This window comes from Prionailurus viverrinus, chromosome B2, assembly GCF_022837055.1.
Source record: "Prionailurus viverrinus isolate Anna chromosome B2, UM_Priviv_1.0, whole genome shotgun sequence".
In the NCBI taxonomy this organism is placed as follows: domain Eukaryota; kingdom Metazoa; phylum Chordata; class Mammalia; order Carnivora; family Felidae; genus Prionailurus; species Prionailurus viverrinus.
Window position 1 is genome coordinate 138300590 of NC_062565.1, and position 288358 is coordinate 138588947.

A 288358-nucleotide genomic window follows, 5' to 3' on the forward strand; every position below is an offset into this window, starting at 1 on the left:
ATTTTTACCATGACAAATTATTGTGCCTACAAACTTATGAAAAGATATAAGATGATACTACAAACTTTCTAAAAACTGTCCACATTTAGTGGTGCTACATATAAAATATACTGTGTATATTAAATACCACTAAAGTGATATTTATAGATGTATACATGTATAATATATATAATATGTGCATTTGTGTATTATATAGCATATTAGGCAGAGATGTTTTTATAATATATTTACATATAGCTGAAATCTATATATAATCAGTGCAGATTTCCTTGCCTTTTCAGAAAGGCAGAAAAGTTGTATAACCTAACATGAGATATCTGTTACAAAGAATGACAGTTCCATGAATTTAAGCTTGGCTATCCATCTCTACCTTGGATTTAAGAACACATTTTGATGATTCATACGTAGAGTGAAAGCATAATATGGATGATAACGTGACTTCAGGCTATAGAAGCCCATAAATAAAAGGAAATGAAAACTTTCATAGAAGTAATCCACATAAGAAATCATTTAGTAAAATTGCAGAAACTTACCCTAAATTGGTATGATGGGTACAATTCCCATAAAAGGAAAAATAAATGTTTGTAGTTTCCATTTTTTAACACATTTACACAGAGTTCTCCCTCCTCACCTCAAAAAATATTTTGAAGTTTTATAGTGCCTGGCATAAGTTTTCTTCCAGTTCCTTGCATTTTGAAACATACTCAATAAGATGTGATTAATTAATTAGTTAATGGGAATCAATCATTTGTTTTCCACAATTAACCATATTGGCTAGAGCAACACTTCTCAAAACTTAATGTGTATATAAATCACCTGGGAATCTAATTAAAATATTGATTCTGATTCAGTAGGTCTGAACAAAGACTCTACATTTCTTTTTTTTTTTTTTCAAATTACAAGATAACTTTTAATAGCGCTAAAGATAGGAACTGTAAGGAGACAAGGAGAAACATAAAGGCTTACATAAAATCTAATACAGGACTAGGGATAGCTGAAATATATTCTTCTAAACACTTCAGGAAAAGAAGACTTATTCCTATCTCTACAATATTCTTGTTTCACTTCCCCACCCTCCCATTTTTTCGTTTAGGTACTTCCCGACTTACAGAGGATTTCGTTATAGGAGTTTCTGAGCTGGCTATTCAAAACCTTGGAAAATACTTTCCAAGAGACAAAGCATCTAAATGGCACTCATGTTCCATGGCTAACCATAAACACTTGTGTGGTTTGTTTTTTAAGTGCAGCTTAAAAATAGGGCTTCATGTGCCAGCTTGAGGTCTGAGTTCTGGAGTCCATTCAATGTTGAATGAAAATGTTGAAGGACAAAGGAAATCACTTCCCATATTTCTTAATGTCAAGCTTGTCCTTGACAAACATCTCAAGAAGGAAGTGTTTGTTTGCCTTTCTGATAGGCAAAGCAGGGTTCTGCCTCTCCTTTCCCTGGGACTCAGTTTGGTGGGGTTAGTGAAGGATGTGGCTCAGACATTCACAGGCACATATAAAGACTCTACATTTCTCCAAGTTTCTGGGTGCTGCTGGCCAGCAGACCACACGTGGTATACCAAGGGACTAGAATACTGAGTCATAGTTATTTGTTTCTGTTCCCTCCCACACACAGGCACTCGACAAACACAAAGTGAGCATGAACTGTGAACCAGCCACTGTGCCCTCCAAAAGGTAAATTTAAGTATAAATTCAGCATTTACAAATTTCTTGCAGCATTATTTACGATAGACAAGGCACGGAAGCAACCAAAGTGTTTATCAATGAGTATATTTCTTCATAAAGAAATATAAATAATATATATTAAAAATAAAGAAATTATAGGTACAATGAAATGTATGTATAAAATGCAATATTATTCAGCCATGAAAGGAAGGAAATCTTCCCATTAGCCTCAACATGGATTAAACCTGAGGGCATTATGTCATGTGAAATAAACCAGGGGGAGAAAGATACATATTGTATAATCTCACTTCAATGTGGAATCTTAAAAAACAACAACAACAACAAAACCAAAAAAACCCAAAACAAAACAAAGAAAAAACACACAAAAACCAAAACCAAAACCAGAAACAAGCTTTAGATACAGAGAAGAGATTGGTGGTTGCCAGAGGTAGACAGGAAGGGTGTGGAAAAAATGGGTGAAGGGGATTAAAAGGCACAAATTTCTTGGGGCACCTAGATGGCTCAGTCAGTTGAGCATCCGACTTCAGCTCAGGTCAGATCTCACAGTTTGGGGGTTCGAGCCCTGACAGCTCAAAGCCTGGAGCCTGATTTGGATTCTGTGTCTCCCTCTCTCTCTGCCCCTCCTCTGCTCATGTTCTCTCTCTCTTTCAAAAAAGAAATAAACATTAAAAAAATTTTTTTAAATGCCCAAACCTCCAGTTATAAAATAAGTAAGTCATGGGGATGTACTGTACAGCATGGTGACCATAATTAATAATACTGTATTGTATATTTAAAAGTTGTTAAGAGGGTAAATCTTAAAAGTTCTCCTCACAAGAAAAAAAACTGCAACTGTGGTGATGGAAGTTAACTAGACCTACTGTGGGTGATCACTGTGCAATATATACAGACATCGAATCATGTTGTACACATGAAACTAATATAATGACATGTCAATTATATCTCAATAAAAGAAATAACGATTTTTATAGTAAAATTTAAGTGTAATCAGGCTTTTGAAGTTCTTTTTCCTTTGTATTTTGTTTATTCTATATCAGTTATGGAAAATAGGTTGAAAATGCCTTAGGGAAAACATGAGTTAGGAATATTTGCTAGACGTGCTTGGGAATAAGTAATGGTCAGTAAGTTGACTTTTTGCTAAGCACCATTTAAATTCTGGAGGAAACAATCCTCATAACGTGTTACTAAAAGGAACGTCTTCCATTTTCCCTGCTAAAACGGTATAAAAGCACAGCCTGGCAGTTCAGTTATGATATTCCACCAAAGTTCATTTGCCTCAAGACTTGAATCCTCTCATCTTTTCTTAAAGAAAACCAAGAGGATAGGCTTTGGATAGAATTGGGGTTTATATACATATCCCACTTACTTGTGTGATGGTAGAGGATGTACATCAACTCCTGAGCCTGGTTTCTTACCTATGATCATGGGGTAACAAAAATATCTTGCACTCATTTAAAACCTATGTATTGAACACCTCCAATGTGCAGGCACTGTTGTAGCCCTGGGGGTGGATCACTGAACAAATGGACATAGACTTCTCCATCATCTGTCTGTTGGGTGGAAATAATGCATATAAGTAGAGCCTGGCACACACGACCTGACACTCTAAAATGGGAATAATTAGCTTTATTTAATTACTGTCTAGAGCTCTCCAGGAGCTCTAGATCAGGAGAGCTGCCATTTGCATACATTTTCCTAATATCTGTCACTTCCATAACACTTAACAAAAGCCAGGCAGGGTGCTGAGTGCTTTATGCAGGTGTCTATACTCAGGTAATCCTCACCACAAGCCTGTGAGGCAGGCTGCTCTCACTTTACAAGGATGAGAACCCTGACGTTTAGAGAGGAAATGAAGGCGTTTCCCAGGCCCCAGAGCTGGTAAGTAGCAGGACTGGGATCTGAACTCAGAGTTTGGTTGCAGAGACCCTACTCTTCACCACAATGCCTTAGAGTAATGAAATTAGAGCCATTTAAAACTAATTCAAAAGTTTCACTTCATGCATTAAACACGCCCATGTCTGGCTGTGTATTAGATAGGTTTATTATGCCCTCTGGCGGAAGACCAAAGAAAGGAAAGAAAAGGAGCATTAAGTGCTGCAGGAGGAGAAAGTAGCAAGTTTACTGACATTCTTGGCTCTTGAAAAGTTTACAGGCTTATGAAAATGGCAAGAAAATCTTCTAGGAACAAGACAAGAATGCTGAGTAAGACTCTGAGTAGTGAACACGATGCAGATCCCTCCCATCCTGGCTACACACAAATAAGTCTCCAGAGTGACAAGTGTCCAAAAAAATTGGGAGATAAAATTTCAAGAGATAAACAGCAGAATTATCAATTTTACTAGAAATAATTTCAGTTAAAAAAAGTATTCGTAGACAGGTCAAAAAACATGAACCTGAGGCTATTGCACACTATCTTGTCAGGAATGAATTGCTAATGGGAAATGTGGCATTTCCTTTACTGGACCACTAGAATTTTCAGTATTTGTGAATTCCTGGGTCATGGTCTCCTCAGGTGCCTCAAGGCTGCCTTTGCATCCCATACCCTTCATTCCCCAAGCAAATGCAGGTGCAGAATACATGTTATTTCTTTGCTTATCAGACTATACACTCAAGTAATCAAAGCCAATAGGCCTTAAACATAAGCTGACTGGTGCAAATTGCCAACCACATGGCATTTTATATGCAGTCAGAGATGTTGACACCTTTGCTGTGCTCAGGCAGCAGAAGAGGGTGGGGAGTGTCGCTCTCTTATTCTCTCTTCCTTCAGTCCCAGCAGCGATAAGCACCTTGTTGCTGGAGGCCAGGAGATGCTCAGAAAGACTCTTAATTCCTGGTATTCTCTGGAGTGGTGAGAAACCACCGCCCTCAACCATGCTCTCTGCTCCTTACAGTTTCTCTCAGGAAGAAGGTGATGGTATTAAATGAGTAATTGTGCGTCCACATTCTGAGAATCTGGGACTTTGCGTGGATATTAATTTATCTAGAGAGAGAGAATATGATCTAATATGCTCTAAGACTAAAAAATTGGTCCTTTAGTAGGCTGACCCACTGACATTACCGTTATCTACCCTTTTTATTTTCCTATGATCCATTTACCTCTCACTTAGAGAGCTTTTCACTCCTCCTCTGGGAAGAAAAAAAAAATCGTTCTTAAATATCCTGAAGTATTTTTACTCAAAATTAAAAAAAAAAAAGTTTACTTAAAAAAATAACTTAGTACTATTCCTTAAAAATAATGTGTCGTGAACTTAGGACAACAAAGCACGTGCTTCTTTGAGTTGTCAAAATCTCTAATATCACTTTGTACTCTCCTCTTCTGCCACCCTATTCTGACGTCTTTAAAAAACAGCTTCTAGAGCACCTGGGTGGCTCAGTCGGTTGAGCCAACATCTGACTTTGGCTCAGCTCAGGTCAGGATCTCACGGTTCTGGAGTTCCAGTCCCTCTTCGGGTGAGCATGACTCCTGTTTCACGTGAGCTTGAGCCCCGCATCCGGTGAACAGGAGCCCGGCTTGAGCCCCGCTTCTCTCTCTCTCTGTCTCTCTCTCTCTCTCTCTCTCTCTCTCTCACTGTCTCTGGCTCTGTCTCTCTCTGCCACTGGCTCAACTTGGGCCCTCTACCTCCCTCTCAAAAACAAAACAAAGAAAAAAAGCAAAAACAAAATAACAGCTTCCACCGGATTTTTCCCAGCTCTATCACTTTTTCCTATTGTGTGAAGAAAACGGGGGATAAGGGTGACTTTATAGTAAAGGGACTTCTAAGGCTGTCCCGCATTCCCTCTTGGAATCCACACAGTGATTTGTTATTGTACCTCTCCTACAGAGCTTACCTCTGCTCCTGAAACCACATAAGCCCCGTGACCAGTTCTTTTCTGAATTCATCACAGGGCATGGCAAATATTTTTACCTTTTCACCTTTGGAAAAAGAAAAGGGGGGAAGGGGAGGAACAAGAAAAAAAGGTAATTCTTATTATCATCCAAGATTTTTTCAATATTTCCTTTGTTCTGATGCTTTTGTTAGAAGTAATTTTCCTTCCATTCTCTTGCTATATTTTGCTTACTTTGTATTTTTTTGTTTCAACTATAGTTAATTTAGTATTTCTTTTTCTTCTTACCCCTTTGACTTTCTCAACTGGACTTTGTGTTGGAGTCACAGAACATGAATTATTTGAGTGATTATTTTCTTAATTTCTACAAGGAAGATTCACACATAACTGGTGCCATTCTAAATGCCTAGGAGGAATGTTAATTTATTATATACAATAGATGCCTTAGGTTATTAAAACTCAATTCTCCCCTGGAACCCTAGTTGAGAAAGACTGAATTTGACCTCACCCAGCATACTGCCTTGCACATAGAAGGTACTCAATAAATGTTTTTAAATAAACAAGTAAATGAATAACTGTAAACTTCTGTGAGCTTTGAAGTCATATGAAATTTTATTCAATCCATGCTTTAACAAAATTATTTTCTACCAATAAGGTGACTTTGTCTGCTTATCTACTGAAGACAAAAGAAACCTAAATTCTCAAGAGTAAAAACTATAGGTGATGGAAAATTTAACATGAGATTATTCTCACCTTATCAAAATTATAGAATGATTTAGGAAGGACCTTCTTTATTTAGACTATCATAAACATCCAGTATTAATATTTTGGCCCAAATAAAAAAACTACATTTGGCCCAAATTACAACTACATTTATTATGTACCAGATATTGTATTAGAACTTTACCTACATTCTCTAATGTAATCATTATGTTAACAATATCAGGTAGGCATTATTACCTCTCTATAAATATGAAAACTAAAGCTCATAGATGTTAAAAACTTGCCCAATGTTAAAAGTAAGTGGAGAGTCAGGATTCTAAACCAAAAATGTCTGTTATTATGCTTTCCACATTTTGGGACACAGCTATCCCATGGGTGCTTTGGACAAATAAAAGTTCAGGTTTATCTACTATATGACAATGTGGCCTCTTCTGCTTATAGGTGGAGCTTTCTTCTGCATATTGGCAGCATAGAAAGAACTATAGTAACAAAATACAGTGGGTGTTCAACCATCAGCACTTACAAGAAAGGGAATGGTTCCTTCCTTTCCACTTTTACCTGAATGACAGTAACTTCTTTTCACTGTCTATTCTATAATCCTTTTGAAATCCAATGACAAGGTACAGCTGGACTCTTGTGCTCTTTTTTTCATTCTCATCCGTGTCCAATATGTAAAGGGATTTGGGGCCAAAAAATAAACCCCAATAACCAAAACAAAAAAGGCATTAGCAGAATAGTATTTTACAAACCTCAGAGGATAGGTCCTGTCAAAGTTCAGGGAGAAAGGAAAAGCTTTGTCCTGAAGAAAGTGAGCAGGGACGCTTCTGAAAAGGGTCACCGCAGGTGCTACTGTTGATGTGGAGGCAAAGTACAAGTTCCACGGCATTCCCTTGACTAAGTCAGCCTGAATCCATCCAGTGGTTCCTGCAATTCATCCATTCCACAAATATGAATTAAGCGTTTTCTGGGTGATGGGAATACAAAGATCTGACCTGTGTTGGCACCTGACAGGTAACCAGGTACTTGGGAGTAAGGATGGGGACAGAGGTTGAGATGAGGAGCAACTTACCACAAACCCATGAGTGGAAGGCATTCTAAAAAAAATGATCCATGTCGATTTAGACCTCTAGTCTTTCTTTTTCTAGTAAATGCCCTCTCATCTCCATATCTAGAACTTAACTTATTAGAATGTATGGTGGATCTGGGTATTAGGGTACTATACCGTGACCTGTTTAGGTCATGGGCCAGAAAAGACTCCTCTGATACTTATTTGTTATGTGATCTTAGAGCAACACTGTTCAATAGAAATGTATTGAGAGCCACATATGTCATTTAAAATGTTCTAGGGGCGCCTGGGTGGCGCAGTCGGTTAAGCGTCCGACTTCAGCTAGGTCACGATCTCGCGGTCCATGAGTTCGAGCCCCGCGTCAGGCTCTGGGCTAATGGCTCAGAGCCTGGAGCCTGTTTTCGATTCTGTGTCTCCCTCTCTCTCTGCCCCTCCCCCGTTCATGCTCTGTCTCTCTCTGTCCCAAAAATAAACGTTGAAAAAAAAATAATAAAAATAAAATAAAATAAAATGTTCTAGATGCCACACTAAACATTTTTTTCACAGAATTTTATTTAGCCCAGTGTGTCCAATATATCATTATTTCAATAAGTAGTCAAAGTAAAAATTATTAAGGAGATTTTGCTTTTCCTCATACCAAGTCGTCAATATCTGGTGAATATTCTACATTTATAGTAAATCTCAATTTGGATTTGGATGGGCCACATTTCAGTGTTCAATAGCCACACATTGCTACTGCACTGAACAGTACTGATCTAGGCTTTCGATATCAACAATGGATAAAGATGCTGAAGATAAGCAAGACCTGTTCTTATGACTCGAGACCAAAAAGTAAAGAGTTTATATCCACCTATCCTTGCTTAACACTATGTTGTGGACTTTATTTTTTAATTTGACAATACAAATTGCATAGAAGGACAGTCATATTACTTCATGCATTTTTATACTAAACTTCACGTGAATGAACAAACTCAAAAGTGTGGTGTTAAAAGAGCACCATCTTGTGGCGGTGTGTTGTTTACGTTGTTGAAACAGAATCTGGGGAAAAGGGAACAGTACCAAACAATCTGGGTAAGATTATGAGTTTCAGAAACTACTCGGTGATAGTCAAGGAACTATCATTATTTCCTCTCATATGTGAACTGGGCATAACAGACTTCCCAGTCAGAGGACTTAGAAGTGCTAAACGCTGGGTGCCACATCAGTGCAACATGAACCTTGGCTAAAGGCAAGCTAGGATTCAGTGCTGATGTGCTATATATATCACAATATCACAATGTGTGTATCACAATATATCACAATGTGTATATATATATATCACAATAACCATGAAAATACTACATATTAAAGTGTGTTCATTCTCCCTTTTGTAGCAGACTTACAATAGTCCATTTTTGTGATCATACCAGTCCCAAACCTATTTTGGCCTGAGAGCATGGCTTCCTTCCTTAGGGAATATTCTACACAGCTGCAAGGTGGCCTATCATCCTATGTTTGAACCAGTATTGATTTTAGACCACGTAATTACACGTCTAAAAAAGGGTGTGAGAAAAGACTTTTTTTCATCTTTCTCTTGCCCAGTGCTCCTAAAAGGGTTTGCCCACTCCCTATAGTTATCTATGACTACATAACAAATCATCCCCAATTTTACAGGCATAAAACAACAAACATTTCTTACCCCACAGTTTGGGGGGGAGTCAAGAACTTGGGAGAAGCTTAGTACATGATTCAGGTTGCACTCAGCATGTTGGCAGGGACTAAAGTTGTCTGAAGGCTTGATTGGAACTGGAGGACTTGCTTTCAAGAAGACTCAACCTTAACAATTGGCAGGAAGCCTCAGTTCTTCACTTGGGACTTTCCAAAGACCTAAGTGTCTCAGAGTGTGGGCCTTTATGGAAGCTGCTCGCACTTGACCTTCCCCTAGTGAGTGACCTGAGAGAGAGAGAGAGAGAGAGAGAGAGAGAGAGAGGTAAAAAAATCACAATGTCTTTTACAACCTAGTCTCAGAAGTGACATGCCATCTCTTCTGCTGTTTTCTATTAGTCACAGTGACAAAACCTCATCCAGTATAGTAAAGCAAAGGTGCAAATATCAAGAAGGTGGAATCACTGGGGAACATTTTAGGGCTGACTAAAACAGTCCCATCCATTTTACATGAAAATTAACACTTAGTCCTCTCCACAAACTCTCAAAAATCTATTACAGCTTCAGCTGAAAATCCAGAATCTTATTACCTAACTCTGGTCTTGGTGTAGATGAGGCCCCTTAGGCATATTCCTGAAATACAGTACAGTTTTTCTTTTTCAATCTAAGCATCTGTGAACTAAAGGGATAACTTATCTGTCTCCTAAACCCCCAGTACAGAATGGTGACACAGGGAGAGGAATGTCTTCAGTTCATGAAGAAGTCAAAGAAGTCCATTTTTGTTATTTCTATTCAACACTGCACTGGAGATTCTAGCCATGGCAATTAGACAAGAAAAATGAATAGAAATCACCCAGACTATAGAAAAAAAAGAATTAGATCCTTCGTCTATTGCTGGTGGGAATTTACAATCATGCAGCCAGCTGTTATGAAAAATAGTTTGGCAGTTCTTTAAAAAAATTAGACACAGGGGGTACCTGAGTGGCTCAGTCAGTTTAGGTGCCTGACTCTTGATTCCAGCTCACGTCAAGATCTCACAGTTTCTGAGAGGGAGCCCCCACATCGGGTTCCACACTGACAGCATGGAACCCACCTGGGATTCTCACTCTCCCCCTCTCTCTCTGCTTCTCCCCTATTTGTGCTCTCTGTTTCTCAAAACTAAATAAATAAACTTAAAAAAAGTCTTAAAAAATTAGATACAGAGTTATCATGTGATTCAGCAATTCCAACCCTAAGTAAACCCAAGGTAATCAAAAACATATGTTCAGATAAAAACTTATATATAAATGTTCATAGAAGCACTATTCATAATAGCCAAAAAGTGAAAACAACCCAAATGTCTATCAATTGGTGAATGGATAAACAAAATGTGGTATATCCTTATAGTGGAATATTAAACAAAACATAATTATAGCTAATTAAGTAACAAGTTGGGATAAAATAAAATCATAAACATACTCAACCCAAAAGAAAGCAGAAAAATATAAACAAAGAACAGATGACAAAACTAGAAAACAAATATCAAACTGGTAAAATCTAACCATATCATAATCACATTAAATGAAAATGGTCTGGGGCGCCTGGGTGGCGCAGTCGGTTAAGCGTCCGACTTCAGCCAGGTCACGATCTCGCGGTCCGGGAGTTTGAGCCCCGCGTCAGGCTCTGGGCTGATGGCTCAGAGCCTGGAGCCTGTTTCCGATTCTGTGTCTCCCTCTCTCTCTGCCCCTCCCCCATTCATGCTCTGTCTCTCTCTGTCCCAAAAATAAAATAAACGTTGAAAAAAAAAAAAATGAAAATGGTCTAATTATCCCAATTAAAAGGCAGAGATTATTGATTTCTTAAAAAACTAATACTTGATTATATGATGCCCAGAAGAAACATACTTCAAATACAAAGACAAAAATAAGTTAAAGTAAATGAATAGAAAAGATATACTAGACCAACATTAGTTAAAACAACACAGCAACAAAAATCTGGAGTGCCTATTTAATACTAGACAATGTAGACTCCACAGTAAAGATATTACCAAGGATTTAAAAAGTCATTTTAAAATGAAAAGGGGAGTATACATTTTTTCTTATTTATTTATTTATTTACGTACTTACTTACTTACTTATTTTTGAGAGAGAGAGTGCACAAGCAGGGGAGGGGCAGAGAGAGAGAGAGGGAGGCACAGAATCTGAAGCAGGCTCCAGGCTGAGTTAGCACAGAGCCTGACATGGGGCTCGAACCCATGAACCAGGAAATCATGACCTGAGCCGAAGTTGAATGCTCAACCGACTGAGCCACACAGGTGCCCCAGGGAATATTTTTTAAATTTAATTTATAGATATATATTTTTAATTTAATATATACTTATATTTTCAATATATTCCCAGGTGCCCCAGGGAATATATTTTTTTATGTTTATTTATTTTGAGAGAGAGAAAGAGAGAGTGAATGCTAGCAGGGGAGGGTCAGAGACAGAGGGAGACAATTCCAAGCAATCTCTGCACTATCAGTGCAGAGCCTGGCATGGGGCTTGAACCCATAAGCCTTGAGATCATGACCTGAGCTGAAACCAGGTGCCTTAACCTTAATCAACTGAGCCACTCAGGTGCCCCAGCAAAGGGGAGTATTTTACCATGAAGGCATACCAATTCTAAGTGTCTATGTAGCTAATCAGAAAGCTGCAAAATACATAAAGAAAAAAAAAAGATAGATTTGCAAAAAGAAATAGACAAATCCACAATTACAATTGGAGATTTCAATACTCATCTCTCAATAATAGTACAAGTAAATAGTAATCAGAAAGGATATATAAAATAGAAAAACACTGATTGACATTTATAAGACATTACACCAGGGGCGCTTGGGTAGCTCTTGGTTTTGGCTCAGGTCATGATCTCATGGTTTGTGGGTGCAAGCCCTGTGTCAGGCTCCCTGCTGACAGTGCAGAGCCCGCTTGGGATCCTCAATCTCTGCTCCAGAGCCTACTTAGGATCCTCTCTCTCTGCTCCTCCCCTGCTCATGTGTGCACTTGCTCTCTCTCAAAATAAATACACTTAAAAAAGAAATTAAGGCATTATACCAAAGAACAGCAAATTTTATCATCTTTTCAAATAGACATGAAACATTTACCTAGACAGAGCATATTCTAGGCCATGTTTGCCAATAAATTAAGGATTCAAGTCAAATAAAGTAACTTTGACCACAATGAAATCAGAAATCAATAAAAGAAAGATATCTAGAAAATTCTAAAATATTGAGAAAGTAAACAGCATACTTTTAAATAACCTGTGGATCAAAAAAATAAACAAAAAAGAAAATTATAATGCATTTATAAATGAACAAAAATAACATGTCCAAATTTGTGATATGTTGCTCAAACAAAACTTAGAGGGAAATTCATAGCACTAAACACCTATATAAGAAAAGATCGTATCAATGTCCTTAGCCGCCATCTTAAGAATCTAGCAAATTAAGAGTAAATTAATTACTACTTACAGAAGAAAGTAAACAAAAACAAATGAACAAGAAACAATGATATGGAAAGGAGAGAGAGAAATCTATGAAATAAAAAACTGATTATCTGAGGGGCACTTGGGTGGCTCAGTCAGGTAAGCATCTGACTTTGGCTTAGTCATGATCTCACAATTCGTGAGTGAGAGCCCTGCTTCAAGTGAGGTCAAGTCCCACTTCAGGTGAGCTAGAGCCCTGCCCCAGGCTCCACACACTCTATCTCTGTACCTCATGGTATTCCCTTTCTCTCTCTGCTCCTCACTCACTCCTGTTTTCTTTTTTTCTCAAAATAAATTAAAAAAAATTTTTTTTAAACCTGATTATTTGAAAAGATCAATCTAAGTGATAAACCTCTCATTAAACCGATGAGTAAAAGGAATAAGACACAACCAATATCAGCAATGAAAGAAATGGACATCACTACATATTTTACAAATAGTAAAGGATAATATGGTAATATTGTGACCAATTTATTCCAATAAATTCAGTAAATTAGATTAATAGGAAAATTCCTTGAAAGACATAAATTTCTAAAGCTCATCTAGGAAGAAATGGATAAACTGAATAGTCCTATATCTACTGAAAAAATTATATTTTAAACACCTTCCCATAAAAAAAACAAAAAACACCTACAGACTCAGATTGCTTCCTTGGAGAATTCTAGCAAACAGTAAAAGAAGAAATAGCATGAAATTTACACAAACATCCAGAAAATTGAAAAGCAGAGAATATATCCCAAAGACATTGTAAGAAAACTACAGCTCAACATCCCTCATGAATATACTGCAAAAAGTATTAATATGTAGCAAACTGATTCCAACAATATCTAAAAAGGATAATACATCATGAACAAGTGAAGTTAATTGCAGGAATGCATGGTTGCTTTAACAATTGAAAATCAGTAAAATTCATGTTAAGAAACTCAAAAAGAATAACGATATGAGCATATCAATAGGTGGAGGAAAAACATTTGGCAAAATCCAACATCCAATCTTCCTAAAAACTTTCAACAAATTAGGAATAGAAAGGAACTTCCTCAACTTACTAAGGAAGATCTATAAAAACCCTACAACTAACATCAGTCTGAATGAATGCTTTTCCCCTAACATCTGGAACAAGGTTAAGGATGTCTCCTTTTTTATTTCTATTGAATATTTTACTGGAGGTTTTAGCCAGTATAATATAATATGGCAAGAAAAAGACACAAAAAACCTATAAATTATAATGGAAGTCTATAGTACAGACTATATTCAGAAGACAAAATCATCTACATTGCAAATCTAATGGACTCTCAGTTATAACTGAGTTTATCAAGGTTGTAGGCCACAAAATCAACCAACTGCATCTCAATATATTAACAATGAACAACTGAAAACTGAAATTAAAAATACCACTTATAGGGCTCCTGGGTGGCTCAGTCGGTTAAGTGTCTGATTTTTTATTTTGGCTCAGGTCATGATCTCAGTTCATGAAGACTGAGACTTGCTGTCAGTACAGAGCCTGCTTGGGATTCTCTCTCTCTGCTCCTCCCCTGCTCTCTCTCAAAATAAGTAAATAAACTTAAAAAACAAATACTCATAATAGTATTAAAATATAAAATACTCAGGAATAAATATGACACAAGATGTGAAAGACATACATAATTAAAAGATAAAACACTGCTAAGAGAGGTTTTTAAAGATATAAATAGTACTATGTTCAAGGGCTGAAAAACTCAATGTTAAGATGTCAATTCTCTCCTTATCTAACCCAATAGAATAATATTCATTACAATCCCAGTAAAAATTCCATTAGGTATTTTTGTAGAAACTGGCAAGCTAATTATAAAATATATGTAGGAATGCAGAGGACCCTAGAATAGACAACTTAAAAATTAATTTTTTTTGAAAAAGAAAAAAAATAATGTCACTACCTGATTTCAAACTTATTTTAAAGCTAGTTATCAAGGCAGTGTGGATTGGGACTCAAAAGACAAAGCTCAATTAAACAGAAGAGAGTCCTGAAATAGTTCATATTTATGTAAAATGGATTGCTACCAAGATGTAAGGCATTTCAGTAGAGAAAGGATAGTCTTGTCAACAAATGGATACTTACTTTGGTCCATACCTCTTATACCATATTCAAAATTTAACTTCAAGTGGATCATAGACCTAAATGTGAAATTAAAAACTATAAACTTTTAGAAGAAAGTATAGGAGATCTGTATGCTCATAGGTTAGGCAGGTTTTAGATATAACACTGAAAATATGATCCATAAAAGACAAATAATTGATAACTTGGACTTCATCAAAATAAAAACTCTAAGACACAGCTAAGAAAATGAAAGATAAGCTATACCCTGATATAGCACTCCTATCCAGAATATATACCCTCAAATACCAATATTAAAGTAAACTCAAGTCATTTGTTTACCAAAGAAAGTTTATGGTTAGCAAATAACATGAAAAGATGTTAAACATAATTAGTTATGAGGGAAATGTAAATTAAACCATGATATACTACTACACCTGTATTACAATGGCTAAAGCTACAAAGACTGATTATACCAAGTATTACTGAGAACATGAAGTAAATGGAACTCCCATACACTGCTGGTGAAGGTAAAATGCTATAGCTACTTTGGAAAGCATTCTGGTATTTTCTTAAAAAGTTAAACATACACTTATATAATCCAAGCATTTCACTATTTAATGAAAGCATACTACCTATCTTACAAAGACTTGTATACTGTTTACAAGATCTTTAATGTTTATTTTTGAGAGAGAGAGTATGAGCAGGGGAGGGGCAGAGAGGGAGACACAGAAACCAAAGCAGGCTCCAGGCTCTGAGCTGTCGTCACACAGCCCGACGCGGGGCTGGAATTCATGAACTGCGAGATCATGACCTGCGAAGTCGGATGCTTAACCGACTGAGCCACCCAGGGACCCCAAGATCTTCATTTCTAATAGCAAAAAAACAAGGGGGTGGGGGGTAGTTGGAAGCTAATGTCCATTAAAAGGTGAATGTATGAACAAACTGGTATATCCAACAGGATACTGCTTAGTAAGAAAAATGAATTAACTACTGGCACACACGAAATGGATGAATCTCTAATGTCTGGTGAAATTAGAGTACACACTTTGACTCCATTTATATAAAATGCTAGGAAAGGCAAACTAATCAACATTGACAGATCAGCGATTACCTGGGGACTGACAGGAGGGATTACAAATGTGCAGAAAGAGGGGGTGCCTAGTGGCTCAGTTGGTTAAGCATCTGACCTCAGCTCAGGTCGTGATCTCAGGGCTCATTTCTGACGAGATCGGGCACGTTCAGGATGGTATGACCGTAGACTCTCAGGGTTCATTTTGACCCCTGCCTTGGGCTCTGTGCTGACAGATCAGAGCCTAGAGCCTGCTTCAGATTCTGTCTCCTGCCCCTCCCCTGCTTGTGCTCTCTCAAAACATGAACATTAAAAAAAAAAATGGGCTGAAAGAAATTTGGTTATACTTACATTCACTAATTGTAGTGATGGCTTCATGTGTGTATAGACATATGTCAAATATATGTATATACATACACACACATTTATATACATATATCAAAATGTCAAATTATACTTTGAATGTTGTCTATTTTGTCAATTTTCCTCAATAAAGCTGCTTAAGTCACTGCTAATTTCATTGGAGGCTTTATTTTATTAGAGAAGACACACCCATAAACCCATTTAAGATAAATCCTCTACCTTAGGCTTCTGCAGAGATGGAAGGCAAAGGCCTTGAGGGTCTTTGAAGCTCTATTGAGAATCTGAGGCCCACCCTTAAATCTTTAGGACTTTTTGGCTGAGTTCAAACTCCTAGATTTCACCATATCCATAACTGAAACCAAAATATATTCAACTTTAGAATTAAGGAATAAAAAAATATGTATTTTTATCCTGGGCTCTTATTAGAACAAGTGTTCTGAATGCAGTCAAAGATAACATTTTTACTTTACAATGCAGTCTCCTATAGCTTCCTAATTTAGCTGTTTCTAAGATTAAAATGTTTATCAAAATAAAAGGTTCACATTATTTATTAAGCTTATAACAATTTTATTCATAACAGGTACAAAATTTACATTTAGATGTATATGTATACAAAAGAGATCTTTATTTTTTTACTTTGACATAAAAAATACAGAAATATTTACATTATGTACAAAAATATTAAAACATACAGACTTCACAAATAGGAAAAAGCAAGATTTCACAAAGGGTACTTTTTTGGGAAATGTACACACTGAAAAAGAGGTTAAAGAAAGATGACAAAACACTTAAATTAACAGACTCCAGAAGTTGCTGCAATAGGAATTAATTTGTAGGGCAAATAAAATGTCTCAAATGCTAATAGATGGTAAACAAGATATCTATTTAAGATTATCTAGGTAAAATTACATGGTCTTCCTTTACCATAAAATTGAATCAATTTTATTTTATCCCTGAATTACAAACATCAGATAGCCACTTTTCCTTTTTTCTTAAAATATTTAAATTTTCTGATTTATACTGATAATTTTAAACTTTTTCAAATTAAATTGTAAAATATTTTAAGTTGTATATTGTCTTTACTCAAGGGGAGAAAATCCCACATACTACACTGATTTCAACACAAAATTGGAAATTACAATACATTTTACTTTTCTTAAATTAAAACCTAACATTTTCTAACTAACCTTCATAATCAGGTACAACTGATTGTTAACAAGAGATCACAATCGTCGTAAATTCTTCTTGCTTGTTTTGGTACCGGGCAGAGGACCTGTTTTATAATTGGCTTTTAGGGGTTTGCCATTTGAACATTCGTTGGTGGTATGATAGTTACACAGACACCTTGTACAATAATCAAACCCACAGCCTTCTCGTTTGCAGATTGCCCGTTGTAAATAGCAATCATATTTCGCAGGTGAATTACAGCGAATACAGGCTTTGAGGCTTTCATTCTCTTTCAAAGTTTTGGCAACCTAGAAAGAAGAAAATCCATAAACAAATTTTAGTTAAGAATTGAATGTAATTTAGTTGGTAAAAACAAGAAGGGCATTTCTGAGGCTTCCCCGAAACATGAATAAAGGACCCATGTCACACATAAGTCAATTCCTGCCTTTAAGGAGCTCACTGTTCAATGAGTGAGATAATATCACTTGTCAACTGGTCCAGTGGCTATTTCCTAATCCTACCTTTAAACATGTTCTTTTATTTCATGAATGCTACTTACATGTCAATGCCTGACTTAAATGTCACCTTTACTGTGAAGTCTTTCTAGTGTTACTAGGAGTTGGTTGCTCTTTCACTTCTAGCTTTTTTAAGGCACCTATCACGTTATATGGCATTTATTTTTATGTAGCCATTTTCCATTCTAGATTACAAGGCTATGAAGGGTACCATGTTTTCTTATGCATGGATTACCTGATAGCAGATGCTCAATAACTGCTGTTTGAATCGTGTTACACGTTGTATTAGTCATTATGTAACAAACACTTAGAAAATTAAACTTAACCATAATTTATACTATTGACCAGCATGAAGGCAGTCAATATTTCAAAGATGCACTCTTAGGTGACGCTATGGTTTTTTTAAATTAAGCTTGCCAAATTTTCCATGTGTTCAGTAGAACTTACAATACACATTACCCAATGATTTGAAGGTACAATAGGAGGGCTTCAATTTCTGAAAGCTGGCCTTTTCCAGTTTAGTTCTGGTCCGTAGATATAAAAGGCAGCAATTGCAAAATGTAGTATTGAACAAGTTTGGTAAGAAATTTAAAAATCAAGGTTTCCTTAGCATTTCCAAATTAGATCTCAACATCACTGAGTGGTCATAAACAATGTCAAATGGTAGCTATTATTTTTTGCATAGAAAGACATCTCTGTGTACTTTCCTAACTTGATTACTTGAGTCATAAATTGTTTCAGTTTCTAACATTTTTGAGACCAGAATGAAGGGGGACAGAAGATAACATCTCCATTAATAATTCCCTAGTAGTTCTACTTATGCTATAATTAAATTTAAAGTTCTCCATTTCTTACTCTAAATCCTTTTAACAATAAAGGCCCCATAAGTTTCTAGTTTATTGACAAACAAAAAATTACCTCAGAGAATTCATTGTGTCGACTGTAAGTAGAACCTTTCTGATCACCTGGATGGGATAACTTGGTTTGAGCATCTTTTTTGGGGTGAGCCTGGGCTGCTGATTTTTGAACAGAAGCTAAAGCGGTTCTGAACATAACATATTCTCTGGTTGAAGCATGTGGTGAAAACTTAACGTTCTTTTCCTAATTAAAAAAAATATTTTAATAGGACTTAAAAATATCCTCCTATATTCTTAACAATCAGGCATTTTTATTGTTTGTACATGTAAAAAAAGGGCAAATGAGAATGTAAAAGATTTATCCCTATACCCAATTTACCTGCATATGCTTAAATATAGCCACATACAACTATTCACACAGATAATACTGACAAACTACAAACCAGAAATTGTGAGAAAGCACTAAATACTTAGAGTCTATATAGCATTTAATACATGATGTATTTAATTTTTTTTAATGTTTATTTTTGAGAGAGCATGCGAGCTAGTGAGCAGGGGAGGGGAAGAAAGAAGGGGAGATACAGAATCTGGAGCAGGCTCTAGGCTCTGAGTTGTCAGCACACAGCCTGATGACTCAGGGCTGGAACTCATGAACCGCGAGATCATGACCTGAGCCAAGGTCAGACACTTGACCGACTGTGCCACCCAGGTACCCCAGATACATGATTTATAAAGTACTGATGCCAAAACAAAAAGTCATTGCTTTTATCATCAATAAATGACAACAGTCATGTTTAAGTATCACTTCAATGTCATGCATGGATTCAAAACAACCTTTTAGATTAGAAAACTTCTCATTAATACTAACCTTATCAATAAAGAAACTGAACTTGGAGAATTTAAGCAATACTTGTCTAAAGTTATACAGCTAGTAAGCAGCAGCACCAAAATTTAGACCCAAGTCTGCCAACTGCTAGGCCTGAAATTTCAATCATGTACAGATATTCTCAGAAACATCTTGAAATTTACCAAGTATTTTGGAAGGCAGATAAATTCTCTTCTGCATTAAGAATGTTCAATATGTTGATAACTGAAAAAATACAGATGGCAATGAAAATTAGCTATATGGTCAACTCTCATTATTAGAGAACTGACCAATTTTCCCTTTTGTACTTTTGGACATTCCATTTCTAGAAAGAATCCAAGAAATAATGGCTTACGTGGAATTCCTTTCCCCTTGTCTTTGAATTTTGCTTAATGAGTTCTAGTGAAAAGCTGAAATGCCTTGTGAATGTAAAGGATTTCCAGATTACCTGTTATCTGTCCTATTTCTCCCATTTGTAAAGGTAAAGAGCACGAGCTTTTATATTTTAATGTAATGTTCTCAGATATTTTTAAAATGAAAATATCAACTGCAAAGACTTACGTTAACTCTCTCTATTGCTTTATTGTACAACTGCAATGCTCTCTTATCATCATCTAGGATCTTCTTCCAAGTTGTGCTCACTTTAGACACACTGGAAAAGTAAAAGGTTATAAAGGAAACAAGGCATCACAAAGAGGTAAGAGGAATGAACATACTACAGAAATACTAACAGTGCAAAAAAGAAATTTCTATTAGCAGTGCTTCTCAAACTTGGTTCTACATTAGAATTGCCTACAGCACTTAAGATTTAAGGATGTCCCATGCCTAGGCATTTGGGTTTAACTGGCTTAAAATGGGGGCCAGAGTCCTGTTTTTAAAAGCTCCTTATCAAGTCATTCTAAGTACATCTAGGCTTAAGAACCATTGCAATCATTCCTTGATACTTCATTTTTTCACAATATCTGCAAACATCAAATAAGTAGCCCCTATTATATATATATATATATATGACACTATGTTAGCTATTCGATATCAATAAAAGTTGTAGACAAATTTCAAAGTATTCTAGGACATACTGCTATTAGTAGACATCAATTTCAAAAATCCATTTTTGTTAACAAAGAAGCTGTGATGCCAATTATCCCTCAAGAAAGTAGCCAACTATAAAAATTAATACTTCTATTTTGCTTTAGCTATTTTTCATAAAGACCAGTGATAAGTACCTCTAACAACTTTTCCAAAAATGCCAAAAACATACCTGTTTGCGTGGGATCTAATCCAATAGTCTATATTATAATTATCTTAATTCTGTCACCTCATCCTAACTCATATTTGGTAGAATGAGGAAGAAAGGGAAATATGAGGTTTCTAAGAAAACAGTCACAATCAGATCCACTTGTGGGGTTCCCTATTTTTATCACTGTCAAACCTAGGGGAGCCCTACATTAAAAATGGCCTCAAAACATCAGGAACTATTTCATACTTTCAAGTGTAACAGAACTCATAAAGCCTACTGGACCTATACACCAGAACTAGGCTGTTGTTTTATAGTTAAGTAGGTATGATGTAGCTTAAGTATTAGTAATTTTCAGAAACAAAAATCCCAATTTAACAAAAATAGTTTGCTAATAGTATAAATATGAAATTTGAAATAACTGGATTAAATGCTTACTTTAAAAATCTTCTTTCATCTTAGTGGCATACAAGTGGTCAAATACCAGCTATCAGGCAGTCATTACCTCAAACAACGTAAAAGACTTCCCTCTTATGTCTTTGTATGAGCTGGTAGTGCTGAGCCATCTTAACAAAAATGTTCAGTGGATTATACTAACACTCAAAGCAACCATACTTACTTGATTAAGTCCATATCATTGAGCTGTGTTAAAATGTTTGCTAGGAGATGTCTGAGTCCCCTTCGAAAGAGTTCACTGAGAATATCTACATATTCTAGGCCCATTTTCCTTCCAATTATATTCTGCAGTCCAAAATTTCCACTGAATATAAATTCTTTCAGTTTCTCCGAATCTATTTTAGGATTTCGTTTGGCATTCTTTTTTAACGTTGAACAAACCATTTTGGCGAAGTGAAGAGCCGGCAGCAAGTTTTTGCTGGGGTATTGCTCTGGGCTTTGCATCTGAAGCAGGCAGGACTGTGGACTGTCACTGAAATTTTCCAAGGGAAGGCTACTCTCTTCATGTTCACTGAAGCCACTTTGCTGGGAAAATGAAGTATAGCCACTGTCTTCATAAGGTCCACTGGTCTCTAGTTCTTCGATCTCATTTGAACTATCAAGGATTTGTTGCACATGCTGATTTTCCTTATTATGAAAGAGCTTGTTTTCGTTTTCAGATTCAAGTTCTACAATCCTGGGGCTCACGATTGGTGACCCAATATCTGATAACCTCACATAGTCTTTAATGCAATCTTTATAAGAACCTTCCAAATAGGCAGGAGTACAGGAACCTTGTCTTCCACTATCATCAGTCTTCACTAACTTAAGTCCAGAATGAATATGGTTATAGCTAAAATCGCATTTCATTTTGACAGAAAGAGTGGAACTTTCTTCTTTACAACCTACAAAAAACAAAACAAAGCACTTACTAAATGACAAAATTTTCATACATTTCTACTTCTTATATTGGGATATACAGAGGTTTAATTACTTTGCATTCTCTCAGCACTATATAGCTGTGAAAGAATCCAAGTTTAATTACTGAGACGTGACAATGAATACTACTTAAATCTTTTAGTAAGTACATGTATTTTATTCTTAAAAGGGTACCTCGGAAGACTGCTAAAAGCAGTATAATTGTACAATTGTATAATTGTAATATTTGGCTTTTCGAGTCTGTTATCTGAGTAAAAAATACTGGAAAAGGGGACTATTTAATAAGTATCTGTGCTTATGGAACAAATAAGGAAATGTGATGCATCGAGTGGGGTCTGAAGTCAGAGAAATCCTTATAGTAATCACAAACACTTCTACAACCCCTGAACTTGAAATGGCATCAAAATCAGCTCTGACTTAAGCATAACCCAAACCAATGACAGTAAATATGTTTAAGACCAATGGAGAGGGGAAGTGTGTAAGAATCAAAATAATTTTATATAAGAAACACTAGCAATTATTATAAGCCTTACAATAATTACTCAAGAAAGAACTAAAGTCAATAAATTTAAATGTCCTTAAGTTAAAATCTCCTTGAAGTCCCAGAGCTCTCATCTCTTAAGTTTTATTTGGATCAGTGGTATGGGTGAGTCTGATATATTTAAGGTGTTTGTCTGCCCTACTGGATAGTGAACTCACGCACAGGGACATCTCCCTTTATCTTGACTAGTATGTGCTAGAGACTGCAATCTTCAATTATTGAATGAAGATTTCTCATAACTAATTAACCAAAGAGTCAAAAGAATTAATAGTTCAGCTACCAATCAGAAGATCTGGTAAAAAAGAGTGACACTATAATTGGTGTAAGACAAGATAATAAGAATGTGAGGGTGGTAGGGAACCAGGTGTGCATTACTGTTCAGCTGTCTTTTTTTTTTTTTTTAAACGTTTATTTATTTTTGAGACAGAGAGAGACAGAGCATGAATGGGGGAGGGTCAGAGAGAGGGAGACACAGAATCTGAAAACAGGCTCCAGGCTCTGAGTTGTCAGCACAGAGCCCGACGCGGGGCTCGAACCCACAGACCGTGAGATCATGACCTGAGCCGAAGTCGGCCGCTTAACCAACTGAGCCACCCAGGCGCCCCGTGTTCAGCTGTCTTAAATAACTGGAGAAGATAATGTGCTTGTTATTTATAAGTAGCATAAGAGGGAAAAACAACAAATTATGATACTATTAACAAACTATGCAATTAGTTCAACTAAGAAATCAGGTAAGCTACAAATGAACAGGCAGCACTTAATATCTTTACATCAGCATTTCTCAATCTCTGCATTACTAACATTTTGGATTGGATAGTTCTGTAGTTGGGGGCTGCCCTCTACATTTTAGGATGTTTAGCAGGCTTTACCCATTTGATGTCATTAGCAGCCTCTACTCCCTGTGGCACAATAAAAAATGTCTCCAATCACCAGTTGCTGACAAATATTGGGTGGGGAGAGGCAGTGGTGTCAAAATGTCTGATTTCTCAGTTGAGAACTACTGCTTTAAAGGATAGCTAGGATTCTGTCAGGCAGTAGAGGCTGGAGAAAGCATTCACTGAAGGTAACCTGAACAAAAGCACAATTCTGGGAAGGAATACAGTAGATTGATTCAGGAACATTACTTAACATTATTGAAGGCTGAGTATATGAATAGTATATGCTTCAAATGTATTCTACACCTACTATTACCCCTGCAAACCAATCATAGGTAGGTAACATTCTATCTTTTAAGTGTATGTACCAGTCAGATTGTTTAGTCTGTACTAAGTATTGGTAATCTGTCCATGTTAAACTTTCCAGTTTTTATTTAGAGCAAAACCTTTAAGTACTAAAAGAACACCTGTAGGGAGGTAGTCTCTTGAAATTCCCAATGTTTAACACAGTGAAGGACTCACAGTATATACTTCAGAACACCACTAAAACTTGGACTAGCCCTAAAAAGTCATTTCAAGCTAAGTTCAAGTATACAAAAAGCAAATAAAGAATAAACAACATTTGCTAACACCAACATTAATCATAATGCTAGAATAAATTATTGAGGGGTTCTCTTTCACCTGGAAGATTAAAATATTCCAAGACAGATTGTTTTAATTTTTGCCTCAAGAATTAAGTATGATTTACATATGAGCACATTTTATCTGAGGGCAAAGACACCTACAAAGACAAACCTTTTATTTTGTTTAGCTGCCTAAAAGGAAGAGGCCTGAAAAACGTACTTCAGAAACTCTTAATTCTTTTCAAAAGCATTCTTCCTCTGTTCATTTTAGTTAGCAGAGTTGTTACTGAACTATCCCATAGAACCCTTCATTCAACACCACTGTTTGAACATGAAGTTCTTTAAAATTTAGAGCTAATGATGATTCACTCATCTTCTAATTGTTTTACTTTTTTTTTAAGTTTAATTACTTGAGAGAGAAGAGAGAATCCCAAGCAGGCTGCAAGCTATCAGCGTAGAGCCCGATGTGGGGCTACATGGGGCTAAAACGCACAAACTGTGAGATCATGACCTGAGCCAAAACAAAGAGCCAGATGCTCAAGCGACTGAGCCACCCAGGCACTCCAATTGTTTTTAAATGCTTATTTACTTTTGAGAGAGCCCAAGTGGGGGAAGGGAAGAGAGAGACAGAGACAGAGAATCCAAAGCAGGCTCTGCGCTGTCAGCCCAAAGCTGGACACGGGACTCGAACTCAGGAACCATGAGATCATGATCTAAGCCAAAGTCTCAGACTCAACTGAGTGAGCCACCCAGGTATCAAGCATCTTATAGTTGTTTAGAAGTTTACAATTCCAATTTGTTTTCAAACATTCGATCCTCACAACCTTCTGATGTAGGGTGAAGAGGTTATTATCTTAGTTTTACAAATAAGGATAACTGAAGCTCAGCTAAGTAGCTTGCCCACAATTTCACAGGTAGTTAAGAGAGACAGATTACCATTCCTGACTATAAATTTAGTGTTCATTCCATTACCTTATCCTGGAAAGTGAGATAAAAGTGTGTGTGTGTATATAAATAAAGTATACATATAGGCTCATAGACTTTGGGTTATAATCCAATACTACATTAGGTTATTGCTCAAATTGTTTCAGCTTTCACCACTGTGTAAGTTCATACCCACTTGAAATACTTCCATTATTTTGTTTTTGGAGCATTTCTTACTTTCTGGCACAAGATGCTCCAGGCTCATCTTCTATTTTCCCTGTTCCAGCCATAGAATCACTTGTTTCTCCATGGAACTCTAGTTCCTTTTATTGGTTCCAAAATCTGGATGCTGGTTGTAGGTTTAGTTTTAAAATGTGAAAAATGTAAGGTTGGGAGAGTAGAATGGCCTGTACAATTTTAGGGCAGACCTTTAGGGCAGCAGGTGCGGATCTTATTCATTGTGTAATAAAGAGCACTGAGGGGTTCTGAGTTCAGATACCTGGTTTACATTGTCAAAAGATTGGCAGCTGTATTGAATGGACTGTAGGAAGGTACAAGCGGAAAGAGGAAAGCTAGTTAGAAGTGTAGATCACAGGAGTCCAGGCAGTTTGGGTAACTGATACTGGGATGACTGCAGTGGAAATGAAGATAATTGGGTGGATGTGAGATGTATTTAGGAGAATAAAGTCAACAGAAATTGTGGATGCTTTGGATGTGAATGAAGGAAAGTGGAGTAAAAAAGTACCCTGGGGTTTAAGTCTTGAGCATCTAAGCTATAAAGTATCATTTGCTGAATTGGTGAAAAGGGAGGCAGTTAACTTCTAAAGCCTCTGTATTCTCATCTATAAAATGGGGTTAAGAATATAAAACTGGACTACATGTATGGCAGAGTCCCATCACATATGGTATTCTTATCACATTTTTAAGCCAAATCCCTTTGTAATCCTTTTATTGAAAATCATGAATGTTTTAAAAGTAGCAAAATACGTTCCACACTATGTATTACAGATTACATACTTTTCCTAGGAATCAGATCCATCTTCAAGTAAAAATACTTGCTCAGCCTTGACTAGATTTGTGACATTTCATTTTTTTCTAAAATGGAGGTACTAATATCTGCCTCATGTCGTTGAAGACTCGATATACTGCATTTTTTAAACATCATTTACTCACTCACTGTCCAATCGTGCAAAGGTGATATTGTAGTTAACTGTACAAAGTTTGACCTTCCGTTTTAACTTTCTAAGGCAGAAGTGACACTCCATACGAAAATACCATAAATAGGCTACAATGCTTAAAAAGTTTTACAACTATCCCAACGTTAAATGATTAAGTTCTACAATCCCAATACCTAGAAAATAATCACACGTGCGCGATGTTAAGCATGGCTATTCCTTAAGAATCTGAGACCCCCAAGGCTTGCAGCCACACACGGGGAATCAGCCGTAATCTCTAAAAGAAAATTTTAGAAAAGCCTGCCTTCAAAAATACTTGGCTGCATTAAATTTTTAATCTCATTTTCTCAAATCTGCAAACAGGAGATCAAACTCTTGGAGACCGCAAATATTCTGAGGAGCCAAGTGATAATACCAGGCAAACTGGAAGTAATAAAAAAACACTTCTTAAAGCCATCAAGCTTCAGAAGTTCACAGGGAGACGGAGGAGGGAGGATCTTCTAGAAATAGACCTAACCCTGTTAAAAGCCAGGTATTATTTTTTCTTCCAGTCTTCTAAGTTCCTTTTCTAATGAAAGCGGCATCTTGCAGGGATTGCCCAATCCCACAAAGTCCAACCAATTAAAAAAAAAAAAAAATTGGGGGTAATTTCTGAGGCAAAAATAAATGCCTTTGGATCTCTTTTCAGATAGCCACAAAGAGGGTAAAAATAACCGTTCGAGGGCCTTCCACTCTATCCGAATTTTGGAATCAAGGGCTGTCCAGGGCTTCAGGAGCGCAGGAAGAAAAAGAAAAAATAACCAATTCTTCATTTCTCAGGTAATCAGGTACCGAAGGGCAAATTCACGGTTTTGCAGTAAAAAGTGCTTCCCGCCCGGACCCCAGCCAGGCCTGGGGAACGGGTTACCGGGCAGAGGGGAAAACCGAGACAAAAAGAAAAAGGTTTTGTTCGGACGTCCCGGTACAGCCCAGCCCGGCGAGGGGGTCCCTCCATTTGGCGGGAGCGGGCAGGGGGGAAGCCCAGGCGAAACCTTGGGGGGTCGGGGAGGTGGCCCCTCAGGGCGCGGGCCGTGCGGAGGCGGGAGATAAGCCAGCAGGATCTCCCGCGCCCGCCAGCAAGGGTGAGGCGGCGAAAATCCGGGGCACTGGACTGCGGCCCCGAGGCTGCGGGCTGAATACGGAAAAGGGGCGCAGGAAGTGGGGCTGAGGCGCCCGGCCAGACCCCGGGGGCCGGCGGCTCGCGAGGCCTGTCAGAGCCCCCGGGCCCCGGGGTGGGGGAGGGGAGGGGCATTTGGCGCCTCTTCATGCCGGGTGGGGACGAGGATAGGTAGATCCTGCAAGAGGAGAAGGGCGCCCTCAAAGGCCGAGACCTTCACCTCCCTCGGCGCTGGCGTCCAGAAGGCGGGACCCGGGCCCGCCACCCGCCTCGGCACATCTGGCCTCCCCTCCCCGAGCCCCAGGCTTCTTTCCCCGGGGCCGCAGGAACCGCCGCCGCCGCCCGCCCCGGCCCGGCGTGAGGCGCACGCTCCGACTCGGGAGGGTGTCGGGTTCGGAAGCAGCCGCCCCCTAACCCCGCATACCCTTCCTGGAAGGCGGGCTCCCGCACCCTCTCCTCACACTCACTGTCTGAGGGCCGAGGGCGCCCGGCGGCTGTCAGGTCGCTATAGCTGCAGCGGCAGGAGCTGGAGGGGGGCCGTGGAGAGCAGCGGCAGGGGCGCTGGCTCATGCCAGTGGAAGTCGGGGGGCCTGCCTCAGGTGAGGGAACAGCTGCCGCAGGAGAGGACCAGGCCGTCCGCTTCACAGAGCTGTATCTCCTAAAAGGCGCCAGCTGGTACTTTTAAAATCTTTGAATTTGGTGCCCAAATCCGTACGGCCCAATGGGGTGCGTTGCTCGCACGCGCGCTCCAATAGGAAGGCGGTGGGAGGGGGCGCCTTCACCCACGCCCAATTAGAGGCGGCAGAGGCGGGGCCGAGCTCCGAGGCCCAACCTTCCTCCTTCCAGCCGGCTCCGCGCGTCCGGAAAGATGCTCCCGCAGGGGACGGGCTTGGGGGCGGGGCCTCTGAGCGCGGGGAGGCCCCGGCCCGGCCGCACGTGGAGGTAGCCTACCACGCATGCGTGCACCCGCCACGCTTCCTTCCGTCTTGCGAGCGGGTCTTCTCCGAGTCCTAATTTCATCCTGAAGGCAGCTCCGGCTTCTGTCCGAAGATTTCCCATGGTTATATAGCGTGGCCGACTTTCTTCGAGCAGCACACAAGTGGGTGTTTGGTGAGGGGCGACTCCGGTCGTCCGGGAATCCAGACTTTCCGGAAGACAAGCCCTGCCCCCAGCCCTCCGTAGCCGCTTAGCCCGCCTCTCTAGGATTTAGGCGCGCTCCTCTCTCCCTCTCACTTTCGCCCCTCCCTCTGCCCTCAGCGTTTGCGCAGGCGCCTTTGGCGGGCGGTAGCTGCAGAGTTGGCGGGTTGGCGCCTGCGCGATTCTCAGGCGCAGGGGCGGGCCGCGGTGGCGCGCGCACCGTGGGTCTCGCACCTGCCCTGGCTGAAGACCTGGGGCTGCGTGTCCTCGTGGCCTTCCCGCGGTGGGACAGTCGCTTCTTTCTTGTAAGCGTATTTATTTGTCTTTTCAACCAGAGTTCTCCAGCCACCGCTACTTTGTACGGACGTTAAGTTTATTAGACTTGTATCTACGCTTTCCTGGGTTTTTGTTTATTTACCTCAGGGGCCAAGCGCGAGAGACAGCAGTCCTCCTCCAAAAATAGATGTTTATAAAACGTCTTGCCGTGAGAGCTTCAGTCCCCACCCTCTAGGGCTGGAAGCCTCGGGCCAAGGGAGTGATTTTCTAGTGATGTCAGGAATGGGTCGAAGTATTTATTAAGCTTTCGTTGACAACTGGCACCACAGTATTAGCCCTGCTGAACTTTTCAGCCCGAGTGTGCATTTAACTGGTGACAGTGCGTGCCTTGCCGTCAGCCTTTTGGCCACAGCGCGGTGAAGCTACAGGGTGTAAGTTCCAAAAAGTCCAATTCCTTGTCTTCTGGTTCTTCTGGGTTCTCCCTCTTGCTTTTCTGCAGCTTTAGAGAGAGTTAATACTCGATTTACGGTAATCGCTCAGTTATATCGGTGGCAAGTCCTAGTGAGGCAGGGCGGGGACTGGGGTGAATTTTGCACATGCTGGTTGGATCCCGTCGTTGTGCATAATTATGATAGTTCGTCATGGTGTTTTACATTACTTTTCATCTTTAAGAATGTTGCTTTAAATTCATATTTTTCTGGATTACTGGCATTTAGGCATCCTCTTAAATTTTGCATCTGAGTGATGTGTCCCACTCGCCTGCCTTAGCCCCGTCTTGGAGCTAGGTCCTGAAGATACATGGATGGAAAAACAAAAGCCCTGATTTTCAAGGAGTTTTCATGCTAATGGGAAAGAAACTGACAGTTAACAATTGTAGTTCAGGAAAGAGCAATATAAAACTAGATTATGGGGCAGGGAGTGGGCAGTAGGGGCATAGATTAGTGACTCTGGGTGGTCAGGAGGGTTTGGGAGGCTTTGGACCAAGATCTGTCGGGTAGGCAGTGCAAAGATCCGCTTAATAAGCAGAGGGTAGAGATGGAAAGTGCGTGGCTTGTTCCAAGGAGATAAGGATGTCTAGAGCACGTTGAGCAAGTGCTAGAGGAGATTAGGTCAGAGAGGTGGCAGCCAGATCCTGTAGGATTTTGTAGGTTTACATGTGGACTTCAGAGTTTCTTCCGATTGCAGTGGTAGTTGTTGGAGGGATTTCAGCAGGGGAGTGAGTTATTTGTTGAATGGATGTTAAAACTATAGTAGCTTTTTTGTCTTCTAGGCATTTTGTAAATGTTAGTATTTAATTCTCACAATAACCTTGGCACTGTTTAATTTTTCAGAAGTGGAAGTTAATTCTCAGAGAACTACACAGCTCATAAGCAAAAATTCCAATCCTGTTCTTTTTCTGTCTTCTTTCAATGTTTATTTTTCAGAAGGCACAAGCGGAGCAGGGGTAGAGAGAAGGGGATAGAGAATCAGAAGTGGACTCTTGGCTGACAACAGCTAGCCCGATGAGTTTGAACTCATGAACCGTGAGGTCATGACCTGAGCCGAAGTCAGACCCTCAACCAGCTGAACCACTGAGGTGCCCCTGCAATCCTGTTCTGCTGGATAAGTCCTTGTACTTTACTCCTTTGCTGGGTAGGCCTGATTTTATAGTACATTTTCACATTACTTCCCCATTTGACCTTTGAGATCTTTACTCCTCTTTCATTTTCAGATGTGGACAAATGTATGAAATTTGAGGGGAGAAAGGGTTTTCATTAAATTAATTGAGCACCTGTACTATATTGGACCTTAAAAGGTTTAAAAGGTATTCTCCAGCAGTTATTGATCTTTTCAGGAAAAGGCTAAGATCTGTTATTAGGAAAATTAAAATTACTGTAGCAATAAAAAGCAATATACATAGCTAAGCATATTTTATTGTATACTGGAATAGTTTATCACATTCTTTCTCAGCCTATTATTTAATGTTGATTTTAACTATTAGACTACTACTGAAATATTGATTATTTTGAAATATTTTTAACTGACAAATAATTTGTTCAGTAGGTTCATGAGCATCTGTTAATTTCATTTTTAGTGAGAAACTTAGGAAGGGCCATTTTGAATTTTACTAGATATCAACAGATGTATGTACCTCTTTCTTCCTGCACTTCAATTTCAGAATTATTGAGGTTTTAGGTACAAAATGAAGCATAGAGAGAGTTGCCCTCTTTCAGCAAATTTTTTTTTAAGTTTATTTGAGAGAGAGCATGTGCATGCACATGGGGGAGGGACGGGAAGGGGAGAGAGAGAGAGAGAGAGAGAGAGAGAGAGAGAGAGAGAGAGAGAATGAGAGAATATGAATCCCAAGCAGGCTCCACACTGTCAGCACAGAACCCAGCGTGGGGCTTGAACTCAAGAACCATTAGATCATGACCTGAGCTGAAGCTTAACCAACTGAGCCACTGAGGTGCCCCTCAGCAAATTCTTATTTGCAGACCTACAACATGCAAGATATTATGGAGTATCTGGAAATAATTGGGACATGGTACCTGCCCTTGTTCTTATTATCTGGGCCTGCCACCTAATAGACATAACAGATGCTCAGTAAATGATTAAAAGCATCATGAGCATGGAGGGAAGGAGATAAGGTGTATAAGATATAGCTATAATGCAACACTGGATAAGTCAGATACATCTGGTTACACTGAGAATTTTTAGAGGACAGAGAATTTACTTTTATATACTAAGATAGGGAGTAATCTGTTAGACAGGTTTCTCAACCTCAGCACTGTTTACTTTTTGGCCCAGGTACTTATTTCTTGGGGGCTGTCCTGTGCACTGTAGCATCTTTAGCCTCCAAATATTGCCAAATGTCCCCTATGGGCAAGCTTGCCTCTAGATGAAAACCACTGCTGCTGGCGATGTCTTTTGAAGGACTGGGGAGGAGGGTGGCCTGGCATAAATAACATGATGGGGGAAAACTTAAATGCAAGTGCAGTTATCAGAAAAAATGAATTTGATGTGACCTAATGGGGGTAGTGAGTAAAACAGGCCAATATGAAATAACGCTGGATGTGGATATGGATGTATTGTATGCACACTTAAGACATGGAGTTTTATTTGGAAGGCAGTAGGAACTTACTAAGTTCCTACTTAATAAGCAAAAGCAGTGCATTTGAGGCAAAGAGTGACAAAATCAGAGCCTTGTTTTTTAGGAAGATGAATCTGGCTGTTGTGTTACCTGAACTAGAGAGCAGCTAGGATGGAGGGAGAAGTCAGGGGACCATAAAAGTAGTCCAGGAGAAAAGTAATTGTGGGCAAGAGCAGTGGTAATAGAATCCGTGAGGATTAGAGTGTTGAGGAGAGTAGGATTTAGCAATGAAGTGTATGTGAGGAAGAGGAATCAAAGATGACTACATTTTAAATTTGAGAGAGAGGGAGAATGGTAGTGCCATTAAAAAAACTGAGAAATGGGTTATGGAGGAATATGACGTTGAATTTTAAACATAGTGATTGGTTATGCATCTTCAAAATTGCTATTACAGCTGAGTAAGTTTTGATTAACTGCTCTTCTAGGCCACTATGAAATTGTTTTTTTCTGAATAACATCAGATTTCTGGACAAATATTTTCGCTATAACTGCCTTTTACACACCTGTTTCGTGCCTGTTGTAGCATAATGTTTGGTCCTGAGGAGACAAGAATGAAGAAAACATATTTTTGTCCATTCATGAGACAATGTGAGAGGTCTAGCGACACACGCTTATTCCAGTCCCTGACCCACTCTTTCCTGTGTCCTTATTAAACACACAGTCCTGAGACTGGTATTACCTTGCCATAAATGTTGTCATCCTGGTATGGTAAAGTACTGTGGAATTGCCAATGAAGGGCAGTTAATTCTGCCCTAAGGCTAAGGTGCCCTTTAGGTTGGACTTCGAAATCTTTCTGCTGAGGTAAGCCAAGAGTCTGTTCCAGGTGGAGAGCACAGCACATGCAAAGGGAGTGGGAGCAACAAAATGCATGGTTTACAGTGAAGATAGCTGTATAGATGCATTGTTTATACGAACAGCTACAGATTTGGAAGCCCTTAAATATTAGACTTAGGGTTCCAGTTGGCCTCATGCCACGACTGTTGCTCTACCCTGATCCTTCCCTGGGTTCCAAAAATTACATTTGTTATTCTGGTAGTAGCTATATTAGTGAGTGAAGTGGAAGCCAGTGTCCATTCATACCAGAATTTGTCAATTAATCTGCATGTGTTTATAATACACCTACTGATGCATGTGTTAAACATAACATTGTTAGAATTACCTAGGTATTATGATTTCTTCTCTAACCAACCAACCGTGATGTTCTAATGGACAGGAAGTTTAAAAATTGATCAAAAGTTCTTTTCCACCTTCATTAATACAGCTATCAGACCTTTTCCCATGGGGCAGGGAGTGAGGAAGTGGAGTGGGATGGGGGGGATGCGGATAACTAAACTTTTAAGAGCTTCTCTTGTTTACAGAATGAAATTCAATAGTCAAGACTCTTCACAATCTCAGTCCAACTTTTCTAATTATCGCCTATTAGAAGAGGTAAAGAGAAATTAAGTAATAATATGTTGTAATATTCAGTGAACATAGATATATCCCTTTCATTCAAAAAGGAAACCTGAAAGACCTAAAAGACACAAACTGGGAAACACATCTTACATGGACCTTATGCAGGAATTGCCTGTGGTCTAATTAACAAGTCTTGGTGTATTCTTGAGTTGCATAGGCCATGGAAAGCTATTTTCATCAAATGTGCTTGGGAAGGTAGAGTGTCCTTCATGAACAGAATGTTACAAGGAAAATTCAAATTCTCTGATGTATTTTGATAACCTTTGGCCAGTTTTAAAATTAATACCTGTCTTTACTGAGTCTTCTCAGTAAATAGTAAACCTGCTATTTCTTAAAGAATAAGGTGAAACAAATTACTCTGAAGGTTAGTACAAGCTAGGGCTCTAGAGGAAATCTGGCTAATTAGTACAGGTTAACTTAAGAAAGAGGAAACACATTACCTCACAATGATATACTTTTAAATTTGTGTAGAACATATGCTTATAAGAATTTAGATTACTGTAGGTTCAACAAATAGAGAAAAGCTTGCAGTTTGGGAATTAATGGAATGTCTTCTAATTCTTTAACCCTTTCATCATATAACCTTAATAATTAAGTCATTTTATTTCTCTGGAAATTCTACTTTGTTGTAACTACTATAAAATTAACATTATCTACAAGATAGAGCTATTCTCATAATTGTACTCCCTAGTTAATTTCATGTTTTCAAAAACTAGAATCAGCATTTCCAGCCTTCTCTCTTTATGGGCAACTGACCTTTCCTGTAGTTCTTTCCCCTCCCCTGCTCTCCCTTCCACTTCTTGCAGTTAAACACATTGAATTGACTGCTCTTCCTTGCAATAAGGAGCACATACACCATGGAAGAACCATGGGGATGTCTCCTGTTTTTTGTTTTTTTTTTTAATGTTTATTTTTCAGGGAGAGAGTGAGCATGTGCACACAAGAGAGAGGGAGGGAGACAAAGAATCTGAAGCAGGCTCCAGGCTCCACACTGTCAGCACAGAGCCCGACGCACAGAGCTTGAACCCACAAACTGTAGGATCATGACCTGAGCTGAAGTCAGATGCTTAACCAACTGAGTCACTCAGGCGCCCCTCCTGTTTGTTTGTTTCTTTTTTTTTTTAACATTTATTTATATTTGAGACAGAGAAAGAGCATGAGCTGGGGAGGGGTAGAGAGAGGGGGAGATACAGAATCTGAACTGTCAGCACAGAGCCCGATGTGGGGCTCGAGCCTGCGAACTGTGAGATAATGACCTGAGCCGAAGTGGGACGCTTAACCTACCGAGCCACCCAGGCACTCCTCCTTTTTCTTTATCAAGCACAGTAAGCACTTTTTAATCTCTGTTGCCCTCAACACCAGGAGGTCTTTCACAGCTGTGTAGCCTCAAGCAGACATTCCCAGGCTTTCTTCCCTTTTAGACCCCAATTCTCTGGAGTCTGTCTTCTCAGAAAAGAGCTGATCATAACCAGGACTCCTATGGAAAATAAGAGCCACTAAACTTCTTTTAAGTCTTATGATGAAAAAATACTGATAAAGATTCTACTGATTTAGGGACACCTGGGTGGCTCAGTCGGTTGGTTGAGCACTGGACTGTTTGGCTCACATCATGATCTCATGGTTCTTGAGATCGAGCCTTGAGAGTCAGGCTAACAGCATGGAGCCTGCTGGGGATTCTCTCTCTCCTTCTTTCTCTGCCCCTCCCCTGCTTGCACATGTGCTCACTCACAGTAAATAAACTTTAATTATAAAAAAAATATTATACTGATTTAGCTTTAAGCTCACTTTCAACAATAAATTCTTCTCCTTTCACAAGGGTGAAGTCATTTTTCTCATCTGTCCATGTATTTTAGAGAATCAAATACATCTCAGCACATCAGAGCATTCAAACTTGGCTTATTTGGTATATATTTTAATGACAAAAATGCTGAATCAGAGGAAAGGGAGAGAGTATGCAAAACCAGCTGAGTGTTAAGCCCCAACTTCCAGTTTTTAGGAAATACTGTGACTTGAGGAATTAGTTAAATGACACTGTAGTAGCCTGATCTTCTCAAATGCAAATTCATTGCAATGTCATGAAAAAAAGAGGGGGCAGCAGTTGGCAGGGCTATTCTAAACTTACACAATGTAACCAGCGGATTCCATGTGGGATCCTTAGCTGGATCCTGGTCTGAAGAAGCCAGTTAAGGCATTTGGGGGAGAATTGGGAGGATCTGAATTGGGTATTTGAAGATTTTAGGGAACTACTGAGAATTTTGTTACATGTGATAATAAATGATTAAGTAGAATATATTATAGAATACATATTAATAATAGAATATAATATCCTTATTTTTAACAATGCAAGTGGAAATATTTAACAATGTAACAATACTTGTAACTTCTAACACCAAGAATATATGAAAACGTATCAATTGTTGAAACTAGGTAATGCATATGGGTATTTAGGTCAGTTACCAAATTGTTGCCTCTCAGCAACAAATTTACCCTTCATCACCCCACTTCCGAATACTGCAGCTGGACCTGTTTGGTACCAAGTTTTGTCGCTAGGGGGTGGTGGAGGGACAGGCTTCTCTCGTTTCTCATCTAGGGCACAGCTGCCAGCGGGGGGGGGGGGGGGGGGGGTGCTCTTGGCCCATGTGTCAACAGGGTGCCAGGATACTTAGTCCACATTACCCTAGGTTTCTGTAAGGTGTTTTTACATGAAATTAACATTTAAATCAATGAACTTTGAGCAAAGCAGAATGTCCTCCATAAGGTGGATGGCTTCATCCAATCAGTTGAAGGCCTGAAAAGAAAAAAAAGACTGGCTTCCCTTGGGCAAGAGAGACTTCTCCAGCAGACTGCTTTTGGACTGGAACACAGCATCAGTTCCTGTGGCTGTCTCCAGCCTGCTAGGTCACATTGCAGGTTTTGGACTTGCCACCTGCCATAATCACATGAGCCAGTTCCTCCTAATAAATCTCCCACATCCTACTGGTTCGGTTTCTCTGGAGAACCCTGACTAATGCAGACACAAACTGATACTTAACCGTCCAACAAGTTTCTCTGACACCTTGGTGGGAGACTGCTTGTTTATCATTCTAGAGGGTTTGAGGTCCTGTTTTCAAGGCCTGATCCACCACCACCTGCAGACCAGCTCTGGCTCAGGGCAGCCCAGGGAACCTTTCTGTCATCAAGTAGGCCAAAGCCATGCTCTCTCCAGTAGTCCTGACTCTACCCTGGGGGAAGGGAAGCTCCTTCGAAGGGTGTTCTTTCCTTGGGGACTCTCTCTCATTCACAGTGCATGAGTTCTCGCTTATCCCCTTATAACTTATCCTATTACCAGTTAAAAATTCTTTGTACCCAAATTATCCCTGTTCAAATTCATGGTCTGGTTTCTGTCTCTTAACTGGACTTTGACTAATACAATATTTATTGTATTTCTTTTATGTTTGATCATTTGCTAAACATTTTACATTAAAGAAAACAAAATACTGTTTTTGCTTTGTTTGTATACTTCACATAAGAGTCCAAAATATATAAGCAGAGTCATGATTGTATTGTACATTTTTTTACTAATATATTGAGAGATTTATATAAATTATGTCTTTAAAATACACACATTACTTCCAAATGTATTAACTCATGTTTTTTAAGAGAATACTAGTATTTACACACAATGTAATCTGCTGTGGTAGAATTTTTATAAGCTATAAGTCTTTAATAATAAATTAATTTACATTTTGGAAATAATTTCTACTAAAGATTCATAATCAGCGTAGTCCTTCAATGACCTTACAAGTTCATCCAGTAGATATTCCCCTTGCATAAAAGTTTCAAGATCATGAAGTGATTTATTTATTCTGTGATCTGTGACCCGGTTCTGTGGAAAATTATATGTTCTTATTTTCTCTGACCTTCCTTTGGTTCCAACCTATACAGATATATATGGACACATAAGATACAGTTAGATTCAAAGCAACTAAACCTACGAATTTAAGTTACCTGGAGGTTAAGCTCTTTGTTTATAATCTGAAACACGATATAAGAACCAAGTTTCAAACATTTTGAATCCTCAAATAACATGGGACGTAATAGAAAAAGAAAAGAGTACTGGCTTTAAAGTGAGACAGATTTATAGCATTTGATCTTCTCTCTGCCATTTCAATGCTCTACAACTTCAGACATTTATTTAAGCTTTAAACTTTAGTTTCCCCATCCATAAAATACAAATAATACCTACAACACAGTGATGATATATACATACAGCCTAGCACAGAGTTAGCATTCAAATGGTAGCCATATATATCTGTGACTTAATCTGGTCATTTTCAATGAGGACAGTGATGAATTCTCAGAAAAAGGAATTAATAAAGGGCAAGGTGGTTGTAAAATTAAATGCCAAACAGGAAGAAAATAAATTCAGTTTGCTTTCCAACTCCCATAATTTTCCAAGGATTCAAAATGGGGATTCCATATATCCTCTTTTAGTAACTTCGGTTAAAAATCTGAGAAAAACAGAGGCGCCTGGGTAGGTGGCTCAGTCATTTAAGTGTCTGACTTCGGCTCAGGTCATGATCTTGCAGTTCGTGAGTTCGAGCCCCAGGTCACGCTCTGTGCTGACAGCTCAGGGCCTAGAGCCTGCTTCAGATTCTGTGTTTTCCTCTCTCTTCGCCCCTCCCCCACTCTCACTCTGTCTCTCTCAAAAATAAATAATAAAACATTAAAAAAAAATCTGAGGAAACAAAGCCCTTGAATATAGAAACGAGGGCAGAGGTTTAAGATTCTTATGAAACACCTATAACCCTCTGTTGAGCTACTTGAATTCTTTCCTTATTTTAACAAATACACTGAAACAATTTCAGCATATATAAAAACTGGGTTATCTTATTTTTATATTTTTATCCTTCAGAGCATTTTTAAAATTATTTTAGGGAGAGCACATGAGAGTGTGCAAGCGGGGAAGGGGCAAGAGGCAGAGGGAGAGAATCCGAAGCAGGCTCCAAGCTCAGTGCAGAGCTCGACACAGGGCTCAATCCCAAAACCTGGGTTCATGACCTGAGCCTAAATCAAGAGACGCTCAACAGACTGAGCCACCTAGGCACCCCCTTCAGAGCATGTTTTAAATTAAGTTTTACCTGAATCTTTCTAGCACTGTATCTTTTATTTGTTTCTTCTTCTAGATGCATGCTGTACAGTTTTGCACGTAGCTTTTTCATAGCCATCTCTCTATTTTTCAGTTGAGATCTCTCTTGTTGGCATTCAGAAACAACACCTGAATAGTGTCATGAGAATTGAACAGTTTTAATAGGAAAATCTTCATTTATTATCAAGAAATACTTTTTCCTTCTTTTTCTTCCTTTATGAGGAAAAAAAACAACTCTAATAAAGGAAGACTATAAACTAAACAAATAACTTTTACAGAGTTCTCAGAAAACTAAAAATTGAAGCTTGAGCTATAGTGCAAATACATTCATATTGAAGGCATACATACTCAACAAAAATTATTACTCATTTAATAAGGATTGTTTTTCCATACCCTTAACTAGCAACCATATATTTTTTTAAGTAGCTATTTGTCATCACCAAAACAAAAAAAAGTTAGTCCTAATAGAGATAGGCACAATTAATATTTTTGTGAGGAGTTTCATCTAGTTTTCCTATTCCTGTTTATATAGTATATATTATATAAGACATCATCTTAAAGTTTAACTTGAGGCCCTCCTCAAATTTTAAAAAGGAAAAACCTACCAATCACTCCTGTTCAACACTACTGATCCATGGGAATTATGCCTATTTGAGATCAGTCACAGTGTATTCTTTCTAGGTATCTGAAGTTTGCTATCCATCTGCTCTTTATCACACGCAAATCACTGCAGTAATAATTGTAAATCACATTTAGTTCCACTTAAGAGTATATTGAAGACTTAAGAAATATTTAGACACAGTTCCCCTGCGTATCTCCAGTAGAACTGCTGGAGGTTTGTGGATGGACTTCATGGAGCAGCAGCCCTGGAAGTTATGGGCAGAACTCTGCATGTGAGCATGTTTCTGAGAAAGCAAGTCCAAGCTTTCATTTTAGCAAGGAAGTCCATGTCCTCCTCTCTTCAAAGAAAGCTAGGAACTAGTGATTTTGAGCATTTTCTGATAAAGAAGAACCCATGATAGTGACTTCATTCTGAGGATTTTTTTTATTTATTTAAATTTAAAAAATTTTAAATAGGCTCCACACCCAATATGGGGCTTGAACACATGACCCTGCTATCAAGAGTCGCATGCTCTACAGATGGAGCCAGCCAAGCACCCTGGATTTTCTTTTAATGAGGAAGCTACCTGCAAGACTGTCCACACCTTTTCCTCATGGTCACCTGTACGGAAATTCTCTGGGCTTAGGTCCCTCCGTCTTCCTGGCTTTTGCAATTATCCTGCAGAGTTTCATCTAAGGATTCTAATCTAAATAAAGTATTTAATAATAATCTTGAGTAGTATATATTCTGGTAACTGAGGATCTATTACAATGGAAAATCAGTCAAGTTAATCAGAATTTGTTTTCTTTCTTCAAAGTTTTATGTTGAAGAAATAAGGACATACCTGTTGGAAGATGAACTATCCGGACAGCACTGTCCGTGGTATTTACATGCTGTCCTCCAGCTCCACTGGCTCGTTTAGTATCAATTCTCAAATCTTTGGGATTAATTACCAGATTGATCTATACATAAGAGGCAAAGTTGGGATTTAAAAATATCACATGTATGTGAACTGTTCAAGGGCAAGAACTATCCATTTATGTGTATAATTACATGTCACAGAATTATAAGATTGAGAAGTTTTAATTTTAAGGATAGAAAAGTTGGAAGGATACCATTTTTTAAAACATCTCTTTTTTGGAAAAGTAGATCAAAATATAATACAAAACAAAAACAAACCCTCCCTAATCCTCAAAAACTGGACTTCTCTGTTAATTACCCTCTTCCTTAATACATGAACAGAAGAACTTAGCTAATACTAGAAATGTGAATATAGGAATTAAAGTGAGCTTTTGTGGGTTATTTCTGAGTTAAAAAAGACTTTAACACAGGAAAAAAAACCACTGCTAGCTTAAGAATTATGGGAAGGCTTATTTTGTTTAATTTTAAATAAAGGGGGACTTAGGACAGGCAGATGGAAACAGCAAAAGGCAAAAAAGCCAAGAAGTCATACATAGCTGGGATCTGACATCAGCATAATGCTCTGTCCTGGAAGTTGCCATTAGAAGCACCAGATTTTAAAAAGCTCTATTTCATGAACTACTACGGACCATTCTGCAACAGGTCCGCACCCTGACAACAGGACTCCTACCATTCACAGGCCCTCTGTGTCTCCCTATGTGCTCCTTGTATGGTTGCTAGAAGCATTAAATATGGACTTCAGTCCATCTTTTCCTGAACTATTTCTGTCTTCAAAATACTTAAACCAAAGCAACTAATATCAGGCTCTTCCTTAACTGTTCTGTGCCTCATCTAGGCTTCATGTATAAATTAGATTAAAGAAAGGAACTTAAAGAGTCAACTAAGTCAATTAAACTTTCTTCTCCTCAAATCATTCATACTTCATCCTTCATCCTGAAAAACAAGTCATATATTTCCTATCACTTTCAGCAAAAGGGATGTAATTTATTTTACAAATACCATATAGACTGAGAATTTGCTTGTGAGAATAAAGTATACTCATTATGAGCAATGTTACTCATAGCAATATTGAAGTAACAATATACTTCCATCTTTTTGAAGTTTATTTATTTTGAGAGAGAGCAGGGAGGAGAGGCAGAGAAAAAGGGGAGAGAATCCTGAGCAGCTCTGTGCTGTTAGTGCAGAGCCCGACACTGGGCTCAAACCCATGAACCATGAGATCATGAGCTGAGCTGAAATCCAGAGCTGGATGCTTAATGCTTGACCGACTGAGCCACCGAGGCGCCCAATGTATTTGCATTTTAATGCAACTGGGTTATGAAGTAGCAGTTCTGTTAACCCTTGTTAAAAAAGAATTCTTCTATTTACACTCTGGGAAAGTCAGACAAAACAAAAATCATTATGAAGGGTAATCAGTATTAAATCCTATTTAAAGTAGGGTAATACTGTTTCTCCTACTGAGATGGTCTTAACTAAACTTAGTGGCGGACAAAAATTAATAAATAGTGCAACATTAGATCATTTATATATCTTTAACTATTACTATCTATTGTAAGATATTTTTTTGGACTGAGATAAGAGATTATTAAACCCTCAAAATACATGATAAAGGCCAAAGATGAGCAAAGGAGTTATTCAGTTCAGTGAAGTGAGTTGTTACTCTGGGGGCAAGGCACTGTGCTGAGCGCAGGATTCCAAGGAGAGGAGACTGATGCCTTACCTCGGTCGGTTGGGGTAAGATTGCCACAGTCATGGTGCTGGTATGGATGCGACCTTGCTTCTCTGTTTTTGGCACTCTTTGTACTCTGTGTACACCACCTTCAAATTTCAGGTGCTTATAGGCCTCTACACCCCCAATGCTGGCAGACGCATGTCTAAGGCCACCTTGAAAATATTGAGTGAACAATTATTATTGCCATTTATAAACAACTGATCATCACTTCCACCATCTTGAAATATACTTAAAAGAGCTACAAACCAATATAAGCATACAGAATATAAAAGCATTGAAATACTTTAGCAAGTCTAGATATCCAGTGTTTTAACACTTAATACCTTTATTGCTAATAATCACTAAACATAAAGTATTTATGGTATTAATGAATTGATTCAATAACGTGTAAAAGAGCACTTTTAAAAGATCATTAATCATTCAGTGGTGAGTAGTGAATGACTAGTATTTTATAGGCCCACTCAAAACAGGTATATTTGCATTCAAAATTATTAAGTGAATGGTAAACATAAAATCAGGTAAGCTTCCTTACCAATAAATTCTAAAGCTTAGTTATGGTCTCTCCAAACATCATCATATGACACATGTAGATAGATTAAATCTGTTCCTTCCCCCAAATCAATTAAACAGTGTACTTACCTATTTCACTTGGAAAATATTCCAGGGTTTCAAAATGCCATCTTTTAAATGCAGCATATTGCTGATACATATCGAACATCTCTGATGTAAACAACATTGCCTCCTGACCCCCAACTCCTGCAGTTACCTCCAGGATCAAATCATTTTCATCTGTTTCTTCTGAGGGAACCAAAAGTAAGATAATCTGTAAATACAAAAATATCACCCCTCCTATAATTAGGAATTATTTAAAACTTAAAAAAAAACCAAACACTAAATGATTAGATGCAGGATTTAAAAAAATTTTTTTTAATGTTTATTTTTGAGAGAGAGAGAGGGAGACACAGAATCCAAAGCAGGCTCCAGGCTCTGAGCTTTCAGCAGAGCCCGACGCAGGGCTCGAACTCCCGAACCGTGAAGTCATGACCTGAGCCAAAGTCAGATGCTCAACCGACTGAGGCACCCAGGCGCCCCAAGATGCAACAGGATTTAAATAGTGAATTACTTAAAGTTTCTCTAAACAAATATTGCTGATTACTCTTCAACCATCTTGCCAATTAGAACCATATAGTAATGCATAACTTCTAAAAAATATAATGTTACAACTATATTATAAATGCTATAAGGTCCAGATAAAACTTATGGGTCTAATTTGTTTATTTTTGGTGTTTATGTAAAACTTTATGTCAGTTCTGTTTGGTTAATAATTCAGAGCTTGCTGTGAGTAGGACACTATACTGTGTGCAGGATGCAAAAGAAGATCCTAACTCTTACCGTTTTGAAATCTATAGCCTAGTATGGCAGAATAGGAAAAAAAAAAAAAAGACTAAAATTGTATGTTTCTATTTTTTTAAGTTTCTTTACTTTGGAAGAGAAATTTGTAATTTTGGAACTGAAAAGGCCCTTAGAGATGATGTGTGATCTGGTCCTTTTGCATGTAAAGTAAAGTGAGGCTGTAGAGACTAAATGACTTGCAAAAGAGAAAAAGGTTAGCTTCTGGCAGAGCAGGCAGAACTCAAATCAAGGTGCCTAGATCAGTCCTCCTTCCCTGACAATATACCTTTCACACTTCAGTATGTACTAATTAAGAGGACGCAGAATAAAAGCTTCTTTCGTTACGTGAGTTAAATAAGAAAAGCTACCAACATTTACTGGTCTCTTAGTATGTGACAAGCACTCTGTTAAGCACTTTATATACTTTAATTCTGAAATCAGTCTTGGGAAGATAGTTTCTTGCTCTAGTTAAGATGTTAAAACTAAGTTTAAGCTTAATTTAGTTGAATAATCTCATTGCCCAAGAACATACAACTAGAAAGTGGAAGAACTAGAATTTGAACCCAGATCTGCCTGAATTGTAAAGTATCATACTTTATGTTGGTTGGGAGCTATAGTTGTTACTACTTTTCCATCTCTCTAGCCTATGCCAGTACATCATGGTCATTCAAATCTTGAGTAACTAGTTGAATTTATGTGTTTGTTAACTACTAGTCAATGAACAGAAACCTTTAATACATATGTCCTTGTATTTCACAAAAATATTAGAAAATGGGAAGAAGGCAAATTATATGAGACTTCACTTCATGGTGGAACTTTCCCTCTGGAATGGGTGGTAAGGACATTAACTTTTGATGAGTTCCACTTTTGACTAGAGAAGAAATGTAATCTTTAAATGAAGCACCCCCTTTTCCTGGGCTCCTTCCTCACCATAGCATGTTCTTTTACTTACATCCTCAGAGATAACTACTATAAATCTTTAAGCTCTGCTTTACAGAATCTGCATAAAAGACTAGGTCTAATTTAAAATAATGATTACATTGGGGCACCTGGGTGGCTCAGTTGGTTAAGCGTCGACTTCGCTCAGGTCATGATCTCACTGTTCCCCAGTTTGAGACGGGCTCTGTGCTGACAGCTCGGAGCCTGGAGCCTGCTTCAGATTCTGTGTCTCTCTCTCTCTCTCTGCCCCTCACCTGCTCACACTCTCTCAAAATAAATAAACATTAAAATAATGATTACTCTTCATCTAATGCCTATATATTCTCCCATATGTAAAACCAAAGCAGTATAATTCAGTTCTAAAAGCTGAGGGTCGATCCTAGGTCTGGCACTTTCATAGCGCCAAAGATAGGAAAAATATTTCTGCTGCCAAGGAGCTCACAATCTACCACCGCTCTGTAACTGTTTCTACTCACCATCTACCCCTCACCTCTTTTAAAAAACCAAAAGAGGGGAAGTAGAATACTGATATTTATCCCACTGCTTTTTAGAAAACTCGTATCAATATGGCAGTCACCTTTCTTTCCACAGCTGTCCGATCCTTTTATTATGATAAAAATAGCACCACCCGGAGTATACTTTTTCCTGCTTTAGAAAAGTTTATAATTCTAAGTACTAACAAGCTAGTTACTTCTTGAGTTGTTTTTATCAACTTACAATAAAATTCATTAGAAGTAATAGCACAAAATCTTTATTCTTTGCAGATACCATACCTGATGCTTCAGCTGAGTTATTTGTTTTTGGCATAAAGTTATTTCATTCTCTGCAAGTTTCCTTAAGTCTTCATTTTCATCTATGGAAATAAGGCAGTAGGTTAAGTTTTTCTTAATTAAGGAATTAAACAGAATTCAAGGTCTTCATTTTATTATTGTAGCCAAAGGGAAAAATGTCTTCCTTGTCCTTTTCATAACTGCCATTAATTAAAAGCACTGTATGCATTAGTTTTCATTAGCATGTAGCTTAAAAGAAAAAACAACAAACTTTTTTGCTGATGACAGAAGTATAAGATTAAAAAGAATCTACAGATGGGGCACCTGGGTGGCTCAGTCGGTTAAGCATCTGACTTCGGCTCAGGTCATGATCTCGCGGTCCGTGAGTTCAAGCCCCGCATCAGGCTCTGTGCTGACAGCTCAGAGCCTGGAGCCTGTTTCAAATTCTGTGTCTCCCTCTCTCTCTGACCCTCCCCCGTTCATGCTCTAACGTTAAATAAATGTTAAAAAAAAAAAAAAAAAAGAATCTACAGAAAAATATAAAGAACCTATTGAACTATCCTATAATTCTACCCCCATGAAATATTCATGTTAACAAATATGGTTTTAGTTTTCCAACTTAGACTACACAACAAAAAATTCACTGAGTCGTCAGACCAGAAGGGGAATTAAAGTTTCCATCAGTTAAACCAAACTGAATTAAAAAATAGAGGAGTGCCTGGGTGGCTCAGTCACTTAAGCGTCCGACTTTGGCTCAGGTCATGAGCTCATGGTTCATGAGTTTGAGCCCCATGTCAGGCTCTGTGCTGACAGCTCAGAGCCTGGATGGAGCCTGCTTTGGATTCTGTGTCTCCTTCTCTCTCTTCCCTTCCCCTGCTCATGCTCGCTCTTCTCTCTTGAAAATAAACATTAAAAAATTGTATAAAAAAATAGAAATTTATTATCTCTTTACCTAATATTTCATTAATATAAAATATCCACCAAACATTTAGATCTTCCCTAATGTTTACAGAAGATTTATATGAAGTACTCCCCCACCCAACTTGCTTTTACTTTCCTATTTTGTCTGAGTTTTCATTTTTACCTTACAAAATGTATTTTCTCATTTCTCTATCCTATGGACAATATGCGACCTATAGAAAGGAGAGAAGGGAAATTTCTTTAGTTATTACAAATAGCTTTCTTTGTTGAAAGATCAGGCTCTTCCAAAGTATCAGTTTGTATGTTTGTTCACTGATTAAGTACCAGCTATACTAGGAACTGGAGATAATAATATGTAAGACCTGCCCTCAAGGCAGGATTTTAGATAATTTTAGTTTCTTTATATTTTTCTAGGGGAGAAAACTCACACAGAATTACAATCTAAAACACTTTGTGATTAAATATTAAAATGGTAGCACACTAAAGGACTGTTTTTGCATTTATTTTTGGGATGGGCAGAAAAAGGAAAGCAGCATTAACTCAAGGAGAGAAAATGGCAACAGCAATAATGAGATAAGCAACTATTCGGAGTGTTGGTGGAAAGGCAGGAAATTATTTTGGCAGGAATTCTGCACAGAAAAATGTGGTGGAATGGCAAATGTGTTGAATTACACAAAGGAAAAATGAATTCTAGTCCTAGTTCAACTGCTAGGATTCTCTCAGGGCAACATATCCAACTTCTCTGAATCTCCATTATCTCAGCAACAGTGAAGGAGCTAGGCTGGATGACCTCTAAGGTGACTTTCAGTTCTGCATCTTCTGTAAGGCTAAGGGGATTAGAAATAAGGTCTTGAAGTAATTTAATTTTAATACTACATTTTATTTAACCCAGTACGTGTAAAACATTATCATTTCAACATGTACCTTAAAATATCAAAAATTATTTTTTATATTAGGTGTTTGAAATCTGTTATCCTTAACAGCATATCTCAATTCAGACTAACTACATTACTGGTGCTTAGTAGCCTTGTGTGGCCACTGGCTACTATTACCAGACAGCATAGCTCTGGAGGGTTTAGACTGGGGTTATTCGTAGGCAGTGGAAATATACTAGTTCTTTCTCATTCACTGTTATTAATCAGCATGTTCACTCGGCACCTATCACATGCCTGCCTTCTCCTCTGTCTACCAATATGTTTATGTTTTCCCTGCTGTAAAGGTTCTTGTTCTCTTCAACCCTTCAAGTGAACACTTGTCACCCCCCGCTTTTCCGTCCCAAACTCCTGGAGATTCAATGCCAGGTTTACGATTTCTCGTGTTAATTCTCATTTAGTTCTCTAGTTGTCACACTGGATTTCATAATCATATTAATAACATCTTGTTTTTAAGTTTTATTTATTTATTTTGAGAGAGACAAAGACAGCATGAGTTAGGGAGGGGGAGAGAGAGAGAGAAACACAGAACCCGAAGCAGGTTCCAGGCTGTCAGTACAGAGCCTGATGCAGGGCTTGAACTCACAAACCATGAGATCATGACTTGAGCCCAAACCAAGAATCGGACACTTAACTGACTGAGCCACCCAGGTGCCCCGACATCGTTTTTATTAAAATCACCCAGGGGCGCCTGGGTGGCGCAGTCGGTTAAGCGTCCGACTTCAGCCAGGTCACGATCTCGCGGTCCGTGAGTTCGAGCCCCGCGTCAGGCTCTGGGCTGATGGCTCAGAGCCCGGAGCCTGTTTCTGATTCTGTGTCTCCCTCTCTCTCTGTCCCTCCCCCGTTCATGCTCTGTCTCTCTCTGTCCCAAAAATAAATAAACGTTGAAAAAAAAAAAAAAATTAAAAAAAAAAAAAAATCACCCATGATAAAATTGCCAGATGTAAAGGCTTATTTCAGTGTGAGCTGAAAAGGTGAGCCCTTTCTATAAGTCCAGTATCAACAATCCCTTGACATTTTAATTGGTGTTTACAGCTTCACTTATCTTGTTCAGGGTCCCAAAGCTCTGCCTTTTCTTTCTCGATCTTTTATAGCTTTGTCCTGCCTGCTCCTCCAATACTGTGTATTTCTACCTTTGTTAGTGTCTTGTTTCTTTCTCAACCACTTCTTCCTGAGTATTCTCATCTGCTTCTAAGCTTTACTTTGTCAAATATATGCTGAGTTCTCATACGATTATTCAGGCTCAGTTTTTCTCCTCTGCCAGTAGTGTTTTCTCTAGACCATTATCTTTATCTGAATTTCTTCATCTGAATGTCCTTACAGGTACTCCTGGCTTAATATGGCTGCCTGTTTGGCACAAAACATATTTTTTTCCTAAAATTTATCCAGCTTTTATATTTTCATCTTAGTTAACAGTACCATTCATGTTCTGAACCCAGAAGCCTAAGACTTTTCTTAGAATTCTCTCCTTCACTCTTCTCGGGACGTAAGCCACCAAATCCTGACTATTGTTAGAATGTCTTGTGAGTGTGGCCCATGCCTATCACCACCTCTTTCTTGCATGGTTTCAACTACCTTCTCACTGGCCTTTCAACCACCAGGGTCCCTGGAGAATACTCCAGTTCATTCTCAAACACTGACACCAACATTAATCTTTCAAAAGATGTCATTTCTCGCAGTGCCTGGGTGGCTCTGTTGGTTTAGCATCCCACTTCAGCTTAGGTCATGCTCTTACAGTTCGTGAGTTTGAGCCCTACATCGGGCTCTGTGCTGAAAGCTTGGAGCCTGCTCAGATCCTGTGTCCCCCTTTCTCTCTGCCCCTCCCAACTCGTGCTGTCTCTCTCTCTCAAAAATGATTTAAAAAAAAAAGTCACTTCTCTGCTTAAAAACGTGCTAACTTCTCACAGTCTGTAGGAACAAATCCAGTTTCTTTGTCATGCAGCGTTCTGAACTGTGTTTCTGGTTTCAAGTTTCTGTTACATTATCAACTCCCATACCTACTCTATGCTCCTGCTATATCATGTCTTCCAATTTGGTACTTTCTTCTTCTTGCTGGCCACCTCTGCCTTCAATCCCTTCTCATACTGTTTGGCAACCTCCTGCATTCTCTTTGAAATCCACTTAAATGCCTCCTTTTGCTTTTTATAACTGCTCTTTATTGCAGAAATTAAAACGAGCACTTGTTCACATATATTTTTACTTCTTCACTAGACTGCAAGCTCCTAAAAACTAGTTCTGTATTTTCTGGGTAATTAGTAGTGTCTGACATAAAGTAAGAATTCAGGAGTTGCTAAATGATATTTTCTATCATTAAGCTGAGTTGTGTTCTGCCAGTAACAATTTTCTAACATTCTGTTTACTTCTTTACAGCTAGGTTTTTAAAATATTTAACCCGTATATCCATTTGGTTTTTAAGCTTGGCTTAAGCTATGAAATCAATTTTATTTTTCTTGCGAAGTATTTTTCCTAGTATGGTTAAGTAATCCTTTTTTTAACCCCACTCTGGGAAGCCACATTTTCTCTTAAATCACCTGATTTAGACTCTCCTTAAGTCTCAACTAGACTTCAGTCTTCTGTTTTCCAAGCATCTGCAATCTCGTTCCAGGCTGACTTCCAGATTACCAGACAGAAAACTTTCTAAGCAAGTAAGCCATTTCTGGCATTCACTCCCCAATCTAAAAGCTTCAGCTGGCTCCCTTCTGCCAACAGGATAAAAATCAACCTTTTTAGGTTAGTATTTCATACCTTTACAAAATGTTTCAACCTGCCACTCCCCGTAACTTCTCTTCTTTCTTGGTTAACAAAGAGTACAGGGATTAAAAACATGAGATCTGGAGTCAGTCCAATCCAAACTCCATTCCTTAAAAGCTGTTTAGCCTGAGCAGTTACTTTACCTCCATGCCTCATGTTCCTCTTATGTCACATGAGGCTAACAGTACCTACTTCACAGTTTGATATGTGAACCGGGTGATTTAATACATAAAAATAGTTAAGCAAAGCCTGAAGTACGGTAAAATAATAAAGGTTAAACCATTATTAACCTTAGAGGATTCTAAGGGTGGAACTTTATCACTGCACAAGACCTTCCCAACAAGTTCTCCTTGCTTTCCCTAGGTGTTTATTCAGTTATCTGTTCTCACTTTTCAGCTGTAGTGTTAATTTTCTCTCCTTGAATACATCTTCTCTAGAGTCAAGCTAGCCAAAGTGTGGTTCATTGTAGAAATGCAGAAACTTAGGACCCATCCAGATTCGAATGCACACTAATCACTTGGGAAACTTGTTAAAAACGCATATTTCTAGGTCTCAGATTCTGAGTCCAAAGTCTAGTTTTAGCATGCACCTCTCTGGACACTATCCCAGTTGGTCCCTTTGAGAAACCCTGCTGTCAAGCACGTAACAGGGATGGTCCCTTATTTGTCCCTGGTAAGCTAAAGATCTTCGGCCAGTAGACAATCGATAAATTTAAATTTTGTAAAAGGGGGCGGAGCATCCTGTCCAGGGAGCACAGGGGCTCAAAAGGGAGAGGATGGAGTCAGAGCGCACACAGTGATGCCTTGACCTCCGACCTAAGCCAAAAAGGGTTGCAACGGAGTAAAGAACTTCTAACTTGGGGAGGTATGGACACCTGACCAGCGGCTTAGTTGACGAGGCAAACTAAGAGTCAAGAATCGGCTTTGAATCCCGTTCCCCTAGGCCCGGCCCTCACCGTGTAGCAAATGCTCGGTCTCCTGCAGCTCCTGCTCCTTCTCGCTCAGCAGTTTGGCCACCGCCAGCAGCTCAGACCCCCCGAACTGCAACTGGGCTTCACACCTTGCCCGGCGCTCCAGGAAGGTCCGCAAAGGTCCGCCGGGGGCGAACAGCTCCTCCAGCGGCAGGCTGCCGCACTTTAGGTGCCGACGGGCTGGGCTAATAGCCCGGAGCGCCCGAAGACACCGGGCAGCACTAAACAGAAGCCGAGACCGCATAGCCAAGTTGCAATCACCGAGGCGGACCAGAACCGGAAGTTTCGGATAGCGAATCTCGCGACACTGCGCGGAGTTTGGAAACCCGGCGAGAACTGATCGTACCTACCCCAGCGCACGCGCCAGTTTTAGAGGGCCTCCCGAAAGCCTCGGTGGGAGCTTCCAGGCAAGCGTTTAAATGTCGCCAGGCGCGCGCCGGCCGGAAGGGGGCAGAGCGGGGTGCGATCGGAGTGAGTCTGGGAGACCCCTCCAAGAAGCGCGGTCGGAAATGTCTCGGATGTACCAGGGCGGTGTGTTGGACAGGAAGGGGGATGTTGCAGGTTGCCACCCGGTTTTCTGACGTCGAGGATTTATTTTCCAAGCACTGAATGAGGATTTCGAGTACCGCAGCGGAGGGCAGTGTAGTCCGCTACCGGGGCTGAGAACACAGGCCTTTCGTCTCCAAGAGTGAATTGTAGGATGGGCATCGGTGTGTGTATGTGTGCTTACTCCTCTTCCTTTGTTTCTGCTAAAGTTTCTCTTTCCGGCGGTGGGTAAAGGCTCGTATTAATGAGGACAGGACTAGTGTACTGAAAGGCAACCTGTGAAAGTGATTTCTCAAAATCTGCTTTCCTGTCCTCTATCTGCCATGTAACTTGCTTTCAAACAACTTCCTTCCTCACCCGAGTCTCCTGCCAGTCCGGTCTCACTCCTAGTTATCGCTAGCTACTTTTAAAAGAGATTGAGCGATTCTATGTTCCTATAAACCACAGCGCAGCAAAGCCGTAATAGTCCCACCTTCGGTAGCCCAGCCTCCATCTCTCTCTCTCCAAAAACCTTAAGATAGCGGATTGGTGCCAGGGATACTGAGGTTTATTGGCCTAATGCTCTGCATTTCTCTAAAGATCTTTTTACAACCCACCAGTGGGATGGATATGAGGGAATAAGTATAATCAAGACAGTCCTAGGGATACAAGGGCTGACTCACTGGGAATTCCCACTAACTGGCTTGCTCAGGGTCTACTGTGTTCACTGTTGAGAGAGCTGAAATACTGAAAATTGCAATTGATTTATAAAAAAAAAAAAAAAAAAAAAAAAAGGTAAATACAGAAGCCCTTGACAAGGTTAAGTCATTCTTAAGTCGTCTACTCAACACTACTGAGATGAAGTATAAAATTTTTGTAGAATGCGTTTGCATTGCCTCTATTCATTCCGGAGCTCCACATACAAATATAAAGTGAAGTGGAGGGATGAGATGTCTCTCCAAATAATACAGACCAGAAATAGGTTTTGCTACTTAAAAACTCCAACTAATCATCTCAGTTATTCGTTTCACTTGGTGTATTCAAGCCACATTACTTTATAAAAGTGTTCTTTAGGGTAGTGGGTTGAAACCCATTTTATTTTAATTCTGATCCGAGTATAGAACAGGACCGATCAGGTCATTTTTTAATCTTTATTAGAAATAATTATTTCCCAAATCTAAACTCAACTTTGAATTAAAAAAAAACAAAACACAAATGGTGGAAGTCATTTGAACTCAATGTGATAAATCTCTCAGCTGAATTCTCGAAACAAGTCATGTCAAGAATATACTTTATTATTTATAAAAGGTGAAAAAATGTAATAAGCAATAACCTTATGGAACACTGTAAAGAATCCAGCCCTAAATTATTATATTCCCTCATAAGCATAAGCAATTTAGGTAATATAAATAAGTGTACCTTTTACTCCTATAGTGTTACACCAATGAGGAAACAGTAACTTGTCTAAGGATACATTGGTGAATTCTTTATTAATTCAAAACATTTTTAAAAAGTGTGATGCATGTGTATTTTACAATAATATCCATAGGTTTCCACAATAATAATCAAATGAAAACAGCTGTAGTTTGATTTACTTAGAAAACTCAAAAAGAAAAGGTTGAAACTTTTGAATTTTCTTACATTATTGTCATGCTCAAATTCTATTATTACATGTTGAAGATTCTAGCATTTTCAGGAAGTCTATTATTTGTACATAGGTAAAATGATAAAATAAATTCAAAGACGGGGGGAATAAAAACCCAAAACAACTTAAATTGGAGGAAAATAATCTGGATTATCTGTTCAATTTATAAGTACCTACATTATTCTGACATTGCAAAATAACCAAGTATGGTGTCTCAAGCTGCATTCATGCATTCAAAACTTCTTCATGGTCCACTAATATTAGTGAAGTACAAAATGTGGATATAAATTATTAAGTACAGTGAACATGGTAGTAAAAAATTGCACACATTCGATATGATAAATTTTACAGAACCAAGCACACGGAAATTTTTTTTTTATATTTAGCAAACATCCTAAAACCATATACAAGAAACTGTATGACAAATCGGTTAAAGCAAAGGGGGAAAAATCAAGTCGTTTACAATGTTTCAATAATCAGTGTTCATTATTCAACTGAGGGCAATACAGAAAAACACTCAGCAAAATGATTATTAATTTAAATTACCTCTTCTGAAGATTAAACTAAAATCTTTACTACCCAAAGATGTAGAGGATAAGGTGAAGGTAGTTCAAGGGAAAAAAATCACTTTCACCTCCATTAAGTGAATGTTCAAGCTAACAGTTTCAGAGTTTCATTTTTCCATTTCACTTTCCAGTTTATAATAATTTCTTCATAGTATTTAATGGAACCTAATAGCAGTGCTGAAAAATCTGCTCAGAATTTTTTTTAAGCTCAGCGTTAACATCCAGTGAAATTACCTCTAACATAACTTATTAAATAATGTATTGCTCTGTGGCAGTGAAACCTAACAAACACTACCTCAACTGAATGATCAAGGTCAATATGAACAGTGATAAGTCTTGATGATAGTAATATGGCATTTTACTTCTGTGGTCTTGCAAAAACTGGTAACACCTGTCTAATCATGGGAAAAACATCAACAAATTCCAGTTAAGGGACATTTTACAAAGTACTAGACCAGTACTCTTCACTACTGTCAACAACAAAAAATGTTTGAGCTTAGAGGAATTTAAGGAGACAGGATAAGTAAATGGGTATATTGAATGAGATCTTGGAACAGAAAGAAGATATTAGGTAAAAGCTAAGGAAATCTGAATAAGTGTGACTTAATGCATCAATATTTCATGAGGTATGACAAATGTCTCAATAGATGTGCAGTATATAGAACTTCTCTGTGCTATCTTTGCAACTTTTCAGTGACTCTAAAACTATTCTAAAATAAAAGGTTTAATGAAAAATTTTATGAACACAACCATTTTTTTAATTTTCATATTTTCATGGTAAAATTAGTTACAAAATCATACTAGAATGCTTTCTATTCCAATGACAGTATCCATGTTTTCTAATGGCCCATCTCTCATAACTTAGTTTTTAGCTTTACTTCCACATATTTATTTGGTGAATTATTTGATGTTTATATTCTTCCTGTCCTTGGGAATACTGTTTTTTCCCTTTGGAAATAAAATTTTCAAATGATTTATCTTATTTAAGCATTTATTTTAAGCATACAATTTATACACATACATACATCTATATACATATATCTGTGTATGTGTATCATTGAAAGAAACCTACTTCTTGATTGTAGATTCAGTGTGATGTTCATGAACTGAAAACTGAGCATGAATCATATTATTGAACAAAGCAGGAACAAATTCATATAATCTTCCATCTTAAAATCAACTTGGTTGCATTTTTATCTTTCTTTGTGATTTTTTTTTTTTTTAATGTCTACTTATTTTTGAGAGAGAGAGAGAGAGAGAGAGTGCGAGCAAGGGAGGGGCAGAGAGAGGAGACACAGAATCTGAAGCAGGCTCCAGGCTCTGAGCTGTCAGCACACAGCCCGAAGCGGGGCTTAAATTCATGAACCACAAGATCATGACTTGAGCCAAAGTCAGACGCTTAACTGACTGAGCCACCCAGGCGCCCAGGTTGGTTTTTTGTGGTTTTTTTTAGATGAATAATTAAATCAGATTTTAAAGTATGGTTTCAAAAGAATATGGGAAAAGTGCATTACAGTGGCATCTAATTCATAACATTCTTGAAACAGGAATAATTATTGAGCTGGAGAACACTGATAAAATAATAATGTTATATGTAACACTTCATTCTTTCCATGTTTACATTATTTAATTCTCATGCCTACCCTGTAAATAAAGTATTCTGTTTCTCATTTGAAGATGAGGGAACAGGCTCAGAGAGGTTCAATAGAATATTTGCCCAAAGTCATATGACACAGACATGTCACTTGAAATCAAATTTAAAATTAAAGTCTGGCATTTGGGAACAAAAAGATCAATCTGTGCACGATCGTGTGTTGCAAGGATACTATTAAGAATGTTACAGGGAGATGAGAAGTCAAGTTTTTGGTTATCAGTTTTATTGATAAATATTTGCAGTTGTAGCAAGTGAGGAATAACTAAAATTTCTACAGATTAAATACTGTTTTCTCAGAAGAATAAGCATTTTATATTGGTCAGAAATTTAAAAAGAATTGAAAAGTGCATGCAAATATAAATGCTTAATATTATTTTGAAAATTATGGTCATAAGCTGTCAATATAAATACACAGACAAGAAAATATCTTTACTACCTTTCAAAATAATTTGCCAATGTATCCAGTGCAAAGTTTTTAAAATTAATGTTTGATAGGGTTATATATAGTCATTTTAAGATCTAAGAAACTGTAGGTGGCTTTTGAAAGAGTTCTTATTTTCCTATTTCTGATCGTATTTAAAATTTCTTTCTTGTATATTTATTCCTCAAAGCATCCTATATGTTGTATTTTTTGCAAATATAATTTGTCACAGTTATGATATGACATTTTTTCAATATGTTAGAAGTGTATAGAAACAAATGGGTAAGTTCAAAATTAAGAATTGGGTTTTATTTTAAATCAGCTTAATGGGGTGAAAATGTATTTTTGCCCCTAATATATAAATATTATTTACCTATTTCTATAGTCCTTTTGCAAAACTGAACTATCAGGTGAATATATGATACACATTTCATTCTGTAAGTAAGAACCTAGGCAGCATTAAAGGATACTAATAAACACCCATGCACCATGACCAAATATCAGAACTGGTCATCCTATGTACATTTTTAAGATTAAAAAAAAAAAAGAAGACCATATTATGGTCTTGATTTTTGCGCTCCATAACGTTGGTATCAAAATTGTGTTTTGCTATTGTTCATATGCCAGCGCACCCATTGTGCTTAGAGCTGCCCTCTAACTCTGTTGGGGCATCTTTATTACCTTTGGGTAACATAATAACAATTATCCAGAGTAAAGAAGAAGCGTCATCTGGCCATTATTAGTGTGATCTATGTTACAAGATCCATCTCTGAAGAAGTCTGGCTCTCCAATTTAGTTACATGTATTTATATATGATCTATATCCTCTACTTTTCTTTCCATTATAGACACATCTGAATTTAGGCACTACAGAAAGAGCATTAAGCTCTTTCTGTGTGCATTAGCAGATTTTAACAGTACACAAAGATGTCCTGACGATCTGAAACACAAAGTGTACCTTCTAAAGTGCTAATTTTTCCCCTGGGAAGAATATATTCACTAGGAAAAATCAAATTCTACCATAACAAATATTGTGCTCTTGGAATGGTAGCATAGACACCAGTTGGGGGATTTTTGTTTATTATAGCTCTGTATTTAAAACAGAAGGAGTTATACCATATTTTAAAAATTGGTAGAGTTGCAAATATACATACTCTTAGATAGAAACTTTGAATGATTTGAAATTAAATGACAAACCCTCCCCCCTCCATAGGAATTTAGCGCAGAAATGCTCACATAACATGGTTACCAATATCCAATGTGTAAATCTCGTCTAGAATCATTCTCAATACAACTTCCTAATCAGGTTTCAAAAGGATACACTAACTTCAAAGTCTGTATTCTACAAATGCCCAGGTTAGAGATTAGGACTCTTTAGAAGGGTCCTTATCTTTTACATTTGGTAAAATATTAAAGGTATTGTCAAACAGACAATTCATCTAATAGTCCAAAGTATCTTATAAAGATAACTTATGACTAGCAGGTCACCATCATATATAGTAACAACAAGAATATAAAGTCTACATTTAAAAAGATTGACGCATGCTGTGTATCATAGTATATTACATATTTTCTAGTCATGTGCACCAATTTATTGTGCCTCAAACATAGCAACAAGTATGATATTACAACATATATGTGTATACATCATAGAAGCATAATAAACTCAATTCTAATCAAGAAAAAATTAAATAATTTAGGAACAATAGAACTTCACAATAGAAGTGATGATTCTTTTAGGTTTTTCTTCACTCTTTTGGAAAAAATAGGACTTTTTGTAAACATCTTCATAGCTATCTTTCTTTAACATATTACTGAAAACTATTCAAATAGTAAATATCTACTGACATTGATAAAGTATGTCTTAACACACTAACACTTTCAGACAAAAACAGGCATTTGTTAAAAGAAATGATTATTATAAATATTTCCTATCCTGTATTTTAACTACATTTTCATAAATAATGTATTTAAAAGTGCTGAATATGATAGGATAGTCAGCAACGCCAGTGTAAACAGAACATTTTGTTTTCTACTCTGCAAACTTTTTTTTTAACCCCATTTTGTCAAACACTGCAACAGTTAAAATATTTGCATAGGGAATAGATAATAGCCCTTTTAACCATATCTCCTGAATTCTATATAAATTAGAAAATCAAATTCACTTAAAAAAACAATTCTTGAAATGTTTTAAGTTTATGGAAAAAGAAACTTACGATGCCAGCTTTTCAAGTAAAATAAAATTTAAAAAGAAAACCCCAAACTTGTTTATTTTAAAAATGTTTAATAAATTAAAAAATGAGAGGTAGTTAAAAAATGGCAAAGAAAACCTATAATTTTAATATCATCCTTAATATAAGGCCCAGTATTCTCAGTGGATATAAATATTTTTAAAACTTTCATGTTAGGTTACTCAATATTATATTTATTAAGTTTAAGATTAAAAAAATAGCCTCCAGGGGATATTAATATTCAAATGTAACACCTTGATATAAATATGACACTGACTTTTTGTGTGTGTGCATGATAGGATACTGTTTTCTTGAATGTCAAAAGTATATGCCAATGTCAGGCAAGTATTTTGTCTTAAAGATTTAGTGGTACTTATAAAAAATAATATGGCAGCTAGAAGATTTGAGCACTGTCCTGCCTTTCAATTATGGATGAGTATTAATAGTTTGGTTTTAACATTTTTAAAATAAGTCATTCTGAAGATACTATGAAAACAGTTAAGGTCTGAAGTAGAGAATTATCTTCTGTGTAACCCTTACAAAACTTTTCTCAGTTAAAAACCTAGCTTTTCATTAGACTTTGCTTTCAAGGAAAATATGCCACAGGACAGATGCTACTCATCAAAATATTTTATGATGCTACATGTAGGCATTCCTTTATTAAATCTTTTTTTTTATATTCCAAAACTAAGTTATCGAGCTTAGTATTTTTTTTCTTGCTGAAGTACATACTTTACACAACCATTTTAGAACTGGAGAGCCAGTCTTTAATAAATTAATTACAGTATCGGACATCTGATATATACATAGATTAATTGTGTTCTATTACAATTAAAAACAATTATCACTCTGATTTGTCATTGAGATAGAATATCTTCAAATTGTTTTGTGCTTTTTTCTCTTTTCTTCTTATTATTTGTTGTTTGTTGGGTTTTTTTAAATTTTTGTTTTGTTTTGTTTTGTTTACATAGCAAACTATTCTGTAAAGAAAATGCCACAGTTTTGGCAGTGAACAACCAGAGGAATCCCCCATCAGGATTTCCCAACAAACATAGATAAATAGCTCTTTTTCCAAGTACAGAAATATCGGCTTCAAAATGAGTGTACTGAACACAGTATAGAGCATGTTTAATACCATTGTTACAACTAAAAAATTGGCTTTTTCTGTCTTAGATTATATTTAAAAATGCAAACCACAGCCAATTTTTTGGCAATTATTTCTATAAGACCATATTGCACAAAAGTCCTTAAACACGGATATAAGTTATGCCATTGGATTAAATATTACAACAACTACGTGGCAAATGAAGCAGCTCTACTTTGTACATGCAGCCTCGGGGGATACACTAGGAGACTGTTCACAGGACTACAAATACAGTTTGCTTGCAAGTAGAATGAGTGTTGAAGAAAACAAACAATTTGGCAATTCATTGTCTTATGTGGTATTTTCTCCAAACTTAACCATGGATAACCTTGATAAAAATGGAGACAAAGACCATATGGTTGTATTTTCACAGTAGCCTGAGGAATGCTAAACTGTAGTTCTCCAGGAACTCAGCTTCTGGTGTTAGTGAACTACTTTTATTTCCCATCCCAGCCCTCCAAAATGATTTTTTTTTAATGAAAATTAAGATTCAGAAGTAGAACTGGCAGTACTTTCAACAAATGACTTATAAATTTGAGAGTTCAAAAACCTTGGAAAAGAATCTCTGTGCATTAAGGTATATATCTGAAGTTGGGCATCTTCATACATGTGAGGATTAGGATCCAACAGATTTCTATTGATCACCTCTCTAACTCGAGAATCGAGACTGACCTAAAAAGAAATAAGAGCAGATACATTAAATAAAAATTTTTTTTCAAAAGATCTCAATTAAGTAAATACAGGTGTGTGACATTTCAGAGAAACTTCAAAGAGTTAAATCTAACTACCTAAAATCTTGAGGTTACCTTCTCAAAGGCTACATCGCCTCGCATACTTTTCTTCAAAAGTTGAACTAAAACAAACAAACAAAAAAACAACTTGTCTTTAAACCAGAAATTTAGTTCACAGATATCTTGGCTTACTTGGATTTATCTTTTCTATGCATTTCACTCGGGTTTTTTTGACCATTTCTATTCATTGTTGAGGCCCTGGAGAATTCCCGAGCCAGAACAAGGATTTATCTCCTACTATGTGACTGCCAGGGGTAACTCTCTTGATGGGACAAGGTAAAAATCTGGCAGAGAGTAGTTCTCTGGCAAATATTAGCATGTATATCAAGTGCTGATTCCTGATCGTATTACATCCCAACAAGTCCTACTGTGGCAAAGTAAGAAACCCGGAATGTGGAAGGCTGTAGTGGAGCAAAACTACAGCAAGTATTCTTCATGTCTTAGTGTACCTGGCAAGGCACAAGGAACTATATAGTCCTTATGTAGAAATACATCTGAGGATCTCTTTACTAAAGATTAAGTAGAACGATTGCTTGAAATAGAGTCTTTAAAAGGAGAAATACAAGTAGGAATTCGGAATACCCATACAAGTAATCAGTACAGCATTGTTTTTGAAGTGTAAATAAATTAAATTCTGCAAATGATAGTTGTTGTGGTTGTTGTTGTTATTTTTCCTCACTATATGCTGATCCTGTCTGTTGGAGCTGGTAGGATGTGCTGGAAAGGGAACTGAGGACAAATAAATGGCAATAAGGGCATGTTTCGGGAATAGAAGTAAACTCTGCTCTGAAATGACATTAGCAAAATCTGAGAGGCAAATCATCACAGACTTGTCCTGATTGGTTTCCTCAGTCCTCATAGTTGTACACGGACTAGAACATTGTGATCCATATTACTTGTCTCATGACAAGTCTATACAAACCTTTTATACTGATATTTAAATGTTTTGTCCTAAGCATTTTGCAAAAGACTTTTTGGTCAGGCTTCTTTTCCCACCCACTCTTGGGATTAAGCCTGCGGTCTGAGACAGTCCTGGTGACTGAAGTAACTCATATTTCCATCTGGTGTCCTCAGATTCTTGAGCTCTATGGCCCATGTGAAATTGGGTTGATTGATACACCCCAAAAATGGTTGCTATGGGAGGATTTGTCAGGAAATGGTGATCCGGTATAATTTCGGTGGCATTACAGAAAAAAATTAGACATCTCTTGGCTGAACTATATTTATTGTCTTAAAGGAATTCTTAAAAAAAATGTTCTGGAAATGGATCATTTAGGTTTTATTCTCTGTGTTATTGCCTTCTAAGGTTATCATCAAGTACATAGTAATAAAAAATAGATTTTTTTTCTAAGCTTTTGTTTAAAAATATTGTTGGTCTTTCTACTCAATAGGAATATGTTGACACTATTTAAACTGATCTTATACTGAAAAGTGGTGTCATGGCAAGGTGAAATCTTAACCAAATACACTCAACTGGTTTTGTAAATGTTTCTGCTCTTCCTTTCAAACTTAAGAACTTTTTGTTTCAATGGAGAGGGAAATATTAGTGATAAAGAAGATCAGTTATTTCTTAAATAACAGCATAATTAAATATAGTTTGATTGCAGCTGGAAACATTAATCTTAAGACAGAGAAATAAAATACCTTGAATTATTAAAGGTCTTAAGTTTTCGTTGCATAGTTTTATTTTTTTGCAAACTGAAAACAGTAGTGAAAGATCATAGAGAAAGTAGTACCATACATTCAACATTTAGTAATCGGTAACAAAAACTCATTTGCTATTTCTATTTAAAAAATAAAATATTTACCTTGATATGTGCTTGTTTGGAAAGGTTGTCAGTCAAAAGAGGTGTAGAGAGGTCAAATAACAAGGATAGACCCCACGGGTATAACAATCTATAGTTTCATCTGGTGGCATCTTTGTGCTTCAGATTGTGGAACATCTATAATACAAGTTAGTGGAGGTGGATCCCAGCATGGGCCCGAGCCATAGTCACCCTAGGATTCAGGCACAACTGGATGGCTCGTGATCCCATCTACTCTGGGGTCCAAAGTCTAAGGGATTGAGGAGTTTCCTGTAAAGAACTCAACCTAAGGGAAGAGAAAGTTGAGTAGCACAAGACAAGAGCTACCCGAAGGCGATGGGAAGTCTTTTGTTACTCAGTCCTCACAGACTCACGTGTAGGTAGGGGAAGGAAGGGTGCAGTGCAGCAGTAATGGAGTTAAAAAGAACTACTCCTGTGGCTGGGGCACAAGACGGCACCTATGGACTTGGCAACATTCAACCAGCAGTTTTAGCTGGAAACACTGGCAGTGTTGAGAGGTGGCAACTGCAGTTACAGAGGTTAGGTAACTTGGTGATAGGCCTGGGGGAACTTGGAGGCATTCGCTCGCACTGGGAGCAGGAGACAGGAAGAGGAAAAGCAAGTGGCTGGCAAACAGAAAAATGTCTTCTGGCAACTCCACAAATCAGTTGGGAGGAAAATGCCATGAGAGCTACAGGTTCAACAAGAGTGTGGAGGTAAAGCGGAGAGAGTTAAGACAGAAATCTTGCTAGTGTGGTCTGGGAAAACCTGGACCCAACTCAGTGATATATATATACCTGCTTAATCTTGCCAGATTTCCTACCCAGTGGAGGAGAGCATCGAGGCAGGTGAATATTGCCAGAAGATTGCATAGTAACTTTTGACCCTGCCTTTCCGTTCCAGAGATCAAGATGCAATGGAAATTTTGACTCTGTGAAAGTTTTGGGCAGAATAATACTGAAAATGATGAATTTTCACTGAAGTCTTTTTCCTTTGCGAAGACCCCGCTTATATCAATCAGGTTAATTCCTTGAACAGTTTTTTAGATATCATGATTAAGTTTTTTCCTCCATTTTTCCCCCATTTTATTTTTAATTTTACCAAAGCTGCTTTATTTAGGATACTTTTCTAAGTATAATTCTGACTTTTTTCTTTTAACCTTATAAATTCCTATTAAATTTTACCAGTGATAGCTTCTGCTACTGGAAATGTTCTTTTTAATTTTAACTAAATTTGGTTTTTTCATATCAAATTTTATAAAGAATATCTGTTTTCCCATCAGTTTTAATAAATTAAAACCATGTGTACTTTTAGTCATATTATTTTGTGTTGACTGTTTCTACTGAAAATGGTTATAAGTTGCAAATAAGACTACTGGAATTTTGTTCTTGGAACAAAGATCATTGGTAGGATACAGTGCAAAAACCATATTCCTGGTAGGACCCAAATGATGGGGAAGTTATCTTGCTTTTCTGGGGGAAAATTCAGGCATATGGTAATGGTTACTGTTTCTCATTCTGTCTCAAATTCTCTAGCTGGGTTTATAGAAATCTACAGTAGTGTCATGAAGAAAATACTAAGCAATGGGACTACTAGTCAGCATATTACAGTTGAAAGGGCAACACCTTTGGGATCAGAAGACCTTTGGGATCAGATAGATATAGTTCTGATGCCCTACAACAGTTGTTCCTCTCTTTGAGAGTCCATTTCTTTTGCTGTAAGATGGCACCCTCTGTCCTAGGAGCTAAAGGATTCTTGTGAGACTCATTCAATTATGTATGTGAGACCATTTTGTCAATAACAAAATGTAAGCCCAATGTAAAGTGATATTAGTAATAATAATAATGGACCATATCATGACACTTTTTTGATCAGTGTCTTCAGACTTTGTATCAACTTGAATTTTACCTACTCAGAGTGACCTTACCTTACAACCCCTATTCTAAACTATACTATTGACCTCCACACCCATCATAATGTTTATTACAGTTTTTAGTTACTTGCTTTTGACATGATTTGTCTGTCTGTCTTCCTAAAATGTAAGCTCCATATATAGGACAGGCCAATGTTTTCCTCATTCACTAACATATTCCCAACATCTAGCCCAGTAGCTGGCTCATAGGGAAAAGTTAAATATGTTCTGAATGATAATATTCATGCCCAAAGAAATGAATCTAGGAAAATACAAAATGAGTCCTGTTTAGAAAAACTAATTCACTGAAAAGTTCTAAATTCACATAATTTTGCTTGAAGAGGCATATACCTGCACACAGAGAATCCACATATCTATCACATGTGCATCATTTTTAGATAATTTAGGAATTTAAATAGGTTTACTGCTGTTTTTCTCTCAGAGAGCAATGGAAATTCAGGATGAAATCAGAAGCAGCAAATAACCCCTACCAGTAGTCAGATGCCCGTGGGAGAGAGCCAGAAAGTCAGAGATTTAGCCAGTTTCTGAACTTTTTCTATGCCATTTTTCTACAAAATGAGGAAGATGAGGTCAGAGAGCACTGAAGTGAGTTGCTTAGTGTCACAAGGATGATAAGTAGTAGCAGACCTGGATTACGGCCCAGGTTAAGGATAATACCATCACTAAAGAGATTTGTAAAAAACTGGTGGCACATAGTTTTCTTCAATTCAGATGTCTTACATATGTTAACGATTTATAGTTATGTATTCATTCAATAGCTCAATGCTGTTTATGGTAGGTAATAGCTTTAAAATAGACTTTTAAAAAAAGATTTTATTTTTTGAGTAACCTCTACACCCAATATGGGGCTCAAACTCATAACCTCGAGATCAAGAGTTGCAGGTGAATCTACCAACTGAGCAAGCCAGGCACCCCAAATAGACTTTTTATTAAAGTTGTTTATTTTGCTGGGTTTGTCTTTTTGATGTTTAATAAATATAAGCTGCTATAAGTATCTGCAATCTGCAGCAAGGTTAATAGTAAATTTTTCCTTACTGCTCCCACTTATTTTTTCTTTGAGAACATCACATTAAAAATTTACTGTTGAAAAATGCTATTTACTCATTTTTTTTTAATTTAAAATTTAGCCCTTTCCCCTCTTGAGATGTATGCTATACCAAGAAATGGGAGTTAAATTGTCTCCTGATTGCAAACATCTACTTAAAACATAATGCTAAAATCATTAAAAATGCATAAAAATGTAATTTTTATTAAAATAAAAAATGTAATTTCAAGCACACTGGCTTAAGAAAAAAAAAAATATATATATATATCCCCCCCCCCCCCGAAGAATGTAGATTTCTCTACATTTAACAAAGAGGAGCATGATAACTCAATCAAATTAAGGTTAAATGAGAGTCTAGTGAAGAAAAATGAGTTTCTAGTTAAGAATCGAATCCTAACAATTTTTAGTTATTTAGTCATTATTTTATAAATGATTCAAATATTCATGTTTTTAAGAATATTTTGAGGGGCGCTTGGGTGTAGCTCAGTCGGTTAAGCATCCGATTCAATTTTTGCTCAGGACATGATCTCGCGTGCCATTCGTGGGATCGAGCCCGGCATTGAGCTCTGCGCTGACAGCATGGAGCCTGCTTGGGATTCTGTCTCCTCTGCTCCCTTCCCCCCTCACATGTGATGTCTCTCTCGCTCTCAAAATAAATAAAAAACATAGTTTGAATAAGTACAAACAGTTACAGAATTCCAGAGGTGGAACAGCCTGGTTATCTAGCCCCCAAATGGGAAATAGATCCGAACTCCAATTGGTCAGTTATGGCTGCTTTGAATATTGTGTTGAGGGGATTCTCAGGTTGAATCTGGCTTTAACAGTAAGAACCAGGATCGATTAGCCGTGTCATTTGGTGGAGAGAATGAAGTAGTGGTGTAAGAGCTTCCCAGCTGTCATTCTGGATTTGGTTTACTATTCTCTGTGTCCCTTTTTACCTTTATTTTTGTAAACAAATCAACTGATTAATGAATCATTGAAGTGAACTAATTTATCCCAGGCCGCACAATTAGGATGAAGCAGAGTCAGAACCAGAATCCCATGCACTTGAATGAGGAGTTCAGTGTTCTTACTGCTATATAGTCAGGGCTCCCTTGATGTGGCATGATTTCTCCAGGGTTGGAAAACAAAACTCAAAGGGTGATAGCTCAGTATCATCAGTTATTAATGTATTGTGGCTGATTAGAGATTGAGAAGTTTTTGCACAGAAAGGTCAGTGAGACATAATAGTTTAGAAATGGCTCTGCAGTAGCTAGAAAGTGCATGTCATATAAGTGTATCAGTGACTCAGGTCATGGTTCAAGAATAAATATATCTATACCTTGGCTTGAAATATAACCTTTAAACAATTATCTTTTATAACTGCAAATACCTACTTTTGGTTTGTTTTTGCTGCTAAACAATGATCAAGTGTAATTATTATGTCGAGAGAAGAACAGTCTGTTGGCTAAACGAGGTACTGCACACTCTCCAATAATTTAGATCCTGAGTCATTTAGAAGTCAACACATAAGTACCAAAATGATAAAAATTTGAATTTCGCTTCTGCCTTTCTGTGTAGTGTTTAGGGGATATTCAAGAGTAGGTAATGGCCCAAATATAGATAGACAAAGGAGAAAAAAATACATGGCTATTATACTAAATATTAGTCCATGTAATTTAGGAAAACTATCTTGATCAGGAAATAATATTTTAATGACTTTTGTGAAACTCATATTTAAAATGAAGATATTAGGGTAAAACAAAATTCCATTATTTTTGAAAAAAGAATGAAAACTGAATAGTTTATATGTGAGTAATCAACAACTAAGATAGCTTTAAACTATAGCCCAAAGAAGAATTAATTTTGTGAAAATTGTGTATTTTACAAAACTCCATTAATCAGTGACATCTGAAAATCAGGACTGTGAAGACAATGGGCAAGTGTTTCCTATAAAAATTAAAAGCTAGCCAACAGAGACTCTAAAGTAAAGGAATTACATGTACTTAATAACTGAGAATATTTTTTTCTACCAACATTATTTTAAAATAGAACACCATCGGGGGCGCCTGGGTGGCTCAGTCGGTTGAGCGTCTGACTTCGGCTCAGGTCATGATCTCACGGCTCGTGAGTTCGAGCCCCATGTCGGGCTCTGTGCTGACAGCTCGGAGCCTGGAGCCTGCTTTGGATTCTGTGTCTCCCTCTCTCTCTGCCCCTCCCCTGCTCGTGCTCTGTCTCTCTCTCTCTCAAAAATGAATAAATATTCAAAAAAATTTTAAACAAAAAATAGAACACCATCATAGATAGTGCAAAGAATGAACCAGATAATCAAGACATTTAGCATCTTCAGATGATACATATTATATATTTTGGGGAAAGAAATGGGCTAGATAATCTTCCTAAACACTAATTACAGGCAAGAGAAGCACATTTTCAGGCACAATTGGATCCTTTGATATATCTGCCATGTAATGCAATATTAAAATAAAAATGAGAATGAAATTAATATGCTAATAAAATCCACATAGAACTGGTTAGATGCTGAGGTTCTAGATAGACCAGAAACCTGAAGAATGTACTTCTGGGATATAGAAGTATAATGGTGTTAGAACCACAATGTGGCATCAGTAATAAATGTATTGAGGGTACAAAAAAAATTCTTGCCACCTTGTTTCTCTGAATACTTTTTCTATGTTGATGCAGGAAATAAAGAAAAAAAGTAGGAAAATCTTTGTGTATCCAATTCCAGGTTCCTCATTTTGTAGAGACAATACTATTGGAGTAGTCTGGAATACCAATGGCAATTATAACCTAACTAACAAATTTTTAAAAACTGACTTAGGTATATAGCTCATTAGAAGTGAAATGGTTTATATAGCACTCCAAACATAGAGATTATAAAGTAGACACTGATTCATTTTATAGATTTCAAGGTGAGGAGTGGAAGGCAGGTGGGGGCCACATCCCAGGTTGGGTGAGGCATCGATAAGCACAATTTCTAGGGGACTCTATAAATGTCTGTGTGCACAGGAGAGGAGTGTGGAGCAGAAGGTACCAGGTCAGGATGTTTAAATGCACAGAGACAGAAAAGACAGAAGGTGGTGTGGAGAAAAGAAGGCCTTCTGGGAACCTCTCAATTCAAATGCGCACCTCGGAAGTCTGTCACCCCATACTCCTGAGGCCTGGCTACACTACTAACCCGTCCCTCATCAATCCCTCCCTGCTTTAAACTCTGGAAGCTGGAACATTTCTCAGGAGCAAATTGATTTTTTACAGAGTTAACGGAAAAGTGTTCATTTGGTTGCCTGAAATGTCACCTCTATTAGGTACATTTTGGCAATGGCAAAACTAGGATAACCAGAATAAGTAAAAGAATTGCTATTACCATCTCTCCCCAAAGAATATTAAAGGGTCATAAAGGCCCATTCTTCAATTCTGCAACAATTCTATCATAAACATCAACAAACATGGCAGCTTTTGTTTTGTTTTGTTTTTACAGCTCCTATTACAGAAGTCTTCAAACTAGTATGTGTGTGGAAAGCTTGTTAAAAGTCCAGATTCCTGGGCTCTATATCCAAAAATTCAGATTCAGTGGTCCTGGGTAGGCCTCGAGTATTTGCTTTTCAAACAAATGCTCCAGGTGATTCTCATACAGGAGATCTGGGGACCACACTTTGAGAAAGACTTCCCCACAGTAAACTCTTCTTTTCCACTTTAGCATAAGTCACTGTATAAAGCAAATTGTGTCTAACAGGCTTCCTAATGTTAGTTCTGAAAAGCAAGTAGCCTACCACACGATTCAGCCAGAGATAAATGATCAAAGCATAGAGGGGAAACCTAGTCTTCAAACCTATTCAGGTAGATTCTCAGAGTGGAATCTAAATTATGTGTCCAGGGAAGCCTTGGAGCCTGTCCACACCCCATGCATCACCCAACTTGGACAGAGGTCCCCTCGGGTTCATCCTTGGTTTTAGGAAGCCCACATCAATTATTTTCCGGATGTTTACCTCTTTTGGTGATAGTATAGAAATGTAATCTTCATATATCATTCTGGCTTTTTCTTCAATTACTTTTTTGTTCTGCTCTTTCTTTAAGTCTTCACACGCAAGCCAGAAAAGTAGGTTCTCTTCGCTGTATTCTGTTCGGAGAAACTCTCTGAAAAGGTTTCTTCCTGCTGGGGCCTTCATCATCTTGTCAAAATTTTGAGACCAGGACAACACTTCATCTGAAGTGGGGTTTTGGCTGCAAAGACAGAATTGGGCCATTATCAAAGGCAGCTTTGACTGAAGAATGCTTAGCCTAGGAAGATAGAAATTACTTTTCACTTGCTGCCATCTAGTGCTCATTTCCCATCAGTTCGGCCTGGTCTGGGAATCACCCTCCAGGACTAGGCTAGTTATTTCTGGGTATTAAGAAAAATTCATTTAGGCACAAGTGTGTGTTAGGGAGCTAAGCATTCAAATAGCAAGGGGCAACACACACTATGCACATTATCATCATAAATTCCTAAGGAAGCCTGGAAGTGTTCAAATCTTAATGCATTACAAATTGATAAAGACAGCCTATGTGTTACTTTGAAGGGCAAGTTGAATTTTTTGTTTGCATCTGATACAGATTTTAATTTCAAAGCCATAGGTATAGTTTCTCTTTTCCTTTCTGGTAGCTATTTTTCATTTGTCACTAAATCTATAAATCTAAATCTATCACTAAATCATGATATATAAGAATATATCGTGTGCACTAGTCACACATTTTCCTAAGCTTTAATAGTTACTCTATGAAATGTTATGAATGAATTATTACCATGAATGGAGTTATTAGAGTTAAAAAGGACAGGCCTTTATAATGACACTGAGGGCTTTCTAGATATTTATATTCAAGTTTTCAGTGGCCGTGTTCATTCAGAAACCACCACTTATCACTCCTTTGGTATACATCAAAGAAATGGAAAGAAGCAGCTTGGGAGATTCTTATGGTTAACTTGATCCTGATCTTGCTTTCTTATCCATTGGTTTATTTAAGAATTTTCTAACCTCATAAAGTTAGAAATAGAACTACCCTAAGATCCAGCAATTGCACTACTAGGTATTTACCCAAAGAATACAAAAATACTAATTCAAAGGGATACATGCACCCTGATATTTATAGCAGGATTATCTACAATGGCCAAGTTATGGAAACAACCCAACTGTCCATCGCCTGAAGAGTGGGTAAGGAAGATGTGGTATACATATATATAATGGAATATGACTCAGCCATAAAAAGGATGAAATCTTGCCATTCTGCAATGACATGGACAGAGCTAGAGAGTATTATGCTAAGTGAAATAAGTCAGAGAAATATAAAAACGATATAATTCAACTCATAATATGGAATTTAAGAAACAAAACAAATGAGAAAATGGGCGGGGGGGGAGAGACAGGCAAACTAAGACACAGACTCTTAACTATGGAGAACGAATTGATGGTTACCAGAAGGAAGGTGGGTGGCGGGGGGATGGCTTAAGTAGGTGGTGGGATTAAGGAATGCACTAATCATGATGGGCATTATATTGTATACCTGAAACTAATATTACACTATATGTTAACCAACTGGAATTTAAATAAAAACTTTAAGAAAAAAAAGAAAAAAAAAAGAATTTTCCAACCTGAAATAATTTGGTCAGAGAAGTACCTGTATTTTATTTTTTCTTATTTTTTTCTGATCAAGTATTTTAAGTAGATTTGCTACTATTCCAAAATGTCTGAACTTCCTCTTTTATTTAAAAGAAACTTAAAGGTGGGGGCGCACCTGGGTGGCTCAGTTGGTTGGGCATCTGACTTCGGCTCAGGCCATGATCTCACAGTTCCTGGGTTTGAGCCCTGCGTCAGGCTCTGTGCTGACAGCTCAGAGCCTGGAGTCTGCTTTGGATTCTGTGTCTCCTTCTCTCTCTCTCTGACCCTCCTCCACTCATGCTCTGTGTCTCTCTCTCTCTCAAGAATAAATAAACATTAAAAAAAATTTTTTTTTAATTTAAAGGTGTTAAAATTACCATGGAGCATCAACATTAAAATTTTCTAAGAAGCAGAAAAAGAAAGCACCTATAATTATATGACTAATCTGCTTAGATTTTAATTTTATTCTGTAGATACTGCAATGAGAAGTTGATTCTCATTTTGGAGAAAATACTTGGTTAGAGTCTGTTCTGATGGAAATGGGACCAGGGACTAACTGGGTGCCCTTTCTGACCAACTTAGGTAGTTATATATGTTTTTGTGTCTGTTTTAGACTCTTCCCTGATAGACAGAAAAACTTAGAAAAAATATCCATAGAAAAGGCAGGTAAAGAATTAGGGCCAACGGGGGCTATTGCACGTTAATAATCATTACTTTTTGAAAGAGAAAGATAAACTGAGGCAGTGTGTTCACTGATAGCTTAACACTGATAATAGAAAAACCTGATTAAAAGCAATTACCATCACAAAATAAGATCTCCTAGGCTGAGATGGTGTGCATTCCACAAAACCATCTGGAGGAGTACCAGGACTCAAGAGCTCACACCTCAGCACTGAGTAGATGTGAACAGTGTACCAAAACAAAACACAATTACCAGGTGAACCCCACTCACCTTTCCTCTAGGACCTGGATGCTCTCCATTTTGGTGGTATGTGTGGGTCTTCCTGCATTTTCTCCTCTTTCTTCATTCCTAACAGTGAGGCTGCAAGGTAGTATAACACTTTAGTGTGTCTAGGGAAAACCAGTTAGTTAAAGAAAAGAAAAACACAATTCCAGGAAAGGATTTTGCAGAAGAATTTCATCCTCAACAATGTGAGAATATATAAAGCACAAGAAGAGTGATACCATTTTGAAATGATGGGTGGGCCTATGTCGATGAAAGGAATCAAAATGATTTAATAAAATAATGAAGTAAATAATAATCTCAAAAATGGATTCTGTTCTACATTCTGACTTCATCCTTACATAATTTGAATTACTTAACATCTCTAAGGTACTCACGTGATTATATGCTTTAATATTCGATAGATATCATGATGTTACATCATGATAATCATGATAATCATGTTCCAAAGAGTAACATCATTTTGACTTTTGCTTGGTTCTATTCCTAGTTTGTTTTCCATTTATTTTCCCCCACTGATAGCTAAAAATATAAAATGTTTCAGATTCTAAAACAAAATTTGCTAAAATCACATTGTCATTTTCTGCACCCCGGGTTTTCTGTCTCTGACACTGTCAATCCTCCATCCACTCAAGTTTGAACCACTGGGTTTGTATTTGACTTTGTCTTTGCCCTTTCCTCCCATTTAGTCAATCTTCAATGTCTTGGGAGGGACAGGGCAGTCACTCTGAGGGTCTGGGTCAGAGAGCACTGGGCCTCTGGGTCTCTGGGATGTCAATTTGAAAATATTGCAGGATTGCAGGAGCTAGGATAATCCCATGGGCTTTAGTAACCCAGAACAAGAGGATTCAGATAAACTGCAGCTAAGCAGCACTATAGGGTAGAACACTCAAGGTTCTCGGTGTAGACCAGACATAACAAGGGAGGTGATGGGTGATACTAAGAGGCAGGATGGTTGGGATGACTCAGAGTCCTCGGAAAGTCAACCCACTGAATTAAACTGATCCCTCTGTCTGAAACCCAGGAAGCCTCATGGGAGCCCGTCAGAGAGTAAAAGTTCAGACAACAGGTCTTTCATTTGTTCATACATTTATTCCACGAGGAGTAATGGGAACTATTATTTCCTAGTGCCTATTATGTGCCAGGCACTGTCTTTGTCTCTTTGGTTTTATTGTCCCCATTTTATAGATGAGCAAAGGGAGCCACAGAACTGTCTCCTAGGTTGGCTCAACGTCGGACACTAAATATGTTGTATGGTTGGGATTTGAACCCAATTCCCACACACAACTCTGTAATCCTTATTGAGTACCTATTAAAAACCATGCTCGGGATGCCTGCATGGCTCAGTTAAGCGTTGGACTCTGACTCAGGTCATGATTAAGCATCCGACTTTGGCTCAGGTCATGGTCTCGCGGTTCGTGAGTTCAAGCCCCACATGGGGCTCTAAGCTGACAGCTCAGAGCCTGGAGCCTGCTTCAGATTCTGTGTCTCCCTCTCTCTCTGCCCCTCCCCCACTTGTGCTCGCTCTTGCTCTCTCTCAAAAATAAACATTTAAAACTTTTTTTTTAAACATGCTTTCTGATAGGCACTGAGGCAATATACTACTTGTGTGAATGCAGAAAAGGGGCACTAAATATGGTTGTGGTGGAAATAAGGAGGTTCGTGGGAGAAGGATTACAACAAACCGTTAGTCTTAATCTGGAAAGTCTGGTAACAGAAGTGGAGACATTGTCTCATTAATTCATTCATTCTGCCTGGGCAAGGGTAAGGAAAGAGAGAATGTTGCAAAGGGCAGAATCTATGGCAGAGGGGCCAATGTGGAACTGAAAGAGACTAGATGGGAAGATCTATTTGGGAAAGCAGACTACCTGGAGAAAAGAGAATGCAGTGGGAATTGCAAAGGATTCTGGGGAGCAGAAACTAGAGCTGATTGTTACTTAAACACACAGCAAACTGACTAGTGCTCCACAGGGAGGAAGCGGTTCCAGGGTGAGAACCCTCAAAGCCTTCAGTGTGGAGCAGCCACGGGGAAAACAGTGAGGTGGGAATCAGAGAGAGTGGCACAGTCATTTAGGTCTCTGCCTGTGGGATCTGTAAATGTGTCTGCAGCTTGAGGTAGCCTAGAATCCTCAGCCCTCCATGTGGCAACATGCGTAGGTCAGGGATGCATTTGAGAGATCCATTAACTTCTCAAAGCATCTTTGAGGAGGAGTGCTTCTCTGGAATTTGACATATTTCTAGTAATTATGGGAAATTGGGTGGGAGGAGGTAGGAATACACTTGACAATATCCTTTGAAATTTCCTGGGAGAAATTCATGATGCCAAATATATAAAATATACAAGATTTTTGTAAATTCTAAAAAGACCGTATTTAAATAGATTAATACTCATTCTGCCAAGCTTTACTGAGCTTATATGTGTATGCGTACACACACCATAAACAGACCAGAAAATGAGCATGCTTTCACTGATTCAATAATAACCCACCTGAGAATGTATTTCTGTTACATTTCCACAGTGTCCCACAGATTGTGCCACACAAATGCAGCTATACTTCACACAACATCTCAGGGGGAAAAAAAATGTTCTCCATGGTCTCTTTGCTGTAAGAGTAACAAATCTGGAATCTGCATGCATGACTCACAAGTTTCTGAACATGAATTCTGGCTCTTCTATCTGTTTCTGTGATATTTACAAACATCCCAAATGCCACCATATTAGAGTGATCATCCTGAAATATTGGGTTGTTTACATTTTTCATTTCTGCAGATGGTAAAATATGGACACACATTTGTACTAACACTGCTTATAATAGATATTCAATAAGTGCTTAACTGTTCACCGTTTGCTCTGTTTCTTGATCTGATATCAGATACAACACTGCCCTGGAGAAAGAAACTGACATTTAGCAATTGTCAAGTGTCCTTTTAATTGACTTTGCTTTACAACCATTCTTAAAAAGTTGGCTTCAAAGTCCCAATTATCAAGAACAACTGATAATGCCACTTTATGATGAAGAGAAATGGATAAAATGATAAAGGAGCAGGTACTAGACTGTTTACCATCTATGCCTTAGGAATGACTAACGTCTGTCCTGACTTACTTGATCTTGCTCTAAGTAGCATAGTAGAGGGTTTTTTTTTTAAGGTGATAAAGGACAGGAAATATTTGCTCTACATCAACATATATACATAGTACATGTGCTTGAGAAAAGCTCTAAAAGTAAATCAAGCCTAACAGTTGTGAGGGGTCATGTGGAGACATGTTTTTTTCACTTTGACAATGTTTGTAACATTCTTTTTTTTTTTTTAATTTTTTTTTCAACGTTTATTTATTTTTTGGGACAGAGAGAGACAGAGCATGAATGGGGGAGGGGCAGAGAGAGAGGGAGACACAGAATCGGAAACAGGCTCCAGGCTCTGAGCCGTCAGCCCAGAGCCTGACGCGGGGCTCGAACTCACGGACCGCGAGATCGTGACCTGGCTGAAGTTGGGCACTTAACCGACTGCGCCACCCAGGCGCCCCAACAATGTTTGTAACATTCTTAACTAACATTTCAGCTTTTTAAACAACTAAAGCCATAAAGATAACAGAATGCATGTACAATGCTCACAGGGCGGGTCTTGGTCAAAGTTGAAGTATTTTATAGAAGATAGTGCCAATAATCTAGGCTAAGTATACTAAAATTAGCATTGAATTAAAAAAAAATTTAATGTTTACTTTTGAGAGAGAGAGAGTGCAAGCAGAGGAGGGGAAGAGAGAGAGGGAGACACAGAATCCAAAGCAGGCTCCAGGCTCTGAGCTCTCAGCACAGAGACCGATGCAGGGCTGGAACTCAGGATCCACAAGATCATGATCTGAGCGGAAGTCGGACACTTAACTGACTGAGCCACCCAGACACCCCACTAAAATAAGCATTTAAAATCCCATTAGAAATTTTCTAGAATGGTGATTTTTGAGAAGCGAGAAATACATGTGGTATATTTCAGAAAATAAGGATGTATACCTTCTTTGTGTGGGGGGTTTTTGTTTACAGGGGAGTTGGGCTAGTGGGGTGCAGAAAACATTACCAGCTGCCCATTATAGAGCCTACCTACTGATTCATCATCATGGATATGTGCAGGGCCTATTTTGGAAGACAGTCTACTTTTGTAAGAAAAACAATTGGTTCTTAGGGAGAGCCCTTGAAATGACTGCAAATAAGATGAAAACTTCACAGTAGCCATGGTAATTCTAGGATAGAGGCTGATCACAAAACCACATATATTTACACAAAAACTCAACTGAGAAATCAATTTGATGCTTGAATTTAATTCACTATGACATCAAGGCTCAAGAAAGATCCAGTGTAATTGGTAACTGCAGATACTACTCAATATTTTAATATTCTTACATTAAATCCATTTTTCTTTTTTATTTAACAGCTTCTGCCTCACATTTGCTAGTGCAAAATGGAACCAATATCCTTTGGACTCTGAAAAAGAATTGGTAGGTTATTCTTTAAATGCTTCATTTTTTTTGTCTCTCCATAAAAATACCATGGTAAAATAATAGTACAGCTCTATTTGGGAATCAACAACAATTTATAAATATGTATGAGACAGCTGGTCCATGCAACGTTGCCTGGGTTGGAAATTCAAGATGAATAAGACAGAGTCTCTGAAACTGAAAGGTTCTGACAGGTAAATAAGCATCACACAGCGCTGCAGTGAGAGCTAAAATAGTGGTATGCATCCACTGGTCCTTAGGTAGTTACAGTATCTGCACACTCCTGCAGGAGAGAATGGAGAGAGGCTTTGCAGAGGAGGTAATGGTTAGACTGAGCTGACCAAAGAACAGGTGTTTCAGAGGGAGACCTGGGCAAAGGGAATTAATTCCAAGCAGAGGGGGACTGTCACACCTGCGAGGCTGAGAGCTGTAAAAAAGTCATGATATGGACGAAGGGCCCAAATGGGCAGATTAGATGTTTCAGGGTGGGAGTGATAAATCAGAACAGGCAGTGAGGTGTGCTTATGGAATGGGGCAAGAAGGCAATGACGTGCTCGCCGAATGTAGACTATACCTCCTTTACAATGATTTTGGTTTTCCATGCTTTATTTTCCTTCACCCGTAATGGGGATAGGGTTAAGAGCCACTATACAAGGTTGTAGAGCAAAGACTAAAAACTTGAGACAAAAAGGCAAATTATCACACGTGCTTAATTAGTAAATGGAAGGGCAAATTAGCTGCATATTAAAATGACAAAGCCAAGTTTACCAAAGAGCTTTTAATTTCAACTTGAGGAAATAAAGCCTTATACTTTGCCATTATTGTAAAACACTTCCTCATACATGACCTGACTACTTCTTCCTCACAATAGTCCTGTAAGGTAAGCAGGGGATTTGTTATTAATCATTCCCATCTTATTTAAGAGCAAACAGTCCCCAGGGTTGATTTACACCATTCCCACGAGTAAGCCACATCAGGGCTGGCGTTGAACTCATGTCTTTTGACTTCTGGTCTCAGGTTCATCTTCACTATTCAATGCCACTTCTCTTTATATAAAAGAATTAATTGTGGTATTTTTGCCTTTTTAGTTATTTACAAAGACTGTTTGCTCTTACGTGTTTGGAAAAGGTAGAACTCTTATCACAAACCAGTTGACTGAGTTCACACGCCTCCTCCATAAGCACCGTCCACCGATATAGGGCTGTCGGGGTTATTGCCCAGAGGGCTAAATATATGGTAGATACTGGCAGGAAGCAACTTCTCAATTCCCTGGAATTTGAGATTACCAGGAAGGAGTTGTTACAGAGCATTTTCACAGCAAAGCCTCCACGAGGAGAATCTCCATGAGGAGATTCCACTCATGACCGCGAACTAGGTGCTGCTATTGCAAAGAGCCCCCTGGGGCTACACCTTGCTCACGTCGGCAGAGAAACTTTGAGAAGGGAGTGCAGAAAGGAGAAGAAGAGCAGTGATGCGTTGCTTAGAAAAGACAAGACACGGAAGAAAAAAAGGCCCCAGAAGGTGGGGAAGCAACCATATGCCATGCATAATTTCTCACATAGAAAAATCCAGTTAGAGTCAAACCCTTGACTTCAACCTTATCACTTTTATGTATACATTTTGGTAAAACAAGTTGGTTTTTTGGATGGGTATGTGGGGATGGCAATGGTGGTTAAAAAATTTGTGTCTGGAGGGGCGCCTGGGTGGCGCAGTCGGTTAAGCGTCTGACTTCAGCCAGGTCACGATCTCGCGGTCTGTGAGTTCGAGCCCCACGTCGGGCTCTGGGCTGATGGCTCAGAGCCTGGAGCATGCTTCTGATTCTGTGTCTCCCTCTCTCTCTGCCCCTCCCCCGTTCATGCTCTGTCTCTCTCTGTCTCAAAATTAAATAAACGTTAAAAAAAAAAAATTTGTGTCTGGAAATGTTATACAACAGTTGTCTAAAAAAACACCATTGCCTCTATAAATATCCCCCCTGCTTCTTATAATCATGTCTATAAATCCTATGACACATGAGAAATATAATCATGTGTCATAAAACAAGTATTTTATTTGGCTTAAGTTTTTCTTTCACAAACTTAAACCTCTCAAAGGTAAAATAATCAGCTGTTAAAAGTCTGTCCACTAGATGGCTGTGTTGCCTTTATAAATGTAATTTTTAATCAAATCTGAATAAAAGAAAATGAAAAAAGTTTCTGGGAGTAATTACCCCTTATTTGGGAAAAAAAAAAAGGAGTTGATGGAGTTTTGATAATTATATATTTCTAAGGAATTGGAGAAGAGTCATTCAAGTTTTCTGGGAGTGAAATAATCAAACTTGAAGGGGATAAATTTAATCTCGGGAGGTGTGCATAATGGCACCAAGTTTTCCTTTTTGGCATTTAGAAAACGTTCTGGATATTCCCCAGCCTTAAGTCATTTGACTTAGGAACACTTTAGTCTTAAAAAAAAAAAAAAAAAAAAAAAAAAAAAAAAGGCAGGCATAATCCTATTAACATTATAGATATCCATCCCAATAAATTGTTTGAAACTCTAATGTCTCTTGCTGCAGTAATATGGAACTGAGGTCATACATTCTTGGAACAAATTAATGTGACAAGGTTTCTAACTAGCAACAGGCAGGAAATTTCTTTCTTTCTTTTTTTTTTTTTTTTTAATTTAATATTCTTTAAAGGAGCCATTGTGAGAGAAGACTCTCCAAACTATTTTATTTCAAGTTTGGGTTATATGTAAACAATCATTTCTTCTTTTGATGCATGGAAACTGAAGAGAAATCTCTTTATCTACTCATCCCCTCCCTCTTTGCTACCAGTTTCTCACTATACATGCTTCTGTTTGAAAAATGGGTTTGAAAGATCCCCTTTTTCCTTTGGTATTAAATTTTTATTTCAAACTCCAAGCCAATTATTTTTAGGTTCATTGACACATCAGTTTGATTTAGAAGGCAAACTGCTGACAAGCTATTACATAGTTAAAATCTGGATCCATTACATACAGTTTATGTTTAGCTTAAATAACCAAAGTTTCTTATTTGGTGTAAACAGGTCTCTCCCCCCTCCCCCCCCACCTTAAAATTAAGAGGAGTACAGGACTGGGGCACCTGGGTAGCTCAGTAGGTTAAGCATCCAACTCTTGGTTTTGGCTCAGGTTGTGATCTCACAGTTCATGATCAAGCCCCACATCAGGCTCTGTACTGGCAGCATGGAGCCTGATTGGAATTTTCTGTTTTCCTCTCTCTGTCCCTCCCCCACTCACACTGTCTCTGTCTCTCTTAAAATAAATAAATAAACTTAAAAAAAAAAGGCACTTTGCTTTATAAAAAAATGAGAAGTACAGCACCGAATATTTAGATGTTCTTTATATAATATCTCTCTTCCATTTCAGTTCTCAGGTTGATTGAAATCCTATTTTAAGCTCTTCCTTCCACCCACTGTAATTTTTCCTGTAAGCCATAATTAAGTTAGTTGATGCTTCTGTGGGGAAGCAAATAGTCTTGGGTGTGAAAAGGCCAAATGGACCCCTATTTAGTTAGTAGACACTGTTATTAAAATGGCACACAGTCATCTAAGTCCTTGAAAGCATCAGTTGAGTTGGAGCTCAAGCTTCTGGTTTTAGTTAACTTGTGTGCCTGTCATCCAAAGAAGAGTAAAAGAGTTAGAACTCTAGTAGTTGCTACTCAGAAAGACATCTGATGGCTGAGAGGGTCACTTACAATCCTCCATTCATCCCTCCCCTGGTATGTTCTAGTTACTGTGTGCATGAATATGTATGGGATGAGGTGGGAAGCATCCTTGAGAACAATTATGACTGAAGGCAATAATCCTGATCTGTGGGGAAATTTAGCTCCAGAATAGAATATCCCACTGTCTGGGAATCCTATGGCTATGTAGTGCATGCTCCAGGAATGCTGAGTTGTACCTGTGCTGGTGAATGTGAGTGACATTTGGGGAAAAAGGACCAGGGATACAGAATGCAGGAACAGGTTCTCTTACATTTGCTGACAGTATGTGAATAGAAGTCGCAAGGCATACAGTGTTCAAATCCTACAAAGTCTGTTAATTTCCTTTCAGCCTGAGACTTGCAAGGGGGACAGAAGTAAAACATATCAATAAAGGATTATTCAGGAGGCCCCTAGAATGTACTGAAACCTAAACTCACTGATTTATGTGTGTTATTCATTACATCTTACAGATGAAGAAACTGAGGCTCAGACAAGTCACTTGCCAAAGGTTTCACAGTTGTATGTCATGGAACCAGGACCCATCTCGGTCTAATTCCAGCATTGCTCGTTTCTTCCCTACCCCACGCGGTCCCTTGTTAGTAGGCTTTGTATGAGGAAGACACGTTAGAATTTGTATGTAATCTTTAAATATGGCAAGACGACATCTGTTTAGAAAAAAACACATGGAATTATCTTTCCACTCTTACAGAATTAGTCGATTAAAATAGCCCTGTACTTTTAAATAATCTATGTTGCTTTATAGAAAAAGTAGCAATGGCAGAAATTTGCTTTCTAGTTAGGAATCCATGCTTCCAGGCATGAAGTGAACATTGATATATAGTGTACTGACATCTGATACAGAGATATGAATTTCATGGCATTGGAACTTATAATATTTATATAACCCAATTAAGCAGACTATGATACAATAAATTTCATATTCACAAGAAGTGGATTTTATTGTTGTATCTGACAAGGAACAAGTAATTCCTGAATGACATCCTAAAATAGCAGGCATATTTTAATAGGTCTACCATGCCCACACCATGAAAAAGTGAACCAGATCTACAAGAAATAATAAAGGGTTTTAATGAGAGGAACAAAAATAAAGAGTGAATACTTATTTCAATCAGATGTAACAGCTACCGCATTTTGTGGATAGGGTAGGGGTAGCAAACATGTAACTGTGTGTTTTGTATTATTGCTCTGGGGAGGCTGGAGGAGAAGTTCTTTAAAAAAAATTTTTTTAACGTTTATTTATTATTATTGAGAGACACAGAGCGTGAGCATGGGAGGGGTAGAGAGAGGGGGAGAACAGAATCTGAAATAGGCTCCAGGCTCTGAGCTGTCAGCACAGAGCCCGACGCGGGGCTTGAACTCACAGACCGCGAGATCATGACCTGAGCCAAAGTCAGACGCCCAACCGACTGAGCCACTCAGGCGCCCCTGGAGGGGAAGTTCTTAGATATTGTCCAGAGAGTTAATAAATTTTGTCTGGATTTGAAAATGCTGAATTCCCTAATGTTTTAGAAACTGAATAATTGTGCTTTGAGTCAAGAAGGGAATCCCAGCTTCCTTCAAATTGAACCTTCACCTTGAAAGATGAGGGTGCCTCTGGGCCTTTGAAGAGGAGTGTACTCCTTTTCTCCGTCTGCAGCTCTTCTCTCTAAATCCTTCCTCCTCGTGCACCTTCAAGAGAAGCAGGATCCTCACAGAGCTCACGGACCCACTCCCAGCTGGCCAGGTGACAAGATACTCCACGATTCTTATCCCACTGGACCTCCCTGGCATGCTGTGCATCAGCAACATCGGTCAGCGTCTTGTCTGTGCGACTCGTCTCGTGGCTTCTGTGCCAGCTTAGGGCTGTGTGTTTTGTGTCACCCTCAGACAGTCTCTTCTCTGCGCTCTGTGCATGCAGAGTGCCACTGCTTTCTCTTTCAGTGTTGGAACTCCCCGAGGTGGCCCTCCTTAGCTCACAGCTTCATTCCACAGCCAACTCCTGGGGTGCCTTACACAGAGCTGGGCTCGCTCATCACATGCCCTGCCCTAACCACCCTCCTATTCATGTGTCCTCTCATCTGATGGGGCCCCCATCAACCCAGCCCCTGGAGCAAGTGGAGTTATCTGTCCCTCCTGTTTCTCACCTATTGCAAATTCTTTTTTTTTTAATGTTTATTTATTTTTGAGAGAGAGAGAGAGCATGAACAGCGGAAAGGCAGAGAGAGAGAGGGAGACACAGAATCTGAAGCAGGCTCCAAGCTCTGAGCTGTCAGCACAGAGCTCAACACAGGCCTCGAACTTGTGAATCTTGAGATCATAACCTAGGCTGTAGCTGGACACTTAACAGACTGAGTCAACCAGGTGCCCCTCGTCTAGTGTAAATTCTTGGCAGTACATCCAGTGTCTCTTGAATTGGTAAGCTCTCCAGTCCTTTTACTTTATATTATTATTATTATTATTATCATCATCATTATTATTATTTCTGAGAGAGACAGAGAGTGCACATGCAAGTGGGGAAGGGGCAGAGGGGAGAGACAGAATCCCAAGCAGGCTCCACATTCAACAGGGAGCCTGATGTGGGACTCCATCTCACGACCCTGAAATCATGACCTGAGCTGAAATCAAGAATCAGAGGCTGTAAGAGAAAAAGAGAGATGGTGATTCTCTTGAATACAGAGAACAAACTGAGGTTGGCTGCAGGGGTGTCGGGTGGGGGGAAGGGCTAAACTGGTGATGGACATTAAGGAGGGCACTTGTTGGGATGAGCACGGGGCTTATATATAAGGGGTGAATCACTAAATTCTACCCCTGAAATCATTATTACACTGTATGTTAACTAACTTGGATTTAAATAAAATTAAAAAACAAAAAAGAGTCTGAGGCTGAACCAACAGACCCACCCAGGTGTCCCTTTTTAAAATCATCTCTTTATTTTGGGCTCCCAACATCTCTCACTGAGGCTATTACAAAATCTCCTAATATTCTCCTTGGTTTTTTTGTCTTGTTCTTCCATATATTTCCACCGCCTCCGGAAGGGTATACTTAACACATGCAATAGACTGCGTCTCCTTAATAAACTTCAATCACGTCTTATATCCAAAAAAGTATCAAGTCCTAACTCCTTAATATGACACTAAAGGCATTTTATTGCTTGTCACTGCCTATCGCTTCAGCCTTCTGTTTTGTCCTCTTGACTTTAGACCCTAGGAATACTAGAGTATTCGTGCTCTGTTCCAGACCCTTACCCCTCTCTACTACCAATTACTACTAGTATGCTACCACTATTACTCCTAACACACACATGCACATGTGCAAGAGAGAATGAAGGAAAATGGTGTGTAAGAAGAAACGTGATAGAAATCTAATAAGCATTACCTGCCCCACGATTACACAAAGGCCTGAGAGATTATGCCTATAGTTTTTAAAAATAATTTTTGTGACACATTTTCATAAGTCCAAATTCAATCCTGCATTTCACATCCTAGTATTAATTAAACACCTACTATGTGTCAAATAACATGCTACAAGCCAATTTATTTTCGGCTGTTTTCAAGTATGAAACAGTGTATATGTTTACAAAAATGTTCAGTGCCAACTGACTAATGTGAGCTTTTATGAATTCAACTATATATATCCACATAATAAATTTTAAAGTTATTAACCTAAAACAACAACAACAACAACAACAACAACAACAAAACACATGTTAAACAGGAGAATCACTAGTAGGAAAACCAGCAGAATGAGCTGGGGAGTCTACCTGGCCCTCCGTGTGCTCAGCTTTGTTCAGGGCGGTGGGAGGCATGGCCATAGGTATTAACAGCACTGACCCAATGCCAAGGTCATCCCAGAAGTCTGCCACATCCTGGCCCATCCAGACCCAGATGGCTCTCACCACATCACCACATACAGTGAGTCAGCTGAGATTCAAGAGATTCTCCCCGAGTCTGAACCTAAAACGACTTGAAGTCAACTGGGGTATCTGGGCCAGCGTACCCCACTCATGTCCTTGCAGGGCCCTGTCCCAGAACGCACTCCCAACCTCTGTATCTTTTCTCCTGTCAGCCCCTGGGTTTCTTCACCAGAGTGAGGCTTCTCTCTCATTCTGAGGATACTTGTTTTCTTTGGAACTTCCTTTCCATGTCCCACACACTCTCCTGTGTTCTCCTTCTGTAGCCCATTTCCCACAGGGCAAGACGCGGTGTGGGGGGGCGCTGGCATTCCTCTTCTGCATTCTCTGAGGCTTATGCCACCTGACTTTCCCCTTCCTCACCTCTCCGTATCCTCTTAAAAGCTCTGTGATTCCTTATCAGGCTCCTCACACCATAGACTCTCCTTCTTACTTACCCACCCCTTCAGGGAAATCATGCCACAGGTGTCCTCACAGGTGTCCCCAGCACTGAGGAGGACACTTCCTTCGTTCCTCACTGAATCGGCTATCCTTTTAAGCTGGCTCTTGCCTCCTTCTGACTTAATTTAACCTCCTTTCTCCAGCCCTTTTCTGGCTCATTCTTTCTATTCTTCTAAATGAGACTGGGTATAACATTGTCATCTATTATTTTGTCTTATACACATCCATCTTTCCACTGATGATCTAAACACTGCTATGTGATACTCAAAAAATATGCCTTTATAGTAAACACAGAGTCAAAAAGAGTACCAATGGTATGCCTTCAATGGAAAAGGATCGAGGTATTCTAATTCTGGCACTTTTCCAATACGTAGCCTTCTGGTCATATGTCACACAGACCTGGCGGAGGCAGTTTGAATACCAAGCTTTCTAGAGGGTGACCTTCCAGGTTCAACTGCTTCTTGAGAATTTATTCTCTGTTGATGAAGAGGCAGGGAGAATGTGGCGAGAGCTAAAGAAGTACAACTGTACGGGGCAATAATAGGCATTCAATAAATTGTAAATGAGAGAATTCACAAATGTGTGACATATAGATGGTCCATGGTCCTAATGTCCACTTTTTGGGTTTTTTGTGGCTATGGCCTGGGAAACCTGGGTTCATTTTAGTAGATGTCTTTTGATGGTGCAAGTTTAAGGTTTATGTAAGTCTAGAAACTGTTGAGGAAATTCACTACGCCATGGGGAGATGGAGTTTCAAAACTGCAGAAGTGTTTGTAAGCGATACTTTGGGGACTGGCTACAAGTACTTTGGAAATCCTAGGCACATAACTCAAGCTCCCACGTACCATGAATCAGGTCTGCGAGGGTGACAGGTAAAAGTGTGTATTCACTGGTGCCTCAGATGAAATGATTCACCTTACATGTGTTAGCAGATTTATTTCCAGGGGGTGGTTTCTTTACCATGGAGCAGACATGGATTTTGTTTTTCCTTTTGAAAAATAACCTCTGGCTTTTAAAGCATGCACCGTGGTATTTTCATTGGCAGAGAGCTAACGTGTGACAGCATCAGAGTATAAAACAGGACATTATTTTTGGACTGTTCTGAATTACAGAGACGGTGGTACTAGCTAAAAATGGAGGGAGGGGCAACTGAAAACATGTTTATGAAGTGCTTAACATTTACTTAGATGTAGCCCATGGTCTGGGAACTCTGGGAAATCACGTGTCCAAAAGGAAGATGATTTTAGCTTTCACAGGGCTCGCTAATTTCAGTCTGAGGGACAGTTTCTCCTGAGAAGAATGAAGAGTATCTGATGCAGTGGCCCAAATCTTGTAGGCAATACATAGTAGTGCATGAGATTGTGAATTTGATTTTGACAGTAGTGCATGAGATTCTGAATTCGACTTGGAAACTAAAAAGCTTTGGAAATGGTTCATATCAAACCTGGAAATGAAAAGTTTGGAAGTGTCACCTTCAAGTGGACGAAACAACAGACTGGATGTTAAATGACTTGAATTTTAGCCTTTCGTTAACTAATGAGCTTTGTGAGAGTAGGCAAGCCTTCAGTTTCCTTAGGTGGAACCTTAGAGACAGCATTTTCCAGACAGTTTTTTTTTTTTTTTAACACAGCCGTTTTTTTCCTTTCAAACAAAAGCTTATACCTAAGTCTAATATGTAAAAGAGCTAAAGACAGAACCATCCCCTTGGAAACTGCCAAGAGGGGAGCCCAGGGCTGTGGCCAGAAATACTGTGGCCGCCAACTCCCCTGGAGCTATCCCCTTACTTCTACCAAACAGCATGAGAAGTCATTAGGAAACTTTGGAGAGATAAGAGCTGAAGTCTCTTGAGTTCTGATTTTTTATGCTTGAACATGGAAATCTGTCCTGCTTGATAGGACACCCCCAGGAGCAACAAGGAATTAAAACAGGGATGGATTCACACCTAAAGACTTCTTTGCGGGGCATCTGGGTGGCTCAGTCGGTTAAGTGTCTGACTTCAGCTCAGGTCATGATCTTGCGGTCCGTGAATTCAAGCCCCGCATCGGGCTCTGTGCTGACAGCTCAGACCCTGGAGCCTGCCTCGGATTCTGTGTCTCCCTCTCTCTCTATCTCTCCCCCACTCACACACTCTGTTTCTCTCCATCTCTCAAAAATGAATAAATGTTAAAAAAAAAAATTAAAGACTTCTTTGGAAAAAACAGTCGAGGTTATTTTACCATAACGTCTGATGTTAGGAGAGGGTTTGTGGGACAATTTGGACATTAGCTTTAAGCTCAAAATACATTTTGAAAGCTCTACCTTTCCATCTCCTTCTTGAGGCACCTTGCTTTCGTGAGCCCACAGCAGGTTGTACTTTGCAATGCACCTTCACAGGTGTTGTCTCCAGGGCATATGTGTGTGAAAGCCCTCACTGCCCCCTACTGTCCTGGAGACAGCAGTTCTGTGGGGGAGGAGCCCATATCTTTCAAAGGTTTCTTTCCCATCAAGAAAAGGGAAGAGAGTAAACGACCTCTGTCTGAATCTTGATATAAATTAAGTTTTCACAGTGGTAGCCTTGAACCTTTAGACAGGAAGTCTTGACAAAACTCTCTCTCCTCCTGGTCAGGAACAACTTAGTCCCATGCATGGAAAGACTTGCAAATTTATATGCTGTTCATTTTATGGCCAAGACTAGACGTCCATGATTCTTTATGTAACACAGCTTACATGCTCTAAACCACATTCCCTTGTTTTCTCCTCTTGCAACATAAGGCCGTGGGGAGAGAAGGGAAACAGACTGATTTGGGGACAGAAGTGGTTTCTTAAAAGCGACAGAGAACAGATCAGCTTAACAAGTCATTATGAATTAAGTCCCAACTTTTTAGGTTTTGGAAGGAAACTGGAAATATTCATCAATGTTGTACTTGATCTCTGTATCATCCCCCAACATAAAGCACAGTGGTAATTTTATTAAGACAGGAATAAGTTTAAAAATGGGAGAGGAGCTGACACTGACATATGAAAGAGAAATACAAATTTGAGGGAAATACTGTGTTGCTTAAAAAACTCATAATATGTAAGGCTAGGGTGAGGTATTTGTATTGATTACTAGATGCAGAAATTTATTTTCCTAGCATTCTATTTCCTTAAAAGGAGGTAAAACCAGCTACATGACAACTGCTCCTATTTACAAATGACAGTTCCTTCATATTTTGATTTCTAACTTTATTTTGGTCCCTAAATTAACATTTTTTAGTGTTTCTTTCTGTTCTGCTCCTCTGACCTAGCCTGGAAATTTTGAAGAACATTTCTTTCTTTGGTTTCCACTCTAAGAAGGCTTTAACATTTTCTTTCCTTAAACTCAAAATATAAAAATAATGATATTTTTTAAATGCACATATTAAGGAAATTCTCATTTGCAATGAGATAACATTGTCACAATTAAAACTCATAATTCAAAGCAATTTAACTTTCATTTTTTTCAAGTTGTTTATGTTAGAAATTACCTATCATTTATCACATACGGAAGACTTATAAATTTGTAGACTGTGTGTTTTATGGCTTAGACTGAGGCATCCGTGACTTATTACTCACAAACACAATTCTTGACAATTACACGTTAGTCCAGAACTCATAGAGCCTCATAGACCACTCATCCAATGCGCCAAGTGCATGACTTGAAATACACGTCACCTTAGAGGTGTGGAGAGTTAAGGCAGCTTCCAAAAGCTGTTTTGTTCTCCATCCATAGTCTGTGGTCTGTGACAATTTGATGTTCATAAGCTCATATTGAATGTTTTGTTATTCAATGTGCCCTTTAAGAATGAAGAAAAGCAAGTCTCACTAAATATATGTAAGCCAGATAAAAGCAAATATAACCAAATATGTTTGACAGCAAACAAATATAGCACAACAAAACTTCAGTACTCTTATCTGTTTTGGTGTTTTAATCCTGAAACAATTCAGAAATAAGTTTTATCAGGCAAATAAAATCATATATGATTTCTAGAACACAGCATAGTATAAATAAGAAATATAAGTATAATCGTCAACTCTACGTAACAATGTATTTGTGATGTCTTATGCAGAATCTACAATAAAATTCCTTTCCTTTTCCAAGATTATTTTTTATATTATATCCATAAGCTGATCTTTTAAAGACATGTATACATTATTTCAAATATTAGTCTTCCAATATGAAGTGTGCTATAACCCAGCAAGCTAATTCTTAAGCACATACTTATGTGTTACGCACTGTTCTTGGCTTGTATGTGTTTTATTTCATTCAATGTTTACAACAACCTTATGAAGTAGGGATTCTTATTACTGTAATTTGATGTATGAAGAATTTAGGACATTAATAATGTAACTTGTTGAAGGTCAACAGATAGTGATGATGAGGATAAGATTTGAACCCAGGCAGTCTGACTTCTGAAACACCATATTAAATCACTACCCTTTACTTCATGGATTCAGGCCAGAGCTAGATGATCTCTTTAGGAGTAATAAAGGGGAAAAAAAATATTTTTTAGGAGTAATAAAGGAAGAAAATATATACAATTTTATTGAAATAGCTCCCTCCTCTAGAACTCTATTTCCTCCATCTGAAATAGTTAAGGCTTAAAAATGAAAGGGAAGGAGTCAGATAGGACTTTCCCCAACAAAGAATCATCATCTGCGAAGCAATTTTGATATTTATAAAAACTACTTTAAAACCTTCCAAATTACTGAAATGTCTGATGGTTTTCTGGAAATGAAGTTTAGTAGAGGGGACAGAGCTTTTTCAACACCATGGCTACCAGTGAAGTTTAATACATTTCATCTTCTATTTTGGCCATAATGACTATTATGCCACCATATCATAACAATAACCTTAATGGATGTCAGGAAACTGTAGTAATCACACACAAGAAGATGGTACAAGCATTTGGGCATTTCTTCAGAGTTTTGAAAGAAGCAGGGAGATCCAGAAGATCCACTCGTAAATTGGATCTTAAGGGACCCCAAAACTTACAGTTCTATGGAAAGTTCCATTAAGTCTAGCATCCCCTGGGGAGTCTCATGTGCATAAATCTTAGGACTCTGGGTCTTGCTGAGTTTCTTGTTTGAAGGCACTCTGAGAATTTGGAACTGGAGCAGGTATTTTGAGGTGTCTGAATCATGGAAATTTAGCACTAGACAGGACTCTGGGAATCCGTTTGGCTAACTCTCCATCATTTTGCCAATGAAGAAACCAAAAAGCAGAAATTAAACATTTGTATGAGGTCACAGAACCTGTCAGTGATAAAATCACAAAGGAAAGTAGGTTCTCTGGCTTTTAGTTGACTGACTTAGACTTCATACTCTGTCCTGTATCAGAAGTCTGTAGCTGCGAGTGCCACACTGACTCATGGTTTTGTGGCTCTGTGAATGAATGATCAACACTCTGTGACATACCATATAACTAAAGCACAACACTGAATATGATGTACAGTACTGCTAGATACTGTCTTAACAGTCTCGCACCTTCTGGAACACTGGAGAACATTCTTTACGGTTAAACAAATACATACTCATAATCTTATTTTTACCCACATCTTTAAGAAGCATGGATGGAGAAAAACAGGATATAAAGTAAGTTTTCATTCTTTACCTTACTATCAACTTAAGTGCAGGTTCTGGGGAAATATTCTATTTCCAGTGATGGTCTCCAGTAATCCCTACTTGTCAAGGAGGAAAAGGAGACAGACTAAGAAGTTTCTATGACACCAAGAATGAACATGCGTATCCATTCCAGTTAGGACCCAGCTCAGGGGAGTGTCATACAGAGAAAGCCACATACCAGGAGCAGCTGCAGCAACAGCACCAGCAAAAGCAACATGTGTTGTTGGGCCTTTGGTTTCCAGGCGCTTGGGACACAGCAGGTGTTCCTTCATTTTGTGACTGCTGTCTTTTTCGCATTTCAGCTGCTTCAGTACCCAACTGGCTGAAAGAAGAGAGAAGACATTAAGGTATGAAATACGTAAGAGAAAGAGAAGTTGCCTATGCTGAAGGGAACATAATTTAATTAGGGGGAGCAGATAAATTAAGGAAAGATAAAAACAGGGCGTCTGGGTGGCTCAGTTGATTAAGCATCTGACTCTTGGTTTCGGCTCAGGTCACATCTCATGGTTTGTGAGTTCAAGCCCCGCATCAGGCTTTGCCCTGGAGCCTGGCATGGAGACAGCTTGAGATTCTCTCTCTCCCTCTCTGTCTCTGCCCGTCCCCTGCTCGTGCTTGCTCTCTCTCTCTCTCTCAAAATAAATGAATAAACTCAAAAAAAAAAAAAAAAGGTAAAAATGAATAAGCTTTAGCAGTCAAATAAAAATTCCCAAGAAAACATTTTTAAGAGAATATCTTAAACACTTTTTGGGACAAACTTCTACCCACTGTTGTCTGCTACACAAAATTATTGTCACAATGTTGCCACATAATCAAAATCGACTGGTAAGGTAAATATGATAAAGTTTGAAAATTTAACTTCTTTTTTTACTAAAGAATGATTTCATCTGCTTCCCTTCCTGAACACCTTTAAATGATTGTGGCAGGTGTACATAACTTGTTTCTCCACTGATGTTTACAGTAAGGTTAACTGAGCTTTCCAAATCAGGTTGCGGGGTTTCTAACTATCTAACATTGTGAGGAAGATCAAGTTTGTTTTTGGTCTTCTCTCAGCTTCTTCTAAAACACTGAATCTGGGGGCGGGCGCCTAGGTGGCTCAGTTGGTCAGGCAGTTAAGCATCCAACTTCAGCTCAGGTCATGATCTCACAGTCAGTGAGTTGGAGCCCCGCATCGGGCTCTCTGCTGTCAATACAGAGCCTGCTTTAGATGCTCTGTCTCCCTCTCTCTCTGCCCCTCCCGTGCTTGTGCTCTCTCAAAATAAATAAATAAACTTAAAAAAAAACAAAAAACAGAACACTGAATCTCCTTTCCTTTTTGATACATCTGACTCACCCTGTGGGGGCCTAATCTTGATAATATTGGCAAAGTGCCTTTTTCTCTGTTAGGAGTCCATGTTGCAAAGGCAACACCACCCTTTCCTCCACCACTTAGATTTGTGTTCAGTCAGTAGAGAACTGTGGAAAGATGAAAAGTCCTCAAATCCAGGGAAATTACTTTGGTGGAATGTATACATCATGTCAAATGAGAAAAACATCAGGATACAGGATGCACACTACCTGTGACCTTACAGAGCAGGCCAAATTGCTTGTCACCTATTAATAAGACCAATCCTGACCTAGCACTTTGTTGAGTATAAAAAAATTAAAAAAATAAAGCTTTGTTTTAGTAGAATAATATCAAATATAGCATGAACTCATAGAAAAAGAAAAGATGCATGATGTTATTCATAATATGCAGTGTATGTAAATCATATACATACAATGTCATGTGTGACTGACAGCAATACTTATTAAAACCATAATGTACTTTATTTTGGCATTGTGAGCTTATGCATTCAAAATTATGTTTTCATGCATTGATTTTTTTTAAATTGGAGAATAAAATACATATTAAAAATGTTTTTCTATGTTCATGTAAGGGGTGGAGCCAAAAAATTTTCATGGGTCAATGCTTATGTATTCTTATAGCATTTCCAGTTAAACGGTTAACAGGTATATAATCCACTTCGGTCAGAAGAGAACAAAGTCAGAGGGAAGGAATGAAATATAAGAAGCAATTAAGTACTGAAACTGATAAACTCTGATGTTGAACTTATTGACTATCTCAAGTAAAAAAAACCCATGTTTCTCTGTTTAGAATAGTCAAGAACTAAATTTAAGACTACATAAACTAGGGAAATGGAAGGGTTGCTCTTCCCTCCACTAACACTGTTTTTATATGTGTAATAATGTCCCCAAATTGTTCAATCTAAGAGTCCTTTTATAATAATCTCTGGGCCTATCAGCACCTGTGACACAGCGACCACTCCATCCTCTTTGGAATGCTTTCTTCTCTTGCCTTCTTGGGTACCACACTCACCTGTTGGCTTTCTTTTTTTTTCTTTTTTTTTAAATTTTTTTTAACGTTTACTTATTATTGAGAGACAGAGACACAGAGTGTAAGCAGGAGAGGGGCAGAAAGAGGGGGAGACACAGAATCTGAAATAGGCTCCAGGCTCTGAGCCGTCAGCACAGAGCCCAACGCGGGGCTCGAACTCACAAACTGTGAGATCGTGACCTGAGCCGAAGTTGGTCACCCAACCAACTGAGCGCCCCTCACCTGTTTGCTTTCTATCTTACTAGTCACTTCTCAGTCTATTTTGTTATTTCCTTTTCATCTCCCTCACCTCCAAATTTTGGTTGGCCACAGTATTCGGTCCCTAGAACTCTTCTCTGTCATTTTTTAGGATGAACTTTTACAGGATCTACCTGTTTCCAGTTCAGAATTCTCAAATTTACAAGTCCAGTAAAGATGACTTTCCTGAATTCAGGACTCATATATCCAACTACCTACCTGATGTCTCCACTTGGTTTTCTCAACTTGCCATCTCAGTCACAACATGTTCCAATCTGACGCCTTCCTCCCCCACCAACCTGTTCCTCCCACAATTCTCCCACTTTCAGTAAATGAAAAGATTTATCTTTCTAATTATTCAGACCAAGAGTGGGGGGGGACCTGTGGAATCATCCTGGACTCCTCTCTTTCATTCAGACCCCCACATCAGCAGATCAGCAAATGTAAGCCCTCTTCACTGTTCCCTTCTACCCACCCCTCTTCTGTTTTTACTATTCCTCATCTTTTCTTTTCCTATTCCAATCCAGTCTTAGTCTCAACACAGCAGCCAAAGTGAGTCTTTTAAAACCTAAGTAGATGATTTCAGCAAGGGTTCTTCCACCTTAATCCACTCTAAATATTTCAGTGCTTCCCATTTTACTCAGAGTAAAAGCCAGCATTTTTGCAATCTGGTCCTTCATCACTTCTCTGAGTGAATGTCCTTTTCTCTCCTCCTCACTCACTCTGTTTAACCACAATGGCCTCCTTGCTGCCCCTCAACCATGCCTGATACAATCCTGTGTCAGGGCCTTTGCACTAGCTGTTCTGCACTCAGTGCTTAACTTCATCCTTACTCATACATTACGTTTTCAGGGGAAATTTCCTTGCTCTTTATTTAAAATTACACCTCCCTTATTCCACCCCCAGCATGACCTATCCACCCTTGTTTGTCTAACTAACTAGAAAATAACTTCCAGAAAGGTAGAGATTTTTGTCTGTTTTGTTCGTTGTAACAATGCCTGGCACACAGTAGATAACAGAGAAATGTTTGTTGAGTGGTGAATTTTACAAGCAATTTCATTAGTGACAAGAAAAAGACAACAAACTCTATCACATCCAACACTGAAAATTATTCATTTCCTAGCCAATGCAATACAATAAGAGAAAGCAAATAAGGATTGGAAAGGAAACCACAAGTGTTAATATTTACAAGTGACATGGTTGTCTATAAAGAAATTCCAAGAGATTCAACAAAGTTATTAGAGATAGTTCAAGAAGAATACCAGGTTAAGCTTCAAAAATCAATATACTTCAATTACACCACCAATAACTAATTATAATATATCAAAGAAAGAAAGGCAACCTGCAAATGAGTTAAAAAATGAAAAAGCAACTGGTAGTATTTTTAACAAAAGTTGTGTAAGAACTTTATGAAAATATTATAAAACCTTATCAAAAAACATAAAATAAACCTGGATACAGAGATAGGTTATTTTCTCAAGCAGGAAAATGGAATATCTTCAAAATGTTAATTGTCCCAAATTATTCTATAAATTCAGTGAGTGTAATACAAATTCTAATTTAATCATTTATAGAACTCAACATAGGGACTCTGAAATTTATGTGGAAGAATAAAGAGCTGAAAACGACCAACCTATTTCTGAAAACAAGAACAAGTGGGGGTATCATATCAGTAATATAAATCAATAATAATTATGACAATATGTCATTAGCATGGGAATACATAAGTAGACCAGGAGAATGGAATGTGTACACAGCTGAGACACAGACTCAGGCATATTTGCAATCGTGGCTTCCATGATTAAAGGATGCTTCCATCACCATTCAGCAAAGAATTCAGTATGTAGTGTTGATACACTTAGATTTACATATGAAAAACAATTACATTTCTAAGCTAGAGCACACACCCACAAATAAACTTCAGATGAATAGGTGTCACACAAAGATAAAACTATGACAAGAAAATATCAAAAATAGCTTTTATAGTTTTCAGGCCAGAAAAGGATTTCTTAGAAGACCAAGCAAAAAGGAAAACATTATTTTTGATATAGTCTAATTTATCAAAAACCTTTGAAGAAATAAGGATAACATAAGTAGAGTTAAATATGAGAACTAGACTAGAGGATACAAAGGATTATTGTCTGTAATATGTAAGTAACATGTCACAATTGAAAAATACTAATAACCTAAGAGAAAAATGGGCAAAGGAGATGTGCCGGCAGTTTACAGAAGAGGAAAATATAAAGATCCTGAATTAGATTAACAAATGCTCAAAAGCAGTAATCAGAGAAATTCAAATAAAATTTCAATGATTCCCTAATCAATTTTCCCACAGTTAAAAAGTCACAGGGCACCAATTTTGAGAGAAGATGTGGTAAACAGAAGCTCTCATACAGTCATGTTGAAGAATAATATCGGCTACAGAGCTAACAAATTCTAGTCTCACGTGAATACACTGGAGAAACTTTCACACACACATATGAAGGCATTAATTACAGTATTTTTGGTACCTTAAATGGGAAACATTCATTTTCATCTTTTCAGGAGTGAATAAAAATGGCAATCTCCTTATATGATGATCTGTAAAACCACACTTAAAATGAACAACTTAGATCTATATGATTCAACAGGGAGATCGTAAAATAACACTGAATGGAAAAAATAGCTGCAAAATATTAACATATTATTATTATGTATTACTATTAATATAACTATTATTGACCTAATAGTAACATATTATTAGCATATTTATTGATATTAACATAATTTTCATAAGTATAGAAAGCAATACCTTTTATTTTTTTCTGGGTAACATATATAGTAAAGTAATAAAAGTATGAACTAGATCCATGACTGTGCATGGGAATGTGATTGGAAAAGAAGAGGTTTTTAATTTTATCTGATTATTTATTTTACAAAGATGTGAAGCAATAACAAAATAATAATATTTGTCTAACTGGAGTATTGTGCAAAAGAGTATTTATTTTATTATCTCTTGCACTTATCTATACTTAACTGTTTTCTTCAGAAACACCCCCCACACATACACACATAAATACAATACATCTTTATACCAGAGGTCCTTACCTACATCTTATCCCAAATTTACATTTAATTTAATTTAATTCTTAATTTTCTCACTGTTAAACACTTAATTTTGGAAAATTCATAGAGAAATGCCATGTTGGGTGCAATGTTGTGGTTTAAAACCACTGAAAAGAGTTTCAAATATTATGTTAGATTTGCACAGCCTTTCACTGTCTTCTAAGTCCTTTGGTTCATTAGAAAAAGAAAATCACAGGTGAATGCCTTCTTTGTGCTTTTCTGAGGTAATTGTGTGTGTTGTGTCATAAACATTTTCCTTCCGGCAAAAATAAATTTCCTACTCACTGATTTCTCTTGTGTAAGTACCCCTACTATTTGGAGCAGGTGGCTTCTATTTTTTCTGACCGGTCTGTATGTGTCCCTGAATACCAGCAGTTCGGTATTTATATTCAGTATTATATCAACTGTATTCAGAGTCTGAACTTCTCCTGGGCTGCCTGGCATACAGCTATATATAAGAAAAACAGTCTGTTGTCATATTTTGCTACATAGCTGCATTGTTCAAAGAATTACACCACAGAGAAGGGGAAAAAACGATCTAGAGACCTACTTAGTGACAGGGCTCTCTCTGGGTGAAAAGGCAAATAGTGACCACTCACGTCCTGGAACCCTCTCATCTACTTCCTGTGGGCCCTTCTAAACCGCGGTGCTTAAGAGAATTCCCTGGGGTTTATCTGTACATACAGAAGGGATAATCTGCATAACTGTTACATTTTTCTTTTCTAGAGTTCGCTGATTCTAGTTTTGGGGTTTTTTTTTTAATGCTTATTTATTTTTGAGAGACAGAGCATGAGCATGAGCAGGGGAGGGGCAGAGAGAGAGGGAGACACAGCATCTGAACCAGTCTCCAGGCTCTGAGCTGTCAGCACAGAGCCCGGACGTGGGGCTTGAACTCAGGAATGGCGAGATCATGACCTGAGCCGAAGTCAGAGGCTAAGCCACCCAGGCCCCCCAGCTGATTCTAGTTTTAAGCAAAACAAATTTTCTTAATAGCATTAAGGAAAAAAGGGAAGAAAAAGTTTTGCACAGGGAGCATAACCAAGGATGAAAACTCTCAAATACTTTTGAATATCTGGAGGCCATTTTTTTTTTTCCTCCACTCGACCTCCCAGGGACTGTCAAGAAACCACTTAATTTCACAGGGTAGAGGAGAATGAGGTGGGGGAAATTGGTTTCTCCTTTGCAGGGAAGCACATACCTGTGCTTGAAATTGGGACTTGAGACTGAGCTGTGAGGCCCTGGAGGGCTGGGAGCATGTACAGTGGCAGCCCAGACTGCTCCTCTCACAGTGGCCACCTTGGAAAACACTTCATTTAGTTCTTAGACGTTCTGGGAAAGCTGTTATGAATAAAGACTAACTTTGAACATCACGCTCATGCTCCCTCAAAGCTTAGGCAAATTTGCTAGCAAGGAAAACCCATAAATCTGAGGTAGTGATGAAGGAAGGCTTTTTGGAGTTGTTGTTGGGCATTACTTGTATCTTCTAAAAACAAGGAAGAGGGGCGCCCAGGTGGTTCAGTTAGTTAAGCGTCCGACTTCGGCTCAGGTCATGATCTCTCAGCTCAAGGGTTTGAGACCCGTGTCAGGCTCTGTGCCGACAGCTCAGAGCCTAGAGGCTGCTTTAGATTCTGTGTCTCCCTCTCTCTCTGCCACTCCCCTGCTCAAGCTCTGTCTCTCTCTCTCTCTCGAAAATAAATACACATTAAAAAATTTTATAAAACAATAATAAAATAAATAAAAAATAAATAAAAACAAGGAAGAAATTCTGATCTCATTTCCTCCTGATCACAGTTTTACTTCATGTTGCTTTTTCCCTTTTCCAGGATCACATGCAGTGATCAAAACCATTTTTACAAAACCAAGTAAAGCTCAACGAGTGGACTACATCCGACTATAAAAGCTTCTGCACAGCAATAGAAATAATCACCAAAATGAAAAGGCAACCTACAAAATGGGAGAAAATATTTGCAAACCATATATCTGATAAGGAGTTAATTTCCAAAATATATAAAGATCTCATATAACTGAATAACAAAAAATAACAACCCAATAAAAAAATGGGCAGAGGAACTGAATAGGCATTTTTCCTAAGAAGAGATTCATCTGAATGCCAGCAGGTACATGAAAAGATACTCAACATCACTAATTATCAGGGAAATGTAATCTTAACCACAATGAGGTATCACCTCACAACTGTTAGACTGTCTATTAACAAAAGGACAAGAAAATAACAACTATTGTTGAGGATGTGGAGAAAAGGGAACACTCATGTACTGTAGGAGGGAACGTAACTGGTTTAGCCACTATGGAAAACAGTGTGGAGGTTCCTCAAGAAATTAAAAATAGAATTACCATATGATCCAGCAATCTCCCTTCTGAGTATATGTCCAAAGCAAATAAAAAAAGGACATAGGAAAGATATATGAACTCCTATGGTCACTGTAGTTGCATTATTCACACTAGCCAAGATATGGAAACAATCTATGTGTCAACAAATGAATGGATAAAGGAGCTGTGGTTTATATATAAAATGGAATATTATTCAGCCATGAGAAAGAAGGAAATCCTGCCATTTGCAACAGGATGGATGGACCTCAAGGGCAACATAAGTGAGACAAGGCAGACAGAAAAAGACAAATATTGTATTCTATCACTTATATGTGGAATCTAAAAAGCTGAACTTGTAGAAACACCGTAGAGTGATGGTTCAGGGCTGAGGCTGGAGGGACAGGGGAGATACTAGTCAAAGATAAAACCTGCAGTTAGAAGATGAATAAAATCTGGAGGCTATCGTGTTGTGCTAACAGTTAACAACACTATTTATATACTTTAAAGTCGCTAAGACACTAGACCTTAAATATTTTCACCATATAAAAGAAATGATAATTATGTGACATGATGGAGGTGATAGCTAATGCCATGGTGCTAATCATAGTACAGTATGTAAATATATCAAACCAACACTTGTACACTTTAAAATTACACAATGTATATACACCAATTATAGCTCAATGGAAAAAAAAATCTTTACAATTTGAGAAATGAACAAAATAAAACAAGATGGAATTTAAAAGGTAAATATAAGGATATGAACTTGGATATAGAAAAACTTCGTAAGACTAGGAGGGAAGAAACATGGCTTAAAAGGAGCTTATGAAAAATTCCAAGTGATTTCAACTGGACAATAAATTAGGTATTAATCAACAGTATTATGTAAACAAAATAGTTAATGAAAACTTAGAATGTATTAATAGAAACATGCTTTCTAAAACAAGCTGGTGACAGGTCTTCTCTGGGCTGGTTAAATGGTTATGTTTAATTCTGATCATCACAAGTTAAGAAAGAAATTGAAATATGCTCAGAAGACTAGAAAGAGGACAGAAATAAAAACCCTCATAAATGTCTCATAAGAATACTACTTTTAGAGCAAAGGTGTTTGCTCTAATGAAGAAAAGACCATCAGAATCACACTTTTCGAATATCCGAAGTGACGTCATGTGGGAAAGAATATAGATCTGCTTTGTAAGATCCCAAATGTTAGAAGATGGACTGACGAATACGAGCAATTAAGAGACTCTTGCTTCCATATATGGAAAGTCTGTCTGATGGTCAGATGAGACCATCATTTACTTGTGAGGTTAGTATCAAGCCAAGTATTCTTCAGCATTCAAATGGAGGCTGGAGAACCCTTTGAAAGAGGTTGCTTTACAGAGGCTTCAATTTTACCTGGATGGTTAGACAGAAGATATCTTAATTATGAGATTATTGTTCCTGAAATGGGCTGCCCATGCTAACTACTCTCTTCAAAATACATTTGGGAAACAGAGGGGAGCCCTTGTTATTATCAATTTCTACACTCTTATAGACCCTACTGTCCGTGAGCATTGATTAATATTATATTATATTAATATTATTCTTCATCTTTTTAATTTATATATTGTTTCCCTTTAGAATTGTAAAACTCTTAAGAGGAAAGAGAAAAAAAATATCTCATATATATTGGTTTCCCGGGAATCTAGCGGTAATTTCTATCCATAGTACATGCAAAATAAATACTGCATATTTTGATGGTGAATATGGGAGACTCCTCAGATTAAAAAAATATTTTTCCCAAAGCAGAGATTTCACATTTTTACATACAATTCGTATAGCTCTAAGACATACTGTCATGCTTGAACAGTGCTCTTTATCCTTTCACATAGTATCCCTTCGGGATCGACAGTAATAGAATAGTATATCATTATTACTGTAAAGGTCAAACAGATTGACTATGTAAAATAACTTGGAACAAATTTTTATACATATAGCCAGCACTCAATAAGTGACAGCTACTCTCAAGATAATACTGGAGAGGGCTGTTCCAGTGTTGCCAGAGAGCTGGTGTGGTGTGATGTTTTCAGGCTACAGATGTTGACGATTTCCATCACTATCTTCTTGCTGAGAGATCATTTCTTACAGGGTGGGTGGTAAAGTTTTTGTATCCATTGGGTAGAATCTTCCTATCTCAGGGATCTGCATAAAGGCTTACTCAGTGAAGAAAGAAGACAAATAGTCTAGTTTTCCATTTCACCATTAACACTGTAATTTTTATCACATGTAAATGAACGGAGTCTCAAGTGACTCAGAGTCCCCACAATCAACTCCTTATCCAACAATCAAACTTCATTATAATTGCAGCCATCTTCTCATGTTTAGTGAAAGCATTCAGATTTGCCATATAGTTGTTGATTCAGTGTTTAGCCCCAAAAAGGTATTTGCTAAATAAGCCAAAGTTATGAGGCCTTCCTTAGCACTGGGGTGGACAAGTAAGCAATTCAACATGGACAGACATTTATTCCTGGTTGTGATGTATTTTCCCCGTGAAGGAAAACAACTCACTCTTCAATTTAAAATTTCTGATAACCACTCTGCTTCAGCTAAGCCTACATTTATTTGTGTAATGGAGCAAGCTTTCAAAGTCATTTCTCGTCTCATGACATGTTTATCTAAAAGGAGTTGCATCCAAACTAGTTTTTGCCTTTTTTTGGGGGGGGGGGAGAGGCTATTTTTTAGCATGCTGTTTTCAAAAACACCGTTTTTATGATTACATTAAAACTACGAAGAACTCAAGAAATAATGTCTGTGCACTCAGAATGAATAATGCTAAGAATGTGATTCTGGTGCATACTTGGAATGGTTAGGTCTGAGTCCATCAGTGAATATGTCCATGTGTTTCTTTTCCTAGGTGATATATAAAGCTTGCTAAAATGTCACTATGTTGAGGCTGCAGTTCTCTCTTCACGTTGGTAATATTTGCATGCATATTTATAAGTATATAAATATGTAAGACTAAAATATAATTACTGCTGTGTCTTCCTCTACCTTTAAAGTATAGAAGCAGATCAGAGTCAGGCCCTCTTTTTGCTCTGGCTCATGTGCACCGACTGGACGCATGTGAAAGCATTATTTAACAGGGCTGTTTGATAAGGGCACCGTGGACAGTTTGCTGCTAGTTTCTGTCCTCAGAGCATTCTGCCGTTTTATTCCACAGAACATCACAATTTCTCTTATGATTCTGCTCTTCTACCAACTTTCCACTTTTCAGTTCTCACATTAAGAGTTAAAACTCAGGGGGCTCCTGGGTGGCTCAGTTGGTTAAGCATCCGACTTCAGCTCAGGTCACAGTTTCGCGGTCCGCGAGTTCGAGCCCCACGTCGGGCTCCGTGCTGACAGCTCGGAGCCTGGAGCCTGCTTCGGATTCTGTGTCTCCCTTGCTCTCTGCCCCTCTCCACTCACACTCTGTCTCTCTCTTTCTCTCAAAAATAAATAAACATTAAAAAAATTTAAAAGAGTTAAAACTCAGGCCTTTGCCATTCACAGTGTGGTGCATGGACCAGCAGAACCACATCCCCTGGGAGGTCTTTAGAAATGAGGATCTCAGGCTCCACCTCAGACTCACTGGATCTGATTTTGCATTTTAACAAGATTCCTTGGTTATCTGCATAACTAGCAAAGTCTGAGAAACACTGGATCAGGCCACACTAAGTTGTGAACGTGGGGCATTGTGACTGGCATGTATAGGAGCTATGTCCACGAGTCAGAAAGACGTGGTACGTTCTAGTTAACTACCAAGTGGGAGGAAAGAATCACAAAGAGCTTGTTGAAGTTCTACCCCGTTGGTGCTCACCTCGCTTATGCCCTCTGCCTTCTACCTCCTTGGGGCAGAAATAAGCACTCCCCTCTCAGTGTTGACACAGTACTGTGAACCTACCCCTCTGACTTGTAATTTGTGCCCAAGTCTGGTACATTACTGGACTCTGACACCCTCAAGAGTCTCATTCCCTTCAGGTGTCACTAGCCCCTCGCAGAGGAGCTTCCTAAACTTGGCCGTCTTTGCCCGACCAGCCTACGGGAAAGTACCTAGTGTAGCTCAGATTTCATACTGTTTTATAGTTTTGCCTTTTGTGAGTTTTTCCTATGGGAGTATGAGCTCTTTGAGGGCAGAGGCCGGGCCATTCATCTTAGTAATTTCGAAACACACGAAACAGTAATTATGTGTCTCAATTAAGCTCCCACCAAGAACTGAAATTTTGTGAGCGGGAGAAAGTTATTCCAACCACAGAGAACCATCTCTTTCTTTTGGTCGGAGGAGAAAAGTTAATGTAAGGAGGAGAAATGTCTCATAAAGTTTATCCCTTTTTTTTTTCCTTCTTAAAATGTTGATGTCTACTAATGTTTGTGTGTTATGGAATCTAATATAAGCCAGTATTTAACTTTACACACAAATTTAAAAATTATTTCAATGTTAACATCATCAGAATGATATGTGGTGAAAAGCACCATGTTTTCCAGGAACTGCATCACATATGAATAAGCTTGAGAACCAGGGAGCTCAGTCAGCGTGTGTCAAGTAAGTGACCCAAGACAAGGAGAAGGTGTCCTTCTAGCATAGGTGAGCAGACAGGTTCCCCAACAGAAACCAGATTTGCTCTGTTAAGGTGAAGAGGAAGGTCATTCAATTACCTGGCAATACCAGAAAGCTAAAATACCCATACAGTACAGTAGAGCCTTAAAAAAAACTCCACTCTTTACCTGACGTATTCAGGCTTGGCTTTAGTTTAGAACAACAGCATCAGCTTAGGGTGAATGTTTTAGAAATGGAACTAAATCTTTGCCCTAAACACCACATGGTGACAAGGAGAATCCTTCGCATGGTTCTATTACTTTCATCGTGCCATTCTAGAAAATTCCACTGATTAATATGGAATCATCATGTGTTGACTTAGGGAAGTAAAGACAGCACTTTAATGTATGTGGCATATTCATTTTGAGAATCACTGAACTGCTTTCCAGAGAGCAGATATACTTATTATTTCAATTCAGACAAAAAAGATAAGCAAGTTAACATAAGAAAAAAAAAAGAAAAACTGTAAATAGGGAAAAAAGGTCAGTAGAGAAAACAAAACCACAACATTTGAAAAAGGGTATGCCAGAGACCGTTTCTCCTAACTGTAATTATTCAAATGATTATTTGAGATAGTTCCACAAACAGGGATAATTGCTATGGAAATTCAATACAGATCAATGTCTATATAAACACATTAAATGGGAACAAAGGGATTAATATTATGTGCCAGCATCTCCAGAAGACAGCTACAACGCAAAATATACCCCATCCACATTTGTGTTAATGTAATATCCCTATCTTTTTTCTACAACTAAGCCAGTGTAGGTTGTCTCTGATTCTCTCTTGCATTTCCCAATACTTCTATATTGTATAACAGCTTAACTCTGCCACCTCCTCAGATATATTCAGTATATGAGGTAATATCCTATCTATTCTTTCCAAAGTTACATTCAGTATATTGTCTCACACTAATAGACATCTAAACAAAGAACATTTTTTTTTCAACGTTTATTTATTTTTGAGACAGAGAGAGACAAAGCATGAGCGGGGGAGGGTCAGAGAGAGAGGGAGACACAGAATCTGAAACAGGCTCCAGGCTCTGAGCTGTCAGCACAGAGCCCGACATGGGGCTCAAACTCACGGACCGTGAGATCATGACCTGAGCCGACATCAGACGCTTAACTGACCGAGCCACCCAGGCGCCCCAACAAAGAACATTTAAAGACACAATATAGGGGCACCCAAGTGGCTCAGCTGGTTAAGCATCGACTCCTGGTTTCCACTCAGGTCATGATCTCATGGTTCATGAGTTTGAGTCTCACCTTGAGTTGCCACTGACATTATAGAGCCTACGTGGGATTCTCTCTCTCTCTCTCTCTCTCTCTCTCTCTCTCTATCTCTGCCTCTCCCCGACTCATGCTCTCTCTCAAAATAAATAAATAAAACTTAAAAAAAAAGACACAATCTAGTAACCAGGAAATGTTCAAAAGCCCGTGTGTTTTCTACTTTGCCTTTAATGTAACCATTTTCAGCAAACTGGTTCCATTATAAAGTTTATACCACCTCAATCTTCTTGTTTTGTTTTTTTATAAAGTCTTTTTAACATTTATTTATTCTTGAGAGGGACAGAGAGGGTGCGAGCATAATCCGAAGCAGGTTCCAGGCTCTGAGAACCTGTCAGCACAGGGAGAGAGAGCACAGGGAGAGCTGTCAGCACAGAGCCCCATGTGGGGCTCGAACTCGGGAACGGTGAGATCATGACCTGAGCCGAAGTCAGACACTCGACCAACTGAGCCACCCAGGCGCCCTGGTTTTGTTTTTTTAACAAATACACCAAACTCCAGGAAGTACACGAGTGGTGGAATCAATTCAGTCAGCACCGTTCACTCACACAGCAGAACATTCTTACTCATTCCAGGAAGAGTGAGTAGCAGCTACTAGAAAAGCTAAGCATGGTGAAGGAATACATGCTCTTCTGAAGCCCTTGACACAGCTCCTTCCAATCTCCCACTAAGTACCCCCTGAAATATAGAAGAGAGATAAGAAGGAAAGTGATTGGTTTTACTTTTAGGGGGACAGGAGAGGTGGGGAAGCATAATTATTCTCCATCCTCATATATTCACAGAAGAGCACTGGTAATGAAAGGAACTCCATTCATTTGGTTTTAGCTAAGAATAACTCGGGGGAGAAGCAGATGTTAGCAGTAGTATCCAGAACATAATCAAGTAAAATGGCCATGGTAGATATCTACTTCCATGTTTTAGGGTTGTTGTGCAGGTATTAAATGAGAACTCTCTCTGTACGAAGAAATATATGCATGTACCTATATATGGTACTGTATGCGCATACTTATACATGTATGCATATATATGTTTACACACAGGTATGTATATATCACATGTGTATGGCATACATGTGGTTTATATGGTTTGTGTGTGTATGTAGCGTGGAGAGAGAGAGAAACGAAGCACAATCTTTGGCACCTAATAAGTACTCAATTATCATTAGCTGTTCTCACTGTCATCATAATTTCTACTTCATGTCTGATCCTTTCCTATGCCACTAATCCTCTGGATTAGAAGAGTGACTCACACTATTGGTAGCGAAGGACTAGGGTGCTGTTGTTTTATTTTTTGGTTTGTAACGTTCCAATCAGCCATGGAGCAGTACTTTGGTCAAATACAATAAAAATAAATAATAAGATGGAGAAAAGATGCAATACAAAACACCAATTAGTTTTTACTATTAGATTTAATAGACATAAAAATCACTGTGTCAAATTTGCTGTAAACATTTGTAAAAGCTTACTCTCGATTTCATTATTTAGCTTGTTATGGACGGATAAGAAAGGTTTTCACACACAATCACACATCGAGTAACAGTGTTCGAACACTTAACTGTCTGTACCCGATGTCAGAATTAGCATTGTCAGGGAGTATATACTCTATGGCAGTAGCTGAAAATTCAGATTACTGCTCTCTTACTGTATGAGCAAGTTACCTAACTGTTTTGAGCTCTAGGTCACGCAACTATGAAATCAATAACATTACCTAATAATTTACCAAAAGGTGTGAGATTAAATGAAAAGATCTTTGTAATAAGCAAAGTGCTGGGCACATGGTGAGCATTCAATTTACAGTACTTGAACTGATTTGTATGCTTTTGTCCTTTCTATACGAATGTTTTGAAGATAAGGGAACTGCCAAATTATTATATGTATCTTCAGCATCTAAGGCAGTGCTCGACTGTCACTAGCTGCTCAGGTAATACTGATGATAATGATTCGTCGTGTAGGAACAGAAAATATTAGTATACTTAGGAATGTGAAAAGTAGAAGCAATTCACATACTGTTGGGAAAAAAATGCTCCTACACTGCTCTATTCCATACAATTCATAAGGCATTAAAATATTAAAAAAACAAAACAAAACAAAACACACATTTCAGGTCTCAGCAAAAGTCAGCCTCATGAAACAGGGCTTCTGACATTGTGTTACTGACTTAGGGAGAAATGGATCATATAATTAGATAGAAGTGGGATGAGACAATTATTTTTTTTTTTTAATTTGCTAGACGACTATTTTTTTGAGAGGAGTTTTAGGTTTACAACAGAACTGAGAGGGAGGTACAGAGACTTCCCAAATACCACCACTCCCAATACACATGCACATCTTTCCCACCATCATCATCCACCAGAATGATGAACTTACACTGACGACACATCATGGTTACTCAAAGTCCACTGTTTACCTTCAGGGTTTACTCTCTGTGTTGCACATTCTATGGATTTGGACAAATGTGTAATGACATATATCCATCATTGTAATATCGTAAGAGAATTTTCATTACCCTAAAAATCCTCTGTGCTTTGCCTATTCATCTCTCCCCTCACCCCCCGCCTCTGGCAACCTCTACTCTTCTTATCGTCTCCATAGTTTTGCCTCTTGCAGTACGTTTTATAGTGCAAATCATACAGTGTGTAGCCTTTTCAGATTGGCTTCTTTGACTTAGTGATACGCGTTTAAGGTTCCTCCATGTCTTTTCATGGCTTAATGGCTCATTTCTTTTTAGAGCTGAATAATATTCCATTGTCTGGATTTATCCATTCACCCACTGAATGGATAGGTGAATGTTTATCCATTCACCTACTGAAGGACATCTCAGTTGCTTCCAAGTTTTGGCAATTATGAATAAAGCTACTCTAAACATTGTGCACAGGTTTTTACATATATATATGTATAAGTTTTCAACTCCTTTGGATAAATGCCAAGTGTGATTGCTGCATCATGGGGTAAGAATATGTTTAGTTTACTTAGAAGCTGCTGAAGTATCTTCCAAAATGGCTGTGCCATCATACACTCAATCAGATCATTATTTTTGAGCTTTTACATACATTCTCATGCAACCCTCACAATAAACCTATGATGTAGATACTGCCATTTTATATATAGGGAAACTGAAACCAGAGAGATTAGCCCCTGGTATCCACCTAATACTCAGTAAAGGTCTAAACTTAAGACTGCCTATCTCCAGAGTCTTTCCTTCTTTCTCTGTTAATAATTCCTGGCAATGTGCTCTAGCACAGACTTCTAGGGCAAAGCTCTGATAGGACCCAAGAAGTGATCATAACCTGCAGTAGTAGCCCTCATGCCAATCTCTCTGCCAGGCTATGGCATGGGCATATCCCAGATGTTCCAGAAAGGCTGGATAGCTCAGTCCATCCATGATGCATGATTTTGTCAATCTCTTGTCATCATCTCGACTTCTGTTTTTTCCCCATTAACTTGAAATAATCAGTTTTATTCAGTGAGAAAGCCTATAAAAGCCAGCACTTATTTTAAATATCAGTTGGGAATACTGTTCATTATACAAATACATTTATAATACTTGGTTTCCATTTCATGTGAGCTGTGAAATATTTGATTCAAAATTTAAAATATAAAGATTATTGGGGCACCTGGGTGGCTCAGTCGATTAAGCATCCAACTCTTGATTTCAGCTCTGGTCATGATCTTACGGTTTGTGAGATCGAGCCCCTCGTTGGGCTCAGTGCTGACAGCATGGAGCCTGCTTAGGTCTCTTTCTCTCTCTCTCTCTCTCTCTCTCTCTCTGGCTCTCTCCTACTTGCACACATTCTCTCTCTCTCTCTCTCTCCCTCTCTCTCTCTCTCAATTTCAAATAAATAAACATTTAAAATATATAAAATTGTGATTTGCAACTGAAGGTTTACAAATCCAGAAAAATCAATGAACATGCATACATTACATTCCTATTATGTACAGCTCCTGTTATGTATCAGTCTAAAGATAAGTGTCTTGTTTTTCATCTTAATGGCCCATCAGTTTTCATTATATTGGTTTGCAGTGAAAGTTTGTAGGTTGGTTTGCAATAAAAGGGCATCCCCTTCACTGCAAATACATCGCCCAAGGGGCTTCTAAAATACTTCACTAAAATGTTACTAGAATTACCATAAGTAAAGGTATCGCTAGTCTCCTATGCAACCATCTCCTTCTGCTCCAGACCTCTTTTCCAGTTCCTCCTCAAGCCCTGCCCAGAAAAGGCAGTGACGTGCTTTTTATCCAAACAGGCTCACTCCCCTTAAGAAAGTCTTACTAGCATCTGCTACTTTTCCAGACTTAGCTTGAGGTGCCCCAGGCATGCCTGTGACAGTTTGAGGATATTCCATAAAATTTTCAAAGAGGCTTTAGAAGTCAGGGTCCCGGGAGGTAACTGATGGCACAGTCAGGTTTAAAGAGTTTTTCACAATGGGCTGTTTAAAAAGGGTGTGGGGGAAAGTGGGGAAGCCCCAAGGCACGAGGCAGCACCCTAAGGAACAGGTGATAGGTGTAGGTATTACAGGTGATGCTACCTCTCCTAGTCATGCAGGTCCAAGGACAGAAAATGGTCATTAGGACATAGGGACACAGGGGGTTATGTGGGGAGAGGTCTTCTGAGCAAAGCTGTGATCTGAGGCAAACCCAGAGAGGCAGGCAGCTCAGGTGACTGTGCAGGAAGCAAATATCCCAATCACCCCCTCTGCCCTCCTGCCATGCTCCATGTTGGCCAAACTCATCAATGTAGGCCAAACAGACCAGTCTCTTGGGACAAAGAGGCTAAAGAAGAGAGGAGAATATTCTAGAGGGACAAATGGTGGTCATCCAGCATCGAGGGCTGTTCTCTTGCTCCGTGTTCATGTGTGTTCTGTGTACTCACTAATTGACAACAGGTACTGAAAGGCATTCCGTTCAATGACCCTTACTGAACATTGCTAAGGATGACATTCAGACCTAAACTAAGACAGAGATGAAACTCAGACCCACCTCAAGAGGTGAGTCAGAATTGAGATATATTAAAATATAGTTTAAAAGATTATTCAGATGAGTGTTTCTTGTCACTCCTGAAATATAAACAGAAGGACTTTTTTTTCAACATTTAAAAGAATTCTTAAGGAGGAAATGAATATTATTATCCTTAAGAAAAGAGCTGTCCCTGTTTGTGATGCAAATTTACACAATCTCTTCCATTTCCCAAGCGATCATGTTTTCTGGGGCTTGTTGGATAATAACTAACTTTTGGCGGTTCATTCACACACAAGTCAGCACAACCAGAAGTCAGCAGTGTTCCACTGGTCTCAAGTCAATGTTTCTGAGTTTTAACAGGCAGACAAAATTGATTCCACATGAGCATTTCTCCTGGTAACCCATCCCCTTCATTGTGTTTGGCTCTACATCCCTTGTTTTAACTGGTCACATAAAATAGGTTATTCAGAACACTATTCATTTTCAACAGCTTCCTCATTACAGAAGTCCCTGTCAAAGCAGAATGGATTACAGAAATATTTGGAACTCTCCAGTTACCATTTTGAAATGACTGTAGAGTAGTAGAATGGAACAAAAAAAAAAAAATGCGTCCTTAGTTCTGTAATTGGCAGGAAAAAGGCTGCCTTCCCAGTCTAGGTGTATAGATGTTACAAACAGGATACAATTTATTAGAAATTCCTCCTTAGCCTTAGTTAATTGGATGTTGTCAGCAATTTACAGTCTTATCACTAATTGGGTTGGTGATACTTTAAAAAGGATTTTTGTATATACAGCAATCCATGGTTGGTATCAAAGATAGTTTACTAGTTGATTGATTGTTTGCCTTTCATAAGGAAACCTCAGTTTGGGAAAAGAACTAAAATCCATTCTTTGAGCTTTCCTTTTGAAGTACAGTTAAGAGAGAAGAAGCCTGGTGAGGTAGGGGCCATCATCTGATCCCACATTAGTGGGAAACCACGTCCTGTCCTGACCTGGATGCTGAACAGAATAGAGAGCAAAACTGGGCTGATTATTTCAACAACATGAACTTACAAAACGATGAATAAGTAACAATATAAATAAATGAGTTCATACATTTTATTCTGTGCTGTATTTAAATTTTTTTTTTTTTAATGTTTATTTTTGAGAGAGAAAGACAGAGCACGAGCAGGGGAGGGGCAGAGAGAGAGGGAGACACAGAATCTGAAGCAGGCTACAGGCTCTGGGCTGTCAGCACAGAGCCCGTCGCGGGGCTCGAACTCACAAACTGTGAGATCATGACCTGAGCCGAAAGTCAGCCTCTTAACTGACTGAGCCACTCAGGCACCCCTGTGCTGTATTAAAAATTATTTACGTAGTTCCAAAAAAACAAAAAAACTATTTACACAGTTCAAAAAAAAATCCAAAAGTTATTTACATAGTTCAAATTAGGTAACCTAGCTTTAAATAAACTGAAAATAATTTGACTCCTTATTTTGCAAATTCCATTCTTCTTTGATGAACCTATTCAATATTGATACTATTTACAGAGGAGAAGAATGGAAATTTAGTACAGAATAAACATGAAAAGGTAGTGTTATAAGAAATGAATAGTTATTTAGAAAGGGATAATATTCCTCGAATCTTCCAATTATACATCAGAATATACTCTAAACACATTCCAGACATAGAAGCAAATGTTGAAAATATGCAAGTATTACAGGACAATGTGGGTGGATTTCTTTATCACCTGGGAGAAGGGTAAATCTTGCCAGCCACAATCAACTTTTAGAAAAAAATAAATGACTTTGCATGGCGAGAAACAGAACAAAACAAAAATAACAATCATAATCAATAAGCATAAGCAGAGTCAATAGACAAATGTTTAGACAAATGTTTAAGCAAATGCTAAACTTTAGAGGGTTAATTTCCACAGGAAGGTACAACTGTACCAAGAGGACATGTAAGGTACAAATACTGAGTTGTGAGGATGATCAGAGTATTCAGTCTGGGCAAGGCTACAGTTTGCTGATCTAAAGAGCTCTTTTAAGCAGAAGAAAAAACCAAAAACCTAATAAAAAATGGACAAAAAATGATTACAGATTCACTAAAAGGAAACACATAATTGCACTTTAAGAAGACGTTTAACCTTATGCATAAATAGGTCCAAATTACATTACATTGATATACCATCATTCAAGTATCAGATTTATGAATCAAAAGCTTGACAACATATCCTGTCAGAAAAGCTGTGGAGAAAGAGCTACTTTCCATATACTACTGGAAGGGAAACAAAATTGTTCAACCATGATGCAGGGGAATTTGGCAATATCTAATAGAAGTATATAGGTATTTTGGGATCTAGCCAATCTCACTTCCAAGTATCTACCATGAAGATTCAGCTCTGCAAATATGCAATGGTATGTGCACATGGTTATACAGTAACACATAATTTATAGTAAGAAAAAATTGGGCATGACCCAAACATCCATGAATGTGGGGGATGGTTAACTGGAGTAATTCAAGCCAAGGAAGAAAGAGAAGACAAATAACCAATATGAAGAATGAAAAAAAGGGGTACCCTGACAGGTCCTATAGACATTAAAAGAATAAGGGAATGTTAGCAACAACTTTATGCCAATGATGGACAGCTCAGGTCAAATGGACTAATTCCTCAAAAGAACAAGAAACAGGAAATCTAAATGTTCCCATAATTATGAAAGCATGGAATTCATAACTTTATTTTTTACTTTTTTTTTTAAAGATTCTTTATTTATTTTGAGAGAGAGAGAGAGAGAGGGAGGGAGGGAGGGAGGGAGGGAGGGAGGAGGGAGGGGCAGAGAGAAGGAAAGAGAGAATCCCAAGCAGGCTCCAAGCTGTCAGCACAGAGCCTGGTGCGGCTTGATCTCACCAACCCTGAGAACATGACCTGAGCCAAAATCAAGAGTAGGACACCTAACTGACTGAGCTACCTAAGTGCCCCTGAATTTATAACTTTAAAACTGCTCCCAAATAAGGCCCAAATAGCTGCTTAATCCACTCACATATTTAAATAAGAAATTTTGTTTTCTTCTCTTAATGGTAGTTGGACTTTGTTCTGGCAGGCCACTGAGCCACCTGCAGACTGGCATGATCCGTTTAAGGCCCTTTTTCAAGCTTTGCTAGTGTGGGTCTAGAGTAGCCATCACTCCAAATGCAGTCCAGCTCTCCTACTAGGGCCTGACCCCACCAGGATCCCCACTAGATGCACCAGGTGATTACCATGGACTATCCATCTACTCTGGCTAGTTGGAGCTTGAATGGTTCCTGCCTAACTATGAGCCCTGGGAACTGTTTCGCATACTGCTCTTGCCTTCTTCTTTGCTTGACTTTGTGGAATTTTACATTATGCATTCATGGCCTAGCATCCAGCAAAAATTCAAGTAGATCCTGTGCAGATTTCCGCAGCTCTTTATCTGAAAACTTACCTCCTCTCTAGACTCTCCCCCACAAATTCCGTCTCCATCTCCTCCAAGATAAGGACTGTATCTCTAATTAAATGTTTATCTGAATTCTGGTGGTGAGGAAATATCTTGTCTCATTTATAGTGAGTATCTCATGAAACTAAGAAAGCTAGTTTTCTTCGTCAGTTTTTAGAGCATAGATTAAAAAGTAGTCATTATAGCTTTCATTACAGATTTTTACAAAATTTATCTTTTAGGAAAATACTGAAACACATTAAGGCCTAGGTCATAGATTTATGGAAGACAAACATTTTCTAGTTTATTTTAAATTGTTAACTAATGGATCATTTCCTACAAGCAAGCTTGCAGAAGAAAAAGCTGGCAGAGTGGTGAGTCTGTTTTTATGGAAATAAGATCATTAGTACTAATCTTTGATGGACACGATTCATTAATTCTTGGACAATACTGATCAGGGAGCAGAGAAGGGGAAACAAACAAGAAACAGAACCAGTAAATATTACTCTAGGGCTAGATCTTGGAATTGAAATGTAAGAACTGCTACAACATAAATTGAATTTAAGCCCAAAGAGCTGCATTTCAACAAAAACCTAAAGACTTCTAAGCTAACATTGTAAGATCCTAAGTTATAATTGCTTGAATTTGTTAATGCTACAAAGTATAAAATGGTATGCTTTTCTTTTTTTAAATTTTTTAAAACTTTTTTTAAATGTTTATTTATTTTTGAGACAGAGAGAGAGCTTGAGTGGGGAAGGGCAGAGAGAGAGGGAGACACAGAATCCAAAGCAGGCTCCAGGCTCTGAGCTGTCAGCACAGAGCCTGACGTGGGGCTCGAACACATCAACTGTGAGATCATGACCTGAGCCAAAGTCGGACGCTTAACCGAATGAGCCATCCAGGCGCCCCTGGCATGCTTTTCTTGAGGAGACAATGTTAGCTTTCCCATAACTAAAAACTATAAGATAGTTTTCCAGATTAAGGGGTTACTTTTAAAGACACACACACATGCAAATATTGAAAATATCATTGTAAACCTCATTATCATGAAATAGGAATGTTGATAATATTGATGTATGACATTCAGGTATGATATATGATCTTAGGTTGTGGGAATGTAGTGATGAATAACTCATTGGAATTTAGATGAATGACAGATTTATTTACGTATACAAGGGAAAAGAGGGCCACATTGCAGAGAGTAAGTTTTCTGCATGTCAGGTGGGAGAAGCGTTTGGCTATTCATGGAGGGGAGCAGCAGAGGTTCTGTCATCCAGCCCGGAGTCTTATCAAGGCTGACCAGAAGCAGCAATGATATTTTCTCTCCAGCTGCCCCAGGTGAGCCTTGCTCCTCGACATTTAGCCACCGAGCCTGTCTCACGGGCACTCTTAGAGTTCTGTGAGCTATGTAAGACCCCTTAGCCAATTTGTTTTCTGTTTTATTGTAGAGTGGATTCTGTATCTGATTGACACAGAAATCAAGAAAATTTACTGGATTTAAATACATGGGGGTCAAGGACCATCAGAAGATGGCCATATATATAGTCTAAGACATCAGACTGATTGGAAGGGGTGAGGTACAAAAGAGAGACAAGACAAGAAGGCCAACTAGCTCCAACAACTCTTTCAAAAGTTTGGTTGTGAAAGGGAGAGGAATGGTAAAGAAGTGCTGGAAAAGGGTGTAGAGTCAAGGGAGGAAACTTTCATTTTTAAAGACAGAAGTGATTTAAGGTTCCTGAGAAGACTGGAAGGTAATACAAAGGACAGGTGGAGAATGCTTTGGCTAGAAGCTATGCCTCTTTTAATGTAATAGAAGGTTACGTAGGTACTGTCCAATGAACGCTTCTTTGACTCTAGACTGGCTGGAAGTATGCAAATATTTGCACTGGAAGAGCCTTGCCTGGTGTAGGAAGAAGGAACTGAGAAATGCCATAGGATGGATATCCCAAATGGTGGAAACAGAGCAGTTACATTCATTAAGGAACATAGAAAAAGACCCAAATTGGAGGTGTACTCTGTTGAACTGAATACATTTGTATGCTATTTCTTCACTTCTATTTGTGAAGGATATAACCATGTTATCAAAATTTAGGTAACAGAGAAAGAAATACCTAGGCTTCGGAGTTTCCCAGTGCTTTAATTTTTTTCTTTAATAATGCTCATCCTTTTTTGTGTATGTTTTTACATAGTTGAAATACAGTATATATGCAAATACTATAGGGCAGACTGTTTCACTTTTCATAATCATGTTATCTTACACAGCATTCACAGACACCATTTTAATAGTATAATTTTTAATTGCCATTATTTACCTAGCCTTTTCTCACTGCATAAATTTGAATTACATCTCTGACAAGGAGCTCGGGGATTATCGGTGCCACATCCTTCACAAAGAGGGCAAAACCCAGAGGCAAAACAGCTAAGTGAATCCCATCAGAATCATATAGTAGATGAGCAGCAGAGTCCAGACCATGCACCTAGGCCATGACACGGGCAGCAGGATAGCAGAACTGACTGGAACTACTACTCTAGCTGACTGCTTCTCAAAATTCTAGTCTCAGATGTTTATTACCGGTCCACACTGAGACAAGGTTTTGCAAAAGAATAAGGAAAACAGTGCGCTGATTTATATTCTCTGACTGATCAGTAGTTTCAGCTCACCTATTGGCATCAGTCCACAGGTTATGCTTTGAGTAGTACCGCTCTAACTGAAAAAAAAAAAAATCACTCACAAAATGTCTGGTTCTCTCTCTCTACCTATCAATGGCATTAGTATATTTACTTTGTTATTAGTATGTTGGATTTTCATAGCCATATTTACTTCACTACTCTTACATTTCCTTCTCTAACAAAATCACATAAGTGCCCAGGAGATCGACCTTCTGAAAAAAGGCACTCATACTGAATCTGCAAGCATGAGAATGATATGCTTACTGTGCAGGTTTACATGACTTTATTTAGAGGGATTCACACATGAAAATGGAGAGTAAAGGAGGTGGGCTGTCCTTTTCATCTGGTCAATTTTATTGTTTGATAATCCGGTAGAGCTCTTGGGATCCATGTTCTCCTGCATTGGTCGAAAAGATTCAACCCCTGAAGGATAATTATATGCCTGCTAACTCACAGCCTTTAGTTGTTCCTGACCACTACACGAAAATAATTGTTTCAAGAGTTCTTTGATGGATTTAATCACTAAATGTACCATGGCAATAGGATCTTGCTACTCCCCACCCCCACTTCCAAAAAGGAGGAAATGACTATGTATATATAATATGACAGCACGATGTCATGATTCATCATATTCAGTATGGATTGATTTTCAGAACTAATGACAGATTTGGACATAGTGCTTTAAAAAATACACTATAATTCACAAGCTATCTGAAAGTTAATCCTAAGCATGAGAAAAATGGCCACTGAATCAACAGGGTAAAACAGAACACTAGCGGTCACTGATTTTATTTCTCACTTTGCAAAAATCAGCCTGCACATCAATTATGCTGAAATTATGAATCCTGTTTTGAAGGAGCTCTAGAAGAAGCGGCGATGCCACATTCACTGTGATGGATACCATATTTCTAGCTGCCCTGAAGGAGGGTGAACTCCTACAATGCCCCTTCCAGAATAATTTAGAATGCTTCAGCATTCTTATTACCACAGTTAATGCCTGCAGGCAATATGCTAAACACACTAAATATGTGAAATCATTTCATTGGGAGGCAGGCAGTATTTATTATTTAGGTGGTAGGTAGGTTTCTAGAAGAAGAAAAGTCTACCAGTGATGAAGTGACTACATCTTAAAAAACTAATTTAGAAAGTGCACCCAAAATATTTTTAGTCAGTACCTGAAGTAATAAACAGGTAACTCAGAACTCTGAGAGTAAAATCAGCAAGAGTTCAAGCATAAAGGTGCTCATCATTTGCAAGAATGACCCCCCAATTTTTTTTTTATAAATACAGAGATAAAGTGGTTTGGGAGACTTAATACAAATGCAACTGTGTTTTAAAAGACTGAAATCTAAGCTGCTGAATTGTACTCCATGTGGAAAACTGGGATAACAGAAGAGGGATGATCTTTTCACACCACAGAAGCAGGTTTGAAAGGCAAACCCAGCTCAGCTCAAGTCCATGTATCACTTGACAGACGGACTCAGTGTCACCGTTTGTACCACAGTGTAAACACTGATCAACATACAGCGTGTGGATATAGTTACTCATTTTATCTTTCGCTCCGATTGAGTGTTCACCAAGCAACCCTCTCATTCTGACTTAGTTTTTGCTAGCTACCATTTCTTAACATGAATTAATAAACTGGCAATGTGATTTATACATTTTGCGTCTTGTGATCTGGTAGTAAAAGTGAATTCATTAGATTACCTTTGGGTATTGAATTAAGTGATTTTCTTCCATGCTTAAAAACGTTTTATGTGTGTGTGTCTGTTACAAAAATTGAAGATGTTTACTGTAGAAAATTTAGGAAACACAGATATTCACAGTAACGAAAAATATTCCATAACCTAGAAACAACTCTTAACTATTTTTGTGTGTGTCCACACATATGCGTATCCTCTAGTCTTTCATAATGTAAACATTCACACATGCTACTCAGCAGCAAACACATGCTACCTTTCAAAGAAAAGGAAAGATGACCCAGATGCGGAGCTGAGAGGCATGGGTAATTAGTCCTAGCCCTTGAGACTTAAGCAAAAACTACCAACATTTTCCCAGCTTCCAACATTTTCCAGAATTTCTGTGTAGCAGTGACTTTTTGAGTTTCCCATTCCTCACCACCTTTTGAGGAGAGATGTCTACAGTGGTTCTCCTTTGCCTGTGCCACCACTGGATGTTGGATGTACGGGAGATAGGTAACCTGTCTCTTCAGCTTACAGATGGAGTACTCAGTGAGCTCTAATTAAGGAACTATGCCTAAGCAGCACCACACCTGGATCTGGTTTAGAGGAGATTCTGAGTTTTGAGCCTATGATGTGAGGGCAGGACACTTTTGAGAATCCTGAGATGGCCCCCAATGAGCCCTGCCTCCCTATAGTCACACAAACGTGCAATTCTCTCTTCTGGAATATGGGTTGGACTCACTGACTCACCGTTAAGGAAGAGAATAAGGCAACAGTGATGAGGTGTCACTTCTGAGATTAGGTTATGAAAAGATTGTGGCTTGTCTTGGCCCTCTCTCTCATCCCTCACTCTACCATTTGTGGCACACCCATGTGGTAAGGAACTGATGATGTGTCCAGCCAACAGCCAGAAAAGACTAGAAGGCTTCTGCCAACACCCACATGACTGAGTTTGGAAGTAGATTCTTCCCAAGCTGAGCCTTGAGATGACCGAAGCCCCAGGTGGGCCCCTCTTTGCAGCCTTGTGAGAGCATTTACACCAGAAACATTCAGATAAATTGTGCCCAGATTCCTGACCTCCAGAAACTATGAGATAATACGTGCTGGTTGCACTCCTTACTAAGTTTTGGGGAGAGAAGTTTTACGTAACAATAAATAACTAGTACAGATGCCTAGTACAATATAAAACTAAATTCATGTTTTATTGTTTTCAGTAAACATTTCATATGTATTAAACCTGACCTATCATTCTTATTAAGTTTATAAGTAAAGGTATTTTTTATTTCCAACGTCTCATTGTTTCCTTTTCATCCATTTATTTTTATTTTATGAATATTTCATGTCGTATATGAACTCCTGAGGACATCATTATTCTTATTTTAAAGTTTTTACTTTGTTTTCTCAGTTGTTAGGCCTTCAATTTTGGCATTATTGAATTTCTTTCATGATATCTGTCTTGCTTGGTCTTCCTTGGCTGTCTACTCATCTTGGTAGGTGAGACTCCCATCTGCTTGCCCATCTGCAGGTGCGTCTGCTGACTGTGGGGTGCAGAGGGTGCCATGCTGGGGTAAGGTGCCTGCAGGTAGCTTCTCTTTGGAGTATGTGGCTTACCCATTTATATTTCAGATTATAAGCCATCTGGGATAGTACCATGTCTTTGTAAGCCATATTTGCTACTTTAGCCTGGGGTAAAAACTGCAGCTGCCCACAGATTACTGTGAGGGGAAAAAGAACGAGGAATAATTCAACCGTTCCACACATGGTTCCCACTGCTCATCCAGTGATTTCCCAGAAACATGTACTACCTTATGTATTTTGACTATGTATTTGCAGAATCTCTAGAACTACTTCCACCTATAAGAGAGTTTTCTTTAATTTTTTTTTTAATGTGTATTGATTTTTGAGGGAGAGAAAGAGACAGGGCATGAGCCAGGGAGGGGCAGAGAGACACACACACACACACAGAATCCAAAGCAGGCTCCAGGCTCTGAGCCGTCAGCACAGAGCCCGACGCGGGGCTCGCACCCACGAGCCATGAGATCAGGACCTGAACCGAAGTCGGACACTTCACAGACTGAACCACCCAGGCGCCCCTAGAAAGAGTTTTCTCAAACATTTTTTGGATTGTGATTTCCTCTTGTCTTGTTTCCTTCAGGAATGCCTCAAAATCAGAGATCTGGCCAATTGTCTCCTTTTTTTCCCCCTCCCTCATTATTGTTAAGGATGCATCGTAAAACACATATTTATATTTAAATATGCATACATCTATTTCTTTCTTAAGGGATCTGGGTAGGCAGAAATAGATTTATGTGCTCATCTTGCCAACTGAATCCAATTAGTAAAAACATTTATATTCTCGAAATTAGAATTCTAAATAAGGTTTCATCTAGAAACAGAAAGTCCATTTTTAATAAAACTGAAAATAATGGGTCTAAACTAACTATAATGTTGGTGATTAAGTGGTTGAAAGGAACAGTTTGGAAATGGCCCAGCCATTTGGTGAATGTTGATTCTGCCATCAACACATTAAAGAGGTATGGTACCTTTGTGTAAAAAAAGTGGTATTAAGAAAATCTGGGTAGATGCATACAAAAAGGTGTGATTCTGAAACTGATACAGATGATTACACCATCTTCTTTTCAAGGCAATTACCCACATTAATGATCTGTTTAAACTTTGTTTTTCTTTTGCTGTCCATTCTACAGTCTGCTAAAGAAAAAAATCTCAGTATTTTATATATATATGTATAATTTTATATATGTATAATTATATATATGTATATATAATTCAAGCATTCATTTTATAATTTTTATATCATTCTGGTTAATATATCTAGGCTGAGTCTATTAAATGTGTGATGAAACCCTTTTTTCAGGTAAAAGATAAAGTGTTAATAAATCTTTTCCAGATATCAAAAAATAGTCCACACAATCTTTTTTTCTTTAATGTTTATTTTGAGAGTCAGAGAGGGAGGGAGGGAGGGAGGGGGGCAGAAAGAGTGTGCATGAGGGGCAGAGAGAGAGAGAGGAGACAGAGAATCCCAAGGAGACTCTGCACTATCAGCACAGAGCCCAATGCAGGGCTTGATCTCACAAACCTCAAGATGATGGCCTGAGCCGAAATCAAGAGTCTGATGCCTTATTAGGCACCCAGATTGCCCCCATGGAATCTTTAACAGAAGATTGTCTTGGCAGGTACAATCCTACCACTGACCTACTTTTCTTTAAGAATGGAAAAGTATATGGGGCGCCTGGGTGGCTCAGTCGGTTAAGCAGCTGACTTCGGCTCAGGTCATGATTTCGCGGTCTGTGAGTTCGAGCCCCGCGTCGGGCTCTGTGCTGACAGCTCAGAGCCTGGAGCCTGTTTCAGATTCTGTGTCTCCCTCCCCTGTTCGTGCTCTGTCTCTCTCTGTCTCAAAAATAAATAAACATTAAAAAAAATTAAAAAAAAAAGAATGGAAAAGTATATGAAGCTTTCAGAATAATCATGTTATTTCTAGTTTAAATTTTCCTTTTCACAAATATTATTTGTTCTATAGTGCAAAAGAAATCAATTTAGGTAAAAGAAAAATTATTATCAATTTATAAAAAGGGAAAAACCGGGATGCTGAAAACTTCATTATTAAGGGTATTTACTCTACAATAGACAGAGGTAAAAATAAACATTTCACCCCCAAGTTGCTATTGCCTACAGTAACACCATTTAACAAGTAATACAATAATAAATACAAGATTTAGGCAAGGATAAAAGAATTTATGAAGATTAAATAATGTAAACATTTAAAAAATATTTTAAAGATACTTCAGTATTTATAATTACCTAATTCTATAGATCAGAAAGATATAAGGAAAAAGGAGCTTGGTTTAGAAACAGCATGAAAATAATCTAATTAGTTATTCACATGTTGAGGCTGCCTAGGAATACAACTGTCTAAAAGCACAACTGATTGTAAATGTCTCCTACTGGTGTATTGAGATACTGAATTTACCTCTTCAACATGAAAAATGTGGCTATTCTGGAGAACTGTCTCATATAACTTTGTCAAGTGTAAACCCTTGAATATTTTACAGGAAATATATTAATGGTTGTTGAGCTAATGTTCCCATAGGTATGTATTCTGCAAAGATACAACACTTAAAATCCATAATTTAAGTATAAAGTTTGTAGTACAAATATTTGAGTCCAAAATACTGTTTCCACTGAATAATATTCTGTAAATTTGGGGAAATTAAAAACCTGAATCACTTTTCAATAGGTATTTGGCAAAACACATATTTAGATCACACCATGAGCTTCTTACATGAAAAACAGTACATGAGGGAAACTGATGGAAATATGATGTCCAGATTCAGCTGGGAATATCATGAGACCGATATTTACCACTCCATGAAAAGCTTAATTTAAACATTTTTCAAAGGATTACTGAATTTACCTTTTTGTACTCTTTTCTTTTAAAAAATGTAGACATACTTCATCTTTTAACCCATCTATATAGGCTCTATGTTAGAATTTTACAAGGTTTATGACTGTCCACTTTGGAGAAGTCTTCTCTGCCTGAAGAAAGTGCTGTTTTGTTGATATACCTAAATACTGAGGTGCAATTTTAACCTCATAATGTTCATGGCAAGCAGTTGAAGACGTAGGTAGCATTTCTTTAGGACAGCCAAAATGTTCTTGAGGTTTGGTTTTTGACACTAAAGCTTTTATCAGTATCTGTTTTATTAAGATCTCTCTAGGAAACCAGAATATTTTGGTATCTGTATTCTAAAAATTAATATCCATTAATTTGGTTCTGTTTTGTCATACAGCGTTTCTTGTCTTCACCCACCTCCAACTCTCCATCTTTAGTTGCTCTGCCTTTGGAATAAAGAATGTACAATTATACATGGCTTGGAGCAGAATGGACTTGGGAATCACAAAATTAAAGTGACACAGTCTGCTTAAAAAAAAAAAATACCCCTAAGCTACAAAGTCAAGTGGGACTTGGAAATGCTAGAGGTCAGAACATTGCTCACAAATTATCCCAGTACAATTTAGCTTATGAATGTTTTGGAATTATACACACAGCATTTGATGACTCATAGAACTTGTACCTTAACTGTGTTTTGCTGTTGTGCACTCCTTTTAGTCCAAGTACCCCCTGAGGAACTAAGTGTTGCAGAAGCAGTTATAGTTTCAATTTCCTTCTATGATTTGCTTTCATTTGAAAAGCAGTAAAAGGGGGGACATGGACTGACTAATTCCTGACATTATCAGGGCTTCAGAATACTAAATTTTCATTCTCCTATGAAGATGTTACTCAGGAAATGTTGTCATCAGCAGCAATTAATTAGTCTCACAACCAGGTACTATGTACTTGAAACTTCTTTTTTTAATTTAAAAAAATATTGCACATGTGGTGTCTTATTTGATTCCAGATTTTATTTTATATATATTTTTTTAATTTAATATTTACTTATTTATAAAATTTTTTTTTCAACGTTTATTTATTTTGGGGACAGAGAGAGACAGAGCATGAACGGGGGAAGGGCAGAGAGAGAGGGAGACACAGAATCGGAAACAGGCTCCAGGCTCTGAGCCATCAGCCCAGAGCCCGACGCGGGGCTCGAACTCACGGACCGCAAGATCGTGACCTGGCTGAAGTCGGACGCCCAACCGACTGCGCCACCCAGGCGCCCCAACATTTACTTATTTATAAGAGACAGAGACAGAGTGTGACCGGGGTAGGAAGAGAGAGGGAGACACAGAATCCGAAGCAGGCTCTAGGTTCTGAGCTGTCAGCACAGAGACTGATGTGGGTCATGAACTCACAAACTGTGAGATCATGACCTGAGCCAAAGCTGGACGCTTAACTGACTGAGCTACCCAGGCGCCTCTTGATTCCAGATTTTAGCTTGGTGTTGTTCAACACAGATATTTTTAATGGTACATTCATGCTGTCTACAGGCAGATGAACTGCATTTTGGATCACAGGGTAATTCGACCTGATTCTTTCTGTGCCTCTGAAACTCCCTGTTTTCCAGGGAATCTCTTTTCACTGGTACCTAATACTGTGATCATTTCTGTAAGTCAGTGAAGCACTTGTGACTTTAGTATTGGTTTGGTTCATCTTTCTTTTTTCCACAAGGAGAAAGCTCACTTTATCTTCCACAAACCCCTTAACTACCAACAAGGGACCTAACTCTTGATTAATCATGACCATTCCTTGCCTCCTTCAAGGATGAGGAGTAAACAAGGGGACAGGTGATGGGGATACTGCAACACATCTGGGTAAGATAATTAAATGATAGGATAAATGCTACATATTCTTTAGAGTCCACAGAGATAGGGAGAACAGAGAGAGGCCCAAAAGTGCACCTACTCGGGATGCCTGGGTGGCTCAGTTGGTTGAGCATCCGACTTTGGCTCAGGTCATGATCTCACGGTTTGTGACTTTGAGCCCTGCTTCGGGCTCTGTGTCGGCAGCTCAGAGCCTGGAGCCTGCTTCAGATATCTGTGTCTCCCTCTCTCTATGCCTTCCCCTGCTCTGTCTCTCTGTCTCTCTCAAAAACAAATAAACATTAAAAGGGCACCTACTCAACACAATCTTGTTCTAATAGATAAGAGGATAAATATACAACATGTTTCCATTTAGCTTTCTGGAGACAAACTCAAAGTGTTCTAGCAAAAAGATCAGTAGTACTCTTGGGGCACCTGGGTGGCTCAGTTGGTTAAGAGTCCAACTCTTGATTTCAGCTCAGTTTATGTTCTCACAATCTGTGAGTTTGATCCCTCCAATGGGCTCTGTGCTGACAGCAGGGAACCTGCTTCAGATTCTCTCTCTCTCTCTCTCTCTCTCTCACACACACACACACACACACAATAAATAAAGTTACAAAAAATATTGGTCAGTATCAATATTAAAAAAAATAAAATACAGAAAATTCAGAGCACTGAACAATTTTAGGAAGTCTGGTTCTGTATCATGAGGAAATAGATGAGCTTCAACTTAATAATTTTAATTCTCAGGTTGGTTTTCTTGTAGTTTTTTGAGATGCTTTCAATATATCGATAAACTGAAAACTGCACAAGCAAACAAATGGGAGAAGGACAAAAGTCTCAAAATAATTTTCCAGCCCCTTTTCTTTTCCCCTCCTCATCCATCCCCAGGCATATATTTTCAGTGGAGAAGTTTTATACCTTCTTCCAAATGGAATATCCCGTTTTGCTATCAGTTTAATCTCCATAAAACATTTATGAATTAGAATGTTCAATTTAAAAAAATAATCTTTTTTTATAATTACCATATACAAAAGGTAATTTTTATAGTTACTACATTCATGTATAATCTTGTAGCTAACATAATCTTCATAAACTAAATAAGATAAACACTTATATCCAAAAAACAATTTTAATAATAATGCAAAACCTCAGATGCATCCGTTAAGAGTTTAATATTTGTTAGGTCTGGTTTGTGAAAATTTCTGAAAGAGTCATTATATGTTTCTAGAATATGCCTATCATTTTTATTCATCATGGATATGCTATTTTTTTGTGTGTATGGATTTCTACATTCATATTAATATGTCTGTCATGGAGTGTGAAAATAATTATTTTTGATTACACTATGATCGAAGATCTAAGTTGAAAGCTGGATCAATTACTCAATAAATACATTGAGTTAATGATGCCAGTACTGAAATTAGAGCACCATGCTCTTGAATTGTTTTTGATGGATTTCTGACAAAATTTTGGTAAAATTTCATTGAACTCTTATTTCATTCACATTAACATTTTTTTCCAGGATAAAAAGACTTTGAGGTGACTATCATAACTTTTTTTTTCTAAAATTTTATTGTGATAAAATATACAAACATAAAAATTTACCATTCTAAACCTTTTTTTAAAAATGTTTCTTTTTGAGAGAGGGTGAGTAGCGGTAGGGCAGAGACAGGGAAACAGAGAATCCCAAGCAGGCTTTGTGTTGTCAGTGCAGCAGAGCCCAAAGTGGGGTTTGAACTCACAAACCGTGAAATCAAGACCTGAGCTGAAATCAAAGGCTGGTTGCTTGGGGCGCCTGGGTGGCTGAGTTAAGCGCCCAACTCTTGGTTGTGGCTCAGTCTGTGCAATCACAGTTCATGTGTTTGAGCCCTGCATTGGGCTCCACACTGATAGTATGGAGCCTGCTTGGGATTCTCTCTCTCCCTCTTTCTCTGCCCCTCCCCACTCACTCTCTCTCGAAATCAATACACGAACTTAAAATAGTTGGATGCTTAACCGACTGAGCTACCCAGGCAACCCTAAACCATTTTTCCAAGTGTAGAGTTCAGTGGTATGAAATACACGCAGGATGTGCTGCCCTCACCACCATCCATCTCTAGAACTATTTTCACCTCGTAAACCTGCAACTCTATGCCCATCAAATAACAATGCCCGATTCTACCTTTCCTCCCAGGCCCTGACAACCACCATCCCACTTTCGGCCTCTCTGATCCTGGCTACTAGTAAACCTCATATATATATTTGTTTTTGGGAAAAATTAAAATAATTTGGGGAAGGGGCACCTGGGTGGCTCAGTCGGTTAAGCGTCTGACTTCAGCTCAGGTCATGATCTTGCAGTTTGTGATTTCGAGCCCCATGTTGGGCTCTGTGCTGACAGCTCAGGGCCTGGTGCCTGCTTCCGATTCTGTGTCTTCTCTCTCTGCCCCTCCCCTGCTCACACTCTGTCAAAAATGAATAAACATTAAAAAAATTAAAAAGATAATTTTGGGAAAATACAAATTTAAGTGCCATTTTCTAAGGGTACATAAACAATATTTTCAAAATTCAGCTTTGTCCAATCACTGGCAAATCAAAGATTCTGAGTAGCAGAGAGAGAAAATCATTATGCTTCATAATGAAATATACTTTGATATTAAAGAGAGTCTGTTAAAAGTAATTTAAGGGTGTACATCTTGGCCACCATATGACAGATACAAAAAAAAAAAAAGCAGCAGCAAAGGGAATACAAGAATAAAACAGGGGAAACATTTCTGAAGGGGTCGTGTTCTGTTCACAATTTTAAATATTTCTACTTTGTGTTTTGGTAGAATGCTGCGATTTAATAAATTATTTTTGAAATTGAATGCCAGATGTATTTACTCTAGGAAAATCTATCCATTTAATCATTGAATCTGAGGTACAGCAGGGTTTTGAATTATATATGCTATTCTATAGAGACACAGAATTCTATTTCTAAAAGTACTTCACAAATAATTCTCAAATAAATATTTTAAGAGGAAGGCATGTACCAGAATGCCATTTCTCCAAGTTTTGGCAGATTATGAAAAAATGATCTAATTCTATATTATTCATATTGGCTGAATCGTAAAAAGGATGCATAACTCTCCATATGGGAAGGCACTTGATTACTTAGAGCTATAAGAAATAGTTGTAGCTTGGTTTGCAAATAATTACAAATAATACTTAGGTGCCACACTGTTTTCAGCTCTGAAAATGTGAATGTATCAGTTTCAGTTCTCTACAACACAGAGTCTGTCTTATAATATAGTCATCCAACTAACACTTGATAAGCATCTTCCATGTCCTGGATAAATGCTAAGTCTAAGAAATGTAAAGGAAAAATAAGACAGTCTTCAGGGAGGTAACATCCTATGGGAAGAAGGATGGGAATAGATCCTTCATAATGTTACAATATAAGGACTTTGATGGGAGAATGAACAAAGCGTTTCTGGAATCCAGAAGACAGGGTTGGAGTGGCTCCCAAAGTTGTGACGTTTCTGTTGTCTGTTAAGAATGGGGAAGAAGTCTGACAGGTAAGGGAGGCATCATAAGCGAAGGCATAGGGTAGGAAAGGCCATTAAGTGTTGGGGAAAGGTGATTCAACGAGGCTGAAGACAGGCTCTGAGTCTTACTTGCTGTGTAATGTAGAAATATTACTTAGCCTCTCTGGACAGTTTCCTCATCTGAAAAAAAAGAAAAATAAGGAATGATAATAAGACTTCCCTCACTTCCTTATTGTGAGGATCTGTGATGCATGTAAAAGGCCTGGCAGTGTGTTTGCTCCACTCTGAAATGCTCAGTAAGCAAGAGCTGCTGCAAAACAGAGATCCTGGGTGTCAAGCTGGGATCGTTTCCTTATCACAGTAAGGCAGCCGTTTAATCTCACTGAGTTTGCTCTCCCTTTTCCCTAATAGGAGGAGGATCAAACTAGACAGTGATCTCAAGTCTCTTTCAGCTTACAGATTATATTATAGCTATATGGCCACTGCCACATAAATAATAGTTCATATTCACCTCTAAAATGTAGGGTATTTTTTCTCCATAAGGAAAATGTCCCATTAAAAAACTTGAGCTGTCAAATTTGATGAACAAAGGGGTCACAGAACTGGCCTTCGTGTCATCAGGTTGAATGCCTCATTTAAAACTGAAAATATCAGGGTGTCTGGGTGGCTCGGTCAGTTAAGCATCTGACTCTTGGTTTCAGCTCAGGTCATGATCCCAGGGTTGTGGGATCAAGCCCTGTTTGGCGTGGAGCCTACTTGGGATTCTCATTCTCCCTCTGTACCTCTCCTTTGCTCATGCTCCCTCAATCTCAATCTCAATCTCTCTCTCAAAATAAAAATAAAATTAAAAATAAACTGATAATCTCTGATTTTCATGTTTATTTCAGATAAATTAACTTTTCTTGAAGGTTTTCAGAAAGATGGTAGAAAGCATATAAAAAACATGGCCAAAGGTAGAGACTGCCCCTTCTTTAATGTTTATTTCTGAGGGACAGAGAGAGACAGAGTGTGAATGGGGGAGGGGCAGAGAGAGAGGGAGACACAGAATCTGAAGCGGGCTCCAGGCTCTGAGCCTGATGCGGGGCTCGAAGTCTGGAATGGAGACCTCATGATCTAGGCCAAAGTCGGACGCTTAACTGACTGCGACCCAGGTGCCCCCAAGAGACTGCCCCTTCTTTATAAAAGGACCTCTTCCTCTAAAAATAACATTGGTGATAGTGGAACCACCTAGAACCTATTTGTTTTATAGATGTTTTAACTCAGTGTCTTATGAGATTGTAACTTAAGAATGAAATGTAATAGCTTAAGCACTTTGACTTATTTGTTCCTTGACAAATAATGGAAAAAGCAGTGAACTAGTCAGCTGTTATTTGTGGCTCTTGATAAAATATGTAGTGCGACTGCATGAGAAAATGGGCAAATATTTCTTAAGAATAAAAGGAAAAAGGACCTGTGGGTTTAAACATTCATTACACACATTTATTCTTTAATCCAACAAATGTTTATTGAACAACTATTATGCCTAGAAGGGTGTAGACAATAGCAATCTGGAAATCTTTTAAAAAGTTTTCACATCCAGGAATAAGAGGACATCAAGGGGATGAGGGACAGTTAATGGAGTTTAGGTCCCTGAGTGGTCAAAGGATTGCTGAAGTCTGGGAATAATGGCTTAAGTATTAATATATATACTAGAGATTATTGCTAGATGTTTTAATTTACCCTAGTTTCTTCTTTAGAATTCTGTCAGGTAAATATCCTCTCACAGTACAAGTAAAAACCCAAGTTTTCAATAATTTAAGCAATTGCTTATACTCTAAGCATTGGAATTAAGATTTGAACCTAATCTGATAGACTTCAAAGTTCACAATCATTCTACTACTCCATATTCTATTAGCGACCACATTATATGCTATTGATTCAAAGCTACGACAGATACCTTTTCTGTTTAAAGCAGAATTCCTTCATAAAATGAAAATGGAGGCTGGTAGGATTGACCTTGGCAGTTAACAGTATATGCTACCCTGGGTGACTATGTTAGGTGGTTATGCAGTGGTACCTACCACCAAGATATCAGATTCATTGCCTGGCATTCCATCAGATGTAGCGACCTGTCTCTGTACTTCAAAGGCATTTTTGCTCCTTCACAGCCTTCTATTAAGGAAAGTGATAAGCCTTTATCACTCACTCTATCCATAAGTCCAAACAGCAGACACCAGGTGATGCTGTGACAGTCAGATGGGACCCCAGTAGGAAGGACAGGACATGCAGCCTGCCTTTGTCCTTTGTCTTTGGTTTTCTCTAGGGGTAAAACTGGCAAAACTCATACATCTTTCAAGTTAAGTAAAATCATGGATAGAACGTGTATATGTACACAAACATATGGGAACATACAGAAAGACTAGTTCTAGAGTCCTTATATTCCCAGAAATGTGATTTGGACTAGAAAGGAATAGAATAATTCTCTGTCCTAGAACTTCTTTTTGATATAATTCTTTAGTCTTTGTAAAGAAAAAAAAATGTTTCTAAGTTTCCATACTGAAGTCATAGCCACATCACTCTGTAACCTATTTTCAGTTTTATTTTGGATTGAAGCATACCTAAATGGAAGCTAACGTTCTCATTTTTTAATGTGCAGATCAAAGGGAAAAAAGAATCGAAGAATTAGTTGGCATAGGCTCATGAGTTCGAAGAATTTCTTACATGCCAATCTGGTTAATCAATTCTTCAGAGAAGGAAAAAATGAGGGTAGCTGAATGATACAGGCCTTACAACCCAATGAACTGAATCACATGTACCTTAGTCTAAGAAACGCAGACACAGAATGTAATAGACGTATACTGGAGTCAGACTTTGTCCAGAACCCACCAAACAGATAATGAAAACTGGTAGGAGAGACTACTATCTGAATTTTCTTAAAATTATCCAGGGATAGTTCACTGGCTTTTGTCAGCCCACCTCATTGTGGCTGCAACACAGACAATGGCATAGGCAGGGGTGGTTACTGAGAGTTCCTCCAGGCCCCCTGTGCATATGGAGAAATCTTATCTGAGGGCTGGCCTATGTGGATGGATCCAGAAATGTTTCTTTTTCTCAATTTTACTTTCTTTCAAATGCTAATGAGGGCTAAGCCTCAAACATTTTGGTGCCTTCCTCAAAGAAAGCAAAAGCACAATGCAAACATTAGGCATTCTATTTTCATTGTGCACGTGTCTTGCTTTATGCATTCTATCTTAAAATATTTATTTTTGGCCGCTGCCCTGACACTCAGTGGCTGGCCCTTGGTAGAATCTCAGCCACAATTGCTGAATGAATAAAACGAACTGTGCCATGAACTTCCTCACTGCAAGTCATTGTGGAAGCATATGCCCATCTCGGAATTGTTACAGTCCGGAGAACCAGGGGCGTGGTTAGCGTGTGTAGAGTTTCTTGCAGTACATGCACGTAGGACTCGGCAGTTATTCTCTTCCAGTGCAGTAAACTGAAAGCCAGGGCATTACAACAAACCACAAAACAGACAGGAGGCTATGCCATCTGAGGAATGACCTACTGTCAGAACACTGCGTTAGTAGTCTCATGTTAACAGGAGAATGTCTTAGGAGTAATGGGCTGAAATATGGCAGTGCTTTACGACAACATCTTTACTGGTAGTTATAACTTTTTTTTATTCCCTTTGGGTTTATATTTTATTTGAAACAGGTCATAAAATATTACCACTCGTTGACGGAGGGCCTGACAGGACAGTTGTATTTCCATGCCTTCCTGAAGAAGGCAGGGGGAAGAAGGCTGCTTCGGCTGTTGGCGTATGCCATAGCCCACTGGCTCCTACAGGCCAGCAGCACCACACGTCCTGTCCTCTCAAGTGCTGCTACTACCCTCTTCTCCTAGCAACCATATTATGTTAAAGTACGGTTGCTGAGGTTGCCAGGATATTCTTCTATTCTTGTTCTCCATGACCAAACCAAAGGGAGGAAAACGCGTAAACCAAACTAACGGTGAAGATACGGGTGAGAGGGGCCCAGAAAAACAAACATAAAATGATAAATATGCAGTTTATTTTCTTTTGGGTAAAATCAGAAAAAAAAAATTAACAGATTTTAAAGACAACCTGCAAAATAATGGCCACCAAACATTTTAAGACAAAATTCACTGCTTTATCATTATTCACTGAAAGCCACTTCTTCCCAGTAAGGGAAGAGAGACAAATATTTTAAAATTGTCAGAGTGACCTAAACTATTCTGAACTATAATTACCATCCTGTTTAACATATAAGAGTTTTCAAGTAGATGCCACATTTCACTGAACCTAAGATATCACTGATTATAAAATGCATACTGGGTTCTGAAAATGTTAAAATATGAAAAACAAAAAACCCACCAGTATATAAATCTGTTGAAACATTGTATATTACTTCATTTGGTATTTCAATCAATTCTGAGATAAAATATCCTCCTTATTCACAGAAAAGGAAGTGAAGTTTCTTGGAATCATAGCTAATAAGCAGTAGAGACAGACGTCAAATCTACATCTGTTTGACTATTCATTATGCTGGGTTGCCTCTTAAGTTCCTTGCATAGATAATAAATAAAAATAACAACATGCTTATGGAACTTCATAGCTGTTGAAGTGTTTGTCATACTTCTGGTAATTCACTAGGTGTCATTAGCCCTGTTTTACAAATGAGAAAAACCAGACCCAGAAAGATGGAATGACTCACTCAAGGTCACATAATTAGTAAGTGGCAGAGCCAGGAGTGAAACCTAAGATAAATGCCTCTTAACCCAGAACGTGTTTGACTAAGATCAGACATTAACCAACTACTGGACCTGAAATTAGTTCATGGACATAAAGATTATTCAAAGAGAAATGTACAAGAAGAGCTGTCACACATGTTAGATGGATGCATTGATTTATTCAACAAATATTTATTGAATGGCTACTTTGAGCTAGGCTGTTTTAGTACTGGGAATACCGAAATGAATAAAAAGCATAAAAATCACATAAGACTTCTAAGTGCTATTGAGAAAAACAAGGTGGAGGGTAACAAGGGAGGGGGAGCCTGCAATTTTAAATAGTGGTCAAGGAAGGTGTCCTTGAAAAGGTGACATCTGACAAGGATAAGGGAGATAAAGAAGTGAGCCATATGGATATCTGTGGGAAGATGATTCCAGGAAAGAGGAACAAAGGGCTTGAGTTAAGAGTGTCCTGAAGAGGCTGTATGGCTGGGGCATAGTAGCAAGGGGGGAGTGCAGGTGATGAGTTCAGAGGGGTGATGAGGGACAGAAGGTGGAGAGGGGACCGTGGACACATCACATAGGTCCTGCAGGGCATTTTAGGGACTTGGGATTTTACTCAGAGCAAAATGATAACCTGAGTCAGAGTAGCCTCACGGAATCTGGAGTCTGGTCAATTTCAATGACTCTGTCTGAGGCATCCCAAGTATGTCCTGGGCTACCTGGCAAACAGATGTCACTCTGGCTCCATCTTATATTATAGAGCATTGCCTATCCTACAGAGTGTTGACAGATAAGATTTCAGCTTTATGGATAGCTAATAAATAGATATTTATTAGAGACCTATTATCTGTGCTGGGCATTTAAAGAAAAGCTCTCCTCACCTCCTCCTTTCTAACCCCTACAAAAAATTAGTCCCGCTTTCAGTAAGCTTAGCGCTACGCTGTGAGATGATTCAAATCTATACCAAGTGTTCACTTATGGAGGAGCAAGCATGGAATTATGCCAGGGATAGCCAGAGACAGTTTTACTGAAAGCAGTGTGTAAGGTGAGGTTTTCTAAATGAAGGCAGGTAAAACATTTTGTACAGAGGTAACAGCCTGAGCAAAAACAAGGAGGCTTATAATAGCATGGCTTATTTTTTAAGGATTCATTCATTCATTCATCCATCCACCTATTCATTCATCCAGTGTGACTGGGGAATAAGGTACCTGAGAACTAACAGCAATTGGGGAAAGACAGGCCAGAAGGAATCATGGAGAGGGCCACGCGTAGTATTTGGATTTTATCCGTAGGTGATGGGGAGACACGGCATGCTTTCTGTGCGTGAAGTAGCAACGGAAGGCCTATGTTGGTCATCCTGGCACCATTGTGCAGGACCGTGGAATGATGTGAGAATGCAGACAGGAGGCTACTGCAATAGTCCAGGCAAGATGATGATGGTGAATGGGGAGAATAGAAATAGAGAAATGGGACACAGGTAGGAAGCCCTCGAGGTAAATTAAGCCTAGCTTGAGGCCAGATTAGTCATGAGCAGGGTATAAGAGGGGGTCAACTCCTGGTGTACCAGCATGAATGACTGTGTAGATGCCACACTCTGATAAGAATATGGGAAGGAAGGGTGCTTGGTGGCTCTGTCAGTTAAGCATCTGACTCTTGATTTTGGCTTAGGTCATGATCTCACGGTCATGAGATAGAGCCCTGCATCGGGTCCTGCACTGGGCATGGAGCCTGCTTAAGATTCTCTCTCTCCCTCTCCCTCTGGCCCTCCCACACCTGCTTGCATACTCTCTCTCAAAAAAAAAAAATAATAACAATAATATGGGAAGGAAAAAGGTTTGCTCATGGAGAAGAATACAAGTGTCATTGTTATGATGCAGGCAGTTTCAGTGGAGAGACAAGTCACACGAGGTGGCCAGACAAGGATTCATGAAGGTCTCAGGACTTTAGCTTAGACCTTAACAGATGGTCAGGATTTAGTAAAGTGGAGGGAAACATGTACAGACCTTAAAAGATGGTCAGGGTTTAGTAAAATGGAGGGAAACACGTACAGCATTCCAGACAGAAAAAAGTCGGAGCAAAGGTACAGAAGTGGCAACATAGGGGCGCCTGGGTGGCGCAGTCGGTTAAGCGTCCGACTTCAGCCAGGTCACGATCTCGCGGTCCGTGAGTTCGAGCCCCGCGTCGGGCTCTGGGCTGATGGCTCAGAGCCTGGAGCCTGTTTCCGATTCTGTGTCTCCCTCTCTCTCTGCCCCTCCCCCGTTCATGCTCTGTCTCTCTCTGTCCCAAAAATAAATAAACGTTGAAAAAAAAAAAAAAAAAAAAGAAGTGGCAACATAGGCCTTTTTCTGCAGGTTAAGTATACTGGTCTTTGCGAGTAGAAGAGTGGTAAGAGAAAGGGGAGGAAAAGGTGGGTCTTCAAATGATGTGAAGTCTGCATCCGAAATTCTCCTTTCAGGGGAGAGAATTTACTATTGTGGGAGACATCCGGGTCCACAGTGGATGAGCAATCCTAGATGATTAACGGTAGCCACCAGAAACACCGTGATGATACCAATGGCAATCCTACATGAACGTGACAATTCTTTGTCGTGCTAGGATTCATGAGCTCACTGAGCCCCTATGTAGCTCTAGTTAGAACTTGGCTCTCCTGAATCCCAACTAAAGATTAAATGGACATTGTAGCAATTTATGGTTCGGAGTCACGGCTGCCATGTTTTCCTCCCAACACCTGATATTATAATTATATTTGAAGTGTCAATAGCAAGTTTAACACTTTATTTAAATTGATTTCATTTCACCATGAAGCCTTTAATTGTTCTTTGAAGTGAAACTAAATAAATTCTATAATGAATTTTTCGTCCTATTTGCATAAGCCAAATTACAAGTACAAAATAAGCTTCCTAAAGTCTATATTTTCTATCATCAGGCACTAGGATAATCAAATTTTCATCCCATCCAGACAACACATAACTTTATAAAAATATTTTTAAAGTCTCAGCTGTAAAAATATCACTTGCTTTGTTTAGCCTTAAATTATCACAAGTGGAATATTCATAATGTCTCCACAAGTCCATCATTGAAATACAAATAAAATAGCAATCAGAGCATTAGCTTCACTTACTTATTCTTCCAGGAACACATTCAGACTTCTTTCCTTCATTTCCCCCTGACAACAATCAAATCCCTAACAGCTCTTGATAATTCATCATTTCTTGCTTCAGTGCCATCCTTGAAAACAAAGCCATCCTATGATTCTGTATATGTCATTATGAACCGAGACAAATCACAGGCACTCAGGTTGCTCCAGACCATTTCTTCTAGGAAATACTGCTTCTCCTATAACATAACTGGAAACTTTGAGTACATGTCAGTCATAGGATAACACCTATCCAGAGGAAAAAAAAAAAAAAAAGGACCACATCCTTCCTTAAAATTTTAAGCTGCCTCCGCCTTTTCTCTTTTACAGCTTTATTCATTTTCATTCATTTCACTCCCATCCTGGCTCTACACATTATACAGCTTCCATACATAATTTTTCCAAGAGCTTGACACAATAAAACTGCATTCCTATCTTATTGCCTAAATATGATTTCAGGAACGTATTCCTTTTGGCTTTCCACCTCTGTTAAACGTGATCTGAATTTTCTGACGTACCTCAGAACTCTTCTACTTCAGTTAATTAAGCTCTAAAGTCTCTGAAATGTACCTCAGAGCATAGAGCATTGGGAAGCAAGTTTGGCAGACAAATGCAAGGACCAGCTAAGGGATGAAGACAAAACTGGCAGCTCATTCCTGAGAAAATCCTGGAGGGAAGTCAGATTGACAGTCTAAGAAAAATGAGCTCACTTCTCCCCCTTGTGCCAGAACTTTGGATGCTATCAGTTCTATCATATACTACCTTGGATGAGAGAAGCCAAGAGAACGCAATCTCCTTCCTCTGACCTCTCGTTCCAGTATTTTCTGACCTGCGATGACAACATTTGTAGTGGTACAATATACTGGTTTGAAATAAACTGATATCAAGTCACGTTAATTTTCAAAAGAATTAAGGTCTAGAAAATTCATATTATATTCCAAATTTTGGTACACCCCCATTTAGCCTCAAGCATTTGCACAGAATAGAGGAGTTAAGAACATATATGTAGAGAATATATACATATATAAGGAATATATACATGTAAAGAAAATACATATATATTTCTTGATAGCCCTGCTTTATAAAGGATCCCAAGTGCTTTACAAATGATTCCCTCTGAGTCTATTAAAAAAAATCAAATATCAAACATATATGGCTCATGGAGGTAGGCAGTTTTTTGTATGCTTTGTTCTCTAACAAATCTGAATCTCCCAGAACAGTACCTGGAACATAGTATGTGCTCAGTAAGTATTTGTTAAAAGAGAAACTTTACTGGGTGGAGCCATGCACAAAATTTGTTTCTCAATCATTCACGATATATTTTTACTTACAACCTTTTCCCCAAATCACTTATTCTTCATCCTCAGATTATTCCTATAAAAGCCAAAATGCAGGGGTGCCTGGGTGGCTCCATTGGTTGAGTATCTGGCTCTTGATCAGCTCAGGTGATGATCTCAGGGTCCTGAGACCAAGCCCTGTGTAAGATTCTCCCTCTCTCCCTTTGCCCCTCCCCCATGCACCCACACACTCTCTCTTTAAAATTAAAACAAATTATATAAAAAAAAGCCAAATGCAGTGCAGTGTTACAAACAACAATATATTTCAGGTTATGAATATAGCTGCTGCTTTGTAGTTTGAAAGGTTTGCAGTTAAACAATGATTTCTTCCTTTCATTTTTATTATCTGAGCTTCAATTTCCTGTTTATTCCCTACTTTTGAATGACAGTTCACTGTTCTGCCTTCAAATAAAAGAATGCACATATATGAAAACCCACCTTATTTCATTTTGCATTCAAAAGACTAGCTTTCCCAACGAGGTTTTGAGGTGATTATTTTTTTTTAACACTAATTTCATTTTTTAAACTTGCATTCTTACTCAGTTGAAACTATGAGAATTTACTTTTGCTCATTACGCAAAGGCAATACTTACTAGACTGGACATCCCCATGTGGAATGATTTAACAAAAAATAATCAGGAAAGTCTCTGTTTACTTGCTTGTTTTAACAACCAAACATTTCATTAATTGACTAAGTAATACACAATATTACGATTAAAACTCCTCATTCAGCATAGAAGGAAAACTAGATGGAGAATTTTTTATTCTAGGCTGCAAACATTTTTTTTTTTTTTTGTCATTTTGGATGCCTCCAGTAAAGCCATTAGAGAAAACCCAATTTGTAAGCGTTGTCCCACAACGTCTTTCTTCTGGCTATGAGTTAAAATATTAGCGATGAGGAGACGGGAAAAAGAACCCATTAATTCTGTAGACTCAGGTGGTTTCAAGGTGACTTTTGAGCTTATGATGCTCCACGGTTCTAAAATCCCTTGCCTGCCCATAACCTTGGGGAAATTCCACTATACCTTCGAACTACTAACTTTACCTTGGATTCTGGAGGCAAAGCTCAAAATAGGGCTAAATAATCAAAATTTCTTCCAACCGCCATAGTTGATCTTAAATGAATAAAGAATATTGTATATTTGTTTTTATTTTGATATAGAAATATTTTAAATTTCTCAAGAACGAATGAAATTAGTGCTCCAGAAAAGTCTATGGCCTTTTCCCTCAAACTTCTCCATTGATGGGGCACCTGGGTGGCTCAATCGATTAAGCATCCAACTTCGGCTCAGGTCATGATCTTGCAGTCCGTGAGTTTGAGCCTCGCGTCGGGCTCTGTGCTGACAGCTCAGAGCCTGGAGCCTGTTTCAGATTCTGTGTCTCCCTCTCTCTCTGACCCTCCCCCGTTCATGCTCTGTCTCTCTCTGTCTCAAAAATAAATAAATGTTTAAAAAAAAAAACTTCTCCATTGATAATTTTGCTTCTCACTGCCAATAAATGTAGTCCTCTCCATAGCCAAAATAAATGTTGGCTCAGCTTCCCACCTGAGGCTGCTCCCCTCCCCCACTTAGTCCTCTCCACAGTTCTCTCAAACAACTAGTTCTTACTGGAAGCATTCTCTGCTCCCCTCCTATGCTGGTTCCAGTCTCCCAAGAGTTGCTTCCAATTTCCTCCCCAATACTAAGGGTCTTCTCTCACTGGGCACCTCTACTTTTCTATTTGTGTGTCAGTGACTTGATTTACGTTTTAGACAATTTTGATGCATTCTTTTTGCCACACACACTATGCATTCCTTACACACGTGCACACACACACATTTAACACGACAGCTGTCAGGAGGGATCATGGAAGGAATTGTACCTAATAGCTAATTACTCTTTGAAAGACTCCTGCTACACTATTTATGCTAACATAGCATAAGACACTTTTGGAAGACACTCTTCATAATGTAAATGGGTAACAGTAAATAATCTTATCCAAAGAGAGAGAAAAGGGAATTAGCCACAACTCTGTGTTCTTCCCTCTTAGGCTCCACCTCTTAGAAACCTGATCAATGAATTTCCCCATCCACAAAACATTCATCCCTTCAACATGCTGAGCACCTGTTCTGTTACTGGCATTGTTCAGGGTACTAGTTTAGATTCTGCCATATGGGACGAAGGAGACTGATAATTTATGAGAGCAGTAACATCAGGCAGAGTCCAGAAAAGGTCTCTTTGGAGAGGTGACCTGTGAACTGAAACCTAAATGATGGGAAGGATCAGGGGAGAGTTTTTCAGGCAGAGGGAATGGCAAATGCAAAGGACGTGAGATTGTAAGGCGCTTAGTGCCCTCTTTGCCATCACGTCCCCGGAACTACTCTGCTTCCCCTCATCTAGGATGTCCTCCTCTCGAATGCTGTCCTAAATGCTGTTTTCAGACCCAGGAGTATTTAGATGCCCAACTAGTCTTTCACAGACTTAATGCTATCTATGTGACCTTCAAGGGTTTAAAAGAGAAACAGCAATTCAAAGCAAGCCTGCATCATCTTTGAGCAGAAACACTGATGACCTCACAGTGAAGTGTGTCACTTTTCCTTATCTGAGAATATACTCTTCATACAATATACTCTTCATTGTGGAATATATACCCTTCGTAGGATTTAATGCCAGGAAATAAAACTTCTTCCGAATAATGGTTTCCTTTCATTAAGCAATGAGTTATAGGTAATCTGTCCTTCAACCCTTTTGTTTTGGCTGCTGGAATCTCAGAGGTAAAACCTAGTGTCCCTGTTACAATAACAGCCCTGTCCGTGTTTTGTGGCATGTTCACCCCCTCCCCTATTTATTTCTCTTTGTGGCCTCTTATCTTTATTTTCTTTCATTTTCATTCCCCTTTGTGAAAGTGCTTTTATTTAAGCTGCCTCAGACCTTTTGGAAATAGATGATGTATAAGTTATTAATCACCAGTGCCTTCTGGACACTCACAAGCAACTTCCTCATTGCAAAATCTCACATGTTGCCTTGGTCCTAGTCTTACCGTCTCTGCCACAAGACATAACCCAGTTGCTCGTCCCTTATGAACCTGTCTCCCTTTTCCAATCTCTTTTGGGAAGATTACTATAAATATGAAGAAAGTTGGTTAAAAGCAACTCTACTTCCTTGGTTTCCTGGCAGACTACAGTGTCTTCATTTTCCTTTTAACACATTTTTTTTTTATTCTGACCATCTTATGTATGAATGTGTTTGTGTGCATGTGTGCATGTGTATGTATGTTCATGTGTGTGTACATGTGTATGTGTGTGTACATGTGTGTGCACTTCAGTTTCCTCCTTTTCCCTCCTGCCCACTCAATGCAGATATACTTCAGGATTCTCTTCCAGGCTTTCACTCCTGTCTACACTTTTTTTCTTGGCAATCACCTACCACTGCTGCTTCTGAGTAAAAGATTTTCAAATTGTACTTCTAGCCTCAGCCTCTCTCCTGAGTTCACATTCCAAACTCCCTGGAACCACTTGAACATCGGAGTCAGAATGAGGCCCTGTAGTTCTTTTACCCTCCCAACCCTTAAATCTCCTCCATAACATCTAGGCCAAGGGCGCCACCTTTGGCAAGATTTGCCATCTTTGCAAATGCTTCCACCAAGCATTTGATAGCAACCTTATCGCCTTTCAAAGCAGCCCATCTAACTAAGCCGGTTTTGACCATTAAAAAGTTGTTTCCAAGGGACGCCTGGGTGGCTTGGTCAGTTGAGCGTCCGACTCTTGGTTTCAGCTCAGGTCATGATCTGACAGTTCCTGAGTTCAAGCCCTGCTCTGGGCTCCACACTGACAGTGCAGAGCCTGCTTGGATTCTCTCTCCCTCTCTCTCTGCCCCTCTCCTGCTCTCTCTCTGTCTCTCTCAAAATAAATAAACGTAAAAAAAAATTTTTTATTGTTTCCAGTAGGATGGAAAAATCTATTTCTATGACATGTGCCTGCTGGTTCTAATACTATTATTTATTTTAAATTTACTCATTTTGAGGGAGAGAGAGAGTACGCACAAGTGGGGGAGGAACAGAAAGAGACAGGGAGAGAGCAAATCCCAAGCAGGCTCTGCACTGAGAGCCCAATGAGAGGCTCAAACTCATGAACTGTGAGATCATGACCTGAGCTGAAACCAAGAGTCAGAAGCTCAGCAGACCGAGCCGTCCAGGTGCCCCTCTGATGCCATTCTTAAGTGTAACATTAAGAGCTAAGATGGACTGAATACCAAACATGTGCCAGGGCCACTGCACATATTATCTCTTTACAACTCTGCCATGTGGCTTTATTATTCACATTATATCACTGGGGCAATTTTTAATTAATCTAATTATTCACATGAGTCTCCTCCAAATGGTGACATACACATATTCTCTAGGGGAGCTACTCTATTTCAGGTTCAGAAAGTAAAAGTGCCTCCAATCACTTTCTTTAAGTTTATTCATTTATTTTGAGGGAGGGAGAGGGAGAGGGAGGGAGGGAGAGAGAGAGAGAGAGAGAGAGAGAGAGAGAGGAGAGAGAATTCCAAGCAGGCTCCACAATGCAGAGCCCGACATAGGGCTTGAACTCATGAGCCGTGAGGTTGTGGCCTGAGCCAAAGTTGGATGCTTAACTGACTAAGCCACCCAGGCTTTTTAAGTGTATTTATTTTTATACACTTTTTAAGTGTATTTATTTATTATAAATAATTTATTTATTTATTTATTTTGAGAGAGAGAGGGAGAGAAAGAGAAAGAATGAGCAGGGAGGGGCAGAGAGAGAGAATCCCAAGCAACGTCCATACTCTGTGCTGAGCCCAATGTAGGGTTTCATCTCATGACCCTGAGATCAAGACCTGAGCTGAAACCAAGAGTCAGATGCTTAACCAACTAAGCTACCCAGGTGCCCCTCCTCCAATCACTTCTCACATGAACAACGGATTTTGTTAATTTTACCATCTGTATTGCAAACCTTTAACTATGGTGTCCAGAGGAAAGAAATTCAAAATAACATTCCAGTTGTGGTTTGAATATGCAGAACAGAACTGTTACCAGCTTCATTCTAGATACTATGAGCCTGTGCTGACCTAGCCTAAGAGGAGACCTGCCTACAGAATCAACCAGGCTTTTAACCAACAGCCTACTCAACAGCTCCTAGAATTCTGATGGGTACAACAAACTATTTCTTAATTGTACCTGTACTACCCAGACACATAGGCTCAAATCCTTCACGTTGGCCTTGAGGTTCCTTTTACATCTTCTAAATATCATTGGTGACCAAGTCGTGAAGGCTCGGAGTTGAACATGTTCTCACAATGTCATCTTCCTACTGCCTCAGGCTGGGCCTTTCTCTGTTTCCCAGTCTAGGGTCAGCTTTTCTCACCTGGATAGCTGCTTCCCTCCAGCTCCCCGCTGTGTAGACCTGATGAAGACAGCTCTTACCCTGCACTCCTCCCCACACTGATGTCAATGCCCACCAGTGTCTGTCTCCTTTCTGGCCTTATCATCCTATGATTTCCTGCATGTACTATATACTTCTGGGAAACTGTGCCACAAAGTATTTTTCAAGTTCTGCACCTTTATTTACATTGTCTTTGAGCCTGGAAGGCCTTTGTTTGCTTGTTAGAATTCTATCTTTCAGTAACTTGAGAAAATGTCACAACCTCTATGAAACTTGTGCCAGATCCTGGGTCTGTCCATCAAAAGTTAGTCTAAAGTTCCTGAGTTCTCATGCACTTTGTGTCTCTCCTAGAATAGAAGAGGAATAGCAATAGGCATACATATTTCTTTTTTCAACTGCTCTTTAAGCTCCTTACATCTTAGCGATGGCTTATCTCATTTTACTATTCCCAGATACAGAATAGGGCTCTAATTTAGTTGCAGTAATTACAAATGAGGAGGCAGGAAACAACAACAAAAACTGAAACTAATGACTAGCTGAACCTGAAGAAAACTTGGCAATTTAATGCAAACACTTGGAAAATCAGACCCACACCCGTCATATTTACAGATGCCCCAAAAGAGCAGTCTCCATTATTCCCGCCTGCCTCTGATTACATTTTTCAAATTGTGGGCTCTACCCTCAAGCACAAGAACTCTTTCCTCTTCCCTGAGATTTAATCAGGCTAGAATTCCCAGGGCTGGTGGTCAGAGGCCAGCACACTAAGTGTCAAAGTTGATTTTGTTTGTAACCAGCAGCATCACTGATCACCTTTGGTGATCCTACTAAACCATAAAAAAATCTACATTCCCTTAAAAATAATTGCAATGATAATGAGCAGAGAATCTTCTCCAAGCACACTTGCCACTCCCTTCAAAATCTTAATAAATAGTTTGGTCATGAAGTCATTGCATTGCCCTACTGCTCAATAAAACAAAGCTGAACATGTGTATTTATTCATTGCTGGTATTTTCAATCAAAATGCAAAGGTCTCTTTATATCATAAAAATAAAACTGATTTTATATAAGATGGACTTAGGAGTAGTTATATTTAAAAAGAAAAATATGGAGTTTTTTTTTTTTTTTTTTTTTTTTTTTTTTATAAATGTGAGTGAATTTTGGTATTACCTAGAAGAATTTTTAACTATTCAACATAACCTCTTATCAGGTCAAGAAAAGTGCTTCACATTTTTTCCTTCCTGGAATTAACATTTATTTAATGAAATTCTACATCATAAAACACCACTTGCATTACTCAGATGTTCAGTCAATGAAATTACTGAATTAATGAAAAAAAATTACCTTCTTAAGATCAGGTCACATGAATTCACAAAATTGGAAGTGGTTATATAATATAGCGGAATTACATAATAATGTATTGAATGGTATTATACTTTAAGATATAATGAGTTTTTAGCTAATAGTCTTGTTTGTTGAGCCCAGTCTTCCTTTTACCTGACTTTCCTTCTTATCTCATTGGTTCTTCCCTTGGTATTCTACAGTGTGCATATTTTCTTCCTAAATGCCTGGCTATGATTACAAAGGCATCAGGTCCATTGTTTTCTCATATCAACCCACAGACAAAAAGAGGAAACACACACATACAGTCAGACACTGACACAGAAAGTTACCTCTTCAAAATATTAAACTGTGAAGACAATACCAGTGTGTAAGGATTCTCTACCTCTTGGTTATTGGCATTAAAAAATGATATATAAGTATACCTTCAACTAAATCCAGCATTTATACAACTATAGTTGAGTCATTAGGCATTGGATTTACTAAAGATAATTTAGTCTAAAATATTTCTTCAACAGCAAAAACTCAGATTACTGGACATGAGCAGGTTAAAACATGGGCTCTAGTGGCTTGAATCAAAATTGCCAAAATTATTTACTCATAAACTAACAGAGATATGAAAATCAGGCCAGTTTATTCCTGACTACCAGGAGAGAATAAAACAGCAGGATGGCTTTGTTTTATTTTATTTTCCTAACAGATTTAATATTTGAGTGCTTGCTAGGTCTTAAGTTTCAGGCAAAAATTATGTAACTATCCTAAAATTATATAAAATAACGTACACACCTATTTTCTATAAAATGTTAGGTGTACAAAAAGAATTGCTACTCCTTTCTCTTCAATTTATCTATTTAGAAATACTACTTATATTACCAATCATACCAATTATAATAAAAAGAGAGAAAAAGGGAAGTCAAACGTCACGTTTCACCCACACAGTAGGTAGGGAAAAAAATAATACTGCAATTCACACTGGAATATCTAATACTCTAATTTACATCAGAGTATTTAATACTCCAATTCAAAATATAGCATTTAGTTGGGGTAAGTTTGTGAGTTATATAGGTCACTATATTGCTTTATACCATGTCTCTGTCTTAATACTCTCATAAAGAGCACTGGATTTTCCTTTTTAGGTAAGTCTTGATCATCTAAACTCATAGGGCACAGGAAAATTGTGCATGGTATGGTAGTGCTGAGTAGAAATAAATTGAGAGAAATAAGTTCAAATCTCAAATTATCACATATAGTTACTTATTAGCAGCCCAGATGAAGGTTTAGTGACAAGCAAGTTAAATTCAGTGGCTGAAATGAGGGTTTAGCTTACCTTCAAGTTAATTCATCGTAATGTTAATGTCTTTCACTACTGTGCATAGGCAAGTTAAGTGTCTTTTCATATTTTTCTAGGGAGGATTTGAAGTCTCTACCCCGATCTTATAAATGATATCAAATCTTCCTAGATCAGGATATATCTAGTTGCTAGATGAAGAGATTACCCTAATAATTTCAGTAAGTAGGTGTTGAAGATGGTTTTCTTTCTCCAAAATCAAATGTAACTTTTTATTTTAATCTGTAAAGAGTGTTCTGGATTTCATTTCAATTAACTATGTTATAAAAATATTATCAAAGAAGGAATGTCAATAGTATCAGGAGAAATTTTATGATATTTTTATTGCACAGGAAATATGGATCTATGGTATCACTCTCTGATTCCCTTTTCTCACCCCTCCCCCAACATTTTAATATACCTTAATTTATATTTTGATGATCATCCAGGGTAATTTTTAAGTGAGGAGGGGAAAAGGCACAGTATAGATGTGTATAGACATTTTTTTATGTTAATGAGGGAGAAATGGGAGTCGGGGTGGATTCACAAAGAGTATTAAGCTTCCAGTCTTTTGTTGTTTGGATTGTGGAGGTGGTGGTTACATCATCCACCAGCCAGAACCACTTCCTGCTTTCCCTTCCCCTTATCTGAGTCTCTGCTTTCATTAGGGGTAGAGAAATCTTCACTTTGAGGTCAATTAGCCTAAAACTGCTAAATCCTAAGGAGATCCTTACTCATTACTTCCACCTTGTATTTAGTTGTGCCTTGTAAACACAATGGTCAGTGCTCACGAGATAGAAGCAAAACAGTAAGCTGAAGAATTTTACATATAAAGTCCTTATAGAAAGGGGCCACGTTTAATTAATTTCTGCATCCAAAAATCTTATCACAGAGTGTGGCATGTAGTAGGTACTCAACAGTGTTTATGAATGAATATGAATGTTCATTTAACCGGTTGGTTAAACAAGCTGGTCAGGAAAGGATAACACAGCAAACACAGAGAATAACTTCAACGTTAATAAGGACCCCAGTAGTTAAGACAAATACTGGCAAGAAATTAAAATCCCTTCAAGTACTCATCATCTACATGATGCTTCTTGGATTAGTTTAAATTATCTAACTCTAGTACAATGTCTAACACTTGCATAGTCATTGCCAACATTGGAAACGTTTTTATAGACATTATTTCACTTAATACTTCCACATTTTTGAGGTATATACTATCAGGTCTTCAATTTTATAGATGATGATACCAAGGCTCAACAAGGTTAAGGCTAAATCTCTGGTTATTTGAATCCCAAATCCGGGCTCATTCCAAAAAGAATTACCTTCTCTGCTTTAAACAAGTCTCTTTCTTTCAAGGGCAAGTTTCCACATGCTTTTTTACATCTTCTAAATTAAATCACACAGATTACCACTTTTCAGATAGCAGACTTTCAAATATTTGTTGATTTTGACTAACTGAAGCCTGAAAAAGTGGAAGACATGAGAGAAATGGGGTGGAGACATGGGTTGGTTTTCTTAGAACCAAAACTGACTCCTAAAATCTCCAGATCAGATAGCCTTCCATAATTTACCAAAACCAAGCCCCAGCCTCTCACTGAGACTAGAAACAGAGACAGTGTTGTCAACTTTGACAGAAGGGTTTTCACTGGATTTAACTCATGATACCATTTGGAAGACCTGAGAAAATTGAAGAAATGAAATAAACACTTACCTGCTCATTTCATTTATGTCATAATTTCCCCTGGGTGGTGTCTGTTTTATTGTAATGTCATGGCTCTTGAATTCTAACCTTTGTATTTCAATAGACAATCAGCGGTACTATGAAAAGCCTGTGACCTAATACAAGGAAGTAAATATTTGCTTTGTGAACTACTCATTGTCTGTAATAAAATTATATTTATTGACACAGATATTAAAAAAAATCTCAAACACAAAGTTGAAGAAATTCAGAGAGATTTTAGATGTTTATTACTCATGCTAGAATTTCAAGTATGAAACATTTATATAATTTCATGAAAAAACTTGCACATCTAGTAAAGAGTAGAGCAAGAATTCAAATCTAGTTTTATTTGAAACAAGATTTCCTGTTCCACCACAACTTACTGCTTTTCCTATTGGGGCCTCCCATTCTATAAATTCCAAGTTTGTTGATTCTTTTTTACTGAGGTTTTACTATATTTGATGAAGGGGCACCAGCAGTAACATAAAAGTTTACCCTTTTTAGGTAGTTTCATATCTAAGGGACTTCACAGATTTTTCAAGCTAACTACTCAGGTTTTTGAAACCAAATTTGTCAAAAGTCATAGGATTTAAAAAGTCAAAACCAGGAGCTCAGTAGAGCACTGAATCTTGTGAAACACTATATAGAACTCATTAAGAGACTAGATTAGATTCTCACCTTTTAAATATTTAAATTTTACCTCCAGCTGAAAATTTGAGATAAGATTCCAATCTGATATGGTTGTATAATTCAACTTAATTGATTTCATTTTGATGAGAAACTTCAATTAATGCCCTGTATGACCTCCAGCTACGCTTATATTTCCCTTTAATTTCCTTTATCTCGGGAAAACTCAAAAGTTCTACAGCATTGGCAACTGACAAAAACAATCCATGAAAATCCAGGAACTTATCATGTAGTAAGGTGTGTGTACGTGTATGTGTGTGTGTCTGTGTGTGTGCGCGCATGCACAGTGCCCAAGCAGAAAAACAGCAGATCCTTACTATTAAGTGATTCTGGGCTTCTGAAAGGGACTGTACACTTTGGAAAGCCCAGGTTCAGTGGCAGGTGACCGTATGTTATGGACACCACAGCAGCCCGAATCCTGTGGCTGATCCATCTCCAGATTTTGGTGATGTCTCCTCCACTCAAGCTGAGTTGGAGTCTGGTTCAGCCTCAACCATCTCAGTAGTCTTTGCCAAATGTCCTCTGGGTTACTAAGCACTTCCTTTTTTGTGTGTTTCTGCCACATTTAAAAATTAACATTAGCACTCAAATGAATAAGAAAAATGTACCAGAATACCAAGAGAAAAAACGGGCAAAAGACTTGAACAAGCTATCCTTAAAGACCAAAAGAAAAAAATAATTTCTTTTTGACATGTTAAAAAAGTTATTAGCATTATTAGTAACAAAAGAAATAAAAGTTTGAAAAATATTTTCATTTATCAAGTTAGCAAAGATTTTTTAAAAGACGATAGTATGTTGGTAATAGTATGTTGTTGCTCTAAGCATCAAGCCTAGACAAAAAAAAAATGCTACACAGATATACAGACAAAATCCAGGCATAAGGATGTACTTCAGTTACAACAATAAAATATGGGAAATAACATAAAAATCTAAAAGTAAAACAATGACTAAATAAATTAAAACATCCATAAGTTGAATTATTTTGCAGTCACTAAATTGTATTAAAAATACCAGTGTTTTTTTAAAAAAAAATACCATTTTTAATTTCCTGGGAAACACCAAAGTAATATTTTTTTTAAAGTAAGTATGAAGTTCTACAATGTGATTCTACTTCTTTAAAAAATAGTACACATTATGCATAGTGGTAAACTACTGCGTATTTTCAACAGCAATTCTTTAGGCATTGGGATAATTATAAGTTCTTACTACATGCCAGGCATATGTTTAGCACCTTATATACAATGCAATAAATTTATGCTTGCAAAAATTTTAGGAGATGGGTTTTATCCCTGTTGTATATCTGAGGAAACCGAGACCCCGATCAGGTAAGCAACTTTACCACAATGACAAAGCTCTTCCGTGGAGAAACCAGAACATAAACTAAGGTCAGCTTGACCCAAAGTTCCTGCTCACCACGTCCATGTCTCTGCCCACAGGTAATTTTAATTTTCTGTTTCATATATTTTTATGCGTTCTAGGGGATCTAAAATAAGCATATAATGCCTTTATAATCTGAAAATAAATCCATAGTTTAACTGCTGTATTAAAAAGATGCAGATTCACAAATGACGATTCTAAAAATTGCTTCCTCCCAAGATGTGGGACCATGAACAGGATCTTTAGGAACTCAAACTAATGGGGTAATGAGCATGAGCACTCCTTTTAATAAGTGTAATCCCAAAGACTTTTGTGAGCCATCTCAATTCTGCAAAATTTATTCATTTAAGAAATACTTGATTAACACCTACCTTTTGCCAGGTATTGTGCTAGATGTTGGCACAATAGTAGGAGGACCAGGCTGAAGGACTTTCTTTGGATATTGGGAAAGTCTTTGGGGGATAAGTAGAGATGGGAAGAGATAGAGAAGGTGGCAAGACTGTCAATTTAACACTGGAAGTCCTGGCTACATACATCTAAGGTTTTTTTTTTTTTTTTTAATCTTTCCCTAAAAACATATAGGATTCCTGAGGATCCAGGACACCCCCCGTAAATGTCATAAAATGTGAAGGCTCTACAATGCATTCATACTTTTACTCTAATTATACTAGTCAGATAAACTGTTTTATATGTATGTGTATGTGTGTATATATATATATATATATATAGTTTTTAATGTTTATTTTTGAAAAAGAGAGAGACAGTGTGAGTGGGGGAGGGGCAGAGAGAGAGAGAGACACACACACACACACACACACACACACACACACACACACGCAGAATCCGAAGCAGGCTCCAGGCTCCAAGCTGTCAGCACAGAGCCCAACGCGGGGCTCGAACTCACAAACCTCGAGATTGTGACCTGAGCCGAAGTCGGACGCTCAACCGACTGAGCCACCCAGGAGCCCCTGAACTAAAATGTTTTTAATATCACATAGCACTATTCTCATCCACAGGCTATACACTAGTCCTCACATTTGCCCTTCTGGGTGGTACAGTATTTTCATTGTTAAGGAAGCAGAGTTGGACCATCAGAAGAAGGATTCTTAGCAGAAATGCAGTTGGATGGATTTCCATCCTCTTGGCTCCATTCTTCTTTGTCCATGTCCACCTTCCATTTTTCAGGAAAAGCGAATGTCTTTCAGCAAATGGATTTCTAATGTGAAGGCCACTGTCTCTACAGTTGTAGATTAACAGGCAAATGTTTTCTGACTTTTTAATTTATGAGTCAATCAGAATTTTTACCGATATAGACTTAGGTTATTTACTTTTATGTGGCTGTTATAATAAGATCAAACGAGTAAGAATACATATATTACAATTAAATACATATATCTCCTTGTCTACAAAGTCCCAAGCCCTAGTGGTAGGAAATGTTAAGGAATGTCATTAAGCAAAAGTATAGGAAGTCCATAGGAATGACAATAATTTAGATTTTCAACACTGAGTTCAAATAAATTTAGACCCTATACGAAGATCCCTAAAAGCAAAGAGATACCTATTTGCGAAGGAAAACCTGGGATGCCTTAGAATTGAACACAGACAGCAAATTAAATCTCCTTGTTAATTCTCTTCCATGGGGATTAAACACCAAGGAATCATTGAGAAACCAGAGTAAAAAAGGTCTAAGTTGGTACAATAGATTCCTTATGTTGTTTGTATATTAGGTGGTTTTCTTAATCTTTCAGGCTACAAATTTAGGAGGAAGGATAAGGGTCCATAGTTCTGAGATCAGCTGTCACTGCCATGGAGATTCATCCTATTTAATACATGATACCATCCAATCTTTTCATAATAATAAACACTTGTTTTATCATCTCCACAAATCGTAAACTACCCTTCCATGGTTTCTCTAACTACAGTTTTTCAAGATTACAAAAATACAGAGTAAATCTACTCTCCAGTGAGTGTACTAATTACTGTTTTAGTTCATGCTAACAGAAGAAATGGCTTAATAACAGTAACTTAACTGAAGGAGGTCGAACTGCTCATTCATTTAAACTGAGTACAAATCATCTTTGTGTTAGATATCAGTGCTATAATGTATATTTCATGGATACCTGCTATTATTACTTAGAGACTTTAGCAACACAATTTAAAGTGTTTCAGTTTCCAAAATTATTTAATACCCATAATGCGACCAGGAGGAAAACATTATTTTCCACTACAACAGTAAAAACTGTTTCTCTTTTCTCCAATTAAATGATTTCGGAAGGATGCATTACCCGGAAAATCTGTATGTATGAACGCCGGAAATGCAGATGATATCTAGTCTCAGAAATGTTTATTCTAAACGGGAACTAAACTATTAGATTTCTCTATATTATTTATGATAGGCTTCCCATGATGGAAATAATCTCCCTGTAAAATAATCCAAAAGGAAATTGGAAAAAACCAACAACAACAACTATGGGAAGGTTGCAAAGTTCCCTAGACAAACCTTTCCAGAGACTCTTTTAGAAGGAGGCATTTTTCGAAGGGTCGGGGAGGTTTAGGAAAACTCTGCCAAGGAGCCAGGGTCAGTCTCCCCGGAGCGACTAAGATTGTCCCAGGTGAGCAGCGTCCGGGACTCCGGATGGAGGCAGAGGACGCAGGGCGGGTCCCCGCACAGCGGGCATCTTTTCGGCCAGGCGACCCCCGCTCAGTCTCCAGGACCCCAGCGACTCCCGAGGCTGGCGCGGGCTGCCCGGGACGCACTGCCAAGAGCCTCCCGCTCCCAGGGAGCATCCCCCCTTCCTCGGCTTCCGAGGCCAGCTCTGTCCCTCCGCCATCCTCCAGTCCTCCGACATTTTTCACGGAGACCCGGAGGCAGGGAGAAGAGGAAACGGCCGAGTGTCTGCATCCAGTCTCTGCCGCAGCACCAGAAGAGGAGAGGAGGACGGAGGCTGGCGAGAAGATAGCTATTAAACTGTGATTCCATCCCCAAAAAAAAGAATCACCATCACCCCCAGCAGGGGAGTCTCGGATACACCCACCCGGACACAGGCGAAGGGGTTGGTGGGCGTTCCTCCTCCTGGTCCCCTCGGTGCCTGTGAAATCTACCCTAAACCGTGCACACAAGAACTCCCTTTCCTACGACTAACGGGAGGGGAGGAACAAAAGAGACCCCCACGCCCTATACACACACACACACACACACACACACACACACACACCACTCAGATATCTGACCGACGCTCAAGGTATGCATTTTTGCAATCCCTTAGGCTTACACCTTCCCCACCTGGTTAGTGCATTTACCCAAAGAAAGAAAGGAAAAAAAAAAAAAACCCACCCCGAGGTGATCGGTCGAACGGGTACTGTTAATTTCACATTCGGTTTTCTAACAAACGACCACAAAAATCCCGCAGGATCTCGCGCCCCCGCGGGGTCTCTGCCGCCCCCGGCCCTCTCTGCCGGCTCCCCGAAGGCGCCCAGCCCTCCGCTGCGGACCCGACCGAGGCTTCCCCGGGCGGGCCGGACGCTCGCCCAGCCCCTCCGCAGCAGCTGGAGGGCGGCGAGCGGACCGCGCGGTGGCAGCAACGCGGGATTCAACTTCCCAAACCTGCGGCGCGGCCCCCGCTCCCTCCCGCGGCGCCGCGGCCGGCGCCGAGACCCCCGCGCCCGCAGCCACCCCCGCCGGGGCTCCGGCGGTTGCACTCGCCGCCCCCTCTTACCTTCACCTCCCCCAGCCACCACCTTTTAAAACATTCATCCCTCGGTGCAAAGCAGACATTTTGATGTCATTTACTTAGCACCGCTCGGTTTCAGAAGCAACATCTTACCCCGTCGCCTGGAGGTGTGGGCAGCGCACCGATGGGTCCGGGGGCGCAAGGCTGGGCTGCTCGGTCCTCTAGCGGAGCGGGTTTGCTGCCATCCGCCCAACTTCAGCACCCAGCGGGCGAGGAGAGAGGGAGAGAGGCGAGGATGGAGGGGAGAGGGGAAGGGGAGGAGGGAGGGTGGGCGGGGAGGGAGCGGGCGCCGCTCGGCAGCGCGCATGCGCCCCGCGGGCGGGCGCAGCCCCTCGCCCGGCTCGGCCCGAGGTGCCGCTTCTTCCCCCGGCGCGCGGCCGCGTGAGTCACGGCCCCGCCCCTCCCGGCGGCCCGGCCCCCGCGCGCTCGCCTCGGCGCCGCGCCCACGGTGCGGGGGTCTGCGCGGAGCTTCGCCGGAGCCTCGGGGGCCTGGGAGCCTTCCTTGATTGGAGAGGCTCAGCCTCCTGGGCTCCCTCAACTTCACGTTCGCCCGCAGCCCGCGTTATTTTCTCGTGCGCTTTAGGAGACTGCTGGAAACCAGAAGCGTGTCTTTTAGGAGGGGGAAAAAAGCGCTGCAACGGTGGGGTCCCAGGGGAAGCAGTCCCTGCGGGAGGGTTCAAGAAAGTGGGGAGTTAAGGAAGTTTTGCGCCCCAAAGGAGTCGACTGTATGAAGAGTTCTTTGTTGACATCGGCACCCAGAAATCTGACCCTTTTGCCTTTAAGAATTATTTCAGATCTGGTCTGGGGCATGTATTCTGTCTCGGGCGTCTGGACCACTGGAGCCAGAGTTTTGAGTGAGAGAAGGCGATGACAAGGCAAGAGTCGTGAATTACTAACAGAGGTGTTGATGCTAGGGGCTTGGACTATCCTTTGGGGACAGCTAGGTAGCTATCAGGTCTGATAATTGTTCCATTCGCTAGCGGAGCCCAGCTCGGTAGTGAAGAAGCTTTGGATGCTTAATGCATCATGAGCGCTAGATTGCATCTCTGATGATTAAATTGAAGTGTTTGTGAGGGTGAATTAGGGAAGCGGGTGTCTCTCTCGAGATGTGACATCTGTGGGAAGAGGAGTGAGTTCCTGGCTGGAATGATTAGGCTTTTTTCTTATACCTACTTAAAACTGATTACTTGTAAATATATATGATTTCCCATTGCTTGTGTTCTCCTACATTCAAACAGTGTTAGCGTTATTTCAAGCTCCCATACTGAACACCCTCCTGGCCTCCTCCTTCCTCACCTCTACAGGAGTTAAATAGGTCTCAGGGTTTGCTCCCGGGCCTCCTTTCTCTAGCTACATCATAGCTTTGAGTGTTAGTGCTCTCAAAGTGTATTCCCTCCACTGGGGTTGGTCTGCAAGCTGTTCCTTATTGGTCTGTAATGAGAGAGGAGTATAGAAATGGAGAGTTACATTTAGAAACTTTCACAATAATTTGACATTGCCTTGGCATCCAAGCATATTAGTCCGTTGTACCTTTGTGTCTGATTTTATCTGTAAAGTAATTCATTTTTGTTGGATTTTACAAAAGTATTGGTCCACGATCCAAAAGATAAATGCAAAGTTGTTTTCAAAACAAAAGTTGAAAAAAATAAAGTGTCATGGTTTGAGCAGCCCCAAATTCTATGTCCCTCCCAGATTTATATCTTCAGTCCTGATCTTGCGGAACTCTGTTATGTTCTTAACTACCTTTATGGCTCCATTGGAAGAATAATTATACTAGTTTATATTTATTGAACCATTCCTGTGTGTTAAGTTCTGACCTAAATGTTTTACATACGCTTCTTATTTTCTCTACAAGGTAGATGCTATTATTATGTTTAACAGACATCTTAGAAGCAGAACTCCAGATATCGACCCCCTCCAAACCTGTACCTAATTGTTCTACCTAGTTACTCTTGTCAAAAAATTAGAAGTTATCTTTGTTTTGTCTCTTTTACCCCACATCTAATTAATTAGCAAGTCGCCTCGTCTCGACCTCCAAAATATATCCCCAATTCATCCACATCGCTCCCTCTCCTTTGCTACAACCATGGTCCAAGCTTCTATCGTCTCTCACAGGAACTACCACAAAAGCCACCAATTAGTTCCTCCTCCACAGCCCAAAACAACACATTCTCTGAACAACAGATGAGTGATCTTTTAAAAACATAATCCCATCATGCCATGCTTCTGCTTAAAACTCTCCAACGAGTTTTCATTGCACTTTAAATACAATCTCTAACCCTTACCACTGCCGAGAAGGCTTTATGTAATCTTGTCCCAGCCTAGTTCTCTCAGACCATGTTCCCATACACCACAGCTATGTGTGGCGTAGCCACATCAGCCTGTTTCTTTTACTTTCTTGAATAAGTTTAGCTTATAGTACTTGCTGTTCTTTCTGCTGAAATCCTCTGCCCCAAATCTTTAGAGTAGACTCCTTAATATCCTACAGGTCTCTGTTTAGGTATCACCTACTCAGGCTTTACCTAGCCACTCAATGTAATCTTCCCCAGAGTTCTTCTCTCTTGTATCTTCTTGCTTTATTTTCTTCCAAATACTTTTCATTATCTGAGTCAGCTTGCATATGTTGACTTGTTTATTATCTCCTTCTCCCCCCTCAAGAGCTTTGCCTGCACTTTTCACTCTTTTATCTCTAGTGCTCAGAACAAGATTTGGCACATTGTAGATGCTCAGGATTTAGCGGATGAATTCATGATTGAATGAATAAATAACACGCTTAAAAAAAAGCATTCTGTATTTTTTTCTGATGCTTCTTTTTCCTGGATCCTCATTGCTGCGTATGAGAATCTGTTGTTTCCCCTGATTGCACAGTCTACCTTGTTTCCTCTGCCCGCTCTATCAAAGATCACTCCTTGCAATGTCACACATGTAAACTAGATGCCAGAGGATTGTTCCCAGAACCAACTTTATAACAAGCTCAACAACAACAACAAAAAGAGAGAGAGAGAGAGAGAGAGAGCACAAGAGCGATCTTTTCCTTCCATGAACTTCTCTAAAATGTAATAATGGCTGTTTGGGAAATTTTTTGCACCTGTGACCAGCTGGCTATTCAGTCAGTAATTTACTTGCTGAAGTCAAATGTAACTTCTTGGTGACTTTCTTTCACAGTTGCAGTTTATTGTGCAATCCTTTACGCATTAGCCAGAATCTTCAATGTCGGTGTTTTAGGAACTGGATGTGTTGCCTATGCTCTGAATGTTGAAGAGATGGGTGGAAGTGACCACAGGTTTAATGACCTTCACCTCACAGAGTTTCACCACTTGCAGTCTATGTGCATATCTGGGTCTTAGGAAATACCTGCAACACCAATGCATCAAATAATGACTAGGAGAATAATTCAATTCAATAAACTTTATTAATGTCTGCTATATGCCCGGTATTATGTCTTCAAGTGTTTTTTTTTTTTGCAAAAAATGTAAATGTTATATAAAATTATTATATATGAGTCAGAAATGGATTGCAGTTTATTTTAGCCATGGGGATGCCTTCTCTTTGTGCAGAATTTCAGAACTCCTTGAGCTTATCATTATCAAGCAGCTGTGTGGTAACTATGAAAAGCACTTTTTGATCATGATCATTTCCATACCATTACGAATGCATTTTTCAAGTAGAATCTGGATACAGCAGCAGATTTTGGTATAATGACTTCATAGTAAGGGAGACAGGAGATTTGCAAGTAAGATATTTGCAGACAGAAGATATTGGAAAAGGACAGAGCATCAAAATGTTTATAGTACATTTATTCATAATTAGGGGTACTTGTCATCATTAGGAGAGTTGAAATATACCTCAGTGAGTTTGGTAACCTTAGAAGGTTATTTCAGTAAGAAATTATGTAGCATATTTACATTTTATTCTCTCTTTTCCAACATGATCATTTATTTAACATCAACTGTTCTACCTTTGAAAAGCAGATGGAAAAGGAAGAAATTTGCTTGGATCTAGGAAACACTGACTGCTCCATCTAGGCAAACTTCTCCAGAGTAGAGCTGGAAAGAGAGTTAAAATATGACTCCTTAAACACACTTTTTTCTTTTTGGTAAACAGAACTTACCATGTTTCTCCAGTTGATTCTAATCAAACCTCAGAGACAGGTTCTTCTCAGGGAACTTATTTAGATGGAAGCAGTCTGATTCCCAAATATGTAAAATGAGATATAATTAACAGTTTTACATTTTATATGTACTTTTTTAAACATAAATCATGAGTTACTGAAATTTCTTTAATTGTTTAACTTATCAGAATTAAGCTTTAAAAGGCTCAATATTATTGTTAGAATGGCATTCGTGCATTTACACCTCAACATAATTGGATGGGTCTGTGGAAGCAGATATAAAGACCATTTTTTATTAGTTATGCTCAATTTTGTATATCATAAATTCACTCAACATAGAGTCAAGTGTCAGTCACCCCAAGTACTTTACAAGTGCTCATTTGATGGGCCCTGCATGTTCAGATTGTTTGGTTCAACGGGTCACTCATATAATGTTGGGCAATATTACTCTGCCTTACGTGGAAAAATAACAAAATGTTTATTTCACCTAGAGAGCACAATAATGGTCCATTATTACAGTCAGATTCTTTGTGGATGGAGAAAAAGGTCAGAATTTAGTGGTCTATGTTATATTATCTTGAGATCTTTGAGGGCTCCTAGGTGATGGTAGCTGGATTGTGGAACAGACTTTTGCTTTGTCAGACCTATCTCCAGGGTCTGACGGAAGTCAGGGGGAGAGAGACAGTGGTTTGATTTCACGGTAGTTTCTCAGGTCTTTACTATGTTCTGGTTTATGGCAGAGCAAGTTCAGAGATGCAGAAAGTTAATGAAGATCTTTGTGTATATGAGTAGTATGTATACAATCTAGAAGGGCCCAGGTTACTAATTTTTGAGTTCCATATTGCAACATACTTAAATTGCAAATCAGAAACCTGTACTCACATTGTCAAATTTTTGCTAAAGGCTCTATGGTTTCTTGATTTCCTGTGAACTAGTTTCACAGTATACACAAGTCTTTCACGGTGTCACCTTAAGTCTTCACATTTGAATTTAAGTAGAATTTACCTAATACTGTGCATGATTGCCCATTCAGTCTCATCCATCTATTAATTCATTCACCCACTCACTTAAAGGGCTCTTAAGAAATGTCTGTCCTGGCATTGTGGGAAATAGAAATACAGTGGAAAATAATATTCCTCTCCTTGACATGAATTTACAATCCAAGTGAGATAGGCTTTTACATACATGAAGGAACCAGAAGAAATCAATGAGAATACTTGAGATAATGTGGTATTATTATTTTATTTCTTTCCAGGAGGTAGGGCAGAGAATGATGAAAAAGGAAATTGCATGTTTTATAATCAGAACTCTCAACTGCACAGCATAGAAATTGCAGATGATCAAAGTGGCCCGTTGAAGTACACACTGAAAACTTTCTTTGTATTACATGGAACTAATTTTGAATGGCTTTGCAGATTTGAAATAGGAATTCAAGGAAGGAGGGATTTAAAATACAATATTCAAATAGGAAGTTACTTGTTAAACTTTAAGTTGACAGCCACTTAGAAAATACTAAGCACCTTCAATGTGCACGGCATTGTACAGGGCTCTGGGGAGATTGCAAAATGAGTCAGAACATAAGGAATAAAGTAGCGAGTAGCGCAGAGTCTAGAGAGATCATGCCAGCTCAGTGGTTAGAGCTGACTGTGGCTCTTTGGGTGATTGGCAAAGAATGAGAGCCATTTGTGTATCTACACTGAGATGTGTGGAAGGACATTTGGGTTGCAAATCAATATGGCATCATGAGGGGTGCCTGGGTGGCGCAGTCGGTTAAGCGTCCGACTTCAGCCAGGTCACGATCTCACGGTCCGTGAGTTCCAGCCCCGCGTCGGGCTCTGGGCTGATGGCTCAGAGCCTGGAGCCTGTTTCCGATTCTGTGTCTCCCTCTCTCTCTGCCCCTCCCCCCGTTCATGCTCTGTCTCTCTCTGTCCCAAAAATAAATTTAAAAATGTTGAAAAAAAAATTAAAAAAAAATATGGCATCATGATTGTGTGTTGTTTCAGAATAACGGGTTATGTATGGGAAAACTCGATTAGTATCGCTTACTTATATAAAGTTACTGAGTTTTAAATGTAGATCGAGGCTACATTGTGGTGTGTGGGGAGGGGGTAAGATCTTGGGTGTGGTAGACTGGTTTCATCTCCAAGTCTAGTCACTTGCTACCAATGTGTTGCACGGGATTCTGAGGCCAAATCTGAGATAAGCAAGAAAGATGATTGTAATTTTCAACACTGTCTGATATGCTGTTGGTACATTTATCTAGTATTTGAAACCTCTATCTAGTTAATAAGGAGTCAAATGATTTTGAAAAAGAGGAGTTGTATATAGTCAGGATAATAGTTCTTGAAGAACCCTCAAACTGTTATTTTTTCTCCAAAATTGGTATTCAGAGAACAATGAATTCACTTGGTCAATAAACTGGGATAATGGAAATTGATCTGTAAATTTCTTCCTTGGGATTTGATAAATACACTGGCATACTGAAGGCTCTGTAAAGCTCCTGGATTACAAAAAGCTAAAATGGTGACTAAACACATGAGAAGATTCTCTTTCTTTTTCACAGCTCCCCCCCCCCCACATGTTATTTACACACATACACACATACATGTGGTATCAGTCATCTCAACTTTATTGATTCTCTGATCTAAAATTTAAATAAAGTTAACTTTAGTTTTAGTTCTAGTTAGTCATAAAGTCTTAATCAGGACCTTTTCCACACATAAATGTACCTAACTTCTATTTATTTTTTTAATTCATTTGGCCAATATATACTGGGCATCTATTATGTGGCTATCTGGCAGGCTGTGTTCTAGGCACTAGAGATACAGCAAGAAACAAAACGAACAGAAATCCCTAGCCATTGGAGGCCTATAGTCTAGTGATGGAGACAAATATCAAAGTAAATAAGTAAAATATAGTAAATTAGGTCATTTTAAGAGCTAAGGGGAAAAACTAAGTCGGGAAAAGGGGATAGTATGTGTGCTTGTGAGCTGGAAGGGGTTCTGAAATTATACATAGGGTAGGAAAGAAGGCCTCACTGAGAAGGTGAGTCAATCTGTGAAGGAAGCAAGAGGTTGAGTTCATGGCTATCCGGAGACAGAACATTCCAGCAGAGGAAAAGATAGTGCATGGGCAGGGCCCTCAGTGAGAGCGTGTCATGGGAACAGATGGACATCAGTGAACGAATGGAGGGAGTTGTAAGAGATGACGTGAGAGAGAGGAGAGAAGGTACTCATGCATTGCCTTGCAGCTCAGGATGTTGGTGTGCACTCTGGGTGAATCGAAGAGCCATCGGAAGGTTTTGAACAGAGTGCCATGGAAGACAAGCTCTAGTCTTTGAGAAGGTTATTTGCAATGATTATAAAGGACTGCTAAAGATCGCTAAGAAAAAGACGACAACCAAATAGGCCCATTCTGGCTACTCACCTGAGGATACACCAAGCGGGGGCAGAACAGAAGCCAGGAGTGGGATCTGGAGGCCACTGCTGTTAGCCAGGAGGAAGGATGACTGGGATGTAGAGCAGAGTCACAGCAGTGAGAGTATGAACGAGCAGGAAGATGCTTGATACGTCTTCAAAGTAGAGTTTACAGGATTTGCTGACTGTTTGGATGTGTGGTATAAAAGAATTTGAGAAATCAGGGATGTCTCCACTGGTTTTGGCCTGATCACAGAAACTTTCCTTTAATAATGATGTGCTTGACTTCCTGCTTCCAGAGCCCGCCTATCCCCACAGCTGAGACTAATAAATTACTATAAACAGACTTAACCAACAGTTTGGGCAGGGCCTCTTGGTCCAAAAAACAAGAGGGATTCCAGAAAGGGGCAGTGCAGAGAGATCGACCAGCCTCTTAACGCTGGTGCAGCTCTAACCTTGAATCCTGAACCTATGCTTCAGAACTCCTCCTTTTTTTAATTCCCATTTGCCCCTGAATGCCTCCTTTTGTTGTCACTCTATTACTCAAGTGTGATGAGGTCCTGCTTCAGTGCTGCACTATCCGGTACCCACTTGCGAAATCTTTGATGCCCGCCATGTGCCCATCGGGTTTTCGGTCTCTTTCCTGTTGCCGAATCTATTGATGACAGAGATCTGCCCGGTGGCCAGGACATCTGCCCGTTGCCGTGGGTTGGACCTCTCTAATGCTAACAACTTGCCACCTTGGCCTGGCCCTTTTCTTGTTACCGGCTGTCATCAACCCCGAGAGCTCTGTGACCTTTCCTATGTGTTTGGTTCTTTCCAGCTCCTAAGATAATTCATTCATTTTAAAGACTCGTTCATTCTTATCTGCATTAATGCATTCAAATGAACATTTACTGGGTGCTAATTTTGAGTCATCTATCAGAGACTGTAGATAAAAGGTGAATAATACATAGACTCTATTCTCCATGTCCTAGAGAAGCTCCTAGAATCTGGGGAAGGACTTGGGCTAATGAGGGACACAGACATGGAAACAATATTTACAGCGAGTTATGATAATTGCTCTCAATCGCTAATCATCTTTTCAAAATGGAGACATTTTACGGCTAGACAAAAAGCATGGTGCAGTGTTTTTACAGACTGGAAGTGGAATTAATCTGATCGAGGCTGGAGTTTCTGTTCTCCCACTCACTGACTGAGTGACATTGGCAAGTGAATTTACCTCTGATACTTCAGTTTCTTCGTCTTTGAAATGGGAATAACAACTAGATGTCTTATAGGGTTGTTGTGAGGGCTACATAAGATATTCATCTAAAGTGCTTTATCATTGCTGCTGACACATACCAAGGCGTAATGTTTTAGCACGTCTTCATTTTCTTCTCTTCCTCCTCCTTCCTCCCTGGCAGTCTAAGTGGGTGCAACAGGAACACAGGAGGAGAATCCTTGGCATGAGGGGGAAACTTTTCTGATCCCAGGGGCCCGGGTTAGAGTCCAGGGCTCTCAGAGCCCCTGCGCGGATTTGAGTCATAACATCGTTTAATAATTGCCTAGGTATTGGATCAACCCCCCCGTGAGAATTGTCTCTTGTGGGCGGGGACTTTGCCTGCTCACCCTGCAGCCCCAGCATCTTACACAGTGCTGTGTAGGAAGAAGTGCCCAATAAATATTAAAAAAAAAAAAAGAAGAAGAAGAATGACAAGGCTTCCCAGTGGTGGTGCCTATTAAATTAAACTTGAAAGGAGGAATTCATCACATGAAGGAAGAATAAGACCGTTTCCAGTATTCAGGAAAGTGTGAGCAGTGTGCTGAGGCGTAAGACCTTTAATGTATTCAGGAAGCCTCAGGTCTGTTGGCGTCATCTATCTGCCTGTCTATGCACCGCATGAGCTCTTGAATTCTGAAAGGTGGGCAGGAGCTAGATCAAAAAGGACTTTGTATGTATAATAACTCAAGAGTTCAGACCTTTCTCTGGGATGCAGAGCACAGAATGCTATGAGGTAGGGCACTCGAGGCTTTTCATGATCGGGTCCTTACCCCCCTTTTCAGACTTCTCTCCTTGACTAACAATTTACACTCCAGCAGCACCAAAATGTTTTGCACCCCACCCCTCTCCCACCCCTCCAACATCACATGCTTCTGTTTCTTACTTTCTTTGCTTATGCTGTGTCACCGTCTAGAATGTTCCCATCCCCTCTTGTTACCAAAGCCCTCACTGGGCCCCCGTCTCCTATTATTCATGCTGTGGCCCAAGAGTCACCAACTCCAGAAAGTCTTTTGGCTTGCAGGATGCTTCCCCAGTCATTAAAGTTCACATCCAATGAGTTCACATCCAATGGGTGTCAAGCACCCTGTTCCCTTTGTATCTATAATTTGATTTAATCCTTACAAGAACCCTATAAAATAGGTACTGTTATCCTTTTTTAAATTGAGCAAACAGATATACTTTCTTATTTTGGGTTTATTTTACATTTTGTAGATGAGCAAACTAAAGCTTAAATGATCCAGGGTTAAAGACTGGCTGAGATATGACACCTAATGTAAGGGCTACAATCCCCACTATCTTTGAACTTGAACATTAATTACACTTCACTGCTTAGACAGGGTCCTATGACCCTTCCTTGTCTATGTAACTCTTTTTTTTTCTTTTTTTAGCAGTATCAATCTGATAGAATATTAAATTACATAGTTTTCATGTTTCAGTTACAGTTTGAAATCTTTCTGTGTCAAATCTCTTTTTCCCATTCCTTGATGATATCTTGGGCAGATTCCATAATTATTTGGTCACATTCCATTATTAAACTCACTCCAGCCCAGTTTAAATTACTTATTTATTTTTTTATTTTATTTTATTTTATTTTTATTTTATTTTTTTTATTTTTTCAAAATTCTTTTTCTTTCCATTTCAGGACAGGCTCTTGGCACAAGGGGCTTGGAATGAAGATTGGGCACACTCTGTTAACTCATTCCCCCACCTCCTCTAGCCAGGCCCCGGCTCCACTGGGTCAGAGGGAGTCGGGGAGGAGAAATGTAGAGAAAAGGGCAAATCTCTTTTTATTTAACTGGTTTTGGCCACAGTTATTTCCTCATTGGCTGTTTGTGCTTTGGAAACAGACACTAAATGGACTGGCGTTTTCATTTGTATGGCACCCATCCAGATGCTGGCTGTCGGTGAGCGCACGCACACATGGGTTCTTAGCATGGCTGTGCAGGGACTCCCACTGTATGGCCTCTTATACCTGAGATCCAGCTACTGCCCCAGCACTGTGGTCACACTGGTTTCTGTCACTGGCGGTTTCACCACAGACGCTTGTTGCTAAAGTCTTCTCAATAAGTGGGCAGCCCTTTTGGCTGGGACTCCAGCGAGTTGGCTCCAACACAGGTTAGATTTCATGATTTCTCACATAGTCATGAGAAAGTCACAGAACCTTGCTATCCCAGAGGGTAGAAAGTGCAGGAGACTATCCTGACACCCATATCTCTCTGCCCTGCCATCCATCCACCCACCCATCCATCCATCCATCCATCCACCCATCCTTCCATCGACCCAGTCATGGCACTGATAAGTAAATCTACAACTCAAATGGATGCCTATTCAGGGTACTGAAGGAGATGCTCCTCTTATAGCAAGCATCCCTAGTCTATTGCTTTTGTCTTAAAAATATTTTATATATAAAATATTCATAATGAAGAGTGTATGTACAGTTTAATGAACACTAATAAAAAGTAACAACCAGGTATTTGTCATTTTGAGAATGACAACACTTCCCAGTACCTAAGAAATCCCTGAGTATACTCCAACTCTGGATTATGTGTGAATTTATTCTTATACATTAAAAAACAGAATTTTAGTGCATGCATATTGTATTCATTTTCCATTACTGACATAATAAATTACCACAATCTTGTGGCTTAAAACAATACAAATGAATTATTCTTACAGTTCTGTGGGTTTGAAGTCTGACGCGGGTGTCACTGAGCTATAAAATCAAGGTGATGACAGGGCTACATTCCTTTCTAGATGCTCTCAGGGAGAGCCCATTTCTTTCATTTTCTAGTTTCCAGAGGCCACTCACACTCCTTGGCTCACGTTTTCCATCTTTAAAGCTAGCAATGTTGCATTTATTTGACCCTTCTTTTTTATTTTTATTTTTAATGCTTATTTACTTATTTTGAGAGAGCAAGTGAGGGAGGGGCAGAGAGGGAGGGAAAGAGAGGATCCCTTGAACCCACTAACAGTGAGATCATGACCCGAGCTGAAATCAAGAGTCGGACGCTTAACTGACTGAGCTACCCAGCACTTCCCCCCACCCCCACACATCTCTGACCCTTCTTTTTTGGTCACACTTTGTCTTCTTCTAAGTGACTTTGTCAGTTTCCCTCTGGTCACAGCTTGAAGAGATTCTGCCTTTAAGGATCGATGTAATTAGATTGGACCCACCTGGATAGTCTTTCCATCTCAAGGTCCATGATGACATCCTCAAAGTTTGTGTGTGTGTGTGTGTGTGTGTGTGTGTGTGTGTGTGTGTGTGTGCGCTTGCCATGTAAGGTAACATATTCACAGGGTCTGAGGATTACAATGGACATCTTTGGAGGGAGCATTATTCTACCTAACACACAGATGTATTGCTAAAAATATTTTCTATACCTTTGCTTGCTTTCACATTTTACATAAACAGAATTAAATAGTATGCATTCTTTTTGTGAACTGCTTTTTTTCACTTACTATTAGATTTTGGATTTATCCATATTGATGCATGAGCTGTATTTATTTTCATCACTACCATAGTATTCTATTGTATGAATATACTGTGCTGTGATATAATGAATAAATGTACCATTTAGAGATCTTCTCACTATTTATAGACATTTTGGACATTGCAAGTTTTGGGCTATTAAGAACATTGCTGATATGAATATTCTTGTCAATGCTTCCTCTGATTTGTGTGAGCACATATTTCTTTAGTTTATATTTCAATGTGATATTGAAGGTATTTCATATATTTCATTCTCCACGTTTGCTCCTGAGAAGTCAGTTTTCAATCTAGTAATTATTTTTCTTTTATGTTACTTATCTTTTCTCTCTGAGTCCTTTTAAGCTGTTCTTCCTATCTTTGTTTTCCTGCAATTTCACTACAATACTGATTTGATACTGATTTCTTTTTATTTACATGCTTGGAATTTGTTGGATTAATGAAGCTGAGAAAGACTGAGAACAGTTATCTTAATTATTTCCTCAAAAAGTTAGGGAAAGAAAACCCAACAAGATAATCTGAAGACAAGCAGAGGAAGAAATTACTAAAGATGTAAGCAGAATGAATTTGAGAGAGAATAAATAAAATGGTAAAATAGAACAATTAAAAAGTTGATAAAAGAAACAAACCATCAGTAAAATTAATAAATATAAATAAAGTGCAAATGCTCAAAATAAGGAATAACAAGGAGGAAATATCCAACAAAACAGAGGGATTGTAAAATCACAAAAGATTAACTTCTTCTATTCTTTCTTTAAATTTTTCTCCCTTCATTTTTTCCCAAGTCTCCTGAAAACTCAATTTCATGTATGTAAAATTAGTGAACATTGTTTACATTTTCTTTTAGTTTCTTTGATTCTTTTATTTCCTCTATCATTATCCCGGATAATTTATGTCAGTCAATCTGTCTGTAAATTCACTATTTTTTCTGCAGTGTTCATTAGGCTATTAAGCCTATGTAATGTACTTTTGATTTCAAATAGTGTATGTTTCAGCTCCAGAATTTCCATTTGTATCTTTTTTCTTGTAGTTTCCACTTACTTGCTGAGATTTACCATATCTTTACCCATTCTTTACCTTTTACTATAATTTATATGTATTAGCTTTTTCAAGGTCTCTGTCTGCTAGATACAGTATTTTGATATTGTGGGTTCTTTTTCCTCACTTCCTTGTAACTTTCATATTTAATTTCATATCAGAAGTATTTAAGATAATAGTGGAGATTAAGTTATACTTTTTTCTGATACTACTTTTTCCAGACACTGAGAGTGCTTTCCTATATCTGGCAGATGAAGTGAGGGGATAGCCAACTTTACTTTTTTTTTAATATTTTTAAAATCTTTTTAAAATTTTATTTTTATTAATTTACATCCAAATTAGTTAGCATATAGTGCAACAATGATTTCAGGAGTAGATTCCTTAATGCCCCTTACCCATTTAGCATTTGGCCCATCCGCCCTCCCACAACCCTTCCAGTAACCCTCTGTTTGTTCTCCCTATTTAAGAGTCTCTTATGTTTTGTCCACCTCCCTGTTTTTATATTATTTTTGTTTCCCTTCCCTTATGTTCATCTGTTTTGTCTCTTAAAGTCCTCATATGAGTGAAGTCATATGATTTTTGTCTTTCTCTGACCTAATAATTTCACTTAGCATAATACCCTCCAGTTCCATCCATGTAGTTGCAAATGGCATGATTTCATTCTTTATGATTGCCGAGTAATACTCCATTGTGTGTGTGTGTGTGTGTGTGTGTGTGTGTGTATGTATATATATATATATATATGTATGTATATACCACCTTTTCTTTATCCATTCATCCATTGATGGACACTTGGGCTCTTTCCATACTTTGGCTATTGTTGATAGTGCTGCTATACATAAACATGGGGGTGCATATGTCCCTTCAAAACAGCACACCTGTATCCCTTGGATAAATGCCTAGTAGTGCAATAGCTGGGTCTAGGGTAGTTCTATTTTTAGTTTTTGAGGAACCTCCATACTGTTTTCCAGGGTGGCTGCACCAGTTTGCATTCCCACCAACAATGCAAAAGAGATCCTGTTTCTCTGCATCCTTGCCAACATCTGTTGCTGCCTGAGTTGTTAATGTTAGCCATTCTGACAGGAGTAAGGTGGTATCTCATTGTGGTTTTGATTTGTATTTTCCTGATGATGAGATGATGAGTGACATTGAGCATTTTTTCATATGTCGGTTGGCCATCTGGATGTCTTCTTTGAAGAAGAGTCTATTCATGTCTTTTGCCCATTTCTTCACTAGATTATTTGTTTTTTGGGTGTTGAGTTTGAGTTCTTTATAGAATTTGGATGCCAACCCCTTATCTGATAGGTCGTTTGCAAATATCTTCTCCCATTCTGTTGGTTGCCTTTTAGCTTTGCTGATAGTTTCCTTTGCTGTGCAGAAGCCTTTTATTTTATTGAGGTCCCAGTAGTTCATTTTTGCTTTTGTTTCCCTTGCTTCCTGAGACGTGTTGAGTAAGAAGTTGCTGCAGGCAAGATCAAAGAGGTTTTTGCCTGCTTTCTCCTCAAGGATTTTGATGACTTCCTATCTTACATTGAAGTCTTTCACCCACTTTGATTTTATTTTTGTGTATGGTGTAAGAAAGTGGTCCAGGTTCATTCTTCTGCATGTCGCTGTCCAGTTTGCCCAGCACCACTTGCTGGTTATTGTTTCCTGCTTTGTCAAAGATTAGTTGGCCATATGTTTGTGGGTCCATTTCTGGGTTCTCTATTCTGTTCCATTGATCTGAGTGTCTGTTCTTGTGCCAGTATCATACCATCTTGATGATTACAGCTTTGTAGTATAGTTTGAAGTCTGGGATTGTGATGCCTCCTGCTTTGGTTTTCTTTCTCAAGATTGCTTTGGCTATACGGGGTCTTTTCTGGTTCCATACACATTTTAAGATTGTTTGTGCTAGCTCTGTGAAGAATGCTGGTGTTATTTTGATAGGGATTGCATTGAATATGTAGATTGCTTTGGGTAGTATCGACATTTTAACAATATTTGTTAATCCTACCCAGGAGCATGGAATCTTTTTCCACTTTTTTGGGGTCTTCTTCAATTTCTTTCATAAGCTTTCTATAGTTTTCAGTGTATAGATTTTTCACCTCTTTGGTTAGATTTATTCCTAGGTATTTTATGGTTTTTTTGTGCAACTGTAAATGGGATCGATTCCTTGATTTCTCTTTCTTTCTGTTGCTTCATTGTTGGTGAATAGGAATGCAATTGATTTCTGTGCATTGATTTTATATCCTGCAACTTTGCTGAATTCATGAATCAGTTCTAGCAGTTTTTTGGTGGGATCTTTTGGGCTTTCCATATAGAGTATCATATCATCTGCAAAGAGTGAAAGTTTGACCTTCTCCTGGCTGATTTGGATGCCTTTTATTTCTTTGTGCTGCCTGATTGCAGAGGCTAAGACTTCCAATAGTATGTTGAATAACAGCTGCGAGAGTAGACATCCCTGTCTTGTTCCTGACCTTAGGGGGAAAGCTCTCAGATTTCCCCCATTGAGGATGATATTAGTGTTGGGTCATTCATGTATGGCTTTTATGATCTCAAGGTATGCTCCTTCTATCCCTACTTTCTTGAGGGTTTTTATCAAGAAAGGATGCTGTATTTTGTCAAATGCTTTCTCTGCATCTTTTGAGAGGATCATATAGTTCTTGTCCTTTCTTTTATTGATGTGATGAATCACGTTAATTGTTTTGGGGATATTGAACCAGCCCTGCATCCCAGGTATAAATCCCACTTGGTCGTGGTGAATATTTTTTTTTAATGTATTGTTGGAGCTGGTTGGCTAATATCTTGTTGAGGATTTTTGCATCCATGTTCATTGGGGAAATTTGTCTATAGTTCTCCTTTTTAGTGGGGTCTGTGTCTGGTTTTGGAATCAAGGTAATGCTGGCCTCATAGAAAGAGTTTAGAAGTTTCCCCTCCATTTCTATTATATGGAACAGCTTCAAGAGCATAGGTGTTAACTGTTACTTAAATGTTTGGTAGAATTCCCCTGGAAAGCCATCTGGCCCTGGACTCTTGTCTTTTGGCATATTTTTGATTACTAATTCGATTTCCTTACTGATTATGGGTCTATTCAAATTTTCTATTTCTTCCTGTTTCAGTTTTGGTAGTGTATATGTTTCTAGGAATTTGTCCATTTTTTCTAGATTGCCCATTTTGTTGGCATATAATTGCTCATAATATTCTCTTATTGTTTTTATATCTGTTGTGTTGGTTGTGATATCTCCTCTTTCACTCTTGATTTTATTTATTTGGGTCCTTACCTTTTTATTCTTGATCAAACTGGCTAGTGGTTTATCAATTTTATTAATTCTTTCAAAGAACCAACTTCTGGTTTCATTGATCTGTTCTACTGGTTTTTTTTTTTTTTGGTTTCGATAGCATTAATTTCTGCTCTAATTTTTATTATTTCCTGTCTTCTGCTAGTTTTGGGTTTTATTTGCTGTTCTTTTTCCAGCTTCATAAGGCATAAGAGTAGATTGTGTATCTGAGATCTTTCTTCCTTCTTTAGGAAGGCCTGGATTGCTATATACTTCCCTCTTATGACCGCCTTTACTGCATTCTGGAGGTTTTGGGTTGTGGTGATATCATTTTCATTGGCTTCCATATACTTTTTAAATTTCCTCTTTAATTTCTTGGTTGGCCCATTCATTCTTTAGTAGGATGTTCTTTAGTTTCCATGTATTTGTTACCTTTCCAAATTTTTTCTTGTGGTTGATTTCAAGTTTCATAACATCGCGGTCTGAAAATATGCATGGTAGGATCTCGATCTTTTTGTACTTGCTGAGGCCTGATTTATGTCCCAGTATGTGGTCTATTCTGGAGAACATTCCATGTGCACTGGGGAAGAATGTATATTCTGCTGCTTTAGGATGAAATGTTCTGAACGTATCTGTTAAGTCCATCTGGTTCAGTGTGTCATTCAAAGCCATTGTTTCCTTGTTGATTTTTTGATTAGATGATCTGTCCATTGTTGTGAGTGGGGTGTTGAAGTCTCCTACTATTATGGTATTACTATGGATGAGTTTCTTTTTGTTTGTGATTAATTGATTTATATATTTGGGTTCTCCCACATTTGGTACATAAATGTTTACAATTGTTAGGGCTTCTTGGTGGATAAACCCCTTGATATAATGCCCTTCTGCATCTCTTGATGCATCTCTTTATTCTTAAGTCTAGATGGTCTGATATAAGTATGACTACTCTGGCTATTTTGTTGACCATTAGCATGATAGATGGTTCTCTATCCCCTTGTTTTCAATCTGAAGGTGTCTTTATGTCTAAAGTGGGTCTCTTGTAAACACCACATAGATGGATCTTGTTTTCTTATCCATTCTGTTACCCTATGTCATTTGATTGGCACATTGAGTCCATTGAGGTTTAGAGTGACTAATGAAAGATACGAATTTATTGCCTTTATCATGCTTGCAGAGTTGGAGTTTCTGGTGGTGTTCTCTGGTCCTCGCTAGTCTTTGTTGCTTTTGATATTTATTTATTTACTTACTTATTTTTTCATCTTTTCTCCCCCCAGAGAGTGTACCTTAAAATTTCTTGCAGGGCTGGTTTAGTGGTCACAAACTCCCTTAAGTTTTGTTTGTCTGGGAAAATTTTTATATCTCCTTCTATTTTGAATGACAGCGTTGCTGGATAAAGAATTCTTGGCTGCATATTTTTCTGATTCTGCACAGTGAATATATCCTGCCACTCCTTTCTGGCCTGCCAAGTTTCTGTGGATAGGTCTGCTCCAAACCTGATCTGTCTTCCCTTGTAGGTTAGGGGCTTTTTCTCCCCTTGCTGCTTTCATGATTCTCTCCTTGCCTGAGTATTTTGTGAATTTGACTCTGATATACCTTGTTGGTATGGTCAGTTCTTGTTGAATCTAATGGGAGTCCTCTGTGCTTCCTGGATTTTGATGTCTGTGTCTCCCGAGGTTAGGAAAGTTTTCCTCTATGATTTGCTCACATAATCCTTCTACCCATATTTCTCTCTCTTCCTCTTCTGGGACCCCTATGATTCTGATGTTGTTCCTTTTTAATGAGTCACTGATTTCTCTAATTCTTAAATCATGCTCTTTTGCCTTAATCTCCCTCTTTTTTTCCATTTCATTATTCTCCATAAGTTTGTCCTCTGTATCACTGTTTCTCTGTTCTGCCTCATCCATCCTTGCTGCCATGGCCTCCATCCGTGATTGCAGCTCAGTTATAGCATTTTTTTATTTCATTCTGACTAGTTTTTACTTCTTTTATCTCTGCAGAAAGGGATTCTAGTCTGTTTTCAACTCTAGCTAGTATTTTATTATTGTGATTTTAAATTCTGGTTCAGACTACTTGCTTGTATCTGTGTTGGTTAAGTCCCTGGCTGTCATTTCTCTGTGTCGTTCTTTTGGGGTGAATTCTTTTGTTTTGTCATTTTGAAGGGAGAAAATGAATTAATGAGGTAGAAAAATTAAAATTAAACAATTTAAAGTTAAAAAATATTAAAATTAAAAATTAAACACACACACACACACAAATGAATAAATGATGCTAGATCCCAGGTGCGTTTGGTCTGTGTGTTGAAAGTGGCTTGATAGATTGCAGAAAAAAGGGGGAATAAAGGAAATCATTTGAAAATTTGAAAAAATGCATACACTGAAGTAGACTAAAATGAAATGATGGAAATAAAATAGACTTTGAAAAAATTTACACAAAAGTAAAAAATATAGTAGAAAAAATAAAGACAAATATTTTTAATAAAAATTAAAAATAAAAATGATTTTTTTCTATTTCTGTTTTCAAGAAAAAGAAATGAAAAAAAGAAATGAAAAAGAGAAAAAAAATTAAGGAAAGAAAATGGAATAGATGGACTGGCTAACAGACTGAAATTACTAGTTTTTCTCTAGAAGTCAGACTATGAAGTGCTTAATAATACATAAATTAAACAAGCAGTGAGAATTATGTTCTTGAAGAGCGAGGTTGTTCCACTTGGGCGGGGCTTAGTGTAACGTTTCTGTTCTCCACTAGATGGCGCTCCTAGCCTACTGGGGTGGATTGTTGTGGCACTTGTAGGTGTGTATGTGCATGTGAAGGAGCAGTGAAAATGGCGTCACTCAGCTACCCAGTCTCTCGTATGGGAACTCTCTTCTCCCTGATCAGCAATTTCACACCCATCCTTCCTCTTGAGCTTCAGTCCACTCCCTGCTTCCACACTGTCCATGACCAAGCCCCAAGCAGCACCACCCTCCTGAGTTTTGTCTCAGATGTGGCTGCCTTCCCTGGCCCCCCACTTCTAAGGGACTGCAGCTTTGACCCACTCTTCTCCTTTGTAGAGGGTCTCACTGAGCAATGGCTGGGTGCCAGCTGCACCCAGGAACACTGGAAGGAACGTGCTGCTGCTGATGCCCAGAGACCATGACCAGGTGCCAGTCTGCTCCAGAAAAAGTTTGTGAGACAGTGTAGAAGCACTGCTTCTGGAAATGTGGAAAATCATAACACATCTGGCACCAGCCTTCATTCCCAATTACCTTGTTCCAGCACGAGCAAATGTAGCCATTCTCTGGGGTCTGCTGGGCACAGGTGGCCTCACAGCCTGTACCAAATGTCCTTCCAGCAGTGGAAACACTTCTCCCTGTGTGGCCCGAGAACCTCCCAGACCCCACTCTGCTCCTGGGGATTTGCCTTTCCCACCAGAGTACCGCCAGGTATTGAGCTGCAGAGTTTCAGACTCTGTGCTTCCCCTCTTTACAGTCTTAATGGAATTTAAACCCTCTCCTTTCTCCTTTCTCCCTTTTTAGTTCAGTCCCTGTGGCTGTTTCCAATTTTCCACTTTCTCTCTAGCTGCTTTTGGGGAGGGGTGCTTTTACCATATTCTCCCCCCACCTGTCTCCACATGCAAAAGCACCTCCCTGCCCTCTGCAGCTTCTCTCTCCCCACGTTCACCTCTCCATGCCATGTACCTGCTGAATTCTGTGGTTCAGGTTGTGCAGATTGTTGTGTTAATCCTCAGATCAGGTGTGCAGGATGGTTTAGTGTTGGTCTGGTTGTATTTCATGTATGTGAGACACACAAAAACTTCCATGTTGTTCCGCCATCTTGGCTCCTCCCAGGGATAGCTAACTTTAATAACATTGGAATTATCTCCTGTTAGCCCAATCCCTACTCTCCACCAAAGGCAAATCTCGCTGATTTTGTCCTAATTCAGAGTCATTTGGTTCACACTCTGGTGCTGCACTGCTCAAGTTTCCAGACTTTGTGAAAATGTCTTGAGATGCATGTATTCTTTCAGCATTTCAGGCCTAGCTTTCCCCCCTCCTTTGTCATCAGGAAGAATTGGCAGGTTAAGAAAATTATTAAGAAAAAATATAATTTAAAGTCAATGAAATAAGCTTCTCCCTTAAAAAGCTAGAAAAAAAAGAGTAAAATAAACCAAAAGCAAGGAGAAAAGAAATAATAAAGTTTAAAGAGGAAATCTAGGAAAGAGAAAACAAATAAAGAAGACCTACAAAGACAAGTATTTTGAATTCATCAAAAATATTGATAAACCTCTACTACCAAGTCTCAACAAGGAAAACTGAGAAGAAACACAGTAACAAAAATTAAGATAGAAAGCAGGGATAGCATTTCAGATCCTACAGAAATTAAAAGTATAATGAGAGAATAATATGAATGATTTTTTTCCAATAAATTTGATAGCTTAGATAAAATAGACAAAATCATTGAAAGGCACAAAATATCTAACCATGCATAAGAAGAAATAGAAAATCTGAATCTTCCTATATTATATGAAGAAATTTAATTTGTAATTAAAACATTTCCCATAAGAAAATCTCTTTGCCCAGATGGCTCATTGGGAAATTTTATAAACATTAAAAAAAAATTCCAAACTTGTATTAGTGCTATCAGAAAATAGAGGAAGACAGAGCACTTCCCACCTATTTTTATGAGGCTAGAATAATGCTGTTTTCCACACAAAAGAAAAATTATATTAAAAAGAATTGTATATCAATAGCACTCATTTAAACATAAATAAAATTCTTAAAAATGTTACTAATATATCTAACCCATGCACACATAAAAGGATTGCACACATTATAAATATTGGGTTTGGGGTGCCCGGGTGGCTCAGTCAAACATCTGACTTTGCTCAGGTCATGATCTCACAGTTTGCAAGTTCGAGCCCTGCGTCGGGCTCTGTGCTAACAGTTCAGAGCCTGGAGCCTGCTTCAGATTCTGTGTCTCCCTCTCTTTCTGCCACTCCCCTACTCACACTCTGTCTCTCAAAAATAAATAAACACTAAATTTTTTTTTTTTTGTAAATATATGTTGGGTTTATCTCAGGAATGCAAGTTTGGTTTAGCATCAGAAAAATAAATATAGGGAAGCCTGGGTGGCTCAGTCAGTTTAGCATCTGACTCTTGATTTTAGTTCAGGTCATGATCTCATGGTTCATGGGTTTGAGCCCCACATCAGGCTTGTGATGATGGCTCAGAGCCTGCTTGGGATTCTCTGTCTCCTGATCTCCTTTCCCCTCCCCCATCTTCTCTCTGTCTCTGTCTCTGTCTCTGTCTCTGTCTCTCTCAAAAATAAATATTAAAAAAATAAAAATAAATATATTTCACCATATTATGAGAATAAAGAAGAATAAAACCAAATAATCAGCTAAAAAAGTTGGGAAAAAGTATTTGGCAAAATATAACACCTGTTCATGATAAAAACTTAGCAAACAAGAAAAATAAAGTACTTCCTTAACTTGGTAAAGAGTCTATGACAAACACTGTGAATATTATATGTAATGATGAAATATTAAATGCTTTCCCCTAAGACTAGGAATAAAGTGAGGAATTTCACTCCTACCAGTTCTAGTCATTATTACACTAGAGGTTCTACTTAGGGCAATAAATGATTTAAAAAAAACCTAAAGGCAGGAGGATTGGAAAGAAAAAACAATACTATGTTTATTTGCTGATGACATGATTGTATAGGTGGTAAATCTAGAGGAAAAAAAAGTAAAAATCCACTAGAATTAATAAGCATGTTTAGCAAGGTGTGAGTATACAAAGTCACTTTTGGAAAAGTAACTGTATTGTGAGTGCAATTTTTATAAATTTCATATGGAAACACAGAGAACCTAGAATAGACAAACCAATCTTGAAAAACAAGAGTTAGAAGATTTATAATACCTGATTTAAAATTTTTTGTAAAGATATAATAATCAAGACAGTGTGCTATTTGCTTATACATAGTCAATACTCAATGACACAGAACGAATCAAAAACGGATCCACATTTTTACAGTCAAACAATTTTCAACAGAATTGCCAATGCAATTCAGTAGGGGGGTAAGGGATATTTTTTAATATGTGGTGTCAAGTATTCATATTGAAAAAAAATAATATTGACCACCATATCACTCCATATTTTAAAAAATTACTTGAAATAGATTTAGAATTATACAATTGCTAGAATTTAATGAATTTATAAAACTTAATAATATTTTATATGAAAAAAGAAATTATAAATTGATGGACGTCCTCAAAACTTTTTATCAAAAGTCACAGTTAAAAAACTGAAAATTCAAGCTACAGTTGGGAAGAAAATATTTAAATACATATATCTGGCACAGATTTATATCTAGAATCTATTAAAAACTCCTACAAATCTACAATAAAAAGAACAACTCAATTAAAATGGGCAAATTAAGGGTGCCTGGGTGGCTCAGTCGGTTAAGCAGCCGACTTCGGTTCAGGTCATGATCTCGCAGTTTGTGAGTTTGAGCCCCGTGTCGGGCTCTGTGCTGACAGCTCAGAGCCTGGAGCCTGTTTCAGATTCTGTGTCTCCCTCTCTCTGACCCTCCCCTGTTCATGCTCTGTCTCTCTCTGTCTCAAAAATAAATAAACATTAAAAAAAATTTAATATAAAAAAGGGCAAGTTATTTGAATAAAATCTTCACAAAGAAATATTACAAATGTCAATAAGCAAATGAAAATGTACTCAATGTCAATAGTCACCTGGAAAATGCAAATTGAAACCACAACGAGAGGGTTTATAATACAAACCACAGTGTAAACCACCATGCAATCTTTGCTAAGGTAAAATAGAAAACTCTGAAATTATCTAATTTTGAAGAGGATTTTGACTAATAGGGACGCTCATACATTGTATGTAAAATGGTACAACCAGTTTGGAAAACTGACGGTTCTTCGTAAAGTTAAACAGACTTCTTCCCTCTGACCCAACGATTCCATATTGGGTATTTACCCAGGGGAAACAAAAACGTGATCACAAGAAGTTTCATGAATGCCATAGCAGAATTATTCATAATGATCACAAACTGGAAAAAATATTTCCTCAATAGGAAAGTGGATAAATGGTATATTCATAGACTAGACCACTAATAAATTAAGTACAAAACACCAATACATACACCATACAACTCCAAAAGTATCATATCAAATGAAAGAAGCCAGACTCATGTGATTATATTTTTGTGAATTTCCAGAACAGTGGTTACCTCTGAAACAAATTGGAAAAATTTGAAGATTGTGTTTTTTGAGTAGATACATATTAGTGTTATGCTCTTTTTTGAAATGTAGCTTTTCACATTATAAAGTGGCCTTTATTTGACTCGTTTAATATATATTTTTTTACTTAATTCTACCTCAAGATATTATTCTTGGCATTATTTTGTATTGCTTTGCATATCTTTGTTTATTCTTCAATATTTAACTTTACCAAATCCCTCTGTTTCAGGTATGACTAAGAGTTGGGTTTTGCTATATAAGCAATCTGAATTTTTTAGTAAGTGATTTAAGCGCATTGACATTTACTTACTGATATTTTGGTTTCAGTTTGCTATCTTGTCTATTTTCTGTATGGCTCAACATTTCAATTGAAAATTATTTCAATTAAGTGTCCTTTTAAACCTTTTCTGTTGATAATTCTTTTGGTATTTAGGAAGTTTTGACTCTTCAATCTAGTAGTTTTATTTGCACTATTTTTTAAATTTCTTTTTAATGTTTATTTATTTTTGAGACCGAGACCCAGTGTGAGCAGGGGGAGAGGCAGAGAGAGAGGGAGACACAAAATCCAAAGCAGGCTCCAGGCTCTGAGCTGTCAGCACAGAGCCCAATGAGGGGCTCGAACCCATGAACTGTGAGATCATGACCTGAGCCAAAGTCGGACGCTTGACCGACTGAACCACCCAGGAGTCCCTTATTTACACTATTTTTTTTATATTACTCTTAATCTTCTCTTCTTTTAGATACTATTTGTTGATTTTCTACCACAAATGAGACTAAAGTTACTCTCTCCCTTGCCCTTACCTTCTAAATTTGATCTCTAGCATTATTTTAGTGTTAATCTTTACTTCTTAAATTACTTAAGCTTCAACCACCTTATTTATTATTCTAAATATACTGTTGAGTCTTAGATATATTTCAAGTCTTCAATACACTTGAACCTTCTACTACTTCAGTTGTTAGCTTCAGGTAATATAATTAATTCATCTGTGGTAATCCACAGGCTTATTTCATTGTCCACTATTCCTAACTTGTAAGGTTGTGTTGATATTAATGTCTGAACATGTGAAAACTACTATTATTTTTTACCCTTTTCCCTGTCTTTCAACCTTAGTTCCACCAACTTAAATATTTGCCAAACTTTCTACAAACATTTTGTTTGAAGCTCATTCTTTGGTAGATTTGTCACAAAGCGATTAGGGAATGATACTCCTTGAGGTCTTCCATATTTTTAGTTGCTTGTCTGTGGCTTTTATGTTGAAGACAAGTTTGGCTGTCCATAAAATTCTTCTCACATTTTCTCTTCTTTAACATCTTTTAAAAAGTTGCTACATGCTTTTTCTAACAAAAATGTTGCTTTGAAGGATCCTCATGCTAATTTGATAGTTGTTATAAATGATTTTGACTTCTTGTCTGTAAACTAAAGGGAATACCCCCCCATTATTAAAAAAAATAGTAATTTTGGCTTAGAATATGGCCTAAGGCCGGGGGTCTGAGTGGCTCAGTCAGTTAAGTGTCCAACTCTTGGTTTTGGCTCAGGTCATGATTTCATGGTTTGTGGGTTTGAGCCCCCACATCAGACTCCACTCCAATGTTGCAGAGCCTACCTGAGATTCTCTCTCCCCCTCTCTCTCTCTGCCCATCTCTCTGCTCTCTCTCTCTCTTTCTCTCTCTCTCAAAAATAACCTTAAAAAAATAGAATATGGCCCAAGGCTGATCATTTCTGGTCAATTTTCCCAGATACACAGTGTGATCTGCTCTTTACTATTCTATTTCAGGAAATATTTTCCAATCATGTTTTTAAGTATTTTTCTTTTTCCATTACTTTGGTTTTCTTCTTTGAAGATTTCGAAGATATATATGTGGTTTTCTCACTTTACATCTTCAATGTCTATCACATTTTCTTTATCAGTTTCCTATGGTAGCTATAACAATTTTTTAAAAATATTTGTTACCACAAATTTTATGAATTAAAACTACACAAATGTATTGTCTTAGAGTTCTGGAAGTCAGAGGTCAAGGTTGGTTGGTTTGTGTTCTATCTGGAAGCTATAAAAGAGAATCTATTTCCTTGCCTTTTCCAGCCTCTGGAAGCTGTCTGGATTCTATGGCTCATGGTCCCACATCCCTGTGACCTCTGTTTCTGTTGTCACACATCCTCTGACTCTATTACCTCAGTCCTATAATTACCTTTGTGATTGTATTGTACCCATCTGAGTAATCCAGGATAATCTCCCCATTTCGACATCCTGAATTTAATCACACTTGCAGAATCCTTTTACTAGGCAAGGCAATATTTTCACAGGTTTCTAGGATTAGGTTGGTAGGAGGCATTTTTCTGTCTCCTGCACACACATTTCTCAAGTCCTTTTTAAAAATAGTTGACTTTATTTCTGTTTGATTTCCCCCTCGATTTTCTTCTTTCTTATTCCTATTTCCCTGTGTCTTTATAGTGTCTCTTTACTCCTGTGTTCTTCTTACTTAGTGTTCTTATATACTTTGTTTTCTTAATTCTTTACTGATATCTATTCTGAGCTTTTCTATTTCTCATTTGTGGTGTTCTTATCAAGGCGTTAATTGTTGTCTACTACTGAAACATTACATTGCAGCCTTTATCTGCTGTGACCTCATTTTTCTGGTGAGATCTCATTGTTTACCTTAATTTGTTAAGGTCTCATTTATCTTTTGATTGTAATGATTTTGTACGATGTTAGAGTTTCTGTTCGTGTTATTCCCCATGTTTGAATGAGGAACAAAATAAGATGAGATTTCCTGGGATATTAGGAGAAGAGCCAGCCAGGGTGGCTTTCTCTGAATCACAGTCTAAGAATTTCTTTCTGTTTTTACCAGCAAAGATTAAATATATACCCTCTCTGTTAGCCACTTGTTTGTTTCGCACAGCTATGTCTGGTTTAGAAAGATTTTGTGCTTCTTGTCTCTGAGGTCCATAGGCCTTGTTTTCCAAAATACTTCATATTTCTTGGGTTTTCCTTTCTCTGAGTCCCTCAAAAATCCCTCCCTCCCACTGCCCACCTCTCTCTCTTTGATTCACATGATTCTTTCCTTGCTCAGTTTGGTTGTTCCCAGCAGAATGAGGCACTGTCTTTCTGGAGGAGGGAAGTATTTTCTGGATATTTGTGGAGTTTTATTGAATCCTCACATCCATTTTAGTTTTTTCCACCTGTGTGGCTTTGGCACTTACCTGCAACTCTGGGCCAGTGAGGACTTTTCTTCTCTCTCTTTTATTTTTTTCTATTTTTTGTAAATGTTTATTTAGTTTTTGAGAGAGAGAGAGAGAGACAGAGCACAAGCAGGGGAGGGGCAGAGACAGAGAGGAAGACACAGAATCCAAAACAGGCTCCAGGATCTAAGCTGTCAGCACAGAGCCCAAAGCAGGTCTTGAACTGGAGAACAGTGAGATCATGACCTGAGCTGTAGTAGGACGCTTAAATGACTGAGCCACCCAGGCTCCCCGGGACTTTTCTTGATTTCACGTATTGTTCCCACCTTTCCCATCCCACATTTCCCCTCAGGATACATCCTTCCCTTTTGGGGAAGGTATGTATCTATGACTTTGAAGCTATTTAGTTGTCTTGAGCTTCTTGCTCCTTTTACACAGCTATCTGGTGCCTGTCCAGACACCGCTGTGAGCTGGCTTGTTCCCAGCTTCTGTCCATTTTCTGGGTCTCTCATCCCCATTGTCTTTAGTTGTACTGGTGTTTCTATCCAGTTTTCTGGAGGTGTTTGGGAAGTTTAAAGCAGCTGCACTGCCGACACCATGTCACGGAAAATCCTGAGGAGCAGTTCCAAGAGAACCACTATAGTTACTGTGTTGCATAGAGTTACTAGACTCTCATAGAATGATAAGGACGCAGGGAGAGTAATTTCTCGACCACTGCAGTAACCCACGTGATAGATGAAGATCACTTGGGTGGTGATTATCAAAGTTCAATTCTGGATGTTTTCTGAAGGCAGAGCCGTGAGATCCACAGATAGGTTGGATATTGGGTGTTAAAAAGAGGAGGTCGGATATTTTGAGGGATGTAGTTGTCATTGACTGGGATGGAGAAATCGTGGCTACAGTGGACTGAGTGTCATATTAGTCAGGTTAGGGCTAGTCTGTGCTGCAGTAATAAGCCTTGAACTCTCCATTTCTTCCATAATGATTAACATGGTAACAAGCAGACTTCCTTCATCCTGTAGTCCTGCCATTAGGAGTATTTTACCTTCACTTCTGTCCGAGTTAGGGGGAAGAGAGGACCACACAGGGTGGTGACAGGTGCTGTTGCCTGCCCTTTTCTTTTCTTCCACCGCTTCTTCTTCCTCCTCCTTCTCCGTTTCATTTTCTTTTTGTTCCCTAGCATCGAAAGTGTCATCCATGACTTCCCTTCACATCCTATTTGCCAAAACTCAGTTACACGGACCCAACACAAATGCAGATGAGCTGCAAGATTCATTTGCTGCCCACGTGCTTTTTCTTTCAGTGAATTCCTGTTTGAACACTTTACTGTGGGCTCACTGTTTTTTGTGTAGAAATTCTTTATACACTCTAGTAGTATTTTATATGCTCTATATGTTTCAAATGTCTCCACAGTCCATTGCTTGCTTTTTAACCTTGTTTATAGTTACTTTTGTCATATGAGATATATTAATTTTGTAGTGTATTTTTCTTTATGATTTGAGCTTTCTGCATCTTGTTTAAGAAATTTCTTCTCGGGGGTACCTGGGTCACTCAGTTGGTTGAGTGTCCAACTCTTGATTTGGGCTCAGGCCATGATCCCAGGTTTGTGGGACTGAGCCCTGGGTCAGGCTCTGTGCTGAGCGTGGAGCCTGTTTAAGATTCTCTCTCTTTATCTCTGCCCCTCTCCCCTACTCACACTCTTCTCTCTTTCTCTCTAAAAAAAAAAAAAAATCTTCTGGTCTTGATATCCTAAAGATATTCTCTTATATTTCTTTCAAAGAGTTTTTAAGTATTTACTTTGCTTTTTTTATACTTGCTTATTTAAATTCATTAGGTATCATATTATTTATTTTTCTACCTGACCTAATTTGTGATGCCACTTCTGTCATATATGAAGTTTCCCTTTATGTGCATATTTACTTCTTTGTTTGTCGGTTGGTTCTTATTGTTTCCAAAGCTATCCCCACTGATATACTTGTTTAGTTGCCATAGTTTCAAAATAACCCCCGATTCCTCGTTTTTTTGTTTATCCTTTAATTTCTTGGTTATTTTCATATGTCGACTTTTAAATATGCATTCAAATGCAAATCAAATGCTTGTCAATTTTTAGCAAAAACCTTATTGGTACATTGACTTGAATTACACCGATTTATAGACAAATTTGGAGAGACGTGAAATATATGCCATATTGGATCTTCTCTTTTAGGACATTTGTATATCTTTCTGTTTGTATTTTCTCCTTATAAGTGTTATTCATTATTAATTTGGTTATTCCTAGTCTACTTGTACGTTTATTTCTATTGGAACTAGCCTTTTTTATTTCATATTTTGTTTTTAGATTCCAATATTTATAGGACCATTATTTTAAATATATCTTTTTAATGTTTATTTTTGAGAGAGAGAGAGAGAGACAGAGTGCGAGACAAGGGAGAGGCGCAGAGAGAGGGAGACACAGAATCCAAAGCAGGCTCTAGGCTCTGAGCTGTCAGCACAGCCCCGATGCGGGGCTCGACCTCACATTGAAGTCAGCAGCTTAACCTGAGCCGAAGTCAGCAGCTTAACCGACTGAGCCACCCAGGTGCCCCTACAGGACCATTATTTTATTGTGTATGTTGTGTATGCATGTATCTAACTACTTGCTGAACTGTTAAAAATTGTAATATTTTATCCAAAGTATTTATTTTTTGGTAAAGAATATAATTTTTGCTAATAACTTCTTTATTAAGTTTCTTTTTGTAAATAAACAACTTAGAAAAGTGCCTGATACAGTAAGGGTTTGATAAGTGTTAGATATATTGTAGGATTTTTTTGTTACTTTTTTTTTTTTTTGGTACACAAATGTATTATCTGCAAACAATGACACATTTTTCTGTTTTACTTCATATTTATATTTCATTTGTTTTTTCTTTTTACTGTGTTAGCTTGGAGCATAATAAGTGATAGTGGAAATGCACATATATTTCAATATGAGATGACTTTTGCTACCATGGCTGGCAAATTCTTTTATCTGGTTAAGGGAATCACCTTTTATTTCTTGTTGTTAAGAGCTTTGAAACAATCATGAATACAAGCTGATTTTTATAGAATGTTACTTTGCATCTATTGAAATAATGTTTCTCTTCCTTTGGTATGTTAATATACAACTTTCACTTCCAGACACTGTAGTGCAGGCAGATACCCTCAAGCAGGGGGGAGCGGAGCTGGAATTCGTGTTGTGTGAGCCTGTGTAAGTTCTCTCCCTGGTTCACCCCTTCGGCTTTTCAACATTCACCTCTCCCCATCTTTTGATATTTAAAGTTCCACATAACCTCATAGTAACTTCAAAGTGCTGCTGTCTAACATAATGGATCCATTCCTGCACAAACAAAAACAACTTTCTCTCTGAAAGCAATAGCATAAAGTCTCATCAGTTTCTGCATTAACTTCTGATTTATGTTCATTCTTCTTTTAGTTCGTAACTCAGCAGCATCTTGATATCCTATAATCTCTGCACTAAGATATCATTACTCACACATCCTATATAATATCACTGGTGAGAGTGGAGAGTGGAAAGAAAAAACAGAATCAGATACAAATACAAATATAATAGTACGATGCAAAAATGTGGGTGATCACTAGCCCTCGTTTATAAACCTGTTCACAAGGTCATATGTGATATATAATAATTTCTTTCTTAACTGTTCATTTTACATGTCCTTTGCTTTTAACCAATACCTTCACTGGATGGTTTCTTTAGTTGAAGGGTGACTTGAACTTTGTTCCTGGGAGATTGAACTCTTGATGATCCTGCTTGTACTAGGTTGCTGAATTATTTCTTTCTCTTGTTCAACCACGTGTGGGTGCAATAGGAGGGATCCAGCAGGATTCCCTAAATAAAATGCATACTTCTCCTTGTCCCCAACCATACATCAGCACTCTGATCTCCCTCTGATAGTAAGAATCACACACCTGAGACAACACAACAATGAATATGTTGCTCAAAATTTTTCCCACCCGGAGGATGAGTTTTCATTCCCACTGTCCTTCAGGACCACCTTTAGTGGAAAACGTAGCGCCATAATAATCCAATTTTGTGTGACCTCAGGATATCGTGAGGAACCATCTGTAAACCAGGCTTAGGGTTTTTCCTTCTCAGTTTTCAAGTCAGAGGGAATTCTGAATGAGACCCAGGTGTTTGCTGAGGCTAAGTGATGTGTAGCAGAACAGGGATCCTGGGATGTGAATCCCCCGCCATGTTACTAACTGTGTCCTCGAGACCTGCCTATGCCTGATAAAGTATAGACCTCTTCCGCTTGGCATGTCTGTTGGGCATGCCTTTCTTCAGCTGGTGGGTCAGATGTCACTCACTTGATGATGTTCTGCTCGGGTCTCTTGATTACTTGGTGTCCCATATTCATGTGGTCAGTCTCTATCAGAGCTTAGCAGCAAGCCCCAAACTGTTTCTCAAAAAGTGAACAGTTAGTTGTTAGGAGGGGCATGGTTTTGCCCATTGTGATTTTTACATTTAAGGCCTACGGTAAGACTGGTTCAGCAATCTGTTCAGTCACAGATAATCTGAGTACTGTCGGATCCATGATTGCCGTAGGTTAAAGATGGCTGCATATTTTTTTACTACACTTCCTGAAAAGCGTTCTAATCCTTTACCCTTGAATCTGTAACTTGCTTGATCAATAACCTATGACGGAAGTGACACACAGCCTACTCTGAGCTTTGCCTCTTGGAGGCCTCGCAGATTCTACTTGGAACCCTGAGCAGGCATGTATGAAATTTGGCCACCCCAGATCTGCCATGCTGTGGGGGAAGCTCAGGCTACATAGAATGATTCTATAAAGAGGCCGCACGGAGAGATCACCCGACGAGTCCTCAGATGTTCTAATCCCCCAGCCATTCCAGGCATGTCAGCTTAGGCCTGGACATTGAAGAAGAGAGATGCGTTATCTCCATGGAGTCCTGCTCAAATTTTACACGTGTGAGTTAAATAAACGATCGCTGTGATTGTACAAATTTGACTTGGGATGGTTGGTTATGCCATAATAGGTTAATGGACAAGGACGCGTAAAGACCATTTAGAAGCCTGACCAGAAGCCTGACCCAGCTGAATCCAGTTCTAGGGTTTTCATCTGCACTGACCCCACTCCACATGGCCAGCTCTATGGGTTACTTGGCAAACGTAGCAGGGAAGGCCACCAAATTGCAGTGCCTGTTTCTTCCAAAGTCCAAAGAGGCCACCAACGGTTGGGACTCTCTTAGTGGTAGGAGATAAAAGATAAAGCAGCATGTATTGCATTTTGGACCCAAAAGAAGTATTGCAAACATTGGATACCTAGAAACCTGTGGTGGCAGATCCCTAAATTTTCCTAGACTTTATCATGTATCCTCGGGCATGCATATCTCTTTCTGAGCTATTGAGGGGGTATATGCTTCTTCCTCCCATCAGCTGATGTCATAACTAGAGAGGACCACGGTGATTTTCATAGCCATTATGTTGTTACTATTTAATGTTAATTCAGCCTCCACTGAGGACAGAGGTGTAGGACAATTCCCTTTTCTGAACTAAATCCAGAGGGAAGCCTGAGGCAGCACAGCTTTTAATTCAATTTATTTATTTATTTATTTATTTATTTATTTATTTATTTTTAGCCTCTCCAGCTCAGCCTCCTGAACACACAGTCTCATTGTTTTTTAAACTTTAAAATCTTTTAGTTTTTTTTCTTAATTTAATTCTACGGTCGCCTGGGTGGCTCCGTTGGTTAAGTATACGACTTCGGCTCCAGTCATGATCTCACGGTTTGTGAGTTTGAGCCCCGCGTTGGGCTCTGTGCTGACAGCTCAGAGCCTGGACCCTGCTTCGGATTCTGTGTCTCCCTCATTCTCTGCCTCTCCCCTACTCATGCTCTGTCTCCCTCTCCCACTCTCAAAAAAATAAACATGAAGATTTTTTAAAAATTTAATTCCAGTATATCTACCATACAGGGTTATACTAATTTCAGGTGTACACTATTAATTCCATTTTTAATGATTATCAGGCATTTGTTTAGTGTTCCCTGGGCCATTCTTCTCTGAGTTTTGAGGTCACCGACTCTGCTAGAGGATCAGATTAATAAGGTTTTGTTAAAACTGCAGCCTTATTTTAACTGTGCGCTGAAGAATTAAGAGAGCCGTTTATGCTCAATGGAGATGCAAGAATCTGAAAAAAGTTATGTTGAGACACCGTGAAGAGCTGAGAAACCTGCCGCTGTGACTAAGCAACCATCTCAAGCGAGAATCACCATAAAGACCAACGTGAGATTTTTCTTTTGGGTCCCAGGAAGTCTGGATTCCTAGTGGAAGTATCACATTTCCTGTCCTGATGGGAAACGAGCGTTGACACATTTTTAATTTATATTTATATTTATTATTATTATTATTTTTATTTTAGAGAGTCATTGCAAGAGCGGGGAAGGGGCAGAGAGAGAGAGAGATAATTTTTTTTTTTAATGTTTGTGTGTGTGTGTGTGTGTGTGTGTGTGTGTGAGAGAGAGAGAGAGAGAGAGAGAGAGAGAGAGAGAGGAGAGACAGGAGAGCATGCGCACAAGCGGGGGAGGGCGGAGAGAAGGCGACAGAGAATCGGAAGCAGGTTCCAAGCCATCACCGCAGAGCATGAGGGCCTCGACCCCCACCAACTGTGACCTGAGCAGAAGTCTGAGGCTTGACCAACTGAGCCACACAGCCGCCCCAAGAGAGTGAATCTTAAGCAGGTTCCATGCTCATTGTAGCCCAATGCAAGGCTCAATCCTACACCCTGGGATCGTGAGCCGAGCTGAAATCAAGAGTTGGATGCTCAGCCGACTGAGCCACCCGGGAGACCCTTTATATTTAAAAGGGGGGGGGGTTCTTTCCAAGAAGCCGGAGAAGCTGGATGAAAACAAATCCTTGAATAGTAGGTCCAGGAGTATTTATATGAAATATCAAATAATAAAATTAAATAAGATACAGTAAAAGATATAGCTTCGCACATTCATTACCACTCATGTTGTATCTAAAAAACCCCAACAAGACATTTAGGTACATTCCTGTTCAATATACCTATGCCCATTTATCAAGAGAAGATACAAGTATCTGTGTATGATGGATGCTTAGAAACAGCATTATTCTGACTTTCTTTATGGCCAGTGAGAACTCCAGGAGATGTCCTATGATTGATCAAAAAAAAAAAAATCCAAGCACTCCTCTTTGCAGAGAATGGTTTAGACATTTAGCAGTCAGCCCACTCCTTATCACAGCCACTTGCTGTCAGATATGCTTTTGAAGGATGTGTGGTGTGTGTGTGTGTGTGTGTGTGTGTGTGCACGCATAACCACACATTTCTTACGATTTCTCCGATACCCACCGCACTTGGCTGAGGAGCAGAATCCCTTTATCACTTAAACGCTTTCTTCTTTGCAGCTAGCAGGCAGTAAATTATGAAGAGCTCTTGCTTGAGAGGTTCCTGCTTTTGCTCTGCAGGGCTTGTGGTCACACTTCACAGAAAGAATTGAGATGGAGCTTCCTGACTGCGAACACCCTTTCCTGAGTGTCAGTTAGAGGTCAATTAGGTGTTACAGGTCTCCTGGGCACAGTTAGGTACATTCCACTCTGCTTCATGCGCTCAGACTTTAAAAGAACCCAAAGAGCTGGTTGTAGATTGTTTTGTCATTCCTTTTGGTGGATGAGGTCCCTCAGATCCAGATGTGATTTAACCATTTCTTTTAGGCAAACATTACTCAAAGTTCATGTTTTTTATGGTTGTTTATTTACATTGTTGTTAATAAGACCATACCTGTTATCCGGGGACTCAAAAGTCTGCGTAGCCTCAAGACATCTTTCTCCTCTTTTGTAGAAATGAGCCTGGTTGACACAAAATCACGATGCTTGTCCCTATTTTATTCTTTAGGTCAGCTATTTACGCTTATTTTTTTTTCTTTATGGTGAATGTGCTCTCAGTTACTTCCCCTTATTCCTTGAAGAATTGTTCGTCAAGGGCATTATTAAGATCCCCCGGACAAGGAATGCTTACAACCTACTGATAACTGATTATGTTTTAGACTATTCTGTTAGCAGTTAAGACTCCCTCGCCCCTTTTTTGAAGTTAGAGCTGTTCAAGAATCCCTCCCGCTGTTACTCCAGTGACTTGTGTGTGAGTGTGTTTTGGAAAATGAGATTTTTCTCTGTGTGTTTTGCAGGATTAGTATCAGTTTGATCCTCCAGAAGGAGACAGAAATGAAGCAGCCCACTCCTGTTTCCGTATCGCAGACATACATCCTTTTCACATCTTCAGCCTGTCTATTTCCATGCTTCTGAGTGGGAGAGGTTTGTTGGTGAGCATGTCTGTGGGAAACAGATAAGAGAAAAAAACTTAAAGTGGCGATCCTTTGTCTAAGTGACGCTCATTTTAAGAAGAAAAAACAGAACAGCTTCCATTGTTCCTTATTTTAGACTGTTTCTTAAACTGAAGTATAGGTGACACCAAAAGTTATGCTAGTTACATAGTGATTTGACAACTCCATACATTAATTCTGGAACATTTAATAGAATGATATTGAAAGGAGAAATATTTGTGTAAGTCTTTGAACTATTGAATATAATTTAGTCATAGTGTATTTATACATGAGTTATTTTTCTCTCTATACTAGTATGAATTATTAAATTAGGAAATACCAAACTGATATATACTTTTATGAAGAATAAATTATGAAAATAAAAAATTCTTTGGAAGGAGTTTTACCTATTAGGAACAGGTAATCTGCATGTCAAACAATGTACAGAATTTAATACATTTAATGCTTTAAAACCACTGGATGTCTAACTTATGGCTTAATTACCAACTACTATACATATCATACTTTTAGAGCACTGCACTTATTTTTAAGGTATGATAATTAATTCTTGTCATGTCCAACAGCTCTTAAAAATTAAATGCCAAGTTTTACACTTTGAGAAGAATAAAATAATAATATGAAAACAGGCACGAGCTTGAACAAGGACTAAATATTAAGATAGACAAATGTTTTTATTTGTATCTTACAGAGTAATGTGGATCAGATGATATTCGTAAGGTATTTTTTTTTATTTGTTTTAATGTTTATTTTTTTTTGAGACAGAGAGAGACAGAGCATGAACGGGGGAGGGGCAGAGAGAGAGGGAGACAGAATCTGGAACAGGCTCCAGGCTCTGAGCTGTCAGCACAGAGCCCGACGCGGGGCTCGAAATCACGGACGGTGAGATCGTGACCTGAGCCGAAGTCGGACGCTTAACCGACTGAGCCACCCAGGCGCCCCTCGTAAGGTATTTTAGAGCAGAGCTACATTTTTAATAAGCAGGCATGTACTTGATCAAGAAGGCAATACACAGAGAAAGTAATTTATATAATCTTTTAAAGAGTCTCTCATAGAACTAGAAGAGTGTTTTAGATTATTTAAATTAGATGAATAAGAAGTTTTTATTAAATTGCTTAGCAGGGGTACCCGGGTGGTTCAATCTGTTAAGCATCTGACTCTTGATCTCGGCTCAGGTCATGATTTCCAGGTTCGTAAGATCAAGCCCCCAGTTGGGCTCTGCACTGACAGCATGGGGCCTGCTTGGGATTCTCTCCTTCCCTCTCTCCCTGCCATCCCCTGCTCTCTTTCGTTAAAAAAATAGAGCTTCGTAATATCTGGACATTGATTGTATTCTCTGCTGCTACCAGTTTGGTTTGGAATGCTCCATGAATATTTGCCCACCTAGAAAAATTAAAACAGGGGCCCCTGGGTGGCTCAGTCTGTTAAGCCTCTGAATCTTAATTTTGGCTTAGGTTATGATCTCGTGGTATGTGAGTTTGAACCCTGAATGGAGTTACGTGTTGACGCCATGGGGCCTGCTTGGGATTCTCTGTCTCCCTCTCTCTCTGCCCCTCCCCTGCTTTCTTTCTATCTCTCTGTCTCTAAAAATAAATAAATAAACATCAAGAAATATTAAAATCATACATTTTCATCAAAAAATTGTTGAATTTAGCTCTAGAATGTATTACAAATGGAAAAAAAATGCAAATAAATTTATTCTTTCCTATAAAGAAAATTTAAAAAATTGATCTAAGGATATAAAGTTTTAAAGATCACTTTAGAAAATAAAAGACCCGAAATGAGCATTTAGAAACAGAAATGCTAACACTTTTACTTAATGTGGCCATTACAAATAAATCGGCATTAGTCATTAGGGAATTGCAGATCAAAATCATAATGAAACACTACACCAAATAGGATGAGTAAATAATAGTAAATAAATAAACTAACAAGCATTGATAAGTATATAAAGAAATTGGAACCCACATACATTGTTAATGGGAATAAAAAATGAGGCAGCCACTATGGAAACATTTGATGGTTCCTCAAAAAGTTAAATATAGAATTATCAAATGACCCAGCAATTCCACTTGTGTGTATATACCCCAAAGATTTGAAAACAAGGGCTCAGAAACTCGTATGACAACATAATTTGCAGCCTTATTCACAAAAGCCAGAAGGTGGAAACAGGCCAAGTGTCTCTTAATAGATGAATGGGTAAACAAAATTTTAGTACATACATAGGGTGGAATATTATCCAGTCATAAAAATGAATGAAATTTTGATACATACTGCAACATGGGTGAATCTTGGAAACATTATACTAAGTGAAATAAACCAGACCCAAAATGACAAAATATTGTCTGATTCCATTTATATGAAATATCTAGATTGGGCAACTGCATAGAGACAGAAAGTAGGTTAGAAGTTACTAGGGGTTGGAGGAGGAAAGCATAGGGATTATTGTTTAATGAGTACTATATGGAGTGACAGAAAAGTTCTGGGAACAGTAGATAGTGGTGATGGTTACACAACATTGTGAAAGTAATTAATGCCACTGAACTGTACGTTTAAAAATGGTTAGAATGGCAAATATTATGCTATATTTTACTACTATATATATGCACATATATACATTCTACCTTTATGTTTACAATGTTTCTGTAAATGTTAATTTTTATTTACTATTTATTTATTTTTAATTTTTTTATGTTTATTTATTTTTGAGAGAGAGACAGTGCGAGCCAGGGAGGGGCAGAGAGGGAGAAACAGAATCTGAAACAGGCTCCAGGCTCTGAGCTGTCAACACAGAGCCTGACAGGAGGCTCGAACCCACAAACTGTGAGGTCATGATCTGAGCCAGTCATCAGTTGGACACCTTACCAACTGAACCACCTAGGCACCTCACTGTAAATGTTGATTTTTTTAACTTTATTTTTTATTTTTTAAAATTTACATCCAAATTAGTTAGTATATACTGAAGCAATGGTTTCAGTCGATTCCTTAATGCCCCTTACCAATTTAGCCCATCCCCCCCACCCACAACTCCTCCAGCAACCCTGTTTGTTCTCCATATTTATGTCTCTTCTGTTTTGTCCCCCTCCCTGTTTTTATATTATTTTTGTTTCCCTTCCCTTATGTTCATCTGTTTTGTCTCTTAAAGTCCTCATATGAGGGAAGTCATATGATATTTGTCTTTCTCTGACTGACTAATTTCACTTAGCATAATACCCTCCGGTTCCATCCATGTAGTTGCAAATGGCAAGATTTCATTCTTTATGATTGCCGAGTAATACTCCATTGTGTATGTATGTGTGTGTGTGTGTGTGTGTGTGTGTATATATATATATACACACACACACACCACATTTTCTTTATCCATTCATTCATTGATGGACATTTGGGCTCTTTCCATACTTTGGCTATTGTTGATAGTGCTGCTATAAAAATGGGGGTGCATGTATCACTTCAAAATAGCACACCTGTATCCCTTGGATAAACACCTAGTAGTGCAATTGCTGGGTCATAGAGTAGTTCTATTTTTAGTTTTTGAGGAACCTCCATACTGTTTTCCAGAGTGGCTGCACCAGTTTGCATTCCCACCAACAATGCAAAAGAGATCCTCTTTCTCTGCATCCTTGCCAAGATCTGTTGTTGTCTGAATTGTTAATGTTAGCCATTCTGACAGGTGTGAGGTGGTATCTCATTGTGGTTTTGATTTGTATTTTCCTGATGATGAGATGATGAGTGATGTGGAGCATTTTTTCATGTGTCAGTTGGCCATTTGGATGTCTTCTTTGGAGAAGTGTCTATTCATGACTTTTGCCCATTTCTTCACTGGATTTTTTGTTTTTTGGGTGTTGAGTTTGAGAAGTTCTTTATAGAATTTGGATACCAACCCTTTATCTGATAGGTCATTTGCAAATATCTTCTCCCATTCCGTCAGTTGCCTTTTCACTTTGCTGATTATTTCCTTTGCTGTGCAGAAGCCTTTTATTTTGATGAGGTCCCAATAGTTCATTTTTGCTTTTGTTTCCCTTGCCTCTGGAGACATACTGAGTAAGAAACTGCTGCGGGCAAGATCAAAGAGGTTTTTGCCTGCTTTCTCCTCGAGGATTTTGATGGCTTCCTATCTTACGTTGAGGTCTTTCATCCATTTTGAGTTTATTTTTGTGTCTGGTGTAAGAAAGTGGTCCAGGTTCATTCTTCTGCATGTCGCTGTCCAGTTTGCCCAGCACCACTTGCTGAAGAGACTGGCTTTATTCCATTGGATATTGTTCCTGCTTTGTCAGAGATTAGTTGGCCATATGTTTGTGGGTCCATTTCTGAGTTCTCTATTCTGTTCCATTGATTTGAGTATCTGTTCTTGTGCCAGTACCATACTGTCTTGATGATTACAGCTTTGTAGTATAGTTTGAAGTATGGGATTGTGATGCCTCCTGCTTTGGTTTTCTTTTTGAAGACTACTTTGGTTATTTGGGGTCTTTTCTGGTTCCATACAAATTTTAGGATTGTTTGTGCTAGCTCTGTGAAGAATGCTGGTGTTACTTTGATAGGGATCGCGTCGTATATGCAGATTGCTTTGGGTAGTATTGACATTTTAACAATATTTGTTCTTCCTATCCAGGAGCATGGAATCATTTTTCCATTTTTTTTGGTGTCTTCTTCAATTTCTTTCATAAGCTTTCTATAGTTTTCAGTGTATAGATTTTCCACCTCTTTGGTTAGATTTATTCCTAGGTATTTTATGTTTTTTTTTGTGCAACTGTAAATGGGATCGATTCCTTGATTTCTCTTTCTGTTGCTTCACTGTTGGTGTATAGGAACGCAACCGATTTCTGTGCACTGATTTTATATCCTGCAACTTTGCTGAATTCATGAATCAGTTCTAGCAGTTTTTTGGTGGAATCTTTTGGGTTTTCCATAGAGTATCATGTCATCTGTGAAGAGTGACAGTTTGACCTCCTCCTGGCCGATTTGGATGGCTTTTATTTCTTTGTGCTGCCTGATTGCAGAGGCTAAGACTTCCAGTACTATGTTGAATAACAGTGACGAGAGTGGACATCCCTGTCTTGTTCCTGACCTTAGGGGGAAAGCTCTCAGTTTTTCCCCATTGAGGATATGATATTAGCATTGGGTCGCTCATATATGGCTGTTATTATCTCGAGGTATGCTCCTTCTATCCTTACGTTCTTGAGGGTTTTTATCAAGAAAGGATGCTGTATTTTGTCAAATGCTTTCCTGCATCTATTGAGAGGATATTATGGTTCTTGTCCTTTTTTTTATTGATGTGATGAATCACGTTAATTGTTTTGGGGATATTGAACCAGCCCTGCATCCCAGGTATAAATCCCACTTGGTCGTGGTGAATAATTTTTTTTAATGTATTGTTGGAGTCGGTTGGCTAATATCTTGTTGAGGATTTTTGCATCCATGTTCATTGGGGAAATTTGTCTATAGTTCTCCTTTTTAGTGGGGTTTCTGTCTGGTTTTGGAATCAAGGTAATGCTGGCCTCATAGAAAGAGTTTAGAAGGTTTCCCTCCATTTCTATTATATGGAACAGCTTCAAGAGAATAGGTGTTAACTGTTACTTAAATGTTTGGTAGAATTCCCCTGGAAAGCCATCTGGCCCTGGACTCTTGTCTTTTGGCAGATTTTTGATTACTAATTCGTTTTCCTTACTGGTTATGGGTCTGTTCAAATATTCTGTTTCTTCCTGTTTCAGTTTTGGTAGTGCATATGTTTCTAGGAATTTGTCCGTTTCTTCCAGATAGCCCATTTTATTGGCATATAATTGCTCATAATATTCTCTTACTATTGTTTTCATTTCTGCTCTGTTGGTTGTGATATCTCCTCTTTCACTCTTGATTTTATTTATTTGGGTCCTTTCCTTTTTCTTTTTGATCAAACTGGCTAGTGATTTATCAATTTTGTTAATTCTTTCAAAGAACCAGCTTCTGGTTTCATTGATCTGTTCTACTGGTTTTTTTTTGTTTGTTTGTTCCCATAGCATTAATTTCTGCTCTAATCTTTATTATTTCCTGTCTTCTGCTGGTTTTGGGTTTTATTTGCTGTTCTTTTTCCAGCTTCTTAAGGTGTAAGGTTAGGTTGTTTCTCTGAGATCTTTCTTCCTTCTTTAGGAAGGCCTGGATTGCTATATACTTTCCTCTTATGACTGCCTTTACTGCATTCCGGAGGTTTTGGGTTGTGGTGCTATCATTTTCATTGACTTCCATATACTTTTTAATTTCTTCTTTAACTGCTTGGTTAGCCCATTCATTCTCTTTTTAAAAAAAAAATTTTTTTAACATGCATTTATTTTTGAGACAGAGGGAGACAGAGCATGAATGGGGGAGGGTCAGAGAGAGGGAGACACAGAATCCAAAACAGGCTCCAGGCTTGAGCTGTCAGCACAGAGCCCAACGCGGGGCTCGAACTCACGGACTGCGAGATCATGACCTGAGCCAAAGTCAGCTGCTTAACCAACTGAGCCACCCAGGCGCCCCAGCCCATTCATTCTTTAGTAGGATGTTCTTCAGTCTACAAGTATTTGTTACCTTTCCAAGTTTTTTCTTGTGGTTGATTTCGAGTTTCATAGCATTGTGTTCTGAAAATATGCATGGTATGATCTCGATCTTTTTGTACTTACTTTAGGGCTGATTTGTGTCCCAGCCCTAGAATATGGTCTATTCTGGAGAACACTCCCTGTGCACTGAAGAAGAATGTATATTCTGCTGCTTTAGGATGAAATGTTCTGAATATATCTGTTAAGTCCATCTGGTCCAATGTGTCATTCAAAGCCATTGTTTCCCTGTTGATTTTTTGATTAGATGATCTGTCCATTGCTGTGAGTGGGGTGTTGAAGTCTCCTACTATTATGGTATTACTATGGATGAATTTCTTTATATTTGTGATTAATTGATTTATATTTTTGGGTTCTCCCACATTTGGCACATAAATGTTTACAATTGTTAGGTCTTCTTGGTGGATAGAGCCCTTGATTATGATATAATGCCCTTCTGCATCTCTTGATACAGTCTTTATTGTAAAGTCTAGATTGTCTGATATAAGTATGGCTACTCCAGCTTTCTTTAGTTGACCATTAGCATGATAGATGGTTCTCTATCCCCTTATTTTAAATCTGAAGGTGTCTTTAGGTCTAAAGTGGGTCTCTTGTAAACAGCATATAGATGGATCTTGTTTTCTTATCCATTCTGTTACCCTATGTCATTTGATTGGAGCATTGAGCCCATTGAGGTTTAGAGTGAGTACTGAAAGATTTGAATTCATTGCCTGTAGAATTGGAGTTTCTGGTCATGTTCTCTGGTCCTTTCTAAATTTTTGTTGCTTTTGTTATATATATATATATATATATATATATATATTTTTTTTTTTTTTTTTTTTTTTTTTTGTTGTTGTTGTTGTTGTTGTTGTTCATCTTTTGTCCCCTCAGAGAATCCCCCTTAATATTTCTTGCAGGGCTGGTTTAGTGGTCGCAAACTCCCTTAAGTTTTGTTTGTCTGGGAAACTTTTTATCTCTTCTTCTATTTTGAATGACAGCCTTGCTGGATAAAGAATTCTTGGCTGCATATTTTTCTGATTCAGCACTCTGAATATATTCTGCCACTCCTTTCTGGCCTGCCAGGTTTCCCTGGATAGGTCTGCTGCAAACCTGATCTGTCTTCCCTTGTAGGTTAGGGCCTTTTTTTTTTCCCTTCCTGCTTTCATGATTCTCTCCTTGCCTGAGTATTTTGTGAATTTGACCATGATATGCCTTGTTGGTATGGTCAGTTTTTGTTGAATCTAATGGGGGTCCTCTGTGCTTCCTGGATTTTGATGTCTGTGTCTTTACCCAGGTTAGGAAAATTTTCCACTATGATTTGCTCACATAACCCTACTACCCCTATTTCCCTCTCTTCCTCCTCTGGGACCCCTATGATTCTGATGTTGTTCCTTTTTAATGAGTCACTGATTTATCTAATTCTTAAATTGTGCTCTTTTGCCTTAACCTCCCTTTTTTTCTGCTTCATTATTCTCTATAAGTTTGTCCTCTATATCACTGATTCTCTGTTCTGCCTCACCCATTCTTGCTGTCACTGCATCCATCTGTGATTGCAGCTCAGTTATAGCATTTTTAATTTCATTCTATTTTTTACTTCTTTTATCTCTGCAGAAAGGGATTCTAATCTATTTTCGACTCCAGCCAGTATTCTTATTATCGTGATTATAAATTCTGGTTCAGACATCTTGCTTGTGTCTGTGTTGGTTAAATCCCTGTCTGTCGTTTCTTCATGCTCTTTTTTTGGGGGTGAATTCCTTTGTTTTGTAATTTTGAAAGGAGAAAAGGAATGTGGTAGAAAAATTGAAATTAAAAAAATTAAAATTAAAAAATATTTAAAAATTAAAAACACACCCACACAAAAATCGAATAGATGATGCTAGATCCTAGGTGTGTTTTGGTCTGGGTGTAGACAGTGGTTTGACAGATTAGAGAAACAAACAAAACAAAAGGTGGGAGAGAAAAAAAAGGAAATCATGTGACAATTTGAAAAAATGAATACGCTAAAGTAGACTAAAATACACAAAAGTAGAGAATATAGTAGAAAAAATTATAGAAAAATATTTTAAATAAAAATTAAAAAGAAATATGAATTTTTTCATTTTCTGTATTTAAGAAAAAAGAAAAAATGAAAAAGAGGAAACAGATAAAAAAAGAAAAAAGGAAAAGACAAAAAAAAGAAATCGTTTGAAAATTTGAAAAAGTGAATACACTGTAGTAGACTGAAACAAAATGATGGGAGTAAGATAGAATTTTGAAAAATTTACATAAAGCAAAAAATATAGTAATAAAAATTGAATAAAAATATTTTTAAAAGAAATTGAAAGTAAAAATGAAGTTTTTCTCTTTCTGCATTCAAGAAAAAGAAATGAAAAAGAGAAAAAGGAAAAAGAATAAAAGGAAATTGTTTGAAAATTTGAAAAGGTGAGTACACTGAAGTAGACTAAAATAAAATGATGGAAGTAAAGTAGAATTTGCAAAAATTTACACAAAATAAAAAATACAGTAATAAAAATTAAAGACAGATATTTTAAATAAAAATTGAAAATACAAGTGAGTGTTTTCTCTTCCTGTATTCAAGAAAAAGAAAAGAATTGTAAAAGAGAAAAAGGAGAAAGAGAGAAAAAAAAATTGAATAGATGAACCTGCTAACAGTTTGAAGTAGGACTGAAATTGCTTTGTTTTCCCCTAAAGGTCAGTCCCTGTAGCTCTTTATAGTCCATAGATTAAGCCGTCAGTGAGGTTTGTGTTCTTGAAGAGCGAAGTTGGCCCAGTTGGGCAGGGCTCAGTGTCACAGCTCTGCTGTCCCCTAGATGGCGTTGCTAGCCTACTGGGGTGGATTGTTGCGGTGCTCGTCGGAGCGCATGCGCAGGCGCAGCTGCAGTGAAAAATGGCACCACCCAGCCACCCAGTCTGTTCCCCCGGATCAGCAGTGGCGCACCTGTTCCTCCGTCTTCGGCTCTCGTCCACTCCCCGCTTTTCCGCTCCCTGTGATCAGGCCCCAGGCAATACCTCTCTCCCGAGTTTTGTCTCAGATGCAGCTGTTTTCCCAGGCCCCTCTCTCCCAAAGGACTGCGGCTTTGACCGGCTCCGCCCCTCTGCAGGAGCGTCTCACTGAGCAGTGGCCAAATGCCGACTGCACCCAGGAAGGCCCGCTGGATCCTGCTGTTGCCGGTGCCCTGAGACTGCAGCCAGTGCCAGCCTGCCACCACCCCCACCTGCCCCAAAATCATGAGACAGTGTAGCCTCAGCGTTTCAGGGACCATGGAAAATCGCGACACACCTCTGACACCAGGCTTCACCCTCAACAACCTTGCCCCAGCACCAGCGAATGTGGCTGCCTTCTGGGGTCTGCTGGGACCAGGTGGCTTCAACAGTCTCTACCAAATGTCCTTCCAGCAATGGAACCGCTTTTCCCCGTGTGGCCCGACAACCTCCCGGACCCCACTCTGTTCCTGCGGATTCGCCCTTCCCACCGGAGCACTGCCAGGTACGGAACTGTGGAGTTGCAGCCTTTGCTCTCCCCTTGTTTACAGTCTTAATGGAATTTAAACCCTCTCCTTTCTCCTTTCTCCATTTTTAGTTTAGTCCCTGTGGCTATTTCCAATTTTCCACTTTCTCTCCAGCTGCTTTGGGGAGGAGTGCTTTTCCTGTATTCTTCCCACCCCCCCAACCCCCCCCGACCACCCCCCCATCCCTCCCCGACCACCCCCCCCCCCCACCGCCAGTCTCTGTCCTCTCTCCGCCTGCAAAAGCAGCTCCCTGCACACCACTGGCTTCTCTCTCCCCAAGTTCACCTCTGAGCGCCACGTACCTGCTGAATTCTGTGGTTCAGGTTGTGCAGATTGTTGTGTTAATCCTCCAATCAGTTTTCTAGGTGTGTAGGATGGTTTAGTGTTGGTCTGGCTGTATTTCATGGACGCGAGACACACAAAAAACTTCCATGCTGTTCCACCATCTTGGCTCCCCTCCTATTACTATTATTATTAATCTGTCGATGTGCTTACCATCGACAAGTGGCTTAAACAGAGCCACTTTCTTTCCTGCTTTTAACGTATTATACTGAAGAGTTATGTAGAAATGCAGGTTATTATAAATCCACAACTAGTATCAACTCTGCTAAACTTATCCTCATTTCTATCTTCTACTTATTGGACAATCAATGTAAATAGAGTGGGACAAGAGGAAGGTCTTAAATTTTAGGAGGATTTCATGTTATAACCCTGAAGACTTGATTTTAATAAAAATCATTTGCTTTGTACATACTTGTATGCTTTCCAGAGAAGAGACTCAAATAAGGCTACTAAAATGTATACATGTCTTTTTGTAACATGAAGATTTCTGAAATGATTCACTTGGTTTTCGACATCTGTTGTCACTTTTTAAAAATGTTTATCTATTTTGAGAGAGAGAGAGAGAGAGAGAGAGAGAGAGAAATAGAGCATTAGTGGGAGAGGGGCAGAGAGAGAAAGACTGAGAGAGAGAATCCCAAGCAGGCTCCACACAGTCAGCACAGAGCCTGGCATAGGGCTCAATCCTGCGAACTGTGAGATCATGACCTGAGCTAAGATTAAGAATCGGATGCTAACCTGACTGAGCCACCCAGGTGCCGCATCTGTTGTCATTTTTAGCTTTCTCCTTCCAGAGTAGGTCTCTTCTACTAACTGTGAGATCTGTAGAGACATTGAAGGCTGCTAAGATTTCCCCGGTGTACTTTTTAGAAAAGAGGCAGTCTCTTTTGGTTATCACAAAAATATGTGGCCTAACTTTGCCTAATACAGTTGGTCCTTGAACAACATGGGTTTGAACTTAGCAGGTTCACCTTACGTGAAGCACCACTTAGCACCGCTTATGTGTGGAGTTTTTCAATAAATACAGCACTGGAAATGTATTTCTCTTCCTTATGACTTTCTTAATAACATTTTTTTTTCTATAGCTTACTTTATTGTAAGAATACAGTATACAATATATATCACATCCACAATATGTGTTAATCAACTGTTTATATTATCGACAAAGCTTTCTGTCAACAGTAGGCTATTAGGTGGTTAAGTTCAAAAGTTATACACAGATTTTTGAGTATGTATTGCAGGGGTCGGCCCCCCTAACTCCCACATCATTCAAGGGTCAGAATCCTATTACAATATGGCACTGACTGTGTTCTCTGTTCTTAAGCCTCAGTTCCCCCAAAAAGGATCGGTTACTTCACTTTCTGTTCTTTTGCATGGCACCCTAAGGAAACAGGGTTGGTCTCTGTTCTCAAGTAGTATTTTATTTATAAAATTTGTATTCGTGATTTATGTAGATAGTATTATAATTTTTGGATTATTTAAAAATTATCCATGGTCTCTTGGCTTCACTGGTTAGAACCTTTTTTTAAAAAAAATGTTTTATTTATTTTTGCGAGAGAGAGCATGAGCAGGGGAGGGGCAGAGAGAGAGGGATACAGAGGATCTGAAGCGGCTCTGTGCTGACAGCAGTGAGCCTCATGCAGGGCTTGAACTCATGAACCGTGAGATCATGACCTGAGCTGAAGTCGATGCTCAACCAACTGAGCCACTCAGCTGCCTTGAATAGGTTGCTTTTAACAGGAAATCATGCAACCTAATGAGAAGAAAGCTTTGTATGCCCATACTCTCTCTAAGTGTGCAGCAGAGTTGAAAAATATTTTTTGCTTCCTGTCTTGTGGAATGAAGCAGAAAAGAAAAAAAAACCTGTATGGCCCAGAATAGATTGGGAATATCAGTAAAATGACCCCAGTGACTGGTAATACAAAATTGTCTTTTAAGACTGCTGGTGACTTAGTGTCCCTGCTGAGCAGCTGGAGAGTCTTTAGTGACTAGGGCTGAAAAATATTGATGGCTTCGATCATTTTGTGGAGAAAATCTGTACATATTTATAGGATATGGCTTAGAAATTATAGTGACCTGATACATTGTTGATTTTTATGAATATTATACATTAATATAAATATCTTGTGCTATATGTTTGTTTTGCTGGTATGCACTTGTTGAAAATAAAGCACTTAGTCACAGAAACATCCGGGCAAGAGCATGGATGACTGAGGACAAACTCATCACCATCGTTGAAATTTAAAGAGCATGGCTTCCTGATAATGAGTCATGAACATTGTATTCTTACACAAAGCGCTGAGGTCTCAACCACTTCTCTACCCTCTCGCCCATCAGCTGAGTCTCAGCCCTCCCCATATTATCTGGATTAATTTACAGACTTCACTTGTAAAGAAAAAAAGAAGGCAATTTATCATTTTTTTTTTGCTTGCAGTAATGTTTAACAACTTTATGCATTGTATATACTTTTTACACAGAATACACTATTCATTTTACAGATGAAACGGTAAATTCATGAAATAAGAAAATCATGAGTAATAACATGGAATAGTCATTTTGGATTATTGCTCCCCCCAGAAATTCAAGAAAAAAATTGAGAAGGATCAGGCATTTTCATTTAAGCTAAATCCTAATTATTAAGCTTGTTCATCTCAACAAAAATAAATGAAAAGCTGTTGCTACCATTTCTAAGCCACAGTTTTCATATTGATGATTAATATTTAAAATAAGATTACATGCATTCTTTTTGGATTAAATAAAATAAGAGATTGTATAAATATGTCTTTTAGAAACTCTTGCCTTAAATATGTTTTTAATTATATGGTACCTCTGGGTTTACAGTGTTCAGGCCACATGTTTAAATCAAAGAGTTTCTAGTAAAGGATTACAGCACTTATATTCCAAAGAGTTCTGGGCTTTTTTTTTTTTTTTCTTTTCTTTTTAAGGTTGTCACTATTTGGCCCAGACTGAACTTTTGATGCACATATAAGGTTTCATTTCCACTTTAATGTTTTAGTTTATGATCTGTTTTGTAGATTGAGGATGGCATTCTGAGGTTGAAAATGGTGACTTTTTTTTTCTAGAAAGAAAAAATTCTCCAGCCTGGAGCAGCACTTGGAAATTATTTAATCACTCTGAGGATAACCTTAAAAACATCAGGTTATTTTTCAAATGGTATTCCCAGAAGTAAGCAGCCCATTTCCCATTAAGAATAACCATTGTAGGATTGACATTGCTTCAGTATCAGAAACACAAAGTCCTATTGAGCCGTGGCTACTGAGCCCGTTCCCATTAACCAATGATTTTGGAGAAATCTAAGTAGTTTTCCATGTGTTGTCTGGTGCTGGGAAGGTTGGCTGCTGTGTGTCTATAAAATTCGACTGTGTCCAGATTGAAATATTAAGTGTGTTAAGCCAATTTAACCTTGTCTCTGAATTCTAGCAAAATAGTGTACTGTTAAGGCCTTAAAAATATAAGAAAAATAGAAATAAAAATGTAAGGAAAGTGGGACCTTTGACAAGCCTACTATTGAAAGTATAAGAAATTAGTTTGGTCTGAATTTTGAAAATTATAATATATTAAAAAATTAAACATGAAAGAAATTGCAGGTGAATTTTGCACATGGTCATACTTTATTGGCAAATAAAAATGTTATGCATATATAATTATTACAGTAATTCCCTAGCATGTACTGGGGACTGATTATATACTCTCTGCTGTAGTGCTTTCCTTTGCTAGTATAATTTCCCTTTCATTTAGTACTGGGAGATAGATCCTGCCAGTGGGTCTGCATATTTTTATCTTCTGTTCTCTACTTTTTGTTCCCTAGTGGATGAATGCAAGTGTTTCCTGGTTCTAACCTAAGGATGCTTGGGAAGTAGCATCTCCGTGACCTGGGACACATGGATCATAGGTTTACACCCTGAGATCTTGTTTGCATTTTGGGTTTCGTGTCAACTTATCAAATTTTTATGGCTTTTGACCAACTGATCCAACTGACGATGACCCCTGGCGTATTAAAAACATCAATCCAGATTAACTAAATTAACTAAATCAATCCAGATTAACTAAAAAGCCACCGTTGAACTTCAGGATTTGAAATGTGATAGCTATTATTTTTGTGACAATATAAAGAAATTCTATAATCCATTAATTCATCAAACATTGACTTATTTTATACTATGGTGTCCAACACTGTGTTACACAGTGGACATACAGAAACAAGCATTAACAAACATGGTCTCTGCCATCACGGAGCATAATGTTGCAGGGTGGGGAGAATGAAGAGGACAGAAAGAGACATAATTCAAACAACCACACATCCTAATAAAAAAATGCACCTCTGACAAATATCAGATGGAGTTATCCACAGTACCATGAGAATTTTAATCATGGGATGTGACCTAGTTAGCAGGGACAAGAAAGGATGCATTGGGAAATGATGTTTGAACTCAGATCTATAGGGAGATTATGCATTACCTGGGCAAAACGTGGGACAAATTCAAAGAGATGAACAGGTACAAAGGTCCTGTGGCATGAAGTAGCATGGCAAGTAGGAGGAATTAAAAGAAGGCTGGAGTAAATAGCTACAGAAGGGAGTCTGGAACAACTCGATGATGGGATTTTAGGTGGGATCCAAATACTGCAAGTCTTCCCAGCTCAAGATAAAACATTTTGTCTTGGTTAAAAATAATAGCTATTACAACGGAAAGGTTTTAATTAGACAAGGGAGTGTGGCATGGTTAGATATACTTTTTTTACAAGATCACATTTTAGAGAGACCAAAGTGGATGCCAGTAGACCTGTCAGCAATTTAGTATATTGGTCTAGTTGAAAAATGGTGGTAGTTTTTACATCTGGTTAATGAAAGGTCTATGCTTCATTAAGCACAGATATGAACTATAGCAGTTTTGTTTTCTCCTCTTACGCTCTTCAAATATACCCCATCAGATCTTGTTTTTCCATCCTTTAGTGACATCTGAACAGACCCATATCTGCTGGACCCTTTCAGTCACTTGTTCTAGTTCACACTGGGTCCATTTAAAACTTCCCTCTCACATCGCTCTTTCAGACTCTTCCTCTTTCCTCTCAGATTGGTCCAGGCTTTGACCTGAAGAAACTTCAGTAATGACGGGGTGTGGCCTGTGCTTCCATGCCTTCTCTCCTTTCTACGATCCCCGCTTCCTTTGGTATACTGAGATCTGGAGAGGAGATATAGAGAAAAGGGATCAAATACCTTTCCTTTTATTTGGTGACCTTGCCCTTCTCTCTTGACCATCATTATTTGGTGAATTTCAGCAGGCTGAAGACATTCCTTTTGTGGCAGACTTCTAACTGCCACTGTCATTGGTGGATGTGGCTTTTTTACATGGCCTTTGAAGGGTCTCTTCATGCCCAGTTGCTTCTTTACCCTTACCCCACCTCCCACGTCCCACTCCTTCCTTCTTGCCGCTGACTTGTCCTTGCCCTGCTTCCAGTATCCCTGCATCAGGTGCTGGCTGGATGACTCACCCAAGTAACTTCCATGGTGTATGCTGGACCCATGGGACACTTACTCATCCTTACTCAAACACATGCAGGAATTCAAAACAAATGTGGCTGCATCTCAGAAGTGACATCTCTTTCCCGTTTTTTGTTTTTGTTTTTTCCCACTCAAATAGTCACAAGCAACAGATAAACAAGTCTATCAGAAAAAACAAAGCCAATAAGAAGCCGTTCTCCAGTCCCTTCACCTGACTTTCTGGGGATAATGATGGTGCCATGGTAGGGGGCATGATCTATGGTTCCCCAAACTACAGCACTCTCCTCTAATTGTAATTTCTACTATTCTCCTGACCCCTCTTCCTTCATGGCTAACTATATGCTTTTATAGACTGGAGGGATACAGTAGGATCTGGGCTGGAGGCTCCAGGAGTTTTTAATGCTTCTTAACAAGTCCTGAGGAGGTATCTGGACACTCCATGTTTCTGGTGCCTTTAGAATGTAAGGTAGGTTTCACTTTATATTCGTCACTTAGTTCCTGCTTTGACCTACTGCAAAGAGAAATATCATACTTGGAATGCTCTATGGCTTGGACTGTAGTGGTAGTTAAGGGGGTGGAGATGATGTGCTAGTCCAGAAATATGCAGGATAAAATACACAGGACTTGGTGATAGATTGGACATTCAGGGTGAAGGAGAAGGAAGGGAAAACGGTGACTCACATTTCTATTTTGTACTGCTCGGTGCATGGTGGTGAGAGAAAAAACACGTGAAAAGGACCAAGGCTCCTCTTAAGCCCACCTTGTCCCATGGGAGGGGGAAGCAAGACGATAAAATCATGTGCGTTCAGCTTGAGAAGATATCAAATGGACAGGGCCAGAGTTCAGAGATGTCTGGGCTGGACACATACCTGTGAGTCCCCTTTTATGAATGATAATGGAAGCCATGAGTGTGGATGGAATTTTCAGAGAGAATTTATGGTGAGGAAAGTACAGTTCACATATATGCACATACGTGTATGTATACTCATATACACACATGCAGAGGAGGCATGTGAACATAAACATCTGGAGAAACACACAGAAATTAGGTGATTTTTAGTGAAGTTTGTAAATTGCTGTCATATGTCAGAGTGACATCTGCTATCATTCTCTACCTCTCTGTCTCTAACAAATGTGATATGTTTTGTCCTATAAACCCAAGCAACCTGTCGATGAGCCTGTAGTGCCTATAGAACCAAAGGCACATTGCTTCATTTGACAACAAGCAATTTCAACTTGATTGCTTGCTTTTAAATTCAATGTTCACAGTAGAAAGTCGGTGGGGAGGAGAACCGTTGGCCTTATAAAATAAGGCTGGATCATAAATCTAGCTTTCTAGGATGCCAAGCTGCAGATGGTGGGAGAAGGCATTCACACCCTCCTCAGCCCAGGGCTCTGGTAGGAGCAGAACTTTGTCTGGCTTGGGTGTGAATGGGAATATTAGGACCCAGTGGTCCCTTCAGGAGGGTGAAGTCCCATGGCAGAGAAGGTGGGAGGGGGAGGGGGAGGCAGAAGCTGTGGCTGCAGCAGGTGAGGTGTTGAACAAGACTGGGGACCCTGATGGTGAACTTGGGGCAGAAGAATCAGGGATTTTGGTAGAGGTAGTCCAGAATGGGGAATGTTCTGACAATAGAATTTTGGCTGTTGCAACTATACCTTTCTCTCTTAAATTAATTATTATTATTTTTTTTAAATCAGGGTTGAATCCCTGAAAGCACCTATTAAAGGTATAAGAAAAGGTGTCATGGTGAATGTTAATGACAGCAACGCATGCAATCAATACTGTTTTATTCATATCTTCTCATACCAAGTGCAAGTTTCCCTCTCGGCACTTAACGGGTGGAGGATGAACTTCCCACACAGATGTCTCGCAGATGGCTGACTCACAGTCCACTGACTCTGGACAACCTCTGTTGAGGAGCCACACCTGTGATCTATCAGGAGGCCTGCACTTGCTCATGTGCTAAAATGTCAATCCAAACGGCTCCAAGCACAGCCAAGTACAGAAACTGTATCTCGAAAGCCTGGACTGTCCAGAGGGTGTTTCTTGCTGCATTATTAATAATCCTCTTACTTTGGTAAAGAAGCATCTTACTTTAATTTAATCAGTATTGTGCTCAGGTCATCTGAGGCTCTAATAAAGCAGTGTGTTTTGCTTTTAGGAACACACTTGCATTTTCATTTGCATGTTTAAGTGATTTTAGGACTCCTCAGACATGGCTGACTCCCTATTAGACATCTATCCTCTCTCTCCCTTAGTGTTAAGAAAGCACTCAAGATTAGAAAATACTTACTTACCAGTGGTTTTCAGTTTTTCATGAAGAGAAGCTTCTGGAAGAGGTCAGTTAAGTGTTTTGCCCAAAATATCCAAACTAATGGCACAGATACATTTTTGAAGCCATCAGGCTTGCTTCTGTCTTTGTGATATTTTACATTGTTAGGAAATGATTTTATTTTGGCACGCTCTAGTCTCTTTAAGAGCAGTGTATCCTCTTATAACGTATGGCTTAATTCTCCTGGCCTCTCTTTTATTCAGTCATGAGAACACTCTGCCATTATAAAGGGCCCTTAAATGTCCATAAGGGAGATGTGGGCAGGAATGTGCCTGAGTCTCAGTGGGGTTAGATTCTCAGGTGTGACAGTTTTCTAGGGGGATTTGGTTCCCCAGGTGACAAAGAAAGACACGAATTGTCAACAGTCCTCCATTACTTCCCTTGTCATTCAGACTCTATAACGTAGGATTGAAATGAAGTTCTGGCTCTCTACCTTCAACGTTGCTATTGGGTCACAAAACATTAAAAATCCTTCCAGAGAGTACATTTTCCCATTTCACACAAAATAAGTGGGGACAAATTATTTTTGTTTCCAAGTGGTTAAGAATGAGCTTCTAAGTAGAAAGCACTGCCAAGACATTTTTCTCTCATTCATTCCACCCTCCCCCCAAATAATAGTGATAACAATAATTGTAATAGTTACCACTTAGTGATCACTTAGTATATGCCAGGCTCGGTGCTAGATCCTTGACGTGCATTATCTCTGCTCTTTACAACGGCCTTGGAAAACAGGTATTATTATTTATTGCTGTTGTTACCATTATTTTATTTCACAGAAGAGGGATTTGAGACTCAAGGGGATTGGGTGATTTTTCTAAAAAGTTGCACAGTGGTTGTATGTTGAACTAGGATTCAAAGCCAGTCCCACATAGAATGTAACACACACCTTTTATATATGGAAAGATGGCACACCTTAGTACGGTGTTTCTTAAACAAATCTGTTCAGAAATGAAGAGATGAGATGATGAGGGCTGGATGGTTTTTTGTTAAAAGAAAAAAGGAAACAGAATAATCAATCCTACCCTAAGATGACTGTCATACAACTATTGAGTGTCCATGGAAATAAGCTGTGTTTAAGATAGTTTTGGTGGAGAAATGATGTTTAAGGAAGGGGTGATCATAGAAAAAAAATAAGTACACCTGTATCCCATGGATAGTTGTGTACTTATTTTTTTTTCTATGATCACCCTTCCTTAAACATCGCTTCATTTCTCCACCAAAACTATCAGTTTATCCCATAGAAACCTAGGCATATGCTCATTCACAGTTGCCTGTTGTATGCTCAAATCAATAATATATTATTGAGTTGATCTTACGGGATCAACTTGCTTGCTCAATTCTTGTATAGTCAACTAATATTTACTGAGCATCTATCATGGGCAGGTATTGCTCTAAGTTCTGGGACACAGCAACTAACAAAAGAGACAAAAATTACTGCTCTTGTGGGATCTGTATTGCAGTGGTCATAAATGGATAACAAACACATTAATAAATAAGACGTATGGTGTTTCAGGTGGTAGTAAGTATGAAGGAGAGAAATAAGTAAGAAGTGTTCTTTGGAAGGTGCAATTTTAAATATGCTGTTTATAGAAGCTCTCCCTGGGAAGGTGACCTTTGAGCAAAGATGTGAGGGAAGAATAAGCCATGTAGTGTTACCACACTCCCTCCTTCTCTATTGGTGATATTAATGTAAAAGGACATTATCTATCAGGAAAAGTGACAATAGTTAGTTCCTGGGATATAGGGTGACATAGATTGATATGAAACGAACAATGGACCACTTAGGAAGGAAGAAAAGCATCAGCATTTGGTGCTAAATATTAAGGTTGGTGCTAGGGGTATAGGGAGCCATGAACAAGACCGTAGCCCTACTTTTTCTTACAGGGCGGCCACTCAGAAAATCGACCGGTATGCTATGGAAAGAGTCTCATGATGGGGGTGACTCCCCAGGAAGTCAGAGCAGTGGCATCTTGCTGAAAGGGGATTGCTGACTAGGTAAAGGGATGGGGGGAAAAGAGGGAAGGGCATTTTAGGTTGTGTGAATATCACACACAAAGACCAGAGGTGAAGAAAGTAAGGTACATTTGGAGGAATAGAAATACATCAGCTGTGTGGGACTCAGAGGTAAGGAGAAGAAGAGAGGACTACTTTATGTAAGTCAGCATTTGCCACGCTGCATTCTATGAAATACTGTGCCCCTTTCACACGTGTAAAGATGTTTCACGGGAGGCAGAGGTAAACACTTGACCACAAAGATCAACGCCCCAGTGGGTCAGCAGGAACTAAGCAATGTCCCCACTCTTTTTTTTTTTAACCCTTTTAGTAGTTTAGGCCTATTACTACTTGCATAAATTTGAAAGTCTGTGCAAATGAGGTAAGTGGAAGATTTACGTTTGGTTAGGTATCTTTCAATGATTTTTTAAAAAGGGAAATATCCTATTAAAACATAATCTCAAATATTAATTATGAATCCCAAGAACATTCTCTATGGCAGACAGGCAGTGCTCATCAGTCATACTGATATGCTGTGAATGCATTATTCGTGTCCTGAGATACCCACTTCTGTTCTCAAGAGAGGCCAGGTGGGACATAGGGACTGACTCTCCAGCTGCAAACTTCCAGGCTGTGGTGCACACACACTCTTGTGCTGTGCAAATACTATCATTTTCTCTGAATGTCACAACATGAAATGGATGGGAAGCACTAGGCTGAGGTGCTCGTCTTGGCTTTATTGTCAGTGTTTTTTCTCATTATCTCTGAAATTTTGATCTTCAGCTACCAATGTGTCTTCTACTCAAGAGAGACTATACTCACTCCATCTAGAAACCTAGTCCCTACTTCTAACACATATGTATTTTAGCAAGCCATTATAAAAGATTTCATTATTAGTGATAGTTGTTTCACGAAGACTTAAGAGGAATTATTGCACAATCACACAATTAGATAATTATCACATAATTATTGAACCTACATTATGTTTCAGGCTCCTGATGATCTATGGGGTTGGCATATTCATCACTACAGAGGACACACAAATTGGTGTGAAGAGAAAGTTTAAATTCTAGAATTATCACTCACCAGCTGTGTGATCTTGGCAAGTTACTTAACATCCCTGTGCCTCAGTTTCCTAATCTATGAAATAGGGGATAATTATCATATGTACCTTCTTAGCTGGTTGACAAAAATAAACAACCTTTTTAGTTAACTGATAAAATAAGAACAACCCCATGTGTTTGTTGCGAGGATTAAATGTGTTATTGCCTGTGGGGTTCAGAATAGTACCGGTCATGAAATAAATGCTATAAAAACATTAGCTATTATTTTTATTTTCAGGGATTCCCAAGGTAGGTGGAGAGGCGAAGTTGATCAGATATTGCTGCTTGGGGAGGAACTCAGTGGTGCAGGGGATTTGTCTGAAATGATTCCCTGCTTCTGAAATGTTTATGGCACAGTTTCCAGTGATGTCTTGAGTAGAATGTTCCTGTTCATTATTTCACCTTCCCTAATGGTTGATCATTTTAGGAGCCTATAATGGGCTAGTTACTCTTTGGGTTTTGAGCAATCCAATAACATTCAAATGCATTCTTTTTCTGTGTAAGTTAGTCTGAGTTTGTCTTTGTTTGTAAACCAAAACTCTGACTAGCATATCCCCATTTGGATGTTTAGGAAAAAGGTTCAGAAGGATTATGGGTCTTGCTTACGTTCTTGAAGCTAGCGAACAGTAGAGAAGACATTCAGCATAGAACATCTTTGCTCTATGGCTTTGTTAAGTCTTCTATCAAATGATCAATAAATTCGTTTAATAAATGTTTTGGTATTTGAAAGGAAAGTTTAAAATTTTTTTTTAGAACAACATAGGCAATTGCCAGTTGAATCCTGAAATATTTAATGGCATGGGTAAATGCTCATTGGTAAATGCTCTGCCTAATATTATGATCTTGATGTTTGTCATTGTTCATCTGGAATGCCCACTGTTGTGCGAAGCTCGATGTGAAACAAATTAATTTTGAACTACATTATAATGTGTGTAATTAGGGTTAAGTGGTGAAGTGTAAATGATGGCACTTTACAGTATTGATTTAGTTAAGTGATAAAAATAAGCTATGATTTAAATATTTAACAGTAAGTTCTAGAGAAAATTATCATAGAATATAACATAAATAGAGGCAAACTATTGAAATACCCTTCAGAGAATGATGAATGCTATGAATTTAATGGCCCAGGTTCCTGACCATGTGATATTTCTTTAATCTGAACTACCAAAGTTATTGTGTCGATTCACTAACTTCAGTGAGTGACATTATAATTTCTCCAGGCTTGTATGGTATCTTGTAGAAGTGATTTGGTCTATAGGCTTGGATGATGATGGTGGGGTTATCAAAGCAGTTTAGGGTCCAAAAATGCCAAACCAAACCATAAATTCAGGGAGTAAGTAGGAATTACAATTGAATCATTAAGCCAGAGATGCTAGCCACAGTTGAGTGTAAAGTCAGGAATGAAGGAGCCACAGTTTTGTGTCAAGAAGAAATGAGAACTGGGGAGATCAAAGGCAGGACGACAGGGGGAGAGTAGTGGATAAGACAACAGTAGAGGCAGGGAGGTGTGTATCTGGGCCTTCTCCATGCCTGGATGCCAAAGATGGCGATTCTCTGCTTTGGGACACACATTAACTACTTTGGGACAATCCCTGTGAGATTCTGACAAGGAGTTTCTGGGTAGACATATCCAGCCCTTTCTGTGTGTGTAAAGACTACTTAGCCAATCTGATGACATCTGCACTAGTTGAGAAACTAATTCAATAAGTTATGGGACATGACCTCTAAACCCTGGAAGTGAGAGAAAATAATTCTTTTTTGCACTAATCTCCAGCTTTGATTTTTAAAATTAATTTACGTACCCAGATAAAAAATGGAAGGGAACAGAAAGGCTTATCATGGAAAACATTAGTCCCCTGTACACTGTCCATGTGCCCAGTTTCATTTGCCAGAAGAAGTGAATCGAAATGGTTTCGGTATTTATTTGTTCTGTGATTACTTATATTACTTTATTTATTGATACATCTACTCACATAGATTTAAAAGAATGGGATTTAATTGACACTGTACTCTCTTTTCCTATCCTTTTGTAATAATTTTTGATGCTGTTCTTCTGTTAGTTACCTTTACGTCTTTAAGGGATATGTTCTTTCTTACTCCTTCCAATGTGAGCACTTTCTCTTAATGGCCTCTGTCACCTTGAAAGATGCTACTGCTGACACCTCTACTCATGCCTTTGTCCCTACTTCTCACCCCTCGCACCTTGTGTCTGTTCCTCCTTTTCTTTTACATTCTTTTTTTTTTTCCAACGTTTATTTATTTTTGGGACAGAGAGAGACAGAGCATGAACGGGGGAGGGGCAGAGAGAGAGGGAGACACAGAATCGGAAACAGGCTCCAGGCTCTGAGCCATCAGCCCAGAGCCTGACGCGGGGCTCGAACTCGCAGACCGCGAGATTGTGACCTGGCTGAAGTCGGACGCTTAACCGACTGCGCCACCCAGGCGCCCCTCTTTTACATTCTTAACATTATAATGTTTCTATTGTGTCCTGCAACCGCAAGAAAGATTGCATACGTGTACATAGGTTGATTCAAAAAAGTTTAAAATCTACTAGTGAGTCTGTTCTGTTCATTTCTTTGGAGGTTTTCTTTAACCTGCTGTTTTTCTACACATGTCTGGTGATCTTCAGTTGTTTGTTCATGTTTATGAATTGAGGATTGAAGAAAACTAGTCTATGCTTCTCTCTTGTGTGTGTAGGGCATTTTCCCACTAGGTCTTTTCACTGAGTAGGATGTATTACTCTGAGCTTTCTGTTTGGAAAGGGCTTACCAACTGCCCTTATCAACTTGAGGATGAGAAAGACAGAGGCTAGTTTTTAAATTAAGGTCCCCAACATACAGAACGGGGAAGGCTTTCTTCTGGAGTTCCAAAAGCCACCCTGTCAGCCCTCTATTTCCACAGTAGTTTGGTCAATTTATTTAAAGTTCTCTGATGTTTGCCAGCTTCCTGGGAGTAGAGAATGAAGGACATTTGAGGCTTAAAACATTTCTTTTTTATAGAAACAGAAAGTAGAAAAGTGGTTGCTGAGGAAGGTGGCACAGGAAATAGGAAAAGGCTGGTAAAAGGTACAGAGTTCTGGTTACAAATCAGTAAGGTCTGAGGATCAAGTGTAACATAGTGACCATACATAGTTGATAAAATTGTGTTGTATAATTAAAATTGCTAAGACAGTAGAACTTAAATGTTCTCACCCAAACAAACAAACAAACAAACAAACAAACAAGCAAACAAAACCCCAGTAAAAATGTGAAGTGATCGTTGTGTTAACTCCATGGAAGAATCCTTTCACAATGTATATGCGTATCAGATCATCACACTGAACGCTTTAAATATCTTACACTTTTTGTCAATTATATGTCAATTAAACCAAAAAAGAAATACATCAGTTCTGAAGATATTTCCATGCCCTACTCCTTTCCCTATCTTGCCCTGGCCAATCTTGAGTCTGGAAGCTCTCCGAAGCCTGGCTTGAAAGATAAATCCCCCGCATATTTTGCACTGCTGGTTTTAATCTGTCAACAGGCTTCCATTCTGTTTCTGTTGTTTGGAAATTTGTTAAAAATCTCTTATCTTTGGATATACCATTTTCTCAGATGTAATGGTTTTATTTATGTATCATCGTTTCATTGGGGATATTGGGAAGGGCGGAGATGAACACCGGATTAGGTCTGTATTCTTGAATCAGAAAACCGACAGTGACTTTTTGGCACCTCTTTGGTAAGATCTCACAAACTCTCCTCAAATTAAAAAGAAAAGAAGTGAGGTTGCTATATTTATAGTGCTTTGAAATATGCATGAAGCTACTTACATTTTTAATATTCTTCATCAAGGACGTAGAACAAGATCCTAGCCTGATGTAATTAAGGCATCCGTTTTCTCTGACACGTGAATCCCTGCAAGTTTCTGGAAGATCAGAGTAAGAGGGACATTTAGATCCTATAGTAAATTCTGATATTTCCCATGGGCAAATCCAAGGTTGTTTTTGTTTGCTTTATAGTTTCTGTCTGTGCAGTGGTGGCGGTGGGGGGAGAGAATAATTGAGGAAACCTAAAAAAAAATTCAAAACATCAAAGTCAGCCTTGAAGAAAGTATCTCGCTGGAAATCTTGAAAATGCAGCTTCTCCTGCTTCTCTGCTGCCTAATTTTGAGAGGAGGACAAGTCTCTGAGAGCGGTCATGTGACCATGAGTTGCGAATGGAGCCCAGGCTACCACCTCAGTTTACATGGTGAGGAAGAGGGAGCAGGGCTTCAGCAGCAAAAGGTTTAAAATGAGTGTGAACGCAAAGATTTCTAAAAAATACAAATTAGGGATGGACTCATAGGTGCGAAACAAAATATGGAGGTTCAGGATTATAGTCATTATTGAATAAACCAAGTGCAGATTTCATGTTTCTAAATAATGTGGAGATGTGGGTCAAAAACTGAAAATTATTCCTTGAGAGTTGATTTGTTAATTTACTTATTTAATCCATTTATTAATTCCACGATTCCATTATTAAATAATTAAATAATTATTAAGTTAATAATCATTAAATTATTAAATAATTCCGCTATTTATTGGGTAACTATAAAGCTGCTTACACTGAGAATTCGGGGGATCTAATGGGGGAAAATTCAGATTTAGGTTTTGTTCATAGAGACATTACGATCTAAGTAGATCCCAACAACTAAAAAGGCAATAGTTTTTCCCAAAATTTAGTTAGAGCCAAAGCAAATCAAGGTAAGTCAGCAGAGTTTTGCCATGACTAGTGTTTCCATCCAGGCCAATTAAAGTTAAGTAATTTATGAGATTTTAAAAACACAAATATTGGCATTCCGGAAATAAATACATTAGAATATGGTAAGTCTAAACCATCAATTAGAAATTAGCTCAGTAATATACCATTCTCAGCAAGATTCAGGTATAAATAACGTTGGTTCTCTAAATTTTGCAACGAGAAACTATCATTAATTTTTGAAGGCTTAGTGGTACCAAGGAGTTTGATGGGATACATAAACTTCTTTTCATTTCCAGCTGAGAAAATAGAAATGGGGCCATTGTTCCAGAATCAATGTGTGGATTTTGATCAACACTTGCAGGCCCCTTTTCCCTTCTGATCGTTACCTGAATGTCTGCTTGTAATTATGGGATTTGATAAGGCAAGTGGAAGAGCTAGTGTAGAACCTAAAAATACGCTCTACCTTTAGAAATCAACCTGAGAACAAAATTTGATGAAAAGGCGTGGACTGAGCACAAGTGTAACAAGTTAAAGCTACATCAAAGGGATAGAAAGAAATCACCTGGTAATAAAAATGTGACTTCGATTGAAACTGGGCAAAAAGCCATAGGTACTAGACGGAGACTCTTAAACATACTGAATTGTTTCTGGACCAAACGTTCATATATCTAGGGTAAAAAGTGAATTTTTTTTCTAGTAAATTGTGAGGCTACCTCAAAATGGGTCTCCTGCTGAGCTCCAGCATTGAGCCATTGTTTATGATGTTTCTTTCTTTCTGATTAAAGAATAGATATAGCTACATGTGTTCATGTAAAATGGATCGATCAAATGTTATCCATGTACAAGAATTTCTCAACAGAAATTCTGAAAAAAAGTTGCAGGTTTGTTCCTTCACACAATTTTCTTTGATTACAAAAAAGTCATTTAACAGATTTCACTGAAATGCTTATTAAAACAATTAAGCATTCTTAGGATGTAACAGTATTTATACTTAAACTTAATACACTGAAACTAATAACCTATTGTGTTATATCTCAGGCTATTGCGTTCATTGCTTTGTCAACATTGAGGATTGATTAAGATCTGTTTCCTTATTATACCGGAGAATGCTGACACAGGAAATAGGATTGTTTTGTCAGAACTGATATGTAATGGGGAGGTACAGTAAAATTTTATCAAATGAAGTTACCAAACATTGGGATATATTGAGAAAACTAGTTTGTGACTTGGTATTATTCCTATAGATAGTAATGGTTTGTGTGTAAGTAGCAGACAATTTATACAAGTCAGGAAATTTTTGTAAAATTTTTTTTAGTGTTTATTTTTGAGAGAGAGAGAGAGACAGAGTGGAAGTAGGGGAGGGACGGAGAGAGAGGGAGACACAGAATCCGAAGCAGGCTCCAGGTTCTGAGCCTTCAGCACAGAGTCTGATGTGGGACCTTAACCCGTGAACCACGAGATCATGACCTGAGCCTGATTTGGACGCTCAACTGACCGAGCCACCCAGGAGCCCCAATTCAGGAAATTTTTGTATGGTGCTACAAGTTCACAAGCATGTATATTAGAGATAAAACGATGAAACTCCAGTAAGCCAGAGCTGAGCGCAGATTCAGATCGTTGGAGTCTTAGAGATATGAGCACCCACAGGACAGGAAAACTTTCTCCTGGGGAAGCTGAATTCCAGATAGCCTGACACTTTATCGCAGGAGAACCATGATAACCCTGAATCCATAGCCACACAGTATATCGAAAGCTCCAAAGAACAGGGAGCAAAGAGATTCAGTGGAGGGAAGGGCTAGATAAAAATTAGCTTTACTTACAGATATGTCTGCATTCTGCAGCCCAAGCGATAACACCTAAGGAAATAGAGAAAATAAAATTCTGGTGTGAGAATTAAAGGGAACAGAGTGAAACATTGCTTCTGCAGAGTTTCCAAAAAAAAAAAAATCATCCTTGGTAACAGAAGGATGCCAGGGCCAGTTAACAACAACAGCCACAACAATAGATAACATTTTTTGAGTGCTTACTCTTTGAGGATACTCTATTAAATAGTCTGCATGCATTAGCTATTTCTGTCCTCACAAATTCTTTCAGATATGTGCTGTTATTTGATACATTTTACAGATGAGAAAACTGTAGGTAAGACAAGCCAAGTGCACCAAGAAGTAGAATGAGTACTCAGACTCAGGCTACTTGGCTCCAAATCTCATGTCCTTGACCTCTGAGTAACAGTGCCTCATATCTGAGAAGTCTGAGCAGTATTAAGGGAGCTACAGCAGAATCACACCTTGGGGAATTTGTCTGGCAGAGTGGGGAGCTTTCTGGGGAAAGCCAGTAAACCAGTAAATGTTCATTAAGAACAGGAATTTATGGGGAGAGTGTAGCTTGATCCTCTTGTAGATACTTAATACTCTGCCTTCTCCTGGGCATCAGTTAGGGCAGAAGGACACTTCTGTGGGGACAGCTGGGTGGCTCAGTCAGTTAAGCATCTGGCTCTTGGTTTTGCCTCAGGTCATGAACTCACGGTTCATGAGTTTGAGCCCTGCATCAGGCTCCGCACTGAGAGTGTGGAGCTTACTTGGGATTCTTTCTCCTCTTCTCTCTCTCTGCCCCTCCCCTGCTCAGTCTCTAAACAAGCAAGCAAACAAACAAACAAACTTAAAATAACTTAAAAAAAAAGGACACTTCTGATGAGTAAAGAAAGTGGTACCATTATAAATAACAGATCCATTACTTATTGCCCTAGGACCCTGATAATCAATTGGTGTAGCCAGAACCCTGGTTTACTTGTCACTCTTCAGTATACACAATATGCTACTATATCAAATCTTTTTTTTTTCAATTTTATAAGTATGCCAAAAACAAGACAGGGAGGTTGTGTTGAGTATAGTTGTAATTGTTTGAAGATATTCAGCTTACTAAAGAATTTAATAAATTTTTATTCAGTGCTTATTGTGTTCAGACACTGATCTAAGTGCTTGAGGGAGATGAGAGACAAAAAGACATATATTCCTACATACTTGGAGCCTGTCTTCTGATAGGGACAGGCAATAAATAACACGTGTAATAAATTCATAAATCATACAGGCTATTAGTAGGTGCTGTGAAAAGAATCAGAGTAAGGATGAGTGTAGGATTGGAAAGTGCATTTTAAGTAGCTTGGTCAGGCTAGAACTCATAGAAAAATGATGTTATTTGACCAATAATTTGAAGGAGGGGAGTAAGTTAGCCATGGAGGTGTCTGGGGGAAGAGGACTTCTTCAGTGGGAATATCCAATGCAAAGTCTCAGGTGTTCTATGTGTTTTATATTTGTTCTTCATATGTGCCATGTAAGCTTGAGGGCTGAAGGGGTACTGAGTGTCTGTGGATGTTTTTTTTTTTTTCCGATTGCTTATGTTTCCCAGTGAAACAAGAAACAGAGTCATCAACTGAAAGCGAGAACATGAAAAAGGACAAGGAGGCTTGACGAACAATGGGAGTGGGTAGAATAGTCATGTTGGTGTGAGAAAGTAAAAGGAGGGATTGGTTTGGTAGAGCTTCCATAAAAAAGTGTCACAGACTCGGGTTTTAAAAAACACACACGTATTGTCTCACAGCTCTGGGGTCTAGAAGTCTGAGATCTAAGTGTTGATAGGGTTGGTTTCTTCTGAGGTCTCTCTGCTTGACTTGGAGATGCCTGTTTTCTCCCTGGTCTTTCCTCTATACCATCTGTATCCAAATTTCCTCTTTTATTTCATTTTATTTTTGAGAGAGAGGGAGAGAGGGAGAGAGATAGAGAGAGAGACAGAGAGAGCACACAAGTGGGGGAGGGGCAGAGAGAAAGAGAGAGAGACAGAGAGACAGAGAGACACAGAATCTGAAGCAGGCTCCAGGCTATGAGCAGTCAGCAGAGCCTGACATGGGACTCGAACTCATGAACTGTGAGATCATGATCTGAGCCAGGATCTAGAGTCAGATGCTTAGCCAAATGAGCCACCCAGGTGCCCCCAAATTTCATCTTTTTATATTGACTCCAGAAATATTACATTAGGGCCACTCTTAATGACTCCATTTTAACTTAGTCACCCCTGTAAAGACCCCATTTCCAAATATTCTGGATACTTGGGGTTAGGACATCAACATACACATTTTGGGGGGACACAATTCTACCCATAGAAATGGACTAGAGAAATATGGTATGATATGCTGCCAGAAGAGTCAGGGGTTAAGAGTTTGAGGATTTATATTTAAGCTTTAAATGACCTCTACTTTGCAGTTCCCAATATAGCATCTCTCAATTTCTTACCACTATCTGAGAAGACACAGACAAATATGAAAACTGAAACAATGTGAAAAACTAACCTAACAATCAAGAAGACCAAGAGGAGAAAAGAAGACACAAAAGGCACCCTGGAGGACCCCTAGCAACAATGGGTTTTGGATGTGGACTTTTTCAACTCAGAGAAACCAGACTTGGGGGGAAGAAAGGAATCAATCCCAGTGAAGCAAAATTGCACCAGAATAATTACCACTGGAGAGTGGATATGGGATTCTGCACAGTAATCTGCTCTCTAGATATAAATGCAATCAAGTAATTGGGCCATCATCCATGCACCACTGGGAGCATCGTGGACAAATCACAAAAAGGGTCTGCTGGACGACATCCATCTCTATATGTTCTGCCTCATTCAAGTAGGAGAAGAGGAATGGGGTCACGGGGACAAACAGTGCAGGACAAGGAAAAGGAGCATCATCATGAAAACGTGGAGAAGATAAATCTGGAAGTTATTAAGTCACTGAAAAGAAAACCTCACAGAGAATGAAAAAAAAATCTCATTAAAAATCAAGAAGACATCATTCCAACGAAATAGGATCAGAAAGTCCTAAAGAGAGACTAGGCAGTCGTTACATAAGATATGATTAAAGAGACATTTGAGACAAAGAAGGATGGCGAGATGGTTCAAAGTAAAATAGTTGATTAATAATTCACCTTGAATTGAGCAAGGGTCAGAGCCGAAAGGGTAGGGAACAGGATTAGGGATCTGAGGAGAAAATTCAGAGGTTCTTTGAGAATGCAAGGATAAATGATCAAAAGATGGAAATGAAAGAACGAATCTCATTGCTGAATACAAGATACCAAAAATTAATAGGAGACAATAATCAAAACCCAAATCAATTAAATCTATCTTGCATGGGCAGATTGGAAGACACCACATTTCAGGCACTGAGAACATATTATATCTTAACATATCCTGGGTCCGCCAAAAGGAAACAACAACAAAATAAAATGGACAACTCCCTCCAGTACCACAAGTCTTTTGTAAACATCCACTCGGAAAAAAGGACATCATCTACCAAAATATCTAACACAACACAAAGCACCAAAGATATTCAACATATTTTGCATGATTTTAATTTGGTGTGATTCTTGTATGATCAGCTAATTTGTCTTTGGTTTGTAAAGGGAGATAAAAAGATATTGAAATACAGAAATGATTCTTTAAAAATGACCCCTCTATAATATTCTTGAGAAAAAAAGAATCCCTCAGTAGCACACCAGTTGACAGACATGAGATAAAGTCATAAGCTGAATGACAGGTCGAGGAGATAAAAAAGACTAAAAGTCAGTAAATTGTAATATTAGGTGGAATGAGGAAGAATATGGAAGCAGAACAATGTAAAAATATTTTCTATTCAAAAATAAAAACAAAGGCATTTAAAATATGTCATATTAAAGATCATATAACAATTGCTGTATAATATCTCAGATATATTGAAAAAGACCAGTATATTAAATGAGAACACTTGAAAACTTAAAAGGTTGGCACTAGTAAATGGAATATATGTCTTCTAACATACTTCAGATTATGTAAGCAAAATACAAGTTTTTAAAAAGTCCATAGTTAAGAAAGCAAAGGAAACAGCAAGAACATAATATAATAGAAACCAGACCAAACCTTGCAGCTCTAATTGAGATGAGAAAAAAGATTTGTATATGCTGTTTGAGACAAATTAGCCTTTACAAGCAGCATCATTAAATGACATTGCTCTAGATATTTTGTGGCAATTAAACCTTTTTTGGTAATGTTTATTTATTTTTGAGAGAGAGAGAGAGAGAGAGAGAGGGAGAGGGAGAGAGAGAGAGAAAGGGGCAGAGAGAGAGAGAGAGAGGAGGGAGACATGGACTCCTAAGCAGGCTCCAGGCTCTGAGCTGTTAGGACAGAGCCCAATGCAAGTCTCAAACTCACAATCAGTGACATCATGACCTGAGCTGAAGTCGTACGCTTAACAGACTGAGCCACCCAGGCACCCCTTGTGGCAATTTTTGAAGTAACAAAGATCACGAAAAAAAATCTGAAAACCATATAAAACTGAGAAGGGAAGTTTTAATTTAAAAATGGAGCTCCTGGGGGCACCTGGGTGGCTCAGTTGGTTAAGTGTCTGACTTCAACTCAGGTCATGATCTCATGGTTTGTGAGTTCGAGCCCCACAACAAGCTCCGTGTTGACAGCTTACTCAGAGCCTGGAGCCTGGAGCCTGGAGCCTGCTCAGGATTCAGTCTCCCTTTCTCTCTGCCCCTCCCCTGCTCACACTCTGTTTCTGTCTCTCTCAAAAATAAATAAACATTAAAAAAAAAAGTTTAAAAATGGAACTCCTGGGTGAGGTAAGACAAAAATCAAGTTTATTAAAAACATGTCATATAAAAACATATACAAGCAGTTCAAATAAAAAAAACAGGCAGTTTTATTAGGGAAATGGAGGAGTTATAATATTGGAATCATATGTAGAATTCCAGGTAAAAAGCATTAAATGGCTGGAAAGCATTAGATGGGACAAGGAAAAGTTAAAGACTTTAACATAAAAATAAAAGTGTAAAGGACTAAAATAAAATTTTAGACAATTATGTAATGGGGGCAACGCCTCTCTAGGCCTGTGGCAAAGACAAAAACCTTAAAGGAAAAACCAGATTGATCATTAAGGCTCAGAATTTCAACCCTCTACATGTCTGAAGAGATAGACAAATAAATCAACAATACAATTAGAAGGTGACAGCCAGGGGCACCTGGCTGGCTCAGTCGTTTGAGCATGAGACTTTGGCTCAGGCCATGATCTCACCGTCCGCGAGTTCGAGCCCTGCATCAGGCTCTGTGCTGATAGTTCAGAGCCTGGAGCCTGCTTCAGATTCTGCGTCTCCCTCTCTCTCCATCCCTTTCCAGCTCGCGCTGTGTCTCTCTTAAAAATATTAAACTCTTACAATAATAAATTATTTTAAATTAATTTAAATTAATAAAAATATTAAACTCTTAAAAGTAATAAAAATAATTGTACAACTCAAGGGAAAAATCCATAAAATGAGGCAAAGAATAAGAGAAATAGAAGCAGCACATAAATATGAGAAAGTTTAACCCAATTAGAGATCAAAGAAAGCAAAGTAAAATAACCATGGATTTTCACCTACTAAATTGACAAGTAGTCTTTTTTTTTTCCATTTTGTTTTAAAAATATTAATGACATCTTTAAGTTTGCTGGTAATTGAAAATTCTCATACTTTGTTGACTGGCATATAAATTAGCAATCTTTCTGGCATCTAAATTAGCCATCTTTCTTGAAGGCAATGTGTTAACTTGTATCAAAAGCCTTAAAATATTCATTTCCTTTGATTCAATAATTTCACTCCTGAGAATTTATTCTAGGGGAAAAAGTATTCACAAAACAATGTGTTATGAGGGTTTGGCACAGATGTACTTATGCTCTAAAATTATTTTTTCCTGTCGTATTTTACTAAAGACAAATCTTAGAGTGGAATACTTTGCAGACATTAAAGTTAACATTTATGAAATACATCTAATGACAGAAAATTCCCATGTTACAATATTAGATAAAGAGCAGGTTAATAAAGTTTCTTTACTCAAATTCTATTTTTTAAAAGTATATTTATGAAAATAAAAGAGAACAAAAGGAAAAAATAACAATGGTATTTTGGGATGGTAGACTTATCAGTGATTTTCAGTTTACTGTTTTATATATTTTCAAAATTAACTATAGTAATACATTAATTGTGTAATAAAATATGATATAAAATACGCACTGTTGGAAGAAAAGTAATTTGGGAATTTTTCCCCTTTAGCTTGAATCATGTGAATATTTTTCTACTTCAAAATTTTATTTCTGATTCCCCAGAGGAATTATCTATCCTTCTATTGTGACATCCATAAAATAAATACATTAAAATTTTTGTAAACATCTTTTTTTTAATCTCTTGCACTATAAGCCCCTCAGTTATAGGTATCCTATTTTATTAACATTAAAAACATAAAATGCCTAGCTAGTAAGGTATTTTTAACATATTGATAATACTTATTAAGTACCTATTGAATGGATTTACTCTAGTTTGATTATAGAGATGGAAACTTACAGAAAGAGTAGTAAGTGGTTTACAAAATTATCCAATACTAAAAAACACTTTGAATGTGTATGTTTTAATTTTGTATCTTTTTAACTTGACAACTTGAATATTCATGTGTTTAAGAAATTTGCTCTGATCTTGTTAATCTTCTTTTATGTTTCATAGCCATTGATATATTTCTTAATAGCCAATAGGAAACCTTTTATAAACACATTTTAAATAAATACAAGATTTAGAATACATTTATAACCCTTAACAAATACTGTGGGCGCGTATTTCAAATCCCAGCATGCTTGGGTTGAGGACTGTTCTGACAGAATCTGTAATGAATGAATTTCCGCAAATTAAAGTGTCTACAGTCAGTACATCTTACTAGTTTTCATATATATTGCATTCCTCCTTTCCATAAAGAAATTATCTTTTCTCCCTTTGAAATTCTTTTTTTTTTTTAATTTTTTTTCAACATTTATTTATTTATGGGACAGAGAGAGACAGAGCATGAACAGGGGAGGGGCAGAGAGAGAGGGAGACACAGAATCGGAAACAGGCTCCAGGCTCTGAGCCATCAGCCCAGAGCCCGACGGGGGGCTCGAACTCACGGACCGCGAGATGGTGACCTGGCTGAAGTCGGACGCTTAACCAACTGCGCCACCCAGGCGCCCCTCTCCCTTTGAAATTCTAAGAGCGGGGACATAATAGGGTAGTGTGTATTATAGAAACTGGTTGAGTAACACTGTAGTATCCTTGAGACATAGGGACACATATGGCAGGTATGCCTAGGGCAGTGTATAATAGACATGAACTAGATTAAAACCACCTGAAGGGGCTTTGTAGTTATAATTAGTGAATCCTCTACATGAAGAGTCTTTTATTTATTATTTTACTACGGTCAATCAAGTGATTTTTTTAAAAAGCTTTTTTGGTACTGTGTTGTGATACATGTAGATTTAAAATCGAATCGAGAACAGCAGATCCTTAAATACAGAGAACAAACTGATGGTTGCCAGAGGGGAGGGGGGTGGGGGATGGGCAAAAGAGGTGAAGGAAAGTGGGAGGTATAGGCTTCCAGTTATGAAAGGAACAAGTCATGGGGATGAAAGATACAACATGGCGAATATAGCCAGCGGTATTGTAATAGAGTCCTATGGTGACAGATGGTAGCTACAGCTGCAGTGAGCATAGCACAACACATAGATTTGTTGAATGAGTCTGTTGTACATCGGAAACTAATGTAACATTCTGTGTCAACTATACTTCAATTAGAAAAAAAAGGAAAAAAATCTAATTGAGCGGAATAAATAAATAAAAAGTGTTGAAAATAACTGAATGCACGATGACCATATGGTTCATGCCCAGTTGCCTGGAGTAATTATTAGTAGCATTTCTTCCAGTTCTCTAGTGTTGAAGATAGTTTTTATCATTGCCCTCCCTACAAGGCACTTTGAAAATGTCAAATGAGTGATAAATATGTGGAAAAACCTGAAGGACTTAAAACCCCTGAGTTTTCCCCTGTGGTCTTCACCTGCACTTGTCCCTGGCACTGTTCCACCCACTCTTGCGAACGACATAGTCTCAAACTATCCCTCTTCATTCTTTAGATAAAATCCAGGCTGTCCAAACAATGGCTGCTAATCAATGTGAAAAATCCCTCTCTTCCCATTTCCGAAACTAGCTGAACTTTGACAAACCTCTTTCCTCCTGCTAAAGCCTCATAAGACATGCCACCCCTTTCCCCAATTTAGAATTTCCTTAACTCCTTCAGAGCCTACTCATGCTAGGCATTTTCAAATAGTCTCATCCAGATAGTGCTCTGGTTGATTTTCTTCCTCAAGTAAGAAATAAACTCTTAGAATTTAGAGGTAAGGTAGGAGAGAGTATTTCTACCTCTTTTGGTCAATGGAGACTAATGGAGTGGGGAAATATTTGAACTGAGCTTAAATGAGTGAATTGTTTACAGATTGAAGAATAAATTTTACATACTTACATACTTATCAGATATCAGTTTTCACCTAGGTATTTCTATATGTAGCAAGGCTAAAAAATATTGTAAGACAAAATTGGAAGCTGGATAACTCCTTGTGAGGGTAAATATGTGAGTAAGTGTCCAATTACAGTGTAAATAAAGCCAGCAAGTGTGGAAAGTCTCATTCTAGAAAGGACTTTAGTTTGCTCCAAAGCTTTTTTGAGTACGAGTATAGATTTCTAAAACCTACATTCATTCTAATCCATGTAGTCACAAAATTTTACTTCAGAAAGAATCTTTAAGCTAAAAATAATTTTCTTTGTATAACAACAGAACCAGAAATTTCAAAGAAATATTTCAAAAACCCTTTGACTTATTATAATGTCGCAAGGACATTATCACAAACAACAAATAGAAATATTCTCCTACGGTGTAGATACAAAAATAATATAATCATCAAAGTATTTATGTTGAACTCTAAACTGCTCTTAGATTGCTTTTAGCAATCAGGTTGAGTACATGCTCATCACTGCAAATTTATTTGACTCCCAAATGCATTCTTCTGCTCTCTTCAGCATGTGTTTTAGTGCTCGGAGTATAGTTCTTTTCAGATATGAAAGACGTAAAGTGATATCTATTTCTCTGTCTTTCGAGTCTGGGATTTGAGTGCAGTTACAGAGCATTGAGTCTGCCTGGTCTAAGTTTTGGGTGATATCTGAGATAAAAGACACCAAAATCTCATTATTGACCAGTGGTGTGCTGGCAGTGTTTAACAACCAGCTCTTTTGGAAAAAAAGAAAAAAAGTGTGTGGGGGGGAGGGTGGGAATTGATTTGTAGTGTTTGCAAATTCCCATGTTATAAATACTACCACCATGGACATTTCATGTGACCGATGTGGAGCTACTGAAAGCAGCGTGTTTAGTAGCACACCATTTATAGTATTTTCATTATATAGTCATAACAGATGTGAACAACCTCCAGAGCATGGATAAAAACTAATGATGAAGTGGTGAATTTTAGATATTTATTTTCCTTTCCTTTACTTATGTATTTATTTATTTTTGAGATGTTTGTTTATTTTTTTAAATGTTTATTTATTCGAGACAGAGAGAGAGAACATAGGTAGGGGAGGAGCAAAGAAAGAGGGAGAGAGAGAATCGCAAGCAGAGAGAGAGGGAGAGAGAGAATCTTCACTGACAGTGCAGAGCCCGACATGGGGCTTGATCTCACCAACTGTGAGATCATAACCTGAGCTGAGATCAAGAGTTGGATGCTTAACTGGCTGAGCCACCCAGGAGCCCAAAGTATAATTTTTTAAAATTATTTATTTATTTTGAGAGAGAGAGAAATAGAGAGAGAGAGAGAGAGAGGCAGAGAGAGGGGAGAGAGAGAATCCCAAGCAGGCTCCACGGTATCTGTGCTGAGCCCCATGCAGAGCCTGATCTCACAACCGTGAGATCATGACCTGAGCTGAAATCAAGAGTCCCAGGCATAACCAACGGAGCCACCCAGGGGCGCTAGTATAGTTTATTTAATTGAAAATCTCCATAATTTAACAATGGTTATGTTAATAACTGGCTTGCAAAATTCCTCGGAATGTAACAGTGGGTTCCCATGAGCTGGTGAGAGCAGGCTCCAGCACAGCATTTTTTTGTGTGTATTTATTTCTTTGTTTTAAAAATATGGTCCCATAGATTGGCATTCTATCCACATCACCTTGGGACTTGTTAGAAATGAAGTCTCTGGTCCCATCCCAGGCCTACCAACTCAGATTATTTATTTTAACAAGATCATTGGGTAAATTGTACTCAAGTTAAAGATTGGGAAGGTGTGGCTGGGTGGCTTGGTCAGTTAAGCATCTGACTCTTAATTTCGGCTCAGGTCATGATCTCACAGTTTGTGAGATCGAGCCCCAGCTCAAGCCCCATGTCAGGCTCTGCCAGTGTGGAGCCTGCTTGGGATTCTGTCTCTCCCTCTTTCTCCACCTCTCCTCTGCTCATGTTCTCTCTCTCTCAAAATAAATAAATAATTTAAAAAAAAGTTTGGGAAGTACTAGAAATTCTACTCTAACTCCGGGCCAGCCTCAGGGTTGGGAAAGCGATTAACAGAGGAGTATATTGCTGGCACAATGTTTAAAGTTAGGGAGAGTACCACGCGACTGGAAAACTCAATTTGATTATAAATCTTGAAAGCTAAGGAGAAAGTGGAATTGGGATAAAGATGAAAATAGTGGTGTGTGTGTATATATATATATACATATAAAATAATTCACATAACTTTAGATACACAATTAAAAAGATACATACTCAATGATTATAGGCATAGGAAATGCCTAATAATATGTCATGCATTTATGGTTTTTCTTTTTCCACGATGGAGAAATTGAATTTTAAGTTGGGCAACAACAATAAAATTATTCTTCTTACAAATAGTTATTCTCCTCTATTCGCACTTAGCAAACAGGTCTGCACTTTGAAAATAGAAACACTTGAAATAATAGGAGTGCACAAAGATGGTCCAAAGGTACTACCGAGGTAGCATTCTAGAATTGAGGTAAAGTTGGAATCCTGAATTTTACAGAGAATTTTGGAGAAGCTAGCTCTAATAGTTTCAATAATCAGATGGATAAAATGACCATTAGGTAGAGACCAGTCAGCCTCTTTCCCAACGCCCGGTGCTTGTTCAGTGGCTCCAGAACAGAGTAACCATGATGGTAAGGATTGAGGCTTTTTATGAACTCTGCACCTTGGGCTACCCTCCTCCCCCTTATCATAAGATGATCTGCTGCTGCTTATTGCTTAGTACCCAGCCTCCCAACAACAGACAACAACTCTGTTTCCAGTGTGGCACTAATGCTTGGAGGGACCAGCCAGAGGCACTGGCGGCTGATTGGTTACATCAAACTATTTCCATCACAGGGTGAGACAAAGAGTCACTTTCACTGAATAAGACGTTTTCTCGATATGAATTTGTCTTCCCTGCCTGTGGTGCTACTGCTGGCACTATGATCTGTAGGCTCACAAAATGCCTTCTCTATAGTTCTGATATCCCACACAGCATTGCTTCTGATCAAAGAGCTCGTTTTGTAGCAAAGGGCGAAGTGAAGTAGTTGGCTCACACAGAAGGAATTAACTGGTCTGATGACACACCCCCCTTACCTAGAAGTGGCTGGTCTATTTCAAAAATGGAAAGGCTAATTGAGGTGTTAGTTACAGTATTACTTAGAAGAACACACCTTGAAAAAAAGAAACTTCTATTTTACAGGAGACAGTGTGTAGTTTCAATGGGAGAACATCATGTCATGTTTTCTCCCACAGTCAGAACACATGGGTCTCAGAATCAAGATGTATGGCTCAGTCCATTAAGCCTCTGACTCTTGGTTTCTGCTAAGGTCATGATCTCACAGCTCGTAAGAGTGAGCCCCGCTTTGGGATCTGTACTGACCGCACAGAGCCTGCTTGGATTTTCTTTCTCCTTCTCTCTCTCTCTACTCTCCCCTGTTCATGCGCGTGCCTGCACACACATGCCCTCTCTCTCTCTCTCTCAAAATAAATACAGTTAAAAAAAATAGTGGAATAGCTGTATAACATATATTACATTGACCAGTACATGAATATACAGATTACATTGAACAATATATGAATTACATATTATCTGAGTCTGTTCAGGCTAAGGTAAAAATACCATAGACTGGGTGGCTTCAACAACAAATATTTACTTCCTGCAGTTTGAGAAGCTGGAAAGTCCAAGATCAAGGCACTGGCAGATGTGGTGTCTTCCTGGTTCATAAATGGCCAACTTCTTCTGTCCTCACATAGTGGAAAGGGCAAGAGAGCTCTCTGGGATCTTTCTTACGTAAAATCACTAATCCCATTCATGAGAGCTCTATTGTCATGACTTAATTATCTCCCAAAGACTCCACATCTTAATAGTATCACACTGGGGATTAGATTTTAACATATGAATGAGGGGGACACACATGAATATAGCATATATATTGAATATATATAATCTTATATATTTTAATATTTATGTTCCTGACACTTTTATATATTTTATGAATATATAGCAAAGTTCCACTAGATGACACAACAATGGTTCAACTGAATTGGAAGGTGAGATTGCCATCATCATAGGCTCCTCAGCTCAGTGAAACAACAGGCAAAATAAGGAGGGTGGGTCCTCTAATGTCCAAAGTGATTAATTTCAATTATCAAGGGGAAAGGAAATCTATTTATTACTATAGAGTAGAGGCAAAGAGGATGATATCTAGAAATCAAGGAATTTTCTGGGGTTCTTATTTTTTTTAGATTTTTAAAAAATGTTTTATTTATATTTGAGAGACAGAGTGTGAGCGTGGGGAGGGGCAGAGAGAGAGAGGGAGACACAGAATCCGAAGCAGGCTCCAGGTTCTGAGGTGTCAGCACAGAGCCCGAACTCATGAAGTGCAAGATCATGGCCCGAGTGAGCCAAAGTCAGACGCTTAACTGCCACAGACAAAACAAGAAAGGCTGGCTGAGGCTCAAATCCTTTAAATGAACTTTGTGGTTACTCCTCTGGGTAAGGAACCTAGAACAGCTTAGGACTGACTAAGGGCAAAATAAAGATGGACTGGGTAATGACATGAGGACCTCATGGCTATCAACTACGGCTGTAAGGCCATACAGAAGGAAAGACTGCCTACCCTTTTTATGTTCTGAGAGGATGACAAGCCCTTCCACCGAGGAATAGATTCTGCCTGTATGTCACCTACATGGCCTGTGCAGAACAGATGCAAGGTTTCCAGGACATGGACACAGACAAGTTGCCCTACAGAATTGGGGCTCAAGAAACTTGTGCAAACATGTTGATATCTGGCTACTGCTATTGCTACAGTAGTAAGCTTTTCTTCTTTGGAAAAAAAAAAGAGACTGTAGTAGCATTGCATTTTTTCTCCTTGCTTGTTATGTGCATCTATGTATACATAGTGCCTATTTTTTGTCTGTCTCCTTCTTCACGGTGTTGTAAAGAATTTTCTTATAAGTGAACTTTACAATGTAGTCTTTAGGTAATAGAATATTTAATGTAACTGTAACTAAATTTGTAGAATGATGAGAATAGCCAATGATGAGACTCGGTATACTTCCATTTTGGGGAGACAGTGAAAGCTTCCTTACTAGTATGAAAGAAATTTCCATCTTGTTAGGTAGAAAGGAAGCGTGTTATTGTATGGAGGCTCAAAGTTGGGTCGAACTATGTGTATGATTACTGAATGGCCAAAGGGGTGGACTGTGCCAGCTATTAATTTATTGCTTCTCAGCTCCAAACACACCCTTGTTTGCCCTGCTTTGTGATGATGGACTTAAGCTCTGCAAGTTATATGTACCCTTTGTCAGCTGGCTTGATATTAGGGTCCCCTGAAAAGACACTGGACGGACACTGTCGGACTGAAGAATAGGAAGAGACTTGCTGCCTCTGTGTTCCATTTTCCACAGGGCACTGAGAAGACTGGTGTGAGGTGGGCACAGAAATGTGTTCCACAGCTGAATGCCCTTTGCCTCTTACTGAGGGCACCTCTTAGCAAGCTTGTTTATGACCATGGACTGCTTGTACAGTCCAGTGGTGGCATCCTCCAGCAAGCTTCTTGGTCACCACAATGAGAAGATATTCTGGTGGTTTCCCTGTTTCACAATGAGTGACCTCATCGCAGTGGCAGGTGGCATGCAGCAACTACACCATCCACTCCCCCAGCTCTGAATCTCAGCCCTGCAGCCCCCTCAAGTCCCTGAGTTCTTCCCTCATTGCCTTCTCCTGCAACCATCCCGTAGATGCTATCCTTGTATGCCTTAGTAGCCACATTTTAACTAGTTAGAAAATCTGCTTCCCCAATTCAAATTTGAATGAGTCTTTGGTCTCCTAACTTGTGTCCTGGCTGATGCATATAACTTCATTACTTTTTAAAAAAATGTTTCTTTGTATAAGAACTTCACACAATAGTTTATATCATTTATTATTTATTAAGTTAAAGTTTAGGACTAAATGAAGCTCTCTTGCTACTCTCTGGGCTTACACAATTTCAACTAATCCTTTTGGAAAGTTGAAGAACTACAGTGTATATTGTTACACACATCTATTTGTGGCACTATTTATTATCATTACTGTTTTACACTTTTTCCTATGGTACCCATTTTCTAGGGTTGCCATAACTGTTTACACCCAGGTGACTTAAAACAGCATTGGGGCGCCTGGGCGGCTCAGTTGGTTAAGCGTGTGATGTCAGCTCAGGTCATAATCTCATGGCTCATGGGTTTGAGCCCTGCATCAGGCTTTGTACTGATGGCTCAGAGCCTGGAGCCTGCTTCAGATTCTGTGTCTCCCTCTCTCTCTGCCCCTCCCCTGCTCGTGCTCAGTCTCTCTCTCTCTCTCTCTCAAAAATAAATAAGCAAATTAAAAACAATTTAAAAAATTACCCCCAAAACAGGAGTTTATCCTCTCATAGTTCTAGAGGCTAAAAGTCTGAAATTGAGGTGTTGGCAGGTCCATGCTCTCTGACAAATCTGCAGTGGAGTCTTCCTTGCTTCCTCCTGGCTTCTGGTGGTTTGTCAGAAATCATTGGTGTTCCTTGACTTGTGATAGTATTACTCTTATCTCTGCCTTCCTCATCATATGATGTGTCTCTGTTCACGGGGCCATCTTCTTATAAGGATGCCAGTCACATCAGTTTAGGGGCCCACCCTACTCCAATATGCCTTCATTGAATCAGTTACATCTACAAGAACTCTATTTACAAATAAGGTCACATTCAGAGGATTAGTGGGTTAGAACTTTAACTGTTTTTTGAGGCGGGTTGGGGGAGAACTCAGTTCAACTCCTAACACATCCATATCCTGAAATATTAGCCATTAAATTTTTTGACATTTTATGTTCCTGATATACTACCAAATAAGAAACTAGGTTAAAAAATGTGCATAATGTCATTTTTCTAAAAGAAAATAAATATACATATTTTTATAAAGAGAAATATCTATCAGGATATGCCTCAGAATGATAATAGTAGTTATCTCTGGGTGGAAGAAGAGTAAGATTTTTAAAAATTTGCCTATCTAAAAAAATTTCCTATCTGTATTTTCTAATTTTTCTAAGGCAAGTTTGGAATAGTTCTGTGACAGAATATTTTTACTTAAAATAATTAAAACCATTGTAATAAGCAATGCATTTGTAGAAAAGCCTGTTTTCTAGCTTTTAGAAACATTTTGCATTTTTTTAATCCAATGTTTCAGGCAATGTACCGGTAACTATAGGTAGTTGTTGAATGGGAAAAGAGATATTGGCTTGGTTGTAGATATGTGTATTCAGTTCAGTCTGTGAGATAAATTACTGGGCTGTGGGGATGAACAATAGTCCAGATTCTTGGTGGGAGTGGGGGTCAGGGTGGAATTGCTGATATGTTTTCTTGTGCCACATGACTCAACTGTATAAATATGATTGTGGTGAAATTGTTATTGTATGTGCCAAAATGATTCTTCAGGGTGACTGAATTAGACCTGCATAATTAGACATGAAGAGGTAGCTGAAATCCAAATCCTCGTGATTTTCAACCATAAAAAGTTTATGAATTTGTGTCTCTTTATTGCAACATTTCAAGAAAAAAATTATTATCAATGAAGTTGTTCCAAAGTGTTATAAGAGTCAAGGTCAATGAAGATAATTACTTTTCAATTTCTGGATTCTATATTTACATGCCTTCTGATTTGCATAGATCACTGGATTTCAGTAAACCTGATAAATCAGGTTTATCTATACTAAGACACCCTACTTGACTAAATCCTCATTGGGAAAGAATTTCTGTCCTTCTAAATGATTCCCTCTGAATAAGGGAAGGGTTGGAGAAGAGTTGTTTGACTATGAAGTAGGAGATAATACTATGACTCTAAGTATGAAATTCAATGTGAATGAGCTTAATCCCGATAGCTGGAGTATTTGGCAAGAGTTCACTAAGATTTAACATAAGTAGTTTTCAGGCATTAAGCAAAGGACTCTTAGGTGGACTCTTCAACATTTCACCATAAGGAGTTTGGTTATGGAGTTTAGCTAAAAAAGACTGAGACAAATTGGACAAGTAAAAATTTGGATCACATCTCCATATGATGATTAGTTTGGCAGAATCCAGAATCCATAAAGCTTCTTGATGCTCTAGGGAAACATCAGGGGCTGTTGTTTAATTGCTTTTGATATTCTTTCATAAAGATTGGACCTTAATATTGTTGGAGGGTATCATCAAAAGGATGTGACCACTGGTTGACCTGTGAGCTGGACCCAGATAATTGGAGGTTCTTCACTCCCTCCCCTGTCCTTGGAATATACATTCGGCCCACGACATTAGAATTCATTTCAAGAATGCAGCCTTGAGAAAGTAATGTGTTGTTGGGACCATCTGGACTGTGTATGTGACTGAACCCTGGTAAAGCATCTATATAAAATTTAAGATTCTAAGATTTTAAGTAGATTTAAGATCTACTCATGTTGCAGCTAACCAAAACAAGCCTCATAATGTAAGTTCTCTTGGCTTCTTAAAACTTCCATCTACTGATCTGGAGTTATCTGCCTCTTTGTCTCTTTTTGCCCTCAATGTATGGGGGCCAGTTTTGAATTTCACCCAAGGAACTCCTGAGGCTGCTATCTGACAAATATGTCCAAAAATAAAGTAGTAAATTAAAGTTGGCACATTTGGATGATATCTATTCAGTTCATTTCTTTCTGGGGACTTACCTCTTTCACCCATCCACAAAGTCAAAAGTTTATCACTTAGAAGACCAGTAAGACGATGTATCAGTCTACTCCCTTACCAGTGATAGACTAAACTATTTGAATACCTGGTCAAGTTGGACAGAGTCTATTTAGTAGAAATCTGGATTGCTCAATAAGAGATTCTAGTCTTTGCTAGTCTCTACGAAGTTTTGAAGTCATTTCAGGTATCAGAAACAAATAATGAGGAAATGTTTTCTTCCACATAACAGTAGTTAGGGACCAAAATTCCAGGCAGTCAATTCAAACAGAATCGAGTCTCATTTTAAAATAAGATTTTATTTTTAAGTAATCTTTACACCCAACATGGGGCTGGAACTCACAACCCGAGATCAAGAGTCGCACACTCTACTGACTGAGCCAGTCGGACACCCCAAAAGGAATTCACTTTGAAATGGATTTCTTCAGGTAATTAAGTATACAGACTGTTACTAGGGACTTTTACATATTTTCCTAGCACCTTTTATATAAGATATGGTAAGCTCAACCTTAGATTAAATACTCATTGTATTATTTATGCACAGACATTAAATATTTCAAGGCAAATATTCTCATCTGTAGCCACTGATTTTTCTTTCTTTGCTGGAATGAGAAGGATGGATAGAAAATGCCCTATATTTGCACTTTTATCATTCAAGGACTCCCTGCATCTTGTGCGTTTAAGCTTCAGTCAAGTGGAATTGTCATCTCCTCTCTTTACTGGGGTTGATCCAGCCTCCGGGGCAGGCCACAGAGTAGCTGCTGTCCTCTGTGCCCACCACCCACATGAGGTATGCTACCGAGACCTTCTGCAGTGCACCATCTCAGAACTGAATTACTTTTGCTGATGTTTCCCAACCTTCGTTAAGCAAATGAGCCCTGAATGCTGTTCTGTGCCAGACACTGTCCGTGAAACTGAGACTGTGGTAGAGGCAAGACAGACACTGTGCTGCCCTCATTGAACTCACAGCTCAGAGGATAGAAACATTAACTGAATATTTAAATCAGTTAAACCAGTGAAAGAAAAAACGGTAATATCCCTGTCTCAAGGTTGATTTCTAGTTGATATAAAATTACAAAAACAGACACATACTAGGAGAAAAATTGTCAAGTCCAATGACCACATGTATCAGGGAAATGTTAGCTAGGCTAGCGGTTCAAGATCTGCCATGTCATGGCTAGGCGGGGCCATGAAAGATAAAGAGTAAACCAAGAAAACAGAATGAGCAGAAGAAAACATTTCAGGTAAAGAAAACACACTTTAAGAACCTGGGCTAATTACCATATAATTGTGGGAAAAAGCCCTGAAATATGAAAATTCAAAAGTAATTAAAAGTCCTAGCAATTAATTCTAAGTCCCTGACCAATTAAAATTAACTAAATGACCATGAAGCTAATTTCTCTTGGGGCTTCTTCCAACATTCAATTTATGCTAAAAAACAATTACTGTATTCAAAACTGAGTATTCATTAGGGAATTCTGATCAAGGATAAGAAAGTGAAGAAGTTTATATTAAGGATAAACTCAGTGCTAACAAATTCTATATATGCAGTCATAATTATACAATACTTTTAAGTAAAAATGTAATTTAGTATTTTTACATTTTAATTCTGAATACAAAAGAAAGGGAAATTTTTCATTATTTGTAGGTGTACAGAGCTAAAAAAGAATTTTATTATTTTTTTCTAATGCAACTGAAATATATGTTCATGTGTAAAATTTGAAAAGTGGACAAAATTATAAAGAAATAAAGGGAAATTATCCCACATCCAAAGTTTATATCATTTTATGTTATGGTTGATTAAAATTTTCAGATTAAAAATCACATATTTTTATATATAACTATGCTAAATTTGTATTGCTCAGACATAAATTAAGCCAATAGACTACATAGTTCTGAAGTTAGTGTATTTAGGGTATTTATAATGTACTGTTTATATATTTTACATAAGAAAATAGCAGCATTGTTAGGTTTCTAAAATTGTTTCTATCATCATTGGGCTTAAACAATGATTGAATTTTAGAAAGTCAGAAGATTTTATATCCTAAGAAATTATATTTTAAACCTATAATTTTATTTTGTTGAAAACGTATACATTCATATGAATTTTCATGGTGTAAATGCTTATGAAATAAAATAAATTTTCTAGTATTCTGATTATTCTTGAGGATAATGTAAAACATAATGTTAGCCTAATATAAAATATGCATACTGCATTACAGCAGATAGGGGGCTTAATAGAATTAGCTAAGTAATAAGAACATTAATAATCATTGATTAAAAAACATGTTTGATGATCCTCTCAGTGTTTATTATAGTCTAGTTTTAAATTTTCTTTTCTCTTAAGTTTATTTATTTATTTGGAGAGAAATATAGAGAGAGAGAGTTTGGGAGGGCAGCCAGAGAGGGGAGAGAGGGAGAATCCCAAGCAGGTTCCATGCTGTCAGTGCAGAGCCCAACGTGGGGCCTGATCCCACAACTATGAGATCATGACCTGAGCCAAAATCAAGAATCGGATGCCCAGCCAACTGAACCACCCATCACCCTTAAAATTTTCTATATTAGTTTCACCATAGTGGTTTGTTTCCCTCTAAATACATTTGTTCATCTTTTTCCCTAAAAATACGTAATGGCCTAGGAGATAAAAAATAATATGTAAAATAGAGATACAATAATCTATAAGGTGGCAACTAAAATATTCCATAAAGAGGACATTGCAGAGCATCATTTACTAAGTTATAATTATCCGTAATGTACTAACAACTCTACCAGTGGATTTGTGCCTTGAGTCTGGCCAATTACAGTGCCCAACTTCCTTTTCTACGGTGATTGTATAGGTGATTGGTGTATCCTTCAAATAAGACCAATAACTGTTACTACATGTATATATATGAAATTAGGCTCATTTTTTTCTTTATGGTTGTAAGATCAAAGTCTAGAGCCTCTGTTGGCCATATATTCTAGTATGTGAATTAAATGTGCCTAAAAGTAATCACAAGACAAAGTAGACCTGAGGAGTGAAGAAAGGCCTAGAGTCTTACAGACAACATTTGAGCACCTGAAGCCAGCAGAGTGTGAAACCAATATGTAACCCTGAACTTGTCAGTTCTCCAAGCCAACACTGCTTTTTGTCTGTATATTTTAATCTAGTTTAGATTTGGCTTCTGATAATTAAAAGAACACTGAAAAAAATTGGTAGGTGAGATCCTTTAAATTTTATTTTAATTTAATTTAATTTAATTTAATTTAATTTAATTTAATTTAATTTTAGAGAGAGAAACAGAGAACATGAAGCAGGGTCCATACTCAGCATGGAGCCTGATGGGGGCCTGGATCCCATGACTCTGGAATCATGACCTGAGCAGAAATCAAGAATCAGATGCTCACCTGACTGAGCTACCCAAGTGTCCCAGATCCCCCAAATTGTAAAGAAATAGATCATTTTTATACTATTTAAACACTTAAGAGGAAATAGAAATCTTCCCAATTCGATTTAATACCAAAAGTTCTACAGTTTTCCCCAAATATAAACCATATTACAGATGAGTCCCACTTATGAATATAGGCAAAAGTATTAAATGTTAGTAAATCAAACACTTCTAATAGAGTTTTTCAGTAATTTCATACTTCAAAGCTTATTAACATAGTTCATCATACTCATATCTAAGGGGAAAGTTTTCAATCATCTTGATAAACTAAGCTATGTCAAATACAACTGCATTCTGAATGAGCAAAAAACTTTATTAAATAGACAGAAAATCTCCACATTATAAGAAATAGGTATCTTGAATTAATGGGTACTCTTATATTTAGTGTATGATATCTAGAAGCTGCTTACATTCAGTTTTGGAACAAGAGATGTTTTTACAAATTATAGCACATTGAATTAGACAAGGAAACAAAACCAGAATAGAAAGGATGAGAATAAGTATGGTTAGTTTCAGAGAACATAGTAACATAGATGGAAAGTACAAAATAACCAAACCAAAAAAATATTGATTGAAAAAGGGATATATATAAAAGAAAATACAATTGACCCTTGGACAACATGGGGGTTGGGGACTGAAGCCTTATGCCCCAGCACAGTCAAAAATCCATGTATAACTTTCAAGTTCCCCAAACTAATAGGCTACTGTTGACAGAAGCCTTATTGATAAACAGTTCAAAAACACCTATTTTGTATGCTACATGTCTCATATGCCATGATCTTATAATAAAGTAAGCTAGAGAAAATGCTATTAAGAAAAATCATAAGGCAGAGAAAATACTGTACTGTATTTATTGAAAACAATCTGCATATAAGTGAACCCACACAGTTCAAACCCATGCTGTTCAAAGGCCAACTGTAGACAACATTAAATGGTAAAAATGTGGAATGAAGAAAGAGATGGTGTTCACAATACAATCTATTTTATATATTTATTAGAAATAAAAGTTTTAAGAAGTTTGTACTAGGTTGAAATTTGTCTACTCTTGGGGTGCCTGGGTGGCTCAGTCGGTTAAGCATCCGACTTCAGCTCAGGTCATGATCTTACAGTTCGTGGGTTCGAGCCCCACATCGAGCTCTGTTCTGACAGCTCGGAGCCTGGAGCCTGTTTCACATTCTGTGTCTCCCTCCCTCTCTCTGCCCCTCCCCTGTTCATGCTCTGTCTCTGTCTCAAAAATAAAAAATAAACAGTAAAAAAAAAAATTAAAAGAAATTTGTCTACTCTTTATTAAACTGCTTATAGCGCTTTCATCACTGAATACAGATTGTGGTAGACAGATTTCAAGAATGGCTCCTATCAATGGCTTCGCCGTATGTACATTGTATTTTGCACCATAATTTAGTAGTCCCCTGCGTACCTGATTCTTGGCTCAGCCATATGTCTCATTTCAGCCAATAAGAAGTTAGCCAATGTGATACACTAGCACAGACTCAGGAGGCTCTTACATGAGGACTTGCCCTCTTGAATCACTACTCTTTCTCTGTTGCTTCTCTGTGATTGCTATGAACACATCCATCGGCCAGCATGAATGATGTGAGACACATATGCATGTGAGCGACAACTGGAAGAGCACAATTGTCCCAACAAAGGCCACACCAAACCATTCTAGAGCCACCTGACCCCAAATATGTGAGAGTGTCCAGCTACAATCCCAGTCTTCTACCACTTAGAAGCTAACTATGGCAGCATGACTGAGCTCAGCCAAAACCAGAAAGCAATGTATCTGACCTGAAGACTTGTAAGGAATAATCGTTTCTTAGTGTTATAGGTTACTGAGTTTGGGGTATTTACTCATACAACAAGGGCTATTTTAAACATGGATTAATATATTAGAAAAGACACAACTTTAGGTCTTCATGGTGGGGAGGGAGATTGATTATTTAATGTGTGATAACAGGGTGATGATGCAAATAAAGACGCAATCCAATCAATCAAATTAGAAGCACATCTCCCGTTAGAAACTATATTAAATTTGAGATGAAGCGAATATGTTGGAACTTCAGAGAACATTCTTTGTAAGTGCAACCTTACAGTGGGATAGTGAGTAAAAGTAAATTATACAGTAGTATAATGAGAAAGATTATGTTTGACTAAGTAATGAAATGAAAAATCTTTTACTGTATAAAATTCTCCTTAGGAAAAAACTTATCTTTGCTTGGAGGGTGCTCTGAAGCCCTTTCTCTGTTGAGCCTGCACAGTGAGACCAGCTAATAGGCTCCTGAGGGTAGAAGAAGCCTGGAAGACTGTACAACAAATGTTAATGGATTATTTTTGGATGATGGGATTAAGAGTGTTTTTCTTCACATCTCTCTCTATTTCTAAACTGTTTTATAAGGAGCATGTTTTGCTTTTTACTACATCCTCCTGTTTTGAATATATACCACTTTCAGTGTTGTTCAGTTCTAAATATTTTGTGCTGTATATTGTTATTTTCTCTTTAACCCACACATTCTTTTTTTTCCTTTCCTTTCCTTTCCTTTCCTTTCCTTTCCTTTCCTTTCCTTTTCTTTTTTAGTTTGGGATGTTTTTGGAGGAGGAAGTGGCTTATTGTTAACTTCTAATTTTCTTTGGATGGGTCAGAGAACAATCTATATGATAATAATTATTGGGCCTTGCTGAGACATTATTAGCAACCTTGCATGTCAATGAGTTGAAGTACTTTTTTGGCGGGGTTATGGCATAGGAGGCTCTCTATACCTATTGGGTTAATAGATACCAATTATTAGTTATTAATAGTGTTGCTCAAATCTTTGTTACTCTCACCACTTTTGTCTGATTGTTCTATCAGTTTCTGAGAGCGGTGTGCCAATACCTCTGATAACAGCTGTGGAGTTGTTAAACTCTCATTCTCATTGAGATTATATCCATTTTAGCCATATTTTTAGGTACATATGTATGGATGGTTGTTATACAGTCGACTTTCAACTATGCAACACTTTATTCCTCTTTAGTTAACTCTTGAATACCTACTTTCTCATTCACAGATGATAGTTTACTGAGAAATTAGAGACAATCAGAAGAGAGTTTCCACATTCTTTCTCCATCATATATGCCAAACAACCTGCTATGGTACCCACCTTCCCTCTTGTCCCAGTGAATGATAACTCATCTTTCTTTCTTTTTTTAATAATTTTTTTTAACGTTTATTTATTTTTGAGAGACATAGACAGAGCACAAGCAGGGGAGGGTCAGAGAGAGGGAGACACAGAATCTGAAGCAGGCTCCAGGCTCCGAGCTGTCAGCACAGAGCCCAACACGGGGCTTGAACTCACAAATCACGAGATCATGACCTGAGCTGGAGTTGCACGCTCAACCGACTGAGCCACCCAGGCACCCCAATAACTCATCTTTCTAAAAGCTGATAGTCATCACATTAAAGAACACAGATTTGTCCACACAAATGTCTCTTTCCTTCATCATTAACTTCTTCCTGTATACTGGGTCATTCCCATAAATCTGATATGCTCCTTCTAAATTAAAAAAGCCTTCTTGGGGCACCTGGGTGGTTCAGTTGGTTGAGCATCTGACTTCAGCTTATGTCATGATCTTGTGGTTTGTGAGTTAGAGCCTGGCATCAGGCTCTGTGCTAACAGCTCAGAGGCTGGAGCCTGCTTTGGATTCTGTGTCTCCCTCTCTCTCTGCCAATCCCCCCGTTTGTGCTCTGTGTGTCTCTCTCTCTCTCAAAAATAAATAAACATTAAAAAAATTAAAAATAAATAAATAAATAATTAAAAACCCTTCTTAATCTTAGACTCCCTTAATTAAACATTGTATTTTACCTGTTACCTTTCACAGCAAAATGCCATGAAAATATATCACTTCTCAGTCTCAAAGCTTGCACTGGGATCTAAGACTGCTCAAATCATAAAGTGGCTGCCAAAGGAGGAGGCCTGAAATGAACACAGATACCAACCAGCAATGCCCAACACACTCATCAATATCCCTTTAGTCCTGTCTTAACAACCTTGATAGGAATTCTATCCAGTCTCAGGAAATCCAGAAGTCCTTAAATGCTACTGAGTAGGTAATTCTCCTCTTCTCCAGGGCTCACTACTCCACTTAAGAGGCTTTCATATCCATAGTTTGACCTCCAAAAAGGAGTGGGTGCTTAAAGATTCTCCCCTTTCTAAACTTAAAAACAAATTAAAAGAAGGGGTGTCTGGGTGGCACAGTGAAGCATCTGACTCTTGATTTCGGCTCAGGTCATGATCTCACAGTTTGTGAGTTTAAGCCCTGATGGTGTGGAGCCTGCTTGGGATTCTGTCTCTCCTTCCCTCTGGCCCTACCCTGCTTGTGTCCCCTCTCTCTCTCTCTCTCTCTCTCTCTCTCTCTCTCTCTCTCCCAAAATAAGTACATAAACTTAAAAAAAAAAAAAAGAGATTCTCCCTTTTTCACCTGTTTCTCAGTTAAAAACTAAATTCCAGCCTAAAAGTCACATGGCTGTGGATGGGGCGGAGGTGAGGTCCATAGAAACTGAGATAATGTTCAAAATACTCCAAGTTCTGTTTTCTTCATAACCGCCACTATCTTGTTATTTCTAAAGTGAATTATCTTCTTTGAAATGAAATCAGTATGGTAGGCTCCCACTTTTGTTACCATTTTGGGCTAGATATAATAGGGTCTTCCTGTGCTTAGCCTTTTTACTGATTCATAGGACTGGGGTAGCTTGAGTTCTGATCTCCTGGAAAGGGGGAAAGGTGTAAACCCATGGGTGGTTCCTCTCTTACTGACTGTTTACTTTCAGTTATTCAGTGGCTATGTTTCTTCCTGAAATACAGAAAGGCAGCACACTTTGTTAACACAAGAATTCATTTTCTTTCAAAGACTGCCGAATCCATATTCTTTCTGTTAATATATATTTCCTGCAAAGATGACAAAGCTCACCTTGCTCTGTAAATACACATTTTTCTTTTCCTGTCTTGATTTTCATTAAAAAGGCTTATTACCTGATCAATGAAGACATCACTGCAACAAAGGCAAGTTTCCTTCTGGAACATACATTTCTTTCCTAATAAAGGAGTGGTATGTGCATATGCGGGGCTGGGGGCAGGGTGGAAGAAGAGAGGTGGGGAATTTTCAGCTTATTTTGTCCTAACAGTAGGTACAGGTCTGTCAATTCCTGAAACATTCAAGCTGCGTTCAAAGTCTCATCAAAATTGTTCGTCATCTTTCCCATTTCAAAGACCATGGCCATTGCTGGCTTCTCTGTTCTCACTGATGGCAAAGAAATAGAAGGACCATCAATCCGATGGGCTTTTCAGGGTTCACTGGGCTCTCACTAGGGATCTTGGTGAGGTGTCATGATGGAACATAACTTTAGGAGTCATGCATAACTGCGTTCAAAATTTGATTTCTCCACTGCCTGTCTATGTGATCCGAGTAAAAGATTTCATGTCTATCTCTGTTTGTAAATCTGGTAGACTGTGGGAGAATTACAGCTTATAGGGTTTTTGTAAGGGATTACATGAATAGCAGATATATGGTAGCTAACACGTGCTCATCACATAATAATTACTACATAAACATTATTTCACTTTTCTCCTGTGTACTTCCAGAGGCAAGTCCTGTAGGGACTCCTACCGGATTATGGTAAGACCATAGAGAAGACTTAAAGAGTCTCCTGGCTCTTCTCTTTTTATTACACCCTTTGCTTTTCATGTTTCCTCTCACAAGTGATCCAGTCAAGGGATGTCTGGGAGAAGCCAGACTTTTGCACTGTACACGGAAAGTCGACAACTTTATTCTAGTCCTCAAGCTAGCAGGCTAGGAAATACATGTGATACCCCAGCCAGCACCAGGACATCTCTTTAAGACACTCCCTTGAGTAGAGCAATCTTCAAGACTGCACTAAGGAAGGAAGCTCTGTTTTGCATTGTTCTCAAGGGGACTCTGTGGTGGCATCATTTACAGAATGTTCTGTATCCAAATTGGCACAGAATACATTTCCGGGAAATTCAAATTTTCTTTTCATTCTTTTACGGCAGGCTAATTTATCCCAACTCTCATAGGCTTAGTAAACACTTGACAACTCACGAGCCTAGAGAGACACCTGCGTGTTGTCCTTGCGTATTATCACTCGGCATCTGAGAGAGCCTCTCTGCGCAGCTGAGAGCTCTGTCCTAGCCAACCCGGCACCAGGGCAGCACAGCCCTGTCCCCCACCAAGTGTAGGACTGGAGCTGTCATTCTTATTTCCTTGCCCTAGACAGGATTGCTGATCTGCAAACCAGAAATGAAGGGTAAAGTGTCTTCACTCCATCTTAGACAAAAAATTCCTTCTTTCTCAATATTCTCCCATTCCTGCTTTGGAAGTAGTTACTTGCTCCAGTGGTTACCCTAGAGGGAATATCGTAATGATATTGTTGGGACCATCACTGCCTTTTAGAGATGTGTGGGATGATTTCTAGCTTTAAGAATTAGCAGTCTTCCTTTCTGACAATATCTGTAGGTAGTAATCAAAAAGAGATTCTGATTCGTTACGGTATGTTCATGTTCTTATCTTGGGTCTCCCAGCACATGATGAAATATATATTTTATGCCTGTTTGAAAAATAAGGGTGTTTTTATGTTTCAATTTTCCTTGGTGTATTACTTTCCTGTGAACGTTATAACAAATTCCCATGGATTTGGTGCTTAGAACAATAGAAGTGTATCCTTTCATGGTTTTGGAAGCCAGAAGTATGAGAGCAAGGCATCAGTTGGGCTGTACTTCCTTCAGAGCTTCCAGGGGAGGATCCTTCTTGTCTCTTCCAGCTCTGGTGGCTTCTGGCATTCCTTAGCTGTGGCTGTGTCACTACGATCTCGGTTTCCATCTTCACGTGGCCGTGTGTGTGTGTGTGTGTGTGTGTGTGTGTGTGTGTGAGAGAGAGAGAGAGAGAGAGAGAGAGAGAGAGAGATCTTCCTATGCCTCTCTTTTATAAAGATACATGTGATGGTATTTAGGGCTCACTTGGGTAACCCACGATAGCTTCCCCATCTCAACACCCTCAACTTAATCACATCTGTGAGGCCCACTTTTCCAGAAATGGTGCCACCATTTACGGGTTCCAGAGAGTAGGACCTGATGTCTTTGGGGCTGCTGTCCTGCCCACTGCCCATCGTAAGTAGCGATGTGAAGTAACCGTAAATACAACACTCAAGATTTTAAAGACAGTGTATGAAAAAAAAAAAGAGAGAGTAAATAAATTAAATATGTTCCATGGTAAACAGCAAAAATGTGCATGAGGCCACAAGAAAAATAGGTTTGTGAATGAGGTTGTGATAATGGCAAGGGAGGCAGAGAGAGGAGATAGAAGCAAACAGATTGGCTTCTGAAAGCATTCGAATCATTCCCATTGCTAAGGAAACCACTTCACAAATTCCTGCCTCTATCTCAGCTCTGAACAGCTGCTTTACTTATCATTTGGCTTCCCTGAAGGACTTTAATTGCTAGGTGAAGAAAAGCCAAAGTACCAAAGTCGGAGTGGAAAGAAAAATTAACGGTGATGTAAAATAACATAAAAACAAATTATTTAGGATGATGAGTGAAGGTGCTTTTAAAAAGGAGGCTATTGCCGTCTGTCTCTCTCAAGGTACCCTAACGATGGTAGCAAAGATGTTTTAAAGCGACTGCTTAAAATGGGTGCTTAGTTTTCTATGCATGAAGAAGAATCTATTAGGCAACTCAGCCAGAAATGTCAAATGGACATTCTGTTTCTCAACCTTCTTTTCCTTCTGTTACATCTTTCACTAAAGGAAGTAAAAATGAATGTGTTGCTAAGCACTCTCAAGTGCCAGTCTGAATGGAAGGAAATCATCAAAGTGTGCCTGTAGCTAGACGTTCACTAGTTCTGTAGGAATGTGCTTTCACCTTGAGCTTCATACGTAGAGTTCTATCAAAAGAACCTTTTCTGCCCCTCTACCTTCTCGTTTTCCTTTCCTACAGCCTCTAACCCTGCTAGCGTCTCTTTTCCATCTTCTCTTTTCTGCCAAAACATCAATTTTGGTCCTTTTAAAATAGTTTTTACAAAGTATGGAATAGTTATAGAAAGTAATGATTACAAGCTATTTAAAGCTTTCCTTTTGTGCATATATAATATTAGACAAAAAAAGCTACAATTGCTCTTTTATTGAGTGGAAACTCAAGATTCTCTGGAGGAAACAACCGCACAATTCTTTCAGCAATAACCTTAAAATGTGTCTAACTCAGCACCATCCAGTATAACTTTCTGCAGTGATGAGACATTTATTCGCTTACGGTACTGTTTAATATGATAGCTACTAGCTATTGGTTGCTATTAAGTGCTTAAAATGAGGCCGGTGTGACTAAGGAACTGAATTTTAAATTTTATTTAATTTTAACTAACTTAGGAGTGCCTGGGTGGCTCAGTCAGTTAAGTGTCTGACTTCGGCTCAGGTCATGATCTCACGGTTCGTGAGGTCAAGCCCCGTGTTGGGCTCTGTGCAGACAGCTCAGAGCCTGGAGCCTGCTTCAGATCCTCTGTCTCCCTCTTCTCTCTGCTCCTTCCCTGCTCATGCTCTGTCTCTCTTTCTCAAAAATAAATAAGAAAACATTAAAAAAATTATGGATGGACCACATTGGTATTATTTTGTTCATTCTTCTTCCACAGTATTTCTAGTAATGTTGCCAGTTTTTACCCATTGAAGGTAAGGTAGGCAAAAGTAGCTTTTTGTATTTAAAGCGCACACACACACACACACACACACACACACACACACAGCCTGAAAAAGACTCAAAATGCATTTGGAAGGGGATCGAGGAGAGTGCAGTGCATGTAGCCTGACTTTTAGAGTTACTTATGTAACAGGTAAATGGTAGGAAAGTAGTTTCAACAGTATAATAGAAATGATGTTACCATTTATTTAAATCAATACCTGCCTACTCCTATACGACTAAAACAACTAAAATGCCCTGATGATTAAACTTTGCTTTTCAGTTTCTGAAGTTTCCCCTTAACTCTGTTCCCTGCATAAAGCCCCCGGAAAAGAACAGATACAGGCTAAACACACAGTCTGAGTCATGCTCTTGAGCCCAGTGTAGGATACTGCTAAGGCTCTAGAACATTTGAGAAATCACCTGCTCTAGAAAAACATGGCTCTATCCCATCATTTCAAGAGCTTCTGTAATCTTACTCTCCTTGCAAAACCTGCCTGGATCTATTGGAAATCCACACAATGAGTATGTCCACTCCACCTGTCCCCTGGTCCTCAGCTCCTAGTCCCTCTCTGGATCTGATTGGGACTTGTTCCCCTTCAGGTTGCTAAAACTGTCTAATGTGAGTATATTGTTGTTTTTCTGGGATTATGTTCTTATCCTGTTGTTCTCTTCAAATGGAGCAGGAGCGTCTATGATAGATTATGAATGTCTAAAGGGGAGGGGTTTTGCCTGCCTAACCAGTTCAATTCATTGTCAACTTGGCATCATAAAAATTTTACACCCAAAACACCTCACTTGTTCCTGTTGCTGTTGCATAGGAGAGTGGAGCTCTGAGCTACGGCAGAAGGAGGATTTCTTCTTTTAAAATTGACATCCGTTAAATTATCATGTCCAACGTTACTTGGAGAGGTTTAAATATTTTGCAGATTCAGAGTGAGGAAAATAAAGGAAGGGATCTGGTGTTTAGTAACGAATACGGCTGCTTCTGCAAACATGCTTAGTCTGGAAAAGGGTAGCGCTCTGCAGGGAGAGGCAAGCATCAAAGACCCTGTGGCTCCTGCCACGATTCCCTCAGAGGTTATCTTCCTGATAGCAATCCAAAAATCAAATATTCCCAATTGGAATTTATTGGTCTACTGTTTATTCCTCTCTGGTTCATTTTCACTGTATATTATAACACCGACACCGTATGTTGTTTATTTTAAATTGTGAATATGAACCAGGGGTGAAAAATAAAAACAGAAATAAAGCATTTTTAAATGAACTGGTACCCACTTTTTTCTGTTTAGTAAATAACCCGAGGTTTCCATCCTGCATCCTCTGTGTTGGAATCATCCGCTGTCTCCCCTCAACAATCCTGCGATTTGGAGGGGGCTTTCCTCAGATACGCGGGTAACTGAGTTTTGGAAATTAGCTGTTGGCTCCCACTTTAGGATCAATAAAAGAAGTGAAAATGAATGTTAACTTCTACTCCATTTAAGACTTCTGAGAGTAATTTATAAAATAGTCTTTTCCTTAAGAAATACCATGAGACTACCAAATAATTTTGTGAAAGACCTAAAGAGGCTGTTGTATTATTTTTTTGATCTGTTTTGTCCAGAGAATGAAGGGTAATTGACATTTTGACATTTTAAAAAGTTTACTTATTTATTCTGAGAGAGAGAATGTGAGCGGGGAAGGGGCAGAAAGAGAGAGAGAGAGGCAGAGAGACAGAAAGGGAGAGAGAGAGAATTCCAAGCAGACTTTGCACTGTTAGCACAGAGCCCAATGTGGGGCTTAAACTCACGAATTGTGAGATCATGAACTGAGCTGAAATCAAGAAATGGACACGTAACTAATTGAGCCACCCAGGTTCCCCAAGGGTAAATGACCTTTAAAACTCAGCATTTGTGTGAGGAAAAAAAAAACAATGATAATAACCTGCGTTTTATTTTAAAACTAAAGAACTCTAGGAACCAAGTGGATTAACATAAATCTTATAGTAATGTTGATTGCCAACTATTACTGTAGAGAAAAGCCACAAAATCCAATTAAATCCCTCTTTCAGTTTTCCATTACTACATATATATGTATACATATGTACACAAAGACACACATGTATAATATGTATTATATTATATATGGCTATTGGGGCACCTGGGTGGCTCAGTCGGTTAAGCATCCGACTTTGGCTCAGGTCATGATCTTGCAGTTCATGAGTTCGAGCCCCATGTCGGGCTCTGTGCTGACAGCTCAGAGCCTGGAGCCTGCTTTGGATTCTGTGTCTCCCTCCCTCTCTGACCCTCCCCTGCTCGTGCTCTGTCTCTCTCTCTCAAAACTAAATAAATAAATAAATTTAAAAAATAAATTAATTAATTAAAAAAATTTTAAGTCTTGTATTATTGTTATATTTATTTACATAATACATAATATAAATATAGATACTATACTATACATATATTATACATATAATACCATATAATACAAATTAGTTTGCTAGGACTGCCGTCAAAAAGTACCACAGACTTGGTGACTCAAACAACAGAAATTGATGTTCTCAAAGGTCTCGAGGTTGGCAGTCTGAGATCAAAGCGTCAGCAGGATTGGTCTCTTGAGACCTTCTTCCTGGGCTTACAGACGGCTGTCTCCTCCCTGGTTCTTCATGTGGCCTTCCCTCTTGTCCCAATCTCTTCTTATGGGGACCTCAGTCATAAGTGGCTCAAACTAATGACCTCATTTTAACTTAATTATCTCTTTAAAGAAACTATCTCCAGATGTAGTGGTGTTTTGAGGTACGGGGAGTTAAGACTCCAGACACGTGAATTTGGAGAGGGACAAAAACTTACCTTATGATGTATATCCTTAAAATTTCCTTAGCTTGAATTTTTTTTTTACTTCTTTAGGAGTTTACTTACATTTTTATAATGGCCAATATAAATAAATGGGACAAAAAATTAAAATGTCTTGTTTCTTTCTATTGTAGTCAATCATCACTCATTACCAGCTGTCACTGTTACCAGTTGCTTATTTTTCCAGATAGGTAGTCTATATATTTATATGTATATATGTATATGTATGCATGTGTGTATATATGTATGCGTGTATGCATGTATGTATATGTGTATGTGTATATGCATGTATATATGCATGTGTGTATGTATATGCGTATATGTGTGTATGTTTGTATATGTGTGTATGTGTGTATGTATATATGTATGTGTGTACGCATGTGTGTATGTGTGTATATGTGTGTATATGTATATATGCATGTGTGTATGTATATGTGTATATGTATGTTTATGTGTGTGTATTTGTGTATGTATATATGCATGCATGTATGTATATATGTATGCATGTATATGTATGTAATTAAATGAAAACAAGTAGAATGCAGAGTAATGTGCATGGTATGTTTCCATTGTATTTGAAAAATGTAATATACACACATATATATGAATATATATATATATATACATAAAATAATTTGCCATGGTTTTATCACTTAAAAATATTTAAATATTTGATATATTTGGAATTCATTTCCAGGTTGGGATCTCATTGTCCCACCTTGTACTGTGTTTTGAGGAACCTGTCTTTCCTCCATCATTTGGGATCTTATCTTTACCATTTACTAAATTCTCAAGCTGATTTTGTTCTTCTTATTATGTTTGTCTTCTGCCCATTTGCTGAGAAAGGATTGTCCCTGATTGTCCCTGGTAGCTTTCTCCACATTCTCTGACACTCTAGCTAGGACACATGGCTTCCCTTCCTCCTAGGGAAGAGGGTCCCTCAAGGTCTTCAGGTGCTTCCAGTACTAAGGCACAGCTCTCTGGGCAGGTGGTCTCTAATTAACCCTATAACAACAGGGAGCAGCAGGGTGGCTCTGTCCCACTCCTGGGATATGTTTCCATGAGAAAATGTACCTGTGCCCAGTCCATGAGGTAGGGAGAGATTGTGAACCTGTGCCTTCTTCCTGTGGGTTCCCCTTCACACTTGATGATGACCACGGCCATCACGCAGCCCTTCTCCTGACCCCCTTGTAGACAGACCTGGGGATTTTGTTATTGTAGCTATGCAATATGCTTTAATATGTGCTATACTTGGTCTTGCCTTATTATTCTTTTCTCAGATTTTCGTTTCTAGTTTTGCTTATTTTCTTCTACAAATCCAAGAACATGTCTCGAGTTGCAAGCATGTTGTTATTTTTGAATTTGTTTTTGCTTTATAGACTACTTTAGATGTTTATTCTCTCTGGAGATGGGGCAGCTTAAGGACTTGGGGCTGACTCCTAGTAGGAGAAAAATAAAAATGAGAGGCTGTGGCTGGAGCTGCCCTGCTCGCTAGTGAGGTGAAGAGCCTATATTCAGAGCCCTGTGCACTTCTGTACAGAACAGCACAAAGATATGGGTGTCTGGGGATCAGGTGTGGACCTGTGAAGGGATCATAGCATGGACTCATCCTACAAGGGATCTCAGTGAACAGTGTTGCTTACAGGGGGAGTATGGCCATAAGAGGCGCTGGTCACCAGACCCCAAATCCCAAGGTAGTGGTCTTCAGTTGCCAGACAGAAGTGAGGCACTGCCTTCAGTGAGGTAAAGTGTGTGCAGTGGAGGTTTTCTGTTTTCTCACTTCAAGTCCATTTTCATGTCCTTAACTTCAGATCTTATGTGCTTTACGCTTGCATTGGAGCAAAATAGTACCACCTTACAGTGTTTGTGGACTTGAATTTCAGGATTGGTGCCCTGTCAAGTCACTCTTATGTGGGATATTCTTGCAAGTTCATAGAAACTCCTCTGATGGGAGCATTTGTCTGGTGTTCCGTATTTCCAGACAAGAGGCAGATACCACGTTTTACCATTTTTCAAGGGGATGCTGAGATACCAATAGGAGGATAAGGAAAATGGGCAAGTATGGTCATAATCTAAGCGTTAGTAGCCTTTATGTTGGAAACTTCCAAACACTGATAATTGTGGTCTTCAACTCTTTATCTTTTAAAACTTGACTGTTTGATTTATTGATTAGTAAGAACTATATTAAAGTATAGTGGATTATGTTGGGCTTGTTGAGTTAGCATTGCATTTTGCAATGCAAAAGATATGGAAGATACACAAAGTATAAAGAGACTGCTTATTATAGAAAAATTATTTTTGCAAAAGAGCAGTAAAGCTGATGATTGCAATGTTTTAAAAATTATCCTGGAGATGGAAACAACAATTAACATTTCAAAATCTTTCTATAACAGTAGAAAACACTGACACCAAAACTAAATAGAAGGGAAACATGAAATAAAACTATGTCCAGTTTAACTAAAAATCTTAATGAAAAAAAACCCTAAATATTTGCAAAATATGCATCAACATATTGGAAGTGTATTAAAACATGAATACATCTGTGATAGAACTGACAAGACAGTGAAACATCTAGAAATCTATCAGTAAATTTCATGTTACTATGTCAAAATAAAACCAGAGATATAGGAGTTAAAATTTACCAAAATGGGAAAAAATACTTCTTAGCATGATTGATTATTCATACTTTTTAAAAATTGTATTTCTATCTATCACCTAAATTTGTATTTGTTTTGTAGTTGGCTGAATGGACTAAACAAAAAATGTTTTTAACTGCCAGGTGCTTTGAAGTTTACAAAAGAGGACTGATTATAGATCAAAAATAATTTCAAAATTTGGAAAATATTTTGAACTAAATGAAACCAAAAATATTATGTATCAAAGCATATTGATGCAGCTAAAGCGGTGCTTATAGGGAACTTATAGTCTTAACTATTTATTTTAGGAAAAGCCTTCTTAAGGACAGAAATGCAAAAGAAATAATGATGATAAAGTTATAACTGAGAATCAAAAAAGACAAAAGAATACTTCAGAGAAAAGTTTTCCATAAGCTTTTGGCAAGATTGATCTCAATACCAAGAGAGAAGTCAGAAATAATTATTGTTGGGGCACCTGGGTGGCTCAGTGAATTAAGCATCTGACTCTTGATTTTGGCTTAGGTCATGATCTCATGATTTTGTGAGTTCAAGACCCACATTGGGTTCTGCACTGACAGCACAGAGCCTGCAATGGATTCTCTCTCCCTCTCTCTCTGCCCCGCTCCTGCTCACACACTCTCTCTCTCTCTCAAAAACAAAATAAATAAACATTAAAAAAAGAAATAATCATTGTTTTTTTAAGGAGTGATTAAAAAAGTCATAGTTTATTTTATTTATTGATTTCTATTTTTTTAATGTTTATTTCCTTTTGAGAGACAGACAGAACATGAGAGGGGGGAGGGGCAGAGAGAGAGGGAGACACAGAATCTGAAGCAGGCTCCAGGCTCTGAGCTGTCAGCACAGAGCCCGATGAGCAGCTTGAACTCACGAACCCTCAAGATCATGACCTGAGCCGAAGTTGGATGCTCAACCCACTGAGCCACCCAGGCACCCCAAAAAGGTCATAGTTTAGAAGTGGTGCATACTGAAAGGATAATATAGAATGTCATAATAGCTTTACTGGCTGAAATTTGAAAACTTAGAATAAGTAAATTTCTACCAAAGCTGAATCAGGAGGAAATAGAAAGCTGAATTATCATATATCATTACAGAAATGAAATTATTAATTAAAATCTTCACATTCACACACATGGGCACAAACAAGGCAAAGACGATACATGGCAAAGACAGTTTGACACATAAATTATTCCAAAATTTCAAGGAATAGATACTTGCAATATTAAAACACTGCAATTATAAGAAAAGTGACATGGTATTGTTAGTTTTAAGTCAGGCATGGTGGGTGTGTTTACACTACAGAAGCAGGCAAATGTTATAAGTCAGGGCTTTGAAGTCAGTTGGTTACTAATTATTTACCAATCATCCCACTAGGTGGACTCTTCTTACTATGTATTTTATTATAATCAAAACAATATGATATTCACATGCAAATTAACAAGTAGATCAATAACATAGTGTATAGAGACCAGTGGTGAATATAAATATATGTGAGAAATTACAGGTTTAAATACAAATATATATGAGAAATTAAAGTGTGACAAAGTTGGTATTGCAATTCAGTTGCAAAAAAGGGCTTATGATGTTAACGTAATGTCCTTTCTCTGGGGAAGTCAGAGATAGACTCTAATACCACATACTAAAATAAATCTGACTTGGAACTTTGCATTTACAAAATAAAATGATAAAAATGTCAGAAGAAAAATTTTAGGAGTACTTGTCTATGATTTGGTTGGATGACAAAAAGAATTCAAGAAGAAAAGATCTGACCCCAAATTTTTGAGTTTATATGGCAAAAGTCAGCTAAGCAAAGTTAAGAAAAAGGATAACTTAGAAAAAAACATTTGTAACACAAAGGCTTGTTGTCCTTAGCATAAACACCTCCCGGAAATGTATAAATAAAAGACAAAACCAATCCTATAGTAAAAAGCGAATAGATTACGTAAATAGGCAAGTAACAAAAGAAAAAAATACAAATATCCGGTGAAGTCATGAAAATGTACATAATTCAAATACAGTTCACAGAAATACAATTAACGTAACTTGTAAATATCATTTTCAAACTTTCAACCGAAACTGAAGGGACTTAGAAGGTCAAGGTTAGTGGGATGTGAGGGAATTAGTTTCTGCAAATATTATAGGAGGTAAATATCTTCAGCTTATTTTCAAAAGTAATTTGAAAATAATTACTAAAAGTGAATATACACAAGCCTTTTTATGGGTCTCTTGTGTTTCTGTACTTTTTGAAAGCAGGGGCACTGATGCCCTTTGTTCCAAATTGTGTTTTTTCCCATTAGTGTTATGGAGAAATGATTGACATACATCACTGTATAAGTTTAAGGCATAGAGCACATTGACTTACATATATTTTGAAATGATTACTGCAGTAGGTTCAGAAAACACCCATTTTCTCATACATGAGAAGAAAAGAAAGAATAAAAGGGAAAATTTTTTCTCCTTGTGATACAAACGCTTAGGATTTACCATCTTAACAACTTTCCTATATATCCTACAGCAGTGTTAGCTGTAGTCATCATGTAGTACCTTACATCCCCAGTACTTATGTTTCTTATAACTCGAAGTTTGTACCTTTTGATCACCTTCCTCCGATCCCCCCTGCCCACAACCCTGCCTCTGGTAACATGTCTGATCTTTTTTTCTATGATTTTTTTCTTTTCTTTTCATTCTTCTTCTTTTTAAATTTAGACTCCACATATAAGTGAGATCATACAATATTTGTCTTTCTCTGACTTATTTCACTTAACATAATGCCTTCGAGGTCCATCCACACTGTCACAAATGGCAAGAGTTCATTCCCTTTTTATGGCTGAACAACATTCTACAATATACATATACCACAAGATCTTTATCCATTTATCCACCAGTGGGCACTTAGGTTGCTCCCACGTCTTAGGCTATTGTAAATAATCTGCAGTGAACACAGGGGTGCAGATATATCTTCACATCAGTATTTTTGTTTCCTTTGGATATATTCCCAGAAGCGGATTTTTTTTCATGGACCTGTGGGCCTTCTGTATATCTTCTTTGGAAAAATGTCTATTCAGACCCTTTGCCCATTTTTTAAATTGGGTTATTTGTATCTTTGCTCTTGAGTTAAAATAATTCCTTCATATATTTTGGATGTTAGCTCCTTGTCAGATCAATGGTTTGCAAATATTTTTTTTCCCATTCTGTAGGTTGTCTCTTCACCTTGTTGATGTTTTTTATAGCTTTTCACTTTGTTGATGTTTTGAAGCTTTTTAGCCTGATGTAGTCCCCCTTGCTTATTTTTAATTTTGGTGAGTTGTGTGTGTGTGTGTGTGTGTGTGTGTGTGTGTGTGTGTGCTTTAAGTATCACATTCAAACTGTCTTTTCAAGGATGACATACATAGAAAAGAAGCCAGGGATGTATTGACTACCTGTTATGAGATTTGAGTTCCTTAAGATTAGATACATCGATTGTAACCTACCTCACTGTGGGTGCTTGACTCCCTTCCATCACTCTATGGGAGTTGGAACTTGGGACACCGGTGTGCCTATAGGTTGTAAGGCTACTTATATTGCTACAAGTAATAAAGTGTCCTTTGTCTCTTCTCTTACCTACGAGTCTTATGTCCTTTGTCAGCAGTCATGAAAATGTGGCAGACTATTTTTGTTAAGTTGGAAGTAGGGTAAAAATCTCAGACTCTTCACAGTTCTTGACACCTCTGCAGCTTAGCAATCACATTTTTAAGAATCTATGCTATAAAAATAAAAGTAATAACACGTAATTACCGGAAAAAAAACTGGCAAAGGTTTGAAACGATCTAGATATTCAGCCGTATTGAGATTTATGCTCTAGTCATTATATATGAAGCATTAAGAATGAAGTTGAATCTATATCTTTTGAAATGAAGAGAAATTTTCCTGCAGGAAAAAGCACATTGCGAAGCAATGAGTATGATCCCGTTTTTCATAACTCAGAAAGAAGTGAAACCTGTGTTTGAACATGGGAAGACGTAACCCTGTGTGATCCTTGCTGACGGAGGGGCCAGGACTTGAGGGGACTCTGAACTCATTCTTCTTTCATTTAGTTTTTAGAATCACCTTCCTTTTCTCCTCTGCACCCATTGAATGAAGACCAGAATTGCACACTAATGTCCCATGTTTTCATAGTTTATATTCTTCTGGGCTTGTAATACTATTTTCAAGGTCCTTAGGGGGCCCCTAGGTGGCTCAGTCAGTTAAGCATCTGACTCTTGATTTCTGCTCAGGTCATGATCTCACGGTTTTGTGGGTTCAACTCCTGCATTGGGCTCTGTGCCGACTGCATGGAGCCTGCTAGAGATTCTGTGTCTTCCTCTCTTTCTTTGCTTTTCCCCCGCTCACTCTCTATCTCTCTCAAAAGAAATAAACAAACATTAAAAAAAAAAGTCTTTAGGCAGAAACTACTCGTGTTTGTTTTATTTTTTTTACACCAATATTCTTTCCTACCTTCTTCTTTGCTGACATAATTCCAATAATGGAATAAAAATGTGCCGGAAAATAATGCATTCTTTTCTTCCTTCCTTTCTTTCTTTATATTATTTTTTTGCTTTTCCCTGCAGCTAGATGTAGCCTTTGAACTAAGGTAAATGAGAGCCAAGTAAAAGGGTGTGTCATAGGGCTAGCATCGCCACACTTTTTCATCCCTCCCTCTGCTCTGCTGAACAACTAGAAGTCTGAGGTGACCATTCCTGAAGTTACTATGAAACAACCAGTTTTAGCCTAGCTTTAGATTTCCTGACATGAGAAATAAAATCAGATCTTATATAAGTCAATATTATATTCTCAAAAAAAATTTCTTTTTGCTTTGTGTACTCAAATCTCACCCCACTACAAAGCCCTGGCAGACAGCATGCAGTGGTTCTTCCGAAGCCAGAATATTGCTTGTTCCCTGGGTCATGGTGTTTACTTTTGAGGTTAGCATCTCTGTTGCAGTTGTGGTCCCCGTCACAACTTATTTTTTCTTGGGAAGACCCTAACAGAAACATCCACCCCCATGGCTTTGAATCCAGGAAGAATTATTTTTTTAGTGCAAAGCTTTATAAGCTATTATAGGATTGTGATTTTTCATCCCTCTGTTGTCTCTGTGATAGCATTTAACTTGGTGTCAAAGTCCTTCTTTTTATTATGCCAATTATTCCCCAAGAATGTTTTAATTTTCTGCAAAGTTGCAAGTAGCTTGTCTTAGGGTGTCCAGACTGGGTGGCCTTAGTCAAGGTCATGTCCCCGAGGTTGTATCGCATGGAGCCAGGCCAAACCTTTGTACCAGCCCCAGTAGGTCTGACATCTTGGTAAGAATTTGGTGTCCACTTAAGAGTCCAGTTCCTGGCCAGTATTCATGAGGAAGTTATAAAACATTTTTTTCAATTTAGTCAACTGGCATAACATTATACAAGTCTGGTTTTCTGCCCAGAGCATCAAGTACCAATCCATGCCTTCCCCCCAAATTGAAATTCCAATCCCAGTGTGGTCTCCACGAGATCCCTTTTACTTTCTGGTGGTAGTCCAAAAACCACTGTTGTTCACGCTGGGTCCAGATTTTCCCTCTATTCCTTTCTATAGAATCTAAGGAGTCTTACTGAAAATGCACATGTGGCTCAGATCGAAGGTGATGATTTAAATCTGAAATCCAGCTGAGTAAAACATCTTGGCTTCAAAACTCCAATTTTACTCCCATTACCACCATCAAATATAACACTTGGAAACACTGACCTGGGTGACTCAACCCCGCTGCTGAAAAAAGAATGTCTTGGAAAGCAAGAGTAATTCCAAAATAATGCACAAAGGGAACACTCAGTCCCCAATAAAATCCCCTTTGTTTCTTTTCCCATATACCTCACTCATACCAAAGTTGCTTCTCTTCCCAGCATGCTCCAGTCCTAGATTTTTCTGCAACAATCACCTTTGGGCATGTCACAGTTTATTCAGACCCTCTTCCCTTCCTCCAATTCTCTCTTACAAAAATCAATATATCTGGTCTGATAAGAAAGGCTCCTGCATACAACAGAGTGGGGAGAATAGAGTCCCAGATGGAACAGGGCAGAATCCCATTTCGGGAGTAGGGAGAAAGAAGTCTGGGAACATTTACAGGTTCATAATTTTTATCTTTACATGGAACCAACTTGGTATTCATCTTTCTCACATTAGATCAAGAATGTATTTATTTCATCGATCTTGAACTCTGTGGATTTGAAGGTACTAGCAGTTTCCTTGATTAGCTAACCATCCATGACCACCATTTCCCTAAACTGCAGAAACTATGCTTCTATATGCAGAGCAAAAGAAACCATTTCTTCCACAAAGAAGCTAGAGTCAAGGCTATGGACATACAGTTATAAATGTTTATTACCCATATTCTTTCTTTAAAACATGTTGGATGAATAGATTCTTAAGCCTCAGTTCCCACTGATACAATGTAGGTGTTGACAGGTATATGTTTTCTTACGTACGTTTTTGGAAAGAAAAATAACTAGACTATTTCTGACTTCAGGAATAAACCCCGATGATCATAATCAGACAATCAAACACTAGAAATCACCAGGTCCTTTCTCAGTTCTTCAGTTTCACACTCAATAAAAGATTGTAAAGTGCTAAAATTTTCATTAGAGTCAGCCATGTCAACCAGACCCCCCAGTCAGAGGGCCCAGGGGAACTCTGCAAGAGACCAGATGCGTGGTGAAGGGAACCGTGGAGAATTCATAGAGCTTGATTCTATTTATTAATCAATGCGAGAAATGGACACTGAGTAGTTTTCTACTTGCTGAAAGATAAGTCGATCGACTGGATAAAGAGCAGCAGGAAAGCCAACCAAAGGGATGTGCTGGCGAGATGCTCTGAAATAAAAGGTAAAACTTATGGCAGGGAAAGGGCATTCTTTAGAAAAAAATTTAGTTGTACTATTTAGAAGTGCCTTTCTTCCCCCATCAGCTAAATTCAGGAGAACATAAGCTACATGAAATAAGAAAAGGAGGGCCAGATGATGAACTCATGGATGAAAAGGGGCTAAGAGGTGCATATGAATTTAAAAAGAGAAAAGGTGAGGTGGGCAAGTATGTTTGTGCAAACAAATAAACTCAGAGTTTACATATGTACATTGTTATGGACTGAATTGTGTTCTCTCAAATTCTTATGCTGATGCCCTACCCCCAATGTGACTGCCATTTTGGAGAAAGCCCCTTAAGGAGGCACCTGAGGTTGAATGAGGTCATCATGGTGGGGCCCTGATCCCATAGGACTGGTGTCCCTATAATAAGAGGAGACACAAGGAGTGTATGTGCACAGAGGAAAGGCCACATGAGGATATAGTGTGGAGGTAGCTGTCTGCAAGCCAGAAAGAAATTTTAAAAATATTTAAGGAGTACATATAAATGGTAAAGTTTACTGATAAAAAAAGGCTCCTCATTAGCCAAAAGAGTTAATTACTCTTAATTACCAACATTTCATTTAGTATCATAATATTGTCCAATTTCAAGATTAAAGCAGGAATCCTTTAAACCCGTGGTTCCCAAACTTTGTGCCAAGGTGCCTTGGGGAACCACCATAAACTCACAGGGCACAGTGGGGATATTTTACATTTTTAAATGAAACTGGGATACCAGACATCTTTCAAAGGCTGTTTAAATTACTTGCTCTAGGTGGTTCCTAATTTCAGTTTTAGGTTGTACAACATTCCTTTTTATGGCATCATGTCTATGCGAAGCTGGATTTTTAGTGGGTGCCTTCATAAAAAGCACATACCATGGGAAAATCAATGTGGAACAAGAAATGAGGCTGGTGGTATCCAATCTGGTTGGGAGGCTTGAGAAGATGTGTTGTCATCAACAGGCACACACATTCTTTTATTAATTAATTGTGGCTATTAAATCATTTAGGGATGGTTATCAAGTCATATTAAATTATTTAAGGGTCCCACGAACCAAGGAAGTTTGGGAGCCTCTAATCAAGCGGAAAGGCATTTGAACAGGAAAGAAAGAAAAACACAAAATGGTTTATTATAAAAATAATACAAATCGGCTGTCTCAGATTTCTTCCACAAAAGTAAACTCCAGATGGCTAAAGAAGTCTGTATTAATACGCAGCCAAATTAATCTCATTCATCTCCAAATATTTTGGTTCATTGTATATATTTTCTTAGTTCTTGAGTGTCTGCTGTTATTATTTAGTTGAAAAGAATTACTAAAAGATATTAACAGAATATGTATTTAAACTAAATGGGAAATATATCAAAATTACTAAGAGGTAAGGGAGATAATCAGATAAATGTACTGAAAAATATGAAAAGTACAGTTTTTTGTACATATGGTTTCAAATCTATTTGAAGGACAAACACATTATTTTTAAAAGTAGGTAAAAAAATTTTAAATGTTTCAAAAATAAAAAGCTATAATTATAAACCTACTTTTTCAGGTGATAGAAACTAATGTAAATAATACAAATATTTTATCTATTAAATGTCTATTAAAATATATTTTTCATGCTTTGTTGGGAGAGTACAATATGACACTGCTTCTGAGGTGTTGAACCAGTTTTCCAATGTATGAAGACTTCCTGCGACATTTTATTTGCACTCTAACCTATTAAGGAAGTGAAGTTTTAGAACCTATATAAAAGCAATTTTCAGTGCCATTAATATGTAAATCATTATAAATTGAAATAAAACAAATCCAAATGAATGAGATTTCATCTGGTTTTTGAGATTCCAAAGCCAAGCAGGTAGCAGAACAATATATAAACACTTGACTTTCATTCTTTTAGTGTTGATTTTAGTAACAGAAATTTATGGAAAAAAGAATGAAATCTTGTCATTTATAATGACGTGGATGCGGCTGGAGAGTATTTTGCTAAGTGAAATAAGTCAGTCAGAGAAACACAAATGCCAGATGATTTCACTCATCTGTGGAATTTAAATTTAAGAATTTAAACAAAACTAATGAACATAGTCGGGGGGGAAAAGGAGAGAAAACAAAGGAACAGATTCTTAACTATAGAGAACAAACTGATTACCAGAAGGGAGGTGGGCGAGGTGATGGGGATTAAGGTAGGCACTTCTTGTGATGAGCACTGGGTGATGTATGGAAATGTTAAATCACTAAATTCTATACCTAACTGCTTGAATAATGCCCAGTACATGGCAAGCACTCACTAAATATTAGATAACTTGAGTATTTTCTCAAGTCAAATAAAAAAAAGAAATTTATGGAATAAAGATATTAACAGAAATGCAAGTAAAAATTAACATTCATCCTAGCTACTTTAAAGTGCTGGACTTTTCCAGCCATATTTATAACATATTTTAATGATTCTATGAATACCAAATTGTAACTAGTTAAGCATATACACTTGACTTTGATTCTTATCAAGCTCACTAATTTGTTTTCTTGAGATTTCTAGGTTATTATTCTGTATGTTTCACTCAGAATGTATCATGAACTAAAACAAGTTAATCTGGGCTGTACCAATTTGTTTTAAACTTAATAACACAAATGTCAAAAACTATCACAATGCAAAAAACTAGAAAAAATATTAAGATAATAATAATGTCTTCTTACTCATGTTATTTTTTGGAAGCAGGCACAAATGAAATCATTCTAGTGGGTATGAATGCTTTTATTCACGTTTGGAAATAATACAGTCTCGCTCATAGTCGAGGAATGTCAGCACCCCCTCAGAGCCTTTTCCTATCACCACTTAATTTATGAGCAATTTAGCTACTCTGATGGACAAATCAGGCTCCCAAACAAAAAAATCTTTAGAACCATGAATAGCATGAGTGCAGATTCAGGCAGATTTCCTTGACAGAGAAAGGTTTTGCGGAATAGATATATTCAAATGTCTTTCTAAAATATGATGGTTTAGTGAAGCTCGGTTTCATGACAAATGTCTTGCTAATGTTTAGGGATATTTTATGGACAAATAAAAATTATAGATTTATATGTATTTTGCTGCATCAATACGTGTACTATTGAATCAAGCCCACAGTTTTACAGAGTGCTATAAATATATTTGCAGATATTTCTAAGGGACTTTATTTTATTTTTGAAGGCAAATGGTATAAATCTTGTATTATAAGAAAGGCATATATATATATGTGTGTGTGTGTGTGTGTGTGTGTGTGTGTGTGTGTATATATATTACAAAGAACTGTATACTGACTGAATATATTTAAAAGAAAATGAACAGATGCCTGGGTAGCTCAGTCAGTTGAGTGTCTGATTCTTGATTTTGGTTCTGGTCATGATGCCAGGATCAGGGGATTGAGCCCCTGTGTCCGGCTCCACACTGCTTGCGATTCTCTGTCTCCCTCTGCCCCTCTCCCCCTGCTTGTGCTCTCTTTCTTTCGGAAATAAAATTTTAAAATAAATAAATAAATAATTTAAAAAACTGTATTTTGAACCTGTTCTGCCTGGTAGCTTTCAAATTAAGCTATTTTTTATGCATGATAAAGTTTTCTTTAAATTTATTAAAATTTATTTCTGTACAGTAACATCTTAATAAAATGCTTAAGCAATGACCCCAGCATGGTCCCCAGGACTTTCATGCTTTGTCACTGAAATACTGTTCCTTCCTGTCAGAGTTGCTGACAGTTACAGGCTCAGCCACACACACAGGCTGGAAACAATTTACCCAGGAGCTCAATCCTTAGACTCAATCCTTAGTTGAGGTCTCTAGTCCTGATGATTACTTTCTTCATGATGAGTTTATTATCAATTTTGTTGGTTGCAACCTTCACACCAATTTTTGGCCAATTCACAACAAAAGAGAACACGATGGAGGGGAAGTGGCCAGAGGCTGGCCTGCCAGGCTGGGAGCAGGCAGGGAAGCAGTGAGCAAGCAGGAGAACAGTCCACTGAGCAGAAACCATCTGTCTAGAGCACCATCAACATTGCTGATTTTGCTGCTATAATGAGGACCACAAACTATATTCCTTTGCCCTCAGGTCACTTACTCAAGGTTCAAAGTCCAGGGAGGAAGCACCAATCTGATTAACTTACACTACAAGCCAGAGTTTATTTGGACAGGAAGGAGGAGGGGGCCTCTGACAAACACGATCCATAAGGATGGGGAGGTAAACAGGTTGCCATGTGATAGGCCTTGATGCGGGGTAACCAAAAATGACAGTGCTGACTGGGGGCCATTGTGGTGCCTCAGTGGTCCTGCTCACGGATTGCACCATGTCCGTCGGTCGGAGGGTTTCCGATTGTACCAACCCTCAGGAAGGGGGACATGGATTCACTACTGCTTCCTTCAGGAGGCTTTTATGCAACTTATCCACCAGGAGGAGCGACCATTTGTAAGATGAAAAGTAGAAGTTTGCTGGTGACACATTTTTTTTTCAGTAGTTGGTATTAGTTCTACCAGAAAATAATGTACCCTATGTAAGTTAAGCTGGCTACTTTCCAATGGCAATTTCTCTCACAAACTATTTTGCTCTTTCTTCTAACCAAAATCCAAATGAAATGTAATTTAAAACTAAGATATATAAAGATTTACTCATAAATTTTAAAAGCGTGTTTGGAAATAATTTTGTTTCTGAGTGGCTAACATGTAGACCAGTGCTTTTCAAACTTTAATGTACCCAAGAATTATTGAAGGAATTAGTTAAGATGTAGATTCTAGTGCAGTACATCTGGGTAATTCAATAGATGCTATTTATTCCACGGACCTTAAGAAGCGAGGAGGTAGGGGGCACCTGGGTGGCTCAGTCGGTGAAGCGTCCGACTTCAGCTCAGGTCATGATCTCGCAGTTCATGAGTTTGAGCCCCACGTCGAGCTCTGTGCTGACAGTTCAGAGCCTGGAGCCTCCTTTGGATTCTGTGTCTCCCTCTCTCTCTGCCCCTCCCCTGCTCACACTCTGTCTCTCTCTCTCTTTCTCTCTTTCAAGAATAAATAAACATTAAAAATGAATAACAAAAAAAGCAATGATGTAGACAAAGTCAGAAAGATGACCAAATTCAAGGTGACTGAAAATAAGGAGGTAGAGATGAAGAGCCTTCTGAACCACTGTGAGAGCTCCTAACTTCATCTTGAAGACTCTAGCAATCTGACTACTGTGATCAGATTTTTTTTTTAGAAAAATCAGTCTAGAAATTGCTTGGAGTATGAATGGGGGGGGGAGGGGAAATTGGTGACTAATGTCACCCGGGATGAGTGAAAAAGAATTTGAAGTAAAACGTAATTCCAAAGAAGTAAAAAATGCAGTGTACACTCAGAAAATATAGTAAATATAATAAATCCTTTTTGAACACAAAGAAAGAGATGATTTTCATTAATATAAATTAGCTTCTGCTAACACAAATTCAAGGTTGAACTCCTATTTAGAGAGTATTTGCTTGAATGGCCTTGCATTAGCACTCATAGGATGTTCATAGGTGAGATTTTTGAATACATTGATAAGAAGAAAGGAAATGATGAAATAAATCAGGTAATGAAACAGATAACTTTGTCTTCATTACATGGGTAAGGGTAATGGGTAGAACACCATCTAGCACGTGCATAAGTAGGAGTGCCTAGAAAATACTTCTACTTCAATAGAGACAACTTTAGAAATAACTTTGGATGCTTGTTTCTTCTTGGTGATGTGATTCTTCTCCTTGTGTACTTCCCACTATTTTTAGTCCTAATGAAAAATGTGTGATGTGTGTGTGTGTGTGTGTGTGTGTGTGTGTGTGTGTGTGTGTGTGAACGATCCTGGAGTAGAAAGAAATTATGATGGAAGGAAAGTTACATCATTCAGAAAGAGAATGTAGAAATCTTTCATTGGAAAATGGAAGGGTGGAGGGAAGCCATACAGCTGATATTAAGGCCCTGTACTTGGAATCACAATTGGGAATGTGGGGAGAGATCAGTACACTGTGTGCAATAGGGCAACTCCTGTAGTTGAAGAGTGGAGATAGTTTTTCAGAAAAGAGGTCTTCCGTGCCCGTTCTTTATAAGCTCCCAGGTGGCCTAGGAGGGGTTGAGAAATTTTCAGTGGAGTAGGGACCTTGAATTTGGAACCTGTAGAGCTATTATAAGTGCTCTGTTTAGACAAGAACCAAACAGGTGATATGGCCAAAACCATGGTGGTCTGAGTCAGGAAGGGGCCACTAGACTCTGAGCTTACTGAAAGAGCACACCAGTAGATGTATTCATGAGTGGATGCCAGCAGGATGCCAATGACCAGGAAGAAAAGGATATTGTGTTAACAGGGCAAGCAGGCACCTAGAGCACAGGACAACATCCTGCACACGGATCCAAGAGCCATGCTCCCTTCTGCCATGGTTAGGTACAAGCATTCCCATTTAATCCAATGCCATCTTGAAATGGGACCTAATTTAAGGCTTAATTACTTTAAGGAACTGGTTGCATCTTAAAGGTAGCTATGCTGTACATTATTTTAAATAAGAACTTGGCAATTTCTTTGAGTTTTACTTCATGTGACATCTTAGGTTCCAATCCAAGAAGCTTTGCTTTATAACCTTTGAATTAAAAAAGAAGTTCAATTTAAATTCCAGCTGCTCATCAGAGAAAGCTAAGAAGGGATCTTCCCTAGCATGATGGTGGCTATATTGTTATGATTATACCTACTTTACCTGGTAAAGACAAATTACATTTGTGAAATAAGATATAATGGTTAGAGATATAAAATTTTTCATGCTTCTCAAATTTGTGAATGACTGGATTCTAGGTAAAGCTGCCACCTGTAATTATTTTCTTTCTGCAGCATGTTGGCTTGGATAATTTTTACATTATGAAGGGTCTTAAATGTTTTAAAGTATTTTTCAGGAGAAATTTGTTGCTTGTAACCTGTACCTTTCTCTGTGTGTAGGACTTTAATGTTTACATGGGTATGGATGGTCCTAATGATACATGAGAAGGGTGTATAAATGACTCTCTTTCGGGGGTTTTATAAGGCTACCTCTTAGCACACTGGAAAAACTCATTTGCTAAATGGACCCTCACTGTACTAGGAGATGTTTACTATCCTCTTTCATGTAAGTTCAGCTTGCTTAGTTCCAGGGTTAACCTGATTTTTGTCATCTCTCCTAATCTTTCTTGGCATAGCATAAAAATCTTCGTTAGAATTCTGTGGAAGGACAAGTCAAACTACTTTCATGTTCTTTATATTTTAGTATTTTATGTTCAAAGCTGATCTTTTGAGATTCCTTTTTCTTTTCTCCGAAAATAGGAGTTACCCCACGGAAAAATAAACAATGAGTGAAGTAGTTCTGCCCCCTTTCAGGAAAACATGAATCATATTTTGTTGAAAAAAAATCTGAAATGTAAAAAAAACACTCAGAGAAATTGGGGGTGTTCTCTAAATTTACTTAGCTAGTATAGTTGTAGAGAGAGTATGCTATATACTGCCTTTGTTCAAAATCTCTTTCTGGAGAGAAACGGTGAGCACATCTACTATAAATTGAAGGATACAGAATTTAAAAGGCTATTGTTGAGATTTTGTTTTCTTTCAACAATTAATAAATATGCTTTTCCATTGAGGTGTCTTTGCCAATTACAATGGGAGGTTTCTTGCAGACGTGAAAGAGATCAGCCCATGCTGTACGTTACAAACACAGCGTAAATGATGACAACTGCGCTTCTAGGCACCAACACCAGACGGCGCCAAAACACTGCAGTTCAGCTCTGCCTGCCAGAGGAGATGGTGTGGTGTTCACAGCCTGCCCTGAGCCTGTTGCTATCCTGAGGGATTGGCACGAAAGGGTACATTATGATGACATTTGATTGTAGGTAACGTTGAAATACGGGGTACTTGCTGTTTTCTTTCTGTGCATGACAGAGGGCACTTCACAAGTGAGCTCAAGAATGTAGTTCATTCCCTTTTGTCTCTGATTCTGGATGGCAAAAATTTGTTTTTGGGTGCCTGTGTTGGAAGGAAAGAAATAACTGGCCGTATCTGTTTAAATTAATCATTGGTCGTAAACATTAGGAAAGTGACAGGGAAGGAACGATCCTCAGGCAGTAGTAGCTTAGGGATCATTTAGGGAGGGCAGTGGGTGAGGACACTCATTTTTTAACTCCTCCCCCCCCAAATATAAGAACTATTTTTCTCATTTTTCTGATGTTATTTTTTCTCTTTCAAAGTGATAAAATGGTGAATTTTGGGGTTTGCATATTAGGACAAATACAAAAGTTTTCCAAAAAAGCCCATACTCTTATTTCATGCTGCATCTTGAATTACAAAGAGTGAGGGCTCATTTCTGTGCTATGGATGAAAAAGGTGTGATGGAAAGCAATCATGAAGTGAGTCATAACTCCATAATTGCTTTAAAAATTTTTATAGATGTATTTATTAGTAAGACAACACTTAGCAGAGTATTTCTGTTTGAAATTATGCAAAAAATTCTCTATATAGTCATGAGCAATACCAAAAATTTTTTTTTGCTTCTGACACTAAGTGAGGCACTGTCATTGAAGGTAAATCAAAAGAACTCAGTGTCGCCAATCACTGATGTTGATGGCCTACGCCCAGGCCCTGTAGAGCTGGGCTCTCTGTTCTCTGAGCTTATCTAGAATTCAGCAGTCACATGATTTTATGACAATGAAAGTCATTTGATAACAGTACTGAAGAAGTCATCAGGGATATTGACTCATGTAACAGTCTTAAGATGTGAACACCTAGAAGTAGATTTATTTCTTTTTCTAATTGTTTTTTAATTGTTTTTTAATGTTTGTTTTTGAGAGAGAGAGAGAGAGAGAGCACAAGCAGGAGAGGGGCAGAGACAGCAAGAGGGAGACACAGAATCTGAAGCAGGCTCCACGCTCTGAGCTGTCAGTGCAGAGCCCGATGTGGGGCTCGAACCCACCAACTGTGAGATCATGACCTGAGCCAAAGTCGGTCACTTAACCGACTGAGTCACCCAGGTGACCCTAAATTTATTTCCTAATGACTGTATTGTATTGGACAATCTCAGAAAAAGTTTGTTAAAGGACAAAATGAATTATAAAACTTCATAAAATGTATTATATTTTCTGTTTGTTAGATAAAATAGGAAATGTAAAAACAAATTTGTTACGTCAAGATTAAATCAATGTATTTAATCAAGTGTTTCTTTAAAAATTAAATAATTTAGGGGCGCCTGGGTGGCGCAGTCGGTTAAGCGTCCGACTTCAGCCAGGTCACGATCTCGCGGTCCGTGAGTTCGAGCCCCGCGTCAGGCTCTGGGCTGATGGCTCAGAGCCTGGAACCTGTTTCCGATTCTGTGTCTCCCTCTCTCTCTGCCCCTCCCCCGTTCATGCTCTGTCTCTCTCTGTCCCAAAAATAAATAAACGTTGAAAAAAAAAATTAAATAATTTAGAATCTCAAAGAAAACTATACACAACAGATGATATATTTTTTTTTTTTTTTTTTTTTTTTTTTTTTTTTTTATGAAATTTATTGACAAATTGGTTTCCATACAACACCCAGTGCTCATCCCAAAAGGTGCCCTCCTCAATACCCATCACCCACCCTCTCCTCCCTCCCACCCCCCATCAACCCTCAGTTTGTTCTCAGTTTTTAAGTCTCTTATGCTTTGGCTCTCTCCCATTCTAACCTCTTTTTTTTTTTTTTTTTCCTTCCCCTCCCCCATGGGTTCCTGTGAAGTTTCTCAGAATCCACATAAGAGTGAAACCATATGGTATCTGTCTTTCTCTGTATGGCTTATTTCACTTAGCATCACACTCTCCAGTTCCATCCACGTTGCTATGAAAGGCCATATTTCATTTTTTCTCATTGCCACGTAATATTCCATTGTGTATATAAACCACAATTTCTTTATCCATTCATCAGTTGATGGACATTTAGGCTCTTTCCATAATTTGGCTATTGTTGAGAGTGCTGCTATGAACATTGGGGTACACGTGGCCCTATGCATCAGCGCTCCTGTATCCCTTGGATAAATTCCTAGCAGTGCTATTGCTGGGTCATAGGGTAGGTCTATTTTTAATTTTCTGAGGAACCTCCACACTGCTTTCCAGAGCGGCTGCACCAATTTGCATTCCCACCAACAGTGCAAGAGGGTTCCCGTTTCTCCACATCCTCTCCAGCATCTAAAGTCTCCGGATTTGTTCATTTTGGCCACTCTGACTGGCGTGAGGTGATACCTGAGTGTGGTTTTGATTTGTATTTCCCTGATAAGGAGCGACGCTGAACATCTTTTCATGTGCCTGTTGGCCATCCGGATGTCTTCTTTAGAGAAGTGTCTATTCATGTTTTCTGCCCATGTCTTCACTGGGTTATTTGTTTTTCGGGTGTGGAGTTTGGTGAGCTCTTTATAGATTTTGGATACTAGCCCTTTGTCCGATATGTCATTTGCGAATATCTTTTCCCATTCCGTTGGTTGCCTTTTAGTTTTGTTGGTTGTTTCCTTGGCTGTGCAGAAGCTTTTTATCTTCATAAGGTCCCAGTAATTCACTTTTGCTTTTAATTCCCTTGCCTTTGGGGATGTGTCGAGTAAGAGATTGCTACGGCTGAGGTCAGAGAGGTCTTTTCCTGCTTTCTCCTCTAAGGTTTTGATGGTTTCCTGTCTCACATTTAGGTCCTTTATCCATTTTGAGTTTATTTTTGTGAATGGTGTGAGAAAGTGGTCTAGTTTCAACCTTCTGCATGTTGCTGTCCAGTTCTCCCAGCACCATTTGTTAAAGAGGCTGTCTTTTTTCCATTGGATGTTCTTTCCTGCTTTGTCAAAGATGAGTTGGCCATACGTTTGTGGGTCTAGTTCTGGGGTTTCTATTCTATTCCATTGGTCTATGTGTCTGTTTTGGTGCCAATACCATGCTGTCTTGATGATGACAGCTTTGTAGTAGAGGCTAAAGTCTGGGATTGTGATGCCTCCTGCTTTGGTCTTCTTCTTCAAAATTCCTTTGGCTATTCGGGGCCTTTTGTGGTTCCATATGAATTTTAGGATTGCTTGTTCTAGTTTCGAGAAGAATGCTGGTGCAATTTTGATTGGGATTGCATTGAATGTGTAGATAGCTTTGGGTAGTATTGACATTTTGACAATATTTATTTTTCCAATCCATGAGCAGGGAATGTCTTTCCATTTCTTTAAATCTTCTTCAATTTCCTTCATAAGCTTTCTATAATTTTCAGCATACAGATCCTTTACATCTTTGGTTAGATTTATTCCTAGGTATTTGATGCTTCTTGGTGCAATTGTGAATGGGATCAGTTTCTTTATTTGTCTTTCTGTTGCTTCATTGTTAGTGTATAAGAATGCAACTGATTTCTGTACATTGATTTTGTATCCTGCAACTTTGCTGAATTCCTGTATCAGTTCTAGCAGACTTTTGGTGGAGTCTATCGGGTTTTCCATGTATAATATCATGTCATCTGCAAAAAGCGAAAGCTTGACTTCATCTTTGCCAATTTTGATGCCTTTGATTTCCTTTTGTTGTCTGATTGCTGATGCTAGAACTTCCAGCACTATGTTAAACAGCAGCGGTGAGAGTGGGCATCCTTGTCGTGTTCCTGATCTCAGGGAAAAAGCTCTCAGTTTTTCCCCGTTGAGGATGATGTTAGCTGTGGGCTTTTCATAAATGGCTTTTATGATCTTTAAGTATGTTCCTTCTATCCCGACTTTCTCAAGGGTTTTTATTAAGAAAGGGTGCTGGATTTTGTCGAAGGCCTTTTCTGCATCGATTGACAGGATCATATGATTCTTCTCTTTTTTTTTGTTAATGTGATGTATCACGTTGATTGATTTGCGAATGTTGAACCAGCCCTGCATCCCAGGAATGAATCCCACTTGATCATGGTGAATAATTCTTTTTATATGCCGTTGAATTCGATTTGCTAGTACCTTATTGAGAATTTTTGCATCCATATTCATCAGGGATATTGGCCTGTAGTTCTCTTTTTTTACTGGGTCTCTGTCTGGTTTAGGAATCAAAGTAATACTGGCTTCATAGAATGAGTCTGGAAGTTTTCCTTCCCTTTCTATTTCTTGGAATAGCTTGAGAAGGATAGGTATTATCTCTGCTTTAAACGTCTGGTAGAACTCCCCTGGGAAGCCATCTGGTCCTGGACTCTTATTTGTTGGGAGATTTTTGATAACCGATTCAATTTCTTCGCTGGTTATGGGTCTGTTCAAGCTTTCTATTTCCTCCTGATTGAGTTTTGGAAGAGTGTGGTTGTTCAGGAATTTGTCCATTTCTTCCAGGTTGTCCAGTTTGTTGGCATATAATTTTTCATAGTATTCCCTGATAATTGTTTGTATCTCTGAGGGATTGGTTGTAATAATTCCATTTTCATTCATGATTTTATCTATTTGGGTCATCTCCCTTTTCTTTTTGAGAAGCCTGGCTAGAGGTTTGTCAATTTTGTTTATTTTTTCAAAAAACCAACTCTTGGTTTCGTTGATCTGCTCTACAGTTTTTTTAGTTTCTATATTGTTTATTTCTGCCCTGATCTTTATTATTTCTCTTCTTCTGCTGGGCTTAGGCTGCCTTTGCTGTTCTGCTTCTAGTTCCTTTAGGTGTGCTGTTAGATTTTGTATTTGGGATTTTTCTTGTTTCTTGAGATAGGCCTGGATTGCAATGTATTTTCCTCTCAGGACTGCCTTTGCTGCGTCCCAAAGCGTTTGGATTGTTGTATTTTCATTTTCATTTGTTTCCATATATTTTTTAATTTCTTCTCTAATTGCCTGGTTGACCCACTCATTCGTTAGTAGGGTGTTCTTTAACCTCCATGCTTTTGGAGGTTTTCCAGACTTTTTTCTGTGGTTGATTTCAAGCTTCATAGCATTGTGGTCTGAAAGTAAGCATGGTATAATTTCAATTCTTGTAAACTTATGAAGGGCTGTTTTGTGACCCAGTATATGATCTATCTTGGAGAATGTTCCATGTGCACTCGAGAAGAAAGTATATTCTGTTGCTTTGGGATGCAGAGTTCTAAATATATCTGTCAAGTCCATCTGATCCAATGTCTCATTCAGGGCCCTTGTTTCTTTATTGACCGTGTGTCTAGATGATCTATCCATTTCTGTAAGTGGTGTATTAAAGTCCCCTGCAATTACCACATTCTTATCAATAAGGTTGCTTATGTTTATGAGTAATTGTTTTATATATTTGGGGGCTCCGGTATTCGGTGCATAGACATTTATAATTGTTAGCTCTTCCTGATGGATAGACCCTGTAACTATTATATAATGTCCTTCTTCATCTCTTGTTACAGCCTTTAATTTAAAGTCTAGTTTGTCTGATATAAGTATGGCTACTCCAGCTTTCTTTTGGCTTCCAGTCGCATGATAAATAGTTCTCCATCCCCTCACTCTCAATCTAAAGGTGTCCTCAGGTCTAAAATGAGTCTCTTGTAGACAGCAAATAGATGGGTCTTGTTTTTTTATCCATTCTGATACCCTATGTCTTTTGGTTGGCGCATTTAATCCATTTACATTCAGTGTTATTATAGAAAGATACGGGTTTAGAGTCATTGTGATGTCTGTATGTTTTATGCTTGTAGTGATGTCTCTGGGACTTTGTCTCACAGGGTCCCCCTTAGGATCTCTTGTAGGGCTGGTTTAGTGGTGACAAATTCCTTCAGTTTTTGTTTGTTTGGGAAGACCTTTATCTCTCCTTCTATTCTAAATGACAGACTTGCTGGATAAAGGATTCTCGGCTGCATATTTTTTCTGTCTAGCACCCTGAAAATCTCGTGCCAATTCTTTCTGGCCTGCCAAGTTTCAAAAGAGAGATCAGTCACGAGTCTTATAGGTCTCCCTTTATATGTGAGGGCACGTTTACCCCTTGCTGCTTTCAGAATTTTCTCTTTATCCTTGTATTTTGCCAGTTTCACTATGATATGTCGTGCAGAAGATCGATTCAAGTTACGTCTGAAGGGAGTTCTCTGTGCCTCTTGGATTTCAATGCCTTTTTCCTTCCCCAGTTCAGGGAAGTTCTCAGCTATTATTTCTTCAAGTACCCCTTCAGCACCTTTCCCTCTCTCTTCCTCCTCTGGGATACCAATTATGCGTATATTATTTCTTTTTAGTGTATCACTTAATTCTCTAATTTTCCCCTCATACTCCTGGATTTTTTTATCTCTCTTTTTCTCAGCTTCCTCTTTTTCCATAACTTTATCTTCTAGTTCACCTATTCTCTCCTCTGCCTCTTCAAGCCGAGCTGTGGTGGTTTCCATTTTGTTATGCATTTCGTTTAAAGCGTTTTTCAGCTCCTCGTGACTGTTCCTTAGTCCCTTGATCTCTGTAGCAAGAGATTCTCTGCTGTCCTGTATACTGTTTTCAAGCCCAGCGATTAATTTTATGACTATTATTCTAAATTCACTTTCTGTTATATTATTTAAATCCTTTTTGATCAGCTCATTAGCTGTTGTTATTTCCTGGAGATTCTTCTGAGGGGAGTTCTTCCGCTTGGTCATTTTGGATAGTCCCTGGAGTGGTGCGGACCTGCAGGGCACTTCCCCTGTGCTGTAGTGTATAACTGGAGTTGGTGGGCGGGGCCGCAGTCAGACCTGATGTCTGTCCCCAGCCCACCGCTGGGGCCACGGTCAGACTGGTGTGTGCCTTCTCTTCCCCTCTCCTAGGGGCGGGATTCACTGTGGGGTGGCGTGGCCCATCTGGGCTACTTGCACACTGCCAGGCTTGTGATGCTGGGGATCTGGCGTATTAGCTGGGGTGGGTAGGCAAGGTGCTCGGGGGCAGGAGGGGCAGGCTTAGATCGCTTCTCCTTAGGTGATCCACTTCAGGAGGGGCCCTGTGGCAGCGGGAGGGAGTCAGATCCGCTGCCGGAGGTTTGGCTCCGCCGAAGGGCAGAGTTGGGTGTTTGCGCGGAGCGAGCAAGTTCCCCGGCAGGAACAGGTTCTCTTTGGGATTTCGGCTGGGGGATGGGCGGGGGAGATGGCACTGGCGAGCGCCTTTGTTCCCCACCAAACTGAGCTCTGTTGTCAGGGGGCTCAGCAGCTCTCCCTCCCTTTGTCCTCCAGCCTTCCCGCTTTCCGAGCAGAGCTGTTAACTTATGACCTCCCAGACGCTAAGTCGCGCTTGTTGTGGGAACACAGTCCGTCAGGCCCCTCTGCTTTTGCAAGCCAGACTCGGTGGCTCTGCTTGGCCGGCGAGCCGCCCCTCCGCCCCGGCTCCCTCCCGCCAGTCCGTGGAGCGCGCACCGCCTCGCCGCCCTTCCTACCCTCTTCCGTGGGCCTCTCGTCTGCGTTTGGCTCCGGCGACTCCGTTCTGCTAATCCTCTGGCGGTTTTCTGGGTTATTTAGGCAGATGTAGATGGAATCTAAGTGATCAGCAGGACGTGCGGTGAGCCCAGCGTCCTCCTAAGCCGCCATCTTGCCGCCGACCCAGATGATATATTTTAGATCACCCTTGTAAAAGATTCTAATACCTATCACTTCCATATTTATTACATATGAATGTGTTCACATTTATCACTAATGATCTGAAAAAAATAACACTTAAATTTGGAGTCTTTCAGAATTCCAACAAATAATCATAGAAAAAAATTAAAACAACCTATTTAATTAAAAACAAGAAACATTGTTTTTCAGCAACATGTGCTTCTGCAAATTTCCTAGAGAAACTAATTGCTGACAGCACTGAAATTACTTTTGTTAAGATTAAAACAACACAATTGCTAATTGATAGTACAGGTATTCAAATTTATTTCTCACTTCTTTTTTCTGAAAATGAAAACTTTGTATAACTACTTAACATTTTGCCAGTTTTCAGGACCCATGTTTTGCTATACCAATGATAAAGACAGAAGAACATTCTCAGTATTTTTTTTTTAATCTATTTGGGGGGGGGATGCAATTTCTAATAACAATGCTTTGAAAAGACCGAGGTTTTCAAAATGGGCTCAAGTTCATCAACTTGTATTATTCTTGTAAAAACATATAGAAATGTGAAAGTAAATACCCAAATTAAATTTGCACAACTGCAATATTTTGAATTACTTATTCTCTTATATTGAATATTATTTTAATAATTTTATGTTTATATTTAGTAATTTTATATGTAGGTTTAAAGCTGTATGTAGTAGTTTTATATATAGATTCAAGAGCTTTATAAGTATATAAATTGTGGAAAATACATTTTGTTCTCATAAGCCAAGAAGAGAGAATTTCAGGGCCAATTATAAGGGTGCCAAAATAAGCATCCTTTATGTTTTATTTCTCCTTATTATTGTTCCGTATAACATCTTCATGATTTAAAATATCCTGATATTTTATACCATTATCAGAACATTTATTACCACAGATCTATGCATCCTTATCCTTACAGTCTGCTAGTATGACAGAGAAGACATTGACAAGTATCTGGGGTTGTTTCATTGTTGAAATCTCTAGAAGACAGAGTTTTGAGAAAGTCACAGTAGACAATAAAACTTGTGCATATGGTATTGTAAACAGGGAGATTGAAATGGTGACTTCTAAATGAAAGGCTAACACTATCTAAACAGAGGATTACATATCTAATCTGTATTTTAAGACTCTTTCCTTAATTTAAATAAGTGATTTGAGAATAGCATATGGACTATAAACATGGATGTTAACAGCAGAGGATTGTTGGGGAAAGATAAATAATTTAACACACAAGGAAAATTTGAAAAACAATCCGAGAATCGTGATGGAATGCTACAGGACTGGGCCTCCCAGATGGGCTAGAATTGTTGTCAGATCCATTTTTGCTAACTCTGCTAAGGAATCTGAAGCAAATACATGTGTTGATGAAAAGCTGGCAAAAAATAAAGCTAAATATATGACCACATCTCAAATAATCTCATTCCTTTTAACCCAAGGTTAGTTAACTAATGGTTGTGAAGACGCCCTTTGGTGAAAGCTTGACCACAAAATAAAAAATCTTAGAAACCACAAGTAACAAACACAAATTGAAATACCCATAATTTTCAACACTACCAGTGTTTCACATTACTCTTTGTGTTTTTCATTTGTGACAAGCCACAAAACACAGTTCCTAGAGCAGAGTCAGAACGAAGTTGACAGTTGATATAGAGCACTTATATTTTCAGTACTAGCTCCCTTAACCTGTTTCTGTGAAACTTTCATCAATGTCTGCTACAGCAATGGGGCCGTGATAGGTACTCGATAAGGTCATCTCCAACCATTATGCTTCCTTTCTCATATTTCCACGAGTGACTTAAAATCATTAAATCAATATATGTGTAAATAAATAAAGTAACAGTTCCGATCTCCATAATTTACACAACAAATTCAGTGATATGCTGACATTAAATCACATTTTATAAATTTTACCCATCTATGCAAGAATGTCCTTTTACACAGCCCTTCATTAGTTTTCAGTAATTTGCAAACTTTAACACTTTGAAATTGAAATTCATTTACTTTAACGTGGCATCCCTTTGGTTGCCATGCAACACTTAGAACCATTAATTCTTCTGCGTTGGGTTAGTCGACAATATGTTGATAATGAGTTTGGGGTTCTCATTATTAACAAAGAGAAAAGTAGTATCTGTCTTGGTATCTGAAGTAAGAAAAGTCAGAGTTAAAAAGCTAAGATTTATAATCTGTTATGCAATTTATTGTATAAGAAGAGAATTTTGAATTTTCCTGTTTGCCCTTGCGGCCTTACACTATAATCTCAATATACTCTTTTTTTACACCAAGGTTGAGTCACACTGCTCCTCTTCATGAAACTTTCCTTCAAAAGACTTCCCACATCTCAGTGAGGTAAAGAGTTCTCCTGGTCACCTACAAAACACACGGGATCTCTGAGCATTTGCTGGCATCTATGGCTTTTTCTTACTGACTCCACTGAGCTCACGCTGGTCATGTTACCACATGCCCACATCCAGCAAACTCCTGCTTGAGTTCTTGCCCGAAACCTCCCACTGCCTGAGACACTTTTCCTCAGACATCTATGCAGCTGTCTCCCTATGATCTTTAAGTCTTTGCTCTGACTACTGTTTCTGACTAAGGCCTTTTGTGACCATCCTATACATGACCCCAAGCCCCCTTCTGCCATCACCCTCATCTGCTTTATTTTTCTTTGTAGAACTTTTTGCCACCGGACTGAACACTCTGTTTTCTATGCTTGTTTTATTAATGATCTCTCCCACTAGAATGTAAGTTCCATATATTGTTCCATATATTGTTTGAGGCTATCTCCCAGTACCTAGAATCATGCCAGGCACACAGAGGATATTGAAAACATATTTATTAAGGGTCAAAGCCTCCTACGTTATTCAAAATTGCTTTAGCTATTCTAGTTCCCTTGCTGTTCCATACAAATTTTAGAGTTTTGTCAATATATACAAACAATTTTGCTGGGATTTTGACAGGAATTGTGTTAAACCAATTTGGAGAGAATTGACATCACTACTACGTTGAGTTTTCCAATCCATAACGATGGTGTGTGTTTCCTTTTTAGTTCGACCTTTGGTTTCCTTCATTAGTACTGTGTAATTTTGAACAGGTAAATGTCAGGTAAATGTCTTGTTAGATTTACATCTACACATTTAATTTTTTCAAACAATTGCAAATGGTATTGTATTTCTAATTTTGGTGTGTAATTGCTTATATAGAGAATTATAATAGATTCTTTTAAATGTTTATCTTGTATTCTGGGAATTGATTGAGCTCATTTAGTTCCAGAGGTTTACTTAAAATTCTTCAGGAATTTCTGTGTAGACAATGATGTTATCTGCAAATAGGAACAGTTCTATTTTTTTTCTTTCTGATTGCTTTGTCTTTGTTTCCTTTTCTTGCCTATTGCACTGATTAGAACATTCAGTACTAATCTCCAGAGTGAAGAATGCAGCCATTCCCCATTAGGTATAATGTTATCCGTAAGTTTCTTTGTTGATGTTCTTATTATTTTGAGAAAGTTTTCCTTCATTCCTATTTCTCTGCAAGTTTTTATCACAGATGAGTGTTGAATTTTGTCAAATGCTTTTTTTCTTTTTCTTTTTGGCATCGATTGATATGATCATGTGATTTTTTTCTTTAGTTACTAATATAGTGGATTACATTGCTTGATTTTCAAACACTGAATCATCATTAAATTCATGGAATAAACTCTACATGGTCATTGCATGTAAATGTTTTGTGCATTGGTGAAACCTATTTGCTAATATTTTGTTGAAGATTTCTGTGTCTATATGCATGAGGGATATTGGCCTTCACTTTTATTCTCTTTTGGTACTTTTTTGGTCTCACTTTGGATCAGTGTAATAGCAGTTTCATAAAATGAATTGGGAAGTGTCTCTTCTTTTCTATATTTTTTGAAGAGATTGTGTAGAATTGGTCTTAATTCCTCTTTGGTAAAATTATATAGTAAAACCATCTGAGTCTGGAAATTTCTTTCTTGGAAAATTTTTAATTATGAAAATAACCTTCTTAATATTCTAAGGTCGTGCAAATTATTATTTTTTATTTGACCTACTGTAATAGTATCTTTGAAGAATTTTGTCAAAGATGTGAAATTTGTGTGTCTAGTTTTCACAGCGTTTCATTCTCTTTTTTTTTAAGTTTATTTATTTTGAGAGAGAGAGAACAGGGGAGGGGCAGAGAGAGAGGGAGGGAGAGAGAAAGAATCTCATGCAGGCTCTATGCTGTCAGCGCAGAGCCCAATGTGGGGCTTGAACCCATGAACCGTGAGGTCATGACCTGAGCCAAAATCAAGAGTCAGATGCTTAACTGACTGAGCCACCCAGGGGCCCCCATTATTCTTTTTCTAATGGCTGCAGTCTATACTGATATTCCTTTTCACTCCAGATATTGAAGATCTGTATCTTCTCCCTTATTTTTCTTTGGTAGTCTTGTTAGAAGATTGGCAATTTTATTGATCTTCTCAAAGAAATTGTTATTTGTTACATTTACTTTCCTATTGATTTTCTATTTTAATTTCATTCTTTTCTTACTTTTATTGTTTCCTTCCTTTTGCTTACTCTGAGTTTATTTTGCTCTTTTTTTCCTAGGATCTTGAGGTGGGAGCTTAGATTATTTCTTTGAGACATCTCTTCTTTTCAAATGTATGCATTTACTCCCAGCCTACTGTTAGCTGTGCCCTACAGATTTTATAAGTCACATTTTCATTCCATTCTGTTTAATGTACTTTTAAAATTTCCCTTGAGACCTTTTCTTTGACCCATGAATTATTTAGAAATGTATTGTTTAGCTTTCAAGTCTTGGTAGATTTTCCTATGATCTTTATGTTATTGATTTCTAGTTAGCGTCCGTTGTAGTCAAAGAAAATGCTCTGTACAATTTTAATTATTTAAAATGTTGAAGTTTTTTTTATGGCTTACAATATATAATCTGTAGAGATGTAGATCTAAAAGTAGATACATGTATACGTGTGTGTTCCATTGGCACTTGAAAGTGTATATTCTGTTATTGATGGGCAAAATATTCTATAATGTTCCTGAGATTCTGTTTATTGATGGTGGTTTCTATCTAATCTCAGTATATTCTGTATGTTGCTCACTTTATAGCTAGTTGTGGAAGTCTATGACTAGAATTGTGGATTTGTCTGTTTCTTCTTTAATTTTTTTTTAGTTTTTGCTTCACATATTTTGCACCTCTGTTGGTGCCTACATATATAAGATAGCTAAGTCTTGCTAGTGTATTGACCCTTTTTTCATTGTATAATGCCTCCTCTCTCCTTGGGAATTTTTTTTTTTTGCTCTAAAGTCTACTTGATCTGATGTTCGTTCAGCCATCTCAGATTAATGTTTGCATGATACATCCTTTTCCATTTTTTCACATTCAGCTTGCTTCTTGTTATATTTGAAGCAAGTTTCCTGTAGACAGCATATAGTTTGGTCTCATTTTTTTGATTTACTCTGCCAGTCTTTGTCTTTTAATGTGTGTGCTTAGACCATTTCTGTTTATTATAGTTATCAGTATGCTAAGACTTAAGTCTGCCATTCTACTTTTTGTTTTCTGTTCTCTGTTTCATTTTTATGCATTTCCCCCCTAATTTCCTAATGGTTACATGAACATTTTTTTTTAAGAAATCCATTTTGATTTATCTATAGTGCCTTAGATATCTTTAATACCTATTTGTCTAGCTTCTTAAGTGAATGTTCTAAGTTATATCAATATCTAAGTCTATATATCACAGTTTATAAGTGTTGTCACATTACCAGTTCAAATAACATAGAGTAAGCTTACCTTCCTTTATGTCACTTTATCATTCCCCCTTTATAATATACTTGTCTTTAATGTTTTCTCTACAAAACCCTGACATGGTGTTATAATTTTTGCTTTCAAGGTCAAACATAATTTAGAAAACTCAAGAAGAGAAGAAATCTATTGCATTTACCCATATGTTTACACATCCTCGTCTTCCTGATGCTCCCAAGTTCCCTATTTTGTCATTTCCTTTTTGCTTAGATAATTTCCTTTAGCCATTCTTTTAGGCTAGGTTAATTGGTGACCAATTCTCTTCATTCTCTTCACCTGAGAGCGTCTTAATTTCCCTCTTCATTTCTGAAGGATATTTTCATTGCAAACAGGATTTCGAGTCGATAATTCTTTTCTTTCAGCACTTGAAAACTATTTGTCACCTTCTATTTCCCATGGTTTCTGATGAGAAACCACTGTCATTCTTTTTGTTTTTAAATGTTTATTTGTTTATTTTGAAAGAGAGAGAGAGAGATCGCATGTGTGCAAGCAAGCCAGGGACAAAGAGAGAGGGAGCGAGAGAATCTCAAGCAGGCTCTGCACTGTCAGCAGAGAGCCTGAATGCAGGGCTTGGTCCCATGAACCATGAGACCATGACCTCAGCTGAAATCACAAGCTGGAAGCTCAGCCCTACTGGGCTACCCAGGTACTCCGAGAAACCACTGCCATTCTAATTGATTCAAATTGTTTTCCTTCCAAAGGCAAAGTGTCATTTTTCTCCAACTGCTTTCAACATTTTTAAAAATTACAATGCGTCTTAGCATAGATTTCTTCGGGTGTATCCTTTGGGTTTTGCTCCACTTCTTGAATCTGTAGGCTTATGTCTCTTGCCAAATCTGAGAAGGTTCGATCATAATTTCTTTGACTACTTTTTCAGAACTGGTCTCTTTCTCCTTTCTCTGTGGAACTCCAATGATGTAGATGTTAGATCTTTTGTTATAGCCCCACATGTCCCTTGGGCTCTGCTCATTGGTTTGAATCTAATCTTTCCCTATTTTTCAGATTGTATAATTTCCGTTGTTTTAAAAACAGAAGTTGACTGTTTTCCCGTCACCTATGTTCTTAATCTGGTTGATTCACTCTGTTATATTGGTTATTGTATTTTTAAGTTTTAAAATTGTCATGTAATTCTTGTCAAAAATTCAGAAACAGTAAAAATGAAAACCATATGAATAAAATAGTATTTAGTAAGAGTTTACTGGGCATATAAGGACAGTTCATGATCTGGGAGCTTTCAAATTCAAAACTGATATGAACCTTGGAGGCACAATGACACAGGATGACTTATGAAAAGAAAGTGACAAAGCTGTTTACAATGATTGGTTATTACAATAAGGGTTTCCCGACAGCAGAGAATTGGTTAAAAATGATTATCTTAGGGGCGCCTGGGTGGCGCAGTCGGTTAAGCATCCGACTTCAGCCAGGTCACGATCCCGCGGTCCGTGGGTTCGAGCCCTGCGTCGGGCTCTGGGCTGATGGCTCAGAGCCTGGAGCCTGTTTCCGATTCTGTGTCTCCCTCTCTCTCTGCCCCTCCCCCGTTCATGCTCTGTCTCTCTCTGTCCCAAAAATAAATAAAAAACGTTGAAAAAAAAAATTAAAAAAAAAAATGATTATCTTATACTATTTGTAGAAAGATGACCTAAATTTCTTTTATGATTATCAGAGGCATTTGCAAAAAATAACCTGGTAAGTTTTGCTTGTGTTAATGAAATAAGCTGGATTTCATTCTGCCTTTGTGGCTTAAATATCTTTATCTGTTTGGGGATTTGCAAACCTGCTCTTCATTTTATTTCTTTTTACATTCTTCTTTATAGTTCTATTTCTTTGCTAAAATGTATTTATTTATTTGTTATTCATTTGTTTCAAGAGTTTTTGCAATTGCTTATCAAAAAAATTTTTTTACATTTATTCATTTTTGAGAGATAGAAAGAGACAGAGCATGAATGGGGAGGGGCAGAGAGAGAGGGAGACACAGAATCTGAAGCAGGCTCCAGGCTCTGAGCTGTCAGCACAGAGCCTGATGTGGGGCTCGAACTCACGGACCACGGGATCATGACCTGAGCTGAAGGCAGACACTTAACCGACTGAGGCACCTGGGCTGCAATTGCTTATTGATGCATCTTTATCGTGGTGGCTTTGATGTCCTTGTAAGATAATTCTAACATCTCTGTCATCTCAATATTAATATTTACTGGTTGTCCTTTTCCGTTGTTTGAGATCTTTCTGGTTCTTGGTAGGATGGAGTTTTAAAATTGAAATCTGGACATGTTTGTATTATATTTTGAGACTGGATCTTTTTAAACTTCCATTTTAACTGTCTTTTTCTGACACTGCTTTGTCAGGAGATGGTTTGAGGTAGGAGTCCGAATTCTCTACCTGTATACCCCTTGTTACTGCTGGCCAGTGTGAGTGTTCCATCACGGGATCCCGCTGACACTGTGGTAAGGTCGCCCAGTCACTGCGGGCAGTGGTCATAGTTCTGCCTCTCATCAGGCTTCCTCTGACAGCACCCCAACTGGGAGGGGCCTCATCACCTAGGTAGGGGGCAGAAGTCCAAGCTTGCTACTTGCTTTGTAGTGATACTGTGAAGAGGGCCTCATAACCAGCCAGCGGGGTGGATGGTCCTGGCCCTCTGGTGGTCTCTTTGACTGACACAGCTCTGGCAGGAGTGTTGAGGTTTCCGCTTACAGGTTCACAAGGATGGAAGTCTAGGCCTCTTAGTGGGTCTTTGCTACCTGAGTTGGGGAGGCAAAGATGTTTCTGGGTCTCTTGGCTGAAGTAGAGTGGATTTGGTCTAGTTTTCTGTCTTTGTAGGCTCCATCAGCTCTGGATATTAAAAAAAACCCACAGAACTCATAAGTATGTCATTTTTTGGGTCCTGAGATCTCTGGCCTGTTTTTTCTCCATCTTTCAGAGAGTGTTCTTGTTTTACATATAACATGCAGGGTTTTCAGTTGTACTTAACAGCAGGAATAGAAGAAAGTATGTTTGCTCTGCATTCCCAGAAGTTCAAGTCTGTCTCAAGCACACCTTTGTTTTTCTGTGTAACTGCTTTGTTAGGGGAAATTTGGGGTTCTACCTCTTTAACTAGCTGTTGCATTTTCCTGACAGATATTACTAATAGGTAAAATATTTATGGTACTTCCTTAAAGCAACCAAACCAACAAAAACAATGCAAACTAATATTTCCTGAGATCACTCCTCTCTTTTCAGTTTTCTTTTTTTGTTTTTAAAGTTTATTTATTTTGAGAGAGAAAGAGAGTGGCGGGGGGGAGAAAGAGGGTAGAGGATGGGCAGAGAGAGAGAGGGAGAGAGAGAATCCCAAGCAGGCTCTGTGCTGTCAGTACAGAGCCTGATGTGGGGATTGATCCCACAGACCATGAGATCATGACCTGAGCAGAAAGCAAGATTGGGTGTTTACTTAACTGACTAAGCCACCCAGGCACTCTCTCTTTTCGGTTGTCTTGAACATGTTATTTCTAAGTGCACAGCCCTTTTCAGACCCTGAAGTGTGTACCCAGGAAGAAGTTTGCCCATTTGTGTTAGTGACTACGATGTCCCTCAAATCACTGACTTTGCTACAACTATTTTATCCTAAATTCTCCAGTCAGGATATGGGTGATAGACTGTGGTTCCCAAGGTGGGGGGGGAGCTATTTGCCTCCAGATGGGCATTTGGAAATTCCTGGAGAAATCTTTTGTTTTCACAACTGAGAGAGGGACATTCTACTAGCATCTAGTAGGTAGAGGCTGGAGATGCTTCTAGACATTCCAAAGTGCACAGGACACACCCCCTCCATAAAGTATTTTATAGTTCAAAATGTTAATAGTGATGAGGTCAAGAAACCCTGCTGTCACATGCTCCCTCACTGGATCAACTAGTACCTATTTTTCAGCAAATAATAGCTGGGGGTCCACGTCTGAGAAAACTACCCTGGGAGATAGAGTAGCTTTCAATTCAGAAGGGAGAATCAGTAGAAGCACTGGAGTTATGAGAACCAGCATTGAAAATATGATTGCATGAGAGGAAGCAAGAGCGTAATTATGGAGATTGCATGAAGAAATCACATGCACAACGGGTCAGGCTGCGTAACAAAGGGGATTCTCATATGCTGCCGGTGGGAATGCAAATTGGTACAAGCACTTTGGAAAATTGCCTGACAGTATCTAATAAAGTCAAGGATGCATGTATCTTAGAATTCAAGGCCTAAGAAGAAAGCTTAGGATCTCTTGCACATTGGTATCAGAAGACTCATGTATGATGCTCACGGCAGCACTTTTTCATAAGGATAAAAAACCAAGGACAACAAAATCTCCATCAATAATAGAATGTACACAAGTTTATGGTCTATTCATACATATGAATGTTGTAGAAAAATGAAAATAAATGAATTATAGCCACATGTATTGTCATTGAAAATTTCATAAGCCTCATAGTGAGGGAAAGAAGGTTATGTATGGTATGATTCTATTTATAAGAAATCCCAAAGCTAAAATATATGGTATAGTAGTAAGCAAAGATTTGGTAAAATTGAAAAAAAAAAAGGTGAAGAAATAATCATTGTAAGGTCAGGATAGTGGTTTCCTAAGAGACAGAGGAATACAGTAAAGAGGGAGATAGAGATAGTCTAGGGTACGTGCAATGTTTATTTTTTAATCTGTATGTTTCCAAGACTATTCACTTTATTTTTATAATATATAAAATCACAAAATCTTACATATACATTTGGTACATTACATATGAAATTATCCAACTATTTAAAGATGTTATATAAAGAATCAATGTAAAGAATATGTGATGTTAAGGAATAGTTATTCGTCAGGCCATGTATTTTAAAAAAAAAGTACTGGGGCGCCTGGGTGGCTTAGTTGGTTGAGCGGCCGACTTCGGCTCAGGTCATGATCTCGCGGCCCGTGAGTTTGAGCCCCGCGTTGGGCTCTGTGCTGACAGCTCAGAGCCTGGAGCCTGTTTCGGATTCTGTGTCTCCCTCTCTCTGACCCTCCCCCATTCATGCTCTGTCTCTTTCTGTCTCAAAGATGAATAAACGTTAAAAAAAAATTTAAAAAAATACAAAAAAAAGTATTAAGAAAAATAATTTCTCAACCTACATTAGTAGTGTCTAAGTCAAAAGGAAGCCTAATCAATTGGATAAGAGATTACAAAAGAATCATACACATGTCATTTTATCTTGGGTAAAATAAACCTTGATCCTTCCCCCTCAACCACCTAACACAGTTGAACAACTAAATCTATTTGTTTTGAGTTATGTTTAAAAGTAGAATTCTAGGGCACCTGGGTGGCTCTGTTGGTTAAGCGCCCCACTTCGGCTCAGGTCATGGTCTTGTGGTCTGTGAGTTGTGCTGACAGCTCAGAGCCTGCAGCCTGCTTCAGATTCTGTGTCTCTCTCTCTCTCTTCCCCTCCCCCACTTGGGCTCTGTCTCTGTCTCTGTCTCAAAAATAAATAAACATTAAATTTTTTTTAAAAAGTAGAATTCTGATCATTAATTCCACTTTTATTGCAAGTTGATGATAAATGTGAGTATTCTGGTTATCAGAAAGACACTTTAACTAAGTGCATTTGCATCCTGGTTTATAGCTCAGTCATGCCAATCTCCAGGACATGACAGCTCTTGATGGCTTCCTGGACCAGAAAAGCTCAAGACCCTTCTTGAAAACAGTGAGCCCACATTATTTCTACTGCATTGTATCTTTTAAGCTTCTGTTGGCATCTCCATTATACAATGTTTTGCAAAATATTACCACTTTACATTTGCAGAGAAATTTTTAATGTTTCAAGTATTTCCATACGTATCTTCATATTGGAACTTCATAATCACATGGTGAAATAAGCAGAAAAGTTACCATTACTTACCTGGACTAGATGAAGAATAATAGATCAAGTGCCAAATACAATGCCTGTTGTGTAGACCAGCTGTGTACATGACAATAGAGAGATTTTTAAAACATAGTGTAGTGAAAAAAGAAAAAATAGAAAGAAATGTGTGAGTACAACTAAATTTATATAAGATAAAAATAAATATGCCACAAACAACATTTTGTGTTTTAGAAAGAGACACATAGGGGCACCTGAGTGGCTCAGTCGGTTGAGCCTCTGACTTTGGCTCAGGTCATGATCTTGCAATTTGTGAGTTTGAGCCCCGGCATCAGGTTCTGTGCTGACAACTCAGAGCCTGGAGCCTGCTTCGGATACTGTGTCTCCCCCTCTCTCTGCCCCTCCCCCACTCCTGTTCTGTTTCTCTCTCTCTCTCTCTCTCTCTCTCTCTCTCTCTCTCTCTCTCAGAAATAAACATTGGGAAAAAAAGAAAGAGACATATAAATAAGTATATATAAATGAAACACACTACAATTGTTGTCTTTGGGGAAAGAGAAGAAAATATGAATTGTGAATAGCAGAAAAATGGGAATAAACAGAGCCAATAAGAGAAAGTTCGAAGATAGGCAAAATTAAGACGATTTGGAATAAACTGCATTTCAAAAGCTTACTAGCTGCATTAAAATAGCCAGCATTAGAAACCATGTCTTCAGAATAAAGTAGAAATTGAATATTATTGTTTTTAGCCTCTAATTACTATGTACAAAGCAATGAAGCAATAATATTAGAGGGACTAAAATTCTAAAACATAATTTTTCCTCTTGAAGAACCTAAGTCATGTTTGAGATAAAATATATAATTATAAGGAACATTCAGAAAATATAATAGCAGATTGAAATCACAGTTTATATCGACTAGAGAGATGCTATCTCAATGCTATGCCTCTGGAACTGCCAAATTGCTGACTCATACTAATATACGTCATTCATGCAAATAATATGTATGGAATTTCAGCCATGTGCCAAATCTGAGAGTATCAGTTGACCAAACAGACAAAAATCCCTTACCTCGTGAAGGTTATATTCTTTCTGGGGATGTGAGCCTATAAACAATAAACACAGTGTACAAGTGAAGTGCAGTGTATAAGGTAGTAGAACATAGTAAGTGCTTTGGGAAAAATAGAGCAGTGTAAGTGCTGAATATGGAGGTTTGGGGTGCAAAACCACATTAGGTGGTTAGAGTAGACCCCACTGAGAAAGTGACATTTGAACGACAATCCAGAGAAGAAGAGGCAGTTAACCATGTGGATATCTGTGAAAACGATAATGCCAGGCGATATGGAGAGATGGTAAAATGCAGGTGGGGATAGTGGAACAGATTTGGGGGTAAGATCAGGGGTTCAGTTTTGAACTAGTTAAGTTCGAGACGTCTGGTAGACATCCAAGTGGAGATGTGGTGCAGGCAGTGGATAGGAGTCTGCCTTTCAGGAGAGATGTCCAGGTAGGGGGGTACAATCTGGGAGTCATCGACATATTATTTTTGAAGCTATGTGAGCTCTCCGATGGAGTGTGTGTACTTCATAATCACCAGAGTAAAACGAAAGCAAGCCTAGTATCCTGGAGGCGAAGAAGAAAGTGCTGGAAGAAGGGAATGATTCATGGAGTCAAATGCTGCTGACCCAGAAATGACAGAAATAATGAAATGATTTGATAAGACCTGTTGTGTGTTTGTTTTCTGGCTTATTAGGGATGCAATTTTCAAATGTATTTTTAACGTTTAGTTTTGAGAGCTAGCACAAGCGGGGGAGGGGCAGAGAGAGAGAGAGAGGGAGAACCCAAAACCCAGAACCCAAAACAGGCTCCTCCAGGCTCCTAGCTGTCAGCACAGAGCCTGACGCTGGGCTCGAACTTGCCAACTGTGAGATCATGACCTGAGCTGAAGTCACATGCTTAACCGACTGAGCCACCCAAGGGCCCCTCAAATGTGTTTTTCAAAGCAGTTTGAGGTTCACAGCAAAAGTGAGAGGAAGGTATAGAGATTTCCCGTATAACCCCTACCCTCGTACGTGCATAGCCTCCCCATCGTCAATATCCCCCACAAGAAGCGGTACATTTGTTACAATTGATGAACCTGTACTGACACATCATAAACACCCAAAGTTCACCATTTACATTGGGGTTCATTCTTGGTATTATATATGGGGTTTGGACAAATATATAATGACATGTATCGATCATTACAATACCATACAGAGTATTCTCACTGCCCTAAAAATCCTAAAAAGACCTTTTAAAAAGGTATTATTATAAACGTGCTCATGATTTGAAGGAAAATGTGAACATATGAGGTGAGAAATAGAAGATATAATAAAATATACAAACTTGAATTTATAGAGACGAAAAATGTAGTTCATCTTAAAACATTTACTGGATGGGATTGACAGCAGAGAAAAGACTGCAAAATAAAAGATCGTTGGGCTTCAAAACACAATAGTAAGACTATCCAAAGTGAAACAAGAAATTAATAATTAAACAGAAATGAACAGAGCTTAAGTGACCTGTGAGAGAGACCATGTCGAATGACCTAAAATATATGCAATTTAGTGTTTGGGAGAGAAAGGGAGGAGAGAGAGAGAGGAGAGATTTTCTCAGCTGCCCCATCATAGAGACTCCTGCTGATGGCTTTTCTCTGGAGTTGATTTCAGCCACGAGTTCGATACCAGTTTCTGTGTCCCCTATACTTTGGGGACTTCTATCAGGCTCCCCAATGTCTCCTTGAAACACTTCTCACCAGGTTTGAGATGGTGTGGTGGAGACATGCACACTGAGAATTTTCTCCAAAGAATTTCTTTCTATTGGCTTCACCTCAACATTTCCTCCAGGTGGCTTGAAGGTTACATAACCAATTCTCAGCCACTTGCAAGTCCGGCATAGGTGGCCTAGCCCTTTACCGGGGAACGTGAAAGTACTTACAGTCGTCATTTTGCTCTAAGCCTTTTGAGACCCTTTCCAAACATTTAACATAATATTACACAACATCTTGTGGAAGGGTAAACAGTTCCCTGTCCTCAGGAGTATTCCCAACATCAAAACAACTCGTAAATTCTGGGGTTATCGTTATTGCTGTTGTAAACGTGCTTTGAGATTCTTACAAAACGAGATATGATATAAATACAAATAGATAATAATAGTTGGGCACAGGCTTATACAATCTGCATAAGTTACTTTGGTGATTACTAAAAATAAACATGGACTTTGTGAATAAAATGCTCATTTAGAACTATTTAGAAACTAAAATTATCTGTAATTTTTTTTTTTTTTTTGGTAATCCTTGATTTCAATTTTCACCATGGGAAATGACCTTCTAAACTCTGCACTTCATTATGTGCTTTGTTCTAGCACTTAGTTCCTAGACTTCTTTGCCTGGAATATCTTTCCTCAGTTTTATTTTTCTGCATGGTCTAATGTTTCCTTCTTTCAAGTTTAGATGTCAGTTCCAACTGTCTTACTAAATTTTTCCAGTTTTCTTTTTTTCTTAATTGCTATAAATTTCTAGTTTGAATTATGTACTTGGCCCTTACTATGGACTACGACATATTGTTATGTTTCTTGAGCTTAACAATATAGAGGTTCCAGAGAGAGGTGGGCACACATTAAGGGATAGCAAAGTATGGTCAACTGAGATGGTGGGGTGTATCTCACAGACCTTCTAACCAGATGGCATCCTTGTTTTGATGAATTCAATACCTCTCAGCTTCCTGTCCTTAAACACACAACACTTCCCTGATTTTGCAGGATCAGAAATCTGATTTTTTAAAAATATTACAGCTAGAATGGATCCATCTCTTAAGAATGACTTCAATGAAGTAAGATTTCAAAGGCTGTGCATAAACTAAAATATGCATTACTTTATTTTTTAACAATTTTTTTTAATGTTTATTTATTTATCTTGAGTGAGAGAGAGCACAGGAGAGCAGGGAAGGGGCAGAGAGCCAGGGAGACAGAGAATCCCAAGGAGGCTCTGTGCCATCAAGGATCAAACTCATTCACCATGAGATCATGAACTGAAATCAAGAGTCAATGCTTAACTGACTGAGCCACCCAAGCGCCCCATGAATTACTTTATAATAAAAATTACAACAGCCAAAAACATTGTACAATTATGTTTTCAGACTAACAAATTCTATCCCTGAAAAGATGCGAGAAGCCAAGTCATAATTAGAAAGAAGCTTGATGAATATGAAATCCAAATGAATTAGGTGGATTTATATCATTTCAATATTTTGTGGCTAAGAGAGTCTGATGCATCCCCAAAGCAGGAGCTGCCAAATGGGCCATGCTGATCTTGTTTTGGGGCCAAAACTGTTTCTTTCTTGGGCAATCGGGATAATGCGATTCATTTTTGCTTAGGTTATATTCCTTTTTATATCATATCTGATCTGTGCTGAGACACAATCTTCCTTTGAATAATACATTTAATTAGGTACTGGTCAAATTTTGCAAGCTTTAGACATATTTGTTGTTTTTAAGGTAAGTTCACATAGCTCTGATCCATTATGTATTGACTTCAGAATTTAATGACTCTCTTTATTCATAAAGTTTTTGGTATATATCACCCTTTATAATAACTTCTTCAATACTATTTTTCTTCACAGACCATACATTCATAAGTGTAGAAGCACATCTGATATGAGTCTTGGATCTCCCTTCAAATACCTAACACTGTTTAGGGCCTTTAATAAACAGTTAATGTGTCTATATTTGATTAACAATGAACAATATTGATCGAGTGTTTTTTATTTGATTGGGTGTCTTCTCTCTAAGGAAGTACTCTCTAGTCACATCCATGAATGAATCTTGAAACTTCCTAATTTATCACAAAGTTTTCCTCCTGAACATCCCCCGTCACATTTCTTATTTGACACCAGAACTGTTTTCTATTGCCATCACCCAGAATCACTAGAATCGGACCCTTCCAGCCCCAAACCGCCCTCATCTCCCCCCTCCTGATGGCACTCTATTTTGTGGGTTCTATTTCTTCCAAATCCCACTTTATGAAGGAAATCTTTCCAGTATACATAGTGAACAGAAACCCTTCCCCTTTCTTTGTTGACTGTAATCCCTTATGTTTCTAAGAGCAAGAAAAGTAATGTTAAAAAAGAAAATTGAAATTAAAACATAGAATACTTGTAAGGTTTGCTCTCTCGCATTGCCTATGTGAGCGTAAGCTAAGTTATAGGAGTTTGTGCAAAGAATCAATAAACTCAGTTATAGACCATAAACATGATTATGATTGTGCAGACACATGTCTACGTATTATGCATACCAGGGCTCGTGAGATTTATGAATCACCGATCTTGACAATTATTTTCTCCTGACTGATACATGCTATACAATAGCACTTATTAATGCAGATAAATGTCAAGTAGCTAGAAAATGTGAGGGGCAGAGCCAGAGCTTCAAGACTTTCTACTTTCGTCTCCCTTTCCTTCTCCACAATATCAGCTCTAAAGAAAACCACCGTTAATAACTTGTGATTTCTTTCAGGAAACTTCATGTACTGTTCTGTCCCTTCCCTTTAATTGTTTAATTTGTGGTCTTGTAGTTCATGAATGTTTTCCCTGTGGTAATTTGGAAGGTTTATAATGTGCTTTTGTTCTTCTAGTGGTTGCCTTTATGTCATTATTTAATATACTGAGCTCCTTTTATTGCTTTACCGACTGTAGATGGGCTCCTCTACCTTCCTGCTGGGTGAAAAAAATGGGAAAATTAATAAATAATGTCGTTCGGATTCCTTTTCCACTCTGGCTCACATTTTAGACTGGTTGTGTTCTTCTTAAGCTTATGCCCTCATGTTAGCCATGTTACAGCTCAAAGTAATATATGCAATCCTCTGTTTCTCGACTATCCTACTTTAAAGCTGCCTCTTGACTTCCTGAAAAAGAAGATAAAGAAATTAAAGCACTTTCAACCTTTTTCCATTTTTTTTCTTCACCATCAAAACATTATTTAAGTTTATATTTTCAAGAGTTATCTTAGCTTGTTAATGCATATTTGACACAGTTAAAGAGGCAGAATGCTTTAAAAAAATAAAAATTCAGTGTTCCCCAATGGTACATTTAACATGGTTTTTTCTTTCATGTATATATGAAATGTATGTACATATTTAAG

The 288358-nt window shown here is 38.5% G+C and overlaps 3 protein-coding genes and 2 long non-coding RNA genes across 10 annotated transcripts; 1 reads left to right on the forward strand and 4 right to left on the reverse strand.

Moving 5' to 3' along the window:
• Positions 1–5275: 5275 nt before the first annotated feature.
• LOC125165171 (uncharacterized) lies at positions 5276–9231 on the reverse strand. The gene is made up of 3 exons (XR_007152002.1): positions 8985–9231; positions 6990–7164; positions 5276–5605 (listed from the first exon to the last, which is right to left on the reverse strand). It is a non-coding gene; the product is annotated as an uncharacterized LOC125165171 (long non-coding RNA).
• A 7368-nt stretch (positions 9232–16599) lies between these two features.
• FBXO5 (F-box protein 5) lies at positions 16600–27967 on the reverse strand. 2 transcript variants are annotated; one of them, XM_047857940.1, is made up of 5 exons: positions 27730–27967; positions 21214–21934; positions 19922–20012; positions 18557–18739; positions 16600–17431 (listed from the first exon to the last, which is right to left on the reverse strand). In XM_047857940.1, exons 1-5 carry the CDS (start codon positions 27830–27832, stop codon positions 17180–17182), a joined length of 1350 nt encoding a protein of 449 aa, XP_047713896.1. In that variant the 5' UTR covers positions 27833–27967; the 3' UTR covers positions 16600–17179. The 2 variants fall into 2 exon arrangements, with proteins under 2 accessions (XP_047713896.1, XP_047713897.1); XM_047857941.1 differs by lacking the exon at positions 27730–27967 and adding an exon at positions 27687–27707.
• Positions 27968–28567: 600 nt separating this feature from the next.
• On the forward strand, positions 28568–99530 carry LOC125165282 (uncharacterized). Its single transcript, XR_007152050.1, has 5 exons — positions 28568–28704; positions 30100–30307; positions 75099–75162; positions 89156–89200; positions 96393–99530. It is a non-coding gene; the product is annotated as an uncharacterized LOC125165282 (long non-coding RNA).
• MTRF1L (mitochondrial translation release factor 1 like) lies at positions 36789–50615 on the reverse strand. Of its 4 annotated transcripts, none has more exons than XM_047857944.1 (8): positions 50303–50427; positions 45828–45876; positions 44747–44826; positions 42282–42440; positions 41631–41794; positions 39834–39951; positions 38381–38517; positions 36796–37176 (listed from the first exon to the last, which is right to left on the reverse strand). In XM_047857944.1, the coding sequence occupies exons 3-8, from the start codon at positions 44778–44780 to the stop codon at positions 36979–36981; spliced, it is 810 nt and encodes a 269-aa protein (XP_047713900.1). In that variant the 5' UTR covers positions 44781–44826; positions 45828–45876; positions 50303–50427; the 3' UTR covers positions 36796–36978. The 4 variants fall into 4 exon arrangements, with proteins under 4 accessions (XP_047713898.1, XP_047713900.1, XP_047713901.1 ...); XM_047857945.1 differs by having other exon boundaries at positions 42282–42465; XM_047857942.1 differs by lacking the exon at positions 45828–45876 and having other exon boundaries at positions 36789–37176; positions 42282–42465; positions 50303–50615.
• On the reverse strand, positions 57125–150309 carry RGS17 (regulator of G protein signaling 17). 2 transcript variants are annotated; one of them, XM_047857948.1, is made up of 5 exons: positions 150173–150309; positions 89032–89171; positions 70662–70751; positions 68063–68297; positions 57125–59174 (listed from the first exon to the last, which is right to left on the reverse strand). In XM_047857948.1, exons 2-5 carry the CDS (start codon positions 89148–89150, stop codon positions 58986–58988), a joined length of 633 nt encoding a protein of 210 aa, XP_047713904.1. In that variant the 5' UTR covers positions 89151–89171; positions 150173–150309; the 3' UTR covers positions 57125–58985. The 2 variants fall into 2 exon arrangements, with proteins under 2 accessions (XP_047713904.1, XP_047713902.1); XM_047857946.1 differs by having other exon boundaries at positions 89032–89175.
• Positions 150310–288358: the final 138049 nt, after the last annotated feature.

Coding starts and splice junctions, on each gene's coding strand:
- FBXO5 (XM_047857940.1), bottom strand. CDS start 27,832: ATGAGCCAGCGCCCCTGCCGCTGCTCTCCACGGCCCCCCTCCAGCTCC. Junction 21,935..27,729: donor GCGCCCTCGGCCCTCAGACA/GTGAGTGTGAGG, acceptor TGTTTTTTGTAG/GTTGTAAAGAAGAAAGTTCC. Junction 18,740..19,921: donor AAGCAATAGAGAGAGTTAAC/GTAAGTCTTTGC, acceptor TTTTTTAATTAG/GAAAAGAACGTTAAGTTTTC.
- MTRF1L (XM_047857942.1), bottom strand. CDS start 50,561: ATGCGGTCTCGGCTTCTGTTTAGTGCTGCCCGGTGTCTTCGGGCGCTC. Junction 44,827..50,302: donor GACCGAGCATTTGCTACACG/GTGAGGGCCGGG, acceptor TTATTTCCATAG/ATGAAAATGAAGACTTAAGG. Junction 37,177..38,380: donor ACAGTGCTAGAAAGATTCAG/GTAAAACTTAAT, acceptor ATATCTGTATAG/GTTGGAACCAAAGGAAGGTC.
- RGS17 (XM_047857948.1), bottom strand. CDS start 89,150: ATGCGAAAAAGACAGCAGTCACAAAATGAAGGAACACCTGCTGTGTCC. Junction 70,752..89,031: donor TGTTGCTGCAGCTGCTCCTG/GTATGTGGCTTT, acceptor ACTACCTTGCAG/CCTCACTGTTAGGAATGAAG. Junction 59,175..68,062: donor CTATACTATCACCAAAAGAG/GTAAACATCCGG, acceptor ATTTCTTTTTAG/GTCAGTCTCGATTCTCGAGT.